The 272,107-nt window shown below is 41.0% G+C and overlaps 1 protein-coding gene, 1 long non-coding RNA gene and 1 other non-coding gene across 3 annotated transcripts; 1 reads left to right on the top strand and 2 right to left on the bottom strand.

Moving 5' to 3' along the window:
* Positions 1-18,965: 18,965 nt before the first annotated feature.
* Positions 18,966-19,040, bottom strand: Trnat-ugu. Its single transcript has one exon. It is a non-coding gene; the product is annotated as a tRNA-Thr (tRNA).
* Positions 19,041-37,789: 18,749 nt separating this feature from the next.
* LOC124789950 (solute carrier family 22 member 7-like) lies at positions 37,790-171,915 on the top strand. Its single transcript, XM_047257479.1, has 9 exons — positions 37,790-37,821; positions 38,348-38,595; positions 67,751-67,975; positions 84,048-84,205; positions 110,378-110,546; positions 131,567-131,788; positions 167,556-167,770; positions 167,948-168,135; positions 171,691-171,915. The coding sequence occupies exons 1-9, from the start codon at positions 37,807-37,809 to the stop codon at positions 171,892-171,894; spliced, it is 1,644 nt and encodes a 547-aa protein (XP_047113435.1). The 5' UTR covers positions 37,790-37,806; the 3' UTR covers positions 171,895-171,915.
* Positions 171,916-192,923: 21,008 nt separating this feature from the next.
* On the bottom strand, positions 192,924-197,475 carry LOC124787794. Its single transcript, XR_007016014.1, has 3 exons — positions 197,360-197,475; positions 196,995-197,182; positions 192,924-192,979 (listed from the first exon to the last, which is right to left on the bottom strand). It is a non-coding gene; the product is annotated as an uncharacterized LOC124787794 (long non-coding RNA).
* Positions 197,476-272,107: the final 74,632 nt, after the last annotated feature.

The raw sequence follows: 272,107 nt of genomic DNA, 5'->3' as shown, positions 1-272,107 counted from the left end.
TTGTACTTAAAACATTTATTTTTAAAGATTTTTGAAGTACAGTGATACAAAGGTTTTCCGTGATACATTTCATTCCATTGCTGTAATCTGTAACACCTGAGGGTATAATTACATTAATCCTCAGGGGGGTACACGCTTACTTTGCGTACCATGTGTGTGGCAAACACAAGGAGCCCTAGCTAATATGGTATTTGCTTATACAACTTTACACATCGGTACCATATTCCTCTAAAACAGAATTACACAGCTATCTGATTATTTGACAGAAAAAGAAAAATCTTTTTACTACATCAGTGACACGTGTTTACACAATTACACAGTTGGATAACTTCACACTTATAAAACTGTATTTTGTCTGTACTTTGTGAACTGTTCATATTTTTTTGGAACCACTGTGATACTATGAGAGCTTTGAATGATGTATTTGGTATGGGATCATGATTTTTAAAGTACGTTTTAGGTAGATGACACTATTGAAATGAGTAGAGAGTTTTTTTTAGGTTTTAAAATTATTTCAGAAAGCTACGACGATTTTGAGATTTGACTGAGGTGTTGTGATGTTATTTTTATGACGACGATGTGTATTATGCTGTTGAGGTATGTTTATCATCAATAAGCTGATGTTATATGAGGAATTTGATTATGCTACATATTTATTAAGATGAAATATTGAAGGAGTGTCGACGAATATGTATATGTGTAATAAGGTAAGGAATAATGAGTAGTGGTTAGGGATTCTGACTTGTGAAAAAGGATGTTGGAAACCAAGAATCGTACTTTAAGAGTTATGAAATGTGTGTAAATGTGTGAATGTGTCACTACGCTGGCGAAAATTTTTTGCACACTGTTATATTCATAGGATTTTGTTTCTACACATTTGCAATGCAAATTCTTGACCTGTGAAATTTTTTATATGAGACTGTCGCTGTAATGCAAACTGGTGTCATAAATATTTCAGTAAGAAAGTTAAGTGACCACCTTCACGTAATGAGTCGTGGGCACCCAGCTGCGCGACAGTCGCCTGGAAAAAAGCCATTAGTGTGTGCCTTTCACAGGCACAGGTGGAAAGAAAAAGGGGGCCATTACCCTTGCTATTGACATTCCTTTGTAGAAAGCATCGCAAATACGACATGCTCAAACTTGAAAACATATGATTACTCTGTGGAGCTCTTAATTTATGATATTTACTAAAATGCCTAATGAAATGATGAGAAACATTTTACATCTATTATCTTTCTAGTTGAGAGAATTTTTTTGCCTTTGGGGACGCCACTTGCCTAGTGAATGACGTTTCATATGTTGCTTTATAAATATATTTGCTCATTTTGTTTAATATCAAGTTTCTAGCTGCAGCAGCATTGGTTAAAATAAAATTTAATACATGTACTAATATCACTATTTTCTGTCTACAGACCAAGTAAAGAATAATTTTATGATGTACTTTCGTAGAAAAGAGAGCACCAATAGACATTTCCCTTCACAGGAATTTCAAAAATAATTTTTAACAGTTTGGTAACTTATCTGCTAGAGTAAGTCAAGATGATGCATCACTCTAGTGTTAAGATGGGACATAGGTATTAGACATGGCCATCTTTACTGTAATATCCTTTCTGCTTGAGCTTTGTCATATTTAGGTATAAGTTATTGCATTTGCTGCTGCTGTTTGCCAGGCATAGTGCTACTGAATTTCACTTTGTATTACTCTGTTAAGCCAGTTTTACTAATTTATTTTTCTTGTTTGCTGCACATTGCCTTATATTAGTTGTAATATTGCAATTGCTTTGCTAATTTATATTTTTTTGGTGCTTGCTTTGACAATTTCCATTTTTTTCATCGCTATTTGTATTAATTGTTTTGTGCTGCTGCATTGCCTTGTCCGTTAGTTTAGCATCTGCATTCAGTAGATTTAAGTTACCTTAAGATGGGGTAGGCTACATAAGAGAACGAGTTGTGATGAATTGGAAGAAATGCATTGAGAAGCTATAAGAAAATGGTTTGGCCAAAAAAGTATTTTGAAAGAGGATCTGAACAATAAAGTAGGGTTTAGGGACAACAGGTTCAGGTAGGATTTTCTTGGAAATAAATGATGAGGTAAGATAATGAAAAATAAATAATGAGATAAGAAATATGTGAACATATAAATACAGAAAGCGTGCTTGGAGTGGATTTTTTTGGTGGAAACAAATGTTGAAATAAGACGAAAGATCTATGGAATGAAGTTTTGGGTTGGACTGCAGTATCAAATGTTATACTGAAAACAAACCCTTTCCTTTCCTCCTGTGTTATTCTGCTATGTGTTTATGTACTCTTGTGTATTTGTGTTTTTCCTGTCTTTATGTGTTTAGCTAATACGATCCATGTTGTAGAATTTTTCTAGTACTAAGCTACATTCACTAAGATGAGGAATACTGTTATCCTCAAATATAATTTGCATTAATAATATGTTATTTTCTTTGTAAAGATGTTTATAGACATTATTAATTCTGTTCTGTTTCAATGCTCATGTGTGAAATTAATGTTTCGAAAACTATTCTCATTATTTTATGCATTTACTTATTTCATAATTCCTGTAACACTGATGTACATGTTTATTTATATTCTTTTGTAAAGCCTGTTTTACTACAAATGTTATCTGTATTGTTGTGTTCTTTAATGATGTATTTTGTACCTTTGTTATTGTATTCTTATGTTATAAAATTGTAATTGACACCAGTTCCTCAAATTAAGTAACTTGTAAGTTATATATTACTGCACACTTTTCTGTTGGTCATAGTATATGGACAATATGTGAGAAGTAGGCACTGTTAGTGTTTGCCCATGTGTTAATAATTCAGCAAGAGACTGGATAACAGTATTGCTGGTTCTAAGGACAATTCCAAAAACTTTGTGAGTGCACAAGTGGTGGTTTATGGACTTGCTATATTGTCCGCAAGACTCTTCGATGGTGATTGTGCACCTGCACAGTTGCAACAGATGGCTGCTGGCCGTCTCTACAAAGACTACAGTGGGTCTGCATGTCTGGTGGCCCACCAATACCATTATTTCTACAAGGACTACAGTGGGTCTGCACCTCTGGTGGCCCACCAATACCATAATCTCTACCAGGACTACAGTGGGTCTACTCTGTGACGACCTACCTACCAATATTCTTCAAAAAATTCGACTGACTCTGCTGTGGGTTTGCTCTGTTATGGCCCATTACCTACTTCCATGTGCATTCTCTTTTGCTACTCAGACTTTGAGAAAAACACTGCAATTTTACTGTGATGAATGATCAGGACTGTCTTTATAGACTGTGAGAAAATTTTAGCTTTTGACCAACATTGTATCAATAAGTGTGTGCATTTGATTTCTTTGTTGTTGTAATTGTAAAAAAATTAACAAATATGTATTGGCCAGTGCCCAAAACAATTTGTAAACCTTCTTGTGGGGAGCATGGGGGCTATGTAAGTAGGCTGTTTAGGTTTTTATATTGGTAACGCCTCGTAGCGCTCTGTATGAAAATCACTGGCTGTGCTGTGTGCAGTCTGTGGCTAGTTTGCATTGTTGTCTGCCATTGTAGTGTTGGGCAGCTGGATGTTAACAGCGCGTAGCGTTGCGCAGTTGGAGGTGAGCCGCCAGAAGTGGTGGATGTGGGGAGAGAGATGGCGGAGTTTGGACATTAGTTAGACTGGATGTCATGAACTGATATATATAATATGACTTTTGAACAATATTAAGGTAAATACATTGTTTGTTCTCTATCAAAATCTTTCTTTTGCTAACTGTGCCTATCAGTAGTTAGTGCCTTCAGTAGTTTGAATCTTTTGTTTAGCTGGCAGTAGTGGCGCTTGCTGTATTGCAGTAGTTCGAGTAACGAAGATTTTTGTGAGGTAAGTGATTTGTGAAAGGTATAGGTTAATGTTAGTCAGGGCCATTCTTTTGTAGGGATTTTTGAAAGTCAGATTGCGTTGCGCTAAAAATATTGAGTGTCAGTTTAAGCACAGTCATGTATAATTGTTCTAAGGGGACGTTTCATATCTTCTCAGTATAGTATCAGTCTCAGTTGGAGAGAAGAGCAGTAGTGTAGCCTTTGTCACCAGGTGAGACAAAACTCTGAGTTAAGTCTCTCAGATCCAGCTTTGTAGGCTTACCTATCGTCAGAGCACGACAAGTTTCACAATGTACTTATTCAGCTGCTGTAACCTAATCAGCTGTGCTGGCGATGTCCACGACCGGTGTGAACTTAGGAGTGGGAGCAAAATTAAGCCCCCTCACCGAACTGTAACTGTATCAACTCTCAGCTTCAAATTATTCAGTTTGATGAGAGACTTGCCCAGGGCCTCCAGTGATCGTTTGCCAACGAGATGTAAAAGTTTCATGTTTGGTGTCCTGTAGCCTTTCTGTGTGCTGAATCGACTGCCACCAGTATAAGACAACCAATACAGTCTCAGGTCCAGCACTTAAAATGATTGGCCAGTTGCATTGTAGTTAAAATAATACCTGGGAGTAGCTCAAGGCATCAGCAGGTATCTCTCATGAACGAAGCCAAGGCTGCTGCTGGATTGCTGTGGTGCTTGACCTTAGCACAGTTCGGCGAAATATATTCGGCAGCGTATCATAAATGCAAAAAGCACTCAGCCGGGCCACATGACTAGTAATTTATTGAAAACGTGTCATGATATCTCAATTCCAAAAAGATCCCCAATTAGCCCCTCATTCGGATTTCGGGGTGGGGGAACTACCAAGTGGAAGGTATCAATGAGAAAAATGAATAACCAACGAAAGAGTGACATATCACGAGTCGTAGGCTGCAATGTCAGAAGTCTGAAACGTGGTAGGGAAGCTGGATACTCTGAAAACGGAAACTTAAAGCCGCTATATAGATAAAGTGGGAATCAGTGAAGTGAAATGTTTTGACCTGCCAGGATAGCGGGGGGCAAGCCTACCCCAGGTTGAGTCCTCCTCGAGGATTAGCCATGACGCGGGATGAACCAGCTACACTGAATGTGATTTTTAGAACGTTTCATACATGCAACTAGATGAATACCAGGCTGGTACCCACGTCCCGCCTCAGATACACATTACGCAAAAAATTAAAAACGTTCTCTCATTTGAACACGAGACACAGACGCAAACAGATGGGGCACGCAGTTTCTATCCCAAAGGGGACTGGTGACACAAGAATGGCGTCCGGAGATCAGATGTCACTAACATTGTTAAAACCCGTATAGCGAAACGAGAACAAGGCAAGGAAGAAGAAGAAGCAGAATAAAGTGAAATGGTCGGACGAATGTAGGATAATGCGAATAGGAGCACAAAATTGAATACCTGAAGTAGAATTCGTCATGAATAAAAAAGTAAAAAAAAAAAAAAAAGAGTTGGTTGCTTTGAACAATTCAGTGAAAGTACAATTCTCGTCAGAATCGCCAGCAAACTACTGCCTACAACAAAAGTTCAGCTATAGGCTACACATCTCAGAGTCACAAGCGGAAGATGAAGAGGTAGACAAAGTATATAACGCCTAATTTAGTACATTTAAGGAGATGAAAATCTATTAAGCATGGATGTTTGGAATGCTATAGCATGTGAAGAAATAAGGGACAGGGTTACGGGAGAATATAGATAAGGTAGTAGCAGTGATGGAGGAGAAAGACTAATAGTGTTCTGCAATGAACTTCAACTGGCGATAGCGAATACATTGTTCAAAACTCGTAAGAGGTCGGGGTATATTTGGAAAAGGTCTGAAGGCAAGGGAAGTTACCAGCTGGATCACATCACAGTCAGAGAGAGATTTCGAAATCAGATATTAGATTGTAAGGTGTACACAGGAGCAGATATAGTCTCAGAACACAATTTAATACTGATGAAGATCGTCAGGAAGAATCAACGTGATAAGAATTGGGATTCTGAAGTACTGAGGAATGATGATGTACAATTGAATTATCTAAGGCGGTAGTGAATACCAAATTCGTTAGTTCAGTTGAAGAGGATTGAACATCTCTATCGTCTTCTCAGTCACTGTATTCCCTCCCATTTCACTTCAACTCTTACACTACTGTCTGAAGTTTACAGGAAAAATACTCTTTTTAAATACGGTAAAATCCTCTTTGTATCGTACATAATACTACCACATTCTCTAAATCATTTTCTGTGTTGGAAAACCGACTTCAGAGCAATCTTCCTCAAACTATCAGAGAAATTAATTTTTTTTCAAACTTCAAAAGACAGCTACTAGTCCACCTCCTATCACAGTAAGTTACGCTTCCACGCACTTGTCTGCAGGTAGCTCACGTCAACCATCCCTATCCTATCACCTTTTCCTCCCATTTGTGAACAGACTTCGCTATTGAAATTCGAGTGAACGGCCGTTGTCACTGTCATTTCAATCTTCTCCTATTTCAGTATCCCTTGGGCTTCTGACAATACTAAACACAGTTTCAAATGTGCTAAACTACTCAATAACATTCTTAATACCCTATATTATTATCATTATTACTATTAATGCCAATTAACAATAATAATAATAATAATAATAATGCAAATTATTATTATTGTGAATGTTTTGTAATATTATTTGGTATATGTTGTTCCTGGTTCTGTTTGAGGGCCTTATGGCTGTAATCTGGTCAGGCTGAATCATCATCATCATTATCTTTGCCCTTTGTCCCACTTCAACGTGAGGTCGGCCGGGCTGCTATGGATTTGGCGATGTTAGAGTGTCAGAGGGTGGCCGGATGACCTTCCTGTAGCCACCCCATACCCATTGGGGACGGAATTAGTGTACCCCAGCTGTCGGCGTCTAGTGTAAGTCATGAAATGGTGTGAATGTTTTCAAATGTCTGCGAGTTTTGTAACAGAGGTGGGACGTGGGAACCAGCCCGGTATTTACCTAGTGGGATGTGGGAAAACTGCCTAAAAACCACATCCAGGGTGGCCGGCACACGGGCTCTCGTCGTTCATCCGCCGAGTGGTTTCGATCCGGGGCCGGCGCCCCTACCCGAATCCAGGAAGCAGTACATTAGGGCCCTCGGCTAACCTGGCGGGTCAGGTCACGCTGAATAAACAACGAATAAATAAAAAGGGCTATCATAGAAGAAGGAGCAATCCAAATAACTTGGTTAACAAAAGAATTACTTCATTTGATCGACCATAGAAAGAAGTGCAAAAATTCTCAGGAAAAGACAGGAATCCAAGAATGTAAGTCACTTAGCAATGAAAAAAATATGAAACGCTGGGAAACTGAGGGGAAATGGCTGCAGGAAAAATGTGAAGAAATAAAAAGAGAAATGATTGCCGAAATGATAGATTCAGCATGTAGAAGAGTCAGAACAACCTTCAGTGAAAATGAAAGCAAAGGAGTCAAAATGAAGAGTGCAAGAGGAATTCCATTGTTAAACGCAGAGGAGAGAGCGGCTGGGTGGAAAGAGTACACTGAAGAGCCCTACAATGAGGATTAACTGCCAAATGACGTGATAGAAGAAGAATTGCCTTTAATATGTATGACACAGGTGGCTCGGTATCAGAGTCACACTTTAATGCACCTTTGCAAGAAGTGCGATCACAGGGCAGAGGGCATAGATAACATTCTTTCAGAATACATAAAATAATTGGATAAAGTGACAGTCAGATAACTGCAAGTTGGTGTGTGAATTCTCCGAGACTGGGGACATATTATCCGACTTTCGGAAAAATGTCATCCACACAATCCAAAACACAACAAGGACGGATAAGTGCGAAAGCTATCGTACCATCAGCTTAACAGTTCATGCATCAAACTTGCTGACAAGAATAATAAACAAAAGAACGGATAAAAATTGGGGATCAGTTAGATCACGATCAATTTGGCATTAGGAAAAATAAAGGCACGAGAGAGGCAGATCTGACGTTGAGCTCTATCGGAAGGAAGACACTTTGAAAGGATTTGTTGTCCTAAAAAAAGCGTTAAATAATGTCCAGCAAAACAGGTCTAAGCTATAGGAAAAGACAGTTATTATACAATAAATGGAAGAAATAAGATAAAACAATAAGAATGGAAGAACAAGAACTAGGTACATGGGTTAAAAAGGGAATGAGAGAGCGACGCAGAATTACTCTTCTGCTGTTCAATCTATATATCAAAAAACCAATGACGAAATTAAGACAATGTGGAGGGTAGAAGTTTGAGGAAAAGGCCGAGATTGGAGTATATCGAAGAACAAATTAAGGACACTTGGTGTAACTGATACTGTGAAGGAGAGAAGGAAGGAACGTTAGAATTGAAAGTCCCGTCGACGGCGAGGTCATTAGAGACCGAGCACAAGCTCAGGTTATGAAAGGATTCGAAAGGAAATCGGTCGTGGCCCTTTCATTGGAACCATCCCGGCGTTTGCCTGGAGGATTTAACGAAATCACGGAAACCTAACCCTGGATGACCAGAAGGGGGTCTGAACGGTCGTCCTTCCGAATGCTAGTCCAGTGTGCTGACCATTACTACTACTCACTCGGTCGCTATTCTGAGATAAAGAGGTTCGCACTGGAGAGTAAACCGTGGCTGGGCACATCAAACCAATCAAATGGCTGACAACAAATAAAAAGAAAAGAGGACGAGGGAAGTTAACTAACCTCTGAGGGGGGAGGGTGGGGTGGGGTGGGTTGGGGGGGGAGGGGATCCAAAATGACATATCGTCTATGTCAAGATATGTTCTCGAACCGGCCTTGCCGCGCGATCGCTACGGTCGCAGGTTCGAATCCTGCCTCGGGCATGGATGTGTGTGATCTCCTTAGGCTAGTTACGGATAAGTAGTTCTAAGTTCTAGGGGACTGATGACCTCCGATGTTAAGACCCATAGTGAAAAGAAAAAAGAGAAGAAAAAAAGAAAGAGAAAGAAAACCGGCCTTGTGCCTATCTTGTTCGCCTATCGGCCGTCGGGGGGGAGGGGGGGGGGGGCTCTCGCGGGCTCGGTTTGTCAGAAATTTATGATGTACACGCGATTATACTGAGCTCCGGTTAAACCGGTTAAACACTTGTAATTATTGTGTTTACCTCAAACAAAAACAGAACCTGATAATTCCATGGGTAATAGTAGTGTCATAAAACCAATGTTTCCCTATCTGCCTTTTCGTTGTGTAGTGACACACTGAGGTGACATAAGTCGTGGTATGCCTGCCAGTATCATGTCAGACCTCCTTTTTCCCGGTGTAGTGCACCAAATCGACGTGGCATGGACTCAACAAGCCATTGGACGCCCTAGCAGAAATACTGAGATCGCGCGGGGTAGCCGTGTGATCTAGGGCGCCTTGTCACAGTTCGCGCGGGTCCCTCCGTCGGAGATTCGAGTCCCCCCTCGGGCACTGATGTGTGTGTTGTCGTTAGCGTGTTAGTTTAAGATAGATTAATTAGTGTGCAGGCCTACGGACCGACGACCTCAGCAGTTTGGTCCCGTAGAACCTTAGCACAAATTTCCAAAAGAAATCCTGAGCCATGCTGCCTCTAAAGCCATCCATAATTGCGAAAGTGTTACCTGTGGCGGGGTTTGTGCACGAAATGGCCTCTCGATTATATTGCATGAATGTTCGAAGGTATTCATGTCAGGCGATCTGGTTGGCCAAATCATTCACTCGAACTGTCTACAATCTTCTTCATAGCAGTCGCGAACAACTGTGGCACATTACCATCCATAAAAATTCCGCTGTTGTTTGGGCTGCAGATGTTCTCCAAATAGCCGAAAGTAACCATTTACAGTCAGTGATCGGTTCAATTGGACTAGAGGACCAATTAATTCTATGTAAACACAGCCCACATCATTATGTAGCCACCACCAACTTGCACAGTGCCTTTTTGAAAAGTTGGGTCCATGGCTTCACCGGTTCTGTGCCACACTCGAGCCCAACCACCAGTTCTCACCAACTGAAATCGGGACTCAATTGACCAGACCACGATTTTCCAGTCGTCTAGGATCCAACCGACACGGCCACGATCCCAAGAGAGGCACTGCAGTTGATGAAGCACTGTTAGCAAAGGTAATCCCGTTAAGTCTTCTGATGCCATATCCAATTAAGGCTACATTTTGCTGTACTGTCCTAATTGGTACGTTCATCGTAAGACCCACATTGGTTCCAGAGCTTATTTCACCCAGTGTTGCTGGTCTGTTTGCACTGACAACTCTGCGCAAACGCCTCTGCTCTCGGTCGTTAAATGAAGGCCGTCGGCCAATGCGTTGTCCGTGGTGAGAGGTAATGCCTGAAATTTCGTATTCTATACACACTCCTGACACTGTGGGTGTCGGAATATTGAATTCTCTAACGATTTCTGACATGGAATGCCCCATGCGTCTATCTCCAACTACCATTCCACGTTCAAGTCCTTTAACTCCCGTCGTGCGGCCGTAATCACGTCGGAAACCTTCTCACATTAATCGCTTAGGTACAAATGACAGCTCCACCAATGCACTGTCCTTTTAGATTAGATTAGATTAGATTTACTTTCATTCCAATTGATCCGTAGTGAGGAGGTCCTCCTGGATGTGGAACATGTCAGAAAAACAACAATACATGACAAATATTTACAACTAAAACAAATAAACTAATGTACCATTCCACAGGTCCCAAGTGGAATGATCGTCATTTTTAATGAACACTAAGAGTCCTTTTACAAATACTAATGCACTGAATTTAAAATAAAAAACGTTTTTTATTTATTTATAAGGTAATAAACATGTAATACAACTACTGTAATACTTATTTACAATGAACACATTACTGCACTGAAATGGTGCAGAAGTTAGATTATACTTACACACACACACACACACACACACACACACACACACAAATTTTCAGTGAACACATTACTGCACTGAAATTGTGCACAAGTTATGTTGTACTTATATACAAATCAGTTGGTTTTACTAAGAAATTCATCAATGGAGTAGAAGGAGTTGGCCACCAATAAATCCTTTAGGCTTCTCTTAAACTGAATTTCATTGGTTGTTAAGCTTTTTATGGCTGCTGGCAAGTTATTGAAAATGTGTGTTCCTGAATAATGCACACCTTTTTGTACAAGACTAAGTGACTTTAAATTCTTGTGAAGATTATTCTTATTTCTAGTATTGATTCCATGAATTGAGCTGTTGGTTTGAAAAAGTGATATATTTTTAATGACAAATTTCATTAAGGAATAAATATACTGGGAAGCTGTAGTTAGTATCCCTAGTTCCCTAAACAGGCTGCTGCAGGATGTTCTTGAGTTCACACCACATATAATTCTTACTGCACGTTTTTGTGCCCGGAAAACTTTAGCTTGGCTTGATGAATTACCCCAAAAAATAATCCCATATGACATTATGGAATGAAAGTAAGCATAGTATGCCAGCTTTTTCATTTTTATATCCCCTACGTCTGACAAAATTCGCATTGCAAACAGAGATTTGTTAAGACGCTTCAGCAGTTCTGTGGTGTGCTCCTCCCAATTGAATTTATTATCAAGCTGTAATCCCAAGAATTTAACACTGTCCACTTCTTCTATCTTCTTGTCATCACATGTTAGACATATACCCTTGGGACACCCCTTACAAGTTCTGAACTGCATGTAGTGTGTTTTTTCAAAGTTTAGTGACAAAGAATTGGCTAGGAACCAGTGATTAATGTCCACAAATATTTTATTGGCTGATCTTTCTAAGACTACACTTGATTTGCTATTTATTGCAATGTTTGTATCATCGGCAAACAAAACAAACTTGGCATCTGGTAATGTTACTGATGAAAGGTCATTGATATACACAAGAAAAAGTAAGGGCCCCAAAATGGAACCTTGTGGGACCCCACATGTAATTAGTTCCCAGTTGGATGATGCCTGATAGACATGTATCAAGCTCTTTCCTAATAACACCCTTTGTTTCCTGCCAGAGATATAAGATTTGAACCATTTTGCAGCATTTCCTGTTACACTATAATATTCTAGTTTACTTAAAAGGATATTGTGATTTACACAGTCAAATGCCTTTGATAGATCACAAAATATACCAGTTGCCTGCAATTTTTTGTCTAATGAATTAAGCACATTTTCACTGTAAGTGAAGATAGCCTTCTCAATATCAGAACCTTTTAGAAATCCAAACTGTGACTTTGACAGTATGTTATTTGAGATAAGATGGTTATAAAGACGACAGTACATTACTTTTTCGAAAATTTTTGAGAATGCTGGTAACAGTGAAATTGGACGGAAATTTGATGCTATTTCTTTATCTCCCTTCTTAAACAGTGGCTTAACTTCAGCATATTTCAGCCATTCAGGAAATATTCCACTGATAAACGACTGGTTACACAGATAGCTTAATATGTTACTTAGCTCAGAATCACATTCTTTAATTAACTTTGTTGATATTTCATCATACCCACTAGATGTTTTTGATTTTAAAGATTTTATGATGGACATTATTTCTGTTGGGGTAGTGAGGGTCAAATTCATATTATGGAAATTACTTGAAATGTCTGGTCTAAGGTAATCCATAGCAGCATCTACCGAACCTGACAACCCCATCTTTTCAGTAACAGTTATAAAATGTTTGTTAAAAAGTTCTGCAACACTATACACATCTGTCACCAATGTATCATTTACTCTTAATGCTATTTGTTCCTCTTCATGTCTGTGTACGCGATATATCGCTGTCCCATGACTTTTGTCTCTTCAGTGTAAAGTTAGAAAGTACGTATCACTTTCTAAAAATCACACTACCACGAAGCTGTCACATTGTCCGATGATAGTAGGGTCTTCGCAAATTTTGTCGATGTCGGCTGTACGTGTTTCCATTCCATTTGACTCGGGTCAAAGTGATACACACAGCACTCATCCATGATGACTGCCCGCTAAAAGGAGTCATCTGAATTGTCCTGAGAAAGTAGGAACATTTCTGCTGCTGTCTCGGTTTGCTGGAAGTTTTGAGTGGGTGCAAAGAACTGCGGAATCCAACAAGTTCAGATTGTAGTGCAAAAGTTTGCAAATTGATCCGTGACTGTTTGTCATTTCCCACTGTCGTCTCGACTATGATACTCTGGCCTTCAAGGACCAGGTGCTCCACTTCCACAGCGATTACCGGTTATTCGCAGAGAGACGATCTGCAACTTCGTTCTTCACCGTTCAGACTTGTTTGACAATATTGGAAGCACCTGTGCCACCTAAGCACTGCGTCACATGGTGGTGCATTATTGCCCTACATTTGTAACTGCCTGGCATGGATTGTTGCAGCGTTGTACCACTGTAAATGCATAAAACGATTTAGAGCATGGTACTCCACACTTTGTTTTGACTCCACTAGTGGCACCATACTGTACTACCCAGCCGCGAAATAATTGCACTTGGCCTCCCATGGTCATTGTCGAAAACACGCAGTGACGTACAGTAAACATATACAGCGATGACTAAGAAAAGCGCTTTGTAATGTGAATAATTTCAAGACAGCTGTGCTGCATACATGTCAAGTGGTTCACCGCGTTCTCGTGAAGCATCACAATAAAAACTCACGATAAGCCATCCGAAGCGCCGTGACGCCCAGGTGATTCTGTAGCGCGTCATTACAGTGTATACATCGAGTGCAGACTTGTATCCACAAACAAACAAAAATTACTAAGTAACTTTATTTTATCGTGGTGATAATTAAATCCTAGCCATTATCGCTTCGTACAAATGGGACGCATAAATAAATCCTCATATCTTACACCACAATATAGATATTAGAAGTTGCTGCGGTGTAGACAGAAAGAGATGGACGGTAATTTTTGAGAAGTTTCAGATACAGCTATTATCGGCTTCGGAGCAAACTTACGGTCCCTTGGAATACAGTTTATGAGCAAATGGACTAATAAACTGCAGCAAGACAAAGGCTTTACTGGAATATACAAAATAAATAAAATAGAATATATTGGATTGGTGCATAAGTTCGTAGCGTTTTTGGTTCAAATGGCTCTGAGCACTACGTGACTTAACTTCTGAGGTCATCAGTCCCCTAGAACTTAGAACTACTTAAACCTAACTAACCTAAGGACATCACACACATCCATGCCCGAGGCAGGTTCCCTAAATCGCTCCAGGCAAATGACGGGATGGTTCCTTTCAAAGGGCACGGCCGACTTCCTTCCCCGTCCTTCCCTAATCCGATGAGACCGATGACCTCGCTGTCTGGTCTCCTTCCCCAAAAGAACCAACCAACCTTCCCGAGGCAGGATTCGAACCTGCGACCGTAGGGGTCGCGCGGTTCCAGACTGTAGCGCCTAGAACCGCTCGGCCATTCCTCGTAGGGTTTTTCCATAGGTTTAATAAACACAATAGGTGCACATAACACAGACTTTAGTCATCAGTAATATATCCTCTTTCACTAATTACAACAGTCTGTCAATGCTGCGGTAACTTTCCGATTACGCGACAGTAGAAATTACGTGGATTTGAGGCGAAGAACTCGTCCAACCATGTTTCGAGTGCATTTTCATCCGGAAAGGAAGTTCCTTGACAGTTTTTCGATAGAGAGCGGAAAAGGCGAAAAGATGAGGCCGCAAGATCAGGTGAATAGGGTGGGTGCCGAATGACTTTTCAACCCAACTCTTGTATAGTGCTTTCTGTCAGTCTAGCAGACTACGACGGACGTTTTCGTGGAGCAGTATCATTTCACACAGTCTTACTCATCGTTGTTCTGTGAGTGCTTCTGCAAAGCGCCTCAATGGTTAAATAAATGTCAACAACTGTGGTTACACGTCGGGAAAGAAATTCGTAATATTCCACAGCGCCGCTCTTCCATCAGATGCATAACATTATCTCTTGTGGGCGCAGTCAGGTCTCCGTGCGAGGAGTTGCTGCTTTGTCTGGCTAACAATTTCTTTCGTTTCTTATGTTAGCATAAAGACCCCCATTTCTCGTCACCAGTAACGATACAGGATAGAAATGGCCTGGTGTTCTTCACTTCATAAAGAGCAAGCAGAGATGCACATGAGGCCAGTCGCTCATTTTCGTGATTTTGGCTTAACGCATGCAGGTACCCGTACACCCTCTGAGAGCAAATGTCGCGCGACCTGCAGTACTCCCGGCCACATTTGATAGTCTTCGAATACACTGACGTGAGTCATTGTGGTTTAATGCGTTTAAACAATCTACATAAAACTCCAAACGTCTTCCTGAACGAGGAGGGTCACTAATATCTAAACGATTCTCCTTAAAACGAGAAAACAATTTCCTTGCCGTACTATCCCCACACACGCACAAATCCTTCTGGCTTCCTCCGGTGCTGTCAACTGTCTATTGAACTCCAACAGCAGAATTTGTCCGCAATGTTCTGATTTCTCCATTTCATTTTCTGGCGGCCACAGCTCCACTCTCTATCTCCAAACGACAAAATGACAGTAAGAAAACTTAAATAGCGACGGAGAACTACAAATAAAAAATAGCATCGGGAAACAAACCCGCAGCATCCGGAATACCAATATGCAAAACAGAAACGCTACGAAATTATGCACCAACCCAATAATTAGATTAATTGAGAACAGCAATAACGGGGTGTTTCTTGAACTTTTCATGGATGATGAATATTCCATCTTTTTCGGGGTGTCGCGGAGTGGCCGCCCGGTTGGTGGCGCCATGTCACGATTGCGCGGCCCCTCCTGCCGGAGGTTCGAGTCCTCCCTCGGGCATGGGTATGGTTCAAAAGTGGCTCTGAGCACTATTGGACTAATCTTCTAAGGCCTTCAGTCCCCTAGAACTTAGAACTACTTAAACCTAACTAACCTAAGCACATCACACACATCCATGCCCGAGGCAGGATTCGAACCTGCGACCGTAGCGGTCAGGCGGTTCCAGACTGTATCGCCTAGAACCGCTCGGCCACCCCGGCCCGCGCATGGGTATGTGTCATGTTCTTAGTATAAGTTACTTTAAGTTAATTTCAGTAGTGTGTAAGTCTAGGGATCGATGATCTCAGCAGTTGGTTCCTTAGGAATTCAACTACACATTTTTTTTCGGGGTTGCATCTGGTTTATTGTTAATTTATGTTCCGTCATTTCGGCTCACAACCTTTCCGTCATTAGCATCCCTTGCAAGTTTTTAAATAACCTCACACACTGCGTAGTAGACGCGCATCCGGAAAAGATAACACTGTTGGCAACAAGGTAACGCCTCTCTCACAAGACTTTAGCAAATGTGACGTCATTCTGACGTCACATGCCATATCGTCAACCACAGAAATTGCGACCGGCTTTGTGACAGGGAAGAATATGAATGTTATCACTCCTCGTTTCATTCGTAGCAATTTAAGCTCTCCTCTTAGGTTTCAGCCTTATCACCCTCCTGTAAGTCGTCACATATTCGGAAGTAAAGCGCTAAACATTTGTGAAGAGGAAAAATATGAACTTTGTTGCTGCTCGTTTCAGTTTCAGCAATTTTAACTGTCCTCTTGGGTTCCTGCCTAACCACATATTCGGAAACTGCCCAATATCTATTTCATCCGTCGTTGTCGGAAATGTAGGTAACATCAAATGTTGCAGAACATACTTGTACTGGATTCACAAGAATGTCCCAGAATGTGTTCACAACGCTGAGATAAAAAAACTCAACATATACAGGAATACGAACCTACATCCTGACATGTGTAACTTTTACCACACGCACGCGGAATTTACTATATACCCGCCTATCTTGTGGGATATGTGAAGTATGATCTGCTTTTCGATATTTTGGCCGATATTTTTATAAACATGTCAGAAGACTTTTTTAAAAAAATTGTCAGGCACCTATGAAATCAGGAATTCAATTTTATATGAGGTAGGCTGATAATATTTGGATTGTGTATGATGGGAAAAAGGATGAAATTGATCAGCTTTTCAACATATTCAATAATCTTCCTGGAGAAATTAAATTTACTAGAGAGTTACAAAATGAAAATAGTGAATTAGGCTTTTTAGATTTCAAACTCGGAATTATAGAAGGCAGAATAAGTTTCGATGTTTTTTCGCAAAGTAATTAGTACATGCATATTATACCGTTTGACTCAGTGCACCCACAATCCCACAAAATGTTGATTTTTCACGCAGCCGTAAATAGTGCAGTAGTAACCCCTTAAGAGAACACAATAAAAAGAGATATCACGGTCGGCGACTTAAAAACAGAACAAGCAAAAACGAAAGGTCATTTCAGTGGCTTTAACAGGGAATATATCTTATGAGATTAGACTATTAGTGGTTAAAAGAATATGCTAGCAGGGTAGCATTCTCCGCTGACAATGTTCTAAAGAAAAACTTAATTGATAATATTAAAACAGCAAATGACCTTTTATGTAGCGAAGCTGTTCACAAGATGATATGCTATGGATGTCCATCTTCTTACATGGGCAAACTGGAAGTGCATTTCATGTTAGATGTAAAGAACATAGGTTAAGTAAAAGAGGTACTGATGTGTATAATTCTACGTTTGCAGAAGAGTTGCTAATATGAGGTCATAATCCAATAAGAATCAAAGAAACTGAGATCCTGCTTACAGGAAAGAAAGCATGGAGATTAGATATATTAGAAGAATTTAGGATATTTAGACGCACGATCAGAAAATATGGCCTTCTTTTAAACGAACAATTACAGTTGATAAACAGAGGCTTCTTTAACTGTATAAACATTTTGCCACGGTACCACGTTTGTCAACATAACTCCCTCTTTGGAAGTGCTATCTTTTTCACACACGTGTCGCAATATTTTTCCATTACTTTCACTAGATCACAGCACTCTTTGGCAAGCTAGTCTACCAGGAGAGAGCACTGTTACGTATTTTCTGTAACGTCGTATTCACAGACTTAATTTTCTTTACGATTTTTCAGTAGAGAAGCTTGTAATTATTATTTCATGCAATGCACATTTTAGACATAAATGTGACGTAAAAATGCGATAGTTAGTCCATTTAAGACTATTTGACAACTTTCCTTAATTTTCATTTTAATTAGAATGTTCTGTTTCATTAGTGATACGCTAACTTATTTTGGTGAAACATAATTTATTGATTGTGTGTTATGATGGTATATCCGTGCAGAAACAGACAAATTTTTCATTATTGTGCTTTTTATTACGGAATCAGTCGCAACAAGTGGCACACACTATGGTAGTTTACGTCAGCACTGTAACTAGATGCTACGCATTTAGCTAACGTTACCTTTGTTTAACAGCCATGCGTACAATTTGATTGGAATTTTACCTATTGTATTTAACTTGAGCTGGTTAACTCTTAATTCATGTAACATGATCTAAATAATGTAAACAACTAAATAATAGTTTCAGTTTCCAATTGAGAATTGTAATTGTTTTACATCATAATTGGTAGCCAGAAATTACCATTTGTTTGTCATAAATTTTTAGGCAACATAATGTACTTCTGATAGTAATATCGAAACCTAAATCAGGTTCTAACAAATAAACTTCAGGCTACTGATTGGCTGTTTGTTAATGGAAACCTACTCCCTGCTGCTGTTAACAACCATATTCAGGACTTGTGATCCACCTTACCACAACGACTACCGAGCCGTGGCGGCTTGATCCGGTCAATCTTCGACCGCTAAACTTGATCTTTGCCCACTTCCCCTGACGAATGGCAGGTGACGCCTGCGGCGAGAGAGTCCTGCTGTGGCGTGCGTAGAGCGGCGTTGGGCGTAGTCTACGCGGCTCCTATGTGTGCGATTGATCGGCAGGTGACTGGTCTCTCGGAAGGCGTGGAAGTCTCTGCTGCTGTTGTTGTTGTTGTTGTTGCTGTCTCCCGGGAACGTGGCAGTAGTTAAGAACCTGAGGTACGGGGCCTCCCTGACGGCGGAAAATTCATCTTTTCATTGTCTTCGCGATGCGAATGAGACGCAAATGTGTTTTCCTTTCATACCCTTTAACGACTGTCTGCCAAGTTGTAATGACCTTATTCTGATTTAAATTAGAATTATATATTAATACCTTCAATTGCTGACGGGCGTTGATAGATATCAACGGGGACAGGTGAAAATGTGTGCCCCGACCGGGACTCGAACCCGGGATCTCCTGCTTACATGGCAGATGCTGTATCCATCTGAGCCACCGAGGGCACAGAGGATAGTGCGACTGCAGGGACTACCCCGTGCACACCTCCCGCGAGACCCATATTCTTATCTTATATGTCCACACACTACATTCGTTGTGTCCCTACCTAACATACTCATTACTCGTGAAAGACATTCTTACCAACTCCCGTAAGAGTTTGTGTAATATGTGTGCATGCGCACAGAAGAGGAAGATCATGGCCGGTATTGCCAGTACTATATACTTATATGGATATGGTGTCTGTTCTTTCGGACATGTCCGAAAGAGCACGTGTCCCTAGAAGTATATTATTCTGAATGGTCTGTAGCCATAAGAGATTACAAAACTGACATTAGAATCGCCGTGTGATGTGTTCATGCAAATGTGAGCAAGACTTTATAATACTTACATTTGGCAAATGAGATTTTAAACATTGTGTTTAATATTTGTGGTACACGCCGATGTTCAGGAAGCCAGAGAAAGACCATTCCCTCCCACAAAATTACCGACCCATCAGCCTACTGTGCTCGCTCAGCAAGGTTGTTGAGAAGGTAATTCTTAAACGTCTCACTAAGCACCGCATAGCCAATAACACCCTGAGGCCGGAGCAACTCGGATTCAGGGATCACCACTCAACAACATAACAACTCCTGCTCTATGTGGAACATACTACAGCTGGCTACAACACCAACAAAGCAACAAGGGCTGTGTTCCTGGACATCGAAAAGACCTTCGATCGTCTATGGCACAACGGTGTCATCCGCAAACTCAGTGATGCTGCTTTCCCCGACGGACTCACACGTGTCATATACTCCTATCTTACCAACAGTTGCTTTTATACTGACGTTCAGGACAAACAGTCAACACAACACGGTCTACAAGCGGGAGTACCCCAAGGCAGCATCCTGGGGTCCCTCTTGTTTAACCTGTACGTGAATGACTTCCCAGTTGTAAGAAAACACGACGGTAACCATCTACAAGAATCACACGGCCATCCTAACGCAAGACTGGAAACTGTCAAACATTAATTCATGATTACAGACAATGCAGACAAATAACATTACACACACGCCGAACACGTTTCTGTAAGAAAACAGATACCTCCGTATCTTGCTGGACCAGGAACTTACATGGGGGGACCACAATGAATACGTAACCAACTGAGAAAATGCGAGTCTCAGACAGTTTTACCCCAACCTTAACAGGCAAAGCGCACTGAGTAGGAGGGTGTCGAGGTCCATGTACACAATACTAATTAGACCACTGATGACGTATGCAGCTCCAGTTTGGGGATACGCAGCTACAACACGTTTGCGCCGCACAGAACAAAGTGCTACGTATCACACTCCATGATACACGCGCATCGCGGACGTTCACTGAGAATACCGCGTTGAGACTCTCACGGAGGTATTCAAAAAATTTGTCACACGACTCTACAAGGAAACGAGACACCTGAACAATCATTTCTTCCTTAACCTGGGTAACTATGATAACAACCATGGGTGGAAACACAACCGTCGATAACAACTGCTACTTAGGGGCAATTAACCGCCTATGGATAACACCAACAAACAAACATGACAAATACTGGTGAACCCGTGCAGCACAACAAAATTAAGCGCCACTACCAGGTGTAAAATAGGCTGAGGAACAGTTAACGCAGGAAAGCCTTGTTGTTGTTGGTGTTGTTGTTGTTGTTGTTGTGGTCTTCAGTCCAGAGACTGGTTTGATGCAGCTCTCCATGCTACTCTATCCTGTGCAAGCTTCTTCATCTCCCAGTACCTACTGCAACCTACATCTTTCTGAATCTGGTTAGTTTATTGACCTCTTGGTCTCCCTCTACGATTTTTACCTTCCACACTACCCTCCAATACTAAATTGGTGATCCCTTGAAGCCTCAGAATATGCCCTACCAACCGATCCCTTCTTCTAGTCAAGTTGTGCCACAAATTTCTCTTCTCTCCAGTTCTATTCAATACCTCCTCATTAGTTATGTGATCCACCCATCTAATCTTCAGCATTCTTCTGTAGCACCACATTCTGAAAGCTTCTATTCTTGTCTAAACTATTTATCGTCCACGTTCCATTTCCATGCATGGCTACACTACATACAAATACTTTCAGAAACGACTGCACGTTTATTGCACACTAAACGCAAACAAACACAACCAAAACCTCTACACAGTGATCGATGTATGACCAATCAGGTACTTAAATGACGTTCTTAGCATGTTACCGGTAGAGACGCTGCAACTGGCCCAGAAGACTTCGCAGGTGCTTAACCCAGCAGTACCCCTTCTTGAAAGGACTGATACTCTTTATGACGACCTGAGCTATGACAACGGTACCGAGCACTGCACGGTACCCAAAACTAGCAACCACCCTATCCTTGCAAGATCTGTAGCAGATGGCAAGAAAACCGCTAATGCTCTTACTACTCGAGCAGACTGAATAAATGCGATTAGGCGAAAGAAACAAATATTCCTTTATTTCTGGAAGAATAAATCAACACTAGTGTAATTTAAGAAGCGAACAAAGGCCTAGAAATAAACAACGGCAATGAATCGAACTAGTGGAAATAAATCTTTTTAAGAATAAAATATCGAATTTAGAAGGACTTCAAAACAGAAGAAATAAGAAATTGGAAACAACATTGAGAGAAGAAGGAAAAGACAACATGGGCGAAAATGATGGGATCCTTGAAAAAATAGGAAAACACAACATGGAAAGAAGAGGAAAAGACGTTGTTACGTGATCCTAATTGGTAGATACAAAATTAATAACAATAATAATGACAGTAAATGAATATTTGAAAACTATGAAAACACTTTTACGTTATTTGCTGTTCCTAACTGCAGGAAACAGACGTCGCCTTGAGGATATAACATATCAACGCTTGGGTTCATTATATTCTCCAGAATATTAACGTAGGCTTCTACGTTTAGAATGCCATCAGTTGGTCACAGGGGCCCTGCTCCCCGAGTCGACACATAGCCCCAAACGACAACAGAACAGCGTCCACTTTTTTCTCTTTCCTCTCGATACCTCTGACTAAACCGCTCTCTTCGCGGACTGTACACCTAGTAATATCAAAACTAGTTGATGTTAATAAAACCGCTCACAAATTAAACGAAAACATTTACTGGATAAAAACTGCATTGTAAAACTGTAACTATAAAAGAAGAAAACCGATTTTATAAAGGGTGTTCTGTAGTGCAATAACGTAAGACAGTTTTACGTAAAACCCTTGCATGTACGATACTATACACAACCAGTTTATTGATATCTCACCTGAACTGGGACGTTACTCGCCTAAGAAAAGATTTTCTCGTCAGAAAATATGACTTTGCTCCAGTCAAAGGCAACGTATCCTACCGCAAAAGCCATGCGATCGATCTTCTGGTACACAGTAAAGCATTGCTTTACAGCAGCTCTTCGGAATAAAAGTTAATTATCTTTCAACCTCCTTCACACAATTATCGCACTAGGAGGAAACTCAGAAATCTCTCCTAGGTGTCTGCAACTGAGGAACGGATTGGCTCGTATGTTGTCGAGCAGACGTCGGTCGTCTCTCTGATTGGACACACGACGCTGTCCGCTCCCACTTTTACGTCTGGTCCGCCCAGTGGCGACATATTCACTCCACCAGCGCAGTCGCCGCCGTCACTTTTGGCACGCCGCATCTCTCACAGGCCTCAGACGGGAAGTGACTCCCGTCCTTGATCAGTGCGACGACTCAGACTTGCGTCTCGTGAATCCAGTGAGCTGCCTTCATGACTGAAACCTATGTGGCATAATACACCAATTATATAGTGTGCGCTTAGGGTGCTCGCAACAGCTATATCAGCGCTCTCATGTGAACAAAGGACCTTTTACTGCTGTTAGGAGGAATACAAATTTATTGAATAAAAATTAAAGGTTTATCGGGCATTTAGTGAGAAGGAAAACAAGTTTGGTTCAGTATTGGATAAATAAAGATCATAATGAGGTATAATTAATGAGATATTACAAGTGACAGTAAATATCAGTGGAATTTTATTACATCTGAAACATATTTAGCAAAGACTGAATATCGTGATTCGCGACAAGTGCAGCGATAAAGCAGTGTCCAATGTATTTATGTTAAGTGACCTACAGAGACCCTAGGACACGCTATGACACAAACATGAAGACGCCGTCTTGCCTCTAATCGCAATGTGCCGACATCATTACCTGTACATTCTTCGCGTAGCCAAAGTGAAACAATATTCCCAAAAGGGATGGAGCATGTGAAACCAGTATCACGCCATTACTCATCAGAATATTAATCAGTGATTTACGACTCTCTCCTTACCCCCAAAAGAAAGAGAACTTAACTCGCAAGCAAGAAGAGGTCTCATCAACATTCACATAACACACACAAAACGAACTAAAAAGCTTTTCTGCACTCGATTGTAGTATACAAGTAAATAGCTTTTCGAGAAACATATGCTTCATTTCCTTCTCTCGTATTGAAGCACTTGTTTCAGTATGAAATGAGAAAATAAATATTTTAGTGTTGTGAAGTGTAATAAGACAGTAAATTCTAACTGAAGTCCCGATCTAAAACATTATCAAACCCAACAACCTTTTTTTAAATCATAACAACCGCTCGCAAATTCTTATTTATGGATTTGTGTACACTGGCCGTTTCCTATGAATGAACCTCACATTATCTTATTCATTACGCTATGAGGACATGTATGGATGGAGAGGAGTACACCCCTCTCCTAACCCCCCTCCTCACCCCCGATACTCCCTTAAACGCAGAGAACGTCTCTGCGCATATGTTCATTCAGCACTGACTCACAGTTGCCACAATACTTTACGGAACTCACGCATGAGACAGCAGAATTGTCGCGTTAATCAGACAGTATTCAATAGGTCAACAGTACATGGACTGAAAATCAGACGAACGTCTTACTCAAAGCAGCCGAGTGTTCCAGTAATCACGCTTGGGTAAATGCCATACAAATAAGTCGATATCCGAAAGGGCCCATTGGTGTGAAACTGTCAGCAATTTATTATGTTCAAACTCAAGAATCGAGGCACACTGAAAATACAAATTCTTATCTATAAGGCGCTTTCCACATATCTTGGCAAAGCATCAGCAGCACTTATATTGCAACCATCGCTAATAGACGGCGGTGAAAACTGTACAATGATGACGAAATGATGAGGACAACATAAACAAGCAGCCACTGGACGGATAAATTCCCTGACCCGGCCGGCAATCGAACCCGGGACCTCGCGAGTAGTTTTGGAGCACTTAACCTAGTGCTGACTTCTTAAATAAAGACGGCGTGGTGTGGTCTCCCCTTCTTATGACCAGCAGCTCTTATGAGGCTCTTCCTGTATTATTGTGCTCCACAAGGAATGTACTGCTGTGTTACTACGAATACCTTGCTATTATACTGCCTGACGTTTCCATCAAGAACAAGCAGAGAATGGAACAAAAATACCCTTAAAGTTTGAAGGGAAACACTCGACAATCAGATCCAACCAAAATGCGAAGCACTATCTCATTAGTATTAAGAAGAAACAATTAATTCTTATTTTAAATACATTAATCCTTCAGATAATTGCTTAGTCAAATTTACGCCTGCTACGGAAATGAGACGGCAGTCGCAGTCATTACAAAGGTTGTACATGTTACAGTTAGTTAGTATTGCTTTCAGTTTTATGAAATATAATGCTCATTAGGTATTTGTATCCGTATACGTTTCACTTCAGTTCACAAGGATGCCGTTAAAGTCCTGTTACAAGTATCGCCACAAAAACAGATATACCGGGTGATCAAAAAGTCAGTATAAATTTGAAAACTGAATAAATCACAGAATAATGTACACTCCTGGAAATTGAAATAAGAACACCGTGAATTCATTGTCCCAGGAAGGGGAAACTTTATTGACACATTCCTGAGGTCAGATACATCACATGATCACACTGACAGAACCACAGGCACATAGACACAGGCAACAGAGCATGCACAATGTCGGCACTAGTACAGTGTATATCCACCTTTCGCAGCAATGCAGGCTGCTATTCTCCCATGGAGACGATCGTAGAGATGCTGGATGTAGTCCTGTGGAACGGCTTGCCATGCCATTTCCACCTGGCGCCTCAGTTGGACCAGTGTTCGTGCTGGACGTGCAGACCGCGTGAGACGACGCTTCATCCAGTCCCAAACATGCTCAATGGGGGACAGATCCGGAGATCTTGCTGGCCAGGGTAGTTGACTTACACCTTCTAGAGCACGTAGGGTGGCACGGGATACATGCGGACGTGCATTGTCCTGTTGGAACAGCAAGTTCCCTTGCCGGTCTAGGAATGGTAGAACGATGGGTTCGATGACGGTTTGGATGTACCGTGCACTATTCAGTGTCCCCTCGACGATCACCAGTGGTGTACGGCCAGTGTAGGAGATCGCTCCCCACACCATGATGCCGGGTGTTGGCCCTGTGTGCCTCGGTCGTATGCAGTCCTGATTGTGGCGCTCACCTGCACGGCGCCAAACACGCATACGACCATCATTGGCACCAAGGCAGAAGCGACTCTCATCGCTGAAGACGACACGTCTCCATTCGTCCCTCCATTCACGCCTGTCGCGACACCACTGGAGGCGGGCTGCACGATGTTGGGGCGTGAGCGGAAGACGGCCTAACGGTGTGCGGGACCGTAGCCCAGCTTCATGGAGACGGTTGCGAATGGTCCTCGCCGATACCCCAGGAGCAACAGTGTCCCTAATTTGCTGGGAAGTGGCGGTGCGGTCCCCTACGGCACTGCGTAGGATCTTACGGTCTTGGTGTGCATCCGTGCGTCGCTGCGGTCCGGTCCCAGGTCGACGGGCACGTGCACCTTCCGCCGACCACTGGCGACAACATCGATGTACTGTGGAGACCTCACGCCCCACGTGTTGAGCAATTCGGCGGTACGTCCACCCAGCCTCCCGCATGCCCACTATACGCCCTCGGTCAAAGTCCGTCAACTGCACATACGGGTCACGTCCACGCTGTCGCGGCATGCTACCAGTGTTAAAGACTGCGATGGAGCTCCGTATGCCACGGCAAACTGGCTGACACTGACGGCGGCGGTGCACAAATGCTGCGCAGCTAGCGCCATTCGACGGCCAACACCGCGGTTCCTGGTGTGTCCGCTGTGCCGTGCGTGTGATCATTGCTTGTACAGCCCTCTCGCAGTGTCCGGAGCAAGTATGGTGGGTCTGACACACCGGTGTCAATGTGTTCTTTTTTCCATTTCCAGGAGTGTAGATAGAGAGGTACAAATTGACACACATGCTTGGAATGACGTAGGGTTTTATTAGAACCAAAAAAATACAAAAGTTCAAAAAATGTCCGACAGATGATCAGAATAGCAATAATTAGCATAACAATGTAAGACAAAGCAAAGATGGTGTTCTTTACAGGAAATGCTCAATAAGTCCACAATCATTCCTCAACGATAGCTTTAGTCGAGGAATAATGTTGTGAACAGCACTGTAAACCACGTCCGGAGTTATGGTGAGGCATTGGCGTCGGATGTTGTCTTTCAGCATCCCTAGAGATGTCGGTCGATCAAGATACACTTGCGACTTCAGGTAACCCCAAAGCCAATAATCGCACGGACTGAGGTCTGGGGACCTGAGAGGTGGCGGCTGAGCACACGATCATCACCAAACGACGCGCGCAAGAGATCTTTCACGCGTCTAGCAATATGGGGTAGAGCCCCATCCTGCATAAACATCGTACGTTCCAGCAGGTGTTTATCAGCCAGTCTGGGGATGATGCGATTCTGTAACATACCGGCGTACCTCTCACGGTAGCAGTTATTTTGCTGTCCAGCGTCATCTGTCGGACATTTTGTGAACTTTTTTTTTTTTTTGTTCTAATAAAACCCCAAGTCATTCCAAGCTTGTGTGTCAATGTTTACCTCTCTATCTACATTATTCCGTGGTTTATTAAGTTTTCAAACTTATACTGACTTTTTGATCACCTGGCGTATAAAATGTAAAATGTAAGTTAATATAAAATGCAAGTGAACACACGACCTATAAGAAATGGATCACACGACATCGCACCACAGCAGCTGAAGAAACATTATCCGCAACCCGCACAGGCCAAGATTTCCAGCACGAGAAACGACGAGCTGCAGCTCCAAGAAAACAGAACGCACAGCTGCCAATCGATCTCTGGTCACTCACTGGCACCGATTCCCCTCAAATTCTCCAACAACCATCTCAGCGGCGAACATTAAACAAAACAGTTCTAAGCTAAGACAATATATCTTTAAATAACACTCTTTATTATGCATGAACGGGCAATGATGGGCAAACCATATTTGAAATGGGTTGCTATATATTAAAATAAACATAAAATAAATAATTATAGCAGCTAATTTCTGTCTTGGCCTGCATTAAAGCAGTGAGAGGATGAATCTCACTAGCTGCAACTGTAGTCATACATCCGCATCCCACTACACAAGTGTATTTAAAGCCAGACGTTTCCCTCTTCCTGTATTTTTAATTGAAAACGACCACAACGACATCAGCTAAAGAACCTTTGAGTCGGTAATCGTCGGATGACTGACAGAGTTACCCGGCCGCTGTGGCCGAGCGGTTCTAGGCGCTTCAGTCTGGAGCCGCGCGACCGCTACGGTCGCAGGTTCGAATCCTGCCTCGGGTATGGATGTGTGTGATGTCCTTAGGTTAGTTAGGTTTAAGTAGTTCTAAGCTCTAGGGGACTGATGACCACAGATGTTAAGTCCAATAGATCTCAGAGCCAGACTGACAGAGTTACTACTATAATATTGTTTATCCCTCATAAGCATCGCTCATATCCGCTGCGTTATGAATGGTGGAGCTAGAAAAATGGAGAGATTGTATGTCATCACAATAAAATATTAATATTTACCTTATGTATTCCTCTTCCAAGTAGTCGGTAAGGTAGGTATGAAGCGGAATCCTGTGCTATATTATAAGAAACATCCTCTGGAAGGGAGTGGCGGTGGGTTATTGTGTGGTAGACTGTAACAATTGTTAATCAGTTCGAAAACGAGGAGACAGTCTACCGCAGAAGAAGAGAAAAGTGAACAGAAGAAAGAATACGAAGACGCTACCAAAAACACGCAAGCATATGGCATTTCACTACGATTAACTGGTATATTATGGGTGTCTGTTATAAACGGGGTACCTGGGTGTTAATGCTATTCACCCACTGCTGAGCAACTCTTTCGCGAGCAGAAAATAAGTCTGAGCTAGAATCCGAAGTAGTGGTAGTTTCGCGTCAAGAATCTGCAGCGTATATGGTCTCTGCAAGTACTAGAACTGTCTGCCCGTCTGTGCCATCGTATTGCACGCTGATAATTCTCACCTGAGTGTTGCGCAGGACAGAGGCATCGTCCATAAGTGAGGCCATAGGGATTCAGTTAACAGTACCATGCACCGGCTGTGATGCACTGCATAGAAAATTAGTACAATGCTCAGCATGATGAACGTATTGTTATTTCGATGTCTCTCTATCTTAAGCATAATGAAAGTTGAAAAGCTCTTCAACGTGGATGCTCTTCACTTTTACTGACAATACGTCAGTAGTAGTTTTGCTGTAATCATTATGAGTAGATACTCATAATTCTTTCAGTATTTATAGGCTTAGAGACACTTTTTCTTAAGGATGACATACTCCAGACATCCCTGTTTGAATTTTACGTTCCTTATTCGTTGTCCTGATGACAACTGCTTCTCATTTTACTTTATCAGCAGCTCGAATGGAAATAGTACCGTACCCATTCGCTTTTTCAGCCCATTTTTCAGCTAATTCTTGGTTTAACGTTATTTGTAGCAGACAAAGCCTCTCCTTGGATACTGACGTATTGCAATGAAAGCTAAGCCCTTCTTTCATTTGTGTTCCTCTGTTTCGGTGACGGCGCCAAAGACAGAGAAACGGTTTCAAGGTCTGTGACGATGAAAAGACGTATTACTTTGTCACAATGCATGCAGTATGTTCACTGGAGACGATCCAGACTTGTGGACTGCGTTTTGGTGACCTGACCTACCTTTTCAGTTTTCAATGTGTTTACGACAGAAAAACAGAATTAATAGTGACAGTTACTGACTTATGATGTTCAATCTGCACCCGAAGTATATGAGTATTGTTAGCAACTACGCTGTAGTTCAGAAACGCGAATAAACCTATTGACATATTTTTGGTATTAAGGCCCTCATTTGCCGTGTCTTTCAGACAGAAGAGGTGCTCACTTCCACGTCAGGCTTGAGAGTGCCAGGTGAAACGAATTCTTCCTGCTCACAGTACAACTTAAACTAGGTAGAAACATTGAATATGTTTGGCAACTGTGTGACTGCCGAATTGCCGGCCGAAGTGGCCGCGCGGTTCTGGCGCTGCAGTCTGGAACCGCGAGACCGCTACGGTCGCGGGTTCGAATCCTGCCTCGGGCATGGATGTGTGTGATGTCCTTAGGTTACTTAGGTTTAACTAGTTCTAAGTTCTAGGGGACTAATGACCTCAGCAGTTGAGTCCCATAGTGCTCAGAGACATTTGACTGCCGAATTACTTCATGGATTACATATAAATATGCTGACAAATTCACTTGATATTTCCTTGTCAGTTTGACTGAATAATCTGAGTTAATTTGTTTAAATGTGTGACATCGGTGTATGACTATATGCTTCTGAGTCCAGGGAGGTAATTTCACGCAGAAATTGCAACCAGTCTCGTCCTTTACGTTGCAGTTTATCACATCTAGCTACCACTGAGACAATAAGGTAGAAACACTCACAGCAGTGTTTCTACATTATCTACATGTATGCTTGTGAATCGAGTGCTGCTTTGGGTGACGTTACAAGTCTCGCTGAAGGCCAGTTTTTTAGCCGTTTCGTGTCACAGCTACAGGCAGTCAGATCCCATATCAATAAATAAATTATAACTGTGAAATACCAAATTTGCGTACTCTTTCAGTGGGACATGTGACAGCAAATAAACAAAGATACTTTTTGACGTCCAGTTCGAGTAATATCTTATTCATTCGTGCTCTTATAGGCATGCCCATGTTACAGAACTTTCTCTTTCATTAAAATAGACTTTCGTCGTAAGGTTCCCATGGTAATCCTAATTATAGTTCTTAGTTGTTGGCAACAAACATCATCTAGGATAGAGCGATAGACACGACACTGGGGTTTCGTAAGAGGTCCGCCAGTCACGATTACTTACTTGTTTCACTTTGATTTCTGTTCTCTTTTCCTTGTGTTTCCTTTCCTTTTTTAGTGCATTTCTTCTCCTCTTGTTTTGCCTCTGTATGTGAGGATTTGGAACTTCGTCAGGTCTGTGTCTTCTGGCCGTTCTCTTTGTTTGCTGTCCGTCTTCGTCCCTTCACCGCATGTGTTCCTGTTTCTATGCGTTTGGGCGCTGATGACCATGCTGTTTAGCGCCCGAAAACCTCAAACCACACGCACACACACACACACACACACACACACACACACACACACTCGTGGTGCACAACATCCTTATAGAGCCACGAGCTGCAAAATATTATCTTCACACTGCCCTTTGCTCGAGGAGATGTCTTTTCTTACAGCTCAGCCATCAATGTCCTCATAAGAAGTTAACGTAAAGCCACCCATAACAATATTGCATAGGATTTCTCAATGAGCGAAATGATGACGCCCTAGCTAAAATGCAGAAATAAGCATGCTTTTGATTTTTGTTGGTTTCAATTAGAGATCGTTGTACTCCACCACCCGGCTTCTGGACCTATTGAACGCAAATGGCGTACTGCAGTTAAGGGTCGCGGTTCATCACATATGTCAGTTATCGAGACTTCCTAAATGTAGAAAATGAGTCATGACGGATCGAACGAAGTTTCTTGAAGCTGTAAAATCCTTTGCTGACGTGTCTTGCTCGAAAGCTCTCGCTCCACACACACGGTGCAAGTGTTGCGAGCTGCCTTGCTGCCATCACACCTCTGTTAAACCCAGGGCAAACAATAATGTATGTTGAAAATGTTCGACATTTTCCACTTGCTACTCTATTTTACAACTCTTGAACAACGTTCATAAATTTTGAGCATTAATAATCCAAAATGTAACTGCAAGATAAAAGACTTCAGATTAGAAGATGCCACTTGATGAACACAATTATAGCGCCGCGATCACCTGGTCGTACGACGCCTGTCGAAATTGGCAGTAGCCGGCTCCCGGGGTCCGCTGTAGGGCGAGGAAATACCAGAGCTTAAACTTGGTCTTGACACCGCCGCGACCTATGTGGCATAATTGTTGTGGAGAATTCTGGTATTACGGGTGGATCACGAAGTGAATGGAAGTACTTTTGAGCTGCATCCGACTTCTTTTTCAGACAGCCGAAATGCGATTTAAAGAACAACTAATGGAGTGGATTCGATCTCGCGACTTCGAGGTTACATTGCGCGATGTTTAACACTAGCCAACAAGCTTTTCCAGCTTTGCATTCTCTCGAGTAAAGGGCAACACTTCCTCCACATATTTTCGCACTCTGCAGTGTTATCAGATCGTGCATATCGCAGGACTTAGAATTCTAAGGTGGGATTGGGTTTATTGGCCACCATAAGTAAACGACTCAAGACTTAACATCTCTGCAGCAGCCGGCGGGCGATCAGTTTATTTTGTCTAAGACTGTACGTTCGCAAGACCACTGCTGCCAGCCATCATGTACAGTGGCTAGATTCCTCCTCAGTCTTTCTGCAGTATCGTAGCCCTATTACACGACGACCTTTAAACACTGCAAGGTGCTGATAATACTGTAATTATTGTCGTCGAGGTTTTTCCTTTTTCTTGGTCTTCAGTCTACTGACTGGTTAGATGCGGCCCGCCACGAATTCCTGAATTCCTTTCCTGTGCTAACCTCCCCATCTCAGAGTAGCACTTGCAACCTACGTCCTCAATTACACTCCTGGAAATTGAAATAAGAACACCGTGAATTCATTGTCCCAGGAAGGGGAAACTTTATTGACACATTCCTGGGGTCAGATACATCACATGATCACACTAACAGAACCACAGGCACATAGACACAGGCAACAGAGCATGCACAATGTCGGCACTAGTACAGTGTATATCCACCTTTCGCAGCAATGCAGGCTGCTATTCTCCCATGGAGACGATCGTAGAGATGCTGGATGTAGTCCTGTGGAACGGCTTGCCATGCCATTTCCACCTGGCGCCTCAGTTGGACCAGTGTTCGTGCTGGACGTGCAGACCGCGTGAGACGACGCTTCATCCAGTCCCAAACATGCTCAATGGGGGACAGATCCGGAGATCTTGCTGGCCAGGGTAGTTGACTTACACCTTCTAGAGCACGTTGGGTGGCACGGGATACATGCGGACGCGCATTGTCCTGTTGGAACAGCAAGTTCCCTTGCCGGTCTAGGAATGGTAGAACGATGGGTTCGATGACGGTTTGGATGTACCGTGCACTATTCAGTGTCCCCTCGACGATCACCAGTGGTGTACGGCCAGTGTAGGAGATCGCTCCCCACACCATGATGCCGGGTGTTGGCCCTGTGTGCCTCGGTCGTATGCAGTCCTGATTGTGGCGCTCACCTGCACGGCGCCAAACACGCATACGACCATCATTGGCACCAAGGCAGAAGCGACTCTCATCGCTGAAGACGACACGTCTCCATTCGTCCCTCCATTCACGCCTGTCGCGACACCACTGGAGGCGGGCTGCACGATGTTGGGGCGTGAGCGGAAGACGGCCTAACGGTGTGCGGGACCGTAGCCCAGCTTCATGGAGACGGTTGCGAATGGTCCTCGCCGATACCCCAGGAGCAACAGTGTCCCTAATTTGCTGGGAAGTGGCGGTGCGGTCCCCTACGGCACTGCGTAGGATCCTACGGTCTTGGCGTGCATCCGTGCGTCGCTGCGGTCCGGTCCCAGGTCGACGGGCACGTGCACCTTCCGCCGACCACTGGCGACAACATCGATGTACTGTGGAGACCTCACGCCCCACGTGTTGAGCAATTCGGCGGTACGTCCACCCGGCCTCCCGCATGCCCACTATACGCCCTCGCTCAAAGTCCGTCAACTGCACATACGGTTCACGTCCACGCTGTCGCGGCATGCTACCAGTGTTAAAGACTGCGATGGAGCTCCGTATGCCACGGCAAACTGGCTGACACTGACGGCGGCGGTGCACAAATGCTGCGCAGCTAGCGCCATTCGACGGCCAACACCGCGGTTCCTGGTGTGTCCGCTGTGCCGTGCGTGTGATCATTGCTTGTACAGCCCTCTCGCAGTGTCCGGAGCAAGTATGGTGGGTCTGACACACCGGTGTCAATGTGTTCTTTTTTCCATTTCCAGGAGTGTATTTGCTTGACGCATTCCAATCTCTGTCTTCCTCTACAGTTTTTGCCCTCTACAGCTCCCTCTAGTACCATGGAAGTCATTCCCTCATGTCTTAGCAGATGTCCTCTCATCCTGTCCCTTCTCCTTATCAGTGTTTTCCACATATTCCTTTCCTCTCCGATTCTGCGTAGAACCTTCTCATTCCTTACCTTATCAGTCCACCTAATTTTCAACGTTCGTCTATAGCACCACATCTCAAATGCTTCGAGTCTCTTCTGTTCCGATTTTCCCACAGTCCATGTTTCACTACCATACAATGCTGCACTCCAGCCGTACATTCTCAGAAATTTCTTCCTCAAATTAAGGCCGGTATTTGATATTAGTAGACTTCTCTTGGCCAGAAATGCCTTTTTTGCCATAGCGAGTCTGCTTTTGACGTCCTCCTTGCTCCGTCCGTCATTGGTTATTTTACTGCCTAGGTAGCAGAATTCCTTAACTTCATTGACATCGTTACCATCAATCCTGATGTTAAGTTTCTCGCTGTTCTCATTTCTACTACTTCTCATTACCTTCGTCTTTCTCCGATTTACTCTCAAACCATACTGTGTACTCATTAGACTGTTCATTCCGTTCAGCAGATCATTTAATTCTTCTTCACTTTCACTCAGGATAGCAATATCATCAGCGAATCTTATCATTGATATCCTTTCACCTTGTATTTTAATTCCACTCCTGAACCTTTCTTTTATTTCCATCATTGCTTCCTCGATGTACAGATTGAAGAGTAGGGGCGAAAGGCTATAGCCTTGTCTTACACCCTTCTTAATACGAGCACTACGTTCTTGAGCGTCCACTCTTATTATTCCCTCTTGGTTGTTGCACATATTGTATATGACCCGTCTCTCCCTATAGCTTACCCCTACTTTTTCAGAATCTCGAACAGCTTGCACCATTTTATATTGTCGAACGCTTTTTTCAGGTCGACAAATCCTATGAAAGTGTCTTGATTTTTCTTTAGCCTTGCTTCCATTATTCGCCGTAACATCAGAATTGCGTCTCTCGTCCCTTTACTTTTCCCAAAGCCAAACTGATCGTCACCTAGCGCATTCTCAATTTTCTTTTCCATTCTTCTGTATATTATTCTTGTAAGCAGCTTCGATGCATGAGCTGTTAAGCTGATTGTGCGATAATTCTCGCACTTGTCAGCTCTTGCCGTCTTCGGAAATATGTGGATCATGCTTTTCCGAAAGTCAGATGGTATATTGCAAGACTCATATATTCTACACACCAACGTGAATAGTCGTTTTGTGGCCACTTCCCCCAATGATTTTAGAAATTCTGATGGAATATTATCTATCCCTTCTGCCTTATTTGACCGTAAGTCCTCCAAAGCTCTTCTAAATTCCGATTCTAATACTGGATCCCCTATCTCTTCTAAATCGACTCCTGTTTCTTCTTCTATCACATCAGACAAATCTTCACCCTCATAGAGGCTTTCAATGTATTCTTTCCACCTATCTGCTCTCTCCTCTGCATTTAACAGTGGAATTACCGTTGCACTCTTAATGTTACCACCGTTGCTTTTAATGTCACCAAAGGTTGTTTTGACTTTCCTGTATGCTGAGTCTGTCCTTCCAACAATCATATCTTTTTCGATGTCTTCACATTTTTCCTGCAGCCATTTCGTCTTAGCTTCCCTGCACTTCCTATTTATTTCATTCTTCAGCGACTTGTATTTCTGTATTCCTGATTTTCCCGGAACATGTTTGTACTTCCTCCTTTCATCAATCAACTGAAGTATTTCTTCTGTTACCCATGGTTTCTTCGCAGCTACCTTCTTTGTACGTATGTTTTCCTTCCCAACTTCTGTGATGGCCGTTTTTAGAGATGTCCATTCCTCTTCAACTGTACTGCCTACTGTGCTATTCCTTATTGCTGTATCTATAGCGTTAGAGAACTTCAAACGTATCTGGTCATTCCTTAGTACTTCCATATCCCACTTCTTTGCGTATTGTTTCTTCGTGACCAATGTCTTGAACTTCAGCCTACTCTTCATCACTACTATATTGTGATCTGAGTCTATATCTGCTCCTGGGTACGCCTTACAATCCAGTATCTGATTTCGGAATCTCTGTCTGACCACGATGTAATCTAATTGAAATCTTCCCGTATCTCCCGGCCTTTTCCAAGTATACCTCCTCCTCTTGTGATTCTTGAACAGGGTATTCGCTATTACTAGCTGAAACTTGTTACAGAACTCAATTAGTCTTTCTCCTCTTTCATTCCTTGTCCCAAGCCCATATTCTCCTGTAACCTTTTCTTCTACTCCTTCTCCTACAGCTGCATTCGAGTCGCCCATGACTATTAGATTTTTGTCCCCCTTTACATACTGCATTATCCTTTCTATATCCTCATACACTTTCTCTATCTGTTCATCTTCAGCTTGCGACGTCGGCATGTATACCTGAACTATCGTTGTCGGTGTTGGTCTTCTGTCGATTCTGATTAGAACAACCTGGTCACTGAACTGTTCACAGTAACACACCCTCTGCCCTACCTTCCTATTCATAACGAATCCTACACCTGTTACACCATTTTCTGCTGCTGTTGATATTACCCGATACTCATCTGACCAGAAATCCTTGTCTTCCTTCCACTTCACTTCACTGACCCCTACTATATCTAGATTGAGCCTTTGCATTTCCCTTTTCAGATTTTCTAGTTTCCCTACCACGTTCAAGCTTCTGACATTCCACGCCCCGACTCGTAGAATGTTATCCTTTCCTTGATTATTCAATCTTTTTCTCGTGGTAACCTCCCCCTTGGCAGTCCCCTCCCGGAGATCCGAATGGGGACTATTCCGGAATCTTTTGCCAATGGAGAGATCATCAAGACATTTGTTCAATTACAGGCCACATGTCCTGTGGATACACGTTACGTGTCTTCGAGGTGTTCTTGTCTAAAATCAACACACCACGTGTGTTTAAAGCAAACCTGATTTGCATAATCTTAGAGGTATTACTAGTGCCATTCTTATGCGACTGGCACGAGATTTGAATATACATCACCTTTCAAACGTAGGACACGGCTAGCAATTTTCGTTTATGTCGCACAACACCTACTTGATGTTGAGATTTTTTTCCGTCATAGTGCAGGGTGTTACAAAAAGGTACTGCCAAACTTTCAGGAAACATTCCTCACACACAAATAAAGAAAAGATGTTATGTGGACATGTGTCCGGAAACGATTAATTTCCATGTTAGAGCTCATTTTAGTTTCGTTCTTCCACCTACGCTCAATGGGGCACGTTATCATGATTTCATACGGGATACTCTACCTGTGCTGCTAGAACATGGGCCTTTACAGGTACGACACAACATGTGGTTCATGCACGATGGAGCTCCTGCACATTTCAGTCGAAGTGTTCGTACGCTTCTCAACAACAGATTCGGTGACCGATGGATTGGTAGAGGCGGACCAATTCCATGGCCTCCACGCTCTCCTGACTTCAACTCTCTTCACTTTCATTCATGCGGCATTTGAAAGCTCTTGTCTACGCAACCCCGGTACCAAAAGTAAAGACTCTTCGTGCTCGTATTGTGGACGGCTGTGATACAATATGCCATTCTCCAGGGCTGCATCAGCGCATCAGGGATTCCATGCGACGGAGGGTGGATGCATGTATCCACGCTAACGGAGGACATTTTGAACATTTCCTGTAACAAAGTGTTTGAAATCACGCTGGTACGTTCTGTTGCTGTGTGTTTCCATTATATGGTTAATGTGATTTGAAGAGAAGTAATAAAATGAGCTCTAACATGGAAAGTAAGCGTTTCCGGACACATGTCCACATAACATATTTTTTTTCTTTGTGTGTGAGGAATGTTTCCTGAAAGTTTGGTCGTAACTTTTTGTAACACCCTGTATAATGACTTCGCAACTGTCGAAATTGTATTTTCTGTGATCAGGCAATTTTTCGAATGATGATGTTAAAGTTCACAGATGTTGAAAGACTGTTGTTTTGTATTATTTTCTGATTTTTCATGTTTATATTTTGGAAAAATATGATAAAAGCGATATGTATTTCTTGTCTCGGATGTGTCACTATTTAAAGAGCGTACAACTGAAACAACAAAGAAGTTATTTGGGTAGAAAATAGTCCCTGACAAAAACAGGCAGCAAATGTTCTCATGCTTTCGTGCATTTCCGCGTCCTGATACGGAAAGCCGTTGGGGTCAGAGCAGTACACAACGCTTGCCTACGCTGTCCCAACTATCTCTCTGCTGTTGTCGCTGCAATTTCCATCACACGAAACACAGTCGTAAAATATGTTGGTCAGTTCAGCTTATCAGTAGCAATTAGCCAGGTGTATAGAGCATAGTGCTCTGCAAAAGCCGTCCAGTGTACTTGCGTGCACGACGGTGGAAGCAGACCTCATTATGGAAGAATACAAGGTATTTTGGTTCTCTGAGGTAATGGTCGAACTGACCTGCCGAGTTCTTCAGTCGATGATAACGTTTCTTATATACTAAACAGACAGTTATACCTTTACTATCATTAGTAGTGCTTCTGCCACGTTTACTTTTGCTATATTCTCTTCGAAAATAAATGTGACTTACTTGCTGGAGCTGGTTTTCAGAGACTTCTCTTTCTCTACTCATGTTACACAAATATCAAAATCTGTCATGCTAGGGGGAACTGATTTGAACAAACGTTCGCCGTCAGTGTTGTATTTTGCAGTGGCTGTTTCTAGCAGGATCAGAACAGAAAACGCCTCGCGCCGTTGTAGCAGTTATTTCTGAAGCATGTCGCTGAACGTGTTAGTTGAACTACAAGTACTTCATGCAAAATTCTTCCCAGTATAAATAGCAATCGAATCCTAAAAACAATTTTTTTTAAATTGAGTACGGTTACTTACATAAAACTCAACAAGAAGCAGAGATACCAGGATTCTGCCATTGTGAATGTGTCGATTTTCAGGCCGCAGCTGTACACAACGTCATTAATGAAAATACGAAGTTTGAAGATATAATAGAAGAACTGGGGAGTGATGGAAAGTTCCAGTTACAAATGAATATCATTTTCAATTTCATCGCAATATTATTTTCAACAATGTCTTCATACGCCAAGATAATTGCTCTGACAGTACCTGAACACTGGTGCCACGTTCCAGGAAGAGAATCTACAAATTTAACAGTGGAAATGTGGAAGAATCTCACAATTCCAAAGTAAGTAACTAACCCATTTTATTTAGTTAAACGTTTGTACCTACTACACAGCAAAAAGCTGGACTTGGATGATTTAACAGTATACAATGTTTTATAAACTTCTTGGATACATTAATGATTCAGCGGCAGAATTACACATTAAAATATAAGAGGGGCCAGCAAAGTGTTTTTCACTGAGATGAGAAACGGAGGGGTCTCGAATGAGAGGTACATTGAGGACTGTAAAATGTATAATGACAATATTTCTTTGACGAACTTGTGACAAGGCTGTTAAAATTAAAGACATAAATAAAGCGAAATGCTCTATTCAGTTTTGTTTGAAATTAAGTTTTGTTTGAAATTAAGTAGGAAGTGGAAACGATGGATACTTAATATTTTCAAGCAAAAGAATCGGTTGAAAAGCTAACGATGTTGTTTTAAAATTCTAATTGGGATTGGGAAGGGGAAGGCTCAGTGCAGGCTACATTCGGTATTAAATACGCTTACTGAAATCTTACTGATAATTTCATTCTGTAGGGTACAGCGAAAAATATAAATTAAGCATATGAGCAATTTGAAGATTTTTATACTTGAAAAAAGAGACAGCATTGGTCGTATATTTTTTTACTATTGCCGTAAGCTTAGTGACAACAGTGCATCCCAATTTAAGTTATGCAATATAGCACTGAAGATGGTCACTCAGTGACAGAAAATCGATTTTGCAATAGTAAAAAAAAAAAAAAAAAAAAAAAAAAAAAAAAAATATACGACCAATGCTGTCTCTTTTTTCAAGTATATCTGTTACCTGGTCGTAGTGCACAAGACAACATGGAGTCGCCAATCAATGAAGATTTTTAGTTAGAACCAATGTGTAAACACTGAAGCCGATAAAGCAATAAATTAAATCCTTCTATTTTTGGCATTATGTTTTCCTTCTATAACTGAACGTACGCTGTTTCAGTAAATATTGTTAAATTATAACTACAAACTGGTACTGAAAGTTAAATTTCAGTCTCGATGTTCGTTTTGGTATTTATGCTAAGATGAGTTCGGGAGTCTTTGAAAAGGCCATTTGGGGTACGGACTTCATCGAAAGGGCGAAACGTCTTTTAATTTCCTATTATCATCTGACTCTTAGATTCTACAACAGGCTGCTTTCGACATCTAGTGTATTAGTTGGTTAATTAGTTATAAGTTCTATGTACCGTTTGTACGCTTGATTGTAATGTTGAGGAACAAGTCATTTTACATTAATATTATCGATTTATATGTAAATTCGGTTACATGCCGAGCATTAAATTGTGTTTTTTTATACATACGTCAATGAGTAATTCCCACCCATCACTTTTTACACATCACACAAACAGAAATTTTTATACGGCATAGAAGGACGTAACAAGAATAAAATTCAGCGATTTGTTCTCAAATTTAACTGTTCTGTATCTCAGAAATTTCTTTCGTTGGTAAGTGACCAAAACTTTTCCTGGCAGCGTTTTGCATCCCTTTTTATGCCAAAGACAATCTTAATGTGGAATAAAGGATGTTATTTTTTCGTCTGACGTTGTAATGATCATATTTTTTGTGATATATGGATTATTCACAATAAATATCTTGAAGGAAAAATTATACTATGAGGCAGGAATCAAAAAGGACTTCCTATTATTCTTGCAGCATATTTGTGAGTAATGGAAACATTCTATTTTGAAGATGCGTTACCCCAGAACATTGTTCCATACAATATTAGTTAATAAAAATAAGTGGAATACTCTAACTTACTGATTTGTCTCTCCCTAAGTTTGGCAATAATGCGAACTGCAAATGTGGCTGAACTTCATTGTTTTAAAGGTTCAAAAACTTTTTATCCAGTTTAAATTCTCGTCAAAGTGGAAACCTAAAACTTTTATGCTTCCACCCTAGTCATGTTTTCCTCACTATGTTTTACATTTATCACTGGTGCAGAAACTGCAGACGTGCAGAACTAAATATACCGTGTCTTTTTGAAGCTGAGAGAAAGACCATTTGTAGAAAACTACTCATTAGTTATCATTTCTTCTTATGCTGTAGGTATATTTCTACTGATTACTTACAAATGTCATCTCCAAAATTAACTAATCATGTGTGTTGTATATACAATTTTCTTAATTTCAGAAATGAAAATGAGTGAGACAACTATGCGACTAGATTTTACATGGGTTGCACATACGTTGAACACCTTGTCTCTATATTCTCTACTACATTAATGAAACAATTATTAAACGTACCTGCTACCTGTGACTGATGTACTTGAAATACTTTCCATTTAAGTCAATAGTTATATTCTTATGTGAGCTTTTGTTACGTCTCTCGTTTCGCTACATTATACACAGGCTTTAGCACGTCGAAGGCATTACTGACTTCTGACATAATGTGTCATACCTTACATCCAATGACTCTTCTCAGCAATTCTGAGTAGTTTTCATAGTTTGCAACTGCTGTAAGAGCTTTACTTGCTGCTGCCAATATGTGCATTTTCGTATTTCTTTCACAAAATGCTATAATACTTCTTGTGATCAATGGTTTTTTACATGTCTGTTTAACTGTTCTTTTCATTAATTTATGAAGGTGGTTCTTTCGGATAATGATATGAATTTATCATGGAACAGGTTAAACTTTACACCAACATTTGGTTCGCTTTTAAATTCATCCCAGGTCGTCTCTTGTGAACTATTCTAACAAATGTTTGTCCTGGAGACATTAATTATTCTGACTTCCACGGAGGGGAACATGTACCATAAGGAACAGTCTTATTTATACTAACTCATACTAACTCATGATCAGAGAACGCATTTGTTAGTGGGTGTACACTTATTCTCTTACTTTGGGTTTAATCAAAGAAAACATTATCGATCTGCGTACGTAAAATTTAGTAAATAAAATTGTAGGATCGAAATAAAATTTCCAGACCATTTCTGGTGTCAGAATCTGTAGACTGAACTCACCACCGACTATTAACTGCTTGTTGCTGTCTGACAGATAAAACAGTAAGGAATCTATCTACTTAATAAGTAGTTCAGAATTTCCCAGTTGGGTTCTACGTACAGTTACATTTAAAACTGATCTGTTCTTCAGTATCAAATAAGAAGAACAAACTTCTTTACCTTGGTCTCTATAAAGCCTACTTGCTTCAACGTTTTAAAATTTGTGCTATATCCTTATATACGTAACAACTGCACTTTTTCTCATATTAATAGAGTATAATACAGTACAATGCTTGATACACATATCTTTTGAGTTCTTTACGTATTCTTGTACAATTTAGGATATATTCAATGTCTACCTCGTACTTTTAGTTTCTTGTGACCGTTTTTCCGAAAAAAACTTTGTGATTTAACCAATGTCTGAGTTTATTCTCCGGTTTACTGGAGATCGGTAACGCTGGAAACTAATACAACGTGCGTCATGTGTTCCAAATTAAATAGCAATGCGAGAGCAGCAGGAGGAGCAAAAAACAAAGTAATGACGCTTTGATGAAATCAGGTCATACAATTGTTACTGTGTATCTGTCTTATTGAGAACATGCATTATAGTTTTCAGTCCGTATGAACACCCAGTTCGCACCCATCACCATCCCGTTTGATTCTGTTCACTTGCCAACCGGCGAGTGTTGTTTGCGGTGTATTTGGGCTTGATTCAGTTCAGTGGCTATGTAGTCATTCCTATGAAACTAACAAGTTGGAGCTAATTTAAGATTTTACTGGAGACCGGTAACGTTTTTCCTAGTTTAATGACACAGTGTACCACACAGAAACATCATCTCACGTAGTACACTACTGGCCATAAAATTGCTACGCCACGAAGATGACGTGCTACAGACGCGAAATTTAACCGACAGGAAGAAGATGCCGTGATAAGCAAATGATTAGCTTTTCAGAGCATTCACGCAAGGTTGGCGCCGGTGGCGACACCTACAACGTGCTGACATGAGAAAAGTTTCCAACCGATTTCTCATACACAAACAGCAGTTGACTGGCGTTGCCTGGTGAGACGTTGTTGTGATGCCTCGTGTAAGGAGGAGAAATGCGTACCATCACGTTTCCGACTTTGATAAAGGTCGGATTGTAGCCTATCGCGATTGCGGTTGTAACCTCCCCACAGTAAAAAATATATATAAGTATAGCATTCACATTCTGCATAGCCCACCAACAGATAAATTCCGTAACCCACCAACAACACAATGTGGCTAATCTCTCAATAAAAAATATGACGAGCCTAATCTCTCAATAAAAAATGTGACTCACTTATAACCTTTCAATAATTGACTGTGAATTTAAACTGGTAAATTTTCGACGTCAGCAGTGCTGCGTCATGGCCCTGAAAGATCATACTGAATAAATTGAAAATTCTTACCTCAGTCAAGTCGCTGGATAACGCGTATATATCTGCTCCTATATGAAACTAAACTTTTCTGGCACAGCCCTGTGCAATGCTGGCCGATAAATTTGTCATGTATAAAAAGAAACAACTGATTTTTCTTTACAATGATCAGGATGACCATCGATTGGAGAAATTAGCAAATTCTTTAAATTGAAATGAATGATTGAAAAAGTTAATTTTTATAGGAAAGATTATTATTAAGAGATTTTTTAAAAAACATTTGCATGGGGCTTCATATGACAATAATACATTTGCGCGAGGCTGCTTTTACCTTATACTACAACGCTCAGGCACCGCCATCGCTCCCACGACCGCCCCAGCCAACTCCATACACCAGATTGCTAGCTACTACTTACTCCTACTGCTACACAGTTCGTACTGCAGGCAACACTGCTCTTTGGTCTGAGATTCTCTTATAGCTTACATATCGCAAGCAGCGCATGAGCATTCCATCGAAATTACATCTGCTCGAGTGCGCTAGCAACAAATTCCATAATCATGGACCTCATGCCGGTTTATCGCATCGAGACATTGCTGCTCGCGTTGGTCGAGATCCAATGACTGTTAGCAGAATAAGGAATCGGTGGGTTCAGGAGGGTAATACGGAACGCCGTGCTGCATCCCAACGGCCTCGTATCACTAGCAGTCGAGATGACAGGCATCTTATCCGCATGGCTGTAACGGATCGTGTAGCCACGTCTCATTCCCCGAGTCAACAGATGGGGACGTTTGCAACACAACAACCATCTGCACGAACAGTTCGACGACGTTTGCAGCAGCATGGAGTGTCAGCTCGGAGACCATGGCAGCGGTTACCCTTGGCGCTGCATCACGGACAGGAGCGCCTGCCATGGTGTACTCAACGACGAATCTGGGTGCACGAATGGTAAAACGTCATTTTTTCGTATGAATCCAAGTTCTGTTTACAGTATCATGATGGTCGCATCCGTGTTTGGCGACATCGCGTTGAACGCACATTGGAAAAGTGTATTCGTCATCGCCATACTGGCGTATCAGCCGGCATGATGGCATGGGGTGCCATTGGTTACTCGTCTCGGTCACCTCTTGTTCGCATTGACGGCACTTTGAACAGTGGACGTTACATTTCAGATGTGTTACAACCTGTGGCTCTACTCTTCATTCGATCCCTGTGAAACCCTACATTTCAGCAGGATAATGCACGATCGCATGTTGCAGGTCCTCTACGAGCCTTTCCGGATACAGAAAATGTTCGACTGCTGCCCTGGCCAGCACATTCTCCAGATCTCTCACCAACTGAAAACGTCTGGTCAATGGTGGCCGAGCAACTGGCTCGTCACAATGCGTCAGTCACTTCTCTAGATGAACTGTGGTATCGTGTTGAAGCTGCATTGGTAGCTGTACCTATACACGCCATCCAAGCTCTGTTTGACTCGATGCCGTATCATGGCCGTTATTACGGCCAGAGGTGGTTGTTCTGGGTACTGATTTCTCAAGATCTATGCACCCAAATTGCGTGAAAATGTAATCACACGTCAGTTCTAGTATAATATATTTGTCCAATGAGTATCCGTTTATCATCTGCATTTCTTCTTGGTGTAGCAATTTTAATGGACAGTTGTGTATGAACCGCCCCAGCAAGTCTCACTCGCTTCCACAACTGATTCGTTGACCTCTCGTGTCGTTGGGCCTCTAAACTCACTAGCAAAATTAAGAAACAAAATTTTATTAGTTGAAAAGAAAATAAATGAATTTTGAAATTCGTAAACGGGTGAGGGCGGAGGAGCGGATAGAGGTTCAGGGAACTCTCTTATCCTAGGGGTGGGAAATTGCCCCTAAAGGCGGAAGAATCAGCAATGATCAACGACATGAGGATGCAGAAGGCATTAAAGACACGTAACGTGTATCCACAGGACATGTGGCCTGTAATTGAAGACGTGTCATGATGATCTCTCCATTGGCAAAAGATTCCGGGATAATGCCCCATTCGGATCTCCGGGAGGGGACTGCCAAGGGGGAGGTTGGCATGAGAAAAAGATTGAATGATCAAGGAAAGGATAACGTTCTACGAGTCAGGGCGTGGAATGTCAGAAGTTTGAACGTGGTAGGGAAACTAGAAAATCTGAAAAGGGAAATGCAAAGGCTCAATCTAGATATAGTAGGGGTCAGTGAAGTGAAGTGGAAGGAAGACAAGGATTTCTGGTCAGATGAGTATCGGGTAATATCAACAGCAGCAGAAAATGGTGTAACAGGTGTAGGATTCGTTATGAATAGGAAGGTAGGGCAGAGGGTGTGTTACTGTGAACAGTTCAGTGGCCGGGTTGTTCTAATCAGAATCGACAGAAGACCAACACCGACAACGATAGTTCAGGTATACATGCCGACGTCGCAAGCTGAAGATGAACAGATAGAGAAAGTGTATGAGGATATAGAAAGGATAATGCAGTATGTAAAGGGGGGCGAAAAACTAATAGTCATGGGCGACTGGAATGCAGTTGTAGGGGAAGGAGTAGAAGAAAAGGTTACAGGAGAATATGGGCTTGGGACAAGGAATGAAAGAGGAGAAAGACTAATTGAGTTCTGTAACAAGTTTCAGCTAGTAATAGCGAATACCCTGTTCAAGAATCACAAGAGGAGGAGGTATACTTGGAAAAGGCCGGGAGATACGGGAAGATTTCAATTAGATTACATCATGGTCAGACAGAGATTCCGAAATCAGATACTGGATTGTAAGGCGTACCCAGGAGCAGATATAGACTCAGATCACAGTATAGTAGTGCTGAAGAGTAGGCTGAAGTTCAAGACATTAGTCAGGAAGAATCAATACGCAAAGAAGTGGGATATGGAAGTACTAAGGAATGACCAGATACGTTTGAAGTTCTCTAACGCTATAGATACAGCAATAAGGAATAGCATAGTAGGCAGTACAGTTGAAGAGGAATGGACATCTCTAAAAACGGCCATCACAGAAGTTGGGAAGGAAAACATACGTACAAAGAAGGTAGCTGCGAAGAAACCATGGGTAACAGAAGAAATACTTCAGTTGATTGATGAAAGGAGGAAGTACAAACATGTTCCGGGAAAATCAGGAATACAGAAATACAAGTCGCTGAAGAATGAAATAAATAGGAAGTGCAGGGAAGCTAAGACGAAATGGCTGCAGGAAAAATGTGAAGACATCGAAAAAGATATGATTGTCGGAAGGACAGACTCAGCATACGGGAAAGTCAAAACAACCTTTGGTGACATTAAAAGCAACGGTGGTAACATTAAGAGTGCAACGGTAATTCCACTGGTAAATGCATAGAGAGCAGACAGGTGGAAAGAATACATTGAAAGCCTCTATGAGGGTGAAGATTTGTCTGATGTGATAGAAGAAGAAACAGGAGTCGATTTAGAAGAGATAGGGGATCCAGTATTAGAATCGGAATTTAAAAGAGCTTTGGAGGACTTACGGTCAAATAAGGCAGAAGGGATAGACAACATTCCATCAGAATTTCTAAAATCATTGGGGGAAGTGGCCACAAAACGACTATTCTCGTTGGTGTGTAGAATATATGAGTCTTGCGATATACCATCTGACTTTCGGAAAAGCGTCATCCACACAATTCCGAAGACGGCAAGAGCTGACAAGTGCGAGAATTATCGCACAATCAGCGTAACAGCTCATGCATCGAAGCTGCTTACAAGAAGAATAATATTCAGAATAATGGCAAAGAAAATTAAGAATGCGCTAGGTGACGATCAGTTTGGCTTTAGGAAAAGTAAACGGACGAGAGAGGCAATTCTGACGTTACGGCTAATAATGGAAGCAAGGCTAAAGAAAAATCAAGACACTTTCATAGGATTTGTCGACCTGAAAAAAGCGTTCGACAATATAAAATGGTGCAAGCTGCTCGAGATTCTGAAAAAAGTAGGGGTAAGCTATAGGGAGAGACGGGTCATATACAATCTGTACAACAACCAAGTTGGAATAATAAGAGTGGACGTTCAAGAACGAAGTGCTCGTATTAAGAAGGGTGTAAGACAAGGCTGTAGCCTTCCGCCCCTACTCTTCAATCTGTACATCGAGGAAGCAATGATGGAAATAAAAGAAAGGTTCGTCCGCAGCTCGTGGTCGTGCGGTAGCGTTCTCGCTTCCCACGCCCGGGTTCCCGGGTTCGATTCCCGGCGGGGTCAGGGATTTTCTCTACCTCGTGATGACTGGTTGTTGTGTGATGTCCTTAGGTTAGTTAGGTTTAAGTAGTTCTAAGTTCTAGGGGACTAATGACCATAGATGTTAAGTCCCATAGTGCTCAGAGCCATTTGAACCATTTGAACAGAAAGGTTCAGGAGTGGAATTAAAATACAAGGTGAAAGGATATCAATGATAAGATTCGCTGATGACATTGTTATCCTGAGTCAAAGTGAAGAAGAATTAAATGATCTGCTGAACGGAATGAACAGTCTAATGAGTACACAGTATGGTTTGAGAGTAAATCGGAGAAAGACGAAGGTAATGAGAAGTAGTAGAAATGAGAACAGCGAGAAACTTAACATCGGGATTGATGGTAACGATGTCAATGAAGTTAAGGAATTCTGCTACCTAGGCAGTAAAATAACCAATGACGGACGGAGCAAGGAGGACATCAAAAGCAGACTCGCTATGGCAAAAAAGGCATTTCTGGCCAAGAGAAGTCTACTAATATCAAATACCGGCCTTAATTTGAGGAAGAAATTTCTGAGAATGTACGGCTGGAGTGCAGCATTGTATGGTAGTGAGACATGGACTGTGGGAAAATCGGAACAGAAGAGACTCGAAGCATTTGAGATGTGGTGCTATAGACGAACGTTGAAAATTAGGTGGACTGATAAGGTAAGGAATGAGAAGGTTCTACGCAGAATCGGAGAGGAAAGGAATATGTGGAAAACACTGATAAGGAGAAGGGACAGGATGAGAGGACATCTGCTAAGACATGAGGGAATGACTTCCATGGTACTAGAGGGAGCTGTAGAGGGCAAAACCTGTAGAGGAAGACGGAAGACAGAGATTGGAATACGTCAAGCAAATAATTGAGGACGTAGGTTGTAAGTGCTACTCTGCGATGGAGAGGTTAGCACAGGAAAGGAATTCGTGGCGGGCCGCATCAAACCAGCCAGTAGACTGATGAAAAAAAAAAAAAGGAAAAGGTGAGCGCCGATTCAATTTTATTTAGTGCAGATCGTACAACGGTTTAGGGGAGAAATTAGCTTTGGGAAGGCTTGATAGAAAAATCTGTGAGCACTGTGGCACGTGAGTAGAAGAAACTGTTACGTTGTACAAATCCATTGCATAGTAGACGAAAACTAGAACACTTTCTCGACAACAGTGAACTGTATGGTCCACGATCTTAGGTAAACAATTGAGGGTGCAAGCAGAATAATTTAGTCAAGCCAAGCACACCAACATAAGGGGTCTGGTCAAAACATGTACGTAACTGTGTCTCGAATATCATCTTGCAACAGTTCTTGTACAAGTGGCCAGGTTGTAATAAATAGCCAACAATCAGACAGAACTGACAAATTTAGGCCAAAAAATGCAACTTCTTTTCTGCCTTGTGCCGACTGTTCACTACTGCTACGCAAAAGACGATATCGCTAAATGGTTCAAATGGCTCTGAGCAATATGGGACTCAACATCTGAGGTCATCAGTCCAATAGAACTTAGAACTACTTAAACCTAACCTAGCCTAAGGACATCACACACACCCATGCCCGAGGCAGGATTCGAACTTGCGATCGTAGCGGTCGCGCGGTTCCAGACTGAAGTGCCTAGAACCGCTCGGCCACACGATATTGTTATCCCGGGCACAATTTTGCTGGAAGGAAAGGGAATGTCTGTAATATTCCTTGCCATGGGGAAACCTTGAGAATGAATGTAGACGACGAATTCACAGAGGAAACTTGTGAGGAGCGAACTGTGGCAATGCGTAGCGCACTCTGTAACCATTTGCGTCATTGTAGAATCAAAGAGAAATGTGTCGGTAACAGAACTGAAGGTTCAAAACATTATGACCACTGCTCGCCGCGAGGAGGTAGGGAAAGTTGGTAAACTGAGCAGAGACGAGTTAGGAATCGTTCTAGTGGCGATGCGGGACACAAATGTAGACATCCACCAGTATAAAAGATTTTGAGAAACGACTGATTTTTGCTCGTCGACTGGGAACGAGCATTTAGCAGATGGAGAAGCTGGTGGGCTGTTCGCGTTCTCTCGAGAACATCTACGGAAAGTAGTTGGAGGACGGTGAAATCATCCACGAAAGTGGAAGTCGGAAGCTCGCTACCTGTGTAAAGCAGGATAGACGGTGATCTGTGGCAGATGGAACGACAGAGTATAATTATGGTGCAGGTATAAGTTTTTCGGAAGACACATTTCAGCACACATCGTTGAACATGTGGCTCCAGAGCAGATGACAACTACGTGGTCCCATGTCTACCTGACGACATCTTCAACTACAGTAGGAGTGGACAACGGATCATTGATACTTCACCGACGGTGAATGTGAACGTGTCGCTGGAAAATGAGTCACGTTCCTTGTTACACCACACCCTTGGTAGTGTCCGGGCACGCCGAGGCGAATGGTTGCACGTAGACCGCTGTGTGCGAGCAGAGCAGTATTGTGTCATGGGGGTATTAACATGTGTTTCAGTGGAATATGTAGCAGTAATCAATGGCACAACGACAGTTGTGGACTATGCCAACGTTATTGCGGACCACATGCATCCCTTCGACTTTCCAGCAGGATAACTTTCGATTTCACAAAACCAGAATCGTTCGATATTGTTCTGAAGAGGATGAAGGCGAGCTCACGTTGGTGTCTTGACGATCACACTCGCACAATCGGAACCCAATGGAAAACATCTGTGACCCTGTCGGAAGCGACCACGCACTGACAAACCAACGGCTCCTAATGTACCGGAACAGCATGACATACGAGGGGCGTTTGAAAAGCCCGTGCAAAGTCCGAGAGATGGCACCATCGGCGCGTATCGAGGTCATGTTTAGTTAGTAGCATCTTTGGAAAGAACGCACACCAAGTTTTAGCCGTATTAGTCTGTTTATTTGTGTTTGGCATTCGTGTGAATCTTGAAAGTCGAGTGATTGTCAAAAAATGGACGAAAAAGAATTCCGTGTGGTGATTAAACATTACTTTATGAAAGGCATAACCCCTCGGGAGACTAAAGAGAAGCTTAATAAAGATTACAGTGACTCTGAACCTTCAATTAGAACAGTTTATAAGTGGTTTCAAAATTTTCGAAGTGGCCATATCACAAGCGATGCTGAACGTTCTGGACGCCCTGTGGAGGTGTGGAGGTTACGACTCCAGAAATCATTGATAAAATCTATGATATGGTGATGGATGACGGAAGAGTTAAGGTGCATGAGATTGCTAGTGCTGTGGGCATCTCGAATAAACAGGTGCATAATATTTTGCATAAACATTTGGACATGAGAAAGCTATCCGCAAGATGGGTTCCGCGATTTCTCACGCTTGACCAAAAACGGAATCGTGTGAAGTATTGCAAGGATGGTTTGCAGCTCTTCAGGAAGAATCCGAAGGACTTTAAGCGTCGTTTCGTCACTGTGGATGGAATGAAACATGGATACATTACTATACTCCTGAGACCAAACAACAATCTAAACAATGGGTTACCAACGGAGAATCTGCACCATTCCTTCGGCCGGAAAGGTTATGGCGACTGTCTTTTGGGATTCGCAAGGGATAATCCTCATCGACTATCTGGAAAAGGGTAAAACTATTACAGGTGAATATGATTCATCGTTATTGGACTGTCTTAAAACCGAGCTGCAAGAAATATGCTGGCGATTGGACCGCAAGAAAGTCTTTTCTCATCAAGACAATGCACCAGCACACACCTCAGCAGTTGTAGTAGCAAAGTTATTGGAAATTGGATTAAAACTCGTTTTACATGTCCCATGTTCTCCAGACTTGGCTCCCTCGGACTACTATTTGTTCCCAAATTTGAAGAAATGGCTGGCGGTACAAAGATTTTATTCAAACGAGGAGGTGATCGCAGCAACTAATAGCTATTTTGCAGACTTGAACAATTCCTGATATTCGGAAGGGGTCAACAAATTAGAACGGGGTTGGAAGAAGTGTATAAGTATAAAAGGAGACTATGTCGAAAAATAAAAGAGGTTTACCCAAAACATGTAGGTAGTTTTCATTTTTGCACGGACTTTTCAAACGCCCCTCGTATGAGTTGAAATATGGCGCCACACACCTCCGGAATCCTAAAAAGTGCAATAGTTGGCAAATGCACACCAAGCAGAAATGCTTTGCCTTGCAAAGATGGATCAGCTCAGTATTAATCAGCTGTTCATAACTTCTGGCTCCTCAGTGTATAATTGAATGTAAGAGACAATCTTCCACATGAATGAGCCTACACTAAGATCATTGGTTCTGCGGACTCAGACTCAAAGAAGATGCATTTAGCGTTCTAGTTATTCTTATCGTATTGCTTCCTGTTCCTATAAGGCGATCCAACAGTAACGCTTGTTGAGTACTGCTTTTCGTGAAAACGCATTACAGTTGTATCAAATAAAACTTTTCAGTTTCACTCACAGTTATTTTCCGAAGTTGTTCTCACGACGCGTTTCAGGCTGCATGCTACTTTCAAGTGCCTAATTATTATTTATGCACTGCCCAGTCACATTAACGTGCCACCTACCAAAAGCCTGAACGGTCACCTTTTGCAGTGCAGACCGCTGTCGGACGTGCAGGTAGAGAATCATTGAGGTACTGGAAGGTACCGAAAGGGACGAGGAGCCATGCCGACTCCAGCGCCATGGCCAGCTGTGCTCCTTCCTCCAGCCTGGATCCTTCTGACGATTGTTGCAGAGTGTTTGCTTTTTGTCCGATGGAGCAAAAAACGCGATTCTTCTGCAGAGGCCAACTGTCCCCCCACATTGGACATCCTGTTGAGGTATTGGCGCGGAAATTCCACCCTTCGAAGCCAATTAACAGCAGTCAGTATGGGGGTACGAACCATGCGCCTGCTGTAGAGGCCCATACGCGGCAACGTTCTCTATACGGTCGTTGAGGAGACTCTGTTGATAGACCCTTGGCTCATCTGGGCGGTCAGTTGCTCAACAGTTGCACGTCTGTTCACCCATACACATCTCCGCAGCAGTCGTTCAGTCCTGTTATTTACAGCCAGTGCTGCACCACAGTTTCCTCGGCCACAATCTCCTCTGCGCCGGTTTTTGGAAAGCATCATTTTGCCGTGCAGGGTTTTGGGATGTGCTCCCATCCCACGCTTTCCCTGAAGCGCAATGATCTTGTCCTTTTGAACGTCAGATAAATTGATCCGTTTTCACATTACGGCAACGTCTGGACTCTTTTCCGCGTCTCCTCGACGCGCTTTATATAACCTCCACTGCTAGTGCTGCCACCAGCCGTCTGCGAGTGGTTATGGCACGTTGACATCGAACAACTGGACCGTGTAAGTCAGTTGGCAGTTACAGTTTTTTGTTTTTTTTTTTTTTTTGACTGCGGTGTTTTTGTTTTCTATTTCTCTCGGGTTACCAGTGAGGTTATGTTCTGAAATTTTGTCACAGTTATTTTCCAAAGTTTATTGGCACGACCCTTTTTAGGCTGTCCACTGCCCAGTATTCGGTATGTTGCATATTCAAAAATTCTCAAGGATATTTTTAATTACATGTTGTGTGGATATGACATTATCTGGCACACAGATGATAAGAACATACACAATACTATTGTTTCACACTTTGTCATACAGTTGGCGACAGTGGAGTACGTAGAGTGTGCAAAAGATTCATCAAGTGGTAAGTTAATAAATATTTCAATTGCTAAGATATCACCCTATGAATAGAGAAATTTTTGTGTAGGTACAATATGCATCATGGCACATGTTTTACAGCTCTGTTATTTAGTATATATTGACTCATTCAGTGTTACTTAGTTTGTTAATTAACTGTATTATTCTTCTTCCACAAAAAAATTAAAAAAAAACATTACACTTCAGAAGCAGTTATAATTAACAAGTGGTATATAAATATCCTGATGGTGGCAGCATTCTGTCGAAACCACGTTGTGCCAATAAACAGTGGAAGTTAGTAGTATAGGCTTCAGAAGATAATTTTAACCATGATTTATGTAATGTTACTACTGAAGTGTGGTTGGTTCAAATGGCTCTGAGCACTATGGGACTTAACATCTGTGGTCATCAGTCCCCTAGAACTTAGAACTACTTAAACCTAACTAACCTAAGGACATCACACACATCCATGCCCGAGGCAGGATTCGAACCTGCGACCGTAGCAGTCGCGCGGTTCCGGACTGAGCGCCTAGAACCGCTAGACCACCGCGGCCGGCTACTGAAGTGTTTGATGTTCGATAGGGAGGGGACGGGGGACGAGTAGCCAAGTGTGTAAAGGGAGCAAAGGACAGATGCAGTGTCATTTGATACTGAATGTTAAATGGCCTTCTCATACCATAGTAGCGTACTTTTCTTTAAAGTCTTTCAGAAGAAAATGCAACTGTCTCACTTTCGCTCTCTCAAGCTCTTATCTGTAACAGTTTCGCGAACAAGTTGCGAGGCTAAGGGAGATAATAGCTCCATTTTGTAAAATTTTCCGTTTCAGTTCTTTCCTTTACTGGTGGTATTGTAAGAAAAAAAGTAATGTGTTAGAGTGTAGCCGCAAATGTCAAACAGAAAATATTCGAGAAGTCTCCAGTAAACCACAACTATGCAGTGATTGAGTGTGTAGCTTATATACAGGGTGTTCGGAAATTCCCGTTACAAACTTCTAGGACTTGTAGAAGGAAATGAGTCAATGATATTCTGAATTGGAACCCATGTCCTGAAACATACCGTTTGCGTGCTACAACCATTTGAAAACATGTTGCTGGAACAACCAGTTTTACATGTAGTTGATGAGGCGTGACTCAGTACTTAACCTGTTTTACAATTCCCTTATTAATAGGCAAAGAAATTGCTCGTATGCTCTTGATGGTTTCTCTTCAACGTGATGCAGTACGGCTTCTTCCAATTCGGATATGCGGCATTTCCTCGGAGAACCAAAGTCACGCCTCCTGACGGCGAAGTTACGTCTTTCTCGAAGCAGTTGCGTGATTGTGGGGAAAAGATTATGCGATTGAGTCAGACATTGCGGAGAACGATCTTGATAGAGGCGACGAGCAGCTCTTCCATTACCATGAGCTTCGCCATTCAGGATAATGTGGGAGTATTCTGCAAACCATGACTCAACCATGTTGCTTTGACACTGACAGACGCATGAATGAGGCTCGAACCAAATGTTCAAATGTGTGTGAAATTTTATGGGACTTAACTGCTATGGTTATCAGTCCCTAAGCTTACACACTACTTAACCTAAATTATCCTAAGGCCAAACGCACACACCCATGCCCGAGGGAGGACTCGAACCTCCGCCGGGACCAACCGCACAGCCCATGACTGCAGCGCCCCTGGACCGCTCGGCTAATCCCGCGCGGCTAGGCTCGAGCCAAGTCAGATAGATAGGATAGACGTCAGATAATACCGACAGATCCGACGTAACCAGCCCCGACTATGCCTACCCTGTTGTACACCTATCTAGCAAACATTTTTTCGAACTGCTGTAGCACGGAAATTCAACGTTTCCGGAGATGGGTTCCTGATTAGAATATTACATACTCGCTCGCCTCTATAAATCCCAGATGTTTGTAATGGGAATTTCCGAACATCCTGTGAAATGAATTTACTCTCTGAGAACGGTTTCACATAAATCCTGGCAGACCTCGGTATTATTTGTGTGGTGAAAGGATTGAGGGGGAGGGAGGAGATCAGTATTTAATGTTCCGACAACAACGAGATCATTAGAGACAGAGCTCAAGCTCCGATTATCGAAGAACGGGGGAAGAAATTGGTCACTCCCTTTCAAAGGAACCATCCCAGCATTGGCCTGAAGCGATTTAGGGAATCACGAAAACCCAAAATCAGGAATGGCAGAACACCGATTTGAAGCATCGGCTTCCCGAATGCGAGTCCAGATTGGTCATTTGAAGCGTCGTCCTCCCGAACGTGAGTTCATCTTGGTCACTTGCTTTGCGTGTTCAGAAACGTAAAACTGGGTACTTCATAAAGTGCAAAGACGTATTACCCTATGGTTAAAATATCAATGAGTCTCAAGTGGAATCAATCAACACATACAAACACCTAGGTATAAAAATTCGTTGGAATATGAAATGGAATGATCACAAAGGTTCAGTCGCAGGTAACGCTAGTCACAGACTTCAGTTAATTTGTGGGATACTGGGAAAATGCAGTGAATCTACAAAGGAGATGTCCTACAAATCATTCGTCTGACCTATCGGGATCTATACCAAATAGGGAAAACAGGACATAGTGAACATATACAAAGAGCAACAGAACGATTAGAGGTTTGTTTGAGTCATGCGATAGCATTGGGGATTGCTTAAAAACCTGAACTGGCAGGCGCATGAAGATGGATGTCAAGTATCCTGCGGAAAACTTCTTACGAAGTTTCAAGAACTGGTATCAAGTGAAGAATACCTCATTGCTTCCGTACGGACCGCGAAGACAGGTTTAGTCTAATTAAAGAGCACGCACAGAGGTATTTAGGCAATCATTCTTCTCGTGCTCCATACCTCTATGGAATGGGAAGAAATTCTGACCTGGCGTACGTTAGAAGTGCCCACAGCCGTGCTACCCTCAGTGCTCTGCAGAATATTTATATGTTTGTAGAGCATAAATATAGATCATATAACATGGATATACTTCACTAAATTACATGGGGGTAACCAAAAAGTTTCTGTTTTAGGGCGTCGTTGTGGATTATAACCAACTATGGCAACGTGAACTACGGCGACCTTATTACCAATGCATGCAAACTGTCTAAAGCCACCGTTGTGGAATGGTGGGCCAAGTTCCGCGGTGGTCGTGATTCGACACGAGACGCCGGTCGATCAGGGAGGCCAGTTTCAACTGGAAGACTTCCATGGGAGACATTCGAGCATCCCCCTCTCCTCTCTATAATCATCATTTCTCCCCATGCGAATATCACGCCCTAGGGCCCTTGAAAGAGGCCGCCAGTTCTTGTCGGACCAGGATGTGCAGTTGGCAGTTACGAACTTCTTCAAGCAGCAGGACACGGTCTTCTACCAAAGGCGTATCTTCAACCTGGTGCGTCTATGGGATGATTGCCTCAATGCCCAGGACTATTTTGCCTGATTGACACGCCGATTCTGGAACGTACGGCTCTCAAACGGCATCGTTTTGATCACCCCTGATAGTAAAGCGAATGTATAAAATCGGAAAGCACTGCCATCAGTGTACTAAATGAACGAGACGTATTTGCGAGTGTCTTGAGTATTGTTAAAATCCAGTATGTAATATTATACTCTTCTGTAAATGAGAAAACAACTATCAGAAGCAACTCTTCGTGAAACGCTTCCGTAATGTTCTAATTCTCGCTGGATACTTACAACAAAGTTCATTAGAAAGTAAAGGACTGTAAGATATTATTAACATTCCTAATTGTGTGAACTGTTATCTAGAAGAAGAAAATATAGTATTAATAGGAAACATCCCAGAAATAATGTAATTATTGCAAGTTTTTATTTACACAATACATTATGCTCGGAATAAATGTTCTATACAGGGTTTAGCTAAAAGGTATGGCCGATTTTTAAGGAAATATTCCTCAAATACAGAGGAATAAAATGTATTATGTGGACATGGGTCCGGAAACGCTTTATTTCCATATTAGAGCTAATTTTCTACTTCTCTTCATAATCACATTAATCATGAGAAACACACAGAAGCAGAAAGCACAGCATTGTATGAAATGCTTCCTTACGCCCATACGAAATATTCAAAATACTTTCTTGGTTACGTTTGGTTAGAACGTACAGTAAGTTGTAATTCTTAGGTCCACCGCCAGTCTTTAATGTTTCAATGGAACGAAGGCACTGACAATATGCGACTGATTTTATTGCTTGTGCTGACATGTGACTGACGTCTTTGTTCTAATACCATCAAGCAGCCTGCATAATTCATGGAATAAAGCAATTACAACAAACGTCACATCGTGAACTTGACAGTTACTTCACTGAAGAGCCAAGGAAACTGGTACACCCGCCTAATATCGCGTAGGGCCCGTGCGAGCACTCAGAAGTGCCGCGACAAGATGTGGCATGGACTCGACTAATGTCTGAAGTAGTGATGGATGGAACTGACACCACGAATCCTGCAGGGCTGTCCATAAATCAGTAAGAGTAAGAGGGGGTGGAGGTCGCATGTGAAAAGCACGTTGCAAGGCATCCCAGATATGCTCAATAATGTTCATGTCTGGGGAGTATGGTGACCAGCGGAAGTGTTTAAACTCAGAAGAGTGTTCCTAGAGCCACTCTGTAGCAATTCAGGACTTGTGGGGTGTCGCATTGTCCTGCTGGAATTGCCCAAGTCGGTTGGGATCCGCAATCGACATGAATGGATGCAGGTGGTCAGACAGGATGCTTACGTACGTGTCACCTGTTAGAGTCGTATGTAGACGTATCAGGGGTTCCATACCACTCAAATTGCACGCCCCACACCATTACGGAGTCTCCACCAGCTTGAACAGTACCCTGCTGGCATGCAGGGTCGATGGATCATGAGATTATCTCCATACCCGTACACGTCCATCCGCTCGATTCAATTTGAAACGAGACTCGTCCGACCAGGCAACACGTTTCCAGTCATCGACAGAGTAATGTCGGTGCTGACGTATACAGGCGAACCGTAAAGCTTTGTGTCATGCAATCATCAAGGGTACACGAATGGTCCTTCGGCTCCGAAAGCCCATAGCGATAATGTTTCGTTGAATGGTTCGCACGCTGACACTTGCTGATGGCCCAGCATTGAAATCTGCAGCAATTTGCGGAAGGGTTACAGTCCTGTCACGCTGAACAATTCTCTTCAGTCGTCGTTGGTCCCGTTCCAGCAGTATCTTTTTCCGGGCGCAGTGATGTCGGAGATTTGATGTTTTACTGGATTCCTGAAATTCACGGTACATTTATGAAATGGTCGTACGGGAAACTCCCCAGTTGATCACTACCTCGGAGATGATGTGTCCCATCGCTCGTGCGCCTACTATAACACCACGTTCAAACTGAATTCTTGATAACCTGCTATTGTAGCAGCAGTAACGGATCTAACAACTGTGCCAGACACGTGTTGTCTTACATAGGCGTTGCCGACCGCAGCGGCGTATTCTGCCTGTTTATACATCTCTGTATTTGAATACGGATGCCTGTACCAGTTTTTTTGGCGCTTCACTGTATAACGGACCGCTTAGAAGGTCCGTCATTGGAAGTGAATATTCGGTCTGTCGGGACGATGCAGCTGCCGTCCCACGGCCGGCCGTTGTGGCCGAGCGGTTCTAGGCGCTTCAGTTTAGAACCGTGCGACCGCTACGGCCGCAGGTTAGAATCCTGCCTCGGGCATGGATGTGTGTGATGTCCTTAGGTTAGTTAGGTTTAAGTAGTTCTAAGTTCTAGGGGGCTGATGACCTCAGATGTTAAGTCCCACAGTGCTCAGAGCCATTGGAACCATTTTGCCGTCCCACACGGGCGTTACGTGTTCGAACGGTGGGCGAGAGAGACAGGAATCTGTTGAATTCGAGCGTCACTGCAGGTACACAGGCGTAAAAACTCTATATTATCACATACAGCTGGAGCAGACACAGTTGCGTGTCCTTGTCCAGTGGGTGCTGCCAGGCCTCCATCCACACGGTCTCCGTACCTGGTACACTAGAAGCCCTTTGGCTGAAACAGTATGCTGATGAAGCATGTGGCGGGGGCCAGATGGTGTGTGCGCAGCGACTGTAAAGCAGGATAGCCGCTGTTAGCACGTCCAGTGGCCGCGACGTGAAGGCTCGCAACGTTGCCTTCATTCCGTGGGCAGGCTGGCGGCGTCGAACCACGAACTCCAAATAGCCTAACCGGCTGTTGATGAAGCAGGCTGTTTGACGCAGAACCGCTGAGCTGTGTCGCCGGACTCATCGCTGCTGGTTGTCTCACGAGCATGTGTGTCTATAATGTCCCTGTGCGTACTTGTTTTTTGCCACTGAGCGACGGTTAGCACGCACGAGCTACTGACGAGATCCTGCGATACCGCAGTGCCTGTGTTGTGAAGAAGTACGATCAACGTTCCTTCGGACATGTATGCATCTTCGAACGAACAGGCACTGCACTATGACAGACTTGAAGTGTATTCACAGTTGCGAACGTGAACCATCTCCAGCTGTATAATGCAATGACAACAGTGAAAATTAGTGCCGGACCGAGACACGAACCGAGATTTCCTGCTTTGCGCGAGTGGTTACCTTAACCGCATTTTTTTCGCTATAGAACTATCTTATTACAGGTTGGGTAGTAAAACAGTTTCATATCTGTACACAAAATAAGTCCTCAATGTTACCACAACTTTTCAGCGTTCTCTTAAAAAGACAATTGCTAGTTTAAAACGCATCTGCTGAATTACCTATAAAAGATGTATCTTATATATGAATACAAAAATCTTGTCCTTTTAGATTCCTTCGGCTGTCCAGCCAGACCAAACTTCCATATGTCGTCGTGCATGTGTTACACCTGTACTCTACATACCATTAATGTTACTCCCATACCGACAGACATTTTATTTGCAAGTCTGTAAGTATGAGGCAACATTCTTTCAGAAATATAAAATATAAAATGATCTAAAGGTAGTTATTAATTCCTATCCATAATCTTTTACACATTACATTAATAGAAAGTCTTCTAGGAATAGAAGGGGCTATCAAGGAGAAACTTTCTCAGATTGTTTTCAAATTTTATTACGCCGTCTGTCAGGTATTTTATGTCACTGAATAAGTGATCAAAATTTTTTGTTGCAGCATTGTGTACCTCGTTTTATCCCAAAGACAGCTTCAATGTGAAGTAATTAATGCCATTTTTCCTTCTGGTATTGTAATTATGTATCCCATTGTTTCTTTTCAACTGTAGAGGATTATTTACAACAACCTTTATGAGAGAATAAATATACCGGGAAGCAGTAGTGAAATGCCCAGCACCTTAAACAGATGTCTACAAGATGATTCCGGATAAGCATGGCATATTATTCTTCTTGCACGATTTTCTGCAATGAAGACTTTATTTTATATATATATATATATATATATATATATATATATATATATATATATATATATATATGAGTTATCCCAGAACATTATTCCATACGATATTATCGAGTGACAATATGCAAAATACATCAACTTACTGATCTGTCTCTCCCCAACAGTTACAATGATCCCAAGCGCAAATACGTCTGAAATTTATTTATTTATTTATTTTTTGGAGTTCCGAAATGTGTGTGTTTTTTTCGATTTAATTTCTCTTCATTATGGACCACTGAGAATTTGGAAGTTTCCAGCCTGTTTATCATTTTCACAACATGTGTTACACATGCCATTGGTGTAGTACCCATACTAAATTTGCAGAACTCAATATGTTATACATTTTAAAACTGAGGGTCAGACCGTTCGCAGAAATCCAGTCAACGATACGTTTAGGAACTTTGTTTACCATTTCTTCTGTATCTGTGTGTATGCTTGTATTGATAACAATACTAGTGTGGTCTGCAAAAAGAACTAATCCTGCTTGTTCTATATTAGACAGAGGATTGTTTACATATCTGAGGAATAGTAATGAACCTAAGATCGAACCTTGGAGAACCCCACACGTAATTTCTCCCGAGTCAGAATTACGTCCCTGGACTATATTGCTTGAATTATTAAGCACAACTTTCTACATTCTTTTTGTTAGATACGACATTATCCATTGGTTGGGTATACCATCAATCCTACAAAATATCAATTTATCTAGCAGAATAGTGTGATTCGAGTCAAATGCTGTAGATATGTTGCAGGAAACAGCAAACGACGCTGCCGCGAGGGATTAGCCGAGCGGTCTTAGGCGCTGCAGTCATGGACTGTGCCGCTGATCCCGGCGGAGGTTCGAGTCCTCCCTTGGGCATGGGTGTGTGTATTTGTCATTACGATAATTTAGGTTAAGTAGTGTGTAAGCTGAGGGACTGATGACCTTAGCAGTTAAGTCCCATAATATTTCACACACATTTGAACACACACCAATCGACGCTATTTTATTTTCAATAGAGTAACCATTCTGAAACACAAGCTGTGATTTGCTAAGGATGTTATTGTTGCTAAAGTGAGATACTATAATAGAATACATCACTTTGTCAAAAATTTTGGAGAATGATGTTAGTAGTGCAACAGATCGGTGGTTATAGCCATCTCACTTATCACTCTTCTTAAAGTGGAGTTTAACAACAGCATATTTCAATCTCTCTGGCAGAATGCCTTGAGTTAGTGATGCATTACATATTTCGGATAAGACTAGGATTAATGCATTGCAACAGATGTGTAGTACTCTTGGAAACACCATCAAAACCAGATGAGACATTGTACAATTTTCTCTATTTCAGGAGGACAAGCTGGTTAATACATTCATATGATTCAACTTCATGAATGTTGCATGTTCAACTTACTGTTGTGATTTTGCTCTGGAAGTGTTTGTCTACTACATTTAAGAAATGATTATTAAATCTACTTGATACCTGTGACTCATTTATAGCCTTCCCATTTAGTTCAATAGTGATGTTGTCTTGTTCTGTGTGTGGTTTTCCTGTCTCCCGTGTCACTACATTCCAATACAACCTTAAGTCTGTTTTCGAAATAACTGATTTCTGACTTTATGTCATGTTCATTGATGTTTGTAATAACCTTTATTAGTAATTTTAAGTGGTTTTTGTAGAGTGCAAATACTGCAGGATCCCTACTTGTTCATGCCAGAAGATATCTTTCCCTTTTCCTTTCACAAGAAACTTTTATCCCTCTAGTGATTAATGATTTTTCACATGGCTGTATAGTGTTTTTTCTGTTTAGCTTGAAACGTCCCCTTAGAAAAATTTATGAATTACTGTGCTGATAAACCTCTTATGTTATTTGATTTTCGAACAGCTGAGCAAAACTGAACGTACTCAGACATTTCTCTCTTTACTTATTCTGATCATCACTAAACTGACACACAATATTTTTAGCGCAACGCAATCTGGCCTTCAATAATCCCTACAAAAGAATGGCCCTGACTAACAATAACTTATACCTTTCATGAATCACTTACCTCACAAAAATCTTCGTTACTCGAACTACTGCAATACAGTGAGCGCCAATACTGCCAGCTAAATAAAGGATTCTAACTACTGAAGGCACTAACTACTGATAGGCACAGTCAGCAAATGAAAGATTTTGATAGAGAACAAACAATGTATTTACCTTAATAGTGTTCAAAAGTAATAATATATATATCAGTTCATGACATCTAGTCTTACAAATTTACTGTTTCTGATGGACACACGTCCAGATCATCCGCTCTCAAGACTCTGCCATCTCTCTCTCCACATCCACCACTCCTGGCGACTGACCTCCAACTGCCCAACGCTACGCACTGTTAACAGCCAACTGCCCAGCACTACAATAGCAAATTCCAACAATGCAAACCAGCCACAGACTGCACACAGCACAGCCAGTGATTTTTATACAGAGCGCTACGTGGCGTTACCAATATAAAAACCTAAACAGCCTACTTACAAGCTTATTTAGAAAGTAATTTTCAAATAATGATATGAATTTATTTGTCCTGGAGTCATTAATTATTCTAATTGTTTCCCACTGAGGAGTATCCAGACTGTAAGACAGTATGTTATTTACCGTAACTATCTGTGCATCATGATCAGAGAGAGCGTTTGTTACTGGGTAACAGTTATTTTCTTGCGTCAGCAAAGAAAACATCATCAGTTAGGGTTCTATTGTCTTTATCCACCTGTGTTGGAAAGTTAACTACCGAGATCTAATTGTAGTATTCAAATAAGGTTTCCAGATCATTTTTCTTATCAGAATCCGCTAGAAAATCTACACTGAAGTCACCACGGACTATTAACTGCTTGCTGGTGTCAGATTCTACACATTAAGGAATCCAGATTCCTTAAAAATATTTCAAAATTTCCCAAGGGGATCTGTATACAGCTACAATTAAACAGGAACATTTTTTCAGCATTAATTCAAAAGCACACACTTATGTGTGTTGACCACTACACAATCTGCTTGTTTTACTGTTTCTGGACTTGTGTTCTGTCTTTATATATGTAACAACTCCTTTCTCACGTTAGTTCTACGTGAGTAAGCTGGAAATAATGTAATCTTTTATATGTAACTTATCTAACCCGTGCTTATGTGGTGTTCAGACAGACAAGAAGCATCTCTTATACCTTATTACTCAGTCCTCTAATATTCCGATGAAATAAGATAACCTTACCTTTCGGTGCATTCTTAAACATTATAGGGGGCTCTTATGTTGCCGGCCGAAGTGGGCGAGCGGTTCTAGGCGCTTCATTCTGGAACGACGCGACTGCTACGGTCGCAGGTTCGAATCCTGCCTCTGTCATGGATGTGTGTGATGTCCTTGGGTTAGTTCAAGTAGTTCTAAGATCTAGGGGACTGATGACCTCCGATGTTAAGTCCCATAGTGCTCAGAATCATTTGAACCATTCATTTTTGCTCTTATGTTATTTTCACTTCTTTCTAAACAGGGTGCCTGAATCCTGGTACTAACCTAAGAATGATGCATCTCTGACACCAGTAACCACAGCGTTCTTATTGCCGGGAAGGTCTTGTACGTTCGACGCATATCCAACGTCAGCTTACACAAATCCCATTAGGTGAAACGGCGCCAGCCCCTACGATAACAGCCCTCACCCTCAATTACACAGGGGTGACACGGTCGAACATTATGGCAAACGGAGAGCCACTTGGAAGACAGGGAAATCAAAGTGCGCACCAGTAGCATGTTTAGGACTGACCGACACAATGAAAGATTCGTCTCAGCTTGAGGGTGGTCGCCCATAGACTTCACAGAGAGATTCAGACGAGAGAATGGTACTGCACACTAGGGTTGATGTGCAGAAATCACACATTCATTTTAACATGGAAACCCACATACACAAACAGAGATCATGGACGGAACATAGAACGATTGTCTCCTGTGGTCGTCTTTTAGCGACCTGTATATGGCTGACCCTGCCTGATGTCATCTCACTGGATCAGGTTTTCCTAGGGGGAATCAATAACATCCATACAGCTCTATGTCGATTCCATGACATAATAGCCCTAGCGAGTACACGACCCATCACTAGATATTAGTCAAGATTTGATCGGGTGGATCACTTGTTCCTGACATCCGTTCTCCAACACATGCGGTACCCATAGCAATTCATAGATTTCGTAATGCGTCTCCTCCGAAGGGCGACCCCCAGGGTGCTCGTCAATTGTCGCCTCACGCAGTTCCTCCAGATTCCCACAAAAGTGCGTCAAGGCTTCCCCCTTGTCAACCTTACTCTAGGCCCTGAGATTGGAACTACTACTTAGCGGCCACCGTCGATCCCTAACCGCACTAACGTTACGTGGCGTCCCATTTCGCAGTACAGCATATGCAGACGACTTGGTTCTCGAGCTCCGCAACGGTGACGATGTAACCAACGCACTACACTGTATTGACACATATGGTGTGGTTTCCGGCAGCGGTCTCAATGTCACCAACTGGTAGCCATGGACATAAGAGACCCCCCAACGTGTGTCAACCCCATACAGCTTACTGATACCTCAAATACCTCGAAGCAGAAATTCACGTTGACATATGGCGCACTGCGGCCCTTAACTACCGCAGCTTGCTATAACGAATTCGGGTCAAGATCACCAATCTTCGTGTGTTGACGCTCGACTTTCTTCAAAGGACACACTAGGTACGTACTTAATTAGCATCACGCGTTCCACAGATAATGCATGTACTTCCAGTACCGTTACTAATGACTCGACGTATATTAGCGGCATTCGGAGCGTACGTATGTACAGACATGCTCTCCGAAGTCATTTATGAATCGCTGACCCTTCACACAGACAGAGGACGTTCACGACAGAGCGGCGGCTCTGTTTATCAGCTCGCATATCAAAATGGTTCAAATGGCTCTGAGCACTATGGGACTTAACATCTGAGGTCATCAGTCCCCTAGAACTTAGAACTACTTAAACCTAACTAACCTAAGGACATCACACACATCCATGCCCGAAGCAGGATTCGGACCTGCGACCGTAGCGGTAGCGCGGTTCCAGACTGTAACGCCTAGTACCGCTAGGTCACACCGGCCGGCAGCTTGCATATCAAGTTGCCTGGAGAGTTTGACTAGTAGCTGCTGGAGTCCCTGGCTCTGTCCTCCCTTACGTCCCTACTGACGGTGGAAGACATACCCCTATTTCGGTCATTTTTGCTTCGAACACAGTTGTGTCTGTATCGCACTACCAACGACGAAACAGGCGACGGCGCGGGCCATATATCACGTTTTACGACGGAGGCATCCACCAAACGTCGTGGAGGCGAAGAACCCTCATGGCAGTTTCAAGATGGTGTGGCGGACAATACATGGGGTTACGCTGGGTATAAAGTCCCATCAACATGGTACATTGCAGTCAACGGTAAACAGGTCACCCGATGGCAGCTCCACAAGATACACATGGCGAACTCGTCTATATGCGCGGATGAGCACCGTCTCAGATGTAGCGGAGCAGAAGATGTATGGCGCTTGTTGCAACAAATTTTGGTGTACTTTATACGAGTGATCGTCGAACATATTGCATTTCGGCTTCTACTTTTTCCGAATCAACCGGATTTCTTGCCCATCAAAACCCAAGCACACATGGGTCTGTGGCACTTAGTGAACTATTTGTTTCACGATGGACCTGAAGAAATATTGGACTTTGGAACTACCTACAAGAATGTTATTGTAGGATTATACGAAACCCAAGGTACAGGTAATATTTTTCTAGTTATTTAAGTAGTGTGCTATGCGACCCTCTACGCAGCTGGATCATCAACAAGTAGAAGAAGGTACCCATTGACTGAGCTGACGAGCACACGACCGATTATCGGTGGAATAACCTACGACATGCATGAAGACATACCTGGACGATCAAGCGTTAGGAGAGCAACGACGCACCCTTCTGCATTGTGCAACGAAGTACAGTTTCCGTTTCCCAAGTACACGTATATTGCCTCGGCATAGGAATGTTCTGTTTCCTAAGCAGGATGCGGTGCCAGTTGAATGTACTGTAGATCCAGTAAAAAGATTAAAATAAAGAACAAGAAAAAGTCCCAATAATGATTTCCCCTCACCACTCCCAATCCCCAGACAGTGAGGGACATACCGAGGCCAGGTCTCGGGTTACGACCCCTATCCATTCTGCCCTCCATGCTCGCTTTTTCGAAAAAAGTACTACAGTAATACATAACGTTGTGGTTTCTGGAGTCGAAAGATATAGTATAGCATCTCGGCATACGCAAAAAAATAAAAGTTGTTAAGGTGAACGCTCGCGTAAAGCGGGAAATCCGGGTGCGAGTGCCCCTGCAGCACAGACTGTCACTATCGCCATTCCATTATGCAGCTGGAGGTGGTTCATATTCACAACTGGGAATAAAGTTCAAGAGGAAATATTGAGTCGCGCCCCGTTACTGGTGTTGCTACACGTCGAGGTAACGCCGGAACTGTTAACTGATGTGCGATCACCCGCATGCCTCTGACGGACGATAAATGAATGACTGTCTCTCGAAATTTCTTTGTGTCGCAGTACTCCATCGACAGTGGGATATTATATTCATGAATCAATTACGAAATTCTTAGAATTTATTTATTTTATGATATGTCCTAATCGAAAGTTTCCATCGTATTCGAGTAAGTACAGACCTTAATTTTGTGGAAGAATTTCGTTTTCCCTCTTCTTCTTAGTCTTTCAGAGATGCGCCTATATTTGTTCAACTGTTGAAGTGCGTTCTACGCTCACTGTTGTAGCAAGTACAACAAATACTGTTCCATCTTTCCTCCTGATCGGATGACACATCTTTCCTCATTGGTTGTTTGTAAATATAATACATGTGACTTAATGTCTCCACGTTACTTGAATCAGACATCACAATTTCCTTGTAACCTTCTTTGTCTCCATCGGCTGGATGCTATGGACTTCGTCTTATATTATTAGCTGACAGACGGTTGATGAGTTAGAAGGTAATCCTCTTAGATAACCATAAACAGCTATTCGCATTTATTACTGAATTTTTCTTAAAAATATCTACCGCTAGAGCTCTGAAATGCGATGACCCAGAAAATTATTACATTTTTGAAGTAGTTCACTCATCTACTTGTCGTTTTACTTGCGAGTCGTTGACATTGTTGTGTAGACATTTTATGCGACAGTGTGCTGTCGTCTCTAGTGAGCATAAAAGAATATACCCGAGATAAGAGAGGTGACACTTCAGCTCAGCAACTGTACTGACTATTTTGTATTTTCTGTGACGATGTAATGGAAATTAGTATACTGTAATTTTTCACAAGCTACATAGAACACGTTTGTTTCTATGCTGTTTCATATTTCTGGTTTGTTATCAAACTGTTTCTTTCATAGTCTGGTGTATTTTCTGTTATCAGAAATCGAACAATGTTTGACTATTCTAATCGTAAGTTGTTAACCACACTCTGGCTACTCAAAACGTATTTCCAAAACATAAACGTACTCTCATTCAACAGTGTTTTTGAAATGGATTGAATTTCGTAGAGAAGATGGAAAGTACAGCAGATGCCTAATGAAGACGCCAGGGCAAGACAACGAAACGATGGCCTGTATCCACGGCTGGGACTACGACACCACATGGTTCTCTGTGACTGCCGCTTCCCAAGGGAACTGGGTGTGCGATAAGGAACTGTACCCAAACACTGTGTATTCCGTGAGCCACGTCGTTTCCACCGCCGTTGGAGTTTTTATGTTTTACATTGGTGACAGGTGAGTGCCTGAAACCACAGTTAAAATGTATTGCCAAATGCAGTGCTGCATGCGATGTGGCACAGGGGGGTTGGAGTTAGTGTGTTGTTTTCTGCACGTCGCCATTTCAACCGCTCTCAAAGATCAGATATTTAGTATATAGCATTTCCGAAAGGTCCTCTGAATTTCTTATATTTTTAACGTTTACATACTTTGAAATATTCCATGTATGTGCTAACAGCAGCACTCTCCATCGAAGTGAGTTCTGTTCCGACTGTACGTTCGTGTTCGTAATAAAGGTGCTTTCAGTACTTGGTTTTATACGACGGTCGTTGAATAAAGAATGCTCCGCAATATTTTCTCAAAATATATGTATTTGTAAGAGAGAATTTGACGACAGTATCAGTCAACATTTCTTTTACATGCGTGATTTCTGTACATAGCCCCAATCACATTTTATGCCCCTGTGCTGTATACAATCAGGTATTCCTTTAAGAGGTAGAGCCCTGCACCCGAAGCCATGTTTTCATTCCTTGAATTACGATCTCACCATCTTCAAACTGTGTCGAGCCAACGACCGAGTTGTGATGCACTGGTCTCCACGGGTAATGCCAGCCCCGCAGCTCACCACGCCGGGAGCGATGATTGTGACAGCACGTTGCTTGTAACGATTGTCTTGCGCAGACGTCCTTCTGATGATTCATTGTAGACCTGTAATATGTCGGCATTATTAGAAACGTAACATACATGTAGATGAAACACCAAATTTGAAGCGCCTGAAAGGATGTTTTCCAAAAACCCTAATAAGTAATAGTTGTAAGTAAAGAGAAAAATAAAAGATTGGGGCAGTAGTCATTGAGTCACCCTCGTACTTCATTTATGATCCTGCTTTCGAATTTGGACTTGATTGTGGTTATTATGTGACATTATTTGGTGTAGATAGTGGGTACTTTGGAACGTCTACATCACCGTGGTTCCACCGTTAGCCAACAATAAGCTGTCGTCTACACGAACAGCAACTGGAATACCAGCTGCATAGAGCTCCCAAAGTCCGTATGTTCAGTTAACCAAAAGATTCCTAAATGGAACTTCAGGGATCCATCAGCGTATTCCGGAGACGAAGGTCAGGACCAACTAAATCACTAAACGGATCCGATACATTCGCCAAATGCAACATGTGGGATGAGGAGATGGGTTGATAAACGTGTTGTTTTACTTGGACTGCACAGCCAAGAGGTTGTTCGAGAACATCTAAGAGAAGCCATTTAGCTCGGACAAATTCCAAGCTGTACTGAAGAAATCCAATTCCCAGAAGTGCGATTTAAGAACTGGGCCCAACATCATGACAAACGACATAGTCTTATATACGGTATGCTTTGGCCCTGTGCCACATGGTCAATCAGACTATGAAATGCTCCAACAAAACCTTATATTTGATGAAACAAGTTGCGGAAGATACGTATAAAGCTCTTCTGGTAAAGGATGTTGCAATAGCTAAGGAATTCATCACACAGTAGCAGCAAATCGAGGAAATGCAGCAGAAAAGAGTCGGACGAATTAAGTATTACTGGTCTCTCGGATTGGTTTCTATTCACCTTGGTGTGTAGGGTGCCAACAAATCACCTTACTTTCGGAAAAAAATATCATCCACACAACTCTGAAGACTGCAAGAGCTGACGAGTGCGAGAATTATAGCATCATTAGCTTAACAGCTCCTGCAGCCAAGTTATTTACAAGAATAATATACACAGGAATGGAAGAGAAAACTGAGGCGGTGTTAGATGACGATCACTTTGGCTTTAGGAAAGGTAAAGGTACCAGAGAGGCAATTATGACGTAGTGGTTGATAATGGAAGCAAGACGAGTTCATAGGATTTGTCGACCTGGAGACCTGGAAAAAGCGTACAACAATGTAAAATTCTGTAAGATGTTCGGAATTCTGAGAAAAACTGGGGTATGCTACAGGGAGAGAAGGGTAATATATAATGTAGACAAGAGCCAAGAGGCAATAATAAGAGTCGACGACCAAAAATGACGTGCTCAGATTAAAGTGGGTTTGAGACATTGATGTAGTCTTTTGTCTGTACTGTTGAGTCTGTACAACGAGGAAGCAATTATGGCAATAAAAGAAAGGTTCAGGAGTGGGACTAAAATTCAGGGTGAAAGAATGTCAGTGATATGATTCACTGATGACGCTGCTATCCTGAGTGAAAGCGAAGAAGAACTGCATGATCTGCTGAATGAAATGAACAGTCCAATGAGTACAGAATGTGAATTGAGAGTAAATCGAAGAAAGACGAAAGTAATCAGAAGTAGCAGAAATTAGAACAGCGAGAAACTTAACATCAGGATTGATGGTCAAAAAGTAGATGTAGTTTAGGAAATCTGTTACCTAAGCAGCAAAATTGAAAGTATCAGTGATAAGATTGTTCTAAATTAATTATTCAGCAAACCTGCATCTGACTGCGTCTGTGGACTTGTTTCTTGCACTCCTCCATTTTGGCAGAAATACAACATGTATTTGACTCAGCAATAAAATTTAAGAGAATAATGCCATTTGTGCAATGGCATTAAGATGGTACTGGAAAATTAACTTTTGGCCCTGATGTTTACTTGGTTCTTTCATTGGTGGGTAACTTCACTCTACTACTCATTTTCATATTTAATTTAAGCAAAGGATTTCGATTATGATTTAGGCTGTTAGAAACACAATGTTGATCTCAATATATATATTGCTAAAATTTTAAGTCATACACAAAACCTACCGTAGCACGAAACATTCTTACAAAAATTTTACCAAACTCTTACTGTGCCAAACCTTGGACATACAAATCCTAACTCTGAATATTATCTAACAAAACCAATTTGAAATCATTATATATCTTCTCTCATTTACGTGCTAAGGTTTGGTCTAGGGCAGCGAGCGAGACCTACCTTACAGCTGTCACCACACGTCTGCTTCCTCCGGGCACCTACCTGCCACTCCTGCCTTAAAGCTGTCTGCACACATGTGCTTTCTCTGGGCACCTACCTGCGACCCCTCGGTTTTTTACTGCGTGTGCCGAGCTCTCTTAACCATCAAAGAACCTCCTACTCAAAGATATTATACTCGTTCCACCTTGCGGTTGGCAACTACCAACTATTTCCTGGAGCTACCCTGATCAGACCTTAGCACATACCTTTCAAAATAACCAATGACGGACGGAGCAAGGAGGACATTAAAAACAGACTAGCACTGGCAAAAAAAAGGTGTGCCTGGCCAAAAGAAGTCTGCTGGTATCACACATGGGCCTTAATTTGAAGAAAAAATTTCTGAGGATGTACGTCTAGAGCGCACCATTGTACAATAGTGAAACATGGACTGCAGGAAGAGTGGAACAGAAGAGAATCTAAGCATTTGAGATGTGGTGCTACAGACAAATGTTGAAAATTAGATAGACTCACAAGGTAAGAAATGAGGAGGTTCTGCACAGAATCGGAGAGGAAAAGGAATTGTGGAAAACACTGACTAGGAGAAGGGGCAGGATGGTAGGACATGTGTTAAAACATCCAGGAATGACTTCCGTGGTACTAGAGGTAATAAACAATCCGATAGGTTGGCCAGGGTAGAGGCGATTTTAATATTTCTTTTGTGGGATCTAAACCTCTCTCACACCGGCCTGATTTAGCTTCACTGATCAGGATAGTAAAAACACGCGTATATTAAGGGAATTTTCATTCACAAAGCAGGTTTATCACATTCACACAGTTCAATACTGTTCTATCCTGATTAAATTGAGCTTAACTTAAATTCCATAAGGCAGTGAAGCAATTTCGAAGTCTCGGTGCGACTAAAATTGTCAGTCGATCTCCTGAAAACATTTGTAATAATTATTAACTTTCGGTGATCACATGGGGAAGACCGGAGATCTGCTGGTAAGACCGTGTTAGCCTATTTATTTGAACTTGATATCTTGAGCATACAAAACGGCAGGTTCGTCCAGTGAAAATCAGACGTTCCCCACTGATCCCGTGCAACACAGCGTAGTAAGCAGACACTGTCAATAATAATCAGTTAAATAATACGTGAACACACTTACTTTAGTTTAGTTCATGTATTAAATTCCTTCTCATACAGAATCTCATCAAGATGGCGACTAGCTCAACAATACATACATATACATCCTCCTTCTTTCACGGCTAATCGGCAAGATCTCCCTCATTCTTTTCATAAGAGAAAACATGGCAGAGAAGCTATTCCATGGAGTAAATGGACGCTCCAAGGAATAATAGGGCTTGAAACTACTTTGCATTGATAATCATCGTATATTAAAGTTTAGGAATCGGTAAGATAGGAAGAGATATTTCGAGATATGTACTGAAAATATCGTGGAGAGACCGCTGCAAGAGACGTTACACAATGACACCATTTATTGGACTGGAAACTGTCCTGACAATCACCAAGGCGATGATCAAAATAAAACTTCGACAGTGGACAAGGAGACAGCTTGTAGAATGTTGGGCTAAGGTCCAAAAGCAAAAACATAGCAAGGTACTGATGCTGAAGCCATGTTCTAAGAGAAGCCTCTCAGTCCTGGGCTTGAACTGGAGAGAAATGATGCTCATAGTAGGACTATTGATAGACCATGGGAATTTCAAATACAATGGGGATAACAGAAGAAGACCACAAATATAGGACGTGTGGTGTGGGTGAGGAAATCGCATCACACCTGATCTTCGAACGCGAGACATTGGAGATTAAATATTCGGATCAACCAGATCTGAAAAATCTGTGTCTAGTAAGGCACTGGTAAAGGATCTCCTTGTACTGTTCAAGGGCATTGGTTGGCTTTACTAGAGATACAGGGAACGATACCGCACCAGACACTCTGTTTCGGTGCGGGCAGCAGTGGGCTTGACCAATGTTTTTGCTTTCCTGATAAAATCTAATCAAATCAAATCAATCCGTGGTGCTAGTGGGAACTGTAGAGGGCAAAAGCTGTAGAGGGAGACAGAGATAGGAATACATTCAGCAAATAATTGAGGATGCATGGCCATAGGCATCAAACTAGTCAGAAGACTGATGAATCAAAAAAAAAAAAAAAAAAAAATAAGAAAAAAAATTGCAGTTGTGGTGGCTCAGGTCCACCATGACTTTGTTTCTCTTGTATGCCAGATAGTAAAAGAAGAGAGACGGCAGTTTATGGCAGCCAGAACTGACACATCAACTAAGCCAAGAATGACGACGTTATTAGTCAAGAGGTAATGCGCAGTGACGTACAAGATGCTCCCATAGCAGCTTAATTCAGGAAAACTGAGGCCACTATCTACGAAGGTGGGACCACAACACATGTAAATCCTCTGTGGAAGACAGTAACAATGAGTTCAGGAAATCTCATTGACGTTATCACCGATGGACAACCTGCCCAGGCGCTAGTCGACTCAAGGGTTTTCCTTTCCACAATGTCGAAAGTTTATCATTGCCACCTAATTAAGACTACATTCTGTTATAGAAAACTGTGTGTGCTGAAAAACGCTGACAGGAAACACATCCTGCCTACAAGAACATGTATTGTAAGAATAACTGTTATAAAAAGAACCGATCTCGCTGAATGTGTCTTTTTAATGTAGTCATAACGTTATTCTCGGACAGGACGTCTTACAGGGTTCACAAGCAGTCATAGACCGTGCATCATCAGGGATATAGCTTGAAGAAGCTGTTCCAACAGGCACACATCACATAACAAAGATTGTCCTGGATGGCTGTTCGCCGGTGAAGAAATTACACCCATGACATTTGTCGAGATGAGTCCCAGTTATCAGTCTAGATGCTAAGTTGAACTGTGAAGCTTTTGTCGATTGCAAAAATCCACTCAGATTCACCCATGAAATCCATATGCCAGTGGAGCTCGTAGGGACTGCAGGACTTCAAGTCAAGTCAAATCAAATCATTTTATTTCATCTTCAAATATTTTACGATGCAGCTGATGCCATCATACAGAAATACATTAAATAGAGTACTTAAAAACAAATACATAGAAAATATACGAACATTTTATACAAAGAATGTCTAATGCAGAATGCTACTTAAAATATCTGCAAATCGGAACTACAGGACTTTAACATCCCCGCAGATGGGAGAGTCAGTTAATATGGTCTCCTTTATAGCATGTACAATAGACTTCTAGCGTATAAAAAGCTTTATCCGTTAGCCACTTCTTTGTAACATTTTTAACCACAGATAATTATACGTCATATGCCTGTGAAGGCAATAATTAAATAACTTACCTTGTATACTGGTAGATGTTAATTCTCTACTGAAGCATACTTGCAGGCATATATAAAGTTTCTTTGTGTCATGTGTCATGTAGATGAGCTGATTGTGGTAGGATACATTTTGTGTTGATTTTCTTTTACATGTAATAAACAACTGAATATTAACAATGATGGGATGGTCAGTATTGTCAGTTTTTTAAAATGGACTCTGCAATAAATCCTACTCTCAGAAATTCGTAAGGTGCACTAATGGTCGTTTTTTGCCAAATAAAGATTGTCTTTGCTCTTGGTGAGATACCCCACAGCAACACTCCATATGTTAAGTGTGTACAGAAGAAGGCACGATATGAAGTAAGTAAAGTATTACCACTTACACAAGCTCTAAGTTTCCCCAATGATTAAGTGATTCTTGCTATCTTTGTATTATATAAAATTCGTATGTGTATCTGAAGTTAATCTTTAGTCAAGGTGAATTCCAAGGAGTTCTACTGATTTGTTATCTGTTTCTATATTGCATAGAGTAAAGAGAAGATTTATTGTTTTCTCAGGTTTGAATCTTAGCACATTGATTTCAAACCAATCATTAGCTGTTCTTTACTTTGTAATTTTAATATATCAGAGTCCTTCCCTGTTAGTATAAAAGTAGTATCATCTGCACAAAGAACTGATCTACATTTTACCACATTTGCAATATCATTTATATAAATGTTAAACAACAAAGGTTCCAGTACAGATCCCTATGGAAGACCTGCATGAAACTTCATGCACCTGATCTTAATCTGCTAAAGTCCACCATCTGTTTTATATCATTCAAGTAAGATTCCATGAGAGGAAGCAGCCTACCTTGCATCTAAAGTCATGCTGCCACAGATTCTGAAACAGGATTTTGTGATTCACTGGGTCAAAACCCTAACTGAGGTTCACAAGTGTAACAGAAGCAAATAATTTGGCTGAAATGAGTTTAAAATAAATGATACAATACTTTTGTCTGTCTGTACCGTAGACAGACCCAGCCTGAATCCATATTGGAATTATGACAGAAATCCATGACATGCCAAATACATACAAATTTCTAACTGTACGAATTATTTTGCTATTTTTAACAGTACGGGAACAAGGGATGTGGAATGGAAATTATTAGATAACCCTTCTTGTGTAAGGGCAAAACCATAATTATTTTTATGCAGGGTGGAAAGAACCTTCTTCAAACATCCAATTAGTCAGTGTGCACTATATTTTTAATAATATAATTGGATAATCCCTAAAAAGCTTAAGTTTTTTAATTGTTATATATATCTTGATTTCTTGGACCTTAAATGTTGACCACTTATCAGTTTTCGTTACATTTTGTGGATGTTTCAGGAACACATTTGTAACTTGAAAGTTTTGTTCATTTTGACATTTTTGAGAGATATCTAAGCTTGAGCTAGCTACATTTGAGATGTTGACAAGAAATACATTAAATTCATCAGGTGTGATACTGACACCACTTGAAAGATTTCCATGGTTCTTAGTTTTACATATTTTAGCCTTCACAATCTACCAGGCAGCTTTACACTTATTATGGGCATTACTAATAAATTCATCATTTGCTTGGCATTCAGCACTTCTAATCCCTACCCTATAATGACTTCATGTACTTCACTTTATCTTTATAATAGTTCTTTGAATGATTATAGTAAATCATGACTAAAGATCTAAGTTTGTGGAATTCAAGTTTGAACCGTTCACATAAAGATGTCTGTCAAGGCTTTACAGTTGAAGATTAGTGTCTTATAGCTACCTTGGTACAATGTTGTTCAAGTGTACCAGAAATCATAATAATAAATCTGCTAATGGCATCATCAATATTAACATAGAGAGCATTGCATGTTCTTTTATCACTTGTAGTTTGGTCCTGTAATCAGCAGCACTTGTGTCATTAATTATCCTGAGTTGTTCAATCTGCTTACAAACAGGTTTAATATTATTAGCAATAAGTTTTAGTAAAATGATTTTATGGTCAGATAAGGAGGAGAACTTTAGACCAGTGACTGTCACGAGCAGCCACAAATCGTACCTAAAGGTATATTCGTAGGAAAAACTGAATGAGCTTAGCACCAATGATGAAAGATCATTCTCAGATACTACAGACAATGGAAGGGAGGGAGCTACTTTCGAGCTGACGATAAGATCTGGCATGACTGAGGAGCAACGTAGTGAGTGATAACTTTTCCGCACAAATTTCTGGATACCTCCTAATCTGGAATGGAAAAAAGACAGACCAAATGGCCCATGGCAAAGCACTGTATCAGCACTGTGGATCATCCACTAATTTGCTAGCAGTCATACAGGGTGTCTTTGTCTAAGCAATGGGTAATTAGGAAACCTAGTAGAAAAGTAGGGTTGTAGCCTCTCCCCGATGTTATTCAATCTGTATATTGAGCAAGCAGTAAAGGAAACAGAAGAAAAATTCGGAGTAGGTATTAAAATTCATGGAGAAGAAGTAAAAACTTTGAGGTTTGCCGATGACATTGTAATTCTGTCAGAGACAGCAAAGGACTTGGAAGAGCAGTTGAACGGAATGGACAGTGTCTTGAAAGGAGGATATAAGATGAACATCAACAAAAGCAAAACGAGAATAATGGAATGTAGTCAAATTAAATCGGGTGATGCTGAGGGGATTAGATTAGGAAATGAGACACTTAAAGTAGTAAAGGAGTTTTGCTATTTAGGGAGTAAAATAACTGATAATGGTCGAAGTAGAGAGGATATAAAATGTAGACTGGCAATGGCAAGGAAATCGTTTCTGAAGAAGAGAAATTTGTTAACATCGAGTATAGATTTAAGTGTCAGGAAGCCGTTTCTGAAAGTATTTGTATGGAGTGTAGCCATGTACGGAAGTGAAACATGGACGATAACCAGTTTGGACAAGAAGAGAATAGAAGCTTTCGAAATGTGGTGCTATAGAAGAATACTGAAGATAAGGTGGGTAGATCATGTAACTAATGAGGAGGTATTGAATAGGATTGGGGAGAAGAGAAGTTTGTGGCACAACTTGACTAGAAGAAGGGATCGGTTGGTAGGACATGTTTTGAGGCATCAAGGGATCACAAATTTAGCATTGGAGGGCAGCGTGGAGGGTAAAAATCGTAGAGGGAGACCAAGAGATCAATACACTAAGCAGATTCAGATGGATGTAGGTTGCAGTAAGTACTGTGAGATGAAGAAGCTTCCACAGGATAGAGTAGCATGGAGAGCTCCATCAAACCAGTCTCAGGACTGAAGACCACAACAACAACAGTAGAAAAGATGCTGCAAGATGACATTACTGTACCTCCAGAGAGTCTATGGTCCTCTCCTGTGGTCCTTGTGAAAAAGAAGACTGCCACATGGCGTTCCAGTGTCAACTACCGACGTAGAAACAGAATCGCGAAAAGAGATGCCTATGCATTGCTGTGCACGGATGACTCGCTGGAATGCTTGAAACGAATAAAGTACATCTCAAATATGGCTGAGACTGATCTCGAGGCTGACTGGGAGAAGACTGTCTTCATGACTCCTGACAGCCTGTATATTTTCGAAGTTATGCTGTTTGGAATACAAAATACTCTAGCCACCTAGTTAATGGCGATGGAGCCCAGAGTCCAGAGAAAATAAGAGCAGGTTCCCCGACTCCTTAGCACATTCCTGATATGAGAAGTTTTGTCGGAATGTGTACATACTACCAGAATTTCATTAAGAACTTCTGTATAAAGACACATCCCTTGCAAAAGGTACTGCTGCGAGATGCCAAATTTTTTGGAAACAAGATGCAAGAAAGATCTTTCCTCATTGACTGGGAGGGGCTACCATCTTCTCCAGTTCTAGTACTGTATGACAAGAATTCTGAGACAGAACACACCGATGCTAGTGGTTACGATACTGGTGCGGTTCTGGTACAAATTCAGGGAGGCGCTGAAAAGATGATAGCTTATGCTTTCAGAGGACTCTTCAAGTTGGAGATGAATTTCTCTATAACAAATAAAGACTGCCTTGCAGTAATTTGTGTCTTCAAATTTTCCAGCCGTATATATTTGACAAAACATTCAGTACTATGATGGACCAGCTCTACGCTGGCCGACTAGGCTGAAGGATCCATCAGTCCACTGCCGATTTGGGCAATGAGGATCCAGGAGTACGAAGTCACTGTGGGTATACAACAAGGGACATTCAACGAATCCTTTAGTGGAACATAAAAGCGCGTCGAAATCTCAGTCACCGCTGCATTAAATGACATTTCCGGTGAACAGAGGGACGATCCAGAAAATTTGAAAACTATAGAAGACTTGAAGAAGGAAGAACCAAGGTAAGAAGAATTCTAGTTATTAAATAGAACATTGTGCAAGAGGAACTGTGTACACTGGGGCAGAAAAGGTTGCCCATCATCTCAGCTCATCTACAGTCAGCTATTCAAGTTTGTTCAGAAACTCCAACGTTAGTTACCTGGTATTCGTGAAGACGCTGGGCTTAAATCGCCAGCCAGGTGGATACTGATCTATTAGACACTATGTGAGCCATTGTGATGAATGCCAACGATGGAAGCACATGTCACAGTTACCTCCAGGGCATCTCGTACTTACACCTACTGCACTGGCATTCCGTTGGATCGATTTCTCGTGGGGTTTCCCAAAGTCGACAAACAGGAATCTTTGGATAACAATCTGCAATGAATACCTCACTTGCTACATTGTCACCATAGCTGTGACAACTGCCAAAGATCTGGAAATTGAATGGTTGATTGTATAATATATCATTTTGAAGCAAAAAGCGTGCCATGTGATGATTTCTGATCGTTGCTAGGTTTTCCAGTCGAGACTAGTATCAGAGGAAATTCCATTTTGTGACGTCACCCACAGGATAATTGTGTACTACCCACATGTGAACGGCCTCGGAGAATGCTTAAATACACTGATGTCAAACAGAGAGACTGATATACAAATTCGGATACAATACTGCCCATCTCGAAATTCTCGTGCACCACAGCACAAATAGACACTACAGGTTTCGAACAGTTGTTTCTGCTCCATGATCACGAGTTCGGAACAATAATGGGTACACTGTTCTTTTTTCAATTAGAAGATACTCAGGATGACTACATGAAACACTCATCAATGGGTCTGAAGAAGAAGTACAGACGACCTGCAGACGGACGCTGCCCAGGAGAATGGCCGAGAGCGTAGAACACTATTCATTACCCAATGAGATATACCACAGTAGATTTGGCACGAATTTGTACTTCTTTATCGAAAGTGGGACTAATGCTTCTTTGGGTTGTATCGCATCGATATAAAATCGAGAATTAAGGCCCTTCAGCAAGAAGACAAAAGTGCATGGACCTTCTCCGATGAAGCCATAATACAGTTCCGAGACGTCCTCCGATGAAGTCATACTATAGTTCTGAGGCTTCTTGTTATGCATCACAAGCCTTCGACTGGTGGGACTATCTTCGACGCTCACCATAGTGAAAAGGATGTGACAGCACGACCAGAACCTGTGGACCCTCCAGCGCTGTCAAAAGAGAATCACTCACAAGACCCAGGTCCAGGGTGCTGTCATAGATTCGAATGAGATATTCTGAAACAACAAGACGCTCTTTCTTCATCAGATGTAATAAATAACGTGCATCTAGAAAAATTTGGCTGAATCCGTTGTGGTGTAGTAGTTAACATCACTCGCTGACAAGCTGTGGGGTTCCAGTTCGAAGTCAACCACAAGCCCTTATTAGTTATTTAGTGCTCGAAATTCTGGTGTTTGTAACTTCTTTGTGAGAGAGTGCTGAAAAATAATGCCTCTAAAATATTGTACGAAAACTCTTAAAGTTTTCTTAATTAAAGCAAACGTTTTAGCATTATACATCTTTATTCTCCATGTCTACATATTTATTTCTCAACCCAGTCATCCCAGCGACGCAAAAATTTCTCCAAACAGGAGACGGTATGTTGATACTGCCTGTTAAACGCTGTCGGGCTGGGCTAGCACTTGGATGGGTGACCATCCGGTCTGCCGAGTGCTGTTGGGAAGCGGGGTGCACTGAGCCCTTGTGAGGCAAACTGAGGAGCTACTTCACTGAGAAGTAGCGGCGCCGGTCTCGGAAACTGACATACGGTCGGGAGAGCGGTGTGCTGACCACATGCCCCTCCATATCCGCATCCAGTGACCCCTATCGGCTGAGGACGACACGGCTGTCAGTCGGTACCGTTGGACCTTCCTGGCCTGTTTGGGAGGAGTTTTAGGTTTTGTAGAATGTTCAACTCACCTCTACTTGCACTGCTTCATCGCTATCAAAGTGACATTCTCGAAGGTCTTCTTTAAGTTATGGAAACGAATCAAAATCGGATGGGGCTAAGTCTTCAACCGTCTCCTATGAGTGTCGTTGGTTGCAGCACGCAGGTGTGTAGTTCTATTCTGACTGTGCGTAATAAACATACCACAATGCTAAATGCTGTTCATCATTGACGACCCTGATTTCGGATCTGGATTTTATTGTGGTTAGGACGTGACAGTTTTAGCAAATTTGATTACTAAACAAACTTAGAATTCGTTAGTGGAAGGTGAAACAATAAAACCATTGCAGAAAACAATTTATCAGTGAACGTATGTCTAACAAGAAGTCTAACATCTCTTTATCAAGTAAAATGGGGTCAGTTGCATAGTTTTGTTGCTTACATTGCTCATTTGACGACATACAATCACAGCTGTTACCAAGGAAAATAAACAAAGGGGCAAAATGATTCATCTGACACCCTGTACGCTCGGGTGGCCCACATTTAATTTAGATTTACTGGTCAATTAGAAGACGACACTCAGGATCTTGTTTTTATACTTATTACTTCACAGTACTTGATTCTGGCTTTTATATGGCCATATAAACACAGCAGTCTAAACAGGAGGAGAACATTTGTTGCTCAGGCCGATGCAGTGTCTTCTAAGAAAAGTGAAAATTTCTGTCACGCTGAAAATGACCGTGGTTTTCAGGTAGAAAATTTTTTCTCTTATTTTTAATTTGGTATTCTTTTAGATGAGTCCAGTGTGCATAACTTTTCTTTTGAGTGAGTACATTCGATTCCTTCAGTATGATATCCGAGGGACTATTAAGACCCATAAACAATGGTCAGAATTTCACATTAGATTGAAAACGTTTTAGATTACATGTTTGTTCAGATGAGGGAGTAGAGGGAAGTCGAATGGTGCCAGATCTAGCGAGTAGGACAGATGCTACATGTAGTTCATATATCGCTGATTTCACATTATCGTCTGCTTGCTTGGCTGAGTGATTACAGACGTGCTTGCCTCTCATGCAGCGTGCCCGGGTTCTATTCCCGGCCGGGTTGGAGATTTTCTCCGCTCCTGGACCGGGTGTTGTGTTGTTCTCATAATCATTTCATCCTCATCACCGGCACGTAAGTCACCCAATGTGGCGTCAACTGAAATAAGACTTGCACACGGCGGACGAACTTCCCCGGATGGGGCCTCCCACCCGAAAATACCACGCTCATTTCCATTTTTTTTCCGTTACCAGTTCATGTTTGTATGGTACTGGATTTCCTGTCTCTTCTAGTCCACCTTTACGTTACGAGTTTTCATGTTGTGCCAGTCAGTTATTTTTATCCCTTACAGAAAATTATTGGAAATGTTAATGTATCAGAAAAACACTGGACATATTTTCATTGATTAGTTTGTTCAAAAAATGTTCAAATGTGTGTGAAATCTTATGGGACTTAACTGCTAAGGTCATCAGTCCCTAAGCTTACACACTACTCAACCGAAATTTTCTTAAGGACAAGCACACACAATCATGCCCGAGGGGCGACTCGAACCTCCACCGGAACCAGCCGCACAGTCTATGACAGCAGCACCCGAGACCGCTCGGCTGATCCCGCGCGGCCGGCCGCGGTGGCGATGCGGTTCTAGGCGCTCAGTCCGGAACCGCGCGACTGCTACGGTCGCAGGTTCGAATCCTGCCTCGGGCATGGATGTGTGTGATGTCCTTAGGTTAGTTAGGTTTAAGTAGTTGTAAGTTCTAGGGGACTGATGACCACAGATGTTAAGTCCCATAGTGCTCAGAGCCATTTGAACCATTTTTTGATCCCGCGCGGCTGTTAGTTTGTTGCTAGAATCATTACTATCTTCGGCAGTTATCACCTGAACAATAATGAACAGGAGAAAGTACAGTTTATCATCTCATAATGAAATTCCCACAAGGCTACATTCTTTATCCAAGTTTTAATATCTGGTATATTGGTAGACAAATTGGAAGCCGTTGATGACTATGAGACATTTCTAAATATATTCATTTCTCTCAAGATTTTCGAGAAAGTGGACCAGTTTAAATTTCTCTCAACATTAAGGCTTGCCTTAAGGAGATCAAATGGTTCGTTACTGCATCTTCAACTGTCTTTATACATTCAATCACTTCATCTATTCCCTCACGTTTTCACTGTGTTTTTCTGTCAACTCGTGGGGAAAAACTGCGAACTTTTACAGTTCTCGTTGACTTTCCCTCATGTAACACATACGAATAACTTCATCAGTTTGCTATTAGAAATAGCTTAGTTTCTCATTCAACATTCTATTCCTAAGAATGCCTACACTTTTATACAGCATGGGATGCCGCTGCTGTTGTTTCCGAATGTGCAGTATTCTTCGGATACGGTAGTGAAGCACTATCAGTTCACAAGGCAGGTCACCGGACGATTATACGCTTCATATTGTAAATTTAGGATACATTTGACAACAGTTTCGTTTGAGAACTTAAGTAAAATTTATGCAAGCTGAGACTTGAAATTTCTGTTATTTATGCGGCAAAGCCAATTTATCTTAATATCTATTTCTTCTGTCTCGCAAGAATTTGGCACTGAGGAAGATTGTTGGGAATACTTGATTGAGAAAGAGCTGTCCGTATTAAATGTATCTTGCTAGAAAATATTACATAACGAATTAAAATGTGTGTACCGCATCCTACCGAAAGAATCGTGGTGTTATCGACGTGGATAACTGTTTAATTCTGCCATCAATCTGCATTCCTTTTGCGCAAGACATTTGCAGTTAATATGGAATAGCCGCGCGGGGTTAGCCGAGCGGTCTTAGGCGCTGCAGTCATGGACTGGGCGGCTGGTCCCCGCGGAGGTTCGAGTCCTCCCTCGGGCATGGGTGAGTGTGTTTGTCCTTAGAATAATTTAGCCGTTAAGTCCCATAAGATTTCACACATTTTTAATATGGAATATGGCACTGACAGGGGATGAAACTGTGGTAACCGGCGACTTGAGTTCGAATGTTAGTCTTAAGCTAGAGACATGATTCTTTTATTACTTCGTGATATTTCAGTCTATCCGGTGAACACACATTCATAGGCTGTCTGCTATTAAACGACAAGTTTTATTGAACAGAACTTTTCAGAAACGCCAGACACTGCATGTATGAGGAAGCCATCATCAATCGTCAGTAACGGCTAACCCTCTACCTAGCTAGAACCTTCTCCGACGACACGTCGCAACACTGAGACTACAGCTCACTACACAATACGGTAATGATTTATTTACGAGCCAGTTCTACGAACCTTGAGCTTCTTTAAAGCTATCGCTAAAAGTTAGAAGATCACAAAAAACTATATTATGTCAGAGAATGACATTATTATTTCATACATAACCTGAAAGCGATTAGAAATGATTGGCAGAGAAATAGTGACATGATATTTTCGTGTCACGATGTTGTTGTAAATAAGTATTTTCGTGTTGTATGTCATTATCAATGGAGTGATAAGAAATTTGTGATAATTTTAGTGTTCGGTGTTTCCATGAAATGTGTTTGCCTGTCACAGATTTGGACGAAAGAAGCAGTTTCTGCTAGGCCTGAGTGCCACGGCGCTGTCCCAGACACTGCTCCCAGCTTCAGTGTCCGTCTTCCCTCTCTACATTGCTCTGTCAGCAGCCTCTGAAGGCACGCACTTGCCCATGTTAGAAGCAACCATGGCGACAGGTGAGTTAAGCTGGAGTAATAAAAAAGCAGACATATGTAAAGCAACGATACCATTTATTATCAACACTACTATCTAACAATCACTAAAATATTATCTAAAAATGTTTTCAAAGGCAATTTTTGAACAACCACAATAATTCTGTGGCACGGTTCTAAAAGGGCCAATGTCAATATTTGTCAAAACTGGTTTTATTGGGTTCCCCATAAAGTTTCAGGTGCTCTTCATAATGTTAAACCGGCCATATAGGATGAGAGGAGGTTTTAAGATGTAAGCCCGAAACTGTTTTATCAAGTTTCCAATCAGCATAAAAGGGCAAATCTTGACATTGGCCCTCCCTCTTATTTTACATTTGTTGTAAGAAGGGCCAATGTCGACATTGGCCTTTTTTGCTGACAGATGGTTTCAACAATTGAAACAGTGCTTTGACATTGGAATTAAATCTGGCGGGAATACACAATAATAAGAGTTGTTCCTTTAACAATTCCCCTAACCATTCGGCGCATCGTTAGTGAGGAGTCTAGAGAGTCTTGGTGCACACAAACATCATGTTTTACAGAGGCAATAAGGAAGAGCTTGAGGAACAAACTGATCCTGAAATATCACCGCTGACGTCGTCACTTTGCCTTGGAGGTAAGGTTACTAAAATAAACTGGTATCAGGGGCATTTATCCCTAATTTTTCCAACACAAAACCATAAATGAACTGGTATCTCTACTTAATACCAATCTAAAATATTATCAACCGCCTATTAAATTTATTTCATTTTTATTTTCTTTAAAGTCATCACAGTACCAGTACAGAAGGAAATGCATGTTCATCATTACTGCCAGACGCAGTTTCAAGTTCTGATGAAGATGTGTTTGAAGATTCTGGTGAATATGTTGCAAGTGGTGGAGAAAGTAGTGCATCCACAGATGACCTGTAACTGAACAAACGTCAGGATGATCTCTCCATTGTCAAAAATTCCGGATTACTCCTCAATTCGGATCTCTGGGAAATGACTGCAAACAGTGAGGCGACCATACGAAAAAGATTGAACAGCCAACGAAAGGATAACGTTCTACGAGTCGCAGCACAGAATATCAGACAGTCGAAGGATAGTTATAGCGAGTACTCTGTCAAGAATCATAAGAGAAGGAGGTATCCTGGGAAAAGGTTGGACGCATATAAGAAGATTGTAGTGTAATTACATCATGATCAGTATTAGAACAAGAATTTAAAAGAGTTTTGGACGATTCAAGATCAGAAAAGGCAGACGGATTGGATAACATTCCGTCGGAATTTCTAAAATAATTTGGGGACATGGCAGTAAAGCAACTAATTACGTTGGCGTGTAGAATGTATGAGACTTGCGATACACCCTCAGACCTTTCCGAAAACGTTGTCCACACAGTTCCAAAGATAGCAAGAACCGACAAGTGCGAGAAACATCGCAAAAAAAAAAATGGTTCAAACGGCTCTAAGCACTATGGGACTTAACATCTGAGGTCATCAGTCCCCTAGAACTTAGAACTACTTAAACCTAACTAACCTAAGGACATCACACACATCCATGCACGGGACAGGGTTCGAACGTGCGACCGTAGCAGCTGCGCGCTTCCGGACTGAAGCGCCTAGAATCATCGCACAATTCGCTCACAGCTCATGCACTGTTATGGCTGAGAGTGGGAGAATGGGAAATAAAATCTGTTAGACGACGATCAGTTTGGCTTGAGGAAAGGTAAAGACACCGGAGAGGCATTTCTGATGTCGCGGTTGATAATGAGAGCTAGAATGAAGAAAAATCCATACAATTTCATAGGACTTGTCAACCCGCAGAAAGCGTTCGACAATGTAATATGCTTCAATACGTTTGAAATTCTGAGAACATTGAGGTAGCCCATAGGGGAGGACGGGTAATACTCAATGGGTACAAGAATCAAAAGGGAACAATAAGACTGGAAGACCAAGAACGATGTTCTCGAATTACAAAGGGTGTAAGACAGAGACATGGTCTTTCGCCCCTACATCGAAGGAGCAATGACGGAAATGAAAGAATGGTTCAAGTTAGGGATTAAAATTCAGGGTGAAAGGACATTAATGCTGAGGTTTCGTTGGTGAAGTCACTCTCCGGCGAAAGCGAAGAAGAATTACAGGATGTGTTGAACGGAATGCAAAGGCTAATGGGTACAGAATATGCATCGAGAGTTAATCGAAGGAAGATGAAAGTAATGAGAAGTACCAAAAAAGGATACAGCGAGAAACCTAACATTAGAATTGGGGATCACGGAATAAAGAAATTCTGCTACCTAGGCAGCAAAATGGACGGCCGAGGGGGTTGGCGCAGTGGTTAGCACACTGTATTTGCAGTAGGGAGGACGACGGTTCAAACTCTCGTCCGGCCATCCTGATTTAGGATTTCCGTGATTTCCTTAAATCACTTCAGGCAAATGCCAGGATGGTTCCTTCGAAAGGATACGACTGACTTTCTTCCCCATCCTTCCCTGATCCGATGGGACCAATGATCTCGCTGTTGGATCCTCCCCAATCAACCAACCAGCCATGATGGACGGAGAAGAAAGACATAAAAATCAGTCTAGAATTGAAAAAAAAGAGGCATTCCTGGCCAAGAGAAGTTTGCTTGCATCAAAGATAGGCCTCAATATGAAGAAGAAATCTCAGAGAACGTACGTTTGAAAGACAGCAGTGTCTGATGGTGAAACATGGATTGTGGGAAAACTGCAACAGAAAGAATCGAAGCATTTGAGATGCGGTACTACAGAAGAAAATTAGGTGGCTCGCTAAGATGAAGAATTAGTAGGTTCTCCGCAGAATTACTACATTGTGATCTGAGTCTATATCTGCTCCTGGGCAAGTCTTACAATCCAGTATCTGATTCCGAAACCTCGGCCTGACCATGATATAATTTAACTGCAATCTTATCATATGCACCCGATCTTTTCCGAGTGTACCTCCTTCTCTAATGATTCTTGAACTGAGTATTCGCTATAACTATCCTTCAACTATCTTACAGTCCATGCTCCGACTCGTAGAACGTTATCCTTTCGTTGGCTGTTCAGTCTTTTTCGTATGGTCACCTCACTGTTTGCAGTCATTTCCCAGAGATCCGAACTGAGGACTAATCCGGAATCTTTTGCCAATGGAGAGATCATCATGACGCTTGTTCAATTACAGGTCACTTCACCTGTGGATGCACTTTATATGTTTTTAACGTAGTGGCTTCCATTGCCCTCTCATCCTCATTTCTGGATGAATCCTGTGGACCATATTTCTTCCTCCCTCTTCCACTGAACTTTGTTGTTTCATTGCCTGGCTGCTGTTAAATTAGATCAATTTCTTCAACCCTTGAAGATCTTTTAACTGTGTTTCGTACAGCTATATTCCATGACAAGAGGAAGGGACAAATTGCTAGGACATCTGTTAAGACATCAGGTAATAATTTCCACGGTACTAGAGGGAGCTACAGAGGGAAAAACCGTAAGGGAGGCAGAGTTTGGAATACAGCGAGGAAACTTATTTTTGCATAGTATTCCCGTCATTAATCATTAGACAGTAATGTAATATTCAGACATGTAAGATCAAAGATACTAACACAGTTTTACAAGCTCAGGTTAGGATAGATTATCATAATATCTGTCTATAATATCTACCTATCTATAATAGTTAGATACAATATACAATGAGGCTCGGTGGTTCAGTGACCATGAAAGAGCATGCTATTGAAGGTGAATTCTTTTGCACTGAAGCCCCGCTGACGAAGGTGAAATGGATAGTGAAGGCGTTACGAAGATGGAGAACTTTCTGCAGTGCTGATGGATTACGGAAAAACTAGTAGAAGCTTCGTTAATTGGCAGAATTCTTCATATTATTCAGTGGTAATACGATAAATTATTTATGTGCTTGACTGTAGACGGATGTTGAGCTGGTGATTATTTATGAGACTTTGGTAACATGTACTTCTTTACGAGATTGTGGTCTGTAATGTAGAATCTAGGCAACTGTAAAACACAAACTTCATTGTAAATAATTAAAAAAAGAAAAGTGGTAAAAATAAGTGTCACACTACAAATACAAAGGTCCTTCTGTCCAAGGATTTTTATCTTTCACTTATCACTTCTTTCACCTCTGGCAATGTTTGCTTATGTGTAAAACGCAGAGTTGCACCGTGGTTCGGAATTCACGGTAAGATGTAGGTCCCCCTATGATTGGTTGCGTAAGTTACGAGTTTAGACGTCGGAGTAAGGTAACGGCATACCACCTCCAAAAGGACTATACCTAGTAAAGCACTGTGGCGTTTAAAACAATCTTCGGCTTGATGACTATTTTACAATCACGAAAACTTTTCAAAATTGTGTGGTGTAATTATATACTTTAGTGTCATTAAGACAAAAGTCAGTGCATCGTTGAATCATCGAGGGAGGGAAAAGAAACGTTCAGGAACGAGACTAAAATTCAGGTTAAAAGTACATCTATGATATGATTCGCTGAAGTCATCACTGTCCTCGATGAAAGCGAAGAAAAACTGCAGGACGAGTTGAATGGAATAAACAATCTAGTCAGTACAGAATGTAAACGGAGACTTAACCGAAGAAAGAAGAAAATAATGAGTAGCTGAAAAGAGATTAGTGATGAACTTAACATCAAAATAGATGACACAATGTAGAAAAAGCAAAGAATTTCTGCTACATTAGAGCATAATAACGCACATCGGACAAAGCGAGGACATAAAAGCAGACTATCATGGGCAAAGAGGATATTTATGGCAAAAAGAAGAGCACCAGCCATATTCTGAATAACAAATCTCCGGGGATGTACGGTTAGAGCACACAATTTTCTTCTTCTTCTTCTTCTGCAGTTCCAGGGTTGGTCCTAGGGCCTGTTCCGGTGTCAATAACTCATCCGTGGTCTTCCCACACTTCTCTTGCCGCACGGCTTGTATTCTGTTGCTAGTTTAAGAAGTCCTTGTGATGGCATACCAAGTACATGTTCTCTCCATTTTTCTTTGTGTTGGATTCTCTTTCGGGTTTTTGGTTTCTTCGCTAACTGTACCATTATTCCTTCGCTTCTAATTCTGTCTTTCTTAGTCCAGCCTTTCATAGATTTTACAAATCTAATTTATAATAATTTGAGTTGTAAAACTTTGTTTTTCACCGTCTAGGTATCCGAACGGTATAATAAAGTGAGGGCTGACGCGACTTCGTAAAATTTCAGTTGAGCTTCTTTCCTTGTTTTATCATTAAGTGTTCTAATTATTTTGCCACATATATTTTTTATTTACATCCACGTCTTAGTCGCATGATCTGTCACATAGTAAATAACGTAAATAGGATACCTTTTCTATTGGTTTATAATCGACGACTTTTTTGTTCGTGCTGAGTGAATACCTACCTAAAAAGACCATGTTTTAGTTTTACTCATAGATTCAGTCAAACTATAGCTTGCGATCATTTCATTTAGTTTACATAGTGTCATTTGCAGTTTATCGTTGTTGTCTTGTATGATAACATGGTCATCCGCGAACAAAATGGTACTGTTGTGTTTCTTCCTCGCAATATTTGTGCGTGGTGGTGTCCTCCGATCATGTCATCTATATACAGGGTGTTACAAAAAGGTAGGGCCAAACTTTCAGGAAACATTCCTCACACACAAATAAAGAAAAGATGTTATGTGGACATGTGTCCGGAAACGCTTAATTTCCATGTTAGAGCTCATTTTAGTTTCGTCAGTATGTACTGTACTTCCTCGATTCACCGCCAGTTGGCCCAGTTGAAGGAAGCTAATGTTGACTTCGGTGCTTGTGTTGACATGCGACTCATTGCTCTACGGTACTAGCATCAAGCACATCAGTACGTAGCATCAACAGGTTAGTGTTCATCACGAACGTGGTTTTGCAGTCAGTGCAATGTTTACAAATGCGGAGTTGGCAGATGCCGATTCGATGTATGGATTAGCACGGGGCAATAGCCGTGGCGCGATACGTTCGTATCGAGACAGATTTCCAGAACGAAGGTGTCGCGACAGGAAGACGTTCGAAGCAATTGATCGGCGTCTTAGGGAGCACGGAACATTCCAGCCTATGACTCGCGACTGGGGAAGACCTAGAACGACGAGGAGACGTGCAATGGACGAGGCAATTCTTCGTGCAGTTGACGATAACACTAATGTCAGAGTCAGAGAAGCTGCTGCTGTACAAGGTAACGTTGACCACGTCACTGTATGGAGAGTGCTACGGGAGAACCAGTTGTTTCCGTACCATGTACAGCGTGTGCAGGCACTATCAGCAGCTGATTGGTCTCCACGGGTACACTTCTGCGAATGGTTCATCCAACAATGTGTCAATCCTCATTTCAGTGCAAATGTTCTCTTTTCGGATGAGGCTACATTCCAACGTGATCAAATTGTAAATTTTCACAATCAACATGTGTGGGCTGACGAGAATCCGCACGCATTTGTGCAATCACGTCATCAACACAGATTTTCTGTGAGCGTTTGGACAGGCATTGTTGGTGATGTCTTGATTGGGGCCCATGCTCTTCCACCTACGCTCAATGGAGCACGTTATCATGATTTCATACGGGATACTCTACCTGTGCTGCTAGAACATGTGCCTTTACAAGTACGACACAACATGTGGATCATGCACGATTGAGCTCCTGCACATTTCAGTCGAAGTGTTCGTACGCTTCTCAATAACAGATTCGGTGACCGGTGGATTGGTAGAGGCGGACCAGTTCCATGGCCTCCACGCTCTCCTGAGCTCAACCCTCTTGACTTTCATTTATGGGGGCATTTGAAAGCTCTTGTCTACGCATCCCCGGTACCAAATGTAGAGACTCTTCGTGCTCGTATTGTGGACGGGTGTGATACAATACGCCATTCTCCAGGGCTGCATCAGCGCATCAGGGATTCCATGCGACGGAGGGTGGATGCATGTATCCTCGCTAACGGAGGACATTTTGAACATTTCCTGTAACAAAGTGTTTGAAATCACGCTGGTACGTTCTGTTGCTGGGTGTTTCCATTCCACGATTAATGTGATTTGAAGAGAAGTAATAAAATGAGCTCTAACATGGAAAGTAAGCGTTTCCAGACACATGTCCACATAACATATTTTCTTTCTTTGTGTGTGAGGAATGTTTCCTGAAAGTTTGGCCGTACCTTTTTGTGACAGCCTGTAGATACTGACAATGTTCATGAATAGGTACACCCTTTTATTGTATTAAACCAGGGACCTAGAAACGACGGAGAGGCTTCGTCCCGCGGTACCCCTCAGTTGTTCACAACCACACAACAGGCCACAGGAGTCCACCCACCCCACCGCCACCCCACACGGAACCAAGGGTTATTGTGCGGTTCTACCCCCAGTGGACCCACCTGAGAATGTCTCATACCAGACGAGCGTAACCCCAAATTTTTGTTTGGTAGAGTAGTTGTGGTGTACGCGTACGTGTGGAAACGGTGTTTGCGCAGCAATCGCCGACATAGAGGTACACCCTTGCTCTTCTTTTTGATTTATTAGTATTTCAGGCGTTAAATCTTTAGCCAAGCCAGTTATAGTTCTGGTGTTCATGTACAGGTTTTTTGCTACTGGGATCACATGTTTTGGAATTCTTTTTTCCATTCTTACCGATACCTTATATCTGTGAATTCTGTGAAATGAGTTTTCATGTTCCTTAAGTGCTATGGGAGTTTCCAAATTAAATTATCGTTTATTGTATTATCTCTTTCACTGCGAAAACACCCGCTGTGCGTGATATTCCTTTTCGGAAACCTGCTTGTCCCTCCATTAAAAGTATATCCGAGAGATTCCGAAGCCTTCCTCTTATTATTTAGATCAGTAAGCACTAATCAGAATACTTGCAGGGATTGGGCAAAAACATAGAAGTACCGCGAGAAATGCATGGTTAAACATAAATCCAGACGCTAGTCATGGCTGCAGATTGTGCTGTCTTATCTGACCACGAGAGGCATTTGTGCAATGTCCTCAACACGTTGTAAGCGTCAGTCTTAGCCAGAGCATGTATAAAATGCATGTTTGACCATCAGCTGCTTTTATTTTAAACCAAAATATCGACCGGTTTCAGTCACAGACTATCTTCACGGATTAGGGTTAAAGCAGTTCAAGCCACAATAACACAGCCGGCCGGTTTGGCCGAGCTGTTCTAGGCGCTACAGTCTGGAACCGCGCGTCCGCTACGATCGTAGGTTCGAATCCTGCCTCTGGCGTGGATGTGTGTGATGTCTTTAGGTTAGTTAGGTTTAAGTAATTCTAAGTTCTAGGGGACTGATGACCTCAGATTTTAAGTCCCATAGTGCTCAGAGCCATTTGAACCATTTGAGTAATGACAGATGTTTTGTTGTGGCTTAAACTGTTTTAACACTAATCCGTGAAAAAGGTCTTTGACTGAAACCGGTCGATATTTGGGTTTAAAATAAAAGCAGCTGATGGTCAAACATGCATTTTACACATTACTTGACGGCTGTTGATAGTCACCTTCGAAAAATGTTTAGTCAGAGCAGTTTTCTGTTAGTTGTGAGTGCCTTATGTCGGAGCTACGTAAAATCGAACGTGGGCAAATTGTATGGTGGGTGCTTCTCTAACGTAGGTAGAGTTTGACGTCATGCACTATATCATAACGCGGATTAAAGAGTGTTCTGAGTGATCATGACGGATGGTCTTCGAAAAGTATTTTGACGAAAAAGAGGGCGAATGCTACATAAGTCACTGCAGAAATGTCTGTCCAACTCGCGAACCCTGCCAGCACCGAAACAACATGAAGGGAGTCCATCAGACGGGAATTGTAGGGCGAAATGGAATTCAAAAACCTCTCATTAGTGATGAAGATTCCTACAAATGGAAAACGTTGTGCCGAAGCCCTAGAAACCGGCCTATGGAGTAATGAAAGAATGTCATTTGGTCGGATGATTCTTGCTTCTGTTTCCAACTTCCAGACCAGTTTACGTCCTGAGGATGAAAAATGGCGGTGTGTGTGGTGTGGGTGGGGGTGTGGGCTGGGGGGAGGGACGTTCGGTGATGGTGTGGGCAGCCACGTCGCAGTATTCCAAGGGCCTCCTAGTTACTGTGCAAGGCCCTTTTATGCCAAGGGTTACGCGACCGACTTGGATCATCAGGTCCATCTCATGCCACAATACTTGTTCACCATTAGTGATGCTGTGTTTAAAGACGTTCTAGTTTGAACAGACGGGGCGTGATAGCTACCTACATTCGTTACCTGTTATTTGCACAGTTTTGAGTGAAGAACGGTATAAAAGTCCCTTGAAAACCGAACAAGAGCTGTATTTATCCATTTCTAGAGGCAGTTTTGAATTGCAACTGTTTTCTACACCGAATTAGTCATGGTAATGTTTTGTGCTTTCTGTGCTTCCATGTTTTTGTCCACCCCTTATATACCTTTTTATGTAGCAGTAATGCCTCTTTTCCGGTCTGTACATGTTGAAGTGACCTTTGGTATTTTCTATTCCTCCAATATGTCATATTTTTCTCAGCATAGTTTAAAGAGGCATAGCATTCTCAGTTCTAAGATAATTCCTCCGTGTTTAATAAGGTCAGTATTTATTCCATTCTTAATGATTTCCGGTTTTTATGTTTTCAGAACTGTTTTTAACTTCATCATCCCTATACAATCTATTATGAGCAGCTGTTCTTTAGTATCTGCTTCTGTGGTTTCAGAACTGTGCCGTAGCCCTAAATAATGCGTAACCCAGTCAAATTTTTCTATTACATTCATATATACAGCTCTCTCTTTTATGCTTAGGTGTTTCATTGATTTGTATACTATTTTTTGTCTTTCACGTACATCATGTTCAGTTATTCTTCCAAAGGTATCCCACTCATGTAATGAATACTTACAGAAGAAATATTATCGGAAAAGAAACGAAGCAAAAACGATGGTGAACAGCACATAGAGCATCAATTGTCACGATTGTAATCACAGTATTGTGTGGAAGTCAGTCATGGATTATGGGAAAATTAGAAAAGAAGAGAGTCGAAGCGTGTGAGTTGTGGTGTTACTTAAAGATATCGAACAAGGTAAGAAAAGTAGATGTTCTCCGCAGAATCGGCGAGAAAAGTAAAATAAGGATCACTGGAAAGAAAGAAAGGACAGAATTGAAGGACTTGTGCTATGACTTCAGGGAATAACATCCATTAAACAAGAGAGAGGTGTAGACGTTAAAAGGTATAGTGGAAACCAGAGATTGGAATATATCCAACAAACAACTAAGAATTTTTGGTGCAAGGGTGCAAGTACTACCCTAAAATGAAGAAGTTGACGTGGAAGAGGACGTTGTGGCTGTCACTTGAAACCACTCAGAAAACTGATAACCCAAAGAAAGGAATGGAAAAGGTTGTCCAATCATGCACCTAGATCAGCATTATGCTCACACACATCTGTTTAAAACCAGTCTAAAAAAATTTTTCTCTCGTATCGCATTATTCATTGCGCTTGCTTATCTTAATTACTGTCTTTTATCAAGCCTATAAACAAGTTTGAGGTAACAGAAAATGTAGTAGTCTGTAATAATTCAGTGCTCTTTTGGGTTGTGTGTTTGCAAATTATTCTACACTGAGGTAGTGGGGCAGCGGGTGGAATTATGCTGTTTATTTGAAATAATGTTTTGATTGTTTTTCCCGGCCGATGCACCATATGTGGGGCGGCTGGTGGAAATTTTGCTGTTTATTATTTAATGTTTGGTTTGTAAGGTAGAAACATTTCCCGGCCGATTAAGCGTATGAGGGGCGGCGGGTGGAATTAATTGTTTTATATTTAAATGTTCCTATTATTTATGCTGTCTTTTGCCGTTCTCAACACTGGCTCTCTAACTACAATTTTCGCAACCAAAAAGAGATTAGCAAAACGTGAAGCCTGTAATTAGAATTCCAAGTGCCCACTTCATCTGAGAAATACACTTATAGCTACAGCTTCTAGCTCTGAGGTATTAGGAGGTTGTCTGGGATTCATAATCAAAAACGATCGTGAAAAAACGTTCGCTATATTCTGAAAGTCACAGATGAAAAAAGAGAATCCACACAATCCAACTACCAGAGCAGTTCAGAGTCTAATGCGCTGATGCAACTATAACTGTTCAAATTAATGGTTTAAGTGAATGCTCGCCATAATTTGATGATAATGTTCATCAAACGCCACGCTAAATAATGGTAGAATGTTTGTCCCGCGACGGCACGTGAAAATACGACATACGCAAACTGAAGATAGATCATTAAAGTCATCCCAGAATTAACACTTCACTTGAAAATGATTTCATAGTTACGGGTAACCCGAGTAAATTAATACGGCATCCGAGGCTGTTTATAGCAATGATACCCATGCGACGCGACTCTCGATACAGATGGTGTGTTATTCAGCGTCTGGAGAGAACTGGGGCCTTCTTTCCTCACGCAGCGTTCTTATATATAAAGCCGCGGTGCGGACGGCTAAGGCAACGCCTGTTCAAATCGGCTCTCCCAACTAGCCGCTGGGCTAGTAATGCACCACATTAAGTTATTGAATAAATCATCACTTCCTTTGCTGATGGCCGATGAAGCTCTCAATTTAAATGTGCAATCAGCACACAGGTAAGTAATCATAATAAAAGTCTGACGTGGCTAAGTAAAATATTTTGGGCGAGAGAATTAATTTAATTACACTACGCGCAGTGGACGAGGTCTGAACTTGCCCTTTGGAGATACGCTATCGCTATAGTTTTATAGTTATTCAATTGAAACTTCTCACATCTTCTTGATTATAGCGGATCTCCCTTCTACTTAAATTTAAACATCCTAGCCTTATTAATTAGCCTACTTAATCCGTCTTGCTTCCTTAATTTTTAAGACAAAAACCAGAAAATCATGAATTTCCACAAAAATTTTAATTTGTGAGATCCAAAGTACTGTTTCTATTAAATTATTATGAAAAAGGAATATAAATATAAATTTTTAAGTCTCTAGCTCTTTTCTGTTGCGCCAATGATTTTTACAGAAAAACGTCCAAATTTCGAAACTGGTTAAAGTTATTGAACTGATATTCAACACATATTGATTTAGTATTACTCCTGGCATGCTATAAACGTTTCAGGTAATTTACTTGATTTTTAAAGTATTGTGCAACATTTATGACGTCAGAGCTAGTTACAGTGGACTAGGCTGGCACACAATGGAAAGACTGATGAGAATTTTATAAGGCGTGAGTAGGCTGCTTCCCTACATCACCCTCTACTTAAATTTTTTTAAATGTTAATGAATGAAAAAAAAATTTAATTTCAAAAAGGGAAGCAAGAGTACAGCTTAACTCCCTACGAAAATTTAAAATTGAAATGTAAACATATAGAAATATTAAAAGAAAACTGATTACCTACTTCAATTATTTAAATTACAGGCATGTTCACTGCCTCTTAAGCAATATTATCCCTCAAAATTTAAGCAAAATAAATGAAACACTTTGGCATACATATTGCCCTAGACAAACAAACACATAAAAATATGTAAAATTATGAAAATCTTAAATCCATTAAATACATTTTTACATACACAAATTCAAAGAAAATAGCACAGTTATTCATAATACATAAACAGATGATTATATCTTAGCAGTCTTTTCTAAACTTGAAAGAGAATTTCACAACTCATGACAATTTCATTTTTACACACGTGGTTGTAGCCGCTTTGGCTTACTTTCTACACTTCCATTCACAAGGGTAGAGGAGGGGAAGGTGCTATGGTGTGCGTCCTTCACGTTCACTCGAAATTACATGGGGAAAGGGGAGGGGTCACTGTGAGTTGTGTCCAAGTCACTCCACGCTTCCACGCAGCTACCAGGCTGCCATTATCTGGTTTGTCCTGTAGAACTAACAAAAAGAGTGCCTCAGACTCTGTTCACTTAATATCTAAGGGTGGGTCACAATGAAATGGGGATATATACATTTTATCTTTCAATATGTTACTGGAACAAAGTTAACAGAACTTTTTCAATTTTACTCTCTCGGTTACTTAACTGTCATAACATAGGTAAACAAATGGCTCAAAACGCCGTTAGTCACGTACTAGAGAAAATTTGTGCTCAAGGCATACAATCATGAATCCTATTTAATCTCAATTTATTATTTCTGGGCCGGAACACTGAACCAATGCTCGGTACATTCCTGACAAATCTGTATTTTATTTACTTAGCTGACTCATCTTCAATTACCTTATTCTTAGAGATAGTATGAGTATATTTGATTAGTAGTTGTATTCTCAGCTTCTTTGTACATGTGAGTAACTTGTGGTAATAGTACAATTCTGAATGTTCAAAACACACTACGTTTAGTTGACTACTAAATACACTTATTGGTCCTCTGCTGCTGTGTCAGTTCCACATCTGCAATTATGTACTTACTTCATCGAAGTGTATTTATGCTGAGCTATAAATGATGTTTCACGTCTGTCATTATGTTACTCAATTATGTTGCTAGTGTATGTACTTATTTAACACTCACTCTATTAACATTTAAAGCATAGGATAGCACTTTATTTCATATCTATAGTGTATTGTAGCTTATCATTTTGCTCACGTGGCAATCCATTTCCACTCGATCGGACGTTGAAACCACAGGTAGCCTCTCTCGACCTACCACTAAAGTGCATTAAGTAATTATGGACGAGCGTAATGCTAAATTACTTAAACCTATAGGACACCATGAGCTACTCTAACATAAGGGTACCTATGGCCGCATTCACGCCTCCAACTCATGTCCTCAATACCTGTAGGTGTGTCACCGCACACCCAACACCAAAATAATGGCCAGTTCCAACCTCATAAATACTTCAGGGACGTGTCCTTCACGTCTCAACCACAAACACTGTTCAATTCTATTACACTGCCATTCCTTGCTACACAAGGTGAGTTCATTTTTACTGCTTATCTGCATATTTCTTATAACACTAAGCAATCTCTTGTACTATTAATTAGTTAGCTCTACAGGATACAATAGGTTTCACTGCCACTTCAGATCCTCCTTGCACACGAATTTGTATATCTTTTTAAATTACTGTTGGTGGACCATTTCAAATAAGACAACATTCTGTACTTACAATATTACCAGGGTTCTATACATACTTGTTACTCAAATACACTTGTATCTTAATTACATCATACGTCTCTGTTGTTTATGTCACTGTTAGGTTTGTCACATTAGGTATTTTCTTCACTAATTGGTGGATAGAATGGTTACAGAACTCATGGCTTGATAGCTGTTGTGACTTGGCAAGACAGCCAAGCCACTCTGAGATAGCCAAAAGGCACGTGTTTAAGCTCATGCAGGCTCGCGTGAGGTCTGGAACAGTTAAAGGAGTAGAGACTAGCAAAAAAGGTACGTAGCTTCTGGAATACTTAACTTTAATCCATAAATGGTGAACATCGGTCTGACGGTACATGCATCACAAGATAAATAGCAAATGATAATGGCGCCTTGCTAGGTCGTAGTAAATGACGTAGCTGAAGGCTATGCTAACTATCGTCTCGGCAAATGAGAGCGTAATTTGTCAGTGAACCATCGCTAGCAAAGTCGGCTGTACAACTGGGGCGAGTGCTAGGAAGTCTCTCTAGACCTACCGTATGGCGGCGCTCGGTCTGAAATCACTGATAGTGGCGACACGCGGGTCCGACGTATACTAACGGACCGCGGCCGATTTAAAAGCTACCACCTAGCAAGTGTCGTGTCTGGCGGTGACACCACATTCCTCCCCCACAAATCGGGGACGGTTGTGGTACAAGGCTTCCGCCCGCCGCGGAGAGGACCCCATGTTGGCGTATGCGACGAGGTGGGGAGCCTGACAACAGGCGAGGCTGTGCCACCCGCACCCCGCCATTCGGCCCGAGGGGAGCTAGGAAACGCCTGAAAACCGAGTCCAGGGTGCACGCCAACATGCGGTGTATGCGCCCGCAGAGAGACAGGAGGGGCCGAAGGGTCGACCTCCATCGGGTCGGGGCACCCGACGGGCGAAGACGACATATGGTCCGGAGCGGGCAAGAGTTCCATGGCGGAGGACACGGGAAGCGATCGGCGGCGCGTGAACCATGGAGGCGCCCGGCGGTTGCAGCGACGCGTCCACTGCGGGCGTCGCCGGCGGGAGAACAGGCGGCGGCGGCGGCGGCGGCGGCGCGTCGCCATGGGGCAAAATGGATGGCAGCGTTGGTAACACCTGGGGCTGAGGCGAGCCAGTAGATGGGTCCCCAGGGCGCTGACCGGACGGCATCGTCGCTGAAAGCAGACGGGGAGCGGCAGATCCCGTGCGACGACAGAGGCGCAGCTGATTGAGATGCCGACGCACCTCACCAGAGGCCCCCAAAACCAGATACGTAGCGCGGTCGAGGCAGCGAAGAATGACCCCTGCGAGCCAACGCCGTGAACCTCGATAGCTGCGATAGTATACAACGTCGCCTGGGGCAAAAGCAGGTGTCTGCCGCTGCACAGGAACCTGATGTGGCGGATGTAGCAAAGACATCATGGTTCGATGAGGGCGACCGTGAAGCAAATCAGCCGGCGAGCGACCATCTCGGGGCTGAGGGCGATACGAAGACAAAAAAGAAAATTAGGCGTCCTCCCGAGAATGCGACTCTTTCAACTTCAACATCTGTGACTTGAAAGTCCTGACCAATCGTTCAGCGGCACCGTTTGACTGTGGCGAAAACGGCGCGGACGTCAGATGTTGAATACCATTGGCCTTGCAGAATGACTGAAATTCTGCGGACATGAATTGTAGTCCATAGTCGGAAACAATAGTCTGTGGAAGACCTTCAATGCAAAAGATAGCAGATAACGCTTGGATGGTGGCAGATGACGTCGTGGGAGAAATCCGGACAACAAAAGGAAAATTACTGAATGAATCTACCACAACCAACCATCGAGCATTCCAGAATGGACCAGCAAAATCTATGTGTAAGCGTTGCCAAGGGGAAGTGGCTTTTGGCCATGCAAAGAATTTCCGCGGTTGTGCGGATTGTTGTTCGGCACACGCCATGCAAGAAGAGCACATATGCGTAATCGCAGCATCGATTCCGAACCAAGTACAGTGCTGACGAGCAAGTTATTTCGTTCTCACTATACCCCAATGTCCTTGGTGGAGAAGCCGTAAGACAAAGGACTGTAACGAACGTGGGACCACGACCCTGGACTGATCATTATCAGAACGCAACAGCAAAACACCATGTCGTACAAAAAGTCTCTCCTTGTGAGCAAAAAATCGGCGAACCAACGGATCCTCGATCCGTGACTTTGACAAGGGCCATTGCGTAGCAACAAAACGCAGAACGGAAGCAAGGACAGGGTCTGCAGCTGTGGCTGTAGCTACACGACGAAAATCAATAGAAAACGATTCGACCACGTCATCGGTTTCCGAATCAATGAACATGCAAGCAACAGGCAAACGGGACAACGCATCGGCGTTTCCGTGCTTAGCAGTGGACGGATACAAGATATCGTAGCGGTACTGCGAGAGGAAAATAGACCAGCGAATGAATTTCTGCGCTGTACGTGGAGGTACAGGCTTGGTCGGATGAAAAAGCGATGTCAAAGGTTTGTGGTCTGTGATGATGGTAAAGTGACGACCATACAAGAAATCATAAAACTTTGTAACACCAAATACGAGAGCCAAAGCTTCTTTCTCGATCTGTGAATAATTTCTTTGCGCAGACGAGAGCAATTTTGGACGCAAAGGCAATAGGGCGATCGTGCGAACCATCTTTGTGCGCAAGCACAGCTCCGATCCCGAAATCCGATGCATCCACCATCAACAAAAGGGGTTTCTGGGGATCGAATGGCGTAAGGCAAGTATTGGAAAGTAACGCCGATTTCAAATGGCGAAAGGCGCGTTCGCATTCCGTCGTCCAGACGAGCGGAACACCTTTACGGCGTAAGCGATGAAGCGGAGCTGAAATGGAAGAGGCGTGGCCCACATATTTATGGTAATAATTTATTTTTGCCAGCACACTCTGTAGCTGCTTCAAATTCTGCGGCGAAGGCAAGTCTTGTATGGCACGGAGGTGCTCTCGACTGGGATGTATGCCTTGGGCATTGATTACATGGCCCAGGTGGGGTAAGTCCTGAGCAAAAAACACACATTTGTCCTTCCGGAAGCGAAGACCATTTTGTCGCAAGACCTGAAATAATGTTCTGAGATTGGCTAAATGTTCTTCTTCCGTCTTTCCGGAGATCACAATATCGTCCAGATATTTTGCTGCAGTAGGGATCGACGCACAAACAGTTTGCAGATATTGCTGAAAAAATGCAGGGGCGGAGGCACACAGGAATGGCAGTCGTTTGAATCGGTACAAACCAAGATGCGTGTTAACCACCAAAACGCGCTGGGATTCTTCGTCTACCGGTATTTGCAAGTACGCATCTGCAATGTCCAACTTCGAAAAATAGCTACCCGTGCACAGTTTGTCAAAAAGATCTTCCGGGCGGGGTAAAGGAAAAGTAGCAGTCACTAGCTGGGGATTCACTGTCGCCTTGAAGTCCACGCAAAGTCTCAATTTTCCGGAAAGCTTTTGCAAAATGACTAAGGGTGATGCCCAGAGAGAAGCCTGCACACTTTCAATTACACCTTGTGATTCCAAATCGTGTAATGTTCTTGCGACCTCATCACGCAATGCGTGGGGAACATTGCGCGCTCTGAAAAATTTCGGTTGCGCGTTTACTTTCAGTTCCAAATGTGCTTCATAGTTCTTAGCGCAACCAAGGCCCGGTGCAAAAATGTCTGCAAATTCTTCACATAGACGAGAAACACTGTCTGAAGGCACAGTCTGGTTCACTGATAGGACCTGATTGACTAGTTAGACAAGTTAAACAACTGAAACAAATCGAAACCAAACAAATTCACTGCAGAAGAAGAACGAAGGACGTAAAATGTGGCTGCGGGAGCGGTGGAGCGGCGGCGGCCGCATCGTTTTGCATTGCACGTTGACCCTGGACGAGCTGTCCAAGGGCATCCAATAAGGCCTGCGTCTGCTGATTCTGTAAGCGATAAAATTCGGACAGTACATCTGGAGATGGTGGCGAAGCCATTACACAAGTAAATCAGTCTGTATTGGTACAAACGCGAATTGGCTCGTCGCCAATCCTCGTCGCCAAACTGTTGTGACTTGGCAAGACAGCCAAGCCACTGTGAGGTAGCCGAAAGGCACGCGTTTAAGCTCACGCAGGCTGGCGTGAGGTCTGGAACAGTTAAAGGAGTAGAGACTAGCAAAAAAGGTACGTAGCTTCTGGAATACTTACCTTTAATCCATAATTGGTGAACATCGGTCTGAGGGTACATGCATCACAAGATAAATAGCAAATGATAATGGCGCCTTGCAAGGTCGTAGCAAATGACGTAGCTGAAGGCTATGCTAACTATCGTCTCGGCAAATGAGAGCGTAATTTGTCAGTGAACCATCGCTAGCAAAGTCGGCTGTACAACTGGGGCGAGTGCTAGGAAGTCTCTCTAGACCTACCGTGTGGCGGCGCTCGGTCTGAAATCACTGATAGTGGCGACACGCGGGTCCGACGTATACTAACGGACCGCGGCCGATTTAAAGGCTACCACCTAGCAAGTGTGGTGTCTGGCGGTGACACCACAATAGCCATGACGGAAAATTTTTGTATTGCAAAGTAGGAGTCGAAAGTTTGGTGGATAGGAAAGATGAAGAATGAGTGAGACCTGAAATGGGAAAGAAGATCTCACAGAGCTGGGACTGCACAGCTGCCACACTGTGTAGAGGTTACAGAACAACCTCCTCCCTACAGAGTTCATTAGTTTATTGTTGGCTTGATAACCATACCGGAAAATTTTGTGTTGGAAAGAAGAGGTCGAAATTTTAGGTGGATAGGAAAGATGAAGAATGAGTGAGACCTGAAATGGGAAAGAAGATCTCACACAGCTGGGACTGCACTGCTGCCACACTGTGTAGAGGTTACAGAACAACCTCCTCCCTACAGAATTCAATCGCTACCTATGAACTTCTTTAGGTCGATCACGTTCCTGGGGCCTAATAGCTTTTTACTCTTAGGGTACTCTAGCCTATATGCATTGGCATGTGGTTTTCCTATGACCCTGAAAGGTCCTTGGTATTTAATAAGATTAACACATTCGTCCCAATATCTCCTATTTTTCGGAACTCATATAGGCAGCTCCCAAGTTTCATCATTAGTTACTACATGTTTATCACTAAAAGGTACTTTAATTACTCCGGTTATCGGCTAGACCATTTTTAACTGGCTTCTTTCAAAGTCAACAACACTCTGATATTTCGACAAGAAATCTATGCCAATTAAAACCTCAATACTGAGATTATTTAAAATTAAGCATGGATGATCAATTAAATTACCATTGATGTTAAAGGGCAGCAAAGCTTCTTGCTTTACCGTTTTTGACACCTTGCCAGTAGCACTCATTATTCTTAGTCCTGATACCCTCATTACTGTAAGCTTGTCTTTACTAGGTAATGCATCAAAGAAGGACTGAGATATCGCACTCACCTCACTTCCACTGTCTAAGAGACAACGTACATTGATACCCAACATAATCACTATTGTAATAGGGTGGCTTATTCTAGGTTGTACAGGTGGTTCCTCAAATTCATCCAATAGTTCCTTTTGGATTTGTCTCCAACTAAAGTGATCGACATCTGTCTTCATTACATTTAGGTCAAAGTGTGTAGGGGTTTCCTGAATTACATTTTCAGCTGCCTTTTCCAGTCGGTCTATTAATTTCAAATCGAAACACCGCACGACTTCATTACATTTAGTTTGCTGAACATGACCCAAATTACTGTAGTCTGAGCTATTCTGCGCCTTCAGACCGGGCATAACACTAGTTACAGCTAAACCACTTTCACTATTATCGTCGAGTTCCTTCTCAAGTGACAACTGGTCACAGCTACTGGGTTCATCGACCCCCAACAGGCTATCCTCTATATCCTCACTTACCTCCTGCCCTAAATCTATTAGTACAGTATCAACATCCTGCACAGGCACTTTAGATACGAGCACATCATCCTGATCGTAAATATAAGCATGAATTTCCTCTGCTTCTTCACCTGACAATTCAGTATTTTGTAGCTCTTCCCTACCGTTACACTGCTGCGCCTTCTCTTCCTCTTCCCACTTAGAAAGCGTCTCTAACACGGTATCTCGGTATCTATCAAATACTGTGAGTGATCTAATATTTCTGCTGTATCCTTAGATGCTACCGACTCTTCATCCACACGTTCAGTTTGAGTATTCTGATCTGTCTTACCAATTACTGTAACTACTGGCTTAGGAAAAGTAACCACCTGGTGAGCGCCAGTGTCCTCATAGACGGGAACTAGTTTTCCTGCCTCTGCCTACTATTGTTTCCTTTATTTCTATTATAGTTAACTGGCACAGCGTTGCTTCCCGCACTGTTGTTTACCTGCATAATTTTGTTCGGAACAAAACTACTATCATTTGGATGCCATTGTTGGTTCTGTTAATTATTTCTCCAATTCCTACCTCTCTTAGGATGGCGAACACCTACTGTTCTGATGTTTACATTGCCATTCTGCTCGTTCTTAAAATTACTACTAGTGTTATTAGCATTTCTGTTATTACGCGCTTGCTCCTCATTGGCAGCAACCCGTTCTACACGTTCCAAATACTCAATGAAACGATCCAGATTGTCTCTAGGGGCAGATATAATTCTAGTTTGCCAATACCATGGCAGTTTGGCTTCAAGACCTAGTATTATCATTGGAGGGTTTAGCTTTTCGGCCAAATGTGACAAACGTGAGATCCATGACCTAGCAAACTCTTTAACGGATTCCTTGCCTGCATTGAAGCGTTTTTCACTCCAAAATTCTCTCAACACTTAATTTTGCTTATTGCTAGACCAATACTCATTAATGAAAGCTGTTTTAAATTCCGCTAATGTTTTACACTTCAACATAACATCAGCTGACCAACGCATGGCGTCACCTGCTAAATGGCTTCTAATAAATGAGATTTTCTCTCGTTCAGACCAAGTTGGTGGAATCACATCTTCAAAATCGTTCCAGAAATCTAGCGGGTGGATATTTTTATCTGGATCGAACCGCAAGAACTGCCGACACCCGATAAAAGCGGCGTTTGCAGCTACAACTTGTTGCATACTACCATTACCAGAAGTTACTGAAGCTACTTTACTCTCAATGTTAGCAATGTTAGTACTAATATTTTCTACTCTCATTTCAACATTATCTACTCTTTGCACAATACGAGTAGTGTCAGTTTTGATTGCATTTACTTCTGCTTGACATATGTTTACTTTTATATTAACATCTTTGAACCTATCTGAGCACAGTTCAGATTCCGCCTCGATCTTTTTTGTTAACTTGTGCTTCAGCTTCGCATCTTCCATTTGGAAGTCTTTGCGAACCTCAGCAACTTCGGATTTTACTGTTTTATACATTTCAGAAAATTGTTGAGCAACCTTTTTCTTAATATCCTCATGGTTGTAATCAATTTTATAATTCAAACTATCCAGATCCTCTTTCAACTTATTGCAACTAGCGCTTGAAGGAAGTTTCTAATTCAGCTTTATTGGATTCTAATTTATTGTCCATTGCCTCAAACAGTTTATTAAAATTAGTTTGGCTGGCCACAATTCTGTTATTTACCTCAATTATATCAGATTTTAACTCAGCTGTCATTCTAGCATTACTGGCTGACATTTTTGCATTACTGCTTTTGACCTCAGTTATTTCAGACTTTAATTCAGCTGTCATTCTAGCATTACTGGCTGACAATTTTGCATTACTGGCAGCTATTGCTTGTAATATAACATTTAAATCAATAGCCCCAGTAACTTTGGGTTGCTCACTAGCTGGCTTTTTACCACACTCAGGTGACGAAAAACTAGCTCCAACACCAGAATCATCAAAACTAAATGAAACTTCTGATTGATTAGTCATATCTAACTTCTCCTTCTCAAACTCTACCATCTCTGATGACTGTTTCGTTTTTAATTCATCAGATAAACTATCATCCAATAAATCAACAATTTCTGATTTCTGCTTTACTACAGGGGTCTTATTTATTGAATCATTGCCCCTTTTCACACTACTGTCAGTAGACAATACTTCATATTTCACTTTAACATTACTATTTTCATACATATTTTCACTTGAATCGTTGTCTGGATTCACAGTTCCCTCAACAGACATAGGTTCTGATTTAAGTTTAACCTCAGTTTCTTTTGGCTGTTCCATCTCCGACAGTCTTTTAGTGCAGGTTAGTAAAATTTTTAACAGCTTTTCACTTAACTTAGTTTCTTCTGCACAACGTATGGCGTTGCCGGCGCGGCGTACCAGGATTACTGATGTGACGTGGCGTGTTGAACTGCAGACGGCACTTCGACGGCTGCTGTGTGTTTGCGTGGTCCGCAACTGCAGGCGCGGTTCCGGTTGCTCCGGCGGACGACTGCGGTGAGGCGAAACTGGCTTCTTGCGATGCCGGCAGCGCCGCTAGACTCAGTGCCAGCTCCATCAGTCCAGATGCGTTGTTAATCCAATTGCGTCGTCCACATGCACACGTAACACTATAACTGTTCTGTCACTCAGTTGCATGTCGCATTTCACTCCCGAATTCGAATATTTAAAAAAAATCACTTTCACTTTTACTCAGTTTGTTTCCTGGCCGATTAGCACCATATGTGGGGCGGCGGGTGGAATTATGCTGTTTATTTGAAATAATGTTTTGTTTGTTTATCCCGGCCGATGCACCATAAGTGGGGCGGCTGGTGGAAATTTTGCTGTTTATTATTTAATGTTTGGTTTGTAAGGTAGAAACATTTCCCGGCCGATTAAGCATATGTGGGGCGGCGGGAGGAATTAATTGTTTTATATTTAAATGTTCCTATTATTTATGCTGTCTTTTGCCGTTCTCAACACTGGCCCTCTAACTACAATTTTCGCAACCAGAAAGTGATTAGCAAAACGTGAAGCGTGTAATTAGAATTCCTAGTGCCCACTTCATCTGAGAAATACACTTATAGCTACAGCTTATAGCTCTGAGGAATTAGGAGATTGTCTGGGATTCATAATCAAAAACGATCGTGAAATAACGTTCGCTATATTCTGAAAGTCACAGATGAAAAAAAAGAATCCACACAATCCAACTACCAGAGCAGTTCAGAGGCTAATGCGCTGATGCAACTGTAACTGTTCAAATTAATGGTTTAAGTAAATGCTCGCCATAATTTGATGATAATGTTCATCAAACGCCACGCTAAATAATGGTAGAATGTTTGTCCCGCGACGGCACGTGAAAATACGACATACGCAAACTGAAGATAGATCATTAAAGTCATCCCAGAATTAACACTTCACTTGAAAATGATTTCATGGTTACACGTAACCCGAGTAAATTGATACGGCATCCGAGGCTGTTTATAGCAATGATACCCATGCGACGTGACTCTCTATACAGATGGTGTGTTATTCAGCGTCTGGAGAGAACTGGGGCCTTCTTTCCTTGCGCAGCGTTCTTATATATAAAGCCGCAGTGCGGACGGCTAAGGGAACGCCTGATCAAATCGGCTCTCCCAACTAGCCACTGGGCTAGTAATGCACCACTTTAAGTTATTGAATAAATCATCACTTCCTTTGCTGATGGCCGATGAAGCTCTCAATTTAAATGTGCAATCAGCACACAGGTAAGTAATCATAATAAAAGTCTGACGTGGCTAAGTAAAATATTTTGGGCGAGAGAATTAATTTAATTACACTACGCGCAGTGGACGAGGTCTGAACTTGCCCTTTGGAGATACGCTATCGTTATAGTTTTATAGTTATTCAATTGAAACTTCTCATATCTTCATGATTATAGCGGATCTCCCTTCTACTTAAATTTAAACATTCTAGCCTTATTTATTAGCCTACTTAATCTATCTTGCTTCCTTAATTTTTAAGACAAAAACCAGAAAATCATGAATTTCCACAAAAATTTTAATTTGTGAGATCCAAAGTACTGTTTCTATTAAAATATTATGAAAAAGGAATATAAATATAAATTTTTAAGTCTCTAGCTCTTTTCTGTTGCGCCAATGAATTTTACAGAAAAACGTCCAAATTTCGAAACTGGTTAAAGTTATTGAACTGATATTCAACACATATTGATTTAGTATTACTCCTGGCATGCTATAAACGTTTCAGGTAATTTACTTGATTTTTAAAGTATTGCGCAACATTTATGACGTCAGAGCTAGTTACAGCGGACTAGGCTGGCACGCAATGGAAAGACTGTTGAGAATTTTATAAGGCGTGAGTAGGCTGCTTCCCTACAAGGTGACAAAAGTCATGGGATGCCTCCTAATATCGTGTCGGACCTCCTTTCGCCCGGCGTAGTGCAGCATTTCGACGTGCGATGGAGACAAGAAGTCGTTGGAAGTCCGCCCAAGAATCATTAAGTCATGCTGCCTCTATAGCCGTCCAGAACTGCAAAAGTGTTGCCAGTGCTGGACGTTGTGTACGAACTGCCCTCTAGATTATATCCCATAAATGTTCGATGTGATTCATGCCGGGCGATCAGGGTGGCCAAATCACTTGCTCGAATTGTCCAGAACGTTCTTCAAACCAACAGGGAACAATTGCGGCTCGGTGACATGACGTCGTTGTTTGGGAATGAAGTCCATAATGGCTGCAAATGGTCTCCAAGTAACCGAAAGTATCCGTTTGCAGATTCAGTTGGACCAGAGAACCCAATCCACTCCACGTAAACACAGCCCACACCATTACGGAGGCACAAGCAGCTTGCACAAAGGCTTGTTGACAACCTGAATCCATGGCTTCCTGGGGTCTGGGCCACAGTCGACCCCGCCATCAGCTCTTACTAATAGAAATTGTGACTCATCTGACCAGCCGACTGTTTTCCTGTCATGTAGAGTCCAACTAATATGATCACGAGCCCAGGAGAGGCACAGCCAGCGATGTCGTACTGCTAGCAAAAGGCACTAGTGTCGGCCGTCTGCTGCCATATCCCACCAGCGTCACTTTTCACCGTAGTGTCCGAATGTATACGTTCGTCGTTCGTCCCACATTGATTTTTGCGGTTATTTCACTCATAGTAGCTTGTCTGTTAGCACCGACAACTCTACGCAAACGCCGCTGCTCTCGGTCGTTACGTGAAGGCCGTCACCCACTGCGTTGTCCATGATGAGAGGTAATGCCTGAAATTTGGGTTCTCGGCATACTTTTGTCACTGTTAATCTTGGAGCATTGAAACTCCTAACGATTTCTGTTCCACATTCAAAGTCTGTCAATTCCCATCGTGCAGCTATAATCACATTGGAAACCTTTTCACATGAATCACCTCAGTATAAATGACAGCTCAACCAGTGCACTGTCCTTTTATACTTCATGTACGCGATACTACCGCCATCTGCATATTTTCCAGATAGCTAGCCCATGACCTCTGGCACCTCGGTATACAGGGCAGTCGAAAGAAAGTGAAATGAAAATGAGACTCATGGAAGAAAATAAATAGACCGTTTGTTATTTCAAACGTAACCACTATAACAGTTAAAACGATTATCCTACTGTTAAATATGACGGTCAATGTCTTCCTCAATACAATTTTTACGATTACCTACGACACCATGATTGTACCCAGATGGGCATGTTTTCGAACGAAGCAAATCAACGAATGTCTTTCTTCGGAACTCAAAAAAATATGTAAATCACATGGGGAGAGACTGTGATTGTATGGAGGATGTGTGAGGGCTTCCCAGCGAAACTTTTTAAGTGTATTGGAACAAGCTTGGCGACCTTTGGATGGTTTCTTTGGGGCTAGTTGGCGCCCACTTGGATACAATCATGTTCAACAGGCAACCACAAATATTTCTCCATGAAGACTTTGACCGTCCTGTCTCAGAGTGGGATAAACGTATTAACAGTTACGGCGATTACTTTTGAAATACTATACAGTTTCTTTTGCATCGCTCTCTTCATTTGATTGCCCCTTTACAACAAGGCAATATTACTTTAAGGTTTTTATTTTTTACGTCATGTCTCACCTGCGTTTCATGTAAGAATACGAGATAATCAGTGAAAACTTTCGAGATAATCAGTGGATAGTTTAATCATGTGGGCTAGCAAATAAATTACATTCTAAACTTTGTTCTTTAATTTTATTTACAGGAGTCGAGTTGGCCAGTATCAAACGCCGTTCTTCCGTCAATTTTGTGTCCTTCATGTCTTACTGCCTTGGTATAATTGCCATATCATTATTGGCTTGGTTACTCAAGAACTGGGTGCACTTCACTCTGGTTGCGTCTGTCCCTTGTTTTATTCCACTACTGCTTCAAAGGCAAGTATATCAGATATACAGGGTGGGACAAATAAAAGTGGCCCGGACGAGTGGAAACGATTTGTGGCAGCATTAACGGTGGAGGAAATGACCTACAGTTAGGATGGAGCAAATGCCCATACAGCCGGCCGAACGCTAGAACATTTTTACACAATCTTCAGGCGTGACAGAGTTGTTAGCCGAGGTCAGTCTGGTTGCGGCCCCAGCTGGAAACCTGGGTCTCCTGATCTGTCAGTGTGCGATTACTTTGTGAGGGAAGCCCTCAAGTCTAAGGTGTATCCCACCAACCCTCATAATCTTCAAGAACAGCAGCAAAACATTTCGGCTGAGACTACAACAATTCCAGCCGTCCAGCTTCAATGTGCCTCGAGGAACTTGTTGACCAGGGCACAGAAGTGAAAAGAACTGAATGGTGATCACTTTCAGCACCTGCTATAGTCAGGTTAGTATTTCTATTCCTCTGCTGTGTTTCTTTGTAACCTGGAACCCTGTTCTCCGGCCCACTTTTATTTGCTCCACCCTTTAGAAACTGCAGAGTGTACTTAAAGTGATTAACTAGAAATACCCCTTGTTCAGCTGTAAAGTAGAAATGAAAATTAATTTTCTGACATTAAATACTTTCCAAATAGTTTCAATGTTATTCGATAATAGAGAAATGCCCACAAAGACCGAAGAAAATTTTGTCTTTCATAACAGTCTAATTTACTAATGCGTACTTATTAACTTCCGATACTTCACTGTATTTTGGTAGGCATCAAACCAATAAGAGTCCATATTACTTGAAGAGAAAAACGTTAGTGTCTGTATTTAGTAATATATAATCCTCGGCCGGCCGCGGTGGCCGTGCGGTTCTGGCGCTGCAGTCCGGAACCGCGGGACTGATACTGTCGCAGGTTCGAATCCTGCCTCGGGCATGGGTGTGTGTGATGTCCTTAGGTTGGTTAGGTTTAAGTAGCTCTAAGATCTACGGGACTTATGACCTAAGATGTTGAGTCTCATAGTGCTCAGAGCCATTTGAACCATATAATCCTCGCCATTCCCGTTTAAAGAGAAAAACATTAATGTCTGGCTTGACTTTAGACATAGCAATTTGTGATTAATATTCAGAATGAGAAGTTGTCAGTGATAAGATTCACTAATGACATAGCTGTTCCCAGCGAAAACAGAACAAAGAGGAAAGGAATGACGAGTAGCAGAAATGAGATTGGCAATAAACGTAACTGACTGCCATATGACAGACGAAGCAAGGAGGTTATAATGAGTTGACTAACAGGTCGCAAGTGGGATATCCTGGTCAAAAGATGTCTGTTATTTTCAAACCGCGGTAGTTCTGTGGGGTTATACAAATATTTACCAATACTTAAGAGGGCAACTAGTTAGGATGTGGAGTAGAAGTCTGGGTTCGGTTGTTAACGAGCGTATTTGGGTAACCATTAGACGTTTATATGTCCAAGACAAACGTCGCAAACAGAGCTTTAACACTTTACAAATGCAAAGAGTTTAAAACTAATTTGGAACTCGGTATTGAGGTCTTCAATAATGTATGTCAAAATTTAAGATAGACGACGCTTGGGTTGGACATAGTATTAACTGGCAGCTCTAAGATTATTGAATAAACGCCACAAAACAAGATATAAAAAGTTCGAAAACAATCATAACACCACTGTGCGAATGACGTCTAGTATCAGTCACTCCATAGAACCATCAAAGAAATTCATAAGCAACAGATTGAAAACACTGTCAGGGCCAGTAATGGCGTGCAAGCCTTTTGCATACCGTCCAAGTGCAGACTCACATCACCCCACACCCGTCCGCTGCCTCGATACTACTTGCTCCGTCCAGCCGAAGAGAGCCCTCCACCGCCAAGGTGTTATTGCTTCGGCCAGAGACATACCCCTTCTGTTACCAGAGCACCGCTGTCTGTTCCTCATGGAACGGGCAGCGCCCTCTTCCCAATTGGAGGAGCAGTACAGCGGGCAGTTTAAAGTCGGTGGGCCGCGGGAAATAGGCGGGAGGGGGCGGTGGATGGATGTGAGAAAGGGGGGGGGGTGTGGAGGGCGGGAACGGATTAATGCTTAAACACAAGAATAACAAAGACCTTACGCTATGTTAAACAGATACCAAACATCCCGTTTTAAGACTTGGTTACGATAGCAAGCAAGATATCAATTAATTGAAATGGCGTTATTGCCCTTCCCGATTACATTTACATTAGTAATACTGATAAAAATAATAATTATTCGTTGTGCTGAACAGGTCTTGGTTTGAGGGAGATAGACTCGTAGTATTCTCTGAGCTTTGGGATCCCCGAGTGGGACGGCCACTTGAGTAACAAATATTATGGCCTTCACATTCCCCCTAAATTGGGTTAACAACGTGGTCATAATTCTGTTTGCAGCCCTACCAGCAGGATAAAAGTTACGAATCCACATCTTAGTCTCGTGATTCAGTGAGGCCGGCCGACTTCTCTGCTTAAATCTCACAATTCCAACAAGGGATGTGTACGTGTGGGGGGGGGGGGGGGGGGGTGGAGGAGGAAGAGTGTGATGGTATTTTATGTCCGCCTTTATAGTCAGGAACATTATATTTTAAAATTTAGAAAAATATATGTTTATTGTTTTTAGTGAATTCTTGTACCAGATTCCATAAATGTTTTAAATTTTGAAGGAAAACTTCACTAGAAACGTAAGTCTTAGTAGTGAATGTGGCTTTTCACAACAAATGTCATATTCATATTTTCAGGTTCAGGAACCTTCTCACACAAAGAAAAGTCGCGAATAAAAGTCAGCGACAATTAAAGAACTTTATATTAAAAATTATTGTATGGTGGTCATAAAATACAGACCCTTGATAGTACTCGTTAAGAAAAATGCATTGGTATTACTAGTATGGTGGTCATAAATTACAGACCCTTGATGGTACTCGTTAAGAAAAATGCATTGGTATTAGTAGGACTGTGTCCGTCCCCGGTAGCTGAACGGTCAGCGTGACGGAATGTCAATCCTAAGGTCCCGGGTTCGATTCCGGGCTGGGTCGGAGATTTTCTCCGCTCAGGGACTGGGTGTTGTGTTGTCCTAATCACCATCACCATTTCATCCCCATCGACGCTCAGGTCGCCGAAGTGGCGTCAACTCGAAAGACCTGCACCAGGCGAACGGTCTACCCGACGGAGGCCCTAGCCACACGACATTTCATTTCACTGGGACTGTACTAAAATTTTCGTCTTCTGGACTCCTATTACACTACTGAACAATTTCGGTTGGAGACATTACTTGTGGTGAAACCTGAAAGACCGTTATCAGCAAACAGTCGATTCTTTACTTTCTACGAAAGGGAAACGAGTGGAAATTACAACAGGTAAAGTATTAATTGTTATTATTATTTCTTTCCTTTCTAAAACGTTATGTGTGGTTAAAAATGGAAAGTGACGCGGACCTTGATAAAGCGTGACTTCCTTTTAACTGTACGGTATATGTTACATTGCATTTAGGAAATTTCGGGTAATTGAACATGTATCAATAATTACAGATTTCTGTAGTTGTATACAGGGTGTTACAAAAAGGTACGGCCAAACTTTCAGGAAACATTCCTCACACACAAATAAAGAAAAGATGATATGTGGACATGGGTACGGAAACGCTTAATTTCCATGTTAGAGCTCATTTTAGTTTCGTCAGTATGTACTGTACGTCCTCGATTCACCGCCAGTTGGCCCAATTGAAGGAAGGTAATGTTGACTTCGGTGCTTGTGTTGACATGCGACTCATTGCTCTACAGTACTAGCATCAAGCACATCAGTACATAGCATCAACAGGTTAGTGTTCATCACGAACGTGGTTTTGCAGTCAGTGCAATGTTTACAAATGCGGAGTTGGCAGATGCCCATTCGATGTATGGATTAGAACGGGGCAATAGCCGTGGCGCGGTACGTTTGTATCGAGACAGATTTCCAGAACGAAGTGTCCCGACAGGAAGACGTTCGAAGCAATTGATCGGCGTCTTAGGGAGCACGGAACATTCCAGCCTATGACTCGCGACTGGGGAAGACCTAGAACGACGAGGACACCTGCAATGGACGAGGCAATTCTTCGTGCAGTTGATAGTGTACACTTCTGCGAATGGTTCATCCAACAATGTGTCAATCCTCATTTTAGTGCAAATGTTCTCTTTACGGATGAGGCTTCATTCCAACGTGATCAAATTGTAAATTTTCACAGTCAACATGTGTGGGCTGACGAGAATCCACACCCAGTTGTGCAATCACGTCATCAACACAGATTTTCTGTGAACGTTTGGGCAGGCATTGTTGGTGATGTCTCGATTGGGCCCCATGTTCTTCCATCTACGCTCAATGGAGCACGTTATCATGATTTCATATGGGATACTCTACCTGTGCTGCTAGAACATATGCCTTTACAAGTACGACACAACATATGGTTCATGCACAATGTTGCTCCTGCACATTTCAGTCCAAGTGTTCGTACGCTTCTCAACAACAGATATTGTGACCGATGGATTGGTAGAGGCGGACCAATTCCATGGCCTCCACGCTCTCCTGACCTCAACCCTCTTGACTTTCATTTATGGGCGCATTTTAAAGCTCTTGTCTACGCAACCCCGGTACCAAATGTAGAGACTCTTCGTGCTCGTATTGTGGACGGCTGTGATACAATACGCCATTCTCCAGGGCTGCATCAGCGCATCACGGATTTCATGCGACGGAGAGTGGATGCATGTATCCTCGCTAACGGAGGACATTTTGAACATTTCCTGTAACAAAGTGTTTGAAGTCACGCCGGTACGTTCTGTTGCTGTGTGTTTCCATTCCATGATTAATGTGATTTGAAGAGAAGTAATAAAATGAGCTCTAACATGGAAAGTAAGCGTTTCCGGACACATGTCCAGATAACATATTTTCTTTCTTTGTGTGTGAGGAATGTTTCCTGAAAGTTTAGCCGTACGTTTTTGTAACATCTTCTATATACGTTTGGATGTAGCTGTATTGCGTTGATGTACTAGTGGATATTGTGTGGTATGACTCCTGTAGTTGATAGTATACTTGGTATAATGTCAATTTTATCCTGATACCACATGTCCTTGACTTCCTCAGCCAGTTGGATGTATTTTTCAATTTTTTCTCCTGTTTTCTTCTGTATATTTGTTGTATTGGGTATGGATATTTCGATTAGTTGTGTTAATTTCTTCTTTTTATTGGTGAGTATCATGTCAGGTTTGTTATGTGGTGTTGTTTTATGTGTTATAATGGTTCTGTTCCAGTATAATTTGTATTCATCATTCTCCAGTACATTTTGTGGTGCATACTTGTATGTGGGAACGTGTTGTTTTATTAGTTTATGTTGTATGGCAAGTTGTTGATGTATTATTTTTGCTACATTGTCATATCTTCTGGGGTATTCTATATTTGCTAGTATTGTACATCCGCTTCTGATGTGATCTACTGTTTCTATTTGTTGTTTGCAAAGTCTGCATTTGTCTGCTGTGGTATTGGGGTCTTTAATAATATGCTTGCTGTAATATCTGGTGTTTATTGTTTGATCCTGTATTGCAATCATGAATCCTTCCGTCTCAATGTATATATTGCCTTTTCTTAGCCATGTGTTGGATGCGTCTTGATCGATGTGTGGCTGTGTTAGATTATACGGGTGCTTGCCGTGTAGTGTTTTCTTTTTCCAATTTACTTTCTTTGTATCTGTTGATGTTATGTGATCTAAAGGGTTGTAGAAGCGTTTATGAAATTGCAGTGGTGTAGCCGATGTACAGGGCTATTGCAAATGATTGAAGCGATTTCATAAATTCACTGTAGCTCCATTCATTGACATATGGTCACGACACACTACAGATACGTAGAAAAACTCATAAAGTTTTGTTCGGCTGAAGCCGCACTTCAGGTTTCTGCCGCCAGAGCGCTCGAGAGCGCAGTGAGACAAAATGGCGACAGGAGCCGAGAAAGCGTATGTCATGCTTGAAATGCACTCACATCAGTCAGTCATAACAGTGCAACGACACTTCAGGACGAAGTTCAACAGAGATCCACCAACTGCTAACTCCATTCGGCGATGGTATGCGCAGTTTAAAGCTTCTGGATGCCTCTGTAAGGGGACATCAACGGGTCGGCCTGCAGTGAGCGAAGAAACGGTTGTACGCGTGCGGGCAAGATTCACGCGTAGCCCGCGGAAGTCGACGAATAAAGCAAGCAGGGGGCTAAACGTACCACAGCCGACGGTTTGGAAAATCTTACGGAAAAGTCTAAAGCAGAAGCCTTACCGTTTACAATTGCTACAAGCCCTGACACCCGATGACAAAGTCAAACGCTTTGAATTTTCGGCGCGGTTGCAACAGCTCATGGAAGAGGATGCGTTCAGTGCGAAACTTGTTTTCAGTGATGAAGCAACATTTTTTCTTAATGGTGAAGTGAACAGACACAATGTGCGAATCTGGGCGGTAGAGAATCCTCACGCATTCGTGCAGCAAATTCGCAATTCACCAAAAGTTAACGTGTTTTTTGCAATCTCACGGTTTAAAGTTTACGGCCCCGTATCTGGACATGCTGGAAAATTGGCTCATGCCACAACTGGAGACCGACAGCGCCGACTTCATCTTTCAACAGGATGGTGCTCCACCGCACTTCCATCATGATGTTCAGCATTTCTTAAACAGGAGATTGGAAAACCGATGGATTGGTCGTGCTGATCATGATCAGCAATTCATGTCATGGCCTTCACGCTCTCCCGACTTAACCCCATACGATTTCTTTCTGTGGGGTTATGTGAAAGATTCAGTGTTTAAACCTCCTCTACCAAGAAACGTGCCAGAACTGCGAGCTCGCATCAACGATGCTTTCGAACTCATTGATGGGACATGATGCGCCGAGTGTGGGAGGAACTTGATTATCGGCTTGATGTCTGCCGAGTCACTAAAGTGGCACATATCGAACATTTGTGAACGCCTAAAAAATTTTTTTGAGTTTTTGTATGTGTGTGCAAAGCATTGTGAAAATATCTCAAATAATAAAGTTATTGTAGAGCTGTGAAATCGCTTCAATCATTTGTAATAACCCTGTATTTATATGAGAGATTGCTTTGTGTATTTTGCTAGTTTCTGCTAGTTCTATAAAGAATTTTCTTAAATTGTCTACCTGTCCATAATGTAGGTTTTTTATGTCGATAAATCCCCTTCCTCCTTCCTTTCTGTTTAATGTGAATCTTTCTGTTGCTGAATGTATGTGATGTATTCTATATTTGTGGCATTGTGATCGTGTAAGTGTATTGAGTGCTTCTAGGTCTGTGTTACTCTATTTCACTACTCCAAATGAGTAGGTCAGTATTGGTATAGCGTAAGTATTTATAGCTTTTGTCTTGTTTCTTGCTGTCAATTCTGTTTTCAGTATTTTTGTTAGTCTTTGTCTATATTTTTCTTTTAGTTCTTCTTTATTAATATTTGTATTATCTATTCCTATTGTTTGTCTGTATTATTATTATTATTATTATATGAAGATTTACATAACTTTGTATAATCCATTTCCACAGGAACGTTCTGATTATTTACAAGTGTGTCTCAGTGTTGATAATGACAGTTTTACAAGAATCTTCAGTTGAAGTACACAGACAATGTTCATAGTTTAATTTCAGCATATGATATAATATTGACTGGTGCCCTATATAAGTATCTAAGGCGACTCGATCGTCTTTATATTTCACTACTCCAAATGAGTTGGTCAATATTGGTATAGCATAAGAATTTATAGCTTTTGTCTTGTTTCTTGCTGTCAATTCTGTTTTCAGTACTTTTGTTAGTCTTTGTCTATATTTTTCTTTTAGTTCTTCTTTATTAATTTTTGTATTATCTATTCCTATTTTTTGTCTGTATTATTATTATTATTATTATTATTATTATATGAAGATTTACGTAACTTTGTATAATCCATTTCCACAGGAACGTTCTGATTAGTTACAAGTGTCTCTCAATGTTGATAATGACAGTTTTACAAGAATCTTCAGTTGAAGTACACAGACAATGTTCATAGTTTAATTTCAGCATATGACATAATATTGACTGGTGCCCTATATAAGTATCTAAGGCGACGCGATCGTCTTAACCAATAATCACGAACTGGGGACACGCCTTCCTCTGCTCAGCTGTATCTCCGACAGCGCGTGGTGGCGCTGCTGAGCTGGGAGTGAGGAAGTGGCTTCGTCAGCAACTCCCATTCGTCGTCGGAGTATGCATCGAGACATCTCTGTCTTACTGTCTTCTGTGGTACTGACGCGAGTTGCCGACTTTGCTATGGCATCGCAATCTTAAGACCATACCACACACTTGAGATTTACATAGGTGCTTCGTTTTCTTCCCGAGTCTCTCTAACGTTCTTACAGGCAGTATCTACCTTTCATGTAGCCATGCATGCTTGCAGTCTTACATATGGCCTCTACCAATTCCTGTCATCAGTTTTCCGTTTGCCGTTCATCTCAGTGTTTCGATGTCTATATTCTCAATAAATTTTTATAATTTCGCATCTATACATGTACATCTACATTTATATATGTACTCCGCAAGCCAACATATGGTGCATGGTGGACGACGACATCTTCCCGTACACAACAGCATCATATGCAAATAATAGCTGATTGATGCTCACCCTGTCATCGTACCGTATTGTCAATTAAATTCAATGTCTAGTGTCTTATCCAAGGATTTGGACTGGAGCTTGCCTTTTTGACAATTTTATATTCCGCTGCATACAGTATTTCATCTTTTAAAGTTACCCATTCTGCGTCTGTTGCATTCCTTTCTCCTGTTAAGTCAGTCGTTGCCTAATGTGACCTTTTATTCAACACGTCTGGTTCTTGCAAATTATCTTCATCTCGTCCCCGTAATTTCCTACCTTGTTTGCAGTCTGTTGTTTTGTAGGGCCCAGCGAATAAATTATAGTAAGGGTCACATCTGACACCGAAAATATTTTATAATTTAAAATTATGTTTGGAAATCTCTGTCGTAAAATTCTATACACAGAGCTAACAGTAGTCATGGGACAGCGATATGTATATAGACAGATGGCGGTAGTATAGCGCACACAACGTATAAGAGGACAGTGCATTGGCGGAGCTGCTATTTGAATAGTCAGGTGAGTCATACGAATGGAATTAACATACTTTGAAGGCGGATTGGTAGTTGGAGCTAGACGCATGGGAAATTCCATTTTAGATATCGTCAGGGAATTCAATGTTCGAGATCCACAGTGTCAAAAACGTACAGTGAATGCCAAATTTCAGGCATTACCTCTCACCACGGTCAACGCAGCGGCCGATGGCCTTCATCTAAGGACTAAGAGCAGCAGCGTTTGCGTGGAATTGCCAGTGCTAACAGACAAGCTACACTGCGCGAAATACCCGCAAAAATCAGTGTAGGATGTACGACGAACATATCCGTTAGGACAGTATGGCGAAATGTGTCGATAATGGGCTATGGCAGCAGACGAACGACGCGAGTGCCTTCGCTAACAGCACGACATCGTCTGCAGCGCCTCTCCTGAGCTCGTCATCATATTGTTTGGATTCAAGATGACTGTAATACCATGGCCTGATGAGATTGGTCCCGATTTCCGCTGCTAAGAGTTGTAGGTAGGGTTCGAGCGCGGTGCAGATAACAAGAAGCCATGGACCCCTCAACGAGGAGCTATGCAAGGCATAATGGTGTCGACTGTGTTTACCCGACTTGAAATGGGTCCTCTGATCCAAGGCAACCGATCATTGACTGGACATAGTTACGTTCGGCAACTTGGAGACCATTTGCTGCCTTTCATCTACTTCATGTTCCCAAACAACCGTTTCATGTCCAGGGACCACAACCGTTATCAGTTCGTTTGCTGAATGTTCTGAATTGTTCGAGACAATGATTTGGCCACCCAGATCGCCCGACATGTAGCCAATCGAACGTGTTGGAGACATAAGATTCTGCAGCGGCAATACTCGCAGTTTTGGTCATCTATAGATGCAGCATGGCCCAGTATTTCTGCAGGGGACTTCCAACAACTTATGGGGCCCATAATACGTCGAGATGCGGCACTAATCCAGACAGAAAGAGGTCCGCTACTTTATTAGAAGGAATCCCAAGACTTTTGTCAAATCAGTGTAAAATCAAAAGCACCCCAGTGCTCACTACAGCAGTGGTGCGATTTCTTGCCACACAAAAGTGGTCGGTTCGACTCTGTGCTGTTGAGTCGTAATGTGAATTCGGAGAGAGTAGGATGAAGCTGTCTCCAGTGTTTATTAAATTAAGGTCGTCTATTAACGCCTTTAGTTCGTGACACTTGGTAGGCCCCGGCTGTTGGTCTGCGTCGTCTGTGACAGAACAGCGACGCCGTTGTGACCTCGTAGTAGTGGGCACAAATCAGAAGTGAAAAACTAATTACACGCGATCTGGAGAGTTTCTAAAATCTAACATTTGCTTGACTAAAACTGCAGTCCCGCAATTGGATTCTGGGTCGAGGTTTAAAAGAGTCGTAAAATCTGGTAGGATCTCGATTTTAGCTGTGCTCACTTCTTGTGAGAAAGCTACATCTGTTTTAACAATCTATCAAGGGCTCTGGTTGAAAGCAACATTCAACTTTATTGATGTTATGAGCCGTAACAACAAAAGCATTCTGATGCATTATAAGATACATATGAAAAACAAGATTACTTATGAAGATGAAAATTCAGCGCCTGGCCCTGCACCCGCTCCTCTCTCCAATTCCTCCGTCCAGTCCACGGCAGTGAACATTTCTATCGAAGACCTTGCAGCAGCCAGTGGTGTTTTGGTTTCCTCGGGGCCTTTGCTGGGCGGGTGCCGGCGCGTGCGCTGGTGCAGCGCCGGTGGGCAGTCCCCGCATTTACAGTTTGCCGGTCCTACAAATTTCTCACGTAGTGCTTTCAGCAAAGCAGGTTGCTCCCTCTGTCCACGCCTATGCGCTCCGTTCGTTGGTTTCATGAACGACGATGGCTGAGAGGCATGCTGGTCGTTCTGGTCACTAGTTTGCTACGGGTGTAAGGCATCCAAAGTGGCCTTACTTTTGCCCTCCTTTCTTGTTTTCGAAACTTTCGTATTCATCTTAGTGTCACCTGAACGAACGTGGGACGGCATGCGAGCCTCCATTGCTTCCTGATTGGTGAATGAACATGGTTTTCCAGCTGTGGTTGGTTGGTTGGTTTGGGGAAGGAGACCAGACAGCGTGGTCATCGGTCTCATCGGATTAGGGAAGGATGGGGAAGGATGTCGGCCGTGCCCTTTCAGAGGAACCATCCCGGCATTGGCCTGGAGTGATTTAGGGAAATCACAGAAAACCTAAATCAGGATGGCCGGACGCGCGATTGAACCGTCGTCCTCCCGAATGCGAGTCCAGTGTCTAACCACTGCGCCACCTCGCTCGGTTCCAGCTGTGTCAGGCTGCCATGCAGCGTGAATCTCCGCCTCTTCCTGCTGAACATGCGGTGGTTCTGAAACTGGTGCTGTAAAACCTTGGACTGTCTCACTCAACAGGGATTTTGGTGTAGGTCTGTCGCCAATCGAACTTTCCATTGGCAGTTGCACAGGGCGCCGCCTTTCATTCGTGTAGTCATTCGGAGGGTGGTCCATCGATCTATAAACCCGTCACGTCTGCGGCTGACCGCCATATGATATGTATGCCCTACGCCGGCCCGATGGGCAAGTACGACGCGATGTGCTTACGTAAATAAGATCGAATACATCCAACAACACTATCTATGCGATAGGAGTACACACTGCACCATATTCCGTTTGTTACATTGATAACATGTCCGTACGAACGTAAAGCATTTTGCTGTTCCGTGCTTTGGCTATTCTGACGGTTCGAATGCCATAACCGGCGTGTTGTACACTTAAAATTGCTCTAACCACTATGGGGCTTAACATCTGAGGTCATCAGTCCCCTAGATTTAGAACTACTTAAACCTAACTAACCTAAGGGCATTACACACATCCATGTCTGAGGCAGGATTCGAACTTGTGACCGTAGCAGCAGCGCGGTTCCAGACTGAAGCACGTATAACCGCTCAGCTACAGTAGCCGGCATGTTGTACAGTAACATCGCTAATACTTCTGTCAACATGCCAGAATTTTTGGATTCCGTCATTCGCCTTTCACAGATAACTTGCTTTTCTAACTTGAGTAAACACGAATACAGGTAGAAGTCCAACTGCATTCCTTGTAATTCGTCTCGTGGAAGCACGAAACATCTCATATCCAAGCGTGGATTTCGAATCCTACTGGCCTTCGTGCGTTCCTGTCAAAAGTGCATTGCACCGTAGAATTCGTAGACGTTGTAATCTCCCCTCACCCTACTTCCTTCTTCATCTATTGTCCACATTAAACAATGCCCAATCCAAGTAATTAATAAGCAATGTCTTTTATGAAGATTTGAGACGAGCGAAGATTAAAATAAACTTCCAAGTTTAGTTAGCTAGTCATACTGGGGTGGCTCCAGTTCTTCTTGTCTAGGGGTTGTAACGGGACATCCTCCTCTAGCATTACTTTTCCTCAACAGTGGTTGTCGATTCAAGTATTATTTTTCGAATTTTGGACAGGTCAATATTATCTCAGCTGCTTTTCTGAAAACTTTCGTGTTATTTTATTCACAGTATGTTATACTTCAAGTTAAAATTTATGAAAAGGAATTACTTTATTTTCGATGTTACAATCGATAAGTAATAGCTCTGAATGTACAGTTAAAATTATTTTTTTAGAAACATTTGAAATTACGAATTATTTGGCACACTTAATATTTCTATTATTGATTACGCATAATAGTACTATTTACTATGTTTGTTTCTGGATTCATTTATGAAATAATAGTAGAAATTAATAGAAATTAGTTTGTCAAGAAAAACTGTAAAATCTTTGGAATATGGCTATTACCGCAGAGCGAAATGGCTACAGGCATGCCTCTGATGTGATCGGACGTCTTTTTGTATTCTCGGCGAACAATGTAATTTCGGCTTTGTTAGTATGAAAGTTCAAAATACTGTATGATATGCTGGAATGTGATAAAATATATTAACGTAACAGCAAAAATTCTGCAACAACAATCTCCAATTTTATTTAGATCATTTCAGCCATGAGGACCTAAACTATGAGAATTTCAAGTTCAAGAAGCAGACCCCTAGACAAGAAAAACTGGAGCCAAACCTAAACGAAAAGCTGTGTAAACTAGACAGTTTATTGTAATCTTTACTCCTCACAAATTTTTTATAAACGACTTTGCTTATTGGGGACAATAGCTGGAATTAGGAAGGGGAGGGGGAGGAGATTGCAGGGTCTGATTCTTGAAGCTTAAAATCTAACCTCGGGTCCTCACGGCTGGTTTGAACTAAATAATTTGGAAGAGTGATGTTACAGAATTTTTTGGGTAAATATATTTTCCACTGATTTTGCCACATTTTAGTGTATCATACAGTATTTTGATTTTTCACATTAACAAAGCCGAAATTCCATTGTTCTCACCTACTATACAAAAATACTTCCGATCACATCAGAGGCAAACTTTGCGGAAATAACAATATTCCAAAGAGTATAAATTTTCCGTGACAAATGAATTATTACTAGTTTTCGTTACATTTTTAAGTTTGATTATTATTTCATAAATGAATCCAGAAATAAACATAGTAAACAGTACAGGATTGCGTAAATAATAATGGAAATTTTGTGTGTGCAAATAATTCGTAATTTCTAATGTTTCTAAAAATGTTTCTAAAAATAATAACTGGCAGCGACAACCACTGTTGACGAAAAGTAATGCTAGAGGAGGCTGTCCCTTTACAAAGAGTTTGCAGCCATTCCACTCTCCGAATTTCGAAAAAGTCAGCAAAATCTCAGCAACACAGATGAGGGTAGCGAAGTCACTTCCATGAAGTCGCAGGATGGAAGGTGCCGATGTAAACGCAACCACGCAAGCGGAGCTCGCTGCAAGGACATGTTGACCGTCGGTCAGCCATCAAAATATCGGCCACGCCAAACTTCATGATCTGACGGAAACCAGTGCGTTCACGTCGGTACAGCCGTTGACATTCTTATTACGAAAATTGCGTAGTCGTAAATGTGATAATTTTTTTTTAATTTTGCGATTTAATACAGTATTTACAGTTGTTTCTCGCACCGCAGCTTCCGTCTTTTTCGATCTTACGCCTGCAAATTCCTCTCTGACTTAGCTCCCCTGATTCCTTCTTCCCACGTTGTTTTCTGGCGTCCTCTTCTTCTATTAGTTGGAACCCATTCCATCATCTTCTTAAGCCATCTGTTCTCACCCAAACGGCGTACATGTCCACATCATTTCAGTTGTTTTGCTGCGTCTATTTTAGTCACAGTGGTGTCCAGCTTCAGTCTCTCTCCTGTCTCTACATTCTTAATTTTATCCCGTGGCGTCAACCAATTCAGCACCATGGAAATCCCATCTCTACTGACAATAATTTCCTCTTAATTATTTCAGACGTTTCCAATAATTCTCCTCCATGGGTTGCTACATGTTCTACGAAAGTTTTAAGTATCCTAATCCTTATTTCTGACCTAATACGTGTGCCACATTAAACTCCGTTCTGTTCTTTGGCTATTTCTCTAACTTGGCGAATGTGGTTCTAAATTTCGCTTTTACTGGATACAAGTTTGTTAGGTATGACTCCCAAATTTTTATGAGTCGACGGACCTTACTACTCCAAAATCTGGCGTCAGGTGTTCACTCACTACTCCACTAACCAACTACTCCGTTTCCTCCAGATTAATGGTTAAAACTTATTTCTGATATTCTCTGTGCAGGTTTCATCCTCATCCTCTACTAAAATGGCTTAGCCATTAGCACAATACAAAGTGAATAACTTTTCATCATTTACAGACTCACGCATACTACAACAGGAACTTTTCCATAACCTTAAGGCTGAATTCAGGTATGTTTTAAAATACGTTGGTGCTGTCGCACTTCCTCATATTCTTTTGGTCAGTGTAATCTCTCCAGATATTTTTTACCTACTTTAATTCTACAAGTTGCGGCATTGTATAAAGCTCTAACAGTATGAACATAAAAATGACTCACTCCATTCTCTAACACTGCAGTTCACAATTAGGCGAGGGGGAACGCTATCACAGACTTTCTTAAGATCAATGAAAACCATTTGCTTCTTTAAATGCCTGTCCAGTCTTTTTTCCGCAACTTGTCTTAGATAAAACATTATTCACTGTGCATGATTTTCCGGCCCGATTCCCAGTCTGCTCTTCCTCATCCAAAATCCGTGATTCGATTTTTCTCTTTATAATTCTCCCATATAATCTAGAGACTGAAATTGTGACACACACTGCTATATTGTTTGAGCACTTTTTCCTGTCACTCTTCTCATGTATGTTAGATATATGTGATGTATTCAGTCCTCTAGTAAGTGCTTCCCTCTTAGGAATAGAGTGAAAACATTAGCTATCAATATCAGAAGTTTTGGAAAATTTCGGTGGGCATCCATTTGGGCTTGAAGCTCGTCCATTCTTCATAGAGATAAGCATTATTTTGACTTCTAGGGGCATAATTATTTTGTCCTCTTCATACAGTTCATCCGAGATAAACAATTCATCTTAATTTTTGCCAAAAAAATTTGGATGGTTTTCAGTAAAGATATTCGCATAACAGTTTCTCCATTCTTCCAACAGGAGAATTTTTTCTATTCTGTTACATCGCATAGATTTCAGAGTTCTCCATGCTTCACTGCTTCATCCATCTCCAATATGCTGATCAGTCTGCTTACTTGTATTACCCTAGGCATCATTCTTGGCATTCTTGACAGCTTTCTTCAGCTCTGTTCCGTATTTTAGCGTATGCGTTATTTTCTTTGTTCTTTCACTTGACATATAAGCTACATGTCCCCTTCCTTTCTGTACAAATTTCTCAATGTTCTTATTCCACAATTCACTTGTCTTTAGAAATCGTGAGCTGCCCTGCAGTACTTTTAAAGCTTCCTTAGCTGCTTCCCCAACACATCTAACAATATCTTCAAAAGTGTTGTTCCCGGAAGAGTACGTTGCGTTATTCAATTCAAATTCCGTCTTCGCCCATACAACAATAATGTTCATCAATTCTCCAAAGCCGGCCAGAGTGGCCGAGCGGTTAAAGGCGCTACAGTCTGGAACCGCACGACCGCTATGGTCGCAGGTTCGAATCCTGCCTCGGGCATGGATGTGTGTGATGTCCTTAGGGTTGTTAGGTTTAAGTAGTTCTAAGTTCTAGGGGACTGATGACCTGAGGTGTTAAGTCCCATAGTGCTCAGAGCCATTTGATTTTTGAATTCTACAAATTTTTAGGGTGTACTTCGAGTGCCTCATCAGCACCGCATTTCGCCCGAATTTTTAAAAGATTTTACTAATTTGAAAAATATTGTAGTTTTCAGAAGGTAATGGTCAGTACCATACTCTGCACTTGTATTCACTGTCACGTCCGAATTAATTGATTTCGATCTTTATGCTTGAACTAATTTAAATCGTTAATGAATGTTGCTGACGTGTTCTATAAGTCGTTCACCGCTATCATTCACATATTTTTCTCCATATGGTTCAACGGCTGCATCCATTAGTCTGGACCCAACATGAACACTAAAACCGTCTATAAGAATTATATCTCTTTCCCGTTGTTGATACTGTCCAATACTTGGCTTACTTTCTCATCAAGGTCATCATTGGTATTAAATCTGCCATTTGACGGAGCTTACCACTTCACACTCTCTTAGTTTAAGCTCTCCATTTGTAAACATCTCATTCATTGCATCACAATTCTTAATCTTTTTAGTTAAGTTTATCTTGGTACTTATCAAGACGTGATACTTTACTTACATAATATTTCGCGCAGTTAATGGTAACCGTCGTATTCAATACCACCTGGATATTAATTCAAATTGCAGAGTTGACTTCCAAGTTTGCCTTGTGAAGAATACGCGATTCCGCGTTAATTCATACCCGTGCAGTAACACTAGAGTGAGGGCAGCTGTTTCGATTCTTGGGTAAGAAAGTATTATCATCAGTATTTAGTTGACAACTTGAGGAGACGTCGTGGCGTACAGTTCCTGACTACAAGACTGTGAGCTAATACTCTGGACTAAGCCCCAAGACAAACTGTGGTATCTCGTTGAGTGAGAATGTTGATGGTGGCCCATACGTCGGATAAGCACGTTAAAAACGACGCTCTGTTTTTTTTGTGTGTGACATAGGCTACCTGTCGACAATAATTTTCCTCTTGTACCTTCCTTACATGTCTACTAAGCTTGAGACAGCAGAAACTGACCAGCGCTTTTCCCAGTGTTCGATACAGTCGTCACACGACACAGAAATTCACTTCACTTGCTACCTTAAGACTACGAAGAAAAATTCTATACTATATTCTGCGAACATTCATGAAACTGTATCCCGGCGATATTAATTTCTGGGGTGTGAGACGTGTATAATGATGTTTTCTAGATTACTTGATCATTTCTTTCTTTATTTATCATAGTTAGGCCAACAGTCTTGTCGCAGTGGTAACAGCAGCTCCCGAAGTTAAGGGCTGTGAGGCTGGGCTCGCACTTGGATGGCTGACCATCTGGTCTGCCGACCGCTGTTGGCAAGCGGGGTGCACTCAGCCCTTGTGAGGCAAACTGAGGATCTAATTGATTGAGAAGTAGCGGCTCCGGTCTCGTAAACTGACATACGGCCGGGAGAGCCGGCCAGGGTGGCCGAGCGGTTCTAGGCGCTACAGTCTGGAACAGCGCGACTGCTACGGTTGCAGGTTCGAATCCTGCCTCGGGCATGGATGTGTGTGATGTCCTTAGGTTAGTTAGGTTTAAGTAGTTCTAAGTTCTAGGGGACTGATGACCTTAGAAGCTAAGTCCCATAGTGCTCAGAGCCATTTGAACCATTTGAAAGGCCGGGAGAACCGTCTACTGAACACATGACCCTCCAAATCCGCATCCAGTGAAACCTGTGGCCTGACGATGACACGGCGGCTGGTCGGCACCTTTGGGCCTTTATGGCCTATTCGAGCGGAGTTTAGTTTAGTTTTATTTACCATTATTACTTTATATTTGTTTTTAAACGTTTATGTTATCCCACTTCTCGAATCAATACCGTAAGTCAGGGGCCGCAAAATGAGTGAAATAAGACATTGGCTGCATTAATTTTATTTTTAAAGTTTTATCATGGCTGACCTTTATCGGTGCCACCATGCGCATTTACAGCTTCAAAATGTCAAAAATAAGTGCCATGCAGCTGTTGTCGACTTGTAGTCGCCGTGAAGCTTCTGAAATTCGCAAGAGCTGTAGGGCACCGTGAATATATTGCACTGTTTGTTTTATGCCTATAAACATTGCACATGAATGAGAAGGGAGAGAGGAGGGTAGTGTTACTACTGTAATGGTCGGAGCTAATTCGGTCATCAGCGGCTCGGACGTGATTGCTATCCACTGGCGTGTCTCTTGGGACGACGTATCTAGTAGGCTTAACTATTAAAATTTGACATTTTAGTGCCAGGTAAGAGTACAGGTCATGCAAAAATAGATCCCGCTCAGTCGAACGCCAGCGTAGGACGTGTTGCCATCGAGTCAGGTGTACAGCTCGGCTAGTAAAAATATTCGGGCAGAACGCAATCGAAGTTGAAGATGCCGCCAGTGCAAAACAAGTTAAAGGACAAAATTCCTCATAGTCAAACACGCCAAGTGGTTACAAATGCCTACCATTTTATGAAGAACGAAGTTGTGCTAGGAGGTCCATTGAAACTAAAATCCACATTGATACGAGTGGCCAGAGCAACAGGTGTATCGTTTACTTCCCTTCAGCAAATCAAGAGAGAACTGGAAAGATTTCACGCAATTGAATCTTTGGCAGTTTCAATGTAGGGAATTTTAATTATCAAGTCGTTCTCTATGTGGTGAATAATTTGTACATTTCAAGTAAAAGAAGACTCTCTTAAAAGGGAATTTACAAAAGCTACACAGTGTGATAAATTTTGAAGAAAGTATGAACATACTTCCTGAAATCCTTCGCTCTCTAGATCTTAGTCCGAATTAGATGGCGAATAACCGAAAAATTCTTCAGCAAGAAAGTAGCATCATGGCAAAACGAATTGCTTACTTAAAAAGAATCTGAGAGTATAGACTTGAATGTAATATTATTGTCTATATGGACGAGACATATGTTGACACTTGTTACACTGGACCGTATGGATGGAATGGCAAATCACTACAGGACCTGTTGAAACCTGTTACGAAACGAAAGCAGAATTATCATCATCCATGCTGGCTGGGAGGATGGTTTTGTATCGAATGCCTGCGTAAAGTTTAAAGCTGGCCAAAGAGCAAGAGATTATTACAGCGACATAGACAATTATGAGAAGTGGCTAAGGGATTGATTAATACTTATTGTACTGACTTTTACTCACCTCGTTATGCATATGGGCCCTTACCACAGTAAGTAAAACAACAGTACTCCAACATTGAACTCCGCGAGGAAAGAAATGACATTCTGGTTAACAGAAAAGAGAATTCCGATTCACAAGGACAAGCTGAAACCCCAGTTGCAGTCACTGATCAAAATGGACAGGCCAGGCCGCATCATTATAAAGTAGACAGTACTTGAACCGAATATGGTCACGCAGTGCTGCAACTTCCTCCGTCTCACCCAGAATTCAGTCCTGTAGTGGTGATATGGGCAAGAGTGAAGAACAGCATTGCTAAATGTGAGAGTCAGATTGGACACAATACCAAAACCTATAGCTGGAAAAATTGATTCTATAACAAAAGAAAAATGGAAGAAACGCTATGAGAACGCAAAGAAAACGAAAGATCATTCTGTTCCAAGTGAAGGGTTAGTGGACCAAACTTTGGAGACGATCATAAACGTAGGAAAAGGTAATAGTGATAGTCATAGTGATGGAAGCAATACTGATTCCGCTGGTGAAAATGAAAGTGAATCAAGTGACACTGCCAAAGGAAGTTAAACAGAATCGCAGGTAGAATAATTTCTAAATGTGTTTCGTGTGTGGAAATAGTGATAGTGAAAGATCCACAGTATTTTGTCAAACGATGGACTGCATTATTTGTAATGTAAAAAGTTTTTGACGGTGTTGAGCCACGATCATTCCATCCTTTTTAAAAGAATAAACCGCCATTTGACTGTGTATTATTATATTAACTTTTGTACTATTCAGATTTGGACTTATATGTCATTATCAAGTACAATGCTAGACGCTGTTAGACCATTATTAAGCCATGTTTTGTAAGGCAGTCCAAAGCAGGTAAACAAGGATAACACATTGTTAGTCATGTTTACCTGCTTTGAACTGCCTTAACAGATATGACTTAACAAAAGTCGAACAACTTTTAGCATTGTACTTGAGAATGGCATAGAGGCCTTGCTTACCTCCCTTGGACTGCCTTAACAGACATGACTTAACAATGGTCTAATAACTTTAAGCATTGTATTTGATAATGGCATAAAGGAAGAGGGCTGGATAATACAAAAGATTAATAAATAATAAATAGTCAAATGGCGCATTACTCTTTTAAAAAGTATTTGTCATGTGCAGTTGTGTCTGCAATTATTCTAAAGATCTGCGAACGTCTTGTGAACAGTGAAGCTACTACTTACCACCAAACAGTACATTTCATATGGCTATGCTTATGAAATAAACCTACTTCTGTCACGTACACTCGAGCCGCCACTAACCCCTTCGCTCGTCCCCTACACAGAAATAATCTGCACCAATTGCCTTTCCCCTCCTGCGCATAAGAATGCCATGATGTTTTTGCATGAAGTGTGCAGTGAAACACATAGAACTGAACTAAATAGTATACTTACTAACACAGGATTTGAAATATTCTGAACTTATACCAATGGTTTCATTCAAAGGTGGCTTAAGACGCTTGCCATCTGCAAATATGTGCTCAGACTTCAATGAAGCGTAGCAAATAGAAATTTTTAAAATATGTGGTAGTTAATTGGTGTTTATTTTGAAGGTATCTTCCTGAGTCACCACGATGGCTGATAAATAAAGGGCACACAGAAGAGGCTTTCAAGGTCCTGGAATGTATAGCGCGCACAAACGGGAAAACTTTGTCTCCTGACATCAAGAAAAAGATTAATTTTCTGTCTCAACAAAGAACTGTAAACATGGGGATTGGAACCATCATAACCAACAAGAACCTCCTGAAAAATACGGTTTTACTTGTGCTCAGCAGGTGAGTGGAGCAAAATTTTAAGTTCATTAGTTTGTAATGCATTGCAATTAGATTAGACTGATGATAAAACATTCTTTCTTATTACCCTTTCGCAAATTAAATAATTTCTGTTAATAACACAACTAAGAGGGTCTTTCAATAGATAATACCCCACAATTTCTTTCTCAGAGTGTTTTTATTCACAAGAGATGGAATTTGGTAACAATATTGGCCAGTATTTCTTTTTTTTTTTACATGGTCTACATCATGTTCTACGGGCTTGCACCAGGGATGTATTCTTTGTTGGTTAAATCTCTAGTCTTGTGCTCGTAGCCATATTTTCACGCCATGAATAGCACTCTATTTTCTTCAAAGTGTGTCCCACACAGATAATCTTAAGTGGTTCAAAATGATGGACGTCCGATGCGCTATATCTGAGCAATAGGGTGAATGAGGCAACGTCATCCGAATTACACGATGTGTTGTCGGTTCTGTGACTTGTATGTGGCTGTCCATTATCGAGTTGGAGCAAGATTTATTGCCGGCCGGTGTGGCCGCACGGTTCTAGGCGATTCAGTCTGGAACCACGCGACCGCTACGGCCACAGGTTCGAATCTTGCCTCGGGCATGGATGTGTGTGATGTCCTTAGGTTAGTTAGGTTTAAGTAGTTCTAAGTTCTAGGGGACTGATGACCTCAGATGTTAGGTCCCATAGTGCTCAGAGCCATTTGAACCATTTTTGAACCAAGATTTATTTTGGATCCTTGCAGACACAACACGGTTGTTCTTGAGTTCGTTCACAGCCTTGGCGTATGCCTATGAATTATCGAGTGTCCCTTTTGTCAACAGATCCACGAGACCGACGACTTTTCTTTTCCAAAAGACTGCTGCGAAGGGAGCTACCTTGAGTTTCTTCTTTTTTGGTTATCCAAGATGTTGCAAATTTTGCAACTTCTTTCTTGTTTCCAGCTCAATGTGATGTTTCATCGACTGTAACGATTTGTCACAGAAAGGTCTCTGCATAGGCCTCAAACTAGCGCACCAGTTCAGCTGAAACAGCTTTCCTCTTAATCTTGTGATCTGTTATGAGCATTCGCGGAATCCACGCTGAGCACACTGTAGAACATCCTAGGGTTTTACAATGCTCTTCGAATGCTGTAGAACCAGCTGTCGAGTTGTTATGCTCCTACCTGCATGATTACAAAGATTAACGCCATCCGATCGATTCACCACGTTGGAAACAGTAATCGTGACAGGTCGTCCCGAACATGGCTGATCATGGAGCTCAGTTTTAGCACTTCTTGACGCTTTAACACTTTTACCCGTCGAACAACTGCATGCCTATCAACTGGACCATTACCACACACTGCCCACGAAAGTTATGGATGTTCACCACCGTTTTTATTTCCGCAACAATGAACTTAATTGCAGCACGTTGTTTAGAACGAGTGTCTTGGGCAGATGTCATTCTCACAGTTCAATGTGGCCCTGCCATCTGTTAGAGTTATTTTAAATTTTACACGCACGCAAAAGAATATCAAATTTGAAACAACTTAAAAAAAGGAAAAAAATAGGAGCAGTATTTATTGAATAACCCTCAGCTTCATGTGTTAGTATTCTGCCCAAATGTAGGTTGTCACTGACAAGGGAACCTCCCCATCGCACCCCCCTCAGATTTAGCTATAAGTTGGCACAGTGGATAGACCTTGATAAACTGAACACAGATCAATTGAGAAAACAGGAAGAAGTTGTGTGGAACTGTGAAAAAATAAGCAAAATATACAAACTGAATAGTGCGTGGGCCACATAGGCAACATCAAGAAGAACGTGAGCTCAGGCGCTCCGTGGTCCCGTGGTAGCGTGAGCGGCTGCAGAAGGAGAGGTCCTTGGTTCAAGTCTTCCCTCGAGTGAACATTTTACTTTCTTTATTTTTGCATAGTTATTATCTGTCCGCTCGTTCATTGACGTCTCTGTTCACTGTAATAAGTTTAGTGTCTGTGTTTTGCGACCGCATCGCAAAACCGTGCGATTAGTAGACGAATGGACGTGCCTCTCCAATGGGAACCGAAAACATTTGATCGCAAGGTCATAGGTCAACCGATTCCTCCACAGGAAAACACATCTGATGTATTCTATACGACACTGGTGACGGTATGTGCGTCACATGACAGGAATATGATGTCGACCCACCTAACTTGTACACTTGGCGAATGGGTAAAAAGATTCTTCTACCTTGCCCGATTTAGGTTTTCTTGTGGATGTGATAATCACTCCCAAAAAAGTGATGAAAACATAAGAGTTTGTCACATAAACTGAAAATAAAAATTTTAACTTTTCACTCGATGGAAGATTCGAACCAAGGTCCTTTCGTTCCGCAGCCGCGCACGTTACCACGTGACCACGACGCTCCTGCGTTCCCAATGTCCTTGGTGTTGCATATCTTCGCATGACCTACTCAGTTTGTATATTTTTGCTTATTTTTTCACAGTTCCACACAACTTCTTCCTGTTTTCTCAATTGATCTGTGTTCAGTTTTTCAAGGCCTATCCACTGTGCCAACTTATAACTAAATCTGAGGGGGGTGCGATGGGGAGGTTCCCTTGTGAGTAACACTACACGTTCTCCTGTCTTGAGCCATCCTCGTCAGGTTCGCGTAATTTCCGCTTCCCTTAATGTCATTTTGTGTGTCCTCCCGCAAGCTAGTCGTTCCAAGCGTCTATTAGTATGTACTTCTGTCTTAACGAATTTTCTGTCTATTATTTTTGCTTCCTCTGCTTCACCTTATCCTTTCCAAAACACTTTCTTTGTTCATTATTACTAACCAGCTTATTATCTACAATCTCCCCCACATACAAATCTCAACTGCTTCTATCCTTTTTTCATTCTTCCATCCCAGAATCCATGTTTTTGCCCGATAAAGTGACACATTCCTGACAAAACACTTGACGAACCTTTTCTGCAGACTTTTATCCGTTTGGCACTTTATAATCTCCTTTTCCAATCTAATGTCTCATTCGCTGTAAAAATGTGAGCTTTCACGTTCTGATAACATCTCAGTTCTTTAGTGAAAATATTTCCAAGATATTTAAAAGCTCTTACTGGGCTAGTAATAACTTGTCCTATCATAATATTTGTCAGTATATTTCCTGTGCCGATTATCATATTCTTTGGTTTTCCGGTAGTGTTTCTCATCCTTTATGATATATAAATTTCAATCACATCTTTTAGCATTTTATTTAAACTCAGTTCATTTTCAGTCACTAATGCCACGTCATAATCTAGTTTTACCCTTTATATTCTCTTCCAACCAATATATACTCCTCTTTTTGGAACTTAGCCTTTCGTAATATCTCTTACAAATAGCAAAGGGGAGAGGTAACAATAACTGTCTAACGGCCCTTCCAATACTGCTTACTTCCGACAGTTTTTTTCGAGCCCTTACTCTTACTTTCTGTTGTAAATATTCGTCCTGTAACAATCGTCTCTCCTTCCAGTATACTCTATTATTCATCAAAATCAGCTTGTTCCATTTAACTCCGTTGAAAGCTTTCTCCAAAACAATAAAAACAACACCTTCCCCCTAAGGACTTACAAGGCCTATAACATCTCATATTCCTTTCCCTCTTCTAAATCTGAACTGTTTCCCCCAAGTTCATGTAGGTATCCAACTTGCCATTTAGCCCTCTCAGCTTGGAGTTTTTAAATAACGACCTATAATGCACCAATCTCTTGCTGTCACAAAAAACTGCCTTTTCCATCAGGTAGAAACAATTTTTCGACAGCCGATCTTTGTTTTAGTTATGGTGCTGAGACAGACTGATTAAGTTCTGCAATATGGAAGCAGAAGAATCTCCGATTTCTTGAATTACTACAAGTAATTGAAAACGAAAATACAAATTTTCTTGGTAGAAGTAGGATGTAACCTACCACAGACTTACATTTTGTGTCCAGAAACAGTAAAGTATTGAACGATGGAGAAAATATGATGGTTATGTCCGTCCAGCAACAATAACACACTACTCACAGTAGGGGCTCTGCTTTTATAACACAACTTCATGCTAAGTCACAATTTTGAAATTAGTTCATATTTACCGACTTAGCCATAAGTCAGTAAACTGTGACAGTACTGAGCAAGTTGTGACAAGTCCTATATTGCTGAAACATACGAGTAACACATGATCTCAAAGCTTTGTGTATCTACAGATATGCTTAGGCAAGCAAAATGCAATGCAGCATCAAATGCACCTGTTGCAGCTTTACTTCTATGCTGTCATCAAGTTTCTATTCCACATTTCAAGGAATAGGAAACAAAAGCTTGAAGAGGTGCAGATTGAAGAAACCCAGACGGAGCTCTTGTCTCCCTTCACTTCTGTGCTACATGGTTTCATTGGCTGGTAATACCCACAGTTCTGAGGTAAAAAATTAATTGACAATGTTGAACTCATCGCCAGAAACAGATGACAAGCTGAGCTATCATTTATGAGCTGATTAAAGAGATGTGGGCAGCCACTGGGCTAGCTGGGAGACAGGATTAGATATGTGCTTGACAGAATGGCATCTCACGTGTCAGTTCACGACGCATCATCCATTTGTCAAGATGATATCGTAATACTGGCCCTGTACTTTTAATTCGACATCTAATTTCAACTCTACTCTGAAATCAGGTTCAATCTCCCACCATCTGTTCCCATGATCCAGACTGCTGTTCGATACGGAAAATCCCAAACAATTATAAGGTGAACTATTCCCAAATCTGCGAAATGTACTTTCTGTGGGTGTCTTTCAACTCACGGAAAGTTCTCCTATGCCACTTCCCACTCTGAAATCGGGTATTTCATTTTAATATGTTTCACAGCCATCATAAACTTCAAACAGTAATCGATGTCTCCTGAAACTTAACTTCAATAGTCTTTATTTAATTATCATGTGAATTATTGCTTGCCAATTTCAAAGCTGGTAAGAAAACTAATCTGTCCAACAATTCATTCAGAATGTTACTGTCAAGAAAATCGATATATACTGCTGATAACTGGAGAGTGTCTTCTAGTCGCGAATGTCAAGTGCATGCTCATTCTCTCCCTCACTGATATTTATGTCGTCATCATGATTCGCCATCACTTTTATCTAAATCAGACTTAGTGATATTGGTATATTTATATCCGTTGTGGTAGAAGCAGTTTTTATTTTTTTTTTTTTTTTTTTTTTTTTTTTGGTACAGGGTTACCCCTGAGAATTTTAACCTATTTTTGTATTTTTGAAGATCGTATAATCTGCAGCTCGTTCTAGAAAGTTTAGTTTTAAACAATAGATTGTGCTATCTCCTCATTCCCGATCACCATTTGTAAATGCTTAAATTTTGTTGCCTACTTTCTTGCCGCAGTGATAACGTCGGTTCCCGTAAGATCACCGAAGTTAAGAGCTGTCGGACTGGGCTAGCTCTTGGATGAGTGACCATCCGTTCTGCCGAGTGCTGTTGGCAAGCGGAGTGCACTCAGCCCTTTTGAGGCAAACTGAGGAACTACTTGATTGAGAAGTAGCGGCTCCGGCCTCGTAAACTGACATACGACCGGGAGAGTCGTATGCTGACCACACGCCCCTTCATATCCGCATCCAGTGACGCCTGTGGGCTGAGGATGACACGATGGCCGATCCAGTCGGTACCATTGGGCCTTCCAAGGCCTTTGCGGATGGAGTTTATTTGTATTTTAGTTTTTTAAATGCTTAAATTTTTCCCTTTGGACGTGGACTTGTGAATCACCAACCATCCACACTCTTGCTATCGGATCAAATCTAATAGTGTATACAATAAACTGCATTACCTATTTATCTACTAAAATATTATATTTGTCAATTTATCCCGTGTCTCTCTCATAATTTTATTTCATCACTCTTTCTCATTTCCGTCATCATATACCTCATTCTATTCATAATCTTCTTCTGCTGCTTTCATCAATGCATTGTTTTCTTTGGCTTCAGCTTCTTTGTCGTAGTCTGTCTTTTCTCCTTCAAAATAGATGTCCTTCTTTAATAAATCTCCGTATCGGTTGAGAAAAGGTCTAAATACCACTTCCAGGACAGACTCTCAAGATTCAGCCAACATTTTTTTGCAGTAACGCCAGTTCCGTGTCGAGATTTCGTTTATATTTCAGCTCCTAACTTCTGACATGAACCTTTTGTCCAGTGTAACTGAGAGATATGTTGACACAACGCTCGTTCAATATCTGAACTGAAAACAACCAAACGTCGCAGTTTGTACCACAACAGAGAGCTGCTCAAATTTATCGTTTGATGTCCAGAGAAATATAGTTATCTAGACTAATATGACACTGCCCACTATTTAATTCACCATCATTGCTTTTAACTTGGTAACTATATGCACTCTCACTCCATGTCTGTTTGCACATTTCGAGCATAGAATGTCATATGATTGGTATATACAGCCACAAACTGCATTCATCTTGTTGGCAAAGAATATTTACGTTAGCACTGCCTTTAATTAACTGTCTCAATAATGCCGGTCGAAGTGGCCGTGCGGTTAAAGGCGCTGCAGCCTGGAACCGCAAGACCGCTACGGTCGCAGGTTCGAATCCTGCCTCGGGCATGGATGTTTGTGATGTCCTTAGGTTAGTTAGGTTTAACTAGTTCTAAGTTCTAGGGGACTAATGACCTCAGCAGTTGAGTCCCATAGTGCTCAGAGCCATTTTTTTTGTCTCAATAATTTGCTATATCTTTGACACCGATAAATGATATGTGCACATACTGGTGATCTGTAGAGAAGTATGCCCTCATAGTATGCTTGTCGCAATCAATATTGTTGAAAATAAAAATCTCTTCTCACTTGAAAATATGAAATCATACAGTTCTTCAGACACTTTACATAGAAATGTATTCTTACATTACTGAGGGGTTTGGATTATATATAGACCATTTTCGTGAAGGAGAAGGTTAATAATCACATGCGTCTTTCCACAGTTAAAACAACCAAAAATTCTATGTGGGAATAGTTTTCCATATTCCTTGCGATTATGTGTTTAAAACCTGCTTTCATCGGTGATATGTCTGATGGAAAGTAGAAGTGCACAGTTCTTGAATCACATCTTCAAACAAACTAAGGATTCTTCCATATTGCAGCAACTAATGCACAAAAGCATTGTCTACGTTCTGGTACATTATTCTTGATATGAAATTAGAGCTATGGACAAGAAGAAGAAGGTGCAAGGTGGATCCATCCTTAATCGTGTGATTAACAGTTTATCCATAGGACTTCTTAAACATACTGCAGCCAGCAACAACGTTGACGGAACGAACGCAGCCCATTAATTGCAGGATTTAAGGAACTTGGCATCACTTATGCAGTACAACCAGACAGTTTGTCAGACAGGCATTAAGGACAACAGATTTTGGCCGACGGACATGGCGTAGATTAAAGGCAAAATACGGTAAGATCAGGAAAAGCTAAGTGCTTTAGCAGTAACTTGTGTGATGAAAGCTAAAATGAAAGTGGTAACGGGTTGAAAAAGGCGGAGAGCAAGAAAAGAAAGAAGGAGAAGGAGAAGAAGAAGTGACGCATAGCAGCTGTGACATCTCGTGAAATTATTTTACAGTTTCCTCAAAAGCAAAATCACTCTGCAGGGAACATATATTATCCATCCCAAAAACAGGTGGAGTGTTACTTCTCACTCCAATATTTGCTGCACAATTAGCACTTTGAGGATCATCTGGTGGTGTGGTGGGGATTGCTGAGGTACTCCATTATGTAAAACCCTTTTGCAAACAGATGAATAAAAAGCAAAGACGTAATCATGTAGTGAAAGCAGTAGCTATTTTTGAATGAAGTGGTTTATTTCCTGGACCAACTATGAATAGTAGTTCGTAATTGACAAAAATGTTCTGTTTAGACAGTCTTCCAATCAGAGGTTTTATTAATATTGTCTTAGAGTATTATGATGAAAAACTGGAAACACCACCTTTTCGGGATGTGTTTATTAGAGATACTTTAACCACAATGCCTAAAAGATACAAGAGGGTGATTGCCAACTTCCATACAGAAAGTGAAGCTGTTTCACATTGGGTATCTTACAAGAAGAAGCGTGATGTTGTATTTATATCGGATAGTTTCGACCATTTACCACCTCCAACAGAAATAATGTCACATTCCAAAAACTAAGCAATGAAGTACAACTACAGTGGCCTTCAGTCACCTAAAAGTCGGAGCTATGGACGCTATTATTTAACGGTTCTGAACTCTAGATATATCAGCGAATCTTAAAACTTATTGACAGAATCTCAGAGGGAGTCATCGAGCATGGTCTAACGTTTAGCCTGTCTGGTAAAAACTCGATTATGACTCTTGTTTTTACCCCTAAACTAAATTAGCCTCGGCGCACTTACGAAATTTCTTTGTTAAATTTATTTACCTACAATTCTATACTGAATATTATATCGAGGAACAATAACTTCTACCTTTATTATGTGATAGGTGCTCAGGAAATTCTGGACAGAGTGTATAAACGTGAAACTTACGAACTCGATGACACTATTTTCGCCATGTTGAGGCACATAGAGCACAAAACCGTCGAGAATGACTACGTACATATCTCAGAAACAACGAAAAGAATCCGTGCCAAACTGAACATCACACATACTAAAATTCTAAAATGATCAGCAGTATATTCATTGACTTTAATATACATGACAATATATGCAGAAGTTTAGGTCTTGGGAGACATGAACTGTAAAAGGAACCTTAAAGACAGAAAGACTCCCACTACATATTCAGAATGTTAATTTTCTATGCAGTTACTGAAGGTCTTCTTGAGGTTCATTCCACGGTGCTGCTTCTAAACACATGTTATCTAAGCACTGACCTGCAGTAGCACCTGGATATAAAATTGTGGAATCACTATATCCATTTATGTGCCAGTTACGATATGATACGTCTCAGTATTAAGTATATCAATTAGATATCAAGACGGATAACTTGGGGATTTCGATGGTGAACAAATAACTGATAGACTACATGTATGGAAACGAGATGGGAATCGTATACGCTCGCCGTGAGCTTGTACTGATTCGCAACAGACAAGACACTAAATGTAAAATCTCAGATAGTGCATACACCTAGACGGAAATTGAGCTCGAAAAAATGTACCAGGAAATTCCAGAAACGAATGTGCGAGAAAGAGCAGATATCATTGTGGAACATCTTAAGAAATGATCTAAGCGTCACTCGAGCATTCCCTCATTGTGATTTAATAGAATGTGTTCCATAAGGAATTAGGAGATATACATGGCAAATTAAACTGAATACAACTGTCCAACCAGCGTTTCGGACAAACAGAAATCTGATTTCCTGTGAATGCAGCATATACAGTGAAGTAGACATAACAGAGTTGAAGTTATATCTGAATCATCTAAAAAAGTTCAATAGATGAATTTTTAGATATCAAGAAGTAACTGCAAAAACTTAATTATTTTCAGTAAAGAAAACTTACGTTAAAGTGACACTTTCCACATCATTATGAAATGTCATATTCATGATCTAGGGAACAAGGAATAATGTATGTATGAATTAGTCATTCGATTGTAGCAGAAAGAATACTGAGTAAGCGTTTTAAATTTAGTCACTGTATTACAGATAGAGAGTACTAAGGAGAAGTTCCGCTCATGGGTCTTACAGTGTTTCTGAAGGGCCCCATACATTTTGGTGACATCAACACGAAGGAAGACTGAAATCGTCCGTCAGAGAAAACTGAAATGCAGATACCTACACACTTCCCAAAAAACACCACAGAATACTGCCTGTTTATTCAAGATTCAGTTATAGAAATTATATCAGCAACTAACTCGGTGACAAGGGGTATTCATATATCGGAGATTTAATTCAGTACATATGAATTCCTAAACAAGAAGTGACGTCATGATCATGTGGCTGGGAGTGTGACCATCTTGGATATTTGGACTATACGATAATGTTGAGAGTCACAACTGTTAGGCACTCTGTAACTCTCGTTACACATCTTGCTCAAAGTAAGGGGATGAAAATTTCTCTCATACTTAGGAAGGGCGTTGGATTGTGTGAGATTACTCATTGCCAAATTTTCTTTTTTCTACACAAAAATTCGCAGTCCTCTTTCATTACTGAGAATTACAGTGATAACGTACTTGTCGAATTTCGCCACCTCATTATGACAAACGTCTGGTTACTGAAGAGGGCAGCAGCCTTTTCACAGTTCCAGAGACAGTCTGGACGACTGACTGATATCGCCTGCTAATATAAAGCAAATCGACGCTGCTTTTCTAGTACTACGAACAGCTGAAAACAAGGAGATATTAGACATAATTTTTGCCGAGGGCATGATGGTGGCATCCTCTTGGGTGAAATATTCCGGAGGCATACAAGTTCCCAGTTCGAATATCCGGGTGGGGACTACTCAAGAGGATGTCGTTATCAGGAGAGTGGTACCTGGCGTTCTACGGATCGAAACGTAGAATATTAGATCCGTTAATCAGTGAGGTAGGTTAGAAAATATAAAAAGGGAAACGGATAGGTTGAAATTAAATATCTTGGGAATTAGTGAAGTTCAGTGGCAGGAGTAGCAGGACTTCTGGTCAGGTGAGTACAGGGTTATAAATAGGACATCAAATAGGGGTAATGCAGGAGTATGTTTAGTAATGAATAAGAAGATACGGACAAGCTTATATGAAGGATATTGTAACCTTCACAACAGAAAAATATAAATATGTATGATATTCACATTTAGCGTAACTACCTAACAGTGAAAATATGTATAACATTGACATTTAGTGTAACCTCCCAACAGATAAAATAATTATACAATTATATCAGTCGCATTCAGCGTAACCTCCCAATAAATGAATTCCGTAACCCACCAATAATACAATGTGACTAACCTCTCAATAAAATTGTCGCTCACTTATAACGTTTCAATAATGACTGTGAATTTAAACTGGTAAATTTTGGACGTCAGCAGCGCTGCGTCATGGCCTTGAAAGATCATACTGAATAAATTGAAAATTCTTACCCCAATGAAGTCGCCGGATAACGCATATATATATCTGCTCTTATAATAAATTTTTCTGGCACAGCCCAGTGCAGTGCTGGCCGATAGATTTGTCATCTATAAAAGGAAAGAACTTTACAATAATCGGGATGACCATGGATTGGAGAAATTAGTAAATTCTTTAAATTGAGATGAATGAATGTCAAAAGTTAATTTTTATAAAAAAGATTATTATTAAAAGATTTTTTTAAACATTTACATGGTTCTTGATACAACAATACTACACATGCGCGAGGCTGCTTTTACCTTATATTATATCGCTCAGACTCCGCCATAGCTCCCCACGACCGGCCCAGCCATCTTCATACACACGACTGCTCGCTACTAGCACTACAACTGCTACACAGTTCCTACTGTAGTCAACACTGCTCTCCGGTCTGAGAGTCTCTTATAGCTTACATATCGCAGGCAGCGTGTGAGTAATCCATCGAAATTACATCTGCTCGAGTGCGCTAGCAACAAATTCCTTAATCATGGACCTCTTACAATATAGTGAACGCATTATCGTTGCCAGTACAGACTCGAAGCCCGCACCAATGACAGTAGTATCAGTTTATATGCCAAATAGCCCCACAGATTATGAAGAATGTTTGATGATATAAAAGAGACTTTTCATGTAGTTAATGGAGATGAAAATTTGTGATGGGGGATTGGAATTCAAAGTAGGAAACGAAAGATAAGGAAAAATAGTAGGTGAATATCGAATAGGGGAAAGGAATGAAAGAGGAAGGCACCTGGTAGAGTTTTGCAGAGAGCATGATTTAATCATCGCTAACACTTGGTTTAAAAATATTGAAAGAAGGTTCTCTACATAGAAAACACCTGGAGGCACCGGAAGGTTTCAGACTGATTAGATAATGATAAGACAGAAATTTCGGAACTAGATTTTAAATTGTTAGGCATTTCCTGTGGCAGATGTGGACTATGAACACAATTTATTAGTTAGGAACGTTAGATTCAAGCTGAAGGACGGCAACTGAGCCCAAAATTCCACTATGATAATTTAAAAAATTAGATTGACAAGAAATGCAAAATGTCTAAGCAGGAATGCCTGTAGGACATATTTAAGGATTTAGAAGCATATTTCACTAAGGGGGATATAGATACTACCTACAGGAAAATTAAAGAGGTCTTAGCTGGAAATAGAAGCAGCTGAACAATACGAAGGTAAGCTGAAAGGAGGAAGGAGTGTGTAGAAGGTCTACAGAAGGGAATGGAAATCAAAAGCAATATTATAAAAATGGAAGAGGAAATACATGAAGATGATATAGGAGATACGATTCTGCGAGATTAGGCCTCGGGAATTCCGCCAGAATTACTGATAGCGTGTGTTAGCCCTGACGTAACTCTTACATTGGTGTGCAGGATGTATAGGACAGGCGAAATACCCTCAGACTTCAAGATGAATTAATAATTCCAATTCCAAAGAAAGCAGTTGCTGTAAAGGGGAGAAAATTACCGAACTATCAGTTTAGTAAGTCATGGTTTCATAACACTAACACGAAATTTTTATGTAAAAGTGAAAAAACTTGCAGAGTCATACCTCGGGGAAGATCAGTTTGGATTCCGGAGAACAGGAACACGTGAGGCAATGCTCACCCTACGACTTATCTTATAACGCAGATTAAGGAAAGGCAAACCTACGTTTGTAGCATTTGTAGACTAAGAGAAAACTTTTGACAATATTGACTGGAAACCAGACGGCAATTGTAATAGTTGACAGGCACGAAAGGGAAGCGCCGATTGAGAAGAGAATGAGACAAGGATCGCAGCCTATCACTGACATTTTTCATTCTTTACTTTGAGTAAGAAATAACGGAAACAAAACCAAGATTTGGAGTAGGTTCAGGGAGATTGAACGAAAACTTTGAGGTTTGCTGATGACTTTGTAATTCTGTCAGAGATAGTAAATGATTTGGAAGAGCAGTTGAACGGAATGGGCAGTGCCTTGAAAGGAGAGTATAAAATGAAAATCAACGAAAGAGCAAACGAAGGATAATGGAATGTAATCGAATTAAATCAAGTGATGCTGAAGGAATTAGATTGAAAAACGAGGCACTGAAAACAGTAGATGGCTTTTCAAATATGACAACAAAATGACTAACGGCGGAAGGACATAAAATGTGGACTGGTAATGGCAAGAAAAGCGTTTATGAAGAGGAGAAATTTGTTAACGCTGAATATAGAATAGGTAGTCTTTTCTGAAGGTATTAGTATGCAATGTAGCTGTATATGGACGATAAACAGTTTAGACAAGAAGAGAATAGAAGCTTTTGAAAAGTGGTGCTACAGAAGAATGCTGAAGATTAAATGGGTGGATTACGTAACTAATGAGGAAGCACTGAACAGAACTGGGGAGGCAACGAGTTTGAGGTACAAAATGATTAAAAGAAGGATCTGGTTGACAAGGTTACCGACATGTTACCACAAAATGACATGACAATATTGATGACGAGGGCTGCCACTCACTTCTTGCACTTCGATTGAAATTTTTTTGTCGTATAAGAACCGATGACTGCTGACTTAAATGTGAAGTTGTTGGATCAGAGGTGACTTGAGTGTTTCTCATTTGATGCTAATGAGCGGAATGAAAGAAATGTAATGTTTCTTAACGCCAGTGACATTGTTACTGAACAGTAAAAGAAATGTAGAATTTTTATAGCGAAATCTATATCATGACGGCATTGACAGGAAAGCAAATTTTTGTAGGACAACGAGACAAAAGTAATGTTTTATAATAAAACTTATAACTAGACTAGTTTTGATTGTTTTTTTTTACTCTGTAATATTTTATATAAAGAAACACTTTATTGTTGATACCGCATTGTAATGAGAACTACCTCTTGTTACCGCTTTCTTTGCAACTAGCATGAAAGCTCAAACAAATGAGAAACTACATTGCCGTACTCAAAGTTTATCCGAGGTAAGTGGTTGTTGCTCAAGGATTTTGTGACATTCATCAAGTTATTTGGCTAGCCTGATTGCAGATTCCAAAGAAAACTCGTGCTGTAAATATCTGTTAACAGTTATTAACGTAGTGCAAGCTACCAGTATTTTCCAAAAAATCGAGTGGAAACTGTGCTTTTACAAGCGATCATATCTCAGGTCCTGTACCATTTGTGTAGGCCTGCCTACTGGACAAATGAGCATACTGTGGCTTTCCTACAGTACAGGGTCAAAATTTAAACATTTCATACTTCCTACACCCCAGACGTATTGAGCAAATTAGTTGAATCTTTTACATCAGGTGTGGTCTTAGATGACTTATAAATACACCGTTTGCTCATTGGCGATTCGTCAGAAAACACCTAAAACGATTATTTTTCGGTACCAAAATACCGGTTGTAGGGATGGCCACTTCTACAATTTCTTTACATGGTAAGTTATCGACATTTCTACCATAATTTCTTAAGATGAAGCTCTAACCGAGCCGTGAAACATTTTTTGATATGACTGTCCGTTGGCGAGGTCTAGAGGTTCAAAGTTAGCGTGTGTATGTACGTAAGATATACACATAATATCCGCTCTGAGGCGTAAATGTGGATTTAACTGTCGTAATGAACTCATGGCAAGAGTTGTGGGATTATTGAAAGTGTTCTGGGGCCACACAATTACGTTTTCAATAGCCAGTTTTTCACCACTAAAACCTTACGACGCGCTGTCTCTCTATAATGGACACTTCATGCCTATACAGGCTGGCTTCACCCCCAAATAATTCGGTGGTGCCACCTGTCGGCATAAGCAGCTTACAAAAAATGATTTTATGAGCTGAAATCCTTTGTACTTGCAAATCAAGCATGGAATATATTGGTATATATTAGGTCTAGCATAAAAATTTTGTGCGTTTTCATGTAAAGTAGTGCATAATGAACCTGTCGGGATGGGAGACAGTTTTGTGTTAACCTTATATTAAGCATTCTTCTTTATATTTATAAATGTCAAACTATGTAAATGTGTTGACGTTTATTAGTAAACCGCTAAAACTTTAATGACGTATACAATTCCTTATATGTATATAAGTAACATGCCCCGATGTAACAGGGGAAAGGAGGGAACCACCCAAAAAATGCTTCTGTTGGCGCACAAAAAAGGGAATATGCTCCTCTTTAAACGACTCTGACAGAAAGGTGGGGAACCAGCCGCCTTGATCCTGATTTCGCCATCCTCGCCAAAAAGTTTGGCATGCAAATATATTCGCGCTTTTGTGTGTTCAAAGAGAGCAGCACAATCACAGTGACATTGGCACAGAGAGGAGACAGTGTCAGTGGTAGAGATACAGAGAGAGGAGACAGTGATAGTAGCAGAAAGAAAGTGGTAGTGAAGGAGGAAGAGAGATGAATGAAGACAAGAGCTGTGGGAACCAAAGAGAGAACTGAGGTGAGATAGTGGCAGTAAAATACAAAGAGAAAAGGATGCGGACAGCAGCAATAGGAGTAAAAGAGAGAGAAGACAGTGGAAATGAAAGAGAGTGATGTCTGGAAACCAAATATAGGTTAAGAGAGTAAAAACCCCCAACCACTCCCCCTCGCCCCCACCCTCCCCACCCACCCTCCCAAGACCAGCGAACTGTACTGAAGAGCCATCGTGTAGGGCCCCGCGAGCACGCAAAAGTCCCGCAACACGACGTGGCATGGACTCGTCTAATACTCGTATCAGGAGTAGTGCTGGAGAGAATTGACACCATGAATCCTGCAGGGCTGTCCATAAATCCGTAAGAGTACGGGGGGTGCAGATCTCTTCTGAACAGCATATCCCAGGTATGCTCAATAATGTTCATGTCTGGGGAGCTTGGTGCACAGGAAAGTGTTTAAAATCAGAAGAGTGTTCCTGGAGCCACTTTTCAGCAATTCTGGACATGAGGGGTGTCGCATTGTCCTGCTGGAATTGCCCAAGTCCATCAGAATGCACAGTGGACATGAAGACATGAATGGGGGTAGGTGATCAGACAGGATCCTTACATACGTATCAACTGCCAGAATCGTATGTAGACGAATCAAGGGTCCCATATCACTGCAACTGCACATGGGCCACACCATTACTCGAAGGACTCGGATAATTTGGGGTCTTTCGAGCCAACCTGACACATATTCTTTTCGAAAAATAACTTCTCGAAGCAAAAGGGTGGATAGATATATGTGTGCGCTATATACACTCCTGGAAATTGAAATAAGAACACCGTGAATTCATTGTCCCAGGAAGGGGAAACTTCACTAACACATTCCTGGGGTCAGATACATCACATGATCACACTGACAGAACCACAGGCACATAGACACAGGCAACAGAGCATGCACAATGTCGGCACTAGTACAGTGTATATCCACCTTTCGCAGCAATGCAGGCTGCTATTCTCCCATGGAGACGATCGTAGAGATGCTGGATGTAGTCCTGTGGAACGGCTTGCCATGCCATTTCCACCTGGCGCCTCAGTTGGACCAGCGTTCGTGCTGGACGTGCAGACCGCGTGAGACGACGCTTCATCCAGTCCCAAACATGCTCAATGGGGGACAGATCCGGAGATCTTGCTGGCCAGGGTAGTTGACTTACACCTTCTAGAGCACCTTGGGTGGCACGGGATACATGCGGACGTGCATTGTCCTGTTGGAACAGCAAGTTCCCTTGCCGGTCTAGGAATGGTAGAACGATGGGTTGGATGACGATTTGGATGTATCGTGCACTATTCAGTGTCCCCTCGACGATCACCAGTGGTGTACGGCCAGTGTAGGAGATCGCTCCCCACGCCATGATGCCGGGTGTTGGCCCTGTGTGCCTCGGTCGTATGCAGTCCTGATTGTGGCGGTCACCAGCACGGCGCCAAACACGCATACGACCATAATTGGCACCAAGGCAGAAGCGACTCTCATCGCTGAAGACGACACGTCTCCATTCGTCCCTCCATTCACGCCTGTCGCGACACCACTGGAGGCGGGCTGCACGATGTTGGGTCGTGAGCGGAAGACGGCCTAACGGTGTGCGGGACCGTAGCCCAGCTTCATGGAGACGGTTGCGAATGGTCCTCGCCGATACCCCAGGAGCAATTTGCTGGAAAGTGGCGGTGCGGTCCCCTACGGCACTGCGTAGGATCCTACGGTCTTGGCGTGCATCCGTGCGTCGCTGCGGTCCGGTCCCAGGTCGACGGGCACGTGCACCTTCCGCCGACCACTGGCGACAACATCGATGTACTGTGGAGACCTCACGCCCCACGTGTTGAGCAATTCGGCGGTACGTCCACCCGGCCTCCCGCATGCCCACTATACGCCCTCGCTCAAAGTCCGTCAACTGCACATACGGTTCACGTCCACGCTGTCGCGGCATGCTACCAGTGTTAAAGACTGCGATGGAGCTCCGTATGCCACGGCAAACTGGCTGACACTGACGGCGGCGGTGCACAAATGCTGCGCAGCTAGCGCCATTCGACGGCCAACACCGCGGTTCCTGGTGTGTCCGCTGTGCCGTGCGTGTGATCATTGCTTGTACAGCCCTCTCGCAGTGTCCGGAGCAAGTATGGTGGGTCTGACACACCGGTGTCAATGTGTTCTTTTTTCCATTTGCAGGAGTGTATTTCCGTACACATTTTTAAAGTAGTACCTTCGAAATTAACGAAGTACACTAAAGAAAAATTTCAACTGCACAAACAATTTCCAGACGTTTCCATGTACAGTAAATGTCACAATGTATATACAATGAATTTTCAAACAGTGTAAATGCCTGTTAATCATTACAGCTTATGTAGTTAAATAATACCTGTAAAATAATTAAATATTGACCTTAAAACATCAACTGAAATATTATACAATACCTACTATTCAATAGAGGTAGAAGAATACATAATAAAATGTTTTGTATTACTGACGACATACTTTTGAAATATGACTAAAATGATTTGTATTTACATCATTATGTGTGATAATCAATTACTATTTTGTGAACCACTGAATGTAAAGGTGGTAGAAAAAGGGATAGTAATTTGAAATTTAAAATAAAATTTTGCGATCGGAGTAAACTGACAAAATGTGTCAGGCATTTAATAAATTAACCGCCCTCCACATTGGGGGCCATGTAACATCATAGATTAAGGGTCGACCTGCAACAGCAATCGCAGAACTTGCGTACGGGCCGCTAGACGCCGCCGCGACCGCTAAGAGTGCATTGCGGTCGCAGGCGCGCGTGTTGCGTACGGGCCGCGAGGTGCCGCCACGAGCGCAACCGCATGTAAGTGCCGACGGAGTTCGGCCAGCTCTCATTTTGTTGGCATCTCATTTTTGCCTATACTCTTATTTGATTAGTTGCTTAGCTCTTATTCGTTTATGGCTCGTGTTATTGTGCTCTCTTTCAGCCATTCTGATTGTTTTGATTTAATCCCAATTGAGAAGTGCTCATTTTGGCATTTCACTTTTGCATATTTCTCATTTTGCTAATAATATGCTCCTTAGCTTTTTACAGTTGAACTGATTAACGTAGTCTGATGTACTGTTTGTTCATTTCAGCCTGTTCATATTTGGATGTTCTTTAAATACTGTAATAATTACCGAAAGCATTTCTTCCCCTAACCTTCTCGATCTAGGATTTGTTCTGTGACACAGGTGTAAGGTTTTGAATATAAATTATATACGAAACTGTGCTTTAAAAGGAATTGATTTTTTTCAGTTTGTACTACATCAGACGACAATTTTGTGTTATGAGGGAGAAATTTGAGGGGCGAACCCATGGAAATAGTCTTAAGTGATCCCCTCTTAAAATAAAAATTTGTGTGACACTGAAAGACGTGACACTGTATGCACCGAAAATTTATATACATAAAAAATATAATTCACACAGCGAACCACGCATATTTGAAATCAACTGAAAAATATTCCTGTCGGTGCATAAGAAAACCGAAAATGATCCTCTTTAAAAGACTCTGAAAGAGAAGAGGGGTTCCAGCATCCTCAATCCCCATAGCTTGCCAAAACTATTGACAAGCAAACGTATTCGTACTCTTATAAGACAGATCATTCTAAATCCTTTCACCCAGTTTCACTTTAAAGTGAAGTGTTCATACTCAAGATGTCCCTCACATTGCCACTATCTATATATTTCCCTGTGATTGCTTTTCCTCCATTCTGCACTTTCTCGCGTCTGTCTCTCCACCTGTCACTGTTTTCATCCTTTTATCTCATTCTTCCTTACTACTGTCCCCTACTCTGCCACAACATTCACTGTCTCTCTCTGTCCCACTGCCGTTGTCTTTGTCCAATTCTTTCTCCCTCTCATTGCCACTGACTTACTTTCTCGTATAGTCTGCTGTGCCTATCGTCAATCACTTTTGTCGCATCAACACACACGTGACTGGAGATGATTTGCTAAGGTTTTTAACACTTAAAGCGAGAAACTTTAACACACCGGTACAGAGATTGGGAAATGTGGGCAGATTATTTCGTATGAAGCGCCTAAGAAACTGGTATAGGCATGTGTATTCAAATACAGAGATAAGTAAACAGGCGGAATAAGGCGCTGCAGTCAGCAGCGCCTGTATAAGACAAGTGTATGTCGCAGTTGTTAGATCGGTTACTGCTGCTGCAATGGCAGGTTATCAAGATTTAAGTGAATCTGAACGTGATGTTACAGTCGGCGCACGAGCGAGGGGACACTGCGTCTCTGGGGTAGCGACGAAGTGGAGATTTTCCCGTACGACTATTTCACGAGTGTACCATATATATCAGGAATCCGGTGAAACATCAAATCTCTAACACTGCTGCGATCGTAAAAAGATCCTGCAAGAACGATACCGACGACGACTGAAGATAATCGTTGAACGTGACAGTAGAGCAACACTTCTGCAAATTGTTGTCGATTTCAATGCTCGGCCATCAACAAGTGTTAGCGTCTGAACCATTCTACGAAACATTATCGCTATGGGCTTTCGGAACGGAAGACCCACTCGTGTACCCTTGATGACTGCGCGACACAGTTTTACGCCTCGCCTGGGCCCATCAACACCGACTTTGCACTGCTGATGACTAGACGTATGTTACACGATAGGACGAGTCTCGTTTCAAATTCTATCGAGCGGATGCACGTTTACTGGTGTGTAGGGAATCTCATGAATCCACGGACCCTGGATATCGGCAGGGGACTATTCAAGCTGGTGGAGGCTCTGTAATGGTGTGGCGCATGTGCAGCTGCAGTGATGTGGGACCCCTGATTCGTCTAGATACGATTTTGGCAGTTGATACGTATGTAAGGATCCTGTCTGATCACCTACTCCCATTCATGTCTTCATGCCCACTGTGCATTCCGACGGACTTGGGCAATTCCAGCAGGACAATGCGACACCCCTCATGTCCAGAATTACTACAAAGTGGTTCCAGGATCACTCTTCTGAATTTAAACACTTTCCTGTCCACCAAACTCCCCAGACATGAACATTATTTCAGCCATTCTGATTGTTTTGATTTACTCCCAATTGAGAAGTGCTCATTTTGACATTTTACTTTCGCATATTTCTCATTTTGCTAATAATATGCTGTTTAGCATTTTACAGTTGTATTGATTAACATAGTCTCATGTACTGTTTGTTCATTTCAGCCTGTTCATTTTCTGATGTTCTTTAAATACTGTAATAATTATCGGAAGCATTTCTTTCCCTAAACTTGTGTAAAGTATTCTCGATCTAGGATTTGTTCTGTGACACAGGTGTAAGGTTTTGAATATAAATTATATATGAAACTGTGCTTTAAAAGGAATTGATTTTTCAGTTTGTACTACATCAGACGACAATTTTGTGTTATGAGGAAGAAATTTGAGGGGCGAACCCATGGAAATAGTCTTAAGTGATCCCCTCTTAAAATAAAAATTTGTGTGACACTGAAAGACGTGGCACTGTAGGCACCGAAAATTTACATATATGAAACATATACGTCACACTGGAGGCACCGGAGGGATATCGCTTAAGCCTAATTCTAAAATAAGTTCACAATTTATTCATCAAAATAGGAGTTATATGTATATCTCTCTTTTTCTGGTAAAAACTGGCATTCTGCTAATCTGTCTGTTTTCTTTTTCATGTAAACGAGTGTATGAGCAATTGCAGTTATAAATTGATTCTTCAAAATCGACGGTTCAGCTGGTTAATCGAGGTACTTGGTGAGCAACATACTTTATTTTGCCCTAGTGGTTTATCTACCTGTAGAACACCCAAGTGTAGTGAATAGTTTCCAACCGACACTTAGTGAACAATTTCCCTTTCATACGGTACGTAGCGTAGCGTGTAGTGCTGTAGATAAGTGGAGCCACGGCCAAGTATAATCAAAACAGGCCGGCGCGTAAGCGTGACGGACATGCGTCCATGAATATTTATCCGTATTTCGTGTGACGACTAGCTTAAGATTTGAAATTGACGTGTGTAATCATGGATTTAAAGGAAGTAGGTGAAGTACAATTGGAGACTAGTGAGACTGAGGAATTAGAAGTTGTTGAAAATCTTTCCAGTATACAAAAGCAATTACGAATCATGACGAGTACCATCTCCGCTATATTTTTTCAAGTAGGTGAGATGAATAAAAAACAGGAAGCCGTGTCGGTACGAGTAGATGACATACATAAAAATCAGGAATCAGTGTCGGCACAAGTGGGCTAAATGTCTCGTAAGATAGGGCCAATTTCTCAAAATCAAACACAAATGGTTCAAGAAACAATAAATCTCAGACGCGAACAAGAGGACGCGGTCAGAGAGTTAAATTCGGATGTAAAACAGTTAAAAGGAAATCAAGTTACTCTCGAGGTCATAGTAAATCAACTGTCTACGACACTCGACGAATTGTCATTAAAGCATACGGAAATATCTGTAGAAATAGATTCTCGGGTAAGGGAAGCCGTAAATTCCATTTCAAAAGAACATGAAAGACAATCGATAGATCCAACTGCTCAGATTTCTGAAGTAAAAATGCAAATTACTCGGGAATTATCTCAATGGCGAAGGGGTGTAAACGATCAATTAAACAAATTTAGTAATGAGCTTACCGATATTAAAGAGGTAGTCAAGAGTGATGTTTCAACGCCGACACGTTGAGAGAACGTAGTAGATGCTAGTACACAAAAGCGGGGGCAAGCCACCGAAATAAATTCTGAGGTAACTAGGGATCAGGAATCATATTCATTACCGGGGGCTACGACACCTTATGTAAATGTCATTATGGAGGAAAACATTATCAAACACAGGAGGGGTCAGTCATTCTCACCTGCCATGAGTGGGGTGCATCCAGTAGTATTTATTAGTTCTTTTCGTCGCGTGTTACCCATAAAATGGACGGAATTACAAAAGATGCGTTATGTAAGTGGATTCACGTTAAATGATGCGGCCTTGTGAGCCACTGAAGTCATTGAAAAATGTTCCACATATGACGAGTTTGAAAAAAGTTTTCTCGCGAAATATTGGTCTTTAGGGGTACAGCAACGACTTCGTGAGGCTGTATTGAACCCCGAGAGGTTTAATTACAGCAAAGGAACGCTCCGAAAGTATTTCAAGAAGTATTTGAATAAAACGAAATACTGGGACGAGCCAATTTCGCATAAAGATTCGTTGTGCATTCTTAAGAGTAAGATGCCTATTGATAAACGCGGAAAATTAATTCAAGCCCCAGACGCAAACATTGACGAGTTTATGCCCATCCTAGATGTAATTGATATGATGCAGGAGGATGTGCGGGCAAGATCTCTAAATCACAGTCAGTCGTGGAGGACTGGAAATTTCAGCGTCGCGAGCCGGCTGGCAGAGAACCCAGCTCGGCGTACCAACGCCAAGATGATAACAACGCATATGGCTACGGTAGAACAGGCTGGTGGGAACGAGGTACTGCGGATAGGAGGCAGGAACGTAAGTACACTCCAGGATACTACAATAATAACGAAACGACACAAAACAGAAATCAAGGGAGACAGAATACCAAGACACAAAACCCGATAAATCAAAACTGGCGACAGCATCCGCCACCAATAGTAATCGATGAAGTAAATGATACCGAAATGCGGCCGATTTCTCAGCCAGCGGAAAACAAATTACCGCCGCATTAAGTCCCGAAGTGCAGGCGGGTGGGCGAGATAAGGACGATTCTGATTTAAGATTAAAAATGTTAAGGTACAATGTTGGCACTAACATGAGAAAAAGCATGCGGTTATGAAACCTGCTGTTAAAATATTAATCGAAGGTATTTCAGTGAACGCAGTATTTGATACTGGGTCTGATATTAATGTGATTTCTATGGACTTATTTAGACAGATTACTAACGTAAAACAGGTGCCAATATTGCCAGTTAGTAATTGTAAGGTTTTGGGAGCGATTGGAGGGAGAAGTAGGAGCGTGAAAATACAAGCCCAATTAGAGACAGAATTTGGTAATGTAGCGATTGAATGCACGTTCCTCATAATTGATGCGCTGATAGTGTACTGGATTTTAGGGTTTTATTTTTGGCAAGAAAAGGATGCGAAGATCGACTTTTATGACGGGATACGTGAGTTGAAGGTCAAACAGAAAACCCATCTCTCTAAAATTACTGAGGATAACCGACACGCATGGAAGGTTTTGCCTGGGTATACAAATGAAGCTCATTTCAAAAAATAAAACTACAAGCTTAGGGAATCAGGTTCAAGAAATAAAATCTGACCGACATGAACAAATGTTAAAAATAGTCTCTGAATCTTCTCAGCTGTCCTCAGAGCAGCGTTCTGAATTGTTTAAAGTTCTTGTGAAATATTAATGAGTATTCGAAGAAAAACCTGGTGCGATTAGGGGATATGAATATAGGATGAATGTCATGCTGCATAAAACCTTCTGTCATAGTTCGTACCAAGTACCATAGACAAAAAGGAACGCAGTTAGTAATGAAATTCAAAAGATGCTTGCATGGAACATCATAGAACCATGTGACAGTTCCTAGTCGAGCTCCTTACTTGCTGTACACAAACCAAATAGACAAGTACAGCTAGTTCTCGACGCAAGAGAAATCAATAAAATTATAATAGACGAATTGATACAGAGATATCATGACGTAAAATATTTTTCTAGCCTCGATCTCCAAGCTTCTTACTGGCAAATTCCTATTGCGGCACAATCTAGGAAATATACAACCTTCATTCACGCAGGAAGAAGTTATCAATTCAAAGTTTTACCATTCGGTTTAAATATAAGCTCAGGTGTCTTTATTGCGGCACTTGCTGAAGGGTTGGGTCCTGAACTTATGAGTAAGATATCACTGTTTGTTGACGACATTTTAATCGCCACAAATAGATGGGACGAACATATGGAAATACTGGAGAATGTATTAAATAAGTTTTTGCATGCTGGTATTACAGCTAATCTGTGTAAATCGAAGTTTGCACTAGAGAAAATCAAATATTTGTGCCATATGATTGATTCGTATGGTATCCTCCCAGATAGTGAAAAATTGAATGCCATAGCAAAATTTCCAGTGCCCAGAACAAAATGGCAATTAAAAGCTTATCTGGGGCTGGCGTCATTCTATCGCCGATATGTTCCAGATCAAATACTAAATGCGGAACCGTTGTTACGTCTTCTCCAAAAGAATACGTACTGCAATTAGTCTCCAGAATGCCAGTAGGATTTTGAAAAAATCAAAGAGGCTTTACTAAATGCAAAATTACTCTATAATCCTGATATGAGTATTGAGTTTTGTTTGTGTGCAGACGCATCCAATGTGGGATTAGGATCACGTCTGCTCCAAGTTCAAAATATTGATGGACAACCCACCTTTTGCACAATTGCATTTACGAGTAGGACTTTAACCTCATGTGAACAATCTTACTACACTACAGAATTGGAACTGCTTGCCATTCTGTGGTCGTTCCAAAAATTCCATTATTATTTAGCTGGTGCACATACCAAAGTCTATTGCGATAATAAGGCGCTAAGCTTTTTGCATAGTTGCATACTCCTACATGCACGACTTGCCGGGTGGTGTTTAGCTTTGCAAGAATACAGTTACGAGATAGTGTATATCAGTGGTAAGGACAACATTGTTGCAGACGCCCTATCTCGGATGTCCCAAGGACTAAACGAATATTCCCCATCCTCAGATCTAACATTGGAATTTAACGTGTTTCTAATGAAAGATGAGGCAAATAGACAGTATTTTATTGACTTAGGTAAAAATACAGCAGCATTGCAAGATGCCGACCCTCGGTGGAACTCGGTTAAATAGGAGCTATTGACAGGTCGTAATCCAAAAATCAGCAAACATTATAGATTTGAAAAACATGTGCTATTTTATAGGAAGAATCCTACATCTGAAAAATGGTGTGTATGTATTCCGGTTGATTGTCTAGACCAATTAGTGTGGAATACCCATAACACCTGGGGGCACTTTGCGGTTATTAAGTGTGCTAATAAAATTGGGACATGTTGTTATTTCCCAAATCTTAGAAAGAAAGTTCAGAACTTGATTCGCACTTGTGTAATTTGTCAAAAGGCGAAAGCCATAAATATATTGTAGCGTAGCTCTTGGGGGACGAAAATAAAAAGAATTGTTACTTTTTTTTAATGTCGAAAAGGTGAATATTTTTGGTGGGTCACTTGGCAACAGAATCAGGGATTTATTACGCTATTATAATAACGTACGTTGACCATTAAATACCTGAATAAGAGCAGCATATTGATATATATATTTGAGATCGCTCGGATGAAACATTATCATTTCTGTGCATTTTTATAGTCGCGATGTAGTCATACCCGGATCAACACTAAGGGACCAGAAGATTTATAGACTTTAAAAGAAATGCAACACTAACAAAAAAAAAGGTTCAGAAATAATAGGAAAACGATAATGTTCCTTCTGGCTCATACTGCGTTCGGCCCATCAGCGTGATCGTAATTTCTGCTGATGAAGTAACACAAAAATAATTATCACTCAGTTAAATAAGGAGATGGAATCATCAAGGTTAATTTACGAAAATAAGCGCACTTATCTTTAACACACGTTTTTTTTAATGCTACGTACCTTTTCATATTAAATTACAATAGATGACCATTGTGGTTAAATACTTTATACATAACAGTCAAAATGTCCTCTTGATGCTGTCTGTTCGATATCAGTTACAAGAAACTACGTCTTTTCTGATTGGAAAAAATAACAATTAACATATTCACTCTATATTTTCACATCAAATATAAAATACAGTTGTGGAACGCAGCAAGTCCGCGTCCGCCTCTCATGGAATACAAACAGTAAAAGGTGAGGCGCCAAAAGCCTCATTTGTCTTGAAACAACAGAATTCTTTTTTATACCATTAATCGATACATGTACATAGAGATTTACTGGCACCGCGCAAGAACGGCAAAGATAAAGAATAATAGATTCTGTTGCTGCTATGCGATGATTCATTTCTTTTACTTTACAATTGTTCGATAACTTTAGGCCATCAGGCGTTTACTATTGAGCGTATATTAATGTTTGTGAGGCGAAAATTACTAATATTACAATATGTAGAAAAGGTGAACTACATCCAATATTACCAGACTCTCCATTTGCAGATTTTAGCGATCGATTTTTGTGAGCCATTCCCAGTAGCCAGGGGTGGTGCAAAATTCTTAGTGGCATTTTTTGATGTTTTTACGAAGTACCTCAGAATTTGTTCTGAAGTCGGCCAAAAGCTCTTCCATACTTCGAAAATTAATTGCTGATTTTATACCACACATGGAAAAACCACAAGCGATATTGTCAGACAATGCGACCACATTTACCTCATCCTCGTGGAAAAGGTGTTTGGCCGCTCTACAAATTAGGCAGATACTTGTGTCCAAATATCATCTGGAAGCAAACCCTGTAGAAGGGTGTTTCGTGAGTTTAATAGATTTGTAAGGACATATTGCCATAACAATCATACTGCTTGGGTCAGTTATGTAAAACCCCTTCAGGAAATTGTAAATAATCTTACGCATTCGGCGACAAACCTCACTCCAGAAGAGCTCATGTTTAAAAAGCCCGAACAAAATGAGTGGACAGAAATTTGGCCGAAATTTACGAATCAAAGCATCTCTTTTGACGAAAAGATCAGGCAGGCGACCATTTTTCTACATCACCAAGCACAATTGAGGAAGGAATATTTTGATAATAGACTAAATGGGAAAAGAACATTCTTAGTCGGTGATGAAGTCCTGATTAGAAGTCATGTGAAATCGTCAGTATTGTCAAAAAAGAATAAAAAGTGGCAGCTATTATATACTGGACCTTTTTTTAATAGAGAATATACCCCATCCCGGCGTGTATTTATTTGTGTATCCCAGTACCCTTAAACAAAAGGGACTATATCGTCATCAGGACATTAAAAACTGTATAGATTAAAAAAAAAAAACAGAATGGCTGTACAGATAACCATCTTGGACTGAACATCGTATGTTGCTGCTAATAAATTTGCTTTTTCACTGTTTTATTCAAATATAGGTAGTACTTACATTCTGAGTAGTGATAAGTCCAAAAAGGGAAAAGAAACAAGGAAATATGTATAATGGACATAAAGTGCAAAAATTTTTTTTATGTTTCTATGTCTAAACAAAAGAAAATACCTTAGTCATAGGACAGATAAACGATATACCCTATCGACAATGAGTGATCCGGGTTCCCGGGTTCGATTCCCGGCGGGGTCAGGGATTTTCTCTGCCTCGTGATGGCTGGGTGTTGTGTGCTGTCCTTAGGTTAGTTAGGTTTAAGTAGTTCTAAGTTCTAGGGGACTGATGACCATAGATGTTAAGTCCCATAGTGCTCAGAGCCATTTGAGCCATTTGACAATGAGTGATACACCATTGCTTGACCTGAGGACGTTAACAAAAAGGGCAATATTCAAAAATTTCTAAGAGCTATTGGACCACTTCTTTAACCACACTCAAACTATATCAATAGCCAGTAAATGTTAGAGATTTGATGTTTTACCGGATTCCTGATGTTCATGGTACACTCATGAAATAGTCGTACGGGAGAATCTCCACTTCATCGCTACCCCAGAGACGCAGTGTCCCCTCGCTCGTGCGCCGACTGTAACATCACGTTCAGATTCACTTAAATCTTGATAACCTGCCATTGCAGCAGCAGTAACCGATCTAACAACTGCGACATACACTTGTCTTATACAGGCGCTGCTGACTGCAGCGCCTTATTCCGCCTGTTTACTTATCTCTGTATTTGAATACACATACCTATACCAGTTTCTTTGGCGCTTCATACGAAATAATCTGCCCACATTTCCTAATCTCTGTACCGGTGTATTAAAGTGTCCAGCTTTAGGTGTTAAAAATCCTAGCAAATCATCTCCAGTCACGTGTGTGTTGATGCGACAGCAGTGATTGACGACAGGCACAGCAGACTGTAAACGAGAAAGGAAGTCAGTGGCAATGAGAGAGAGAAAGAATTGGACAAAGACAACGGCAGTGGGACAGAGAGAGACAGTGAATGTGGCAGAGCAGGGGACAGTAGTAAGGAAGAGTGAGAGAAAAGGATGAAAACAGTGACAAGTGGAGAGACAGACGCGAGAAAGTACCGAATGGAGGAAAAGCAATCACTGGAGAGAATTATATAGTTAGTGGCAATGTGAGGGAGATGTTGAGTATGAACACTTCACTTTAAAGTGAGACTGGGTGAAAGGATTTAAATGATCTGTCATATAACAGTGCGAATACGTTTGCTTGTCAATAGTTTTGGCAAGCTATGAGGATTGAGGATGCTGTAACCCCTCTTTTCTTTCAGAGTCTTTTAAAGAGGAGGATTTTCGGTTTTCTTATGCGCCGACAGGAACATTTATCAGTTGATTTCAAATATGTGTGGTTCGCTGTGTGACGTATATTTTTCTTTCTGTGTCACAAATTTTTATTTTAAGAGGAGATCACTTAAGATTATTTCCATGGTTTCGCCCTTCAAATTTCTCCCTCATATCACATAATTGTCGTCAGAAGTAGTAAAAACTGAAAAAATAAATTCCTTTTAAAGCACAGTTTCGTATATAATTTATATTAAGGACCTTACACCAGTGTCACAGAACAAATCTTACATCGAGAATACTTTACATAAGTTTAAGGGAAGAAATGCTTCCGATAATTAATACAGTATTTAAAGAACATCAAAATATGAACAGGCTGAAATGAACAAACAGTACATGAGACTATGTTAATCAATTCAACTGTGAAAAGCTAAGGAGCATATTATTAGCAAAATGAGAAATATGCAGAAGTGAAATGCCAAAATGAGCACTTCTCAATTGGGATTAAATCAAAACAATCAGAATGGCTGAAAGAGAGCACAATAACACGAGCCATAAACTAATAAGAGCTAAGCAACCAAGCAAATAAGAGAATAGACAAAAATGAGATGCCAACAAAATGAGAGCTGGCCGAACTCCGTCGGCACTTATATGCGGTTGCGCTCGTGGCGGCACCTCGCGGCCCGTACGCAACACGCGCTCCTGCGATCGCAATGCACTCTTAGCGCTCGCGGCGGCGTCTAGCGGCCCGTACGCAAGTTGTGCGATTGCTGTCGCAGGTCGACCCATAATCTATGATGTTACAGGCAATCAAAAGTCTAAAACTGGTACTGAAATTACACCTCCGTTTAGAAAAATATACAGAAGAACTAATAATATTCCAAATCTGTCATAAACATAGTTAGGTAAGGAATTTTACAACACTCATTCAAGGGGCTAAGAGAAAAAAAAAGTTAGATTAATCGTTATTGAGAACTTTCCGCCAAGAAAACTTCAATTGTGGAGTGATCCAGCAGAACTCTTAAAAGTAAGATGTTAAACGTTTGATGCTCAGGGTTCTTTCAAATGGATTGATATGGTGCAATATCTAATCAGTCATTATAATTACTCAAAATGTAGAACAATTACTATGAGACTTTTTGATGTGGAAAGATTACACGCTTTTGTCTACTGTGCATAATAAGACCAAAATTATAGATACACAAGAAGCTCAAGCGGCAGTTGTCGAATTTGTTAGTAGTAAACATACGTCGATTTTCAAGAACGGTTTCACTCCGACTACTCCGCTGAGATATTAAAAATTGATGTAGTTCATTACATAAACTCATGGTCTTATCTGATGGACGATTTCATGCCACGACCCTTAGCAGGAGGTGCTACAGTATGTAGTAACAACTACGTAACAAATATCTAGCTAAGAAAAGTGTAGAAAATTGTACAAATGGCTGTGTTTTGATAAAACATGCAATTCTTGGCCTACTTTGTAAGAGATAACGTGAGGAAGAGAGAGTACATGGGTGTTTTATCTTTTTTGTCTGCAGAGCAGAAGCGGGAGTAGCAATGGCTAATGTGAGAGACACCTCTTACTATGCATTGCTTCAGGCTGATGTGATGAGGTTTCTCTCACACTGTAACAAAGTTTCTCTCTCTCTTTCTTTCTTGGCCATCCTGCCAGCTGCTGGATTGGTGTTCGTAATGTGTTTCTCAGATGTGGTAATTACGTGTATATGTGTGTGTATGTGTGTGTGTGTGTGTGTGTGTGTGTGTGTGTGTGTGTGTGTGTGTGTGTGAGGAGAGAGAGAGAGAGAGACAGATAGAGAGAGTGAGTGAGTGATGACATGAGCACAGTTTTCGATGTACGCATTTTTATAAGTGAAATATGAAGTAGACAGGCGTTTGCATGTGTGTGTGTGTGTGTGTGTGTGTGTGTGTGTGTGTGTGTGTGTGTGCACTGAATGACGTCAATTCACACAGTTTAGGTGAAGATGGTAACATAATGAGAATGAATTTCTCATTCTGCAGCTGAATGTGCGCTGAAGATGAAACTTCCTGGCAGATTAAAACTGTATCCCAGACCGAGACTCAAACTCAGGAACTTTGCCTTTCGCGGGCCAGTGCTCGACCGAATGAATTACCCAACACGAATCACGAGCCGTCCTCACAGCTTTACGCTCCACCGATACATCTCCTAACATCCCAACTTGGCAGCAGTTGTGCAAAACTTGCGGGAAGTTTGGAAGATAGGAGATGAGGTACTGTCGGGTGTACAGTTGTGAGGACCGGTTGTTAATCATGCTTGGGTAGATCCGTTGGTGGAGCACTTGACCATGAAAGGCGAAGGTCCTGACTTCGACTCTTGGTCTGCCACACAGATTAGTCTGACAGATACTTTCATATCAGCACACACTCTGCTTCATTCTCGAAACATCCCCCAGCCTGTGGCTAATCCATATGTGCGCAATATCGTTTCTTCCTAAGTGCTAGTACCGCAATTTTAGCAGGAGAACTTCTGTTACATTTGGAAGGTTGTAGATGAGGAACTGAAGGAAGTAAAGCTGTGAGGAGGAGTCGTGAGTCACGCATGAGTAGTGATACGTGATTCGTTAGTCGTATCATACTTACACAGTATATCTTAAATACCACGAAATAGGAAGCGGGATGGAATCATGATTGGTAGTCACACTTTATAATTAAGACACTTTACTGGCATTACGCTTTTTTAAAAAAAATAATAATTTGAGGATTAATAATTGTGGACAAGCCACTAGATAAAACCTTGCAAATACAATTAGAAACCCAACGTACCCAGTACTCTAACAAACAATTCCAGATTAAAAAAAGGGGGTTACTGACAAACTTGAGAACTTCCAACTCTCATATAGGACTTCCCTAAAAATAGATATAAAGAAACAATTACAGGTAAAGGGTGACTTAATAACACTTGAGCACTAGTGCCAATCTAAGATGCCATTACATAACATGATAGAATAACTTAATTAGAAAAAAACTACAACATAGACACTGATCTTAAAAAAGTAAATGTTTACGTACTCAAACGTGCTAATAAGAAAATCACTAGAAAAAGCTGCACAAGGAACTCAGCGGATGCTATGCAGTTTGAGGTTTGGTCAGTTGCCAGTTCGTAGTGTTTAAGAGAACAAGTTCATATACAAACACGTTACATACAAATATTTATCTACCAGCTTAACCTGCCTTGACGGAAGGAAGATAAATACTAAACTTTGGAAGGGGATATGTGACCATCTCCGGTAGTGGCCAGGTTCGTAAACACTGCCACGCCAAGGCGCTGGCACAATTAAAAGTTTCTGCCCGAATCACAAAGACATACCAATAACTCTGAAACATAGAAACACTGGGCAGAACCTTTGACTCACACATGAACAACTGTATTAATAGAATGCAGGCTTCAAAAACAGCAACATAAAGTCATTTGATTGCAAGAGACACACAAAAAAACGAGAAAATTTTCAAATAACGGCCACCTTTTAACTAGGGCAAGAAAGTCTCCCATAATAAAAATAAAATTTAAAATCTCTGAGTGCGTCGGAGAACAGACAATTACGACGGCTTACTCCGTATCAGGTACACAATGTGAGGGAGCGGGTTCCACAGCTTCACTGCTTCCCTTCAAATTTCGTTCCCAGCAAAGTCACAGAACTTGTACCTCCAAACTGCCCATGTCGGCAAAACGCCCAACCAGTTTCACACCACAACGTGTAACGGTCATCACACTCGTTCGGCACCCGTTGACACTCGTCTCCCCCGCGAATTACTCGAGATCTCGAGGGTTCCCGTCGAAGGCTAACAACCAACTCTCTTCGGCTGCGAAGCCGCTTGATAACACACGCGAAAAGCAAAGATAGCTTACCTCAACCACAATCCATCTCATTGATACATGAACAAACTATGACTGGCACCAGCTCGCCACGGCTCAACTAGCTCAGATGGTAGAGCATTTCCTGTGCATAGCAAACGTCCCGTGTTAGGGTCTCGGTCTGGTACAATTTTATACTGTAGTACTGACAATATCTTTTTTTGAACATGGCGCCATTTTACACAATGCAAGGAAGATGAAACATTTTTCGATATGGAGATATTGTATACTTTTGAACATGGCGCCATTTTTACGCAGTCAAGTACTTCGAGAGCTACGTTATGTTGGGTGTATCATGCCCATTGCCTACTACACACTGACTGGTTGGAGAGGGAACGGTTGAGGACAGAATGGGGGGGACAGGAAGGAGGGTCGGGTGGCATGATGACAACACTGAAACGGGACGAGGCATCTCCCATGATGATGATAATGATGATGTCGTAGATAAGGAATGTGTGGATTGTGTTCACATTACAACATTGGGTTACATGACAATAAGTGTGTCCAAGGCCCTATAAATATATCACTATCGAAGTCGCTTATGCCAGTGGATTTCTTCACTTGCGGTCCGTATCATCGCTACAATGATTTCCCATATATCTCCGTTCCGCTCATAAATTTTCCTTGTCGTGTCACAGCTCGCAACGCTACCGGGAGACGTTCAGTCTCCTATTGGCAATAGTGTAAATGATTTAGATCATCGGTATATTGATGGTGTAGCTCTTCCTGGAACTGGCTCCGTAAGTTTTAAAGAGACAAAACGAATAGATGATAGCAAAAATACACAGCGAAATCGACAAGCGGACTGCACAAGGCGGACAAGCTATTTTTTAGATGATAATCTTTTACTTACTGCTTTATTAATACTGTTAATAATAATACATTTTTCTCCCTTTTGCGTCAGTATTCTTCAAAATGGTTTTATATAAGCTGACCTGAATTCGTCTCTTTTTCCAAGCTCTTCATCTAAGTCATTCCCAACGTCCTTAATTATGTGTTTCCCCTCTACGACCCACTGTATCGTTATGGAAGTTATTCGCCGAGGCTGATGATTTTTAAGGGTGCCACCTGATTTATCTGTTCATTTCATTTTCAGCATCCTTTTGTAGCATCACGAACTAAACGGTTCGATTCTCTTCTTTTCTTTGTTTCCCACAGGCCATGATTATCTTCTATATTACGCTATGCGCCAGACGTATATTCTCAGAAATTTCTTTCTCGTTTTCTGTGCTTTATACGCTTGATATTGTCGACTCCTTTTGCGAGAAGCGAAATCTTTGGCTTGCTATTCTGCTTCGTATGTGCCCCTTCGTTCAGCCATAATACGTCATATTGCTTTGAAAATTCTTTATTTGGATTACTGCCAGTAGCAAATCTTGTTAGATACAGTCTTCCTCTGAGATTTAATCCCACTTCAAATCCTTACGTTTACTTGTTACATTGCTTGTTCAGTATACATGTTGAACAGAATAGCACAAAGCCTGCTTCCCTTCATTCCGCCGTCTCATATCCAACCGCTTCTCTCTTAGTAGTCACACTTCTTGTTTCGTCTTGTTTCTTGTACACATTGTATACTACCATCTTCCCCTATACCGTATATCTATTTTACGAAAGATTTCTAAGTTCTTGCACAACTTTCTCTAGGTCGGCAAATCATTCAAAGGTACCTCAGTTTTTCTAATCTTTGCTTCATTTAGTAAGCGTACCATCTGGAATCCCTTTCGTGAGTCTTTACCTTTCCTTAAGCTAAATTCGTCGTCAGCTGTCATATATCTTAAGTTTTCATATTTATTCCTAGTGTGTTCTAGCCATCAACCTTAATTCAAGAGCTGTCAATCTGTTCGTACGACAGTTATTGCGTTACCTGCTCAAGCCATCTTCGTGATTTTGAGACTCATTTCCTCCGGAATTTCCGATAGCATGTCACCGTTATTATACATTCTGCACCTTAACCTGAATAATCGTTTGACTGCTACTTTTTCTTATCAGTTTGGTTATAATAATTACCTACCCCACTTTGCCTCATTTGATCCGAGGTCTTTCAGAACATTTTGAAATACTGGCTCTCACGCCAGATCCGTACATCCTTCGAATCAGTATCTTCTTATTTTTATATCACGTTAGGAGGTAACTACTCCTCCTGATACAAACCATTACTGTCCTTTTCCACATGTCTGCCATCTCTTCTGGATTTAATAGTTGAATTCTTTCTTCACTCTAAATGTTGATAGGCTTTTCTTTTAAATGATCCTAATTTTTTTTTCACTTTCATTTTTCGATTTCTTCGTGTTTTAGTCACAGCCATCTCGCTTTGTGTGCATAGTAAATAAAAAAAGCACAGAGGTGCATTGGAATAAAAGGAGGCACATAATAATTAAATTGTAATTTCGAGACGTGACCACGGCGAAGACAGTGTCCAATTTTAAATTCTCCTTTGATTTTAACTTTAAGAGAAACAGTTGTAGGATATTTGCTTCCACTTCTTTTCCTCTTTTAAAATATATTATTTATCAGATATTCTTGGTCTCTTCTTTAAAAATCTATAAATAGCGCGTCATCTGCTCATTCATACATCGTATTAGTTAATAAAAAGGTATAGCGCTGTGTGTTGACTACCTGATGGATTATTGTTCTGAGTGTCATTCTGAATTAGCAAACATCGCTGACATGGCGTGAATGAATTTATGGACGTAATTCGTGTAAATAGGTGAATACCATTGCGGTCATATGACATACAGGACGTATGACCTGTTCAAAGACTACATTTTACCTGGAGGACTTTGTGCCAAGTACAGATATTGCTACCTAAGACAAGTATGTGACCACATGATTATGACAACAACCAGAGTCTAAACTGTATAATAAGCGTTTAAAACTCCAGTTGTTAGGGATGAGTACTTCGGGAAGTTAATTTGAAATTGTCTAATAGTGTATTATCGTGCAGGTTCTTTACAGAGGTACAATTGCTACACAAGCAATTTATCTGGTCACATAGCAATAAACATGAATAATTAAAGTGCTACATTTGACCAGAACAATTTCAGTGGGTGTCCATATTTTCTTGTTACAGGTCGACTGCTGCCTTTGTTACCTTCACCCTACTTTTTAGCAACAACTGTTTCGGGGAGAATCCTTTCGTAGCATTCATCGGGCATGGATCCCTGCAACTAGCTGCTTCATACACTGCTCATGTTGTTGGAAATAGATTTGGAAGGCGGATAACACACTGCCTCGTGCTATTGGCTGCTGGTTTGTTGTGCATCATCCTCATATGCTTAACCGCAGGTATCTCTTTGTGTAATCCCTTCTTGCATGTTTCCTACCAGAAACTGATTTATAGATACCTTTAAAGGAATTTAAGCGTGGAATATTATTAGCCTGTCCTTTAGAAGTATTTATTAGCACTCTTTAAAGTGTACATATTTAGAATTGTGTTATCTCAACAGAATTGCACTTTTTCAGCACACTCAACCCAGTGGATCATAACTACACTTTCTCTTGTGCTACTCTTCTGCTGTGACTGCTCATATTTACTCACAAATATACAGAGCTTGGAACTGCATCCAACGAGTTTACGACAGATAGGCATCGCAATTGAATACGTCTTCGTTCAATGCAGTATGAGTGTTCCACCTTACGTAGCTCACTTGGTATGTGCTCCACTTACTTAAAACAATTCCATTAGTATATATATATATATATATATATATAGGTCTGTCTTAGATATTAGACTACTGCTTATTGTAATCACAAACTCATGAATCGAAATACGAAAGTTGAAACTTTAATAGTGGCAACTATTTATTCACAGCTCGTACAAAATAGATACCTGTTTCAAAGTTCTACTGACCTTCAAAATAGTCACCAGCATAGCGTATAACCCGTTGCCAGCGATGTGGAAGTCGTAGGATACTCTTATCGGTGCCAGTTGTGTTGACAGTTCTAGCGGCGCGGTCTATTTCCTGACGAAATGTAGCAATTCTGAAACGAATGCCGTGAAGTGTTCAGTTTAGAAATCGAGTTGACCTTACGAGGGCTTAAGTCAAAGGAGTGCAGTAGGTGGTATAGCACTTAACAGGCCCATCAGTCAAACAAATCAATAAAAGCGTGCACTGTACATGCTTGAGCAGTGTCCTGCAAAATGATAGTCAGGTACTGCAGAAAGTGTCATCACTTATGTCTGTATGTTGTTCATTCTTGGAACACACTCCCCTGACTTAAGCCCTCGTGAGTTCAACTCAGTTTGTAAACTGAGGAAAACAATTTACGGCATTCGCTTCAGAACTGCTACAAATTCGTCGGGCAATAGACCGCGCCGCTCGAACTGTCAACGCAACTGGCACTGCGAAGAGTATCCTACAACTTCCACATCGCTGGAAAAGGGTTATACACAATGCTGGTGACTACTTTAAAAGTCAGTAAAACTTTGAAAGACATATCTATTTTGTACATGCTGTAAATAAATAGTTGCCACTATTAAAGTTCCAACACTCGTATTATTCCTCCTCCTACTCCAGCCGTGTAACACCTCAGTGTCGGTAGCCAAGACTCTCTACGGAATGAATTGCAGTAAATTTTTTATGCAGGAGACATCCGTGATCGAGCATACCTTTCACAAAAATCCACATACGTCAATTACAGTCAGCGGGTATGCTGGCGTTTGACGAGTTATCCTGGAATCCTGTGTTTATAAGACTTTCATTTGTGCATCCTTTGTTCAAATGTTCAAATGTATGTGAAATCTTATAGGACTTAAATGCAAAGGTCATCAGTCCCTAAGCTTACACACTACTTAACCTAAATTATCCTAAGGACAAACACACACATCCATGCCCGAGGGAGGACTCGAACCTCCGCCGGGACCAGCCGCACAGTCCATGACTGCATCGCCAAGACCGCTCGGCTAATCCCGCGCTGCGCATCCTTTGTGTCCCGGTCAAATTTATTTACTGTACTCTATCCACAAATCCAAAATAACCATTTTAGACCGATTGATCAGGGGTCATCGTGAAAAAAAAAAAGATTCGTTATTGTGTATTTTATAGTCATGAGCTAAGTAAAAATGGGAACATGAAACAGCCAGATTTTAAACATTTTTCGATATCTGTCCTTTTCCTTCATTACTACTAAAGTCTCTGAGCTACTTTTAACTGCACTGAAAATAATTTGCTAATCTCTTATTTGGATCCATTGTTATTCGTGATGTTCACAGTAACCCTTGTATTCTCTGAAGTTTTCTTTCTTATTGTCTACCCTTTTTCTTATTTCTCTGGTGCAGTTTCCATCTTGAATTAAAAAGTTTCTCATGTAAGTGAAGCACATCACTTCTTTAATTTCAATCTCTACAGCGTTTTACATGTTTTTTCATTAGTTTTGTCTTTGAAAAATTTACAAGCAGGCAAACTCTTTAGTCTGTGTTTTGCATTGCCTCGACCATTTTCTGTTTACCTTCTTCACTTTCCGCTGAGACAACTTGAAGATGATGCAACTTTCGCATTCTTGGTAACTTCATTTATTTTCCTACATTATTCGAGGCTTCTTTGAGGATCTTGTCATCGAAACTATAAACAGGGCTAGAAAAGTGGAAAGCAGCATCTGACTCTTCTCTAATAACTATTTTACCCAATTATTCAACTTGTACTTTCATCACACCTCTTTGGTGTAAACGTAGCAACTTTATTAGTCTCCTTCCGTTCTATTCAATTGCTTTTTATACTTTAAATATGATCTTTAATCTTACTGCATCATCAACATTTCCACAATAACGCTGTTAACGTTAATTAAACTTTTCATCTGTGTACTGACGCACACAGTGCCGTCTCATGCTTTTGTGTATCCTATTTTCAAAATATTACTCTGACAGGTTATTCTTTCTTCTCTAATTTTCGTATTATTATTGAATTAGATGTTTTGGAGGTGACAGGTGTATCACTAATAGTTCTGTAATATTTGTACAGTTTTTCACTATGCTTCTTTGGTTTGAGGACCTTACTATCTTGAGAAAAGCTTCTGGTAAGTATCGTGCCCCATATATTTGGTTTGTAGACACAGTCTTCTAAACTCTTTGGCGTTTCACGCAGCATGTTGACACTACACGTGGTTTTCTTTTCCTGAGACCTTCCACGGATTTCTCAACATTTCCTTTGTAATATTTTGACCATTCCACTTCAGTCACATTCCTCTTATTTTTCTGCTTCTGCCTATTCCATTAATCGCATTAATTTTGCATGATTCAGAGAATCACATGATGCTTCTACATTATGATTTCAAATGTTATTAATAATTTTATTTCTAGATACATTCATTTGATTATTTAGAATCTCTGTCACAGCTGTTATCTTTGGCTTCATCTTCGTTATGTGTCTGTCTTACATTTATTAACGTTACACTGTGCTTCCGTGAAATCGACGCAAACTATGTTTGTTGTTCTTATCACGTTATTGTTCAGTTGATGGTGAGGTTTTCTTCTAATATGTGTAGTAACATTATTTCAATTCCAACTAACATTCATTTTTCTTTGATTTCGTGTGGAATTTATTACTTTCTAGACTTCTGAAATTTATTTTTGTATTTTTATTTTTTAGAAAATCACCTTATATATTTTAGTACTGTTTCTTGCAAATCTGTGCTGTGTTCTAGAATCCTAGATTTATTGGTAGCACGCTCACTGCACAATGAAGAATAGTTCTTTCTCGGACTGGAGACCAGTAGAAAATGATTCTCATATGTTGGATGCTCTCATGGAAATGTTGGCTGAATCTCTTGGAAATTGGTTCCTATTTCCTGTTCGTTCCTTAAGACACCTTCTGGAAGAACTAAACATTTTGTGTATAACATGTACATTTTGGTTAGAGAGATACTGATATTAAAAATGTACCTTTTTTGAAGATAATTCCCATTCCTGGTACAGAATGACGATCAGTGACGATCGTATGTAGGTAGCCCATAAAAGTGAACAACTTTACGTATTGTTATGGAACTGGTAAAACTGTAACAATCGCTAACATGTGATAATCACACAAAATCATTTATTGATTTATTCGACATGCATAAAGTTCCTGATTCACTGTAACCACTGTCCCACAATGTGCGCATGTGATTGTGCTATATATTTATACCACTGTTGTCACAGAATAAAGTACTATCAAAATATAGATTGTATTTAGAAGACAATATATGAAACTGATATTTTTTTCTGTCTATAGGGTAAGACTGCTGGAATGCATATCGCTTTCGCCATACTTGCGGCCGTGACCCTGATTATGTCTGTTTTGATGTCGTTTGTGCCGGAGTCTTTTAATGAGAAACTTCCAGAGACAAAACAAGATATTTCACTCTTTGGAACGAAGCAGAAGTACTGGAGTCTTCCAAGCCGGAAGTCAAATGTATCAGAAAGAACGCCAATGTAGAATATATTGACAACCAGAACTGGAGCTCTGGGAATGATCTCAGAAAACTTTACAGAAAAATCTTTAAGGAAATACCTTGACTAAACTAACCTTGTAGTATGTTTTCTGTAGTGTATTAACAATGACAGCAGTTTAAACAGGAAATGATAACACAATTGCGATTCAAGTGGTATGATGAGAAAGTGGTAAGGTTTTCCTGTTACATGCAGATGTGAGATGATAAATTATGCGAACACATTGAAAACAGACGTGTTGATTGTATCTGCAGATAGTAAAATGTGGAAGTTACATTATATTTTCCAAAGTTTCTCCATATTATCTCTGGGATATTATTAGTATATAATTACATTTTCATACATATGCAGCGGATAAAATCTTAGTTTGGAGACCTTAACATTCAAGAAATTACACCTACAGTTCATAATTGTTTAGCAAAAAGGAATAAAGTTACTGAAGCAAAACCAAGCCATCCATAAACAATGGGGCAGACAAATACATTAATGAGAAAACTGAGGTGTTATTGGAACTAATAATAAAATCGTTAGTAGTGATAATAGCGGAAGGTTCGGTAAAGTGGTAGTCTATCAGAAATAGAACTTCCATCTTACAGTGATATTGACGGAAGTTTGTGGTTTATATTTTTTGAATCTGCATACTATAAGTTATCATAAAGAATATTTACAAGTAAAATATATAATTATGTATACTCATACATTTTTATGAAACCTCTCAGAATGACCACTTTTCTCGACCTAAAGCGTTAAGTGGCCAGTGTGGACACACGTACTCCGAAAGTGTACAGCAAGTCTATTTTTATTGAAGTAACGCCACCGGCTTGCCGTCTTTGTTTAAGACAAACGCTTTGCAACCGTTGAATTGATCGGTGAAAGGTTTTATGCATAATATAAATGTGATGAGCAGGAAGGAACTGATTTTGTTGCACTATTTTAAAGATATCACAAAACGGGTCTACATTGTCTTTGTTAAAAGGTTGTCCTCCAGCACAGCGGTTCCCAAACTTTTCATCTGACGGAACACTCTGAGAATCCTGATACTCTGATGGACCATCTTGCTTATTTTGCAGTTATTTTTTTTTTCAAACATCAGTCTTCGGGCTGGTTTGATGCGGCCCATACGAATTCCTCTCCTGTGCCAACCTCTTCATCCCAGATTAGAGCTTGCAACTTACGTCCTCAATTAGTTGCTGGATGTATTCGAATCTCTGTCTTCCTCTACAGTTTTTGCCCTCTACAGTTACCTCCAGTCCCACAGTACCATGAAGCCATTCCCTCTTATCTTAACAGACGTCCTATCACGCTGCCCCTTCTCCTTGTCAGTATTTCCTACTTATTCCTTTCCTCTCCAATTCTGCGCAGAACCTCCCCCTTGCTTAGCTTATCAGTCCAACTAATTTTCAACATTCGTCAGTAACACGACATGTCAAAAGCTTCGATTCTGTGCCCCAAACGTACATTCCCAGAAATTTCTTCTTCATATTAAGGCCTATGTTTGATATTAGCAGACTTTTCTTCGCTAGGAATGCCTTTTTTGCCAGTGTAAGTCTCCTTTTGATGTCCCCCTTGCTCCGTATGTCTCTGGTGCCTTTACCTTTCCTAAAGCCAAACTGATCGTCACCTAACGCATCCTCAATTTTAATTTCCGTTCTTCTGTAGATTATTCTTGTAAGAAACTTGGCTGCACTAGCTGTTAAGCGGTTTGTGCAATAATTCTCGCACTTTTCGGATCTTGCAGTCTTCGGAATTGTGTGGCTGATGTTTTCCGAAACTTAGGCGGTATATCGCCAAACTCACCCATTCTACACAAGAGCGTTTATAGTCTTTTTGTTGCCCTTTTCCCCAATGATTTTAGAAATTCTGATAGAATTCGTCCATCCCTTCTGCCTTATTTGATATTAAGCCCTCTAAAGCACTCTTAAATGCTGATTCTAATACTTTATACCCTATGTCTTCTATATGGACCCCTGTTTCTTCTTCTATCACATCAGACAAATCGTGGTCCTCCCAAAGGCCTTCAATATACTCTTTCCACCTATCCTCTCTCTGCTCTGCATTTAACAGTGGAATTCCCGTTGCACTATTAATCTTCCCACCCTTGCTTTTAATATCAGCGAATGTTGTTTTGACTTTCCTGTACGCTGAGTCAGTCCTTCCGACAAACATTCTTTTCCTATTTCTTCACATTTTTCTTGTAGCTTCCCTGCACGTCATGAGTATTTCATTCCTCAGCGACATGTATTTCTGTATTCCTGAATATCATGAATATCTTTCTACTTTCTTCTTTCATTGATCAACTGAAATATTTCTTGTTTTAACCAAAGTTTCGTTGCAGTTTGTTTTTCTTTTCAACTTCAGTGATTGCCCTTTTTAGAGATGTACATTCCTCATCAACTGTACTGCCTACTGGGCTATTCTTCATTGTTGTATCTAAAGCCTTAGACAGCTTCAAGCGTATCTTGTCATTCCTTAGTACTTCCGTATCCCCCTTCTTTGCGTATTGATTCTTCCTGACTAATCTCTTAAACTTCAACCCAATATTGATCACTACTACATTGTTATACGATTCTATATTTGCTACTGTGTACGTTGAAGATTAATAAAATTGGATTACTTCAATTGTAAGTCATAACTAGTAACACAGAAATCATAACAAGATTTTGAAATAATAATTAGTATCGTCAAGACGTCGAGGAAAAAATGCCACGTTATTAAAGTTTTCACGGAGCACTCATTCATTTCATGCAAAACACCAGTGTTCAGGGGAAAACAGTTTGGGAAACCCTGCTCTAGTTATTGGGTGGGCTTCCTAAGGGTAATTAGTGTTTAGTCTTTGCATACCATCTCCGACTGTTTGTTAAAATGACACGATATTTTATTCCAGTCTATCAACAGGAACGCCAATCTCGATAGATCGTTCGCTGTAGATCCAGAAAACCGCTTTTCCGTTTGAAAAACGTATTAAACGATATCTTCTTCTTGTTCTTTATTGAACACACTCCAGATGTTTCGCTGAATAATTTTACCACTTACGTGCAACATGAAATAGCTTTGCTGCTGTATAAGACTGCGTCTTATCACTCTCTACCTCCTAAATAGAATTTTTTTATTGCAGTAGGATCCCAAGTATATTCCTCTGATTTCCGGACATATTTTCCTGACATCGTGATGCCCTAATATCTGGATGACTACAAGCGTTGTAGCAGACCATTTTTAATCTGATTTTTTGTATTAGGCCAAACATAACATATCAGGGATGGTTTTAAATAACATAATTCATTCAAAATTGTCTTAAAGGGACTGAATTAAGGATGATGGCTTTATAAGGAAAAGGATTTAGAAATCAATCTGTGTATTACGTGTGAAATATGGAAGAAACTAGCTCCCAGTGGCGTAATCAGATTAAAAATGAACAGTCGGGGAAAGTGGCCACCTTTGTGTTAACGATTCACAAATGAAACTATCCATCCGAAAGAAACAGCAAGGAACTACATCTGTAAACCGAAAAATGTTGTTTAAGAGGACATTGTATGTCCTATGCCGCCAATGTTAAATTATCCATTTTTGTAACCCTTCATGTTGGAAACTTTTGAAGACACAAACTTACAAATTTCTGTAATTATTGAATGTAACTTTCTAGATAGACTGAACTGGAATTATTACTAAAATTGTATTGTGGGTATGTTATCTTTTTTTTCAAACACTCAATTTTTTGACAGAATTTTGTAAATAAATGGACATAAAACCAAATCAACTGAGGATATCTTACTTATTCCAGTTTCATATGTGTTGAATCTCACACTTGGCATGCTGTGAAAAATTCATATCTCTACCATCAGTACTTTTTTAGAAAATGGGTCATTTATTGCAAAAAATGTAGTTAAGAGATATTGAGGCTTAAAACGTTTTTTTATTACAAATTCTTATACAGACTTACATTTTTTCGTCTTTTATGCACTAGAATTGCCGTGGCCCATATTCTGTGTCTTCTTCAGTGTCAAAACAGCCCTGTGATTGCCTCCTTCTTTTCTTACTTGCTTCTTTTGTCATTTGCTGAGCATTTCATCCATCTCCGGGGTAGTGAGGCGGAGTACCCTCTTGTTTATATAAAATCTTTCATTTCCAAACACCTCTTTGATGACTGGTAAAATCGATGTTTATAACATATGAAAATACACCTCAGCAGTTACGGTTCCTTCAAAGAGTACTGGGCCAATCAAGTCTCTCAGTGACAGACCGCAGCACACATTAACACCCAGAAGATTAACATATTTGTCCACGTGAAGGTGAGGATTGTTAGGAGCGCAGTACACGCATTTGTGGCGGTTCACAGTACCATTCAGTTTGAACTGCACCTCGTCAGACCAGATAACCATCCCTACAAACCGTTTATCCTTGCTAACCATGCCTTGAAACAGCTCCCAGTACTGCACTCTTTGAGCTGTGTCGTCCTAGGTAGTAGTGGGACAAAGTATGTGCCACCCTACTCTATGTATCCACGTTTTTATTTTGCATGCACTATTTATTTAAACAGTTAGAGGTAGTACCACCATCAAGTGCAGTTGCCATGAGATCCAGAGTCCAACTGACCTAGTACACAGTACTGCCACCAGAGGGCACTGTTGTCCATTCCGTGATGTAATCCAAGATGGTGGGGGAAATCATGGGGAACACTGTGGTCGCCATGGAGTCCTGAGTCCAGCTGACCTAGTACACAGTACCACCAGCAGAGGGCACAGTCGTCCATCCCATGATGTAGCCCAAGATGCCTGTCTGCGGGGGATAATGACTCACTCTGTGCTGGGCTGCTGGAGAGAGAATGGAGTGTACTTTATTTATTTTTGAACAGTTTATGTAGGGATGGATTTCAGACAGTATATTTACCACACTGATACAAAACACACGCTCAGACATGCTTGGGGTCACGCCACACAGCCTACAGACCTCTAAACTACACCTAAATTACCGACATAGCGTTCTGCAGACCCACAAACAACTCCTAAATTACCGAAATAATGTCAGTACACAACACACGGACATGCAAACTCCTCCCATATAATATGGTACACTGATGTGCAGACATGAAATCACATCATAAACCGTCCAAATAACGCATAGTACAGCCTACAGACCTGCTCGCAAAATAATGCAACAGACACGCAGACAACATACACATGCACTCCCCACTGCACACCTCTCCACTGAACAACACAGGAGACTACCACACATGCTCAGAGAAGTTGGGATGCACTGACATCCCCTGTGAAGTGACGTGGCCGTCAGCTGCCAAGCCACACACAGGGGCCCGTTTTGTCATTCAAGCATGAGGCAGCAGCATGCCTTTCACACTTGACACCTGAAAAGTTCCTCTCAAAATACGTGCTCACCTAGGCACCATTCCTGACACAGCCGGATGGGAGTGAAGACCTATTTGCAGAGTGCAGAAGATCCAAGGGCGCGAGTGAGTCGATGCCACTGCGAGCTGCCACCGGACACAAGCCAGCTTGAGCCATTGCTCTCACGCAGCTGCTGCCTACAGCGAGCAGGTGAAAGTTGGCTCTACTTTCAGGTTTATAGTTAGAGTTCTTTGGGTGTTATATAATGATGTCACAGGACTCCAAGGCGCGCTCATGCCAATCCCATACACGAGAAGCCTCTGGACAGCATGTGTGTTTACCATTGCTGATGCAATACCTATGGATACTGATGTCACAGAAAAGCACAGGGTACATTGTTCCTAATGATCCTAACGGAACATGCGAGCTGTGTCTAGCCATGCACACATACCCAGTGTGGCTGACACATCATGTGAAATGTTCGTCCTGCTACCAATATACGTCTCAGAAACGTTAAATGTTCTCAACACTAAAAGCCTGTGCACACTCGCAAAAACACCATTAATCATAAAAGCATTCTTTTTGTTTGGAAAGAGAGCACTCTCTAAGCACAGACGGAGGGAAATCTGAACAATTATGCAAACAGAATTCGAAGCATTGTCTTTCAGAAGAGAAAAAAATGGCCGGAATTTTTGGTATCCTACAGCTACAGGTCTGGAAATGTCCTAAAGCCACAGTGACGTGTGAGTGACGGCACCCCCACCAGAGATGGATGGTCTACTTCAACTTGTCTTTGAATACTTGCTTTCTCAGAACTTTCCGTATATACCTTGCCTCCATCCTGTTCTAATCAGTTTGTAGATGCTCCTACATCACACCACAAAGGCTGCCTTGTGCATGAATAGAGCATTATGCTTGTATTTTGTACAAATCACCTTATTTCACTGACAATTAAACTCTGCAAAGTGACCTACAGATCGTTAAATACAGAAAGACACTTACTCAATTACACTGCTCTCCCACTGAGAACAGGAGCGTGAATGTTAGAGCGCGAAACAGTTCTCCAACCTAGCAGTATATCACTGTATACCGTGGCTGTGTAGTAAACACACAATTCGTATCCTGAGCAATACAAAATCAGGATTTTTAAATCATTCGTACATTTACTGCAAAGGAGACAGCCCTGTAAACACTCCTCGCAGCATAGATATTTCCCTGCAAGGTCGGCAGTCATCCACCCCCAGCAGGTGACCAGAGCACCCTCAGCGGACTGAAGTCACTCTCAGAACTGTTCTACAAATTTGGGCTCATTCCCCTCAGCACAAACGAGTTACTCTTTCTGGTGTGGACCTGCTTGCTTGCTTGCTTTTCTACACCCATGTCCAGACTCTGGGATTACAAGAACACATGCATTTTCGCAAGGTTTGCCATAATATTATACCATTTTCGCGGGACTTCTCGATATCAAGCACACAGCAGTACCCTACCGATCGCTTGTGCAACATAATTCCGAAGATATATACTGGAAAGTATTTCTCTACAAACCCAAAACTCTAGCTAGGTGGGGCGTGCTGTAAAACACTGACTAACTAGAAACTTGTCACTCCTGTGAAGACATTTACGCGGAAACTCGAAAAAAATAGAGAAAACTGATATTTCCATTCTCCAGTACCGATGTCAGTGATATAGCAGACTCCAAATCATCCCTATAATTTACAAGGTCAACTAAGGTGTTTTTCATGTCTAGAGAACTGGCAAATGTGTCTTCCACATGCTAGATGCACACACCACAATCGATCCTTTCTCAACTAAATGAAGGTGTGAAATGTGCAGAAGCAGTCAACTGAACAACTGACATGGACGGGGGTAACGGTCCAGCACAACACACTTCCATATTCAATCTTCTCAAATTTCCACTCGATTATGAATGCTATCCAACACATACTAAGTATTAGTTTGCTATTTGGTCGTCTAGACGACAATACGATTAAGTCATCTACATTCCTAACATTCCTACACTCCAACAGGCCTCTCCATTTGGATAGCTCCTACAGTTAACAGGCAACGTGAATCATCGTCAGGTCACAGGTGATGCACGCTGAGCACCCTCTGGTAGAACCATTGTCCTAAGAAATCGATTACATATATATTTTATCTCTGTACTTACAACTAAATGTTACAATCATGGTCTCAGTTGAACGACATTTGACAGTGAGTTAAGTATGGGAGTGTAGTGTTCCACAGTACGAAAAAAGTCAGCGTTCTGGAAGTCAGACCTCAATCATTAGAAAACGGAAAGTAAATGTTCCAGAGAATAAATTCATACAAATGAAAAGAAAACTGCTTGGCTTTTGCACAGGAGGTAGAATTTCAGAATATCCAACACAGCTGGAGGCAGGATTCAAAATTTCTCCTAATTAGAAGTAAATAAATTAGGAAAGGGTCGAACTTCAAGCACCTTGCAGGAGTAATGTACTAAAATGGATTAGGAAGATATGTGACTGATAATCTAATCATAAAAATAAGCCTTCATTTGGGGACGACTAGGAACGCCTGAAGCGTAACATGCATGTCTACAAACGTCAAACCAGACGACAGTAAAACACTGAATGAACTGCTTAAGTTTACGTGAATGCCTGACAGCAAATTATGCAATAAGGAAATTAGTCAATGAAGGAAAATGGATAAAGGATTACAGAAAAACTGTGGTATAACGACCTTCTGCAACAAATAGTGAATACGAGACTTATTAATACAACAGCAAAATTTACTCAATAATGTTAGATGAACTCCAACAGTTTTAAAAGCCTAGAAAATCGTAAAACCCAGGTGGAATTAGTACCTAAATTGTAAAGTATGGAGGGACACTGTGTGAATTATGAGTTGTTTTTATTCAATGGACACTAGTGAAGTCATAAATTACCTGCTAATTGGAAGACTGCAGAGGTAATTTTTATTTTCCGAGCAGGATTAAGAAACATATGTGACAGTTGCAGAGGTATTAAATTTTTCATTCAATCTATAAATTTTACTGAAAATTATTTAATAGTCGCTGATGAGCAATAGTTGTTGTATCCCAGGGAGAAGACCAAACTGGATTGAGGAGAGGACGCTTCCCAAACGATTTCATATTCATTGTTTTAATAAATGTAGGTAAACGACATGAAATCACCCTAGAAACACATTTGATTGTATTGACTTTGAGAATGATTTTCACTTACATTGGTAACAGGCTATGGACAATAACAGAAGACATACATGAAGCCCTCAAAATATGCATATCCGCAAGCAGATCAAAAACAGAACAGATAATAGTAAATCAAGGCGTCATTCAACGATGGAGCTTGTCACCGACAAATATGTATTATCAGGATCTCATAAGGAAATGACGGAATGAGGTACATGAAATTATACTTCTGAGAGAAGCTGATCGCTATATTGTATGCAAACGATCTAATCCTTACACAGAACCACTCAAATTTACTGCGTGTCATTATTTACACTACATGAGCTAAGAATCCAATGCTACAAACTGTAAATATCCATCGCTCAAACTTCAGTTATTGCTCACTAGTCATCATAAAGGATGACAGAGAGTGTACTGGGTGATCGATTGAGATGGAGCTGTAACGAGGTACGATTTAATGGTAGACTGACGATGCAATCTAGGGAGGGGGAAGTTGCTGTAGATCAATTTTTCCACTGTTCTGCCAGGTTGCATCACTCGTGTGACATAACCTGCGTTCATCTCGTATATTGCCACGTGTTCTGTATATGATTTAAAGCACTGTCTACTTGCGATCATTAACGGTTGACCTGTTGGTCATCAGAGGACTTGAAACATGACACATTCCTCTAAATGAACTATGATTTATGCGATGTAGTCCATTCCGCCTGTCGCATGTTAAATGCAAAATCGATACTTCAGTTTCATAACGAAGTTAGCGATAGATGTTTGTGAGACACAGCAATCCCCTGCGTATACATCTGCTTGACAGATATGCTTTACAGAGTTATTGGCGGAATGACTTGCAATTTTCACATGTCGGACGCTGCTGCTATATGCTTATCTGTTTCCTTGTAAGAGGTATTCCCCGTTACTAACAATAATTTTATATCGGGCTGATGCAGGCATAGTATAATTTCTGATGCGTGATCGGATGTGAACAGTGGACGCAATACATCTCTGGAAAGCTATTTTGTGCTCGTATCACACACAGCCAATGTTTTAAGGAAGTAATTTTTTCGTTTTACTGTTTGATAACATAGTTAATTGTAGAGAGACTGGGAAGAGGGATGTATGTCATGCGCTTGAAATATATTTCTTACATTGGAATATTAACAGCGCCCCATTCCATGTTACTGATAGGTCGGAAAAGCAAACGATCTAACATTAAACCCATTTAAGTGCGGAAAGTTGTAGCCTTAGGAGTGCATGTGCTTATGTTCTGTCTTACGAATACCTTCCAGGTACAGATCCTTGACTGTGGGATAATACTTTAAAATTGATAGCTTGGTTGATTTACGTAAAAATGCCTCGAACTCCATCCATCAGGAGTACCATCACGCATAAAGTCACCGGTTTCTTGATCATCTTCACCGTCTGCTGTTACATCAAAACACTTTCAAATCTGTTACTATACATCGATATGGGGTGCTAACCTCCTCAACATAGGCTCATCTCGAAAAGTCTTGCGCACTTGGATGGGTGAGGACTCGGCAAGCTCCATTCATTCACGAGACGTGGAATGAAGCGGTCCACTTCTGGCCGACTGCAGATTAAATCGGTAATGGAGATGCAGGGTTGGTTAGTCACTAGCAAGGTGAGGGGGGTCTTTCAGTCTCAAATGTTACCCTAAGACTACGAGAATGCTCTGTGACTCCTATCAGCATAGAGATAGATGGTAAATGAAGAACTATGTTCGAAGTGTTAGAAATATAGAGTGCTGTCTGATATACTTTGATGATGTATGTGTTCAAGAATTGACAATGCACAATCATCTATCCACATTCGCAATGATACTTGCAAAGTTGGGGGGAAAGGGTGGTTTAGCTATGATACTGAAATTGGGGAAACATGCTGTCACATGATTGGTCGGTGTTGAAATTACAGTAAAATTGTTAAAATTATTCGAACAATCAACTGTAAAGCTTATTATTCAGTACATTGGGGGTGTCTTTTCCATCTCATCCATCCACTGGTAAGCTATTGGTTACCACATAATGATTGACTGACACCGCTTTTTTGAGTTGGAGAAAGAGTTTTGGCAGAGGCACAACACCTTCTTGGGATGGATAGCACCGAAACAGTGATCGCGTACATGACTGCAATATTAGGAATCAGTCAAAACGGAAAGTGGAGTCATCATAGCTGGCTGACAAGTTTAAATGTAGAGGTCGTCCATCACTTTCGGACAGCAGTTTGGAAACTCTCCACAACGCCGCCAAACTCTTCCAGTTTCCTTATGTTCCAACTGTTTTTTATTTAAAATAATACTGTGTGTGGCATTTTACGATACGCACAGTACAACATGATTTACACCATGCAATGTCCAGCTTTCTGTGAGAGGCAATGGCTCAGAACTGGTTAATGTCAGTTTAGAATCTGACACAGACTTTGAAGTTGTGGCGGGAAAACAAAATAAGTGGCAGTGTACAAAGCGTGTTACAGCAGAAAAAACAATGTTTCAAACAACGACACAGGGTCATAGGGCGTGTCTCTTGTGACTTACAGTATAGCCTATTGGATATGGTCATCCTCCTACAGTATAGGTGATGAAACTTTTAAACTGGTCTGTGCAGTGGATCAATACTTGTATATTTAATCGGATTGTCACATGTGCTCGAAGCCGGCATGCATGTGGTATTTGTTTTCGATGTATAGGAGAAGAGAGATATGGTAAAAACCTTATCGAGTTCTCTATTGGATGAAGTTAGTGGAGCTTTTATAGTTAGTAATTTTTCTCTGATGGATGAAACAGAACAACGATGATAGAATGTTGGGGTGATAGATGTGAATGGGCCCTGAGTGATGTGGATCTGCAGTACCTATTTGTAGTTTGGAGAAGCACCACAATGCAGTAGCAGAATCCATATCCTCCCCCCAGTTCCCATACTGTCTTTTATACTACCTCATGTTGCAGGATCAGGCTTCAATTCTGTCGAATGGTGAAAACCCAGTTCTGTCGCAATAACTCAGCTTCGCCTGTTTCTACACAGGTTGCAGAAGATGGTAGATATAGCTTTCTCCGACTTCTACTCAGTTCCGACTTACGTTGGAACAATCACATGAGCTAAACTGCAGGGACAGTAGTGCAGAATCTGAGGTGTAGTTGCAAGATGCATAGGGTCTACCTAAAACCATGTTGAAATTTTACTGTAGCAGATAGGTTCAAGAAGGGTGGCTCGTTTCGAGATATGAGAGTGGCAGAAATATGAATCACTAGTGACTGTAATCATTAGAGGACTTCTCCATAGGATCCAACGAAGGTGTGTGGTTTAATGGATAGACCTGATTCGAAATCATAGAGATCATTTCTAGCAGATAGCGTAACACTAGAGATCTGAAAAGCTGGTGTACATTTCTTATTACCTCAATCAGCACACAATCTACTTCTGTTTGTGATCCTTCTCAGTCAGTCATCGCCTATAACTCAGTGGATATATCGCAGAACCTCTGATGTGGTATCAAGACAGAATACGTTACAAATACTGGAGAAATATCTAGTAGCAGCGGCGTGAGGGGATGGCAAACAACGGTTTGATACCACGTTCTTTAGCCGAATCACTTTCAAAATTCAGCGATTTTATGACGAGGTTGCATCATGGGCTATGTGTAGCCAGACTACTGGTCTGATAATATACACTCCTATGATAACCATCTCGATATATGTCTGGAAAAACCACGTGATTCGTAGGTAATGCCATAAGTGGATTTACAAAGCTGGTATAGCATTTAACATGGGTACTTGTGTGCACATGTAGAACCAATACCGCCTGTGACAATAACATACAGTAGTTGTTGGGATCGGGTTTTTTAACATCTGGCAGTTTGTAAGACGATTAAACCTCTCTTTCTAAGACACAGTGGTAGCACTCGCAAGGTAATCTTATGAGACATGTCCACCCATCATTGATTTTCAGTCAGTATTATTTTGTACCTACAGCGATCAGTTATGGACAAAGTATTATACTTAGTAGTAGGGGTGCATGATGGGTTGACCTTGAGCATCAAACAACTGCAAAGGAATGTATGGGTTTGACATGGAATACTGTGACAGCAAAGGGAAAAGTATGTCAAGTCATAAAAATGGTATTGATATATCTATTTCCAGAGCCACAGGCGTCAACAGGGTGTATTTCCCATATTTAACTCACTGTCAAATGTCGTTCAACTGAGACCATGATTGTAACATTTAGTTGTAAGTACAGAGATAAAATATATATGTAACCGATTTCATAGGATAATGGTTCTACCTGAGCGTGATCAGCGTGTATCACCTGTGACCTGAAGATGACTCACGTTGCCTGTTAACTGTAGGAGCTATCCAAATGGAGAGGCCTGTTGGAGTGTAGGAATGTTAGGAATGTAGATGACTTAACCGTATTGTCGTGTAGACGACCAAATAGCAAACTAATACTTAGTATGTGTTGGATAGCATTCATGATCGAGTGGAAATTTGAGAAGATTGAATATGGAAGTGTGTTGTGTTGGACCGTTACTCCTGCCCATGTCAGATGTTCAGTTAACTGTTTGTGCACAGTTCACACCTTCATTTAGTTGAGAAAGGATCGATTGTGGTGTGTGCATCTGGCATGTGGAAGACACATTTGCCAGTTCTCTAGACATGAAAAACACCTTAGTTGACCTTGTAAATTATAGGGATGATTTGGAGTCTGCTATATCACTGACATCGGTACTGGAGAATGGAAATATCAGTTTTCTCTATTTTTTTCGAGTTTCCGCGTAAATGTCTTCACAGGAGTGACAAGTTTCTAGTTAGTCAGTGTTTTACAGCACGCCCCACCTAGCTAGAGTTTTGGGTTTGTAGAGAAATACTTTCCAGTATATATCTTCGGAATTATGTTGCACAAGCGATCGGTAGGGTACTGCTGTGTGCTTGATATCGAGAAGTCCCGCGAAAATGGTATAATATTATGGCAAACCTTGCGAAAATGCATGTGTTCTTGTAATCCCAGAGTCTGGACATGGGTGTAGAAAAGCAAGCAAGCAAGCAGGTCCACACCAGAAAGAGTAACTCGTTTGTGCTGAGGGGAATGAGCCCAAATTTGTAGAACAGTTCTGAGAGTGACTTCAGTCCGCTGAGGGTGCTCTGGTCACCTGCTGGGGGTGGATGACTGCCGACCTTGCAGGGAAATATCTATGCTGCGAGGAGTGTTTACTGGGCTGTCTCCTTTGCAGTAAATGTACGAATGATTTAAAAATCCTGATTTTGTATTGCTCAGGATACGAATTGTGTGTTTGCTACATAGCCATGGTATACAGTGATATACTGCTGGGTTGGAGAACTGTTTCGCGCTCTAACATTCACGCTCCTGTTCTCAGTGGGAGAGCAGTGTAATTGAGTAAGAGTCTTTCTGTATTTAACGATCTGTAGGTCACTTTGCAGAGTTTAATTGTCAGTGCATTAAGGTGATTTGTACAAAATAGAATCATAATGCTCTATTCATTCACAAGGCATCCTTTGTGGTGTGATGTAGGAGCATCTACAAACTGATTAGAACAAGATGGCGGCAAGGTATATATGGAAAGTTTTGAGAAAGCAAGTATTCAAAGACAAGTTGAAGTAGACCATCCATCTCTGGTGGGGGTGCCGTCACTCACACGTCACTGTGGCTTTAGGACATTTCCAGACCTGTAGCTGTAGGATACCAAAAATTCCGGCCATTTTTTTCTCTTCTGAAAGACAATGCTTCGAATTCTGTTTGCATAATTGTTCAGATTTCCCTCCGTCTGTGCTTAGAGAGTGCTCTCTTTCCAAACAAAAAGAATGCTTTTATGATTAATGGTGTTTTTGCGAGTGTGCACAGGCTTTTAGTGGTGAGAACATTTAACGTTTCTGAGACGTATATTGGTAGCAGGACGAACATTTCACATGATGTGTCAGCCACACTGGGTATGTGTGCATGGCTAGACACAGCTCGCATGTTCCGTTAGGATCATTAGGAACAATGTACCCTGTGCTTTTCTGTGACATCAGTATCCATAGGTATTGCATCAGCAATGGTAAACACACATGCTGTCCAGAGGCTTCTCGTGTATGGGATTGGCATGAGCGCGCCTTGGAGTCCTGTGACATCATTATATAACACCCAAAGAACTCTAACTATAAACCTGAAAGTAGAGCCAACTTTCACCTGCTCGCTGTAGGCAGCAGCTGCGTGAGAGCAATGGCTCAAGCTGGCTTGTGTTCGGTGGCAGCTCGCCGTGGCATCGACTCACTCGCGCCCTTGGATCTTCTGCACTCTGCAAATAGGTCTTCACTCCCATCCGGCTGTGTCAGCAATGGTGCCTAGGTGAGCACGTATTTTGAGAGGAATTTTTCAGGTGTCAAGTATGAAAGGCATGCTGCTGCCTCATGCTTGAATGACAAAACGGGCCCCTGTGTGTGGCTTGGCAGCTGACGGCCACGTCACTTCACAGGGGATGTCAGTGCATCCCAACTTCTCTGAGCATGTGTGGTAGTCTCCTGTGTTGTTCAGTGGAGAGGTGTGCAGTGGGGAGTGCATGTGTATGTTGTCTGCGTGTCTGTTGCATTATTTTGCGAGCAGGTCTGTAGGCTGTACTATGCGTTATTTGGACGGTTTATGATGTGATTTCATGTCTGCACATCAGTGTACCATATTATATGGGAGGAGTTTGCATGTCCGTGTGTTGTGTACTGACATTATTTCGGTAATTTAGGAGTTGTTTGTGGGTCTGCAGAACGCTATGTCGGTAATTTAGGTGTAGTTTAGAGGTCTGTAGGCTGTGTGGCGTGACCCCAAGCATGTCTGAGCGTGTGTTTTGTATCAGTGTGGTAAATATACTGTCTTAAATCCATCCCTAAATAAATTGTTCAAAAATAAATAAAGTACACTCCATTCTCTCTCCAGCAGCGCAGCACAGATTGAGTCATTATCCCCTGCAGACAGGCATCTTGGGTTATATCATGGAATGGACGACAGCGCCCTCTGCTGGTGGTACTGTATACTAGGTCAGCTGGACTCAGGACTCCATGGCGACCACAGTGTTCCCCATGATTTCCCCCACCATCTTGGATTACATCACGGAATGGACAACAGTGCCCTCTGGTGGCAGCACTGTGTACTAGGTCAGTTGGACTCTGGATCTCATGGCAACTGCCCTTGATGGTGGTACTACCTCTAACTGTTTAAATAAATAGTGCATGCAAAATAAAAACGTGGATACATAGAGTAGGGTAGCACATACTTTGTCCCACTACTACCTAGGACGACACAGCTCAAAGAGTGCAGTACTGGGAGCTGTTTCAAGGCATGGTTAGCAAGGATAAACGGTTTGTAGGGATGGTTATCTGGTCTGACGAGGTGCAGTTCAAACTGAATGGTACTGTGAACCGCCACAAATGCGTGTACTGCGCTCCTAACAATCCTCACCTTCACGTGGACAAATATGTTAATCTTCTGGGTGTTAATGTGTGCTGCGGTCTGTCACTGAGAGACGTGACTGACCCAGTACTCTTTGAAGGAACCGTAACTGCTGAGGTGCATTTTCATATGTTATGAACATCGATTTTACCAGCCATCAAAGAGGTGTTTGGAAATGAAAGATTTTATATAAGCAAGAGGGTACTCCGCCTCACTACCCCGGAGATGGATGAAATGCTCAGCAAATGACAAAAGAAGCAAGTAAGAAAAGAAGGAGGCAATCACAGGGCTGTTTTGACACTGAAGAAGACACAGAATATGGGCCACGGCAATTCTAGTGCATAAAAGACGAAAAAATGTAAGTCTGTATAAGAATTTGTAATAAAAAACGTTTTAAGCCTCAATATCTCTTAACTACATGTTTTGCAATAAATGACCCATTTTCTAAAAAAGTACTGATGGTAGAGATATGAATTTTTCACAGCATGCCAAGTGTGAGATTCAACACATATGAAGCTGGAATAAGTAAGATATCCTCAGTTGATTTGGTTTTATATCCATTTATTTACAAAATTCTGTCAAAAAATTGAGTGTTTGAAAAAAAAAGATAACATAAGCACAATACAATTTTAGTAATAATTCCAGTTCAGTCTATCTAGGAAGGTGCATTCAATAATTACAGAAAATTGTAAGTTTGTGTCTTCAAAAGTTTCCAACATGAAGGGTCATGAAAATGGATAATTTAACATTGGCGGCATAGGACATACAATGTCCTCTTAAACAACATTTTTCAGTTTACAGATGTAGTTCCTTGCTGTTTCTTTCGGATGGATAGTTTCATTTGTGAATCGTTAACACAAAGGTGGCCACTTTCCCCGACTGTTCATTTTTAATCTGATTACGCCATTGGGAGCTAGTTTCTTCCATATTTCACATGTAGTACACAGATTGATTTCTAAATCCTTTTCCTTATAAAGCCATCATCCTTAATTCAGTCCCTTTAAGACAATTTTGAATGAATTATGTTATTTAAAACCAGCCCTGATATGTTATGTTTGGCCTAATACAAAAAATCATATTAAAAATGGTCTGCTGCAACGCTTGTAGTCATCCAGATATTAGGGCATCACGATGGCAGGAAAATATGTCCAGAAATCAGAGGAATATACTTGGGATCCTACTGCAATAAATAATTCTATTTAGGAGGTAGAGAATGATAAGGCGCCGTCTTATACACCAGCAAAGCGATTTCATGTTGCACGTAATGCTCAGAAATGGAGAGTTCTATGAAAAACCAAAGATGCAGTAAGTGGTAAAATTATTCAGCGAAACATCTGGAGTGTCTTCAATAAAGAACAAGAAGAAGATATCGTTTAATACGTTTTTCAAACGGAAAAGTGGTTTTCTGGATCTACAGCGAACGATCTATCGAGATTGGTGTTCCTGTTGATAGACTGAAATAAAATATCGTGTCATTTTAACAAACAGTCGGAGATGGTATGCAAAGACTAAACACTAATTACTCTTAGGAAGCCCACCCAATAACTAGAGCAGGGTTTCCCAAACTGTCTTCCCCCGAACACTGATGTTTTGCATGAAATGAATGAGTGCTCCGTGAAAACTTTAATAACATGGCATTTTTTCCTCGACGTCTTGACGATGCTAATTATTATTTCAAAATCTTGTTATGATTTCTGTGTTACTAGTTATGACTTACAATTGAAGTAATCCAATTTTATTAATCTTCAACGTACACAGTAGCAAATATAGAATCGTATAACGATGTAGTAGTGATCAATATTGGGTTGAAGTTTAAGAGATTAGTCAGGAAGAATCAATACGCAAAGAAGGGGGATACAGAAGTACTAAGGAATGACAAGATACGCTTGAAGTTCTCTAAGGCTGTAGATACAACAATGAAGAATAGCCCAGTAGGCAGCACAGTTGATGAGGAATGTACATCTCTAAAAAGGGCAATCACTGAAGTTGAAAAGAAAAACAAACTGCGACGAAACTTTGGTTAAAACAAGAAATATTTCAGTTGATCAATGAAAGAAGAAAGTAGAAAGATATTCAGGATATTCAGGAATACAGAAATACATGTCGCTGAGGAATGAAATACTCATGACGTGCAGGGAAGCTACAAGAAAAATGTGAAGAAATAGGAAAAGAATGTTTGTCGGAAGGACTGACTCAGCGTACAGGAAAGTCAAAACAGTATTCGCTGATATTAAAAGCAAGGGTGGGAAGATTAAATGCAGAGCAGAGAGAGGATAGGTGGAAAGAGTATATTGAAGGCCTTTGGGAGGGGCACGATTTGTCTGATGTGATATATAGAAGATATATAAAAGACATAGGGTATAAAGTATTAGTATCTGCATTTAAGAGTGATTTAGAGGACTTAATATCAAATAAGGTAGAAGGGATAGACGACATTCTATCAGAATTTCTAAAATCATTGGGGAAAAGGGCAACAAAAAGACTATAAACGCTGTTGTGTACAATGGGTGACTTTGGCGATATACCGTCTAAGTTTCGGAAAACATCAGCCACACAATTCCGAAGAGTGCAAGATCCGAAAAGTGCGAGAATTATTGCACAACCCGCTTAACAGCTAGTGCATCCAAGTTGCTTACAAGAATAATCTACGGAAGAACGGAAATTAAAATTGAGGATGCGTTAGGTGACGATCAGTTTGGCTTTAGGAAAGGTTAAGGCACCAGAGAGGTAATTCTGACGTTGTGTGTGATAATGGAAGCAAGACTAAAGAGAAATCAAGACATGATCATTGGATTTGTCGACCTAGAAAAAGCGTTCGAGAATGTAAAATTGAGCAAGATGCTCAAATTATGAGGAAAATAGGGGCAAGATATAGGAAGAGACGGCTAATATACAATATGTACTTGACCCAAGTGGGAATAAAAAGAGTGGATAACCAAGAACGAAGTGCTCGGATTAAAAAGGGTGTAAGAGAGGGATGTAGTCTTTCGCACTTACTGTTCATTCTGTACACCGAGGAAGTAATGATCGAAATAAAAGAAAGGCCCAGGAGTGGAATTAAAATTGAAGGTGGAAGGACATCAATAATGTGATTAGCTGATGACATTGCTATTCTGAGTGAAAGTGAAAAAGAATTACTTGATCTGCTGAATGGAATGAACAGTCTTATGATTACAGAAAATGGATTGAAAGTAAATTGAAGAAAGAAGTAGCACAAATGAGAACAGCGGGAAACTTAATACCAGGATCGACCGTCACGAAGTAGATGAAGTTAAGGCATTCTGCTACCTAGGCAGCAAAATAACCAGGGACATACGGAGCAAGGAGGACATCAAAAGGAGACTTGAACTGGCAAAAAAGGCATTCCTAGCGAAGAAAAGTCTGCTAATATCAAACATAGGCCTTAATATGAAGAAGAAATTTCTGGGAATGTACGTTTGGGGCACAGAATCGAAGCTTTTGACATGCCGTGTTACTGACGAATGTTGAAAATTAGTTGGACTGATAAGCTAAGCAATGGGGAGGTTCTGCGCAGAATTGGAGAGGAAAGGAATAAGTAGGAAATACTGACAAGGAGAAGGGGCAGGGTGATAGGACGTCTGTTAAGATAAGAGGGAATGACTTCATGGTACTGTGGGACTGGAGGTAACTGTAGAGGGCAAAAACTGTAGAGGAAGACAGAGATTCGAATACATCCAGCAACTAATTGAGGACGTAAGTTGCAAGCTCTAATCTGGGATGAAGAGGTTGGCACAGGAGAGGAATTCGTATGGGCCGCATCAAACCAGCCCGAAGACTGACGTTTAAAAAAAAAAATAACTGCAAAATAAGCAAGATGGTCCATCAGAGTATCAGGATTCTCAGAGTGTTCCGTCAGATGAAAAGTTTGGGAACCGCTGTGCTGGAGGACAACCTTTTAACAAAGACAATGTAGACCCGTTTTGTGATATCTTTAAAATAGTGCAACAAAATCAGTTCCTTCCTGCTCATCACATTTATAATATGCATAAAACCTTTCACCGATCAATTCAACGGTTGCAAAGCGTTTGTCTTAAACAAAGACGGCAAGCCGGTGGCGTTACTTTATAAATAATAGACTTGCTGTACACTTTCGGAGTACGTGTGTCCACACTGGCCACTTAACGCTTTAGGTCGAGAAAAGTGGCCATTCTGAGAGGTTCCATAAAAATGTATGAGTATACATAATTATATATTTTACTTGTAAATATTCTATATGATAACTAATAGTATGCAGATTCAAAAAATATAAACCACAAACTTCTGTCAATATCACTGTAAGATGAAAGTTCTATTTCTGATAGACTACCACTTTACCGAACCTTCCGCTATTATTACTACTAACGATTTTATTATTAGTTCCAATAACACCTCAGTTTTCTCATTAATGTATTTGTCTGCCCCATTGTTTATGGATGGCTTGGTTTTGCTTCAGTAACTTTATTCCTTTTTGCTAAACAATTATGAACTGTAGGTGTAATTTCTTGGATGTTAAGGTCTCCAAACTAAGATTTTATCCGCTGCATATGTATGAAAATGTAATTATATACTAATAATATCCCGGAGACAATATGGAGGTACTTTAGAAAATGTAATGTAACTTCAACATTTTACTATCTGCAGATACAATCAACACGTCTGTTTTCAATGTGTTCGCGTAATGTATCATCTCACATGTGCATGAAACAGGAAAACCTTACCACTTTCTCATCATACCACTTGAATCGCAATTGTATTATCATTTCCAGTTTAAACTGCTGTCGTTGTTAATACACTACAGAAAACAGACTACAAGTTTAGTTTAGTCAAGGTATTTCCTTAAAGATTTTTCTGTAAAGTTTTGTGAGATCATTCCCAGAGCTCCAGTTCTGGTTGTCAATATATCCTACATTGGCGTTCTATCTGATACATTTGACTTCCGGCTTGGAAGACTCCAGTACTTCTGCTTCGTTCCAAAGAGTGAAATATCTTGTTTTGTCTCTGGAAGCTTCTCATTAAAAGACTCCAGCACAAATGACATCAAAACAGACATATCAGGGTCACGGCCGCAAGTATGGCGAAAGCGATATGCATTCCAGCAGTCTTACCCTATAGACAGAAAAAAATATCTGTTTCATATATTGTCTTCTAAATACAATCTATATTTTGATGGTATTTTATTCTGTGACAACAGTGGTATAAATATATAACACAATCACATGCGCGCATTGTGGGACTGTGGTTGTAGTGAATCAGGAACTCCATGCATGTCGAATAAATCAATAAATGATTTTGTGTGATTATCACATGTTAGCGATTGTTACAGTTTTACCAGTTCCATAACAGCACGTAAAGTTGTTCACTTTTATGGGCTACCTCACCATCAACTGAACAATAACGTGATAAGAACAACAAACATAGTTTGCGTCGATTTCACGGAAGCACAGTGTAATGTTAATAAATCTAAGACAGACACATAACGAAGATGAAGCCAAAGATAACAGCTGTGACAGACATTCTAAATAATCAAATGAATGTAACTAGAAATAAAATTATTAATAACATTTGAAATCATAATGTAGAAGCATCATGTGATTCTCTGAATCATGCAAAATTAATGGGATTAATGGAATAGGCAGAAGCAGAAAAATAACAGGAATGTGACAGAAGTGGAATGGTCCAAATATTACAAAGGAAATGTTGAGAAATCCGTGGAAGGTCTCAGGAAAAGAAAACCACGTGTAGTGTCAACATGCTGTGTGTAACGCCAAAGAGTTTAGAAGACTGTGTCTACAAACCAAATATATGGTGCACGATACTTACCAGAAGGTTTTCTCAAGATAGTAAGGTCATCAGCTCTTCAGGAAAGCTGATCCAGTTGCTGTAGAGACCTTTGTAAGCCTTATAAAGGAACAAGAGTGGCAAGATGTTTATAGCGCTGATACAGTAGACGATAAATATAATGCTTTTCTCAACACTTTTCTCATGCTCTTTGAAAGTTGCTTTCCGTTAGAACGTTTGAAACAGGGTACTAGCACAAACAGGCAGCCTGGGTGACTGACTAGAGGGATAAGAATATCTTGTAGATCAAAGCGGCAATTATATCAAAACGTTAGAAACAGTCAAAATCTAAATGCAGCAGCCCATTACAAACAGTATTGTAAGGTGCTTCAAAATGTTATTAGGAAGGCAAAAAGTATGTGGTATGCAGATAGAATAGCTAAGTCTCAGGATAAAATTAAAACCATATGGTCAGTCGTAAAGGAAGTTGCTGATCTGCAGATACAGGTCGAGGATATAGAATCAGAGCGTAGTGGGAATGTCCGTGTTACTGATAAGTCGCATATATGTACAGTATTTAATAATCACTTTCTGAATATAGCAGGTGAACTAAATAGAAACCTAGTCCCAACAGGGAATCATATAGCGCTCCTAGAAAAAAGTGTTCCGAGACTTACCTGAAATGCTCCTCCATGATACTGACAAGAGGGAGATTGAGTTAATAATTAAATCACTAAAGACAAAGAACTCTCATGGATATGACGGGGTATCTAGCAGAATACTGAAGTATTGTTCTATGTATGTTAGCCCAGTTCTCAGCCATATCTGTAACTTTTCCTTTAGGAGTGGTCGGTTTCCTGACCAATTAAAGTACTCGGTAGTGAAGCCACTTTATAAAAAGGGAGACATTGATAATGTTGACAATTTTAGACCTATTTCTATGCCATCGGTGTTTGCTAAAGTTATCGAGAAGGTTGTATATACAAGGTTACTGGAGCATTTAAATTCACATAATTTGCTGTCGAATGTTCAGTTTGGTTTTAAAAATGGTTTAACAACTGAAAATGCTATATTCTCTTTTCTCTGTGAGGTTTTGGACGGATTAAATAAAAGGTTGCGAACGCTAGGTGTTTTCTTTGATTTAACGAAGGCTTTTGACTGTGTTGACCACAAAATATTACTGCAGAAGTTGGACCATTGTGGTGTAAGGGGAGTAGCTTACAATTGGTTCGCCTCTTACTTCAAGAAAAGAAAGCAGAGGGTAATTCTCCGCAATATTGAGAGTGGTAGTGATGTTCAGTCCCAATGGGGCACTGTTAAGTGGGGCGTTCCCCAAGTGTCGGTGCTGGGGCCACTGATGTTTCTTATTTATATAAATGATATGCCTTCTAGTATTACAGGTGATTCAAAAATATTACTGTTTGCTGATGACATCAGCTTGATAGTGAAGGATCTTGCGTGTAATATTGAAACAGTAACAAATAATGTAGTTCATGAAATAAGTTCGTGGCTTGTGGGAAATAATTTGATGCTAAATCACAGTAAGACTCAGTTTTTACAGTTTCTAACTCACAATTCAACAAGAACCGATATTTTGATCAGACAGAATAGGCATATTATAAGCGAGACTGAACAGTTCAAGTTCCTAGGCGTTCGGATAGATAGTAAGCTGTTGTGGAAAGCCCATGTCCAGGATCTTGTTCAGAAGCTAAATGCTGCTTTATTTACCATTAGAACAGTATCTGAAATAAGTGACACTTCAGCACGAAAAGTAGTCTACTTCCACATTTTCATACGCTTATGTCGTATGGTATTATTTTTTGCAGTTAAAAATAGCTCAGAGACTTTAGTAATAATGAAGGAAAAGGACAGATATCGAAAAATGTTTAAAATCTGGCTGTTTCATGTTCCCATTTTTACTTAGCTCATGACTATAAAATACACAATAACGAATCTTTTTTTTTTCAAGATGACCCCAGATCAATCGGTCTAAAATGGTTATTTTGGATTTGTGGATAGAGTACAGTAAATAAATTTGACCGGGACACAAAGGATGCGCAGCGCGGGATTATCCGAGCGGTCTATGGCGATGCAGTCATGGACTGTGCGGCTGGTCCCGGCGGAGGTTCGAGTCCTCCCTCGGGCATGGGTGTGTGTGTTTGTCCTTAGGATAATTTAGGGTAAGTAGTGTGTAAGCTGATGACCTTTGAACTTAAGTCCTATAAGATTTCACATACATTTGAACAAAGGATGCACAAATGAAAGTCTTATAAACACAGGATTCCAGGATAACTCGTCAAACGCCAGCATACCCGCTGACTGTAATTGACGTATGTGGATTTTTGTGAAAGGTATGCTCGATCATGGATTTCTCCTGCATAAAAAATTTACTGCAATTCATTCCGTAGAGAGTCTTGGCTACCGACACTGAGGTGTTACACGGTTGGAGTAGGAGGAGGAATAATACGAGTGTTGGAACTTTAATAGTGGCAACTATTTATTTACAGCTCGTACAAAATAGATATGTCTTTCAAAGTTTTACTGACCTTCAAATTAGTCACCAGCATTGTGTATAACCCTTTTCCAGCGATGTGGAAGTTGTAGGATACTCTTCGCAGTGCCAGTTGCGTTGACAGTTCGAGCGGGGCGGTCTATTGCCCGACGAATTTGTGACAGTTCTGAAGCGAATGCCGTGAAGTGTTTCCCTCAGTTTAAAAACTGAGTTGAACTCACGAGGGCTTAAGTCAGGGGAGTGTGTTCCAAAAATGAACAACATACAGACATAAGTGATGACACTTTCTGCAGTACCTGACCATCATTTTGTAGGACATTGGTTAATCACGTACAGTGCACGCTTTTACTGATTTGTTTGACCGATGGGCCTGTTAAGTGCTATACCACTTACTGCACTCCTTTGACTTAAGCCCTCGTAAGGTCAACTCGATTTCTAAACTGAACACTTCACGGCATTCGTTTCAGAATTGCTAGAAATTCGTCGGGAAATAGACCGCGCCGCTCGAACTGTCAACACAACTGGCACCGATAAGAGTATCCTACGACTTCTACATCGCTGCGAACGGGTTATACACTATGCTGGTGACTATTTTGAAGGTCAGTAAAACTTTGAAACAGGTATCTATTTTGTACGAGCTGTGAATAAATAGTTGCCACTATTAAAGTTTCAACTTTCGTATTTCGATTCATGAGTTTGTGATTACAATAAGCAGTAGTCTAATATCTAAGACAGACCTATATATATATATATATATATATATATATATATATATATATATATATATATATATATACTAATGGAATTGTTTTAAGTAAGTGGAGCACATACCAAGTGAGCTACGTAAGGTGGAACACTCATACTGCATTGAACGAAGACGTATTCAATTGCGATGCCTATCTGTCGTAAACTCGTTGGATGCAATTCCAAGCTCTGTATATTTGTGAGTAAATATGAGCAGTCACAGCAGAAGAGTAGCACAAGAGAAAGTGTAGTTATGATCCACTGGGTTGAGTGTGCTGAAAAAGTGCAATTCTGTTGAGATAACACAATTCTAAATATGTACACTTTAAAGAGTGCTAATAAATACTTCTAAAGGACAGGCTAATAATATTCCACGCTTAAATTCCTTTAAAGGTATCTATAAATCAGTTTCTGGTAGGAAACATGCAAGAAGGGATTACATAAAGAGATACCTGCGGTTAAGCATATGAGGATGATGCACAACAAACCAGCAGCCAATAGCACGAGGCAGTGTGTTATCCGCCTTCCAAATCTATTTCCAACAACATGAGCAGTGTATGAAGCAGCTAGTTGTAGGGATCCATGCCCGATGAATGCTACGAAAGGATTGTCTCCGAAACAGTTGTTGCTAAAAAGTAGGGTGAAGGTAACAAAGGCAGCAGTCGACCTGTAACAAGAAAATATGGACACCCACTGAAATTGTTCTGGTCAAACGTAGCACTTTAATTATTCATGTTTATTGCTATGTGACCAGATAAATTGCTTGTGTAGCAATTGTACCTCTGTAAAGAACCTGCACGATAATACACTATTAGACAATTTCAAATTAACTTCCCGAACTACTCATCCCTAACAACTGGAGTTTTAAACACTTATTATACATTTAGACTCTGGTTGTTGTCATAATAATATGGTCACATACTTGTCTTAGGTAGCAATATCTGTACTTGGCACAAAGTCCTCCAGGTAAAATGTAGTCTTTGAACGGGTCATACGTCCTGTATGTCATATGACCGCAATGGTATTCACCTATTTACACGAATTACGTCCATAAATTATGTCACGCCATGTCAGCGATGTTTGCTAATTCAGAATGACACTCAGAACAATAATCCATCAGGTAGTCAACACACAGCTCTATACCTTTTTATTAACTAATACGATGTATGAATGAGCAGATGACGCGCTATTTATAGATTTTTAAAGAAGAGACCAAGAATATCTGATAAATAATATATTTTAAAAGAGGAAAAGATGTGGAAGCAAATATTCTACAACAGTTTCTCTTAAAGTTAAAATCAAAGGAGAATTTAAAATTTTACAGTGTCTTCGCCGTGGTCACGTCTCGAAATTACGATTTAATTATTATGTGCCTCCTTTTATTCCAATGCACCGCTGTGCTTTTTTTATTTACTATGCACACAAAGCAAGATGGCTGTAACTAAAACACGAAGAAATCGAAAAATGAAAGTGAAAAAAAAAATTAGGATCATTTAAAAGAAAAGCCTATCAACATTTAGAGTGAAGAACGAATTCAACTATTAAATCCAGAAGAGATGGCAGACATGAGGAAAAGGACAGTAATGGTTTGTATCAGGAGGAGTAGTTACCTCCTAACGTGATATAAAAATAAGAAGATACTGATTCGAAGGATGTACGGATCTGGCGTGAGAGCCAGTATTTCAAAATGTTCTGAAAGAACTTAGAACTACTTAAACCTAACTAACCCAAGGACATCACACACATCCATGCCCGAGGCAGGATTCGAACCTGCGACCGTAGTGGTCGCGCGGTTCCGGACTGAGCGCCTTAACCGCTAGACCACCCCAGCCGGCGATACTCAACATCTCCCTCACATTGCTACTATCTATATATTTCTCTCCCAGTGATTGCTTTTCCTCCATTCGGCACATTCTCACGTCTGTCTCTCCACTTGTCACTGTTTTCATCCATTTCTCTCTCTTCCTTACAGTCCCCTACTCTGCCACATTCACTGTCTCTCTCTGTCCCACTGCCGTTGTCTTTGTCCAATTCGTTCTTCCTCTCATTGCCACTGACTTCCTTTCTCGTTTACAGTCTGCTGTGCCTGTCGTCAATCACTTTTGTCGCCTCAACACACGCGTGACTGGATATGATTTGCTAGGGTTTTTAACACCTAAAGCGGGAAACTTTAACACACCGGTACAGGGATTGGGAAATGTGGGCAGATTATTTCGTATGAAGCGCCAATGAAACTGGTATAGGCACGTGTATTCAAATACAAAGTAAACAAGCAGAATAAGGCGCTGCAGTCAGCAAAGCCTATATAAGACAAGTGTATGTCGCAGTTGTTAGATCGGTTACCGCTGCTGCAATGGCAGGTTATCAAGATTTAAGTGAATCTGAACGTGGTGTTACAGTCGGCGCACGAGCGAGGGGACACTGCGTCTCTGGGGTAGCGATGAAGTGGGGATTTTCCCGTACGACTATTTCACGAGTGTACCATGAACAGCCGGCCGAAGTGGCCGTGCGGTTAAAGGCGCTGCAGTCTGGAACCGCAAGACCGCTACGGTCGCAGGTTCGAATCCTGCCTTGGGCATGGATGTTTGTGATGTCCTTAGGTTAGTTAGGTTTAACTAATTCTAAGTTCTAGGGGACTAATGACCTCAGCAGTTGAGTCCCATAGTGCTCAGAGCCATTTGAACCATTTTTTTGTACCATGAACATCAGGAATCCGGTAAAACATCAAATCTCTAACATTGCTGCGATCGTAAAAATATCCTGCAAGAACGGTTCCGACGACGACTGAAGAGAATTGTTGAACGTGACAGAAGAGCAACACTTCTGCAAAGCCGGCCGGAGTGGCCGAGCGGTTCTAGGCGCTGCAGTCTGGAACCGCTCGACCGCTACGATCGTAAGTTCGAATCCTGCCTCGGGCATGGATGTGTGTGATGTCCTTAGGTTAGTTAGGTTTAACTAGTTCTAAGTTCTAGGGGACTGATGATCTCAGAAGTTAAGTCCCATAGTGCTCAGAGCCATTTGAACCATTTTTGAACTTCTGCAAATTGTTGCCGATTTCATTGTTCGGCCATCAACAAGTGTTAGCGTGTGAACCATTCAACAAAACATCATCGCTATGGGCTTTCGGAACGGAAGGCCCACTCGTGTACCCTTGCTGACTGCGCGACACAGTTTTACGCGTCTCCTGGGCCCATCAACACCGACGTTGCACTGCTGATGACTAGAAGCATGTTACACGATAGGACGAGTCTCGTTTCAAATTCTATAGAGCGGATGCACGTTTACTGGTGTGGAGACAACCTCATGAATCCATGGACAGTGGATATCAGCAGGGGACTATTCAAGCTGGTGGAGGCTCTGTAATGGTGCGGCGCATGTGCAGTTGGAGTGACATGGGACCCCTGACTCGTCTAGATACGATTCTGGAAGTTGATACGTATGTAAGGATCCTGTCTGATCACCTACCGCCATTCATGTCTTCATTTCCACTGTGTATTCCGACGGACTTGGGCAATTCCAGCAGGACAATTCGACACCCTTCATGTCCAGAATTTCTACAAAGTGGCTCCGGGAACACTCTTCTGAATTTAAACACTTTCCTGTCCACCAAACTCCCCAGACATGAACATTATTTCAGCCATTCTGATTGTTTTGATTTACTCCCAATTGAGAAGTGCTCATTTTGGCATTTCACTTTCGCATATTTCTCATTTTGCTAATAATGTATCCTTAGCTTTTTACAGTTGAATTAACATGGCCTCATGTACTGTTTGCTCATTTCAGCCTGTTCATATTTTGTTGTTCTTTATATACTGTAATAATTATCGGAAGCATTTCTCCCCTTAAACTTGTGTAAAGTATTCTCGGTGTAGGATTTGTTCTGTGACACAGGTGTAAGGTTTTGAATATAAATTATATACGAAACTGTGCTTTAAAGGAATTTATTTATTCAGTTTGTACTACATCAAACGACAATTTTGTGATACGAGGAAGAAATTTTATAGTTGATCCCATGGAAATATTCTTAAGTGATCCCCTTTTAAAATAAAAGTTTGTGTGACACTGAAAGACGTGAAACTGTAGGCACCGATAATTTACATATATGAAACATATACGTCACACTGGAGGCACGGGAGGGATTTCGCTTAAGCCTATTTCTAAAGTAAGTTCACAATTTATTCATTAAAATAGTTGTTATATGTATTTCTCTCTTTTTCTGATAAGAAGTGGCATTCTGCTAATCTGTCTGTTTTCTTGTTCATGTAAACGACTGTATGAGCAATTGTAAAAGTCGATTCTTCAAAATCGACGGTTCAGCTGGTTAAACGAGATACTTGGTGAGCAACATACTTTATTTTGACCTAGTGGTTTATCTACCTGTAGAGCACCCAAGTGTAGTGAATAGTTTCCAATCGATACTTAGTGAACAATTTCCCTTTCCTTCGGTACGTAGCGTAGCGTGTAGTGCTGTAGATAAGTGGAACCATGGCCAAGTGTAATCAAAACAGGCCGCCGCGTAAGCGTGACGGACATGCGTCCATGAATATTTATCCGTATTTCGTGTGACGACTTGCCTAAGATTTGAAACTGACGTGTGTAATCATGGATTTAAAGGAAGTAGGTGAAGTACAATTGGCGACTAGTGAGACTGAGGAATTAGAAGTTGTTGAAAATCTTTCCAGTACACAAAAGCAATTACGAATCATGACGAGTACCATCTCCGCTATATTTTTTCAAGTAGGTGAGATGAATAAAAAACAGGAAGCCGTGTCGGTACGAATAGATGACATACATAAAAGTCAGGAATCAGTGTCGGCACAAGTGGGCGAAATGTCTCGTAAGATAGGGACAATTTCTCAAAATCAAACGCAAATGGCTCAAGAAATAATAAATCTCAGACGCGAACACGAGGACGCGGTCAGAGAGTTAAATTCGGATGTAAAACAGTTAAAAGGAAATCAAGATACTCTCGAGGTCATAGTAAATCAACTGTCTACGACACTCGACGAATTGTCATTAAAGCATACGGAAATATCTGTAGAAATAGATTCTCGGGTAACGGAAGCCGTAAATTCCATTTCAAAAGAACATGAAAGACTATCGATAGATCCAACTGCTCAGATTTCTGAAGTAAAAATGCAAATTACTCGGGAATTATCTCAATGGCGAAGGGGAGTAAAGATCAATTAAACAAATTTAGTAATGAACTTACCGATATTAAAGAGGTAGTCAAGAGTGATGTTTCAACGCCGACACGTGGAGAGAACGTAGTAGATGCTAGTACACAAAAGCGGGGGCAAGCCACCGAAGTAAATTCTGAGGTATCTCGGGATCAGGAATCATATTCATTACCGGGGGCTACGACACCTTGTGTAAATGTCATTATGGAGGAAAACATTATCAAACACAGGAGGGGTCAGTCATTCTCACCTGCCATGAGTGGGGTGCATCCAGTAGTGTTTATTCGTTCTTTTCGTGGTGTGTTACCCACAAAATGGACGGAATTACAAAAGATGCGTTACGTAAGTGGATTCATGTTAAATGACGCGTCCTTGTGGGCCACTGAAGTCATTGAAAAAAGTTCCACATATTACGAGTTTGAAAAAAGTTTTCTCGCGAAATATTGGTTAAAATAAATGGCTCTGAGCACTATGGGACGTAACAGCTATGGTCATCAGTCTCCTAGAACTTAGAACTACTTAAACCTAACTAACCTAAGGACATCACACAACACCCAGCCATCACGAGGCAGAGAAAATCCCTGACCCCGCCGGGAATCGAACCCGGGAACCCGGGCGTGGGAAGCGAGAACGCTACCGCACGACCACGAGATGCGGGCGAAATATTGGTCTTTAGGGGTACACCAACGACTTCGTGAGGCTGTATTGAACCCCGAGCAGTTTAATTATAGCAAAGGAACGCTCCGAAAGTATTTCGAGAAGTATCTGAATAAAACGAAATACTAGGACGAGCCAATTTAACGTAAAGATTCGTTGTGCATTCTTAAGAGTAAGATGCCTATTGATATACGCGAAAAATTAATTCACGCCCCGGACGCAAACATTGATGAGTCCTAGATGCATCCTAGATGCAATTGATATGATGCAGGAGGATGTGCGGGCAAGATCTCTAAATCAGTCAGTCGTGGAGGAATGGAAATAGCCAGCGTTGCGAGCCGTTTGGCAGAGAACCCAGCTCGGCGTACCAAAGCCGAAACAATAACAACGCGTACGGCTACGGTATAACAGGCTGGTGGGAACGAGGTACTGCGGATAGGAGGCAGGAACGTAGGTTCACTCCAGGATACTACAATATTAACGAAACGACACAAAACAGAAATCAAGGGAGACAGAATATCCAGACACAAAACCCCATAAATCAAAACTGGCGACAGCATCCGCCGCCAATAGTAATCGATGAAGTAAATGATACCGAAATGCGGCCGATTTCTAAGTCAGCGGAAAACAAATTACCGCCGCATTAAGTCCCGTAGGATAGGCGGGTGGGCGAGATAGGGACGATTCTGATTTAAGATTAAATGTTAAGGTACTTTGACGGCACTGACATGAGAAATTAATTGTATAATGAGGACACTAAATACAGCACCAATCATCCGGCAGTTATGAAACCTGCCAATAAAATAATAATCGAAGGTATTTCAGTGAACGCAATCTAATATTTGATACTGGGTCTGATATTAATGTGATTTCTATGGACTTATTTAGACAGATCACTAAAGTAAAACAGGTGCCAATATTGCCGGTTAGCAATTGTAAGGTTGAAAATACAAGCCCAATTAGAGATAGAATTTGTAAATGTAGTGAATGAATGCACGTTCCTCATAATTGATGCGCTGATAGTGGACTATATTTTAGGGTTTTACTTTTTGCAAGAAAAGGACGCAAAGATCGACTTTTCTAACGAGGTATTTGAGTTGAATGTCAAACAGAAAATCGTCTCTCTAAAATTACTGAGGATAACCGACACACATGGAAGGTTTTGCCTATGTATACAAATGAAGTTATTTCAAAAAATAAAACTATAGGCTCAGGGAATCAGATTCAAGAAATAAAATCTGACGGACATGAACAAATGTTAAAAAATAGTCTCCGAATCTTCTTAGCTGTCCTCAGAGCAGCGTTCTGAATTGTTTAAGGTTCTCGTGAATACAAACGAGTATTCGAAGAAAAACCTGGTGCGATTAGGGGATATGAATATAGGATGAATGTCATGCCACATAAAACCTTCTGTCGTAGTTCGTACCAAGTACCATGGACGAGAAGAAACGCAGTTAGTAATGAAATTCAAGAGATGCTTGCATGGAACATCATAGAACCATCTGACAGTCCGTATTCGAGCCCCTTACTTGCTGTACACAAACCAAATGGACAAGAACGACTAGTTCTCGACGCAAGAGAAATCAGTAAAATTATAATACCGGTGAGAACAGGGCCCCTGAGTATAGACGAATTGATACAGAGATATCATGGCGTAAAATATTTGTCTAGCCTCGATCTCCGTCATCCTACTGGCAAATTCCTGTTGCGGCACAATTTAGGAAATATACAGCCTTCATTCACGCAGGAAGAAGTTATCAATTCAAAGTTTTACCATTCGGTTTAAATATAAGCTCAGGTGTCTTTATTGCGGCACTTGCTGAAGCGTTGGGTCCCGAACCTGTAAGATATCACTGTTTGTAGACGACATTTTAATCGCAACAAATAGTTGGGAGTAACATATGGAAATACTGGAGAATGTATTAAATAAGTTTTTGCATTCTGATATTACAGCTGATCTGTGTAAATCGAAGTTTGCACTAGAGAAAATTAAATTTTTGGGCCATATGATTGATTCGTATGGTATCCTCCAGAGGGTGAAAAATTGAATGCCATAGCGAAATTTCCAATGCTCAGAACAAAACGGCAATTAAAATCTTTTCTGGGACTGGCGTCATTCTATCGCCTATATGTTCCACATCAAATACTAAATGCGGAGCCGTTGTTACGTCTTGTCAAAAAGAATACGTACTCGAATTGGTCTCCAGAATGCCAATCGGATTTTGAAAAAATCAAAAAGGCTTTATTAAATGCAAAATTACTCCATCATCCTGATGTGAGTATTGAATTTTGTTTGTATTGTGATGTTACAAAATAAAAGTGATATTGTTATTCAATGGAAAGTTGGAAACTGAGATTTAGCTTACTGTTTTATCAATCACAATTGGCGTAAGAATCATGGATTGACCATTGTCATAAAACATTGCATTATGAGATGTGATTAGTTTTTACTTTCAGTTTCGCGTGGCTTGAGGTAGTCACAACTAGCGTGCTATTGATTAAGAAATCGCATTATCGTCTTTCTAATTACTTCATGATCGTAGATACGATCATACCCGGTTGTGAAGTTATTGTTATGACAAAACAATTTCCTAAGGGACCAGAAAGTTCTTAAGGGCGCAAAAACAACTGTAACATCACACAAAAGGGAAATTCAATATTAAAACTGATGCAAGAAGACGATAAAACAATTATCTTTTTTTCAATGTAACACGCACATTGGACTGCTGATCTCCGTGTCTGTAATCTTAGCAAAATGCATAATTAAAATGAAAATAATACTGAGGAGTGATAGGAATGAGCACTGCTAAATGATTCAGTATTCCCAGAACAAATATTTGTTATAAACTAAAACATATATTGTACCTTAAGCTTAGTACTACAATGACGGTAGATTTTTATGTCCGTATCATGTCCACTGAGCGCTCATTTATATGGCCATTGTCTTCTTTGAGTCGCTCGTGCGTCGTCACGGTAAGTTATAATAGTTCTTTACACTTCACTCAAACTTAGACATAACACGTTTTTATACATTTAGTAAAAAATTTGATCAGACTGCCACAAATCTGCGTCCGTCTTACTTGAAAAAAAAAATAACAGTACAAGTCTTTTTTGCGCTCAAGGCTTCATTTGTTCTGCAGCGAACAAAATAGTGAAGGATCGCATATCTATCCGTATTTTTCTGTTTATATTGCCGCCCAAAGACGACGAATTACATTATTTAGAAAATTCCACCGTCGCCATGCGACGCCTCATTATACATTAATCATTATTTACAAACAAGTATTTGCCTTCTGGTTGTAAGTATTAACTACTCGTATTTGCTGTTTTAATGAAGTCAAAAATAGCGAATATCACAGTATGCAGACGCATCCAATGTGGGATTAGGATCATGTCTGTTCCAAGTTCAAAATATTGATGGACAACCCACCTCTTGCACAATTGCATTCGCGAGTAGGACTTTAACCTCATGTGAATGATCGTACTATACTACAGAATTGGAACCACTTGCCATTCTGTGGTCGTTCCGAAAATTCCATTATTATTTAGCTGGTGCACATACCAAAGTCTATTGCGATAATAAGGCGCTAAGCTTTTTGCATAGTTGCAAACTCCTACATGCACGACTTGCCGGGTGGTGTTTAGCTTTGCAAGAATACAGTTACGAGATAGTGTATATCAGTGGTAAGGACAACATTGTTGTGGCCGCCCTATCTCGGATGTCCCAAGGACTAAACGAATATTCCCCATCCTCAGATCTAACATTGGAATTTAACGTGGTTCTAATGAAAGATGAGGCAAATTGACAGTATTTTGTTGACTTCGGTAAAAATATAGCAGCATTGCAAGATGCCGACCCTTGGTGGAACTCGGTTAAACAGGAGCTATTGACAGGTCGTAATCCAAAAATCGGCAACCATTATAGACTTGAAAAACAGGTGCTATTTTATAGGAAGAATCCTGCATCTGGAAAATGGTGTGTATGTATTCCGGTTGATTGTCTAGACCAATTAGTATGGTATACCCATAACACCTGGGGGCACTTTGGGGTTATTAAGTGTGCTAATAAAATTGGGACATGTTGTTATTTCCCCAATCTTAGAAAAAAAAGTCCAGAACTTGATTCGCACTTGCGTAATTTGTCAAAAGGCGAAAGCCATAAATATATGTAGAAAAGGTGAACTACACCCAATTTTACCGGACTCTCCATTGCAGGTTTTAGCAGTCGATGTTTGCGGGCCGTTCCCAGTAGCCAGGGCTGGTGCAAAATTCTTAGTGTCATTTTTTGATGTTTTTACCAAGTACCTCAGAATTTTATGTTCTTAAGTCGGCCAAAAGCTCTTCCATACTTCAAAAATTAATTGCTGATTTTATACCGCACGTGGGAAAACCACAAGCGATATTGTCAGACAATGCGACCACATTTACCTCATCCACGTGGAAAAGATGTTTGGCCGCTCTACAAATTAGGCAGATACTTGTGTCCAAATATCATCCGGAAGCGAACCCCGTAGAAAGGGTATTCCTTGAGTTCAATAGATTTGTAAGGATGTATTGCCATAACAACCATACTGCTTGGGTCAGTTATGTAAAACCCTTTCAGGAAATCGTAAATAATCTTACGCATTCGGCGACAAACCACACTCCAGAAGAGCTCATGTTTAAAATGATCAAACAAAATGAGTGGACAGAAATGTGGCCGAAATTTGCAAATTAAAGCATCTCTTTTGACGAAAAGATCAGGCAGGCGACCATTTTTCTACATCTCCAAGCACAATTGAGGAAGGAATATTTTGATAATAGACTAAATGGGAAAAGAACATTCTTAGTCGGTGATAAAGTCCTGATTAGAAGTCATGTGAAATCGTCAGTATTGTCAAAAAAGGAATAAAAAGTGGCAGCTATTATATACTGGACCTTTTTTAATAGAGAATACACCCCATCCCGGCGTGTATATATTAGTGGATCCTGGTACCCTTAAACAAAAGGGACTATGTCCTCATCAAGACATTAAAAAGTATATAGATTAAAAAAAAAAACAGAATGGCTGTACAGATAACCATCTTGGACTGAACATCGTATGTTGCTACTAATAAATTTGCTCTTTCACTGTTTTATTCAAAATTTTCAGCTAAACACGTTAACTGTTTAAAGATGTTTCCTACATTCGTAAAAAAAAGAAAACAAAAAAAAAGAAAAAAGAAAAAAACCGGAGTTGTGTGAATATAAATTTGACTACATAACGATGTTGACTATAGCTAATAGTTATGTGAAGATAAGCAAAACAACACGATAACAATCGCACGAAATTCGTAGCGCCTATAATTTGTAGTACTTACATTCTGAGTAGTGATAAGTCCACAAAGGGCAAAGAAACAAGGAAATATGTATAATGGTAAACGATGTACCCAATCAACAATGAGTGATACACCATTGCTTGACCTGGGACCTTAACAAAAAGGGCAATATTCAAAATTTCTAGGTGCTATTGGACTACTTCTTTAACCACACTCTAACTATGTCAATAGCCAGTAAATTGGAAAGGATAAGGATATACAAATGTTACCTTATATATTTGAAATGTATGTCTGTTGAACATCATTACTCAAAGGACTCGAATAATTTGGGGTCTTTCGAGCCAACCTTACATATATTCTTTTTGAACAATAACTTCTCGATGCAAAAGGTTTGATAGATATGTGTGAGCTATATATTTCCATACATATTTTTAAAGTAGTACCTTCGAAGTTAACGAAGTACACTACAGAAAAATTTTATCTACATAAACGATTTCCAGACGTTTCCATGTACAGTAGATGTCACAATGTATATAAAATGAATTTTCAAACAGTGTAAATGCCAGTTAATCATTACAGCTTTTGTAGTTAAATAAGACCTGTAAAATAATGAAATATTTACACCAAAGCATCAACTGAAATGTTGTACAGTACATGCTGTTCAATAGAGGTAGAAGAATATATAATAAAATGTTTTGTATTACTGTCGTCATACTTTTGAAATACACTCCTGGAAATGGAAAAAAGAACACATTGACACCGGTGTGTCAGACCCACCGTACTTGCTCCGGACACTGCGAGAGGGCTGTACAAGCAATGATCACACGCACGGCACAGCGGACACACCAGGAACCGCGGTGTTGGCCGTCGAATGGCGCTAGCTGCGCAGCATTTGTGCACCGCCGCCGTCAGTGTCAGCCAGTTTGCCGTGGCATACGGAGCTCCATCGCAGTCTTTAACACTGGTAGCATGCCGCGACAGCGTGGACGTGAGCCGTATGTGCAGTTGACGGACTTTGAGCGAGGGCGTATAGTGGGCATGCGGGAGGCCGGGTGGACGTACCGCCGAATTGCTCAACACGTGGGGCGTGAGGTCTCCACAGTACATCGATGTTGTCGCCAGTGGTCAGCGGAAGGTGCACGTGCCCGTCGACCTGGGACCGGACCGCAGCGACGCACGGATGCACGCCAAGACCGTAGGATCCTACGCAGTGCCGTAGGGGACCGCACCGCCACTTCCCAGCAAATTAGGGACACTGTTGCTCCTGGGGTATCGGCGAGGACCGTTCGCAACCGTCTCCATGAAGCTGGGCTACGGTCCCGCACACCGTTAGGCCGTCTTCCGCTCACGCCCCAACATCGTGCAGCCCGCCTCCAGTGGTGTCGCGACAGGCGTGAATGGAGGGACGAATGGAGACGTATCGTCTTCAGCTATGAGAGTCGCTTCTGCCTTGGTGCCAATGATGGTCGTATGCGTGTTTGGCGCCGTGCAGGTGAGCGCCACAATCAGGACTGCATACGACTGAGGCACACAGGGCCAACACCCGGCATCATGGTGTGGGGAGCGATCTCCTACACTGGCCGTACACCACTGGTGATCGTCGAGGGGACACTGAATAGTGCACGGTACATCCAAACCGTCATCGAACCCATCGTTCTGCCATTCCTAGACCGGCAAGGGAACTTGCTGTTCCAACAGGACAAGGCACGTCCGCATGTATCCCGTGCCACCCAAGGTGCTCTAGAAGGTGTAAGTCAACTACCCTGGCCAGCAAGATCTCCGGATCTGTCCCCCATTGAGCATGTTTGGGACTGGATGAAGCGTCGTCTCACGCGGTCTGCACGTCCAGCACGAACGCTGGCCCAACTGAGGCACCAGGTGGAAATGGCATGGCAAGCCGTTCCACAGGACTACATCCAGCATCTCTACGATCGTCTCCATGGGAGAATGGCAGCCTGCATTGCTCCGAAAGGTGGATATACACTGTACTAGGGCCGACATTGTGCATGCTCTGTTGCCCGTGTCTATGTGCCTGTGGTTCTGTCAGTGTGATCATGTGATGTATCTGACCCCAGGAATGTGTCAATAAAGTTTCCCCTTCCTGGGACAATGAATTCACGGTGTTCTTATTTCAATTTCCAGGAGTGTATGATTAAAATGTTTTGTATTTATGTCATTATATGTGATAAGATGAATACACTAAGCAGATTCAGAAGGATGTAGTTTGCAGCAGGTACTGGGAGATGAAGAAGCTTGCACAGGATAGATTAGCATGGAGAGCTGCATCAAACCAGTCTCAGGACTGAAGACCACAACAACAACAACATGTGATAATCAGTTATTATTTTGTGAAACACTGAACGTAAAGGTGGTAGAAAAAGTGATAGTAATTTAAAATGAAAAGTAAAATTTTGCGGTCGGAGTAAATTGACAAAATGTGTCAGGCATTTAATAAATTAACCTCCTTCCACTTTGGGGGCCATGTAATATCATAGATTAAGGGTCGACCTGCGAAAGCAATCTCACAACTTGCGTACGGGCCGCTAGTCGCCGCCGCGAGCGCTAAGAGTGCATTGCGATCGCAGGCGCACGTGTTGCGTACGGGCCGCGAGGTGCCGCCACGAGCGCAACCGCATATAAGTGCCGACGGAGTTCGGCCAGCTCTCATTTTGTTGGCATCTAATTTTTGCCTATACGCTTATTTGCTTAGTTGCTTAACTCTTATTCGTTTATGGCGCATGTTATTGTGCTCTCTTTCAGTCATTCTGATTGTTTTGATTTACTCCCAATTGAGAAGTGCTCATTTTGGCATTTCACTTTTGCATATTTCTCATTTTGCTAATAATATGCTCCTTAGCTTTTTACAGTTGAATTGATTAACATAGTCTCATGTACTGTTTGTTCATTTCAGCCTGTTCATGTTTTGATGTTCTTTAAATACTGTAATAATTATCAGCAGCATTTCTTCCCTTAAACTTGTGCGAAGTATTCTCGATGTAGGATTTGTTCTGTGACACAGGTGTAAGGTTTTGAATATAAATTATATACGAAACTGTGCTTTCAAAGGAATTTATTTTTTCAGTTTGTACATCAGACGACAATTTTGTGATATGAGGGAGAAATTTGAGGGGCGAACCCATGGAAATAGTCTTAAGTGATCCCCTCTTAAAATAAAAATTTGTGTGACATTGAAAGACGTGAATGACAGTAATCTTCGAATTATCTGGTAACCTCACACGCTGCGTTTGTATTTCTCGAACTAAAACATTAGTTGTCATAGAAAAAATTTCATATTGGCATCAAATCGGAGCTATGAAGACTAGACTGGTCCTTATGTCACGCAGTCATGAGATTATAAACTAGCAGGTAATTAACCAGTTAGTCGAGAGAGCCGGATTTTTTCGCAGCTTCTAGGCGCATCGTCGGACACAACATTACAATCAGGACGTTTCCAACTGTAAGTTGCAGTGGTCTGCGGGTTGATCGTGGTTTGGTAATTGCGGGGTATAGATTCGATTCTCACTCATGGCGTCCATTTTTAACATTCACGAAAAGATCTAATTCTCCAGAATGTTAGGTCGCACAGTGGTTCAGAATCCGCATTAAACACAATATCCTTTCACTACCAACAGTGACAGAGCCTGTGTAAATGGCGCCATAACAGAGGCAAATGTTCAAATGCGTGTGAAATCGTATGGGACTTAACTGCTAAGGTCATGAGTCCCTAAGCTTGCACACAACTTAACCTAAATTATCCTAATGACAAACACACACACCCATACCCGAGGGAGGACTCGAACCTCCGCCGGGACCAGCCGCACATTCCATGGCTTCAGCGCATAACAAAGGTGGCAGCCGCCGAAGGAACAAACCCTGTCGTCAGTAAACTGGCACTAAAAAGTTTATTTCATTTAATTTAGGAATGGTTAATTCGTTCACAGTGTTCATATTTAATCTGAACTTGAGACATTGTAATTTTTGGTCCTCGACTGGAATTCGAATTCGGATCTCTAGGAATGGAACGTATCTGAGTTGCAATCCTGATCCAGCACAAACACGTTCATAATTTCATTTTACGCCCTAGCATGTGCACACTGACCTACCACCGAAAAATAGTTTGCATAGTTAATGTCTGTTCATGAATATTCAACAATAACGATAGGTACCGTTATTTCTAGTGAAACATGCGAGCATCTCACTACTGGTGAGCAAGCAGTTGATACTTAACGTCTATTTATGGATGGGAAACAGCGACAGTAAGCGCCGGTTTCGATTCCCGGGCAAGCAAAACAAATTGCATCCTCATCTCATATTGATACAGCTCGCTGCTGGTAAATAAATTCGATTTCTAACATCTGACTTTACTTAGTTAACAATCCGATAACGTGCTGGGTAGAAAATCCCGTCACAACATTTTAAATCATAGCATTCCAATTTTCAGCACATGCATACTTGGTTACTTGTGAAGGAGAGTATATTAAATGTCCTTCGTGGTCAGTTAACAGGGCAATAATGGTTTTGATGTAGTAGAAATAATTTCGTCATTTCGTTTCAAGTTCAGATGTGTTAACCAATACTGGTGAAAGCCTTTATATTTCACGTCTCTTCAGCATTGATGATCGTTGCTTGATCAAGACCCGGGCAGGTGCAGAAGTGTGTTTTAGTTAGTAGTGGTTACGTCTGCTGGGTTTCTGTCCAGATCCAGAATAAAAATTTTCGTCATATCATTTATAGTTCAAACATGTGAGCAAATAATTTTTCATGAATAATTAGTTCAGTGACGTTACTAATTATACCCCATTAATATTGCGGTTTCTATAGAGCGTTTACCGCTGTTTATCGCGTTCTCTGTAACTAGTTCCGTTAACGACCAGTTTACGCAAAAACCAATCTTCACTGAGACATTTAGCAGCTGCGTCAAACCTTATACACAGGAAAAACACTTCGAACTGTCATAGACCTTTATTACTCCAGACATTGTCTCAGAATATCTTGGTCATGCAAAAATTTACTTGGTTTAAGGATTGCTACATAGTTAATTGTTTCAGATTGTAATGAAATGGTAACGCTTTTGAAAATCATTGTAACCTGTACAAGCGTTGGGGACTAACTCATCTCCAATTACATGTTTTTCTAGTTTTTGCAATATCATGGCGTGATGTTACATCGCACTGATTGCCTTAAGAACAGTGTTGTCTAGTGGTGTTACGTGGTATCCATTTTGCATAGTCGAACGACTGTACAGCAAAGCGATTAGAGGACCCGCTAGACAGCTACGTTATGTTGGTTGCATGCAAATCAGGCGGATCGCATTTCAGGTCGTTCGGATACTTTTGCACATGATAGTACTACAGTGTGCGCTGAAATGTGTGCCCTGAAACACTTGTGACTGTACCGGCGTTGTACCCCGTCATTATATTTACCACAAATCACCGCCTGGCCTCCTACACAGAAGGACGCCCCCGACTTCCGCGTTCTGTGATGATGTGAGGACGTCCAAAATCTTTTCTCCTATTCGTGATTTCACACTTCATCAACTACTTTCCATAGATGCTCACTGTAGCTGTATGCGAGCAGCCTATCAGTTTCGCCATTTTCGTGAGGCTGGTTTCCAGCTGCCGTGTCGTCATCGGTCCTTTGTCAAAGCCCTGGAGGTCACTGGGTTAGCCCTTTCACTGTCCGGATCGCCGATGCAATCATTCCCTTTCTGTCTTTCATCCGTGTGTATACAGGGTGTCCGTAAATGTTTACCATGATTTAAACATTAAATATTAATTATATTTGTCTCGATAACGTTTGGTTTTTGTTACAGGTCTACTAGGGAACAATGAAGTTCCTGTACAGCTGTGTCTCATTCAACACATTCGCCACCAGGAGAGCCGTGTGAGCAATATCGTCAAAATGGCTTTCCCCATGAGAGAGATAACACAAACTAGGTCACCGATTATTGTGCAGCGAAAGTTAAATTAATGAGAACATGGATGGAAACATTTTTAGCAGCGAGGTCGCTTAAGAAACAGACAGCAGCGGCAGGCCATCTGTTTCGGAGGACACCGTGCAGGCAGTTCAAACCGCATTCACGAGGTCGCCACAGAAATCGATTAGATAGGCTTAGCCGGAACTTCAACAGTGCATAGAGTGGTTCGCAAACGTCTTAAATTGTATGCGTTCAAGGTCCAAACTGTTCAGGCGTTACAACCAGCTCATCGCCCAATACGTGAACAATTTGCAATAGACATGCTGAATCGTTTGGATGAGGACAACGATTTCTTGAAGAGTGTGTGTTTTTTCCTATGAGGCTACATTTCATGTTTGTAGCTCAGTTATCTGCCATAACGTCCGGATCTGGGTATCATTAAATCCTCTGCCTTACGAGAACACATTCGGGACGGTCCGAAGGTTAATACGTGTCCTGGGTTAATGTAGGATCGAGTGACTGGCCCATTTCTCTTCCTTGAAAGCAATTTAATGGGTATTTTTACATACATATGTTGCTGAATTTGCAAGACACTATTAGCTTTCAGCAAGATGGCGCTTCCACTTATGGGGCTCCGGAAGTCTACGATTTTCTTAATGAATCCTTCCCAATACTTTATTTTTATTTTCACAAGTCAGCCTTGATTACACAGATTTCTTACACTTTATTACCGGTTTCGGCATTCTGCAATTCTCAGGTTCGTTACAAAGATAAGAATTGTATGAGCGACAAGTTCAATACGTTAACGCTAAATCTAACAGGTCTTAGTGAAACATAAAATATAAAATGTTTATAACCACGTACAGCAGCCATACATACAATTAAAACATTCTGATGTAAATTATCGTCAAGTTAAACATGTGAGTACATGGTACGTTCTCGTAATAGTCAGATTGCGTCTGGTATTTATACGAGAGACTAATGCTAACAGAAGGCACTTTAGCTAGAGCGCATGTTAAACTAGTGTCGCCAAAGTGATGATTAAATTGCAGCATGCACGGTCATTAGTTAAAAATTTCTTAAAATTACCTCCCATAGCAAAAAGAACGTCTGACAATAAAACGTAACTGATGTGAGATTGGATTCGTACTTAAAATACCATACAAAGTTAACGTTGACTAGCAGAGGCGGCCCATTTCCATAGCCCCTGAGGTCACCTGACATTACCACCTTTAGATTTCTTTCTTTGGAGGTATGTGAAAGATATTATGTACAAAACCACAGTTCCTGATACTGTGACATAGCATCAGAGATGCCAATGACACTCTCACACCAGGGAGTTTGCAGAATGTGTGGCAAGAGAGTGAATACGGGTTTGATATATTGCGTGATGATGCGATTTAAATACTGAAGTGTATTACCTGTATTAAATTTTTATGTATTGTTCAAAGCTTAATGAGTAGAGGCATATGTGGTACAACAGATGTTTCATTTATTATATCAAATAAAGAGCTAAACGTGTCAATTGCCCATAACAATGCTAGCAGCTGGCATTTCTCCACACCATTGGCAATGGTCACAGTATTTTGGCTCTTCCGTGTATCTTCTTTTAATGATGTATCTTCTTCTAATGATATATTTTTCTTCGATTCAACCTTAACGTAACTGTTACAAGGGGCGCTTCAAATAGCTGCAGTCTGCTCCTTACAACCCACATTGGCAAGATCGTCATATTCATCCGTGCTTAGGTTTCCCTCATGGCAGGGTACCAAGCCAGTTACTTTGTACATTCCCAGAAGTTGTAACCTTAAAACAGTGCCGTGGGTATTTTTCATAACAGCTATGGAATGGACTGCGCTACACAGAAAACATGTTGAAGTTGCTAACGTAACTCTGTGAATTTTGCCTGATAGTTGGTTATTGATTACAACTTGACCTCTTGTGTAAAAGCGATTGCAAAATGATGTACGAGAAACCCACGTTACTCCTCGATGGTTCTTATAGCCCTTTGCTTGACTTCACTAAATTACCCTGCTTGATATCCAAGATGACGCGGCTGCTCCCACCGCTGATGTTTTATGCAGCCAACAATGTTTATCTGACCATTAAAATCCACGCGCGAGATTTTCATATTCTCTTCCTCACTATGTGCAAACTATTTGTTCAACAGAAAAAATGAGCAGGAACTTTTATGCAGTAAATTTAACGTAGTCAAGTTTTGCACTGGATACGTTTTCGCTGGAGATCTTAGTTTTCGATTGTTCAAGAAAGATGTACTGAAGTGACGTACAAACGCCCAGCTCCAGACCCCCACCACTCCCACGCTGATCCCCACCGGTCGGGTTTTCTAGAATGTTGTTCGTGGCACTCCCTCCTACCACTTTTTTTATTTTTTATTTTTATTTGTATTTTTTTTTAGTTATCAGCTCTTTTGACTGGTTTGACGCGGCCCGTTACGAATTCCTCTCCTTGTGCCAACCTCTTCATTGCAGAGTACCATTTGCAACCTACGTCCTTATTTGCTAGATCTAGTCCATCTCTGTCTTCCTCTGCAGTTTTTTCCCTGTACATCTCCATCTGGTACGATGGAGCTTGTTCCTTAATGTCTTAACAAATGCCCCTTCTTCTTGTCAGTATTTACCATACATCGCTCACCTCACCGATTCTCCAGAGAACCTCCTCATTCCTTACCTTACCAGTCCACCAAATTTTCGATACTCTTCTGTAGCACCACACCTCAAATGCTTCCATTCTCTTCTGTTCCGGTTTCCCTCTTGGTCTGTTTCACTACCATTCACTGCTGTGTCCTACACGCAGATTTCTATAAATTTCTTCCTCAAATTAAGGTTTACGTTTGATACTAGCAGACTATTCTTGCCCAGGAACGCCCTTTTAGGCAGTGTTAGTGTGCTTTTGATGTCCTCCTTGTTTCGTCCGTTATGGGTTATTTTGCTGCCTAGATAGCAGAGTTCCTTCACTTCATCTGCTTCGTGATCACCAATCTCGATGGTAAGTTTCTCGGTGTTTTCATTTCTGCTGCTTCTCATTACTTTCGTCTTTCTTCGATGTACTTCTTAACTGACGAGCCTTGCTACTCTACCGTCTTAGTCGAATACTTAGAAAATGTAAAAGCGACACAGGCGTAAACTTTACCGAACTACTCCGTGAATTTTAACAGTGTGAAATAAACAATTACGTCAATGTATTCGTCAGAGCATCTGAGTCAGAAACTGAATCGGTTAAGATAGGATCGAACTGTCAACGTGATTAGATTTCGCGTAAAGTTTACAAAAATCAGTTTTGCTTTCATTACCTCACGGGAACGTTTAAACTAATAATGATAACGGAGTAGCCGACTATGCTGGTGGCGTAATGACCTAATTAGTAAAGACCAAGAAAGGTCGAATATCAAGAATAGTTAGAGTAGTCGGTAATTTTTGTACAGTTGTAAGAGTGAGTGCCACCAGCAACATATTATAAGTCCTGACTGGTGAGGAGTGTGGAGATGGAGGTGGCTTTTGTACGTTTTTCTTGAATAACCTCGATTCCAGTGAAAACGTAGCGCAGCGCAGAATTTAACTACACTACTGGCCCTTAGAATTGCTGCACCGCGAGGATGACGTGTTACAGACGCGAACTTAAACCGACAGGAAGAAGATGCTGTGATATGCAAATGATTAGCTTTTTAGAGCATTCACACAAAGGTGGCGCCGGTGATGACACAACGTGCTGGAATGAGGAAAGTTTCCAACCGATTTCTCATACACAAACAACAGTTGACCGGCGTTGCCTGGTGAAACGTAGTTCTGATGCTTCGTGTAAGGAAGAGAAATGCGTACCATCACGTTTCAGACTTTGATAAACGTAGGATTTTAGCCTAACGCGATTGCGGTTTATCGTATCGCGACATTGCTGCTCGCGTTGGTCGAGATCCAATGACTGTTAGCTGAATATGGAATCGGTGGGTTCTGGAGGGTAATACGGAGCGCCGTGCTAGATCCCAACGGCCTCGTATCACTAGCAGTCGAGATGACAGGCATCTTATCCGCATAGCTGTAACGGGTCGTGCAGCCACGTCTCCACCCTTGGGAACAACAGATGGGAACGTTTGCAAGACAACAACCATCTGTACGAACAGTTCGACGACGTTTGCAACAGTATGAACTATCAGCTAGGAGACCATGGCTGCGGTTACACTTGACGCTGCATCACAGACGGGAGCGCCTGCGATGGTGTACTCAACGACGAACCTGGGTGCACGAATGGCAAAACGTCATTTTTTCGGATGAATCCAGGTTCTATTTACAGCATCATGATGGTCGCATCTGTGTTTGGTGACATCGCGGTGAACACACATTGGAAACGTGTATTCGTCATCGCCATACTGGCGTATCACCCGGCGTGATGGTATGGGGTGCGATTGGTTACACGTCTCGGCCAGTTCTTGTTCGCATTGACGGCACTTTGAACAGTCGACGTTACATTTCAGATGTGTTACGACCCGTGGATCTACCCTTCATTCGATCCCTGCGAAACCCTACATTTCAGCAGGATAATGCACGACCACATGTTGCAGGTCCTGTATGGGCCTTTCTGGATACAGAAAATGTGCGACTGCTGCCCTGGTCAGCACATTCTCCAGATCTCTCACCAACTTAAAACGTCTGATCAGTGATGACCGAGCAACTGGCTCGTCTCAATACGCCAGTCACTACTCTTGATGAACTGTGGTATCGTGTCGAAGTTGCATGGGCAGCGGTACCTGTACACTCCATCCAAGCTCTGTTTGATTCAATGCCCAGGCGTATCAAGGCCGTTATTACGGCCAGAGGTGGTTGTCCTGGGTCCTGATTTCTCAGGATCTATGCACCCAAATTGCGTAAAAATGTAATCACATGTCAGTTCTAGTATAATATATTTCTCCAATAAATATCCGTTTATCATCTGAATTTCTTCTTGTAGCAATTTTAATGGCCAGTAATGTACATGAAATTTCCTACAAAGAAAGGTAGTACTCATATTTTCTCTAGGATTAATAGTCTGCTCTTAGTGTGCGATAAAGTATGAAAATCTCGCCATTGGTTTCTGAAGACCGGATACTGCACTGCAGATTTCAGAAAAAGGACAGCGGTAGAAGCAGCTGAATCACCATGTGTGCAGTGATTTCTCACCCAAGAACGCGAACGATACTGTTCAGCTGTTGACGGGAAGATCTTGAAGTGTCACAGCTCTACATCTACATCTGATTACTCTGCAGTTCACAATCAAGTCCCTCGCAGAGGGTTCATCGAATCACCTTCAAAATATTACTCTATTGTTTCTCTCTTTAACAGCGCACGGATTAAACAAACACTTAAATCTTACCGCGTGAGCTCTGACTTTCCTTATTTTATTATGATGATCTATTCTCCCTATGTAGGTGGCCGCCAAAAGAAAAATTTCGCATGCGGACGAGAAAGTTGCTGATTGAGGTTTCATTAGAAGATCCTGTCGCAACGAAAAACGACTCTGTTTTAATGATTGCCATCCCAAGCCACGTATCATATCCGTTGCGCTCTCTTCCCAATTATGCGATAGTTCAAAACGAACTACTCTTCTGTGAGTTTTTTCGATGTTCTCCGTCAGTGCTATCTGATGCGGATACCACACAGCCCAGCAATACTGCACAAGAGGACGGACAAACGTAGTGTAGGCACTCTCTTTAGTAGACCTGCTCCGTTTTCTGTTGTGCCAATAAACCGCAGTTTTTGGTTCTCTTCCACCACAGCATTGTAAATGCAGTCCAGTTTAGTCCATTCGTATTTGTAATCCGTAAGTATTTAGCTGAATTCAAGGTCTTAAGATTTGGTGATATATATCGAGTAACCGAAATGCAGCGGATTTGATTTAGTTCTCATCTGGATTTCAAACTTTTCGTTCTTTTAAGTCGACTGACAAATTTTCGCACTTGCAGATATCTCGTCTAAATCATTTTGCAATTGATCATCTGATGACTTTACAAGACGGTAAATATCATCATCATTCACAAAATATGTAAGAATGCTGCTTGGTTTGTCTCCTTAATCGTTCATATAGACTAGGAACAGAGGAGAGCCTATAACACCATTGAGGAACGTGTGACATTAATTCTGTTTTATTCGACGACTTTCCGTCAGTTAATGTTGCAGATCGAAGTTAGTGATTTGGGTCTGTAATACAACGGATTCCTCCTATTTCCTTTCTTGACTACTGTTGTGACGTGTGTAACTTTCCAGTCCTTGGGTACGGGTCTTTCGACAAACGAGCTCTTGTATTTGGTTGCTAAGTATGGAGCTATTTAACAGCGAAAGCAACCATCTGACAGGAGATCACGAATTCTGTCGCACAACTGACATGATACTCTGCAGACTCGCTACCTGATTAGAAAACGCTTGGGAGAAACCGCTTCAAAAACTTTCTGGAAACCTAAAAATATGTAATCAATTTGACATCTCACGTCGATAGCAATCATTACTTTGTGAGAATAATGAGGAAGTTTTGTTCGACAAATACGTATTTTCTACATCCGTGTAGGCTATTTGTCAATAAATCATTTTCTTCGGGGTAAATAATAATATTCCAACCGTTACCACCGCAAAATTGATGTTAGTCATATGGGTCAGTAATACAGCCCATTCCTCCTATTTCCTTTCCTGAGTATTTGTGTGACCTGTGCAACTTTCCAGTTCTTAGGCACGAATCTTTCAACGGACGAGCGGTTGTACTGTGTATGATTGCTAAGTATGTAGCTATTGTATCAGTATAATCTGAAAGAACCTAACTGGGATCCAATATGGACCGGAGGTCTTGCCTTTATTAAATGATTTAAATTACTTCACTACATGGAGGATATCTACGACAAAGTTATTCATGTTGGCTGTTGCTCTTGATTCGAATTCTGAAATATTTACTTATATTCTGTGGATTGTCTTTGTTAAATATAACAATTTCTTCTACTTGCTTGCCCCTACATTCCCAGACTTTTGTGCCCAAGCTGCCCAAACCCAGTTCCTTTTCAAACCCGAAATAAGAACTTCACGGAATTAACTGTGAGTCAGTGCTCAGGCTCAGCCGTTTAGAAATAACTAAATGCTTTGTTTTCACCCTTTTTTTGTGTAAGGTGCCGCAGTGTTTAACCTCTATCTGTAAACCCATTGGAAAGTTCGGACGAGTTCCGCGACGGAAGAGATTAACGAGGCCGTCGCGAAAGCGCCGCGGGACGGTATCGCGACTGCGACTCGTTTGCACAGCTCGTATTACTAGTGAAGGTAGTGCTTTGTTGTACACTGTGTTATGAAACAAGAAAAGACGTCACCGGGATCCAGTAAATTTGTATTCATTCACAACAATAGTTATGTAGTCACTGAACTTACACATCCCAAATACACCGCAAAAAACGATGACCAGTTGGCATCTGTACATATTCATATAGGATAGTGACTAGCTGCTAACTAGGTGCTCATACCAACTGGAAAACAATCGAGCGCGTAGACAGTTACACCCTTAGACAGTAGAATGACCCAGTTTTGAGACAGTGCTTCATTGTAGTTGCTATGGTAGCTGCTGCTAGTGAGTTTACTATTAGTCTACAACATTATCGATACCCAATGATGAGGGAACAAGTTCCAAAGTTTTTAATGTCAGAAAATTATTTTAAGAAAGAGGTACAAGAAACATGAAGTATGGGCCACTAACTAAAGATATCCTAAACTGTACGAGAATGCATAGAGAAATCCAAAGTGGATCATATGAAAGATTCAGAAATATTACTCATGTAGAATGAAAATGCTAAAAGAAGAACTTGTTAGATATATAAACACACAATACAAATGCGAAAATGTTGAAACAAGTGGATATTGTAAAGGCCAGCCAGTAGAAATGTTCCCTTGTGAATTACTCTGAAAAATCGTTTACTTTTAATTTTAATTATATGTAAATTAGTACTGAGAAACACGGAACTGTTAATGTGATATAAGGATTCTTTACCGTGTGTTATGTCAGAAAACGAGTAGTTAATACTCGGTGGTAATATCAGATTTTCGAAAAGGTTCTGACAGAAAAAATTATGTGGGAACCTTTTTGTATCCTACCAGTAAATCTCAGTAGTTTTTGCAACACGGGTGGATAAAGACAGTCGAAACGTGACTAATAATGTTTCCCTTGATTGAGTTCAAAGCAAGAAAATAACTGTTTACTCAGTAACAAATGCACTGTCTGCTCATGATTTACAGTTAGGATGAATAAGAGAGTACATTACGGTATGGTTGTCCGCTAAGTGGAAGTCAGCCATAATAATTAATGACAAAAGGATCGGCATGTTTGAAAATAGTACATGAGAGGAGACATGTGATAAAATTTATAATGAAGCAAATGTTGATATGAAATTTAATCGATTCTGTGATACACTCATATCATTATTTCTAGCCAGTGTTTTTCACAAACAAATCATAAAGGCTATTAAACCGGCATGTAAATAAACATTACCGGTATTGTAATCAATACTGACATAAATAGAGTAACATAACAAAATATAAGTAGTGTTCTTATAAGTATTACTGAGTGTTTTCTACAAATGTTCTCACTCTCAGTTTAGAAAGCACAACATCCGGAAGTATTTCACCATTGATAAAGGTAACACCCAGTGAGGACAATGTAACTAGTGCAGAAACTCCAAAATTTTTAGGTGTGCAATTTGATGAGCATTTAAACGGGAAGAAACACAGTCTTGAACTCCTATGACATCTCACTTCAGCTGATTTTTCACTTTGAACCATCGTAAATCTTGGAGAGAGAGAAATCAGTAAGTAATATGATCTGCGCATTTTCATTGAATAATGTCGTATGGAATAATACTCTGGGGAAACCCATCTTCATGAAAGAAAATTTTTATTGCTCAGATATGTGCTAAGGGAATAATATATAGTTCTCTTCTACTACTGATTCGCTGTGCATCTATTCCTTCATGAAGTTTGTTGTCAATGTCCCACTACTACTCAGAAGTAACAATGATGTGCATCACGAAAAATCAGAAGAGAAATGATATTCGTTATTCCGAATTAATCTTTAGCTCAAAAAATTGGTGATGAATGCTGCCACCAGGCTTTTTGTGACTTACCAAACTATACACAGTAAGTTACATCCAAAAGAGTTGAGTATGAAAACAAACTAAAAAGGTTTCTCCTTGAAAATGCGTTCTATGCCACAGATGCTGCATGAAAATGTTGGTGTGTATGGCTCACTAATTCCCATACACAAGTAAGTGGTTACGTCATGAATATCATTCCACATGAATTGGTAATACGAATATAAAATGGCTCGTTCCACATCATTACGATTAATCGCACAAATGTTCCACGGAACGTCAGACGAACTATACATCTCACCAACTAAATGTTAAAAGCAGCGTGCTGTAGCGACCAAGAGGTGGCAGGTAATTACAGCAAAGACTTAAAGGGACTGTAACTTCGACCACCCACCCACCCACCCACACACACACACACACACACACACACACACACACACACATACGCACACATCTTAAGCCTCAGCCAAAAAGCCTTGACTGTTCTCTCACTAGTAAACAAGACGTATTCTTACAGAATGTGATGTAATGACCAACGTACAAGTCAAGCCACTGATGACTCGCAAAGGAGTAGGGAGACGTGAGCGAAATGCTCTATTCACGTTCCTCCTGAACAATCTTTAGTATAAGTCGTAAACTAACATTTACAGGTGAAGACGTAGTAGAAGAACAGAGTGCTTCACGGTTTTATTGACTACCGATGTTTACACATTGGTTCAGACTGAAGCCTACAAATTTTTCATGTGTGTGCATGATATTTTGCCTCTGCCTTATAGAATGAATTTTTCAGGAAGTCACCTAAAGATTTAAAGTAGTCAGCGTTCGGGCTTTCCTTCCGCAGTCCAATTTGTTTGCTATACAGCTGAAACCACAGCATGAATCAAATATTGTTTACCGACATATTCAATTTGTATGTTATTTCAAACAAAACTGAATGAAACATTGCAGTGTTGTCACAAATTTCGCAGAGAAAGAAGCTCATTATTCATTTTAGAGTGTTCAGTGACGCTTGCGTGTTTGTAAATTCGGGACCCCTCGTTTCTCATCCCACTCAACAGACCTTTGCCTGCCACTCTGCTACTTTAATGTGTAATTCAGTCTCTGAATAATTTATTTATTCCAAAAAATTATAAATTATTGTAAAATATTAAACTATTCAACCATCGTTTTGCTATATACTAGATACAAACATTTAGCTAAATATAACAGATTATTTACTTACCTTGGTATTGTAACATTCTTCCACATACCATACAAAGTGAATATGTCGGTGAACAATATTTGTACCTTCCTTTCCAGGGACGTGGCACCAGTGTTCAGGTACCGTCCGAGCAATTATCCTGGCGTATGAAGACATTGTTGAAAATATTACCGCGATGCAAATGAAGATGACGTTCATTCGTATTTGGAACTTTCCAAAACTTCCAAGTTCTTCTATTATATTTTCAAATTTAATATTTCGTTAATCAAGTTGTGTCTAACTTCATCCCGAAACTCTACATATTCAGAAGCACAGATTTTTAATATTTCTGTTTCCAGTTTAGTTGCAGTATTCATTTTAAAAACTGTTTGAAGTATTCGATTAATGTTGGTACTTGTAAATTTTGCATGAAATACTTGCAATACAAACCAAGTCTTGCAAAAAGTAAAAATGAGGTGTTCCCGGTTTCTGATCTTTGCAGGAAACAGTCGCTTAAAAATGCAACCCTAGCTAAATACAAACTTTTGTTGGAATCAGCTCGTCCTAATACAACAGGTTTTAATATTTTTATAACAAGTGCGGAGAGTTCTCTGAGAAACCAGCTTCAAGAAGTCACAGTTGCTTTCGCAGAGGTAACAACCGTAGGAAACGTGGTAGCAATACGGGTAATGATAGTAAAGAGATAATTGTCTGAGTTCTTCATCTCTATCTTACACCTCTGTTTATAATATGAAGAATGTTATCGTCTGTATGAGATGTCGGCATGACGACAGTTAGATCATCACAACACGGAACGACAATGCTTGCTTGCCTAGTAGTCTGCCATAGTGCGGTGTTTTTTGAGGTGTTTCGCACCCAGCGTCTTGTACACAGGACGAATGGACGACTTCCGCAGAACCCTACAGTCTGTAGTCCTTGGTAATCGCTGTTTACTGCTCGACGCACTTAGCAACTGGGTGACGTGGATTGAAATGAGACTTCTTTAACAATGAGATAATGGCGACTGCAGCCAAGCGTTGCACAACGTTCTGAACGGAACGTGTTTCACTATCCGCTTATGAAAACACATGGTGCCTATGGGCTTTGAAAGATCTGTTTTCTGCTCATATTATCACGTTGTTGCTTTGGTTATTTATTTGTTTATTTTTTGAGTCATCACTATTGGGAATTATCTGATGCTGCCTTCTACGTATTCCTCTCCATCGCCAACCTCTACGTGTCAGAGTATAACTTGCATCCTAACTCCTCAAATATTTAGTGAATCTACGCCAATATCTTCGTTCCCCTACAGTTTTTACCCTCTGTGGTTCTCTGTAAGACCATGAAGGTTAATCCCTGATGCTTAAATATACGTCCTATCGTCTTATACCTTCCTCCCGATACTGTTTCCCATGTTCCTTTCTTCACTGACTCTGCAGAAAAACTCCTTACAGGTTACCTTATCAATGCAGCTGATTTTCAGCGCTCTGCTGTAGCACCAGATCTCAAACGCATCGACTCTCTTCTGTTCTGGTTTTCCCACTGCCCGTTACTCCAATACAGTGCAGTGTTCCAAATATACATTCTTACAAATTTCTTCCACAAACCTAAGACCTACGTTTGACACTAGCAGACGGCCCTTCGTTTCGAATGCTGTCCACCATAGTTTATTTTGATTACATGGTAGCAGAATTCCATAACTTCGTTTATTGCGTGATCACCAATTTTAATGTCAAGTTTCTCGCTATTCTCATTTTTTCTACGTCTCGTTACTTTTGTCTTTTTCCGATTTAGTCACAACACTTGTTCTATACTCATTATACTGTACATTCAGCTCATCCTGTAATTCTTTTTCACTTTCGGTCAGAATAATAATCTCATCAGCGAATCTTAACTTTGATATCTTTTCACCTCGAACTTTAATCCCACTCTTGAACCTTTCTTTTATTTTCGTCATTGCTTCTTCGATGTATCTACTAAACAGGAGGGCAAAAACCTACGTCCTTGTCTTACACCCTTTTTTATGCGAGTACTTCCTTCTTGTTCTTTGGCTCTAATTTTTCTGTTGGTTCTTGTACGTATTGTATATCATCCCTCTTTCTCTATAAAAGAAATGGCTCTGAGCACTATGGGACTTAACATCTGAGGTCATCAGTCCCCTAGAACAAGGAAATACTTAAACCTAACTAACCTAAGGACATCACACACATCCACGCCCGAGGCAGGATTCGAACCTGCGACCGTAGCGGTCACGGGGCTCCAGACTGAAGCGCCTAGAACCGCTTGGCCACACCGGCCGGCCTTTCTCTATAGTTTACCCATATTTTTGTAAGGATTTTGAACATCTTGTACCATCTTACATTGTCGAACACTCTTTCGAGGTCAACAATAACCTATGCACGTGTCTTAATTTTCCTTCTGTCTTGCTACCATCAAGGAACTGCCTCTTTGATGCCTTTACCGTTTATAAAGCCCAACTAATCCTCATCTTGGCTGCATGAACAGTTAATCTAACTATGCGACAATTCTCGTACTTCTCAGCTCTTGCAATCTTGGGAATTGTGTGGATGATGTTTTTCCGATATTCTGATGGTATAACGCCAGTCTCATAATTCTACACACCAATGTGAATAATAGTTTTGTTTCCTCTTCTCGCAACGACTTTAGAAATCCCGACTCGTTGATCAGTGAGGTGTGACAACAGAAGATAGCGAAGGAAAGCTGAAGTACTAAATTTCGTGTTTGAGAAATCATTCACTGTCGTTTGACCATCGCACAGCCTCCCGTATTGAAGACATAGTAATAGGCGTCCCTGGCGTAGAGTAGCAACTGAAAGAGTTGAAAACAAGTAAGTCGCCATGTCCGTATGGAATCCCAATTTGGATGTTCAAAGAGCAGTCTACTGCACGGGTCCCTTACTTAGCTTGCATTTATCGCGAATCTGTCGCCCGGAGAAGCGTCCCAACCGAATGGAAATAAGTTCAGGTGACTCCTGTATACAAGGGTGAAAGAACGGACTCACAAAACAGCAGACCAATTTTCTTAACATCAGTGTGCTGTAGAATTCTTGAACATGTTTTCGGTCGTAATACAGCAAATTTCCTTGAGAGGGACAAGCTTTCGACCACAAATCACTATGGATTCAGAAAGCGTCCATCGTGCATGAATCACTTTTCCCTTTTCTTAGATGGTATCCTGCGCACCATGGATGAACGGCAACAGGCAGATTCCATAGTCCTAGATTTCCGTAAAAAGTTTGATGAGGTATCCCACTGTGGACAGTTAACGTTGGCAGAAGCACACCGAATAGTTTCCCAAATTCGCGAGTGGGTCGAAGACTTCTCGAGTAATGGAATCCATTACGTCGTCCTCGTCTGAGTGTGTTCGTGAGAGACAAGAGCATCGTCAGGAATGGCCCAGGGAAGTGTGACTGGACCACTGTTATTCTCTGTATATTTAAATCACCTGACCGACAGGTTGAGGAGCGGTTTGCTGATGATGTTGTGATGTACGAGAATGTGTCGTCGTTCAGTGACTGTAGAAGTATACAATATACCGCGAAACGTCTCCTTAGAAAAATTATGAATGACTGTGCTGGTAAACCTCTTACGTTAATTGATTTTCAAACAGCTCAGCAAAACTGAACGTACTCAGACAATTCTCTCTTTACTTATTCTGATCATCACTAAACTGACACACAATATTTTTAGCGCAATGCAGTCTGACTTTCAAAAATCCCTACAAAAGAATGGCCCTGGCTAACCATAACCTATAACTATCATGAATCACTTACCTCACAAAAATCTTCGTTACTCGAACTACTGCAATACAGCGAGCGCCAAATACTGCCAGCTAAATAAAAGATTTAACTACTGAAGGCACTAACTACGAATGGGAATAGTTAGGGAATTAAAGATTTTGATAGAGAACAAACAATGTATTTACCTTAATAGTGTTCGAAAGTCATCATATATATATATATCTATTAATACATGACATCCATCTTTACAAATTTCGGTTTTCTGGCGGTCACACGTCCAGATCGTCCGCTTATAGTAACCTCTGAAAACTATGGCATCTCTCTGTCCACATCCACCACTGTTGGGGGCTCACCTCCAACTTCCCAACGCTACGTGCTGTTCACATCCAACTGCCTAACACTACACAAGCGAATATTCCAACAATGAGTCCAAACAGACACAGACTGCACACACCACACTGAGTGATTTTCATACAGACCGCTACCAATATAAAAAATATAAAAACCTAAACACCTACTTACATAGACCATATGCTCCCCACAAAAAAAATTTATAATCTGTTTTCATAATTACAATAACAAAGACATTAAATGCACACACTCATTGATATACTGTTGGTCAAATGCAAAATTGTCCTGACAGTCCATAAAGACAGTGCTGATAATTCATCATAATAGTAATTACAGGTTTTTTTTGTTTTTTTTTTTTTTTTCACGAAGGCTGAGCAGTAAAAGAAATGCATATGTAAGTATTGGATTTCCATGCAATCTTGATGAAGTAGCGTTGTCCTTCCAACGGAAAGACAGTGCTGACTCTTGACATGCAGACAGATAAGGGGCCACGATAGAGCCCACCCACAGCAGAGTCAGTAGAAGTTTAGAAGTTTTGAAGAATCTTGGTAGGTAGGTCATCACAGAGCAGACTCACTGTAGTCCTGGTACAGATTATGGTATTGGTGGGCCACCAAACGTGCAGACCCACTGTAGTCCTTGTAGAGATAATGGTATTGGGGGGCCATCAAAGGTGCAGGCCCATGGTAGTCCTTGTAGAGATGGCGAGCAGCCATCTGTTGCGACTATGTGGGTGCACAATCACCATCAAAGAGTCTTGCTGAAAATATAGAAGTCCATAAACCACCACTTGTGCATTCACAAACTTTTTGGAATGTCCTTAGAACCAGCAATGCTTTTAACCAGTCCCTTGTGGAATTATCAATTCACGTCTTTTTTAACTTCTCACTCATTGTGCATATATATACTATAGAATGAGGCAATGCAGCAGCGTAAAACAATTAACACAAACAGTAATGACAAAAAATGTGTGCAGTGAAGTGAAACTTAATTTGAAGAACTGGTGTCTATACAATTATAAATTTACAACATAAGAATACAATTACAAAGGTACCAAATACATAATTAAAGAACATAATAATACAGATAAAATTTGTAGTAATAAGGGCTTTACAAAAGATTAGAAATAAAGATCTACATCGATGTTACAAGAATTATGACATAAGTAAGTAAATGACAATATTCAAACATTAATTTGACTTATGATCATTAAAGGAAAACGTAACAGAGTAAATAAAATCCAAACATTTTTCCAAAGTATTTGAGGATAACAGTATTCCTCATCTTAGTGAATGTAGCTCAGTATTAGAAAAATTCTACAACATACCTCTTATCAGATAAACACATAAAGACAGGAAGAACACAAATACACAAGGATACACAAACACACAGCCAAATAACACAAAAGGAAAGGACAGGGTTTGTTTTCAGTGTGACATTTGGTACTGCAGTATTTGTAGTATTTGATTTGCAAACAAAGTTTTCTTTACTTCTTGAAGTTCTCCCATAGTTCATCATTATTCCCAAAAAGTCCTATCTATACCTGTAGTCCCTAAATCCTACTGCTTTGTTCATATACTCTTTCAAAATAATTGTTCTTCATTGTACACAACTTTTCTTGCCAAACTTTTTTCATATAACTTCTCAATGCATTTCTTCCAATTCATCACAACTCATTCTCTTATATAGCCTACCCTCTCTTAAGCTAACTTAAATCTACTGAGATCAGATATATATACTAGTGAATGAGGCAATGCAGCAGCACAAAACAATTAACACAAACAGTAATGACAACAAAATGCAAATTGGCAAAGCAAGCAGCAATAAATATATCTAAATTAGTAAAGAAAATGCAACATTACAACTAATATGAGCCTATGTGCAGCAACAAGAAAAATAAATCAGTAGTAAAACTGGCTTAGCAGAGTAATACAAAGCGAAATGCCTTGCAAACACCAGCAGCAAATGCAGTAACCTATACCTAAACATGACAAAGCTCAAGCAGAAAAAATACTATACTAAAGATAGGATATGTCTAATACCTATGTCAGATCTGAACACTAGAGTGATGCATCAAGATAACTTACTCTACCAAACAAGTTACCAAATCGTTGAAAAAACTATGTATGCAATTCTTGTGAAGTGAAATGTCTATTTGTGCTCCCTTTCTTTAAAAAAAGTAGATCATAAAATTATTATGTAATGCGTCTGTAGACAGAAAATAGTGATATTAGTAAATCTATTAAATTTTATTTTAACCTATGCTGCAGTGCAACTAGAAACTAGATATTAAACAAAATGAGCATATATATATATATATATATATATATATATATATATATATATATATATATATATATATATATAAAGCAAAGCATGAAACATCATTCACTAGTCATATGGCATTTCATAAGGCAGTAAAATAAACTGTCAACTAGACAGACAGTCATAATCAGATGTATAGACATAAAATATTTCTCATCATTTCATTAGGCATTTCAGTAAATATCAGAAAGTACGAGCTCCAAACTGTAATCATATGTTTACAAGTATGAGTGTGTCATGTTTGCGATGCTTTCTACAAAGAAATGTCAATAGTGAGGTTAATGGCCTCTTTTTTTCTCCACCTGTGCCTCCGATAGGCCAACACTAATGCCTTTTTTCCAGGTGACTGTCATGCAGCTGGGCGCCCACAGCACATTTCATCAAGGTCACCTAACTTCCTTACCGAAATATTTATGACAGCAGTTTCTGCTAGAGTGACAGTCTCATATATACAGGGTGAAAAGTATTTAAACCGACAAACTCTGGGAGGTTGTAGGGGACATCAAAACAAATATTTTTCCCTAGTGTCATTTTTCCTTATGTGGAATATTTACACCGGTAGAGGAAGATTTCTCTGGTGGCAAATTAACTAAACCAACAAACAGTTTTCCATTTCTATATGAGCAAGAAGCAACACATTAACACAACCCAATTTCAATTACAGTAGATTTTCAAAAATGCCCCCATTGACACATAAACAAAGGTTAAACCGACGGATAATGTTCTGTCGGACACGGGCAAAAACCCCAGGAGTATCCCGAGTGGTTCCTGCTGCTGCTACTATCCAGGCAACCAGATCCTCTTCTGATGCAACAGGAGTTGCATAAACAAGGTTGCACATCTCTCCTCACACAAAAAAGTCTGGAGGAGAAATAGCTGGGGATCGAGCAGGCCATGGTACAGGACAACCTCTGCCAATCCACGTTTCTGGGAACCGTCGGTCCAGGAATCGACACACACAACGATTGAAATGTGCTGGCGCCCCGTCGTGTTGGAACCACATGCGTTGTCTTGTAGGGAGTGGGACGTCTACCAGCAATTCTACCAATGCTCTGGCTAGAAAATTGTACTAGTGCCTGCCATTTAATTGCCTAGGTAGCAAATACGGCCCAATTAAACAGTCCTCAACAACACCGACCTTCACATTAACGAAGAACCGCACTTGATGAGCGCTAGTAACAGTGGCATGTGGGTCATCCTCACTCCAAACATGCGAATTGTGCATGTTGAAGACTCCATCACGCCGAAACGTTGCTTCATCGCTAAATAACACAGAGGATGGAAATGTAGGATACATTTCACACTGTTCCAGGTACCACCGCGAAAACCGTGCTCTGAGTGGATAATCAACTGGTTCCCGGTTGTGGACATGCTGTAAGTGAAATTGACGTAAAAATTGCTCTTGAAGGACTGTTCTTACATTCGTCTGATTCGTCCCCATGTTACGTGAAATTGTACGAGTGCTGATTGAAGGATCCCGCTTCACATGCTGCAAGATAGCTTCTTCAAATTGCAGCGTTCTTGCCGTGCGACGGTGTTCCTGTCCAGGTAATCTGCTAAATGACCCGGTCTTACGCAGATGTTGGTACACAGCAGCAATGGTCGTATGATGCAGGGTACGGCGAATAGGATATTGTTGTTGATAAACCCGCTGTGCAGCTCGTCTGTTGTGGTGCACTGTAGTATGCACCAACCATATCAGTGTACTCACTCCAGGTGTATCACTCCATTAGTAAACACATACGATGCACTACTACACTGGTGGACAGCAGGTGCCTGCAACTGAAGAGTGTAATACGCCCTCTAACAACTGAAGATCGTATGTAATACGGCCTCTAACAACTGAAGAGCGGTTTAAATAATCCTCATAGGAAAAAATGACATTAGGGAAAAATGTTTGTTTTGATGTTATCTACAACCTCCCAGAGTTTGTCGGTTTAAATACTTTTCACCCTGTATGAAAATTTCACAGGTTGAGAATTTATGTTACGTATGTCTGGAAAGAAAATCCCATAAATACAACTGTCCCTAAATTTCCACCAGCATAGTGATACATTCACGCATGTACACACATTTCATAACTCTTAAAGTATGATTCTTGGTTTCCAACATCGTTTTCACAAACCAGTGTCCCTAACCTCTTCTCATTATTCATATATATATAAGCACATAATCACATCCCTCATAAATGTATCTCACCAGCATAATACACATCGTTGTCGTATTAACATCACCATAACAGATCAATCACAACTCAAAATCGTCACAGCTTCTTTCAGTAATTTCAAAACTAAAAAAGTGCTCTCTGCTCGTTTCAATAAAGTCATCTACACAAATGTACTTTAAAAATCATGATCCCATATCAAGTACATCATGCAAAACTCTCACAATATCACAATGGTTCCGAAAAAAATATGAAGAGTTCACAAAGTACAGACAAAATACAATTTCATAAGTGTGAAGTTATCCAACTGTGTAACTGCGTAAACATCTGTCACGGATGTAGTAAAAAAAATGTTTGTCTCTCAGTAAAATGACATATAGCTGCGTAATTCTCTTTTAGAGAAATATGGTAACAATGTGTAAAGTTGCACAAGCAAATACCATATTAGCTAGGGCTCCTAACACTTGCCACACTCTTAGTACACAGAGTAGGCGTGTACCCCCTAAGCATTAATGTAATTATACCCTCAGGTGTTACAGATTACAGCAACGGAATTAAACGTCTCACCGAAAACCTTCTTTGTATCTTTGTAATTCAAGAGTCTTTCTAAAAATGTTCAAAGGACAAAATTTTAATCACTCAAATGCGTTTGCTGTAGCGCTAAACTGTGGGTCTTGCTGGAAGATAATTTCTGTCATTACTTGGTAAAAATGTGCCAAGTGCCATAGTTGTCGTTCTCCATAAGCAAAGTTCTGCAGAAGTCAATGTACTTACCTCATCATAAGCAAAAGTGAAATGGTATGCGTATAGACATTGTAGTTATTACGCTCATTGCCATGATCAAGAAAGTACTATACTGTAAAGTATTGTTGTGCTACAGAAAAGGCATTGTAACTATAGCATAAAAGGTACTACTGAAACATGGTTTACTTTCCAGAATGATACAAAGAAAGTGTGCAGATATAAAACAGATACAGCACAAAAGCAACAACGTAAATTGTGTCACTCATTAATAGCATCGTGATATAATCGTGTAGCTGTCAAACAAACCACATACTAAGTCATCTGTAATCTCACGGAAAATATTTTAAATAGAGAATGTCTTTTCAAGTAAACCAAAATGTTACATTAAAGTCTCATTAGCAGTATATGTTATAAATATGTAAGCCTTATAGTCATTTCATAATCGTGCAAAGAACAAGCAAGCTGTACACCCAATAACACTGTGTCGTCTGCTCACTATAACAATGCAGTCGTAATTATGGTCTAAATAAGTTCCCTATGTTCTTGACTGGAAAGTTAACTACAAAACATTGTTGCATGTTAACAGTTTCTAAGTGTCACAAAGTGTACTAGTAACGTGAAGTGAAAAATTTTGTGGCAACGACGAATTCAGGAAGCAAATTACCTCTCAATAAACGGTTTTAGATGTGAAATGTGGTGTAAACCTTTACTCTTCCTGGTATGCAGAGTTTCAATTTCAACGCAATTATCATGTGGTATACGTCAGATTCTGTAAGGTCCACCGTAAATCAGAAAGAATTTGTGACTCAATTGTTTCTTCTTAGGTGACAATGAATGAACATTAATGAGAACTTTCTGACTTATAATAGTTTCTTTGCATTTGCTTTATTGTGTAGTTTTCTCCTTTTGTCTGTAGCAGAATTTATATTTTTAATAACCAAATCAGTTACGTCTTTGTTATTCCGTGTTATTCACTACGTGTATTCGGAAAAGGTACAAGCTCTCTGATTCTGTTTGGTGGTTCTTCATTCTTCAGTACAAGAATAGATGGTAAAGCAGTGGAGTCATGAGGCATTTCATTTAGCAAGTTTTGAAATAAGTGTCAATATCTGTCCCAGTACTGACGCGTCCTGTGCGGTAAAGTCCGCAAAGCTTATTGATTTCTTTCATAATCCGGTCAGATGGGTTACAATGTGGCGAGTACAATGAAATAAAAACAGATTTGATTTTATGATTCTGAAGCATCCATGACCAAACAGTAGATCTGAATTGCGGTCCGTTATCTGAAATGACTTTAGCAACATAGCCAACTTCATGTAAGAAATTTTTAACAAAGGCGTTGGATACAGACCTTCTAGTGGCTTTACGTAACAGAGTGAAAGAAACAAAGTTTGAAGTACGTTCAACAGCTACTAGAATGTACGAAAATCCATTAGATGTTCTGACAAGAGGTCCCAAGAGATCAACAGCAGCAAATTCTTTTAATTTAGAAGCACTGATAGGAAACAACAGAGCACGATGTGAGATGGTAGATGGTTTAGCTTTTTGACAAAGTTTACAAATATCTTAGACTCTCCAAATTCTCTTTTCCATATTGTTAAAATAACAAGTCGTCCGAAGAATATGATAACATTTTCGTGGACCAAAATGTGAGTAGCTAGCACGAATGTACCAGATGAGCTTATTAACAAAATCTTCAGGAATGCAAAGTACCCATAGACTGTCATCAACAGTGCAATATTTGATGAGTATGTTGCTTGTAACCAGATAATAATGCCAAATCTGTGTGTATGTCTTTTCATGCCATTTACTTTTGATGTCTTTCCAAATTGGATCTTTATCTTGTACATGAGCAATGGCCTTTAAAGATGTGGCGATGAAGTTTTCAAAGTCGATTTTCTGAATGTAAAGAGTACTGAAATTTTTCTCGTGGTTGCCTTCTGTGTTACTTTTCTCAAGCCCAGCCTGTGCACATGACAGTGCATCTGCAACAATGTTCTCCTTGCCGGAAACGTAAACTATTGTGAAGTGGAATTCTTGCAGAAACAGTGCCCAACGTTTTAATCTGTCATGATTTAATTTTGAAGACATAAGAATTTGTAATGCATGATGATCACTGTATTCCTTTACATGTTTACCAGAAAGAAAGACACGGAATTTCTTAAATACCCAAACGATAGCTAAAGCTTCTAATTCAGTAACGGAATTATTTTTTTCAGATTTTGTTAGCAAGCGGCTAGCAAAAGCAATAGTTTTCTGAACAGCAGTGTCATTTTCTATGGCTTCTTGAAATAAATGGGCACAAGACCGACTTTAGAAGAATTTGTGCTAAGGCAGAAATCTTGTGACAGGTCTGGATAAGCTAGTATTGGCGCGTTAAGTAGCGCTTCTATCAAAGAATTGAATTCCAACTGTACCTGTTCGTCCCAGTTATAAATAGTATTTTTTACAGTGAGAGAACAAAGTTTTGGTGGTATTAAAATTTGCATATTCAAAAAACGACAGTAAAAATTTTTGTGACCTAGAAAACTGCGGACTTGTTTTTTGTGGATGGAACTGGAATGCCTTTGATTGCTTGTAGCTTTTCAGGATCCAGCTGAATGCCCTTAGAAGAAATAATGTGTCCCAAAAACTTCACCTTTGACCTTCCTAATACAGACTTTTCCAAGTTAACTGTAATTCCAGATTCTGCAAAAATACGTAACACATTTTTGAGGGTGCGACTGCGTTTTTCCATGTGGCTTCTGCTATTAGAATTTCGTCCACATATAAGGTGATATGACGTTTTAAGAACTCAGGTAATATGGAATTTAGCCCATGAATGAATGCTGCCGAACAATTGTTCAAACCAAAAGGAAGTTTCCGAAACTGATAACAAACGCTGAAACAAAGAAAAGCTGTGTATTTTCTACATTCTGGATGAAGTTCGATCTGATGAAAGCTGGATCTAAGATGAATAGAAGACAACACTTCTACACCATTACAAATTTGAAGAAGTTCTTCCAACGTATGTGGTCTGTCTGTTTCAGGAATGATGATAGAACTGATTTGTCTCGAATCTAAGACAAGGCCGATCGATCCATTTTTCTTTTCAACAACATGTAATGGATTGTTGTATGAGCTTACTGCAGGCTCAATAATACCCTCTTCAAGCATATATCGTATTTCTGTTCTAAATCGGTCCCTATAATGTGCCGGAATTACGTATGGCTAAAATGGTTCAAATGGCTCTGAGCACTATGGGACTTAACATCTATGGTCATCAGTCCCCTAGAACTTGAACTACTTAAACCTAACTAACCTAAGGACATCACACAACACCCAGCCATCACGAGGCAGAGAAAATCGCTGACCCCGCCGGGAATCGAACCCGGGAACCCGGGCGTGGGAAGCGAGAACGCTACCACACGACCACGAGCTGCGGGCTATTACGTATGGTCCTATACAAAATTTAGTATGCTCACGAACACGAAACTGGTGTTGAAACCTGTTTTGTGACTAAAAACTGTGGAATGTGCTTGTAAAATGTCAAAAAGGTCCTCCTTATCAGTGTCATTACAGTTCTCAATTGTTTGAATTTTATTCTGAATTAAGTCATTACTATCAAATACGTCATCGATATCATCCCTGTCAATCCTTGCAGAGTGATTGTTAGTGTCAAGTTCCGTCGAAAATTCTGAACTGTTGTCTAACAAGAGGTAAAGCAGATAAATTTTGTCGTCATGGTTTGAGAGCCAATCTACAAATTTCAAAGCTATCGACTTACCTTCTTCCTCTAAACTTATTTCAGCATCGTGAAAGTTAAGATTGCTTTGTATTCATTCAAAAAGTCTACTCCCAATATAATTTCTGTCGACAATAATTGAACAATAAGAAAGTTCATAGAGAATCCGTGGTTTTGACAAAAGAGTTCTAATTTGGTTTGTTGGCTTACATCTACACTTTTTCCAAAGATTGCACCTTGTAATTTAATCTTACGTAAGAAATGTGGGGCAATCGTTAGATTTTTTGCATTTTCTAAAAGCTGTTTCACTAGTTTCTGAAATGGGACTGCCAGAGTCAAGTACTGCCGTAAATTTTACATCATTCACTGTAATGTGAATTACGGGATATACAATGTTATTCTGTTTTACGTTGTGTTCCTCGAGTAAGATGTCCCTAATGTCTTCCATTTTTACTTAATTAATAGCCACGGCAGCTACATCCTCAGCTTCATAAGTACGTTTTGTGGCTGCTAACGGTGTGATTCATTCTATACTGTCTCTTTGTTGTTGCAAGTCGTTATTGCGATTAGGAGATCTAACTTCTACAATTTAGACATGTCGAGAGGGCACTGCCCTGTTTGAATCCCGACAGTTCTGATTAAATTCTTGTCTGTTGTTAAGATTGTATCATCTGTCGTCTTGTCAGTAGTTTCCATAGCTTCTTTCTTGTCGGTCACGTGGTGGAGAATTTGTCCTGGAATCGTAACTTCGCAAAACCTGCGGCGCAGTGTTACAGTGGATACTAATGTACTTCATACACACGTCAGTGAAGTAAAGAGCGACGCAGTCACCCTCTTCCACCACAAAGACGCACACCAACGTGTTGCACTTCTCGAAGCAACTACAGAAAGAGACCTGCAGCTCCCGCAGAAACGCCAACGGAACCCCACGGAGGAGGAAGGAGACGTTTACCAACGAAACAAAATGGAGAATGTGCTATGTGTCAACGCCACCTAAGAAGGTACTATCGCCCACCAACATGTAAGTTGCATTGCTAACTAACTCGCAACTGTCGACAAAGGGCCTTCCATCTTATTTGTTGAAAATAGAGACAGGCTCCACCCTCCTGCACTAGGCAAAGTTGTCAGACATAATCAATATAAGAAAATTGAGACTGCGTCAGCAACGCTCAAACATCCCTTACTGAGGACGAATTACTATCGGAAATGACGTGATACTGCGAAGTTACTGCCATCAGAATGTTTAGTAAAATTATAACCTTGAATGAGCAAAATGTAACAAGATTGTGTTGTGACATTTAGGTCAAAGCGGCTCTCACAGTTTGTTTGTATTAACGGAGTTCGCCGTCCAATGGACTTGTATATGCCCTCCCTCTTACAATGCTATAATTGTTTGAGTTATGGAGATTGCAGCAAACAGTGTATAAATAACACAACATATGTGTCCTCCACAGGCCCACGCAGAAGTGATGCCTGAGCGTCGACCAATCAACCACCTGTATTCATTGTACCTGTAGTCACAGTGCCCTATCGCGAACCGGACACAAGTAAATTAACAAAATTATGCCTGTCAGTAATACTGCATCTGAGAAGTAGTAGCTGTGTTTGAATACAGGCTTTATGCAAATGCAGTTACCACATCGCCAAAAATTACTAGACAGGTTACAGCCACACCTAACTACACCATCAGCTACGGAGAACATCTATGGAACACAGAGGACCCCGTCAAAGCATTGTTCCCCGTGACGAATTGTACTAAGCAGAACTAAGCCTCCCTCTTGCTCCAATGGGTCCCAAACTCTACCCACCACAACTTCACAGGTTCATCCAACATAGTGATTCTGGGATCTACCTCGTCAACAACATTTTGAGTATAATTATGCCTATGACAAATAACTGTATCGTATAAGCAGATTACTAATGAACCCATTGTAGTACTACAGATTCGACTGAATTTTCTCATTTTCAGAGTATTGAAAGGCGATCTATTAATGTTGTTAAAAACCAATGAAAAGCCAAGATCGCATAAAATATGTCTTTACTCAAGATGACCAGTTTCAACAATCACTAGTGCCATCTTCAAGTCTTTAACATCTGTCTGTTGTAAAATATGCTCATATTACGCTCTGCGTGGGGTTCAGCGTAAAATGAACATTTTTTAACACAAAGATGTTAAAGACCTGAAGATGACAGACATTTTTTATGCGACATTAGCTTTCGAATAATTTTTTACAAACAGATTCGATACGAATGTCAACGCAAAATACGTTGAGCCCGCAACTTGCACCCAAAAATGGCCTCTAAAATCATCCATTGGAATGTAGGATTGCTCAAGGCTAACAAAGACAGCCTTCGACATGTTCTGCTCGAAGTTAATTTAGACATTTCTGTCATTACCGAAACATGGTTAAAACCAAACGAGCTGTTCACAACCCCAGGCTACTCTGTCGTTATAGAAAATAGAGATGATGGCTACGGCAGTGCAGCGTTGTCTGTAAAACAAGATATCCACTTTTTGTTCTCAGTACTGGCAATTAACATTACGCATTACAAGGATCTCCGTCTGGATTTGTTCTCGAAGTACAAAGCACCTAATGACAGATTTTCTGAAAAACAGGTATTAACAATCATTGTCTCCCTGTGATAACCCCTTCTGATACCAGGTAACATTAAAGGCCACCTTCACTGCGGGTCTGCAGAAGTGCCAGCGCAATGGGGGAAATACTGTTGGCTGTATTAGATCGCAAAACGTCACAATACTAAGTGACGGCTCACCCACACGAATTGGCCAACGAAATAAAGTCCCGACGGCAGTGGACTAGAGCGTGGCATCCCCTGCACTGTCTAGCGGAACAACAAGGGAAGTGATACCCGATACTATAGGTTCGCATCACTTGCCAATCCAAATCGTAAAAACTCACAGCCCAGGGAGACTGTCAAAGACGTCGTTAGACAGGAAACGAACCAAAACAAAGCCAACTGGAACTTATATGATACTCTGCTGGAAGAGAAACTGAAACCTATCATCGAAACAATCCAGAAGGAGTCCATGGGGTCTCGGTATCGCTTATCAGTGAAGCAAAAGAAGTCTCAAGAAGTCTCAGTACCTCATAACGAGATGAGCGGACTGCTCATGGGTTGTCAACCTGTTGGTGGGGCTTCAGAATGCCATGCACTTCACAAGGAAAGAGGAACTGAGAAAACACAAAATTCTCTCTAACGATGCGATCTTCCTTCCTCTTAAGAAAGAACAAGCTAACGAAAACATCAATGTACAAAAACAGGAAACCACGACAAAATTTTTGCTTTGCGGGCTGCAAATAAACACAAATAACTGGGATATGGAATGTGGCAAGGAACATAAAAAACCGTATATCATTCGATGAACTTTTAGAATCGTTCTTGTGTATAGAGTCACCTAGCCTAATGGATAAGGAAGACGAGTCGGAATATGAACAGGACAACAGTGACATTAAAAATACCTTTTCGCTGAAAAATCAGGGACCCACCATATTTAAGAATTTCTAACATCGTGCAGCCCCGTCAGCAACGGTGATAATTGAACATATAACACGTCAGCCTCAGTTGCAAATAGAAACCAATCTTTTCCTAGGTTTCAGCCAAAATAATTTGGCCTTCTTCAGAAGCTATTCACTCTAAACTATTGCATGCCAAAGTTTGGCCATGCCAAGTATAAAACTATAGCACCGTAGTACCCAGTCATAAATCTACATTACGTAGCTGAAGAGAAATAGCAGACCCCACTGCGCGGACGAGGTCGGTAGGCCGCGAGAGCTGCTCTTTCTCTTCAACTAAGTAATGTAGATTTATTAATGGGTACTACGGTGCTGTAGTTTTACACTTGACATGGCCAAACTTTGTCATGCAATAGTTTAGGGTCAATAGCTTCTGAAGAAGGCCAAATTATTTTGGCTGAAATCTAGGTAAAGATTGGTTTCTATTTGCAACTGAGGCTGACGTGTTATATGTTTAGATGTCCACCATACTCCAGTCTTAGCGTTGATGTGACTTCAGACTTTTTCACATCTGGTAATAAGTCGAACACGCACAGACATCACACTCCAAAGACTCGGCACTGTACAGTACAAAGCCTTGTGTTCAGTTACTGAGGCGTTGATGTCAATCCCAACCAATGCATTATTGGGTGAAGTGAATAAACCACCGTTGAATTTGCAACGAATATTTCTCTGCAAGGAACTCCTCCTGCGCCTCTATTTCGACAAATACGACGAAAAAAGCCTGGCAGTTAACACCGTACTGTGTGCACGGAAAATACTGGATAAATAAGCAACTTGTACTCGTCGCGGTTGAATATATGGAGATGTAGGCGCTAAGGCACCAGGTGTGGAAAATTCCTACCGCACTACGGTAGGTCATACCAGACGTCGACTGTGTAAACCGATGCCAGGACAAGTGCAATGTTTCAAAACCTGTAGACAACTAACGCAATGGGACTGAACTTCCTGTCTCACTGTCATGATGCGTGCGTGACTTATACAAATGTGTCTAGTGGAGGCACTGGTAGTACTTAGTTGGTACCCCGAAGCAGACAACAGGGCCAATACAAGCTGAATCCAGTCTCCACTATTGCCACAGCCCAGCTATTCGCATGGACGACCACTTTAGATTCAATAATCATTATTCCTGATAGTATGTCCGCGCTGCAAATGAATAGTAACCATCATGACTGTTGTACCAACCCCATAGTTGAAGCAGTTGTCGACTGCTCGTTCAATCCGATTTCGGGTTCTGTCTGTCACAACATCGTCGTCGGCGGTGCCATGAATCCTATTCATCTCTCTATCATTACTTTGTACGTTGTTCGAGAGATTATTGATAAATTCGAGCTGGAAATATTGCTACAGAAGAATGCTGAAGATTAGATGGGTAGATCACATAACTAATGAGAAGGTATTGAATAGAATTGGGGAGAAGAGGAGCTTGTGGCACAACTTGACAAGAAGAATGGATCGGTTGGTAGGACAGGTTCTGAGACATTGACGGATCATCAATTTAGTACTGGAGGGCAGCGTGAAGGGTAAAAATCGAAGAGGGAGACTAAGAGATGAATACACCAAGCAGATTCAGAAGGATGTAGGCTGCAGTACGTACTGGGATATGAAGAAGCTTGCACAGGATAGAGTAGCATGGAGAGCTACATCAAACCAGTCTCAGGACTGAAGACCACAACAACAACATAGTGTGGAAAATAAATGGGACAAAACGATTAAACTGTAACTGTGCACATTCATTACTGTATGTTTAATGCGGTTAGTAGCTTACTGATTATTAATAACTACTGTATTCTTTTGTTTCAGAGAGCTTCTGAGTATGTTATAACATAGATTAGACAACGTTAGAGTCAACTTTTCGTAATTTGTCATCATGAAACCTCACTTTTACCACGTTACTAACGTGCATTCCTCTATTGATCAACGTATTTCACCAACACGAATTTTTACAATAGTCCACAACTTCTCGACGGGATTTAAGTCTGGTGGATTACTAGGCCAATGAAGCATATTAATGTTGTTTCCTTCTATGAAAGTCTTGATTGCTTGAAAAGTGTTACACGGGACCAGATCAAGTAGAGCCGTTCTTCCGCCATCTGCAAATGTCTGTAAGAGTGGCACAATTCTGCGCCTAAGGATTTCCACGTATTTCGTTGAATTCATCATGCCGTCTAGTTAAACCAGTGCCCCAGGGCCACTTGGAATGAAGAAATCCCAAAACATTTCTTGGGGAGAGCATTTTACAGTCTGTTCAAGATGCTCACGTCTCACTGCCTTACAGCACTTGCTCAGTATCCTTAAACACTAAAAAAGGAACTCATCACTGAAAATTACACATTTCCAGTCAATGGAGATTCAAGATTTATTTATCATGATTCATGCCAACCGTTTTTTCTTCATGGTAGGTGTAAACAACTAGTGATGGTTTCTCGTTTTCGTCCACATCTAGCCCTTCTCTTTGTAAACAATAAGGTAGTATCACTATATGCCCTAATAAGTCTTGAAAAACTAGATTTTCCTGGACCAACAATGAAGGCAATGTCCCTTACTGAGTAACTATTTTTGCCTACTTCTTAGGTCAAATGTACATTTTCATACAAACACAAAGTTTTCCTGTAGGGAAAATGTACGCTGTTGCTACACATTCAAGCATTCAACTCAACTGGAGGGGATATGCAATTGTTGTTCATAGCCGGCCGCGGTGGTCTAGCGGTTCTAGGCGCGCAGTCCGGAACCGCGCGACTGCTACGGTCGCAGGTTCGAATCCTGCCTCGGGCATGGATGTGTGTGATGTCCTTAGGTTAGTTAGGTTTAAGTAGTTCTAAGTTCTAGGGGACTGATGACCACAGTAGTTAAGTCCCATAGTGCTCAGAGCCATTTGCACCATTTTTTTGTTGTTCATAGCAAAGACGACGATAGTCCACAAGAGTGCAACAACTGGGTACAGAATATAAAATTGGTAATAGCTGACCAATTTCAATTCCTTGTAAAATATGAGCTTGTCCCAATCAATTTGCACGCTACTGTCAATTTATTGATTTTATGGTTGATTTTACTTCTACTGGTGTCGTGACGTACGTAGTCATATTACTCAACTAATACACTACCGGTCATTAAAATTGTTACACCAAGAAGAAACGCAGATGATAAACGGATATTCATTGGACAAATATATTTTACTAGAACTGACATGTGATAACATTTTCACGCAGTTTGGGTGCATAGATCCTGAGAAAACAGTACCCAGAACAACCACCTCTGGCCGTAATAACGGCATTGATACGACTGGGCATTAAGTCAAACAGAGCTTGGATGGAGCCCATGCAGCTTCAACACGATACCACAGTTCATCAAGAGTAGTGACTGGCGTATTGTGAAGAGCCAGTTGCTCGGCCACCATTGACCAGACGTTTTCAATTGGTGAGAGATCTGGAAAATGTGCTGGCCAGGGCAGCAGTCGAACATTTTCTGTATCCAGAAAGGCCGGTACACGACCTGCAACATTCGGTCATGCATTATCCTGCTGAAATGTAGGGTTTAGCAGGGATTTAATGAAGGTTCGAGCCACGGGTCTAACACATCTGAAATGTAACGTCCACTGTTCAAAGTGCCGTCAGTGTTAACAAGAGGTGACCCAGACGTGTAACCAAAGGCACCCCATACCATCAAGCCGGGTGATACGCCAGTATGGCGATGACGAATACACGCTTCCAATGTGCGTTCACCGCGATGTCGCCAAACACGGACGCGACCATCATGATGCTGTAAACAGAACCTGGATTCATCCGAAAAAATGACGTTTTGTCGTTCGTGCACCCAGGTTCGTCGTTGAGTAGACCATTGCAGGCGCTCCTGTCTGTGATGCAGCGTCAAGGGTAACCGCAGCCATGGTCTCCGAGCTGATAGTCCATGCTGCTGCAAACGTCGTCGAACTGTTCGTGCAGATGATTACCGGCGCCAACCTGGTGTGAATGCTCTGAAAAACTAATCATTTGCATATCACAGCATCTTCTTCCTGTCGGTTACATTTCGCGTCTGTACCACCTCATCTTCGTGGTGTAGAAATTTTAATGGTCAGTAGTGTATGTCATTGGTGGTCTCAGATACTTCGTGACAGGTTTTATCGAACCTCACAACCCCATATTTTGAGTAACACCTATGGAATGATTGTCGAAAGTTTTGTAAGACTGCTCACACCTCTTATCGATGTACCACTTACTCTTAAAGCTATCTACTTCTCATCTCAAGTTCCACCAGCCTCCTCCTTCATTACATTCCATATTCTCTTTATTTTGCTATCTTACAATTCGTCTGCCTTGATGTCTGTATTATTGTTGTCAATACTACAAGCTGTAGTATTAAGAGCAGTGCTGTTACTGACTTGCAGATATAGTTTCCTTTCCGCAATACGAGGTTGCGTAGTTTCTCAGTATTCTGTGGTGTTAATGTAGACACTGTTGGCGTTGGGTTACTTTTTGAGAAATAGATTTAATATAAAGTTTGAAATATATGAATATATATTTCTTAATATATATTTATATTTTTACTGACCAACTAGGGTCACGTAACAGTCTCAATTCATCTTGTCTGGTTGTTGTTTTCTATTTTTCCAGAACTCCTTCATCCTCTCACCATGTTCTTTATTCTATCCAAGTTGTTCCCAATTTGTTATTTATTTATGCATTGAAACCGTTCTGGATTTAATATTTTATTCTTTAAAAGGTTCCTGCGGGGTGTTTCCGATTCTTTGATATTGTGTCTTTCCAGATATTTCCTTTTTTCTGTAATCAATGCTATTGTTGATTTTTTTTCCAGGAGTACACAAATATTTGTTTCCTGAGCCTGTTCTCATCCGTTATGTAGAGGCGTCCAAAGAAGATTAATCTTCTTTTAGCAACTACTTCTGATATTTTCTCTGTATTTTTGTAGATCTCATCATTATGTCACTTTTCCAGCCATCTGTAGTTTGTATGCACCCACTACTTTTCTAACTATCCGTCTTTCAGGTAGTTCTATTCTGTCCAGCTGATAGTTCATTGTTAGGCATTCGCATTCATATAAACATTCTGACCGCATGACTGTGGTTTAGGGTTTTTCTTTTGTTTTCATAGTTTTCTTTGTCAATCCATATACATTCTCCATTTTGTTAACTCTTACATCTACTGTAAATTTTTTACACCATTCTGTTGTATAGTTTCTCCAAGATATTTGATATTACTTACTAGCTCTATTTTACCTTTTTCTATTTTATGAATTTTTCGTGCATTCTATTGTGTTTATCATGAATTTAGATTTTTCAGCTGAAATTTTGAGCACTGCTCTATCTGCTATATCTTCCAGAAGATCTCTTTGAATAACTGCGTCTGTCAGATCGCCTGAAAGTGTTGCAAAATCAGTGGCATCTCCTTGGGGGTCAGCGGGCTGTGCGCCAACGTCAGAAAAAAATTAAGAAATTACATCATTCTTAATCAGTATAAAGCACATTATGTTCGTGATTTTGTTTGGTAATGCTTCAGCTCAACTGTCTACAGCCTGCCTGGCCCCTAGCACCATGCAATGCGCTAAGCATGACGCAGGGCGCTGGCACAGCTTCGCCGCTGACTCCCTTGCTGTACGAGTGTCACTATGCATGCTCCTTCCACTCCTTCCACTGGTCGGGCAGACCACAGCCAGGACGATGTAGCTTCTGCCAACGATTCGGCGCGTTGCTGACTGGCTGACGGCTTTGTTTTGCTTACATCTTGTGTTTCTTGTGGGCGTGAAGATTGCGGCAGTTTTGAATTGGGAAATGAAAGCATTGCGTGAAAACTATTACACAGTCCTTTTCCTCTACTGTTTTACACATAAATGAAACAAGTTATTGGCTATAGCAGACCATGTACTAAAACAAAAGTTTAAACGTGTGTCAAGGCAAAATGTGGTTCTGCTGGAAACGGTTTTTAAGAGGCATTTTCGTAAGGCGTTGTACGAGTTATCAGACTGGCTTTACAGTTATGACTTGATGAACAGATTTTATTGTAGGGCCTGTCCTTTAATTGCTATGAAGAAAGCAGTTTGGAATAAGCAAGGGTACTGTGATTTAAACCATTTTAATACTGCAGTGAATAAACGCGGTGAGTCTGATATCCACATTTCTACTTTTTTAACATGCCTTGCTATAGTTAACGTTCTTTAGAGTTCAACGAAGGGTGAAAAAAGTATTGCACAATGATAAACTAAGAAAGAACAGAGATATATTGTCTATTTAGCGAATCAGGAACTATCCTTTCGGGCCCACGAGGAAAATTCAGAACATGTGAACAAAGGTTACATGGAGTTTCTTCTTGCAAACGCTAAGTTTGATCCTTCGTTGAAAGACCATTCAGTACCGTCTACAGTGTCCCGCGGCAAATCGGCAAGCATGCAAAATGGTGTAATAAATGCAGTAGCTGATATTTAGAGACACGTGATCTGTAATGAATTGAAGAATACGGATTTTATGTTTGATAAAGCATCATATATACGCCATAGATCATAGTTATCTATCGTATTCCGTTACTTTTTAGTTCCACGGAAAAAAATAGTGGAGTAACTTCTTGGGTTGCGCAATGTGAATGCTGATAGAACTTCAACAGCTCTTTTTAATCATGTCGATGAAATAATGGAGCAATTCAATCTTCTCACGAAATTTCAATCAGCAACTTTCTCATCCGAATGCGAAAATATTTTGTTGATACCGACCTACATAAGTAGGAACGATCACCATAATAAAATAAGGGAAATCAGAGCTCGTACGGAAAGATATAGGTGTTCGTTCTTTCCACTCGCTATACGAGATCGGAATAATACAAAATTGTGAGGGTGGTTCGATGAACCCTCTGCCAGGCACTTAAATGTGATTTGCAGAGTATCAATGTAGATGTAGATGTAGATGGGTTCATGAATTTCTTGCTGTGTCAGTGCGACGTCTTCCTCCAGATTTTATGGTATTGTTAAAAATCCTGATTTAATTGCCGCAAGCGGACGTTTAAGAGCACGTCAAAAAATGTTGCTAGTATTTCACAGTTTTCTTTGTTATTTAATCATAATTTGCCATTTTCATTTTTGAAACAAATAACTGGTCTTCATACCCCTTAAACAGACGTTTAAAAGTTTGGTAAACATTTCTAGTACTATTTTTGGTAAACTTTTGTTGCATTTCGATAACCTGGGTTAATACAAACATTCTTTAGATTTTTCAGAACGGATTATTTTTTATGTTTCTTTTATCTGTCGTTTAAATTATCCTAAATGTTCTTCTTTTCTGAATGTCCCCATTTCCTACATTTTTGAGCACTTTGTTCTAGTGCTTCTTCACACTCTTAGTTCCATCATGTCTTCCTTTCTTCTTGGTCAGTCCTAAAAAGTTTTCTCTGTTGCTTGTGCCTTGAGTTCATGCTAGTAACTTTGTTTCGTTGTATCAATTTATTATCTAATTTTTTCTGTATTTTCTATACTAAAATTAGCTGTAGTGGAGTTGTATCTGATTACTTTCTTGGTTATATTTTTTATGTGGGAAAAATCGTACTTAAATCTTAGATAGATAATGATCTGAATCAAATTCCCCATTTCTGATTACTTTAACCTTATAATTTCCGTGGTATTCCTTTTAGGTATAGCCATATGATCCAGCTGAAATTCCCCTAGGTATAGATTTGAGATATATAAAGTTTACCTTTTCTTGGTAGTTTACGAAAATGTGTGCACATCAGTTTTAACTAGAACATTTTATGCATATTGATCAGTCTTTAACCATTTCTGTTTGCCCTTAAGTGTGCTAGAACTCGCCTGCAATATTCTTAAATTCCTTTTCCTTCCCAAATTCCGCATTGAAGTTGCCGAGAAGTAGTTTAACGTTGCTTTTAAGTATACTGGAGATTACTTCAGATACTAAAAAATCCCAACACTGATTTACTTTCTGCAGATTTCATCTTTTTTCGTATAATACATATGTTATATTTTTCATTATTGCTACGAGAACTGTGTATATCACTTTAGTTCATGTTTTTGAGGATTTTTCTAATGTAAACTATTTTTTCTTCCTGATCACAAATTTAGCAGATTTTGTAGAATCTTTATCTGTATAGAAGGACCAGTGTGTGCACTGTGTGCAGTGACTGGAAGAGAGGAAATATTATATTTAATATTTTATATTACATTTAATATTTTGTCTATTATTAATTATTTATATTATTTATTATTTATATTACATTTAACATTTTATATTATTAAGTAATTTATTTGTTATAATTTCCTTGTTAGAGTACACAACAAATAAACCGAATGAGGTGGTAGTTCTTAAACAGGCTGGCCTTGCATTAGGGAGGGAGATTTTCCGTGGTTTCCCTCAATTACTTCCGGCTAGTGCCAGCATAGTTCCTTATATACGGTCATTGCTGACAACCTGTCCCACACATGCCAACCTAGACCGGTAATTCTGTAAATACCTGTAGGTACGACTAATATTATTTTAGCTTTTTTGAATGGTAGTACAATGCCATGTCCAACAGCCTTGTAAAAATGATCTTCTTACTAATAATGGCATATTCTACTGCTACTTCTACCTCTACTTCTTCTGATTGGTACTAAAATTTGCATAGGAAATTGCATGTCATGGTCTGAGAGATTAGTGATTATCTGTTTTGTAATACGATTTTGTTCATTAGACCAGTATGGATAGATATTATCAATATCTGTTTCTGAGGAGTTAAAAACCTAGCAGTTTACAGAAGGAATGAAGTTGAATTATTACTGTAAGATATTTTTTTACGGAAATCTGAATTAAATACAATAGCTACCACTGTTTTTTTCTACCATTACATAGGCCGAGAAACATTCAAGGCGACCATGTAGCTGCTCAAAATTATCTGCAGGTTCTCAGTATAAACCGATTATTAGAAACGGTTTGTTAAGAAGTTCTAATTCTGTCACACCTGTTTCCAGATGCTACTCCAAGCCAAATTTATTAATGTCTACGTTCTTAAAGATATAAATTTTCGTGATGAATGTCTACTGTCTGCTGTCCACAGATCATGGAGATTCAAACGCAGAAAACGTTAATGCGTTGTACTACACATGTAAAGGAACCTTTCGACCTAAAATCGCAGGGTTGCAGATGTACATTCGCAATAGCTTTTCACAGCTCAGGAAAACACACAGTCGACCAGAAATCGTCATAATAAACAAGAAGAAGAAAATTTCCTTCCTCACTGATGTATCTATTTCGTTTACGAGAAACATTCGCAGGTTCATGTTGCGAAAAAAAATAGAAAATATGCAAACTTGTCTTTGAAAACACACGGTCAGTGGAATTTAGCTCTAATTCCTCGTGTTGGGCACAGGGATACAGTGAACACCGTCTTTCGATGGTTGAAGCTGAGGTAGAATGTGAAACCTATGCAAGCGAAACAAATGGTCAGGTCTCTATGTCTCAACAGGTATTCCTATGACTGTACTTTTGCCCATAGTTGGCAGGGACGTTACTTTTGTAGAGACGGAAGCTCACTGAAGTGCAGTGACTACAGAGGCCATACAGAGGCGACATTCAGCCACCATTGGCCACAGTCCGTGTGCTTGCACGTGGAACAACGACTGCCCTGGGACGATACGGATGCGAATGCTCTTTGTTCTCTGTATGTGCCGCTTTGCAGCCAGCCGTGTCATCAAGTCACTCAATTTCAGGCATCGCCAGTTTTACTTGGCCTGAGCAACTACGTCGCACCTCGGCCCACGAACGACTTCGCTAGGCATGGGGTGAGAAATCACTGCAATTTCTCCCTCTCTCACGTCGTTCATGACCTTATGGTTTCAGTAGATGATAGGATCTATTCGTGCAGTCTTCCCAAGCACAGTAGCAGTGCCGGTTTGGTTTAAACAGTCCACTTTACTAAAACTGTAAAACCGCCACAAGTCGCATGTAACTTGGTTCAAATGGCTCTGAGCCCTATGGGACTTAACTTCTGAGGTCATCAGTCCCCTTGAACTTAGAACTACTTAAACCTAACTAACTTAAGGACATCACACACAGCCATGCCGAGGCAGGATTCGAACCTGCGAACCGTAGAGCTCAGAACCGCTCGGCCACCCCGGCCGGCTGTAACTTGGTATTTTATATGATTCACTCGACCAAAGAGAGCATCTTCAGAAAGTACGTGGCCGAAGGCCAGTCGCTACGACTCTCGGGCTGTGCATAGCGCCGCCGCCATGTGTGTGTGGACGAACTCTTCGAATTCGAAACTCGATTACAGCACCAATATAGTTACGCCACACCCCTTTCATGTTAGATGCTACAATTCGGAGCCTTGTAGCGGTATAGGGCTGCAAATATGTAGACATGAAGAATAAGGTTGTAGAATCTTGATAACTTCTATTTTGTTTAAAAAGCATTAAAAGTTTTTACGTAAAAATTCGGAGGCAATAATTTTCAGCACGCTTTTATAGTGTGCTAGGGCGCACCGGTAGCGTTATCAGGTACTGTCATTCTGTTAGTGTGTTGCTTTCTAACTAATCACACATTCTCGTAGTTACTCAGTCCCTGAGATGTCCCTCGTATGTGTTCTGAACTAATTCGTAATGGTTCACTATTGTGCGGGAAAATTCAAAACATTTTGAAACCTAGTACTGTAACATAGTTTATAAGTACTGAAGAAGAACAGTTCATTTTAATAACGTTACAGAAGTTTCTCAGTGGTAAAGTCGTAAGAAATGTGTTAAGTACGTCCATCCACTCGGTACAATGTTCCCATACACATAAACATTGTGGTAAGAATCCTGCCATAAATACCGTTTTCTTATTCAAAAATGTATGTAATCTGTTTCTTATTGTATATTTTTGTATGTATTTATGTATGTATCAACTCAAATGTAAAGAAAATATAACACAAATGGCTCTGCCCACATTTTGTATCATGTCTATACAAAAGAGACTGCATTGATCTGATAGGAGAAATGTAATCCTTATAAATATTGACTAAGAGGGAAGTGACAAATGATGTGTTAAACCGGACGGAACGGATGTGTCATTTTATAAGCGAAAAAGAGAGATAATTTTGGAGAAAGGAGGCAGTTTCCCTTCTAGTAATAGCTGGAATGTGTACTACGAAGAAGCGAATTACAGTCCAGAGACAGTGGAAGTATTTTGAAAGTGTAGAGATCAGCAGACTGAAGAAATTGCCAGCAGACTGTCATAGCACCATTGTTTCAATTAATTACTAAATTTTAAGAAGAATCGCCAATTGTGAAATGATCAACAATGGGGCGGATACGACGAGAGATGATTGCGAGAGTAAAGCTTCAAGACTGAAGAATTAGCAGGAGATTATTTTTTTACAGTGATTGCTTTACAGCACAATGAAGTACTTAAAAAAAGTCGCGTTATGAATTAATACACTGAGGCACCAAAGAAACTTGTATAGGCAAGCGTATTCAAATACAGAGATACGTAAACTGGCTTCGCTGCGATCGCAACGCCTATACAAGACAAGAAGCTTCTGGCGCAGTTGTTAGATGTGTTACTGCTACTACAATGACGGCATATCAAGATTTAAGTGAGTTTGAACGTGGTGTTATAGTCGGCACAGGAGCGATGGGTCGCAGCTTCTCTGAGGTAGTGATGAAGTAGGGATTTTCCCATACGACAATTTCACGAGTGTACCGTGAATATCAGGAATCCGATAAAACATCAAATCTCCGACATTGTTGCGACCGAAAAAAGATTCTGTAAGAACGGGACCAACTTCGACTGAAGAGAATCGTTCAACGTGACAAAAGTGCAACTGTTCAGTAAATTGCTGCAGATTTCAGTGCTGGGCCATCAACAAGTGTTAGCTTGCGAACCATTCAACGAAACATCATCGATATAGGCTTTCGGAGCCTGAGGCCCACTATTGCACCCTTGATGACTGCACGACACAAAGCTTTACGCTTGGCCTGGATACGTCCACACCAACATTGGACTGTCGATGTTCGTAAACGTGTTGTCTGGTCGAAAGAGTCTGGTTTCAAGTTGTATCGAGTGGACGAATGTGAACGGGTATGGAGACAACCTCACGAATCTATAGACTCTGCATGTCAGCAGGGGACTGTTCAACCTGGTGAAGGCTCTGCAATGGTGTGGGGCGTATGCAGTTGGAGTGACAGGGGACTCCTGATCTGTCTAGATACGGCTCTGACGGCTGACAAGTAGTTGAGCATCCGGTATGATCACCTGCATCAATTTGTTGTGCATTCCGACGGACTTAGGCCATTTCAGCAGAACAATGTGACACCCAACACGTCCAGAATCTCCAGGAACACTCTTCTGAATTTAAACACATCAGCTGGCGATTATTGAGCATATCTGGGATGCCTTGCAAGATGCTATTCAGAAGAGATCCCCAGCCCGTCGTACTCTTACGGTTTTATGGACAGCCCTGCAGGATTCATGGCGCCAGTTCCCTCCAGTACTACATCAGATATTAGTCGAGTCCATGCCACGACGTGTTGCAGCACTTCTACGTGCTCGCCGGAATCCTACACGATATTAGGCAGATGTACCAGTTTCTTCAGTGTATATGAAAGACAGAAGAAACATTGTAGATATGAAAAATGAATTCGTATTTATGAGAATTCTCCTCTGCTCTCTGTATCCATCCTGAAAGAAAAACATAAGGAGAGAAAAAACCGCTTACAAAAACAATATTACCATATAGTCATAAAGTATTACAACACCATTCAACGAAATTTGATGCTGCTCTGGTGTAGTTATGCTATGTCAGCCCTCCTGTTTCACCCCCTTCTTAGGTGTAACCAAGGGTGATAGCAACATTAAAACATGCGTGACTAACGGATCCCTCTATGTCCTCCCCCACCGTCATCCCCTTGTTCGCCAACAGCACACTTTTGTTGAGCATTTAAAAAATGTAGCTCTACAAAGACATACATTCACTGATTACTAGGCGTCAAAATGACAGGTTGTTGTTTCGGCTCCTCTGAGCTAAAAGGCACTACGTCACTGAACCAGCGCCTAGTGGCTGCATGTGCAATCTACGGTGTGTCGAAAGGAATGCCTGTCACAACAGCGCCAGTAATCACTGACTGAATGTCTTTAACCTGGTGCATTCTCAAAACGCTCAGCAGAGGTGCTTGGGTGGCGCCGAGAATGCTGCTGAATGAGAGTTCTCAGAGGGATCCCTTGTCCTTTTATTCACACATGAGTCAATGCCGCCACCCCCTCCTCAACCTGCACGCGTGATCACAACACACGAGGGCCATAAACAGACGGATTGATAAAACATGAACAACTTTTCCTCCTTCGGATTACGTTCAAATTTCGGCTAATGGGTTTGAACTGTGCGTAGTGGATCGTCATGGATACCAGAGCAAAAATTGTGGTTACGCTATGGTGTTGTAGACGCACGATGTTCTTACGGAACGGTTGAATCGTCCAGTGGTGTCATTAGGGCTAAACACTCTCAAGAACGTCGTACTGCTGCTCATCGCATTGTGAACTGTCGTGTTCGACCGCGAAATTTGTGGGAATCAACGCCCCAAGGGAAGCGGTGTTCTCTTCGATTCCCTTATATCCCAAATCCTGATGCCGTTTCGGTTCGTTCCTGGGCCGTGGTGTGTCTGACATATTTTATCTCTGATATATTTTCCTTGTCTCCATACAAAAAAAAAAAAAAAAAAAAAAAAAACTGTCGTGATTTCAATTCTGGGCTTAGCGTTCCTGACTTACATCACAGAGGCTTCATAAATGGGTTGAAATGCGGTTAAGAGGGTGAGTGAGGACCTTACGACGGTGTGCCACACCCAGTATGGCGTAAGACAAAATTATAACGCTATTTGGTGCCAATGTGACATTGGAATGTCACATTAACTTCTAAGCTCTGGCTTCGTTTTCCGCTTGTATCGACACCGTATTGTCTCAAGCGTCACCGAGCTCCAGGGTGACGCCAGAGGTTGCGATGCTTTGCATAATAATCGTCTAGGGGTAACGTCTTTTATTAGTAACCAACATGTCCTCAATCATAACATAGTGTAGCTAAACTGTCGATCGAGAGGAAAATATGTTTTCTTATGACTGACAGTTTTACATTTGATAGATAAATGTGCACTGTGATAAAATTAGCGTAACATTTATTCTGACTGTTTTCCATAATTCTGTCAGCAATAGGTGCGCACACATTACGTGCTTTATAATATGAACAAAACTGATTCAGTGACTCTACTCACACCCACTGCTTCTTCAGTGAATAGGATTTGACATAAACACATTCTATGTGTAGATCTCATAATCAAATTTCCCTCGAGACATAATCTAATCCTTTATCTACAATAATGATGGAAGTTGAAAAAGAGTGTGTGTTTTGGAAAGGAAGACATGATAGCATATAGATATTTTGTTGCCACTGGTTATAATATATGTCATTGTACCCAATATGACACCGAAAATTACTAACGAGGATAAGGAGGAAAAAGATAATTGTAACAGAGATATGTTTTCCTTTTTCGATGGGAATAATTTTTGTGTATTTAAATATATGTCTAGAAATTTTACTAAGCTTTACTAACATGGTGTTACAATTATGAGGTAAGACAGATTTTGGTTCAGTATTACAAAGTGAATTACCGTTGATTATTGGAAAACGTTGTTTTACATACTTATGTGTAGCAAAGTAACTGACTGCAAGAAAATACATCAACATTACTGGGTCGGGAGATAATGGATATTACCTTTAATGTAAATAATTGGACTTAATACTGAAATTTCTTCTTAATTTTATTTTTATATAATTTCATGATCAGCTTTCTATCTATTAAAAAAAGTGTTGCTCTATGTAAGTGTTGCGGTTTTCAGGAAATGTTATCCGATTTGTATGCAGTTTTTCCAAAACTAAATGCCATATGATATGTTAGATGACAAAATTAGTTGTTGCAATGGAAGAGGAGAAACTGAAGAATTTCATTCTGAGAGGATAAGTTCTTGATCATTTAAAATACGTATTTCTTTGCTGGATTCCTGTAATACTAAGATGTCATTGCTAAGTAAATGTAAAATACTTTGTATATCATGTCTTTTGCATATACTTTTCTTGGCAAATGTTGTTATTTAAAATGTGTGCTTATTACCAGCTCTCTGTTATGTGGATTTTCTGGAAGTGCCTTGAAAATGTCAGTGTTACGCAATACTCATTGAGGAATATTGAAAGGTAACAGACCAGTTTGGAAAGAATAATGAACAGATCAGTACTATGACTCTTAGTTGACTGAGGGCAAGTCACCACCCTTATGAATTATGTTTTCTTGTCATCGTTTTATGTCCATTTGCAACATATTCCATTACAGTATTTGTAATACTACATGCATGTATTTTGCATGTTCTTGTGTGTGTGTGTGTAATTAATATATAACGAATATAAAATGATATCATGGTACACCAAATAGCGCATTTTGCATTTGTTGGTCAAAGCACTTGAAGATATATTATTTGGAATAACATGAGAACTACTAATATACACCTTTGTAACTAAGAATTTAATAATTTTAACGGTAATTATGGGCCCTTTGACTATTATGAAACTAAATACAGGTTAACAAATCGTCCAAAGATATTTTCTGTGTAAAAGACAGAATTACTGTTAAATTGGCCAAAAGCGCTAATCAAATTTATGTCGAAAACACGGTAGTAACACTGTGCTCAGTTTTGTAGTTGTTTAATTACTGATACTGTTAATACAATTGTTTATTCCGCATATCTAGTATAAATTCAAGTGATAAAGTCGTTTTTTGGCTGATTTGCATGCATGAAACGAATAAAGCAATCGTAACATTTCTGCACGTATGTCAAATTAATTTGATGAGATACTTTTTAGTTGTAACATCTAAAAATATCAAAAATGAAGTAATTATTTGAATGTGTATATTCAGATGTGAGTTGTGTAGTTAACGGTTCACTGTTGATCCTATATTCATGACGGATAACGCTGTGTTGCACTGAGTAATAAAATGTCATAAATCGTATGTAGGCATATCTGTTATTACGTTCACCTAACATGCTGAATGGATATACATTCAACTCCACTGCTTGTGAATAATTCCAGGACACTTAATGAGAAGAAATATTTGAAATACAACACCCATGTGAATTTTTGAACCTTAATTGCAAGAATCTTATATCATTTTAACCACCAGGATATAACATTCATTTTAGATGAAGAATATGTTCGACGGAAATCATGTCTGATAATGCATAACTCCCTTCTTCCTCGTGCCAATCTTGCGTTCTTTACTTATGCAAGCAAATTTAACTTCTAACTGAAACCTAAGTTGTAAAGTAAGACATTAGTAAAATAAAAAACATTTCCCACTTCCTTATGATGATACTGAATTCTTCAAAAATGCAACAATAATATCAGATGTAGACCGTTGACTTGACTGTCTGATATGATTTTATAACTGTGTTGCATACAATGTATACAATTTGCTATTTCCATTGTCTTGCCTTTGGTTTGTGCGTTTGTAATCCGGTTCTTGACACCTTTAAGCGTTAGTCATGGCACGACCGGCACGGTTATTGGGATTTAATTTTATTCTCCGTGAAGTTATAGGCATTGTAGGGAACAGTTCTGTTGACTTGTACGGTAATATTTTGCTGTTTTAAAGCCTAGCATATTATATTTATAATTTATAAGTGTATATACTCGATAGTAATTGAAATGTGTCGTTTTCGGTATCAAACGCAGTGTGGTAGAATATGCGAGTGAATCTAGTTCCAGGATTTCAACTATATAAGATGATCCGTGTGATTATAAAGAAAGTGAAACTGATAACGGCCAGTCAGCGTCATACAAGGTTGATAACAATGGAACATACCTTGCTGAAGATAAAAGCCAATCATGTGACGTAATTCATTGTGATTTGGAATCCCTAAACTCATTTAATTATCCTGTTTGTCGAAAGGACAACACGCGGAGAGAATTTATGAGAACGCATTGGGCATGCTGAAAAGTAGTGGGTCGGAATTTTTTATTCTGTTCTCAAGTTTGTCCTGCATATTACATGGTCAACTTTCCCACTTCAATGACACAAGCTGATAACCTCTGCCGTTACATTTTGCCCACACATGAGTGATGCGATATCCGCAACAATCGGACGTCTTGGCTTCAGTGTGATCGGTCATCCTCCATAGAGTCCAATCTTGGCACCATTCAATTTTCATCAGCTTCCAAAATATCAGGAACATCTTGGAGGACTTTACTTTGATAGTGATGAAGCTGTGCAGGCAGAGATGAGGTCATGACTCGGTCAACAAACATCCTACAATGGCGGTACTGATGAAAAGACTTCTCGTCAGGAGAAATATATTCGACGCCAGGGAGACTATGTTGAGAAATACATATGTAGACAAGAAGAATAAAAATGTAGAACGTTAACAATGTTAGTTTTATTGAAATGCTTGAAGACTTTTCAAATAAAAAATTAGGTAGTATTGTTTTGAACATATCCTCGTTCGCGTGGTAGGTGTGTAGGGAAGGCAAACTGGGGTGCTTAATCTGTAAAGACGAGCGAAATACACTCCTGGAAATGGAAAACAGAACACATTGACACCGGTGTGTCAGACCCACCATACTTGCTCCGGACACTGCGAGAGGGCTGTACAGCAATGATCACACGCATGGCACAGCGGACACACCAGGAACCGCGGTGTTGGCCGTCGAATGGCGCTAGCTGCGCGGCATTTGTGCACCGCCGCCGTCAGTGTCAGCCAGTTTGCCGTGGCATACGGAGCTCCATCGCAGTCTTTAACACTGGTAGCATGCCGCGACAGCGAGGACGTGAACCGTATGTGCAGTTGACGGACTTTGAGCGAGGGCGTATAGTGGGCATGCGGGAGGCCGGGTGGACGTACCGCCGAATTGCTCAACACGTGGGGCGTGAGGTGTCCACAGTACATCGATGTTGTCGCCAGTGGTCGGCGGAAGGTGCACGTGCCCGTTGACCTGGGACCGGACCGCAGCGACGCACGGATGCACGCCAAGACCGTAGGATCCTACGCCGTGCCGTAGGGGACCGCACCGCCACTTCCCAGCAAATTAGGGACACTGTTGCTCCTGGGGTATCGGCGAGGACCATTCGCAACCGTCTCCATGAAGCTGGGCTACGGTCCCGCACACCGTTAGGCCGTCTTCCGCTCACGCCCCAACATCGTGCAGCCCGCCTCCAGTAGTGTCGCGACAGGCGTGAATGGAGGGACGAATGGAGATGTGTCGTCTTCAGCGATGAGAGTCGCTTCTGCCTTGAGGCCAGTGATGGTCGTATGCGTGTTTGGCGCCGTGCAGGTGAGCGCCACAATCAGGACTGCATACGACCGAGGCACACAGGGCCAACATATGGCATCATGGTGTGGGGAGCGATCTCCTACACTGGCCGTACACCACTGGTGATCGTCGAAGGGACACTGAATAGTGCACGGTACATCCAAACCGTCATCGAACCCATCGTTCTACCATTCCTAGACTGGCAAGGGAACTTGCTGTTCCAACAGGACAATGCACGTCCGCATGTATCCCGTGCCACCCAACGTGCTCTAGAAGGTGTAAGTCAACCACCCTGGCCAGCAAGATCTCCGGATCTGTCCCCCATTGAGCATGTTTGGGACTGGTTGAAGCGTCGTCTCACGCGGTCTGCACGTCCAGCACGAACGCTGGTCCAACTGAGGCGCCAGGTGGAAATGGCATGGCAAGCCGTTCCACAGGACTACATCCAGCATCTCTACGATCGTCTCCATGGGAGAATAGCAGCCTGCATTGCTGCGAAAGGTGGATATACACTGTACTAGTGCCGACATTGTGCATGCTCTGTTGCCTGTGTCTATGTGCCTGTGGTTCTGTCAGTGTGATCATGTGATGATCTGACCCCAGGAATGTGTCAATAAAGTTTCCCCTTCCTGGGACAATGAATTCACGGTGTTCTTATTTCAATTTCCAGGAGTGTATAAGAGTGAGTAAATCACAGAGAGTGTACATGTCTAAGTAATGGACTAGTGTTTTGTGGTGTCCAGTTTGTGCAAGTAAACGAGCTCAAATAACATACTGAGAAAGAAAGATTCATAGACACAGACATTCTGCAGTTCTTTTAACTGTTTGGAGGTTAGGAAAAATAACACAAGAAAGTTTTCCAGAAATTTTTTTAGCTGTGTAGTAGAAATATATTTTAGAAAGAACAAGGAAATTGTTTGTACTGTTTATTTTGTAGCAAATAATAACTCACCATATTTAGACTTTCGCAAGCTTTTGGATTTGTAAATTCAGAATAGTCTTCGCTTGGGTGAAATACTGCATAATAAACTCTGTTGTGACAACATCACAGACTGAGTTTTGGACAAAATGAGGTATAAGTTCTGTTCACCCATAATATAGAAGAATTACAGTCTACATCCGGGCTGCACAATCGATTTAATAGCGTATTAGTGATGGCAATATCTTCTTCTTGGGTACCACTAAACTTCAAGAAACAGATGCAGAAACAATAGAAGCTGAACTTCCAAAATATGCTAGTGTAATGCTAGGTAGGATTTCAGCTGTGTTAGAAAGACCTAAGATCAAGTACAACAAACTTTTCAAATAATATTGTTTAAGCCATCCAACTGAATTAGGGGCTGCTGATGCAATTGGAGTAGTTCCTGGTGTGAAACAAATAATCTTTTTTGGCACGCTTTATACATTTTACACTCAGTCTTCAAATCGTCAACATGAACTGTCAGATGTCGCACAAGAGTTAAGTGCGCAGCATAAGAACATATCTAGAGTACTGCAAAAGGCGATAATTGGGAGTGTGTAAGTAGATTAGTTCTTAGTCAGGAGGCACTATCTCAGTTCGCTCCTTGCAACTTTTCCGCTCAGCGATGGTAATGATCTGCATTCCCCCTTAGGCGCAGTGAAAGAACTTTCAGAATTAGTTATTTATTTCCATAAAAATGCACGAAGTGGTCTTGACTCGTGGTTGGCATCGTCTGTCAGTGCCCCCTGAGGAGCAGTATTGTAAGTGGCCTTCAGCTGCTTAAGGTAGCTGACACCACACACTTGGTTCCAGCCGGCTGCTGCACTGCCGTTTCGCCGTTCCCAGTGGTTCTGGCACCGACTGTACCACGACACCGCGGCAGCGAATAATGGCAGGGCACCTATTGAGTTTACATACGCCGACGTGGGAGGTGCTCTGTCCCCTCCTGCTCGCCATCCTTGTTCGTCATCCGTTGTACCACAATTTCGGTTGCCATGTAGCCGTGAAGTTCGATGATATTCGCCTGTCATCCAGAATGTCGTGAACTCTGAAGTACTGATCCCGATGGCAAGGAAAAACCTCGAGCTCCTCCGATCAGCGAAGAAGGCAGACTATGGTGTTTAACACTGCGACTGGTGAATGTGACGATGTAAGCATCTCTCCCAGTAGTGACTCTTTTTGTCCGTAGCGTGCAAAAAATCTACAACAAACTGTGGCAGACGTCCCTTCGCTGCTGTCAGCACATCGAGTACGAACGTCATGTATGGCATCGATCGCTCTGACCGGTTGCCTTGTAAGCTAAACTGCTGTGATATTTATGGAGCGAAGTGGTGCCTAATTTTTACCTGATGCCATTCGTCATGACCGCATAGGTCTTGCTATTACGGTCAGCGGTTTTCCGTCTGCCATGCTTGCTTAACGGGTTTGGTATACTATAGAAATGGCTCGTAGAAGCTCATGGTACCATTTCTTGCACTCACTTTACAATCTCATTCGTCACATAACGAAGGTGACGTGAGCCTATTTGGCTGCTCTCACCCACTGCATTCTGCTGAAGTTTGCTGCGCGGCTCGCCAGAAACGTCGGTGTTGTGTTTTGTCCTGACCCAGTCTCAGTGGCGAAATGTTATCGTTTTGCCCGTTTGATTGTACTATACAAGGCTGACATGCAACTCTCTAAAAAAAAAAAAAAAAAATCAGGTCATCGCGAATTTTTAGGAAAAGCAAACAAAGAAAAAGTTAATCTTTAATATAATAATCTTGGTCCACTTACAAAATTCTTTATCAACTTCACTTATGCTGCAGTTTCTCTTCTCCTTCCTGGTACAACTCACTGCAGAGGGATGTCGTGTGTGAGCTTTAATTCCGCTTTCGTTATTTGACTCCTCTCTGTAGTACTGTAGCAACTAGTGTGTAATTTAGAAAGGACATATTCTGAATAGGTAAAATGCTGAAGCGATTTTCTGGCCAATACAATGTCGGTTGTACATTAGTAATTATTGTAGTACCCATGATGGTTGCTGCTAGGCGGAAGTCTACTCCCGCTATATCACATCCGCTTCCGTTGATTAATGTACCGCAAAGCTGTAAATTCTACTCTTATCATTCCTGTAAGAGTCTTGTTTTATAACAGTTCACTATTACCGTTTGTGGCTTGTATACAGAATAAATCCAATGATTTCCGATTCGCTGAAAGTGTGTCCGTGGGTTCATAACAATTTTCTTACGTATTTCCTAAGAAATCGAACGGTTATCCTTTTGTACTACTCGTGCAGGACAAATAGTCATAATTTCATTAATACACTTACCAACATCTTCTCCTGCTAGAACTAAGTGCATTTCACGTTGTTTAGATACAAGCAATACTTCATTAACCAAAAATTTAATCCATCTGTTAATGAGACTGCGTCCAATTTGATATACACAAATTGTGTAACATTCAAATTGTGACTTAAAGTTAGTTACGGGGAATTGTATAAAAAAAGTACGTCGCGAAATTTTAGGAAAAGCAAACAAAGAAAAATCTTAATATGTATTATTGAAACTTCACACACACACACACACACACACACACACACACACACACACACACACACACAAACGCACGCACGCGCGCGCGCGCTACATGGTAATAGAATGCTTTACTGCTTTCATTTATGGAAATAACAAGCTGCAGAACCGAGCGAGGTGGCGCAGTGGTTAGACACTGGACTCGCATTCGGGAGGACGACGGTTCAATCCCGCGTCCGGCCATCCTGATTTAGGTTTTCCGTGATTTCCCTAAATCACTCCAGGCAAATGCTGGGATGGTTCCTCTGAAAGGGCACGGCCGACTTCCTTCCCCATCCTTCCCTAATCCGATGAGACCGATGACCACGCTGTCTGGTCTCTTTCCCCGAAACAACCAACCAAGCTGCAGACATGCAGGAAATTCTTTCTCCACTTGCAATAGCTCTTGCAAAAAATTTTTTCGATGTCAGCCTGTAGTCCTTAGGTGATTATGCATAGCATGGTTGATAGCTTCTTGAATTCTTTCCAATTTTGTTCTAGCATCATTTACACTGTTTACGAATTCCCTCTCTTCCCTAGCTATGCCTGCTTTGCTGTCCAATGTTTTTAGATGATTCTGTATTATATCTAAAACCTTATTTACAGGAATCATTGTATCTTTAGCACACTTCTGTAATTCCATTTTTATTTTATGCGTTGTTTTAGTTATGTTTTACAATCCTCGTTGCACGTCCATAATTTGATCGTATGCCAGTCCACTATTGTTTCTGTATGTCTCGGTACTGCTTGCTTTTAGCCTATTGTACCATTCAAACTTGACGTATAATCACTACCTGCTGAGCTGAACACGGTTTTTAGTAGTTTCCCACGAGCATTCAGCCATCCCATCTTTCTCTCTACAAGAGAATATGGAATTTTACCTGTCACTTGCTGCAAGTTCTCTCTCTGCACCCCATAAGGTTATAAATTGTTTGTGGATGGGTTTTTGAGTTATAGGTAGAAATTACAAAATTTAAATATCCTTCCCAGTCTAGATGTTGAGGATTCACATAACTGCTTAGCATCTTAGATACAGACCTATGATCTCATTCTGTGCAACCATTCGCCTGTGGGTGGAATGAACTTTTATGTAATTTCTTAACTTTCAGTCAGCGACATAACTGCTAAATGATATCGGACATGAAATTTGTCCCCCTGTCCATAATAATCGTTTGTGACATCCCAAATTTAAGAATTCAATGATTTACCATAACATGAGCTACTGCGCTTGCTTCCTGATCTGATATTGCTACCATTACCAGATATCTTGAGAAGTGATCGATAATTGTTAACACGTACTTGCTACCCAATTGACTTCTGTGAAATGGCCCCAAAATATTTGCTCCTATAATTTGGAATGGGCAGTCAGACTCTGGTGAGCTCTGTACTTGTATCTTTTAATAGCATAAATTAGCACGTTGTGCACATGGAATACAGTTCTTGATGTACTGTTGAACATGAACAGATCTTGTATTCCACCAGAACCTTTCTGCTACTCTTCTATCTTTTGTTCGCTTACCCCATGACCCGATAACATGTGATCATGTGCTTGTCGTAGTACTTCTGTCTGCAAAGTGGCAGGAACTACAACATGTGGTCAATATTTGGTTGATCTACACACAACTCCATCCTGTATGACATACTGTGGCTATCTGCAATACATATGATACTCTTTACCGTTCACCTGTGCTTTCCTCAGATCTTTTAGATCAGATCCTGAGACTTGCAATGCTCCATTCTTTCTACTAAGTGTGGCTGCATTTGTGTGTTTAATATCCAGTTTGTGAATCACATCGCATTGAAATTCACCTAGTTTCAAACCGCACCTCGTCAGACGACTTGAAGGATCTTTTAGTTCTAGGAGCCATTTTAAAGTACATCACTGTGAACTCACATCCATATAGATAACATCTAAAATAAGGAAGATCATATTTTTCCCGTCAATGATTTGTTCTAAAACCGCTCCCAAAGCTGTACCACTTGCATCACATGACAATATAAATTCTTTTAGGAGACCTGGAAAAATCAAAACTGGATCTGAAGTTGATACATCGTTTACATTTTGAAGTGCTCTCTCACACTCAAGTGCCCGGCTAAACGTAATACCCTTCCATAATAATTTTGTAAGTTGCTGTGCCCCTTTAGCAAACCCCTTTACGAATTTTCTATAGTAGTTTGCTGAGCCAAGGAAAGATGATTTAACAGGCTGAGGGGTAAGAAAATCTAGTACTGCTAATATAAATCGCAGATCTGACCTTACTTAATCTTGGCTAATTATATGCCCTAGATAGTTTATCTGTGATTGTGCAAAGCGACACTTACCAATGTTAAGCATAAGTCGAACCTTTCTCAGTCTGTCACTTGCCAACTCCAAACGCTGGACATGCTCTCCTTGGCGTTTAATGGATATAATTATATCGTCGAGTTACACCATGCAATTGTCTTTTTTTTTTCACCGCTAAGGTCCACATCTAATAAATATTGAAATGTAGGTGGTGCGTTTTTTCCCCCAAACGGCATCCTACAATACTGGTACTGACCAGAAGTGGTGGTAAGTGCTGTTTTATGTCTATCCTTAGAGCATATCTCAATTACACGATATTCACTTCTTAAATCTAATGCTGAAAGGAATTTACACTGATACAAATTATCTAATATGTCAGTAATATTAGGGATCAGGTACACATTTGTTACTGTTTTTCGTTTATAAATCTGTAGTCGCAACTGATATTTCTTTGTTCCATTTGGTGACTTCTTAACCACAATCACGATATTTGCTGGCCATGGACTATCACTATGTTCAGCCGGCCGCTGTGGCCTAGGGGTTCTAGGCGCTTCAGTCCGGAACCTCGCGACTGCTACAGTCGCAGGTTCGAATCCTGCCTCGGGCATCGATGTGTGCAATGTCCTAAGGTTGGTTAGGTGTAAGTAGTTCTAAGTTCTAGGGGACTGATGACCTCAGATGTTAAGTCCCAAAGTGCTTAGCGCCATTTGAACCATTTGAATCAATATGTTCTATAATACCATCTGATAACTGCTGACTCACCATTTCTGATACTCTTTTCTAAATGCTGGTGGATGGTCACCTGTTGTTATTCTACGTTGTGTGACTGTTGTAGCAGATAACACTCCTTGTGGGTTGATCAAATTCTTATACCGTGTTAACACTATCTTCACTCTGAAGGTGTTTAACTTTTTCTCGCAAAGCATCCATGTCAACGGTTCGCTCTGTTGTACCTTGTACCCTAGAATACTTAATGTATTCCTCTTAGAGGACCTCTCACATGGCTATCAGTAACACTTTTGGAAGACTCACGTCATCTACCCCAAATTATCCAGGTTTATTGGCACGATAACGTGACCGTTAATATCCCCTTGTACATATTACACACCTACATACAAAACAATGTTGCGCAGGCAACGTGACATTATTTGCTAGTAGTTCTACCAAACACGCTACACCCTGTGGGATGTTACTATCTACTGGTAACCAGATTAGTTTTCCTGTATCTTCTGGTACTCTGTTATGCAAAACAACTTTTAATGCACTTATACGTAGTTTGTTCGAAGCCACTTTTGCCATACGTGATTATTGTCATATAGAAACATTTGCAACTGTTGTACCAACGGAAATAATTTACCATCGAGCTCACTCTTACATTACCAAAGGTTAATTTTAGCTCGATGCCTAATCAGTAACTCTAACCTAAGTATCGCAGCAACACCATCTCCCACAGTTTTCTCATGAAACCTTGTGTTCCTGTTTTAAACACAAGCCAATTGTCCCGATTGTCGCCTACTGCACGCAGCCTATACCTTGATTCTTGTAGTCTGCTGTTATACGCGAGGTCCAGACTGACAACCGATACGTGTGCCCAGGTATCTTCCAAAAACTCATACTGTTTCACTTTAAAATAAGCCGCCAACGAACAATCCGTCTTTGTGTGTGCCTAGAATGCATTTCTATTTAAGGGGAACGCATCTCAAAGGAAGGAAGATACCCGTTGTCATTCAGTGATTTCTTTTGCCCCTTATAGTTACCCTGTTTCTTTGACCTACACTCCAGTGCCTTACGACAATCCGTTGACAGTTAAAACACTGCGGTTTGTGACACTGTGTTTTAAAACGACCCTTTTCTCCGCAGCGATAACATTCTTTGTTACACACAAACATTTTCTGATCAATTCGAGAGTACCACTACCTATTCAGGTGACACAAGGCAATACCAGAAACCGATATACTCATGAATGTGATGTTATTGCACTGCTTATCACGATACTGGCATACGAGCTGAAACATTCGGTCAGCGGTAACCCGAATCTTCCGCGAAACTATAACCCCATAACAAGGGCTGTCTTCAGATTATTATGACTGTTCCAGTGATAGTCATTGGGAAACGGAATGTTGTTCCTGCTATGTGACTGGTAGTACTAATAACATTCCACTGTTTTGTAATTCCAACATCGACATCCCCTTGGGCTGCCCTTGTTCGTAACAGTTCACTATCATCATCTGTGGAGCAAATATGTAATAAACTTGATGCATACTCATCCACTGAGACTGTGGGTGTGGCGCCAGAATACCTCTCTAGTGTCCTACCGCTTCCACTTTACCCAGGAATAACCCTTCCTCACACGCACGTGTGCAAGTCTGAATCTTCCTGGTTGGGAACATCGTAATCTTCTCGCTTTGGCGCAAACGCAGCTCATATATTAAGGTCAGTGCGTAGTTACCCCTCTCCTTGAAAAGTAGCAACACCTCCTGAGTTTTCCCCTTTACAAATCTCCCTGCGGTTTCCCATTTCACAAGATAGTGGTGGATAATTAAACACTGTAATTCGTGTTCACACTTGCCGCTGGGAAAGGAACCAGTACATAAATGTCTATGAGTATTAATCCCCGCTCATAGGATAAAACAACGAGAAACAGTATTCCGTTGTTTCTCTAACGCGTCCACTGCTAATCTCCCAAAGAGGAGCAGTATCATCAGTGATACCCTTCAGTTTCCCCTTCTCGCAAGGCTCATTGTACATGATTAATTACAACAGAAAGCACGGTATTACCTTAGCCCGCCCGGCTAGCCGTTCGGTCTAACGCGCTGCTTCCTGAGCAGGAAGGCGTGCCAGCCTGTGGATGGTTTTAAGGCGATTTTCCATCTGCCTCGGCGAATGCGGGCTGGTTCCCCTTATTCCGCCTCAGTTACACTATGTCGGCGATTGTTGCGGAAACACTGTCTCTACGAACGCGTACACCACAATTACTCTACCACGCAAACATTGGGGTCTTGGGTTTACACTCGTCTGGTATGTGCCGTTGCCTGGGGATGGTGTGTGGGTGTGTGTGTGTGTGTGAGGGGGGTGGGGGTGGGGGGGGAGGAAGAGGGGTGTCCACTGGGGCCCGAACCGCACAGTAACCCTGGGATCGGTCTGGGGTGGCGGTGAGGTGGGTGGACTACTGTGGCCTATTGTGGGGTTGTGAACCACTGAGGGCTAAGACAGGACGAAGCTTTTCCGTCGTTTCTAGGTCCCCAGTTCAACGATACACATACAATACAGTATTACCTTAGCATACTCGGATTAACTTAAATACTATTACAATATTTATTAAAAGTGGAACGCAACACTCTGAATTACAACAACCCCACTACAGTAAGACAATGACACATTTATCAAGTAACATACCGAGAAACCGTTTATATACCCGCGTATTTCAGTATCTATCCTTGCCCTCACGTTGCACACTGCTCTGAAAATTCGACCCCCGATGTTCCACCACCCGCCACTCATAGCATGGCTGTTGGCGACATTTGTTTCCGAAAGTGGCCCACACACCCACACCAGTAGCAGTTCACTGCTGACCAAGAAACACTCCGTTTATCCTGCACACCAGTTTGTAATTCTACTTCCTCCAGCTGCGTAGCAACCTTAATGGCAGCAGTCCAATCCTTTGGATTCTCCATCCACAGCCTCCTCCACATATCGGCAGGAAGGCTTCTTAAAAACGTATTTAGTGCTTTGTACTCATCTTCTTGCAGAATAATTTTGCTCCCTCATCATCCTGTGATAACTCATTTATTTGCACGCTGATTTTCCTAATTACAACTAAATATTCTCCGACTCATTTCGTTTCTGGGACATCCTATTAAGTTGTTCCATGTAACATCCACGAGATAAATTTTATCTACAGTGCGACGAGAGGAAATTATGCCTCTAACAGTTGTAAACATTATCTATTTGACATATAAAAAACAGTGAAAACGATGATAAATATTAATTATTTCTATAATATTTTATGATGTAGTTGGACATACCGATGTGTATCATACAAAGACAATGATAATTGAAAATTCCTTTTATGTGTTGTTGCACTGTCGGCTGCTGCTGGAAGACTGACTCTAACGCGCGAGCAGCGCGGTGTGCCAGTCCTTATCAGCTCTTATCTTGCGCAACCGAAAGTGAATTATAGTGCTACACGAGCTAAGTAAATGTATAGGACGCTGTAGCAGAGGCAGCGAAAAATTCTAAGTCCCAATCAAGGTCACACGCTGCTCGACGCGTAACACATATCTAACACGTAGTTAACGTATGGGGGGGGAGGAAGAGGGGTGTCCACTGGGGCCCGAACCGCACAGTAACCCTGGGATCGGTCTGGGGCGGCGGTGAGGTGGGTGGACTACTTCCTTTGTTTTTACCTTTTGTTGGATGGATTTTGTAGGTTGCGGACGCATGTCAAACTGAGGTCTGTTAATTATTACTTCAGAAAAGAGTTCATTTTTATTATAAATATGAGTGAATAATTATTTGTAACTTTAATTCCTCACTCAATAAGCATTATCTGTGTGAATTATTTCATTTCGCCGAAAGGAGCGCAGCCATTGATGATAGCGATTTGTATCGCGTTTTTTTTGGCTGTGTTTTCCTTAGAAAAAAATCAAATGTTTGCTTGATGAAGTGTAAATAGTGCACAATATGAAAGTAAAGTTTAATAAGCATTTCAAATACTTATCCTATTTGCTCTATCAATTGTCAGCCGCCATCTTAACAATTATCTCAGCGGCAAATTCAAATTACGCAACTCTACAGACATAAATGCCGAAGGTAATACAAATGTGTAAAAATAAATGTGCACCGGTGGTCCCGAACTCATTTTAATGAAAATAATTCGAATCAGATTGATTCTTTAAGAACAGTGCTCATAGCACGATCGTTATAACAAACTTTTCTAGCTGATGTATGGAGCCGAAATTAATTAAGCACGAGTTGCGAAGAATATTGTTTCAGGTAACATGTCAGTGTTGTGCGCGGCTGATATTCGGTGGTTTTAATGATCATTTTGCTGAAGATATCTGTTTCCATCATAATCAACAGTTGTATACAATCTATTGTATGAACTGTGAGTTAGTGACACACAGCTTACAGACAACACTTTAACACGACGTTAACTTGGAGTTCTTTAGCAACTTGACCAAATCTTTAGCTGGGACAAAAATTATTTAGTAACTACTGAATGTAATAAAATAAGATTATCATTTTCATTTACAAATTAGTTAAATATCAAACCACTGAATAACACAGCGAACGTCACACTGGCGCCCAACGTGGGGCCACCAATGCACATTTATTCATTGTAATAATTGAAATTGTGATCTATTACAGGTACGGGTACCAAAACAATTAATTATTGTTTATTAACTTGTTTCATGAGCATTGACATCTTGCTACCGAACTGCTGTACGAATCTGTATCTGCGCTGGTGCGAGACACACGAGTAACTTCATATAAGCGGTGCAGTCCACAACTTACAATCGACTCAGGTAGTAGCAGATGTTCATGTTCAATAATGAAACGATAACATACGATCAACATTCGCTTTGTGTGTAATCTAAAATCAAAATCAATACCTGCAGCCATAAGTAGTAATAAGTGAATATTCTGCCTGCGAGAATAATATTTTTAAGTGTGATTTGTGTATATGTGTTGGTTATACGACCATTTTGTGTCAATTGGTGCTTGTCAGTGATTTATATATTTGTTGTGCTATATTGGTTATAGAATGGTTAAACAAAATAAACCGAATGAGCACACTGATGCAGAGATGACATCAGAGTCTCAGGTAGAACAATCCACCCATATTTCTGTCGAATTATTAGAAAATTTAATTATGAATGATAATTTAGTAACTGATGTCCCGAGTGGTAGTAAAACGGAGGAGTTGCCAAAACAAACTGACACTCCTGCATTCAACCAGTTAGGAATTAATGACAATATTTCTTCTGGGCAAGGGGCAGAAGTTAGCATTGCTCAAGCTACGTCCATACAGGATATGCTAACAGCATTATTTGAGAAGTTTACTTTTATAGAGCAGGAGCGTGAAAGACAACGTCAGCAGGAAAAGGAAAAACGTAGACAGGAAAAGCTTATAGAAAAACAGCAACAATAGCTCATGGACCAAGAAAAGGAAAAGAAATTTATGGAAAATATAAACAATATTTTTCTGGGAAGAGATAAAAAAATTGTCCGTAGGATAAATCAAGTGTTGATCGATCGTGATAATGCTGTTACTACCCATTTTAAGCAGGAGATCGATGCAGTAAAAACCACTATTGAACCGTTAACAAACATTCCAGTTCAGGTCAATAGCCTTCAAACTGAAGTAAACTGACTAGATAACCAATTCAAAGCCTTGACTACCACTGTGGAAACAATGCAGGAGGACATTCCCTCGGAAATCCGAAAGCAAGTCCGAACAGAAGTAGTCAGGGTGCTGAGCTCTGAAAGTCAAAACTTTGAAAATCTGACAGTATGCAGAAGGAAAAAGATCGCAAATAATCTAACGGCGAATTTTAATGCACCACAAGGAAGACCAAATTTTGGTAATCAACCGATATTACCAGAGCAATATGTGACACCAAGGAACAATAATAGTGGAGTAGAATGTACTTGTAATAAAGTAACCACACCACCTGCGAGTGATAGCAATTCCATGCACTTAACTACTTTGATGCGTGAAGAAAGCTTGATTAAGCATGTACAGTTTAAAATATTTAACGAAGAAAGCAAGGAAAACATACATCCAGTAGTTTTCATTCGAAGCTTCAAAAGTGTTCTTCCAAAATCTTGGTCGGAAGAACAGAAAATACAGTTTGTGTTTTCACATATTTCTGGTGATGCGTCGCTTTGGGCATTAAATGCAGCAGAAACTTGCAAGAATTTCCACGACTTTGAAAAGGCGTTCCTTGACCAATTCTGGTCAGCATCTACTCAAGAGCGATTCCGTAGAGGTGTTTACAGTGCAGAAATGTACAATCCGAAGTCAGGTTCCTTAAGGAAGTACTTTGAAAAATATATTAACATGACCCGGTACTGGGATGAGCCAGTAACTACCAGAGACTTACTGCGAGTGTTAAAAGCTAGATTACCTATACATATTAGAGAAAAATTAT

Source organism: Schistocerca piceifrons, chromosome 3 (assembly GCF_021461385.2).
Source record: "Schistocerca piceifrons isolate TAMUIC-IGC-003096 chromosome 3, iqSchPice1.1, whole genome shotgun sequence".
Lineage (NCBI taxonomy): Eukaryota > Metazoa > Arthropoda > Insecta > Orthoptera > Acrididae > Schistocerca > Schistocerca piceifrons.
This window is presented reverse-complemented; position numbering and strand designations above follow the sequence as displayed.

Bases quoted from the DNA above. Each gene is read 5' to 3' on its own strand.
- LOC124789950 (XM_047257479.1), top strand. The intron at 84,206-110,377 runs GTGAGTTAAGCT...TTTTATTTACAG, and splicing joins AGAAGCAACCATGGCGACAG to GAGTCGAGTTGGCCAGTATC. The intron at 131,789-167,555 runs GTGAGTGGAGCA...TTCTTGTTACAG, and splicing joins GTTTTACTTGTGCTCAGCAG to GTCGACTGCTGCCTTTGTTA.